We start from the raw sequence: 243,179 nt of genomic DNA, 5'->3' as shown, positions 1-243,179 counted from the left end.
GTTCCAGGAGGCACTCCACAGCTGCATTCCACAGGGCCCTGGGCTGGAACCCGGAGTAGAGGGCGGGCCCGGGTTCCCCCCAAATCCTCCCAACTCCTGGTCAGACACAGGAGTCGTCGACCTGGACTGTGGGTTCAGAAAAACGGCCAAGCTGAGGGCTGCCGTGAAGCTCCAAGGCAAGCAAATCCGCCAATAAGCGCAAGACCCACCAAGGTAGAGCAGGAACTTCGTCACACTGGGTAAAAGGTTACACATCTTGTCTTGAGCAATTTTCCTCCTAACAGAAGATTTATTTTAAAAGTTATCAATTTGAATTTCCATTTGAAATAGAAATAATTACCATCTATACCGGGTCTCTATTCTCATATATGCTATTTCTCTCACATATTCCCACTCTAATTCCTTTGGAGTGAGGTTTTAATTTCCGGATTAGTCACCATTTCCGATATAGTGTGTGTGTGGGGGGGGGGGCAGGGAGAGAACTAGAAGAAAACCTGCATTATATTGTAATACTGAAAGTGATCACATAATCAGCCTCTTACATTACACTAACTTCATGTTTAATTTCATTGTCGCTGGTAACAACTTATTCAAAGATTACAAAATATAAACTTATAGGGCAGTTTTCTCTTATTTCCCATTTCCACCCAGTGAGCTTTGTGTGAAGTCACATTCTACAGTAACCTAGGAACCTTCCATTTCTGTGAGTTCATTTCTCCCTGGGTCTTCTCCCAGAAGTGTGGGTGGAAGGGGTCTCACACAACGTGGGAAGGTTGCCATCATGAGAAAAAGCCACCTGTGCTCTACTTTCACACTTTCTAATCTTCCAGAGTAGCAGGAGGCGGAAAAGTGAGACACATGCATTAGACTCTAGAGCAAAACGAAGAGACCAAACCACAGACTCGGGACTCAGCAGTCATGTATCCTGCTGTCTGAACTTGGAATCTGACACATTCCCTCATTAGCTACCATGATTTCCCCAGCATGGAAGTGCTTCTTGTCCAGTGAGGCAGCCAGATTGGAACCCATAGGCATGGGATGGCTCTGAAGGAATCAGCTGTTTCTCTCTGTGCTTCAGGAAACTTTGGATCCAAAGAATAAAAGACAGTTGTTCCCAATTGCATCCTGGCATCTTTTAGAAGTGCGATCAATGCCACTTCACTAGGGAGCAGCATTCTCAAAACAGTTTCACTGGGCCACAGGTCACCATAGCGTCCATCTCTAGGGTGAAAATCAACCACTAGTATCTGCAATTTCTATCTGAGTTCTTGTCAAATCTTTGACCTTACTTGGAGTAATTTTACACTTCTCTGGCGTAGAATTCTTCACCAACCACACAACATATCAGTAGCAATAGTGAGGTATAACTTCCCCAGGTATGCCCTTTTACTTCCTTAATCTGGTGGCACAGATTTAAAATAGGAACTAAATGCAGGTGCGCCTTAGAATCCCTGTAAGACACCAAATGTCAGGTATCTATTCAAAATACGCATCTTTCTGCAGCTCTATCACATTCAACATGGACTTCATTTCTACACGTTTGCAGCATCTCCCAGGAGTGAGCTGAACAGAAAGGTCACTTCCATCTTTCCCATCTCTACCATGATAGGGATTGCATTTCCCAAATAATAGTGAACATACATCTGATTATGAAGGAGAGATCTTCAGGAGAGACCTCCTGCAGGGCCTGGGCCACAACTGCTTTGGGAGGCAAATGCATGGGTATTTTGCTTAGTTACAAGTCATTTACTAGGGAATCCTCTTCCCAGCCCTTTAGAGAAAATATTGACCTAACCAATTGAACAATAGGGGGGATTGAGATGGTGATGAGGAATAAGGGAATCCCTCTGACTTACCCTATCTTCTTCTGTGGTTACAAAGGGTGAAATGACACTTTTCGCTATCTCTGCAATGTTCCTGCTCTTTGTTACAGTTCAATATATTTTAAGGGAGGAAAATGGTAGTAAAAGTATCTGCTCTCCAGCACAACCTGAAGCAACATCAGAGCAACTGGGAATGAAACCATTTGTTCCCAAAGGGGGAACTTGATGACCAACAATTGATTTGAAATGGGAGAACAGTATAACTGGGATGCTCAGGGTTTGTTTAGACTAGGAAAAGTGATGGAGTTTAGGTTAGGTCACGGGGAAAGCTACTGCCAACCACTGCACCTCAGCTGCATCTGCTCTACAACTATAATTGTCTTTTTACACCAAGATCACTAACGTGAGCAGCCAACGCCATGTACAGTCCTAGTGGATGTACGGCACGGTTAGTTTTTGCCTCAGTGTAGCTTGTTGGGAATCAAACCTCTCTCTCCCACCTAGAGCTGAAGAATGGTCCGTGCTGGAGGGTCCTCTATGATGAGATAACTGGCTCTGTGGACATGGGGAAAGTGGTGGAGATGATATATCTTTACTTTAGCAAAGCTTTTGATACGGTCCCCCACAGTGTTCTTGCCAGCAAGTTAAAAAAGTATGGATTGGATGAATGGACTATAAGGTGGATAGAAAGCTGGCTAGATTGTCGGGCTCAACAGGTAGTGATCAATGGCTCCATGTCTAGTTGGCAGCTGGTATCAGGCAGAGTGCCCCAGGGGTCAGTCCTAGGGCCAGTTTTGTTCAACATCTTTATTAATGATGTGGATGATGGGATTAATTGCACCCTCAGCAAGTTCGCAGATGACAAAATGGGGAGAGAGAGGTAGATATGCTGGAGGGTAGGGATAGGGTTCAGAGTGACCGAGACAAATTAGAGAATTGGGCCAAAAGAAATCTGATGAGGATCCAACAAGGACAAGTGCAGAGTCCTGCCCTTAGGAAGGAAGAATCTTATGCATTGCTACAGGCTGCGGACCGACTGGCTAAGCAGCACTTCTGCAGAAAAGGATCTGGGGATTACAGTGGATGAGAAGCTGGGTATGAGTCAACAGTGTGCCCTCGTTGCCAAGATGGTCAATGGCATATTGGACTGTATTAGTATGAGCATTGCCAGCAGGTCGAGGGAAGTGATTATCCCCCTCCATTCGGCACTGGTGAGGCCACACCTGGAGTATTGCATCGAGTTTTGGTCCCCCCCACTACAGATGGGATGTGGACAAATTAGAGAAAGTCCAGCGGCGGGCAAAGAAAATCATTAGGGGGCTGGGGCACATGACTTACGAGGAGAGGGTGACGGAACTGGGGTTATTTAGTCTGCAGAAGAGAAGAGTGAGGGGGCATTTGATAACAGCCTTCAACTACCTGAAGGGTGGTTCCAAAGAGGATGGAGCTAGGCTGTTCTCAGTGGTGGCAGATGACAGAACAAGGAGCAATGGTCTCAAGTTGCAGTGGAGGAGGTCTAGATTGGATATTAGGAAACACTATTTCACTAGAAGGGTGGTGAAGCACTGGAATGGGTTACCTAGGGAGGTGGTGGAATCTCCATTCTTAGAGGTTTTTAAGGCCCGGCTTGACAAAGCCTTGGCTGGGATGATTTAGTGGGTGTTGCATCTGCTTTGAGCAGGGGATTGGACTAGATGACCTCCTGAGGTCTCTTCCAACCATAATATTGTATGATTCTATGACACACTTTCCTACAACTCAATAGAAAAGATCAGAGGACTGACCCCAAAGAAGGATGAGCTGCAAAAAGCAGAAGCAGGCAACTCATCTGGGGGGAGCTGAGAAACCATGGTGAAGACGGTTGAAAGATCACTATGTGGCAATTAGCAAATGTGATTAAAAAAAAAAATCTTTGGCCAGCCCTAGTCAAGACATTTATTACAGTTCTCTCTCATGTGGATTTTCTGATGTCTAATAAGGTTTGAACTCTGATTGAAGTTTTTCCCACACTCAGAGCATGTGTACGGTGTGTCTCCTGTGTGGATTCTACGATGTGATATAAGATTTGCGCTCTGATTGAAGCTTTTTCCACATTCAGAGCACGTGTAGGGCATCTCCCCTGTGTGGATTCGCTGATGTGTGATAAGCTGTGAGCTCCGATTAAAGCATTTCCCGCACTCAGAGCACGTGTAGGGTTTCTCTCCTGTGTGGATTCTCCAATGTCTGACAAGGTGTGAGTGCTGACTGAAGCTTTTCCCACACTCAGAGCACGTGTAGGGCATCTCCCCTGTGTGGATTCGCTGATGTGAGATGAGGGCTGAACTATCAATGAAGCATTTCCCACACTCAGAGCATCCATAAGGTCTCTCACCTGTGTGGATTCTCCTATGTGTGATAAGGTGTGAGCTCCGATTGAAGCGTTTCCCACACTCAGAGCATCCATAAGGTTTCTCACCTGTGTGGATTCTCCTATGTGTGATAAGGGCAGAGTTCTGATGAAAGCTTTTCCCACACTCGGAGCATGTGTAGGGCATCTCTCCTGTGTGGATTCGCTGATGTGAGATGAGGGCTGAACTATCAATGAAGCGTTTCCCACACTCAGAGCATCCATAAGGTTTCTCACCCGTGTGGACTGTCTGATGTGTGATAAGGTGTGAGCTCCGACTGAAGCTTTTCCCACACTCAGAGCACGTGTAGGGTGTCTCTCCCGTGTGGATTCTACGATGTGTGATAAGGTTTGAGTTCCGATTGAAGTGTTTCCCGCACTCAGCGCACGTGTAGGCTCTCTCTCCTGTGTGGATTCGAAGATGTGTGATAAGGTGTGAGTGCTGATTAAAGCTTTTCCCACACTCAGAGCACGAGAAGGGCGTCTCTCCTGTGTGGATTCTACGATGTGTGATAAGGTGTGAGTGCCGACTAAAGCTTTTCCCACACTCAGAGCATGTGTAGGGCCTCTCTCCTGTGTGGATTCGCTGATGCGAGATGAGGGTTGAACTATCAATGAAGTGTTTCCCACACTCAGAACATCCATAAGGTTTCTCACCCGTGTGGATTCTCCGATGTGTGATAAGGGCAGAGCTTCGATTGAAGCTTTTCCCGCACTCAGAGCAGGTGTAGGGTTTCTCTCCAGTGTGGGTTCTCCAATGTGTGATAAGGGCTGAACTCCGACTGAAGCTTTTCCCGCACTCAGAGCAGGTGTAGGGTTTCTCTCCTCTGTGCATTCTCTGGTGTGTGATAAGGTGTGAACTCCCATTGAAGCTTTTCCCACACTCATGGCATGTGTAACGTGTCTCTTCCAAGTTGATTCTCTTGTGTGTAATAAGGTCTGAGTGGCAAGTGAAGTTTTCCTCTGGCCTCTGCCGAGTCTCACACGCTTTTTCTTTTTCTGGGAGTCCACAACTCCCGGAAACATTCCCTTTGGATCTTCCTGAGAATGTCAAATGTGGTTCTACTTGGTCAGCATCTTCCTGCTGGGGTTTCTCCTCCTCATTCTCACTCACCATCCCATCACCTGATGGGAGACAGAGAGAATACAGACATAGGTCACTCCCTGCACCGAAGAGAAAGAAAATCTCAGAGAAAGGTATGGAAAAAGGGATGAACAAACCAAAATATATGCGGGAGAGATCAAACCTATCTGGAGCTGATTTTTCCCAAACCTTTCCCCAGAGGAGAGAGGAAGGGATTACCTTTGGTCCGCATCTCACCAGAACACTCAGGGGAAAGCTACATTGGGGAGGGACCTGCTGCCAGTTGTCAAAGTATAGGTGGGAAGCCATAAGTGACCTCTGCCTAATGATTCCACATCTGCAGGGAACAATCCTGAACTTGGAGAGCTCACAAGATCTTTGTAGGGCATCCCAAGTATTCACGGACAGTTTTTGGGTTGGTTTAACCAATTCCTCACCTGCGCAGGCAGCTCTCAGGAGCACTTCTTTCTCAGAGCCGTGGAGGTCTGGGACCCATGGCTCTTCCCCTTGTTCCAGCTGTGAGATCACATCAGGTTTGGAAATTGGAAACCCTACTCAAGGCAAAGAAAACAAGGAAGGTCAGTGGAATTTGTCAGATACTTGTCACAAAGAATATTCCTTGGTTTTAAGACCAGCTCATTTTTAAGCAGTAACATCCCAAGGCCAGCTTCCTTGGCTCAAAGTGTCAGGAGAGTTATTATTATTATAAATCATATTCATTATCTTAGTGCCTAAGAACCAACTAAAAGTGGGTCCCCATTCTGCTAGGCACAGTACAAACACAGAATAGTAGACGGCCTATTCCTGGAAGAATTTACAATCTAAATAGACAAGACAGACACAGAATGGGGGAAGGGATAGAACCCACTGTGAGAATATAGATATTCAGGCCTGCCTGTAAAGCCTACACTTTAAGAACTTAGATGTATTTTTATCACTTAGCAAGTTACAGGGGTATAAAAACAAAGAATCAAAATCAGTCTGCTTGTGTATGGGCCTTCTACTAAATACTAAATACTGATACTAAACTGGGAGGAGTGGTAGATACGCTTGAGGGGAGGGATAGGATACAGAAAGACCTAGACAAATTGGAGGATTGGGCCAAAAGAAATCTGATGAGGTTCAATAAGGATAAGTGCAGGGTCCTGCACTTAGGACGGAAGAACCCAATGCACAGCTACAGACTAGGGACCGAATGGCTAGGCAGCAGTTCTGCGGAAAAGGACCTAGGGGTGACAGTGGACAAGAAGCTGGATATGAGTCAGCAGTGTGCCCTTGTTGCCAAGAAGGCCAATGGCATTTTGGGATGTATAAGTAGGGGCATAGCGAGCAGATCGAGGGACGTGATCGTTCCCCTCTATTCGACATTGGTGAGGCCTCATCTGGAGTACTGTGTCCAGTTTTGGGCCCCACACTTCAAGAAGGATATGGATAAATTGGAGAGAGTCCAGCGAAGGGCAACAAAAATGATTAGGGGACTGGAACACATGAGTTATGAGGAGAGGCTGAGGGAGCTGGGATTGTTTAGCCTGCAGAAGAGAAGAATGAGGGGGGATTTGATAGCTGCTTTCAACTACCTGAAAGGGGGTTCCGAAGAGGGTGGATCTAGACTGTTCTCAGTGGTACCAGATGACAGAACGAGGAGTAATGGTCTCAAGTTGCAGTGGGGAAGGTTTAGATTGGATATTAGGAAAAACTTTTTCACTAAGAGGGTGGTGAAACACTGGAATGCGTTACCTAGGGAGGTGGTAGAATCTCCTTCCTTAGAGGTTTTTAGGGTCAGGCTTAACAAAGCCCTGGCTGGGATGATTTAACTGGGAATTGGTCCTGCTTCGAGCAGGGGGTTGGACTAGATGACCTTCTGGGGTCCCTTCCAACCCTGATATTCTATGATTCTATGATTCTCTCACTAGGATAGTCTGAGGCCTTGCTCTTAGGCGAAGGCCTTTGGCTAAGCAGCAGGGGCAGCCATAATCTGAGAAGCACACAGTCACATCATTACATCCCAAACCAGTCACATTGAAATAGGGTGGTATTGGGTTGTTAGACGATCCTGTCCTAATAGTTCCCATCACCACCAGATAAAGAAACGGATCTTAAAATGGTTAAAGAAAACTTCGTTTGATAGCATCCTGTCTGGCAAGAAATCACTTATTAATGGTTCTGGTTGTGAAACCCTCATTTCTGTATTGCTTTATATTTATGTCCCACACTTTTCTATTGTTAACCTGTCTGGTTCTCTAATTGTTTCTGTCTGCTGTATAATTAATTTTGCTAGGTGTAAGTTAATTAGGCTAGTGGGATATAATTGGTTAGAGAATTATATTACAATATGTTAGGATTGGTTAGTTAAATTTCAGTACAATGATTGGTTAAGATATAGATGAGAATATTACTATATGAACTGGAGGGGAAAGGGAAATTGGAATCATGTTTGTTAAGGGAGGGAACAGGGACACAAGCAAAGCTCTGCGGCATCAGAGCTGGGAAGAGGGACACAGGGTAAACGCTCTGCAGTGTCAGAGCTGGGAAGGGATACACGGGGTGAATGCTCTGTGGCATCAGAGCTGGAAAGGGAACAATGGGGAACAGACTCTTTAGGCATATAGACATAAACCCAAGCGGTGTGAAGGGCTTTGGAATATGGAGTATTCCAAATATGGAGTATTGCTTAGAAACTAACCCCAATAAACCTTGCATAATCTGCACTTCGGACTTCTGGTCATTTGCTGATTGCTGTCTGCGTGACAAGAACCAAGAAAGTGGGAGGCTGAAGGGAAAGCCCTCTAACAAAATGATCACGACCTGAAAACCAAGAGGTAAGCCTTTAAGGAAGATTTTAATACACTTTGGAATGGATCAGGGATTCCCACGAGGACTGATGAGTGGGCGATGGTAAATACGCATTCAGATCCCTTTCTTGTTTTATATCTTTTCCCTGTAAGGCACGCTGACATGGATCCTTAGGATCTGTGCAATGCCCTGGCTTTTAAACAGTCCTTGGGAGTTGCCCCTTGAGTGCACTAGACCCCCAAGGGGTCCCACTCTTCCACAAGGATGGGCCGTGGAGCTTCAACACCAGAGACTGAGCCTCTGGCTTCAACGCTTCCCTCCAAGGAGCCTGGAGGGAAGACAGCTTGCGGCTACTGCAGATGGGGAGAGGGGGGACAAGACTCTCTCCAAATTCTCACTCCTGTTGACCCCGACTTGATTTTATGATCTATGACCTAGTCAAGGAGTGGGCAAACTTTTTGGCCCAAGGGCCACATCTGGGTGTGGAAATTGTATGGCAGGCCACGAATGCTCACGAAATTGGGGGTTGGCGTGTGGGAGGGAGTGAGAGCTCTGGCTGGGGGTGTGGCTCAGGGGTAGAGCCAGAAATGAGGAGTTCAGGGTATGGGAGCGGGTTCCGGGCTGGGACAGGGGGTTGGGGTTTGGAGAGGGGTACAGCTCCGGCTGGTGGATGCGGTCCCTGGGGTGGGGCTAAGGATGTGGGGTTAGGGGTGCAAGAGGGTGCTCCGCGCTGGGACAGAGGGGTTAGGCGGGTGGGAGGGGGATCAGGGCTGGGGCAGGGTGTTGCGAAGCAGGAGGGGGTCAGACTCCTGTTGGCGCTTTCCTGAAGCAGCTCCTGGAAGCAGCGGCATCTCCCCCCTCCAGCTCCTACACGGAGGGTCGGCCAGTCAGCTCCCATTGGTCGCAGTTCCCGACCAATGGGAGTTGTGGAGGTGGTGCTTGGGGTGGGCACAGTGTGTGGAGACCCCTGGCTGCCCCTATGTGTAGGCTGGAGCGAGGACATGCTGGTGCTTCCAGGAGCTGTGCGGAGCCAGACCACATGTGGAGCGGGGCAAGCCCCTAACCCTGCTCCCCGGCCGGAGTGCCAGAATGGGGCAAGCCATTGCCCCTGCTCTCCAGGGCAAGACCCTCTTTACCATATTTATCTTAGTCTAATCGTTATGTGTATTGATCCTTGCCTACGATTTCAATTATAACCGTCTGTATTAAATCAAGTTTCTGTCTGTTTCACCAAATTCCATCTTCTTAATTAACTTTGAGTAGCCATGGACAAGGGCAAGTTGTACCCCAATACGTAATCTTATAGGTGTAAAAAAGGTACAGGCTACAGTACCACCCTGTGACATCATCAGCGTGCCCATTTGTGCCTGGGTAGCGGCTCTGCTATGGTAGGGAGGAATGCAGCAAGGACTCAGGATCGGTGGCCGGGGTCGCTGTGCATAGAGATGGGGAGGTTATATGGGGAGGGGGGTAATGAGAGAGGGAGGTCAAGAGTTAAAATAATATTTGGGGCAAAAAATGTATAATGAAGTGAAACTGAACAGAAATAAAACTGGAGTGTAGGCTCTAAACCAACAAGGCTTGGGTAGGGATTTGGGGTCTGGGATCCCCCACAGCTCTATATCCCAAAATCTCCCTCCCACTGACCCAACCAGCCCACTTCCTGGGTGCCCTTCCTCCACACTCCTCTCCCCTTCTTCCCATTACTCTCAGCCATCACCACCTTCCAGCACCTTCGGAGCTTCTTGTGTTCCCTCCTCGTCACTCACTACCTCATCCCTCCCTGATGGTTCTTAGCTCTAATCCTGCACACACCTTCCCCATCTCCTAGCACCCCAGAACTATCTACTCCCCCCCTTCTCCTCCCCTCCCACAGCTCTGTTCTCTCTTCACCCATGGGGTCCTGAATGTCAACATTATACGCTCTCCTATCAAAAGAGGAGCTCATCTGACTGTCACACAAGCCATGCATGAGCCATACACCTATTTACTCAATTTAGAATTCTACAGGTGGCATATTTTCCTCTTAAAATGAGGAAAAGACATGAAAGCTACAGTTATTAATGTCATTATTAATGTGTCCAATAAGGATATATAAAATGCAATTTTTAAATGACTGATGGTACCAAAAGGCACATGTCCAAAAAAGTTTCTAGTGGGTGGGAGATAAGGCAAAAAAGGGGGGCAAGGACACTTGTCAAAACTTGTATGAGGAATAAAGGTATAAAGTTATTACTACTCAGGTTCTTTAGAGACCCCACAGCTTCTAATAGCCCAGGGGACAGGACTCCTTACCCAGCAAGACCACTGTCTCATAGTTCTCCTGCATGATATCTCTGTAGAGGGCTCTCTGAGTGGGGTCCAGCAGAGCCCCCTCTTCCCTGGTGAAATACACAGCCACCTCCTCGAAAGTCACCGGCCCCTGAAAGAGCAAGAGTCCCACATTCAGTACTTGCTTCCCCACTCACAGCCCCACTATTCACGGAACAGCAGCGCCAGGTAAATGGAAGCTCCGGGAGGCACATGTTAACAGAGTCCCACCCCATCTTGCTTAGAGCAGCCAGGATACTTCACAGGGTAGAAAGAGAGAACCTTTGTGTCTCCCAGCTGACAGATGGAGGCAGGGTCTTCACATTTATCACATAGCTACTAGTCAGAGCTTGATAGAGGAGATGGAGCTGTCTCTGGACCGTGCTGGTGGCTCCCTGGGAACTGAGTTTGGAACAAAGGGGTCCTGCCATATGGAACAGGTACATAAGGTGGGGTGTGACATCATCTCTTGGCCTCATTCCCCACACAAGAGAACTCCTGGAAACACCTAAGGAAGAAAGACTGAACTGGGGGAAGTGCTGGTCCCAGGGTAAAGGGATTTCTAGCTTGTGTATGAAAACTTGGTGGACTGCTTGTATCATCAGTCAGGGTGAGAAACTGTGAATTCAGATTCTATCCATCTAGCACGTTAGGCTTAGTTAGTTTGAGTTTTTGGTTATTTGCTAAGTAATCTACTTTGATTTCTTTGCTCTCACTTATAATTGTTGGGGATATGTTAGGGTTAAGTAAAAGACCTGGGAAGCTGCTAATGTGCTGACATGGCATTAGGGGACAAAGACATAAGGAGGCAGTAATTCTTTGCTTAATAAATAAGGTGCCATATTTTTGCTTTCCCTGTTGCTTGTAAGAATTGATAAGGATGCAGCTGCATGAGAAATCTAGTTGTCGGAATGAATGCCCTTCATGTGAAAGAAGGTAAAATAAATGTTATCTCTCCCTCCCTTCCTTTCCCAGCTACATAAACAAGCCCTGGTTTATGGCCCCTTCCTCCCTCCCCTGAGAATTGCTCATTGCCCCTTCCTCCGTCCTCTGAGAACTGCTGATTAAGGAAATTTGTGGCAAGACATTATTGCAAAGAACTGTATTTTCAAGGTAAAAATGCCTGTATGACATGCGTAATGCTGTGAATAATAGATAGGGGTGGGTATACTAATAGTATGGGTGTTTCTATTACTTAATAAGGGTTTTGGGGGTGTTGTAACAGATATAGGCATTTACATACTAATTTAGATAAAAGGAGTGTGACGTAAGTAATCCAGCGCTTACTCGATAATTGGGTCGAGGGGAACAGGTATCGCAATAAAGAAGCCTGTACTCATATCCGCCTCCAGGTCAATCTGCTCCTTTTTTCTTCTAACAATAATCACGTAAAATCTATCTTTCTGTAGTTAATAAAAACTTGTGTTATGCTTTATCTTAACCAGTGTATTTTGAGTGAAGTGTCTGGGGAAAATGTCAGCTTGGTTAGCACAAGCTTGTTGTGCATATCTTTCCCACATCAAGGGGAAGGCAAACTATCTTACTGAGCTTACATTATAGAGATCCCTGTGCACTATAAGATGGTATAATTCTGGATTTATACTACAGCAGGTATGCAAAGTTGGGGAGCTGGGAAATTGGCTGTTGTCTTCTATCTGTCATTGAGTGACTTAGGTAAAGCACTCAGGTAGCTTAGTTAGGTGTATGGTGCCACCTGCTGTCATGTTGGGTGATAACAGGTCCTGGAGAGGCTGGCTGAATCTCCAGCAAAGCAGTGTGAGAAGGGCCAGACCAGCTTGAGGGTTAGAAGGCACAGCAGTTCCCATAAGCACCCCAGACTGCACCCTGGGGGTGACAACCCATCACACCCTACATTACACAAGTCTCAGCAGGTTTGTCACATCCTGTCCCCTCCCTTTCTCCACCCTAGATATTTCCTGCCTCCCACCACCTCTAGCAGCTCCCACCCTCCTATGCCTGTACTGCTCCTCTCCCTCCAAGCAGAACCCACCACCAGCTCCCTGATAATCTCTTACCTGAGCCAGCTCCATTGCAGCCATTTCCTTCCCCCTGGGAGGATGGGATGATCTGGAGCGAAACGTGGACGTTACTCTGTAGCCTGACAGGGTGAGAAGGGCAATGTGAGAGAATTCAGACGGGGCTTTTGTCCATTCCACATGCCGATTCCCCCCAGGATTTTTCCCTGCTAATGGACATTCTAGGTTCTGCCACACTGTGAAGCACAGAGTGACCTTATTCCAGTGCAGGCCTAGCCCCCTCCCACCAGGGTGTAACCCGCTGAGACAGGGCGAAACCCTGCCAGTAACAAAGTCTCTCTGTTACACTTATGCTCAAATAAATTTGTTAGTCTCTAAGGTGCCACAGTACTCCTTTTCTTTTTGCGGATACAGACTAACACAGCTGCTACTCTGAAACTTATTAAGTCTGTGGACAATACCAAGCTGGGAGGGGTTGCAAGTGCTTTGGAGGATAGGATTAAAATTCAAAATTATCTGGACAAACCGGAGAAATGGTATGAAGTAAGTAGGATGAAATTCAATAAAGAGAAATGCAAAGTACTCCACTTAGGAAGGAAAAATCAGTTGCACACATTCAAAATGGGAAATGACTACCCAGGAAGGAGTACTGCGGAAAGGGATCTGGGGTGTCATAGTGGATCATAAGCTAAATATAAGTCACTGTTGCAAAAAAAAAAAAAGGAAACATCAGTCTGGAAAGTATTAGCAGGAGTGTTGTAAGCAAGACACGAGAAGTAATTATTCCACTCTACTCCGTGTTGATTAGGCCTCAACTGGAGTACTGTGTCCAGTTCTGGGTGCCACATTTCAGGAAAGATGTGAACAAATGGGAGAAATTCCAGAGCAAAGCAACAAAAATGATTAAAGGTTTAGAAAACATGACCTTTGAGGGAAGATCGACAAAACTGGGTTTGTTTAGTCTGGAGAAGAGAAGACAGAGGGGACATGATCACAGTTTTCAAGTAAATAAATGGTTATTACAAGGAGGGAGAAAAATTGTTCTTCTTAACCCCTGCGGATAGGACAAGAAGCAATGGGCTTAAATTACAGCAAGGGTGGTTTAGATTGGACATTAGGGAAAACTTCCTAACTGTCAGAGTGGTTAAGCACTGGAATAAATGATCTAGGGATGTTGTGGAATCTCCATCATTGGGGATTTTTAAGAGCAGGCTGGACAAATAACTGTCAGGGATGGTCTAGATTAAATATTTAGTCCAGCCTTGTGTTCAGGGGACTGGGCTAGGTAACCTTTCAAGGTCCCTTACAGTTCTATGAAACAAAGGACAGAGAAGAACAGAATCCAAGGAGTCGCTTTGGGGGATTCTCCCTGTCATTGTCCCCAAGGCAGCTGTCTCAGAGTTATAAAGTTGTTTGATACTCCAGCCTTTATACAGTCTCTCCTAGGAGTGCCACCTTTCATGGGCTGGGCCTAGTTTTAGCTCTTGGAAAGCGTGACCCTGGGAGCTATGAGATTGGGCCTTCTTGCCTAAGCACACCTTGTTTCTTTCTGTGCCTCCCCAGTGAGTTCAAATGAGTAGAGACTCCTGATAGAGATTGTAAATCTAAGAGCAGCCCACTGTGTCAGAACAATCTATCTCAGTGGCCAATGCCACGTGCATCAGAGGGAATGAACAGAACAGGTAATCATCAAGTGATCCATCCCCTGTCACCCATTCCCAGCTTCCGGCAAACAGTGGCGAGAGACACCATTCTTGCCCATCCTGCCTGTGACACTGGCAGATGAGGTGTTCGCTCTTGCAAAAGCCCCCATGTCTTAATTGAACGGGGACAAACGCAGAGCTGGAATCAGTCTGGCTCACCTGTGTTAGTATTGTTAAAACATGTATGAGAATTATAAGAATGTGTTTAGACTTTATTAAGTCTGATTTGTGTCCATTTATTCTTTTACATAGAGACTGTCTGGTTTGGCAAATGTACATGGCTGAGGAGCATTGCTGGCATATATCACATTGGTAGATATGCAGGTGAACGAGCCTCTGATAGTGTGGCTGATGTGATTAGGCCCTATGATGGTGTCCCCTGAATAGATATGTGGACACAGTTGGCAACCGGCTTTGTTGCAAGGATAGGTTCCTGGGTTAGTGGTTCTGTTGTGTGGTTGCTGGTGAGTATTTGCTTCAGGTTGGGGGACTGTGTGTAAGCAAGGACTGGCCTGTCTCCCAAGATCTGTGAGAGTGATGGGTCGTCTTTCAGGATAGGTTGTAGATCCTTGACAATGCGTTGGAGAGGTTTTAGTTGGGGGCTGAAGGTGACGGCTAGTGGCGTTCTGTTATTTTCTTTGTTGGGCCTACCCTGTAGTAGATGACTTCTGGGTACTCTTCTGGCTCTGTCCATCTGTTTCTTCACTTCAGCAGGTGGGTATTGTAGTTGTAAGAATGCTTGATAGAGATCTTGTAGGTGTTTGTCTCTGTCTGAGGAGTTGGAGCAAATGGGGTAGTATCGTGGAGCTTGGCTGTAGACAATGGATCGTGTGGTGTGGTCTGGATGAAAGCTGGAGGCATGTAGGTAGGAATAGCGGTCAATAGGTTTCCGGTATAGGGTGGTGTTTATGTGACCATCGCTTATTAGCACCGTAGTGTCCAGGAAGTGGATCTCTTGTGTGGACTGGACCAGGCTGAGGTTGATGGTGGGATGGAAATTGTTGAAATCATGGTGGAATTCCTCCAGGGCTTCTTTTCCATGGGTCCAGATGATGAAGATGTCATCAATGTAGCGCAACTAGAGTAGGGATGTTAGGGGACGAGAGCTGAGGAAACGTTGTTCTAAGTCACCCATAAAAATGTTGGCATACTGTGGGGCCATGCGGGTACCCATAGCAGTGCCACTGATTTGGAGGTATAACATTGTCCCCAAACGTGAAATAGTTGTGACTGAGGACAAAGTCACAAAGTTCAGCCACCAGGTTTGCCGTGACATTATCGGGGATACTGTTCCTGACGGCTTGTAGTCCATCTTTGTGTGGAATGTCAGCCACATTATCAGAGGCTCGTTCACTTGCACATCTACCAATGTGATGTATGCCATCATGTACCAGCAATGTCCCTCTGCCATGTACATTGGCCAAACTGGACAGTCTCTACGTAAAAGAATAAATGGACACAAATCAGACGTCAAGTATTATAACATTCAAAAACCAGTCAGAGAACACTTCAATCTCCCTGGTCACTAGATTACAGACCTAAAAGTGGCAATTCTTCAACAAAAAAACTTCAAAAACAGACTCCAACGAGAGACTGCTGAATTGGAATTAATTTGCAAACTGGATACAATTAACTTAGGCTTGAATAAAGACTGGGAGTGGATGGGTCATTACACAAAGTAAAACTATTTCCCCATGTTTATTCCCCCCCGCCACTGTTCCTCAGATGTTCTTGTCAACTGCTGGAAATGGCCCACCTTGATTATCACTACAAAAGTCGTCCCCTGCTCCCCCCGCTGGTAATAGCTCACCTTACCTGATCACTCTCGTTATAGTGTGTATGGTAACACCCATTGTTTCATGTTCTCTGTGTATATAAAATCTCCCCACTGTATTTTCCACTGCATGCATCCGATGAAGTGGGCTGTAGCTCACGAAAGCTTGTGCTCAAATAAATTTGTTAGTCTCTAAGGTGCCACAAGTCCTCCTTTTCTTTTTGCGGATACAGACTAACACGACTGCTACTCTGAAACCTGTCTTTAGACTTTATTGAATGCTTGAGAGTCAATATCTGACTAGCTGCATCGGCTATGTAAATCACCAGACAGGAGAGAGACTTTATCTATGTGAAGTGCTGATTGGCAACAGAATGCATGACACCCTGCCTGGCAGGAAAGGTCCATCAACACCAGATAGACTATTATGGGGTGTTAAAGAAGACAAAAGACTGTTGTTGTGCTCTTGACTTCCCATTAGCTGAGTTTGCAGCTCAGAGCACGTGGCAGGAAGGGGACAAAAACCCATACAGAAGGAACTGATGATCTGTATGCTGCTTGGACTGTGGGGGGCAAAGTTTCTAGGGATAAGCAAGAGATCCCCAGCTGCTTAGCCTGGGTTAGTCCTAAAGAATATGGAGAGATTGCTTATTATAGAAGCTTCTATTACCTTTTGAAATTTAAGTCTGTAACTCATCTGAATCAAAATGATGACCTGCTTTAACTTTAAAAACAACTCTCCTTTCCTTTCAAGTAAATCTTAATAAAGGTTATTACAGGACTGGCTACAAGTGATGTCTTTGTTGGGAAATCTAAGGTTCAATTGACCTATGTAAGTGACTGGTCCTTTGGGACTGGCAGTAACCTGAACATTGCTGTGATTCATGGCATAAGGCAGTGGTTCTCAACCAGGGGTCTGGAGCCCTCTGGGGGGCCGCGAGCAGGTTGCAAGGGGGCTGCCAAGCAAGGCCAACATTAGACTCACTGTAGCCCAGGGCAGAAAGCTGAAGTCCCAGTACATGGGGCTGAAGTCTGAGGCCCTGAGCCCCACCACCTGGGGCTGAAGCCAAAGCCTAAGCAATGTTGCTTTGTGGGGGGCCCTGTAGCATGGGGCCCCAGGCAGTTACCCTGCTTGCTACCCCCTAACACCAGCCCTGGCTTTTATATGCAGAAAACCAGTTATTGTGGCCCACTTGGGCCGTGGAGTTTTTATAGCATGTTGGGGGGGCCTCAGAAAGAAAAAGGTCAAGAACCCCTGGTGTAAGGGACCATCTGTCACAAAGGTGAGCTCACCTGCATGGTGAGATCTACGGGATGACCCAAGGGGACTCTCTGTGATTCCACGTTAATACACTTACAGTGCCTGAAGCGTTTACACTGGATTCTTGATTGGTGAAATCTACATACAGACCTCACAACCAATTTGGGGTTTGTGCCCTGCTTCTTACCAGTCTGCCTGAGGCTGGTGCTCGTGCTCTCGAGTTACTGAGGACAGCGTTACAGAGAGATGGGGTGTGACTTCCCCAAGGTCACTAAGCAGTCTCTACGTCAGTGAGAGAGCCAGGAATAGACCCCGGTAACTCCAGAGCCCCATCACCCGCAGCTTGGAAAGGTCCCCAGGCCCCATTGTATTAGGCTGCAGGAAGACGTGGCTTGTCCATGGATGCACAGGCTGTCTTGGCAGGGCAGCTCAGCTGCAGTCCCTGCACACAGCTAGGGGTGTGTGTCATGGGTCAGGAGAAGTCAGTGTCCAGTCCTGTGGAGCTGTGCTCCAGCACTCACAGCTGACCCTCCATTACCAGCTGCACTGTTCAGCCAGCCCCAAGCTTCTGTGAGGCCACTGTCCCCCCAGAAAGCCTTCAGACGGGGACATGGCGCACCAATGCCAATCAGAGTGCACTAGTGTAAATTCTGCCTTTTCTAAGGGTTTGCACCAGTGCCTAAAACACCAGTGTGGCAGAGACCTTCAGTACCCACAACAGCAGTACGGTGGCACTAGAATTGGGATCTATTTCTAGCTCTGTCACGGACTGCCTGGATGACCTTGCACACGTCAAAGTTTCTCCTCCCACCTTTAGTGTCTTTACCTAGCTGCCCACTCACTGGGGGTCTCCTCTCTCTCCAGAAAAAAGAAAAGGAGGACTTGTGGCACCTTAGAGACTAACAAATTTATTTGAGCATAAGCTTTTGTGAGCTACAGCTCACTTCATCGAATGGCTGCTACTCTGAAATCTCTCTCCAGAGCTGCTCACCACTTAAATCTGTGTAGGTGTCCCCAGAGCTAAGGTAGTTCCGCTCTGGAATAGTCTTAAAAGGGTGGCTGCCAAGTCTCTTTCCCTGGAAGTTCTTAAGAACAGGCAGGACAAACCTCTGTCAGAGATAATCTACATATACTTGGTGCTCCCTCAGCCGAGAGAGGTGGACTTGATGACATCTTGAGGTCCTGTCCAGCCCTACATTTATATGATGCTATGCAATATATACGTATAAAACACAACATACAGGGAAAAAAAACCTACACAACATGTCAGGCAATTCAGGGGGGAAAAAAAAACAAAAAAACCCCACTACCCTCGACACCATGAAAAGACAGTACAAAGAGGGGGGGGGGGCAGGGAAGCAAAACAAGGCAAACTAATACACCCTAGGACAAAAGTACACAACGGAAAAGAGCTCAGCTCAAACCAACACAACACGGGCACCAAACAAGCTGAGGCAAAACTATGCAACACAACATGGTGCATCACAGTTCCAAATGGCACCATGTAAAGCAGCTCAGTGTAGAACACGACACAGCACAAAAGGGAATTATTTCAGTGTAGGCCTGGAAGGGACCTTGAGAGGTTGTCTACGCAAGCCTCCTGTGGTGAGGCAGGACCAAGTATCCCTAGACATTCCCAGACAGGTGTACCTCCAATCTGGTCTTAAAAACCTCCAGTGAAGGAAATTCCACAACCTCCCTTGGAAGCCAATGAGATGCAAACACAGACCAAAACAACGCTGTACACACAGAAGCTGGGCTTGCGGTTAAGGGGAGAGGCAAGGATTCAAACAATCTGGGTTCGGTTCCCAGTTTTGCCCCAAATTCTCCATGCGAACTTGAGCAAATTACTTCAGCTCTCTGAGTTTCAGTTTCCCCATCTGTAAAATGGAGATTAGCCTCCCACCATTTGCACGATTTAGCCTTTGAGCTTTTTGGGGCAAGGAACCTCCGTCGCTGTGGGCACGTCTACACTGCAGTTAGACACCGGCGGCCGGCCCGTGCCCGTTGACTTGGGCTCACACAGCTCAGGCTGCGGGGCTGTTGAATGGGGGTGTCGATGGTCCGGCTAGGTCTGGCCCCCTCCCACCTCGCAGGATCCTACAGCCCGGCTCCAGCCTGAGCCCAGACATCTACACTGCCATTAAACAGCCCCTTGGCCTGAGCCCGGTAAGCCTGAGTCAGCTGGCATGGGCCAGCTGTGGGTTTTAAATGACAATGTAGAGATACCCTTGGCATCTCTTCATCCCCCATCACAATGGGGACCCTGATCTTGCTCAGTATCTGTGCAGAGCCCTGCACAACAGGGGGCCTGATCTCATTTGGGGTCTCTGCAACTCCCAGCATTACAGGATCCCGGATTTTGTTTGGGGTCCCTGCAGCATCTGGCAAAATGTGGGTGCAGGATCTGTCAGGTTCTGTGCAGTGTCCAGTAGAGCGGTGGGGCATGATCTTCATCAGGGTCCGTGCAGGGCCAGGCCCAACGGGGACACAGATCTCAGAGGAGGTCTCTGAAGTGCCCAGCACAACGGAGGCCGCAGTCTGGGCCGCAGTCGTGCGCTGCCTGGCACAAGGGGGGCCGTGATCTCGGTCCAGGCCTCAGTTTTCCTGGCACAAAATGGGGGTCTGATCTCACTTGGGTCTCCGCAGCTCCAGGAACAACCAGGTCCCTGATTTTGTTTGCCGTGTCCGCAGCGCCTGGCACAATGGGGGCCTGATTTCACTTCGTGCCGATGCAGGGCCTGGGACAACAGGGGCCCGGAGCTCAGCCAGGGTCCCTGTAGCCCCCGGGCCCGACAAGGTCCCTGCTCTCGGTCGGGGTCCGTGCAGTCCCTGCCCCAGACTCGGTCAAGGTCCGTGCAGCGCCCGGCACGCGGGGGAAAGGGGGGGGGGGGATGGGAGCCCCGGGTGACGTCCCTTTCGCTGGGGAACCCCGTGGGGCGGGGGGCCAGAAGGTCACTGGCTGTGGGGCGGGGCCGGGGTCTGGGACCAGCAGGTGGGGGGGGTGGGCGGGGGGCTGCTGGGTTGGGGGGGGGGAAGTCTCCATGGGGGGGGGGCTTGCTCCTCCCTCCCCTTCCTGGGCCCCCCCCCCAGCCCAGGGGACGTGACGTGGGGGAAGGGGGGGGTCACCCCGGCCCCCCCTCGCTGCTGTGGGGACAGAAAGGGGGCAGGGCGGGAGCGGGGGGGGGATCTCAGCGCCCCCCCTCCCCCCCCGCCGCCTCTCCCCCCTCCCCGGCCACGTCCGGGCTGCGCCATTTTCCCCTCCCCCCTTCCCTCAGGTCTCCCCCCCCCGGGCTCGCTCCGGTACCTGGAGGCTGCAGCGCCGCCGCCGCCCCGCTCTGCGCATGCCCAGCGCCGGCAGCCACACAACCCGCCAACGGCCCCGCACGAGCCCGGCAGAGCCGCCGCGCGCCTTCGCAGCCGGGCTCCCCCTACGTCACTTCCGCTGCCGGGAGAGTCAGGAAGTCCCTCTGCCCCGCGGGGCCGCTCCTGCCCTGTCTGGCCCGTCCGCCGGTCTGCGCATGCCCAGAGCCTGAGGGGACCCCCCCTCTAACGTCACTTCCGTTGCTGCCCCCGCGTGAGCCCGGGCTGAGCAGCCGCGGCTCCCCCCTGGGGTCTGTGCTGGGGGGGGGGCACGTCATTGACCCCCCCGTGCCCGGCCGGGGGGGGCTTTCTCCAGCTGGGACCCGCCCCCCGGGCTCTGCCCGCCCTCGCCCCGGTGAGTGGGAGACCCCGCGGAGGGGGGGGGCAGGAAAGTGACTCTCTGCCCCCGGCACGGCTGGGATTGGGGGGGGGGCAGAGACTGGGGCCCGGCGGGCGGGGTCCCTTGGGGGGTGTTGGGGGGAGAAGCCGGAGTTGCGGGGGTGGGGGTTGAACTGTCTCTGTGCAGCCAGGAAATTCCTGGGGGGGAAGTGGGGGGCGGCGGGGGAGTTAATTGGATCCCCTCCCCCCCCCGGGCACAAATGCCCCCCAGTTTTCCCCTTTTCCCTCTCGGTAGCTCCCACGTGGCTGTAAACTCCCCCCCACCCCCCATTGATCCGCTCTCTGGTCTCCCCTGATCCCCCCCCCCCCGTCTCTCCCTCCTCCTCACATGTCCATTGAAACTCCCCTCCCGTGGGGGGGGCGGGATTTCCCCCTCCCCCCGTTTTATCCGCAGCGATTTGTCCCGGTGTCGGTGGGAAGTTGGAGCCCGGAGCCATCCCCCAACCTGGCTGCCCCGGCGTGGGGGTGGGAGGAGACGCCGGGTCTCTGCCGGGGCGGGGAAGGGAGGGGACGTGTCCCCCATGGGGCTGCCCCCGATCCCGGCTTCCCAGTCCCACTTGATGCCCCCAACTCCCCACCGTTGCCCCCAGCCCCCACCTGCCCCCCACCTGCCCATCCCCCACTGCCGCCCCCTCCCCTCCCCTCCCCTCCCCCAGGGAGCCCTCCAGCTCCCCCCCCCCGCCCCCTCCAGTCAGCCCCTCAGAGGGCTCCCTGCTGCCCAGGTGAACGGGGGCCGGGGGGGGGGGGGACCATCACTTTCTGCTTCTGTATTGGACAGGCTGGATTTTATATCACAAACGGTCCCCCCTTTTCCAGCTAGTTCTTTAATAGCCACATAAAAGCCCCCCCGGTCTTGGCGTTTATCCCATGTTCTCAGTTGCGTAGTTTGTGACACGTTTTCTCTGTACGTCTCAAAGATTCCTCAAAAATACCCTCAACGTTTGCCCCACTTTTACTCTAGTTGTCTACTTCTAATTGAATATGCCCCTGAGAGCTTTCCCTGTCTCTGTAATTATAAATTATGACAAAAATCTCAGATTTACACCTTTTCTCAGATTCCTGAATATGGATCTCAAACGTTTGCCAGTGTTGCCCATTTCCGCTCTATTCATTGACCAAATTGTGGTGGGAAATACACTCAGCTTTCACCTCCTATCAACAACTGATATAAAATTCCTCTGATTTTCCACTTTCCTCTCTATACATATTTAATACACGTCAAAGCCAGAGGCCTCTCCATGTTTGGGGGATCAGTGGTTCCTACCTGGTGACAAGAGAGTTAGCTGGAGAAAAGAAAGGGTTCAGCCGGCACGGGATGAGGAGGTCCCTCTGAGTGCAGCGTGGGTCCAGAAGTATCCCAAACCCCATGACAAAGGGTCTCCGTGAGGGGGGGCTTCCCGCAGTGCAAAGATGTAGCCACCTCTGGTGGATCCACGATGGCTGCTATTGGCTAGTGACAGGGCATGGAAATTTCTTACCTACTTTGCCCCTCCTGCCTTCCCTTCACTTGTTAAAGAAGTGTTCCCCCGGGCTCCCTCTGCCTGTGTGAGTGGCCAGCAGGGGGTGGTGATAACTTTCTACCCGCTTATCAGACACTGTGAGGGAAGATTGTTTGGGGAGATTGAACTAGAGCTGAAGGGGCATTGGGGTAGGGGGAGGCTTCTGGGTGACTGGGCAGGGGGCAGCCTAGTGAGTTTGATGGGTTCTGGGGGGTTTGGGGTTTCGGGGGGTGGTTGTGATGTGCCCAGCCCTAAGGCTATGGGTCCTGGAGGTGGGTATCGCTGGGGGCCTGTTGGCTGCAGACCAGTGGGGGTGGGGGTCTCTTGGGGAGGTGGGGCAGGGGGTTAGACGCTGCCTGGTGCTGTGCCAGGGGCTCTGTCATGCCCAATGCACAGAACTGGGTCGGAGGGGAGTCCCTGGCACTAGGTCAGGGAATGCCAGGCAAGCAGACTGAGGGGTCCCACTGTAAAGCATCAGGGGGTCCCAGGTAAACGGTATGGAAGATCCTGCTCGAGGACAAGTGGGGGTACTAGGCAGGCAGTGGGGGACTGAATTCCCAGTGGGGGTTCCCCTGGGAGGGGTGGTCCCTGGCAGGTAGGGGTTCTCGGTGGGGGGAACCCTTTGGGATTCCCAGCCTGGCAGTGATGGTCTGGTGGGGGTTCCATGGCCGGTGGAGCTCTGAGGGGTATCTGGGGTCCCTGGCTAGGGACTCTGGGGGATAGTCCTGACTTCGGTCTTTCTCCCTGATCAGCTTCTGCCAGAATCCAGGTGGGCAGGGAGAGGGGATGGGAAAAGGAGATAGGAGACAGAGAGACTGAAAGGGGCTGTAGGAGAGAAGAGTTTCGAGAGAGACTTCCAGCTCTCTAATCTGCCCAGACAGCTGCATTACTGCACCGTGGGTAGAATCACTTTCCTGTGGACAAGATCTGGAGTACTGTGTCCAGTTTTGGGCCCCACATTTCAAGAAGGATGTGGATAAATTGGAGAGAGTCCAGCGAAGGGCAACAAAAATGATTAGGGGACTGGAACACATGAGTTATGAGGAGAGGCTGAGGGAGCTGGGATTGTTTAGCCTGCAGAAGAGAAGAATGAGGGGGGATTTGATAGCTGCTTTCAACTACCTGAAAGGGGGTTCCAAAGAGGATGGCTCCAGACTGTTCTCAATGGTAGCAGATGACAGAACGAGGAGTAATGGTCTCAAGTTGCAGTGGGGGAGGTTTAGATTGGATATTAGGAAAAACTTTTTCACTAAGAGGGTGGTGAAACACTGGAATGCGTTACCTAGGGAGGTGGTAGAATCTCCTTCCTTAGAGGTTTTTAAGGTCAGGCTTGACAAAGCCCTGGCTGGGATGATTTAACTGGGAATTGGTCCTGCTTCGAGCAGGGGGTTGGACTAGATGACCTTCTGGGGTCCCTTCCAACCCTGATATTCTATGATTCTAAGATGAGGATCAGTCAGAGGAAAACCCAGTTCCTGACTCCATAGCCCTCCTGCTGGGGTGTGGCTGCCATGGGGTCAGTATCAGAGGGAATCCTTGGAAGTGACTCCTTTGGTTCTGCTTTTTTCTAGCATTGTGTTCAGAGACTTTGTTACGGGATGGGGGGAGAGAGAAGGGAGGTTAAAAATGTGTCTGTGGGCTTAGCCTGGCAGGAGGGGGCATGTCTACACTGTAACAAAGAGAGCAATCATTTTCTCATCATGGCAGAATCTTAGGGTGTCTCTCTGCAGGGAAAGAGCCTGGGGGAATCGTGATGTGGAGGTTTCAGAAGAGCCTTTAGTTAATTTCACAACTGTCCTTCTCACCCGGCCAGGCTGCAGAATGACGTCCATGTTTCGCTCCAGTTCATCCCGTCCTCCCACGGGACAGGGGAGAGAAATGGCTGCAGAGGAGCCAGTTCAGGTAGGGATTATTGGCGGGGTGGCTGGTGGGTCCTGCAGGAGGGAGAGGGACAGCAAATACACCGGAGAGGGGAAGGTTTGCACCGTCTGGTTTGGAGGTTGGAGCGGGGCGGGAAATGCACAGGGTGGAGAAAGGGAGGAGGACAGGGGGTAGCAAACCTGCTGGGGGCTGTTTAATAAGTGGCCTAGATTCTAGGAACAGACCCATGAGGTTCGGAGGTGGAAATGCCCTAATTTGTTGAACAGAAAATAACCCACCTACATGGAGCTGGGAAAACCGACTAGACTCCCAGTGCTGGAGCCTGACCCAACTAACCAGCTGCTGCTGTGAGATATGAAGGGGGCACCCACCAGTCAGGCTAGGGGAGATTCCGCTCCCTTTATATCCAGCTCCTCACAAGGAGGAGGGTGTAGGGAGCTCTTACTGGACCTTGCTAGGGGCTTCATCTCCTATAGTGTGTAGCTAGTAGGTGTGTGATGGATCTCCTGGAGAAGCCAAGGGGCGCTCTCTTCGTCCCTTCAACCTGGATGCTCTGACCAGGGTGGGGGTGGGACTCTGTTGACTGTGATCCACCCAGAGCTCCCATTTGATTGGCTCCTCTCCCCCACGAATAGTGGGGCTGTGAGTGGGGCAGCAGGCACTGAGTGTGGGAATCTTGTTCTTTCAGGGGCCGGTGACCTTCGAGGAGGTAGCTGTGTATTTCACCAGGGAAGAGTGGGCTCTGCTGCACCCCACTCAGAGAGCCCTCTACAGATATGTCATGCAGGAGAACTATGAGAATATGACCTTGCTGGGTAAGGATTCCTGTCCCCACAGTCCTTGGAAGGAGAAATGAAGAGATAAGGTTCACGCCACCCCCACAATGCCACCTCTGCTCTGTCCTGTTTCAGCAGCACCCCAATATGCCAGTGACACACACACGACCAGCGACCCTCCCCTGCTGTAGAACACTTTGGGAACAGAGCACGGGAGCAGAATCGCACAGTGTCTTATATCTCCTGTTTGCACAAGTAAAACGGGGGAGTTAGGTCCAGCATAACGAACAGAAGGTTCCTACTCGTGGCCTTCTCTCAAACCCTGAGCCTACTCTACTCAAACTGAATGTGCTTGGGGTGTAAGAAGCAGGCTGCTGGAGTCAGAGCTGCTGGTCCAGGGTTACTGATCACACAGGCACTCAGGGCGTCCTTGAATGCTGGCTGGGGAATCCAGAGAAGGGAGATCCAGCAGCAGAACATTGAAACTCAGCCAGGATTACAGATGATACAACTCCTCACTGCTCTGGATAGCCCCTCAGCATCTGAAAATGGCCTAGGTTGGTAGTGACATGACTTGAGACCTGGCGAGTCTTCCTCCCCCATCCCCACGTGCAATAGTCACAATCTCTTTTCTCTGCAGACTCCTTGGATTTTTGCGTCCCTCATTCCCAAAGTCACATGACCCCGATTCTTATTTTTCACACGCTGATTTTCCAGGCTAATTAGAGTCTGTTGCTCCTGAATGATAGTTTCTAATTTCCCAGTGTTCTCCACACCCAGGGATTTTCCTACTCCCTCCCATCGCACTGAACTCAGTAGATTCCCTAGCATATAAATCCGGCCAGACTGGGTCAGTCCAAAGGTCCAGCTAGCCCAGTATCCTGTCTTCCGAGAGTGACCAATGCCAGGCGCCCCAGAGGGAATGAACAGAACAAAGAATCATCAAGTGATTCGTCTCCTGTCGCCCATTCCCAGCTTATGGCAAAGAGAGGTTAGGGACGCCATTCCTGGCCAATAGCCATTGGTGGACCTGTCCTCCATGAGTTTATCATGTTCTTTTTTTGAACCCTGTTATGGTCTTGGACATTACAACATCCTCTGGCAAGGAGTTCCACAGGTTGACTGTGTTGTTTGAAGAAATACTTCCTTTTGTTTGTTTTAAATCTGCTGCGTATTAATTTCATTTGGTGATTCCTAGTCCTTGTGTTATGAGGAGTAAACAACACTTCCTTATTTACTTTCTCCACACCAGTCATGATTTTATAGACCTCTCTCATATCCCCCCTTCGTCTCTTTTCCGAGCTGAAAAGTCCCTGTCTTTTTAATCTCTCCTCATACAGAAGCTGTTCCAGACCCTAATCATTTTTTGACCTTTTCTGAACCTCTTCCAATTCCAATGTATCTTTTTTGAAATGGAGCAACCAGATCTGCATGCAATATTCGAGATGTGGGCATACCATGGATTAATATAGAGGCAATATTGTATTTTCTGTCTTATCTATCCCTTTCTGTTTACTTTTTGACTGCCGTGGCACACTGCATGGATATTTTCAGAGAACTATCCACAATAACTCCAAGATCGTCTCTTGAGTGGAAACAACTCATTTAGACCCCTTCATTTTATATGTATAGTTGGGATTATGTTTTCCAATGGGCTGCAGTATGTGCTATCCTGACATCTAGCACTGCTGAGATCCTGCATTCAGTGATATCTCTGCCCTTCCTGTTCCCTTTCTCCACTGAACCCCACAAGCCCATGCTTACTGTTCCCAGCTTCTCATTGTCTCTGGACCTCTCTGTCAGCAAGAAGTATGGAGACTAGCACTTTGTCTGGAGTTTTCGATTTCTGGAACATGGATTTACTTTCTCTGTGTTTTAGGAGACTCTTTGAAATTGAGTGTCTGTGACATTAACCACAGCACAATCCAGACTGTTTAACAGCTGTGTCCCCTCAGTTCCCCAAGCTGGGTTGCCTTTTACTCTGCTTTACTGTGAGAACAGCCACTCCTGGGCAGTTACACATTCTCCAGCATGTAACTCGCTCCCAGCTACACAGTATTGAGCGCTGCTAGTCAGCCACTCACAAATTACAGTGCACCACAGGAGAACCCCAGAAAATTCTCTGGTCCCAGACTTTCCCCCAGAAATGTGCATTTTGCACTGTCCAGCACACTACTGAACAACACAAGCTCATATGAAGTCTGTCATTTCATCAGTGGAAAATGACACGTGCCAGCCTTCTTATCCCAAATGGATTTTCCAACACACTTTAATGCAAACACTCTGGTTTGATAAAACAAAAAACCAAGATTGTTAACTACTGGCAAAAAAACATATTAATTGACTACGTGTAATGAGGTATAAAAGTCAGAATTGTTTACAAAAGAAATGCAAGATAAAACACAAACTAATGTCTAAGTTAACAAGCTAAAATGGATACAAAGCAAATGTTTCTCTTGCCATATGCTGAGACAGGCTGGCTTTCCTTTCAGCCAGGGCTCCCTCTAACCAACCCCTGCTGCCAAGTTCAGTTCTTCGGGAGTTCTCATGGGAAGATAGAGAGTCTCAAGCATTTTCCTCCCCTCTTTTTATAATTCAGTCCTTTGTACTAGAAGCAACTTCAGTTCTCAGCTGAGTCATAATGACAGGCTATCTGTTGTAGATATGAGCTTCAAGTGGTCCCTGTGATGGAATGTAAATGTCTTCTTCACACCTTCCCCCTGCCGAAGAATGGCGATTTGACCAGCTGTTTGCCTTGCTGTCTCTGAGGAACTGGTCTGTGGATGTTCCCCAGAATTGTAACTTTTTCAGTAATATCATGCAGTAAAATCTTAGAACTTTACATACGGTGTTGTTACACATATTTTAACAGGACAATATTCAATAGATTATATGATTTCAAATGATACCTCACAAGCCATACTATGTAAAAAACTGATCATAATTTTGTAGAAGAGTGAACATAGGGGTACAGACTGACGCAGTGTGTGTCTGTGTGTGTTCCCAGCAGATATGTGGGTATTTCAATCCCTCATAAGCAGAGTGTTGGGCATCTTCAGGGACCCAGGGAGCTGGTCCTGGGAATTCACTGGTTTACTAAGTGTGACACTGTATGGAATTGAGAGACACTTTATATTATTATTTTATTATTAATACCAATTTTGATAAAATTGCAATGAATCATGCTAGATATGCCATGTAAGGAACCAGTGAAAATATTATGGTTTTCCAAGTATGATCATTTTGTTTCTGTTTCTATAACCTTTGTATGGTGAGTTACAGATTTGTGGGGAAATCTGTGTTTCCAGACTTGTGCAGTGTTTCTGGGTGACACCCCCCGAACAGACTGGCATCAGCACTGCTGAGCCTCTTCACTGGCCTGTCAAGGGTCATCAGCTGTACAATGAGCCCATGAAAAGAACCAAGGGGATACACCTATTGAGTCAGCAAGACGTGCAGGGGTATGCCTGTGTACTGAGAACTCCAAGGCTTTTCCATGCCATGTGGTGTGAAGCTTGTGTTTGGGACACAGGAAGTACAAGCCACAAGGCAAAGGGAATAGAAAGGGCAGCTGCATCATCTCCATTTTCTCTTCAATCCCTCTTCCTACCTCTGGAGCAACTTCTCTACAAACTGAAGCCTTGAACAAAGGACTGAATGACCCATCCAAGCTGTGGATGTGTTCCAGACGAGAATCGATATACAGGTTCCGAAATCTGTATTTGACTGCATTCCCATTTAACGTCTGTCTGTCTTTGTTAGATGCTAAAGGATAGGTTGGCAGTGTGGTATTTTGTGTAAGATCCAAAGCTATAGTGACCTGGTAAAGTAGCTGACCCTTTCATGTCAGAAGAACATTTTGTTTGTGAGCAGCGTTTTTAAATAACCTCTCACTGTACTGGACCTAGGTGGCAATTGGGAGTCAGAACTGGAATGCAATAAAGGGGGCTGTGTGATTTCTTTTTTCAGCTTCTCGATAACCAGTGTGGGTGATCAGTAGGACAGTTTGTGACTGGTCCGTGATTTTAACTTCAGTGTTAACCACCAGTTTTGGGAGCATCTGCTCTCCCTTTTTCAGCCTGCCCTTACCTTGGCATTTTCAGTGAGGACTGCCCCAGGCACACCAGCTCACACTAAGCACTGAAGTTAAATTAATAGAATGTCTCTGACCAAGTCTTATCAAATCAACTGAACTCCTTTTTTTCTTTCATCTGAGCAGGGTTTCCAGTTCCCCAGCTTGCTGTGGAACAAGGGGAAGAGCCATGGGTCCCAGACCTCAAGCGTTCAGAGGAAAGAGAGAGCCTGAGAGCTCCTTGCACAGGTGAGTAAACATTAAACCAACTCAGAATCTGTAAGTGCCTGAAGGAAACATTTGGGATGCCCTACGAAGCCCTTGGGAGCTCTCTTGGTTCATTATTGTCCCTAGCATACAGCTCATGGCTTCCTATAGATCCTAGCAGACACGAGGCAGTAGCTTCCTCCCTTCCCTCTGAATTTGGATGGGATGTGAAGGTTGAATTGATCCCCCTCCTCTCTCCTATTTGGGGGAAGAGTTTGGGGGAGTTCAGTTCCTGTTTTTATTTGACCTCTCTATTAGACCAAACCAAAACAAGTGGTCATCCCCTTTCCATCTCCGTTTGTGGTTTCTGTCTCTATCACAGCAGGTGATGCAATGGTATGTGAGAAAGAGGAGCAGAATTCTCAGCAGGAAAATGTTGAGCAAGTGGATAAACACAGAGAATTATCACAAAGATGGAAAAGCAATGTGTCCAGGAGTCATGAGCGGGGAAAATCCTGTGAGATTCAGCACAGACCAGAAGCTGAGCAGGGAAACCAGCCAGGGGAGAAAGTGGGTAAATTTATTTCCTGTTGGGGAACTCAGAAGGGCCTGAAGGAAACCACAACACAGCAGGAAACCCTCAGGAGAAAGAGAAGAAATACATGCACTGAGTGTGGAAAAAACTTCACTCACAACTCAGACCTTTCTGTTCATCAGAGAACCCACACAGGAGAGAGGCCCTATGAATGCAGGGAGTGTGGGAAAAGCTTCACGAGCAGCTCAGCCCGTTCTAAACATCGGAGAATCCACACAGGGGAGAGGCCCTACGGATGCCGTGAGTGTGGGAAAAGCTTCAGTCAAAGCTCAGCCCTTTCTGTTCATCAGAGAATCCACACGGGGGAGAGGCCCTACGAATGCCGTGAGTGCGGGAAAACCTTCACGAGCAGCTCAGACCTTTATAGACATCAGAGAATCCACACCGGGGAGAGGCCCTACGGATGCCATGAGTGTGGGGAAAATTTCACTCACAGATCAGCCCTTTCTCAACATCAGAGAATCCACACCGGGGAGAGGCCCTACGGATGCCGTGAGTGTGGGGAAAATTTAAATAGCCTCTCGCACCTTATTAGTCATCGGAGAATCCACAAAGGGGAGAGGCCCTATGAATGCAGCGAGTGCGGGAAAAACTTCATTCACAGATCAGCCCTTTCTGAACATCAGAGAATCCACACCGGGGAGAGGCCCTATGAATGCCCTGAGTGTGGGAAACGCTTCAGTCGCAGCTCACACCTTGTTAGTCATCAGAGAATCCACACGGGCGAGAGGCCCTATGAATGCCGGGAGTGTGGAAAAAATTTCACTCACAGATCAGCCCTTTCTGATCATCAGAGAATCCACACAGGGGAGAGGCCCTACGAATGCACTGAGTGTGGGAAAAGCTTTACTCAAAGATCAGGCCTTTTTCACCATCAGAGAATTCACACAGGAGAGAGGCCTTATGAATGCCGTGAGTGTGGGAAATGCTTCACTCAAAGATCAGGCCTTTCTCAACATCAGAGAATCCACACAGGGGAGAGGCCCTATGAATGCCGTGAGTGTGGGAATACCTTCTCTTGGCACTCAGCCCATGTTAGCCATCAGAGAATCTGCAAGGGAGATCAACACCATAAAAACCTCTAGGGCTTATCAATACGTTTTTTTTCTTTAATACTTTTCCTGATTCCCACATAGTAACTTTTAAAGCTGTGTGAACCGTTTGCAGCAGCGTTATCCCTCAGCTTGTCCAGAGAAGTGGCCCATTTGTAACCCAGGCCCTACAGAAGATCTCTTCTAGCTAAGCCTAGGGTATGGGGAATGCTCCCCTTCATGATGCAGATATTGAGGAAATAGAAGTGGGATTTTTGTTGAATGTATCCTTAGTAGGTGCTAAAACTGTGTATAAAATGAAATCAGTGTTTGGAAATCTAATAGCTGCAGAAAAATCGCTATTTTTGAATAGAAACTACTGCTCTGGTAACTAACGGAGATTCTGATTCAGGCCTGTATCAGTCCCTTGCCTGGAACGGTGCCACCAAATTAAAGAAAAGCTGGGTATGGTTTGAGAAGCCATTCCTCAAGAACACTGATGTTGAATGGTTTTGTAAAGGATTCTACTTCAGAGATGTGCAAATTTTACCCTAACCAAGGCCAAGGATTTGGAAAGAACTGGGGGTGAAAGAGTACCCACTTAATTCTTGGTTTCCACCCCAGTAAAGGAAGCGATGGTGACCAATGACCCAAGGAAAATTGTTTGTGCAACTCCACTTCCTAGTTCAGTGTCACTGATTACAGTTCCAAAGCATGCCAGGGTTAGATTGAGAGCAGTCGTCTTTCACCGTTTGGATCCAAAGAGAGAGTGCTTCATAGGACATTCCTTCCCCTGGGATCCCAAACTGGCTGCGTGATTGGGTAACAGGGACTTTCAGGCTGTAGAAATGATGCTCACCAATGAGGCAACGAATGTGTCAGGCTCCAGTTTCAGACTTCAGGATGCACACGAAGGCTACACAATAAAGCTGATGTTGGCGCAGCCTCACCAATGCAGCTGCACTACGAGTATAGCAGCAAAGAGTCGTGGGGCACATCATAGACTAAGAGGCGTATTGGAGCATATTCTTTAATGGGTTAATACCCACTTCGTCAGATGCACGTAGTCGAAATATCCAGAGGCAGGTATAAATTTGCAAGCAAGAATCAGGCTCGGGAGTCAATCACTGAACTAACCTCGTTATCCCTAGCCTGATTCTTGTTTGCAAATTTATACCTGCCTCTGGAAATTTCCACTACATGCATCTGATGAAGTGGGTATTCACCCACGAAAGCTTATGCTCCAAGACGTCTGTTAGTCTATAAGGTGCCACAGGACTCTTTGTCACGTTTACAGATTCAGACTAACATGGCTACCTCTCCGATATTGACACTGCTATTACAGATGCTCTGAGCCAATGGGAGAGATCTCTCCCGTCAGACTTTATTAGTCCAGCCTCCGCAAGCAGCGGTGGCTATGTTGGAAGGAGAAGCTCTCCCCACTTCCCTAAGTGGGGGTTAGGGTGTGGATTTTTCACACCCCTGAGCAATATAGTTATACGGATAAATGTCTTTAGTGTAGACTATACAGTTTTCTCTTCTGTTTTATGAATTTACATCACTTCTCCTCTACCACCTTCTACTTTGAAAGATTAAAAAGTGTGAAAAGAGGTATTTTTCCTCGTGATGCAAACATTCCCACATAGGAGACCCCTTCCACCAACACACGTGGCAGAAGATCCTGAGATATATGAACTCACGGAAGTGGTTGGGACAAACCAGAACTTGAGCCAAGGTTCAGTTGTTGGCAATGGGGATAAAAGAAAACTAACATATATGACAAGAATTTGTGATCTTTGAATATGTTGTTGTTACCAATGAAAATGAAATGATAGGTGAAGTTATTGGTGAAAGAGTAAGAGACTAATTGTGTGATAATCTGAATTATTTTGGAAAATTGAAAGTTGACTTGTTTTTTGTTTTGTTAGTTTTTACAGGAAATTATGGCAAATCTTGAAAAGTTAATTTGATTTAATTTAGCCACTGTAGCATAAGGAGTTCTGGTAGAAAACCTCACTCCAAAGCTTAGGGTTGGGAGAATATGTGTGAGAAAAAGTGTATGAGAGACTATTGGCCCAATGTAGATTTTAATTTTCTGTATTTCAAATGACACTGATTTTGCTTAATTTCAAAATCAATTTCTATTAAAAGGAAAACTACTCATGGAGACAAGTTGTATAACTTTTTACCCACTTAGACTATAAGGGTCACTGACTTCCCCACTTCTCTGATTTGCAAACAAAAGGCATGACATCTGTCGTAGGATGTGTCCAGCAGGTAGGAAAGCTGCAATTGTCAACCATCACTATAAAGGAAAAGGCTAAAGTCCATAAAGCTTTTCAGCGTAGACCAGCCTTTAGATGGCTATGTTGACATAGTGTAGACAATGTTAGGTTGTCAGAAGACTACTTCCAGTGTTTGAATTGTAGACATAGCCTTAGACAGATTGATCCCCTATGGGAAGCAAGTCATGACATCAATTCCAATTTTGATCCATCTCCATGTATGTGAGAAAAGCTACTCATATGGAGGGGTGAACCAGCTGTCCAGTCGCCTGGTTCCTCAAATGTAGCTATGGCTCTTAGTGCCCATTTGTCCAAAGACTGAGAGAAATGGAGAGTTCCAACCATTGTCATTTTAGTATCTTATTGTTCCTTTCCCTCTTTTTTTGTGCTGGCCTTTCTGTTATATCAGGGTGTGCCTGCATAGTTCAGTGCATGTGTGACAAAAGCTTATTGGTGCCAGTTGGCAAAGGGGTCACCGTTATTCACAAGCAACTCCTGTCTCGGACCTGACAAACTCACCACACCAAATACATTGACTTTATGACTGCAGGAAGCATTGCAGTGAGCTCTCTACTGAAAGCTTGTAAATTATTGTTACCCCTAATCACTGCGAGAGGCGTGTGTGAGTCATACTGAAGGAGCAATAGAAGTACATGGAAAATTATGCCCTTATGGTATTGTCATGAAAGTGAGTCACCCCAGTCATAAGTCTTGGTGGGGACAGCCCATTCAAGTGAGAGGGAATTGTCAGCTGTCACTTGATAACCACTTATGCAATGTATTGCTCCTTTGTCAACCTTTGCACCAACCCCAAAAAACTAAAGGAAAACTATCAAAGACAAACTCTAGACATCAAAACGCTGTGGAAATGAAAAGGACACTATGACTATAAAGAGATCGTCCTTTCTGTGAATAAAGACAAAAGATTGAGTCAGTTTATAACAGGGGGAGAAAAACACTCAGGGTCCATTCACCAAGGAGATCCCTAGCAACCAGTGTTGCATCATCAAAGGCAGGGCCCTGGCTCCTAGGGACTAGCAATCACTGCAATGGACTAAAGTATGAGGTGAGAATCTACTTAGATAGGAAAGGTAACTTAGAAAGTGCAGGTTGCATTTTGTGATTTTGTTGGTAACAGTTGGTTTCCATCACTCACGTTTGTTTCTGTTTAAATCTCCCTCGAATAAATTTCCACGTGTTCGATAACTGAACATGAGTGTGATACAGGAGCAGTGGTCTACAGTAAAACTGGTGACCTGGGATATACCATGGCTTTGAGAACAGAGGATCTGGGATTTCTCTGAGTATCTGGTGATCGGGGCTGGAACCCAGAGAGGGACACAGTTAAGGAACTCAGGGGTTAAGGTGCCTCTAATGTCAACTGACAGGGCTGCTATAGCTCAGACGAGGATCCTTGAGCGGCCAACAGGCTGGGTGAGTTGGGTCACTAACATCTGGCTGCCAAATGCAAAACTCCTTCTTCCTAGTGGCAGGTGCCAACAAGGAGGGTCACAGCCCTCAGCACCCTGAGAAGGGTCACAATGGACATCTATGTTGATCCACACAGGGAAGGCACCCTATAGCATAGTTGTCTGAATCACCATAGCCATAAAACTCTGCCCTGTGAAATCATGGAACATGTGCTCTTCGCTCTGTGAAAGCACAGAAAGAATCCAAGCTCTGAAGGGTAGGGATTGGGTCCAGAGTAACCTAGAGAAATTGGAGGATTGGTCCAAAAGAAATCTTAACAAGGAGAAGTCCAGAGTCCTGCACTTAGGACGGAAAAATCCCATGCACTGCTACACGCTGAGGACCGACGGGCTAAGCGGCACTTCTGCAGAAAAGGACCAGGGGATTACGATGCACGAGAAGCTGGATACAAGTCAACAGTGTGTCCTTGTTGCCAAGAAGGCTAATGGCCTATTGGGCTGCATTAATATGAGTGTTGCCAGCTGCTCGAGGGAGGTGATTATTCCAGGGGTGGCCAACCTGTGGCTCTGGAGACACATGCGGCTCCTTGACTCCGGGGCTGGACCTACGGGCACCAACTTCCCAATGTGCCGGAGGGTGCTCGCTGCTCAGCCCCTCGCTCTGCCACAGAGCCTGCCCCGACTCCGTCCCTTCCCACCCCCTCCCCTGATCGTTCCCCTCTTTGGCACTGGGTGAGGCCATATCTGGAGTCCTACATCCAGTTTTGCCCCCCACCCCCACTACAGAAAGGATGTGGACAAATTGGGGAGAGTGCAGCAGAGGGCAACGGAAATCATGAGGGAGCTGGAACGCATGATTTATGAGGAGAGGCTGAGGGAACTTGTTCAGTCTGCAGAAGAGAAGAGTGAGGGGGGATTTGATAGCTGCTTACAACTACCTGAAGGGGGTTCCAAAGAGGAAGGAGCTCAGCTATTCTCAGTGGTGGCAGATGACAGAACAAGGAGTAAGGGTCTCAAGTTGCAGTGGGGGAGGTCTAGGTTGGATATTAGGAAAAACTATTTCACTAGGAGGGTGGTGAAGCACTGGAATGGGTTCCCTAGAGAGGTGGTGGAATCTCCATCCTTAGAGGTTTTTAAGGCCCGTCTTGACAGAGCTTTGGCTGGGATGATTTAGTGGGTGTTGGTCCTGCTTTGAGCAGGGGGTTGGACTAGATGTCCTCCTGAGGTCTCTTCCAACCCTAATCTTCTATGATTCTACTATTTAGGAAACGTGGGGCTTTTCATTCCGTAGTCTCTGGCACCATCGTGTGCCCATTTCATTTTACTCCTTTCAATTAAAAGCTTTATTTGGCAACAAAATATTCTGTCCCTGGGGAGGACCCAGGAGCGGAGGCTGCTGTGATGGGTTGGATCATAGAAACCCCCTTGGGAACTGCCAACTGATGTGCCAAGATTACTTCTGCCCCTGCTTTTCTGCCCTGGCAGCGTGGGACTTCAGTACCCTGCCCAGTTTGAGCCAGACCCGCTAGCCTGCCGCAAACCCAGACCCAGGTGTGAACCACGTCCCCTAACAGCTGTAGGCTCAATTGAAAACAGGTTAAGAAGTGTTCCTGTCTTTGACACTCACCAGATGCTCAACTCCCAATGGGCTCCAAGCCCTAAATAAATCCGTTTTACCCTGTATAAAGCTTTTACAGGTCAAACTTATAGATTGTTCGCACTCGATAACAGTGATAGAGAGATATGCACAGCTGTTTGCCCCCCTAGGTACTAATACATACTGTGGGTTAATTATTAAGTAAAAAGTGATTTTATTAAATACAGAAAGTAGGATTTAAGTGCTTCCAACAGACAGAACCAAGTGAATTACCAAATAAAATAAAATAAAACACGCAAATCTATCTCTGAGACAGTAATAAAACTAAATACAGGTAAAACCTCACCCTCAGAGATGTTTCAGTCATAGACGCCAATTTTCCCCGGTGCCGGTGGGTGCTCGCGCCCCTCTGGCCCCGCCCCAACTCCGCCCCTTCCCCAAATCCCCGCCACAGCCCCTCCTCCCCCCTCCCTCCCAGCCGCACGAAACAGCTGTTTCACAGCACAAGTGCTGGGACCTAGGGAGAAAAAGCAGGCATGCAGTGCACTCAGGGGAGGAGGAGGTGAGCTGGGCGGGGGTGTGGGGAGCTGCCGGTGGGATTTTTCCCCGTGCCCCGGAGCACCCACGGAGTCGGTGCCTATGGTTTCAATAAGCTTCCTTTTACAGACGAGTCTCCTAGTCTGGGCGGATGGGACCTTTCCCCCAGGGCTCAAAGATTCACCCCTTCTCCTTTATCATTGACGATTATCCGCAGAAGCAGAGGCGTTGGGATTCTCAATTGTACCAAGGTGATTGAGGAGCACTAACCCTACTGGTCTTGATGGAACTGGTGCTTGCCTATGACTGTGAGCAGGATTCAAAGCTGTGCAGGGAAATCTCCATGGGTTTTCAGGCCAACAGTTTAACCACTTGTCCGACAGCAAGAGATAAGCAAAGCCTCGGGGTAAAAGAAACACCCCAGCCCCTGTTCTAAGTGACCACGACAAGACTGGGGGTTGAACCCCTCAGGAATCCTGGGCCCAGCCTTGTCAGGGTTATGAGGACTCTGCCACAAATGAGAGTAGAAAGAGAGTCCTTGAGGTCAGGCAGGCCTCTGGGTAAGGGGGTGGGAATGAGGACTCAGATCCTTTTCCTAGCCAATTCCACTGGGGTAGTGTATAAGCCAGGAAAGTTCATCACAATAGCGGGATCATACCCCCCTTGAGACTTGCATTCTGTACTTATTACTTCACCGCAGCTGCTCCCTCTCACCCGTTGGCTTTCTCAGCACCTGGCCCCACAGCGCTTCCTGCCACTCGGAGACTGCACTGTCTGGGCCTGCTCCTGTGGACGTGAGCCCACCTCCAGATTTCTAAGGACTCAGCAGGAGAAAGGGGCCTTTCCAGGAAACTGCCACTGCTTCTGGGAATCCGTGTGTGGCGCTGGACACCACCAGCAATCATTTGGCTCCTGGCACACAAGGCAACTTAAAAGCTCACTGAATGCATCCGATGAAGTGGGCTGTAGCTCACGAAAGCTCATGCTCAAATAAATTGGTTAGTCTCTAAGGTGCCACAAGTCCTCCTTTTCTTACTGCCCGGACAGGGGCTTGAATTCTTGACCTTCAGAGCTTGATGTTCCTGCCACGACAAGAGCAAGCAGGCAGGCAAAAGAGAGGCAAAAAAAGTCCCAGGAACCCTTCCTCTTTTTCTCCACGGCCTCTGCCTATCAGCAGGATTCCTCCTCCTCCCTCCTGGGCCTCAGGGCAAATAAATCTACTCACCTACACAGCCAGTCCATCCACTGCACCTTAATTTCCCATGTTGATGCCTCCCTGCCAAAGTCCTGCCCCTGGGTCCATAGAATTAAGTCTCAAATCTCACTGGGAACTCTACTTCTTGTGCCTGGAGACTCTCGGCCCCCTCAGTAGATGACCTGAGAAACACAGTGTCCATCTTTTCTAAAGAAGTGCTTGAAAAGGTTTTTCTTCTGTGACCGCATGGCCTAAAGGATAAGGCGTCTGACTTCAGATCGGATGATTGAAAGGTTGAGTCCCTTTGCATCTCTGCTTGTGTAGTTTTCCCTTTTTGCTGGAAGTTCTGCTTTCTTCAGGGCTGGAACCTCTTCTTGGCCAATGCTCTGGCTGCAGCTAGAGCCCTGGGAAGGAGTTGTGCCCTGGAAAGGAGTTGTGGGTAGGGCATCACAAAGGCTAGGGTGTGAGCCCTATGTGCTTCCAGGCTAGCCTTTGCCACTTCTGATTTGCCAAAGAAATTGGGTGGATGCCCGGGTTAGTGTGTGGAGTGTAGTTTCCCTTTTCCAAACGTGCGCCTGTCCCCATGCGTGAGGGAGCTTGCTCAATAGCACCTTTGGAGCCTGTTTCTCCGCATCTCACCAGCTGCAGAAAAGCCTCTTGGGGAAAAAGTCTCCTGCCCCACTGCAAACGTGAGCACCTTGCATGGGAACGGTAAGAGGCCCCACCAGGGGGGCTGGCCCTGCTTTCGTATCGCCTTCTGATTTGGGCCACAGAGCATCAGCAGCTGCCCCACATGATGGTCTGCCGGTGGCCTTCAGCGGTTGTTTGGCAGGGCAGGGAGCAGGCTGGCCGGGAGTCTTTGTGGCCATCAGCTGGCCATGCATAGGCACGGTCCTCCCCACCTCTTGCCCCTCCCTTGATTGCTCTGTGGCTTTTAAGCCTTCTTTTGGAGTGGTCAGCAGCAGCTGCCTCTGCTCTAGGTGCCCAGCGGAGGAAAGGTGTGCTGGGCTCCAGCCTGGGACTCTTCCTCCCACCTGCCTCGCCCTAACTATTAACCCTGGTCCTGGCACACCTTTCTTTAAATGTTCTGCACTTAGGATGGAAGAATCCCATCCACCGCTACAGACTAGGGACCGAATGGCTCGGCAGCAGTTCTGCAGAAAAGGACCTGGGGGTTATAGTGGACGAGAAGCTGGATATGAGTCAACAGTGTGCCCTTGTTGCCAAAAAGGCCAATGGCATTTTGGGATGTATAAGTAGGGGCATTGCCAGCAGATCGAGGGATGTGATCGTTCCCCTCTATTCGACATTGGTGAGGCCTCATCTGGAGTACTGTGTCCAGTTTTGGGCCCCACACGACAAGAAGGATGTGGAAAAATTGGAAAGAGTCCAGCGGAGGGCAACAAAAATGATTAGGGGACTGGAACACATGAGTTATGAGGCGAGGCTGAGGGAACTGGGATTGTTTAGTCTGCGGAAGAGAAGAATGAGGGGGGATTTGATAGCTGCTTTCAACTCCTCAAAGGGGGTTCCAAAGAGGATGGATCTAGACTGTTCTCAGTAGTACCAGATGACAGAATAAGGAGTGATGGTCTCAAGTTGCAGTGGGAGAGATTTAGGTTGGCTATTAGGAAAAACTTTTTCACTAGAAGGGTGGTGAAGCACTGGAATGTGTTACCTAGGGAGGTGGTGGAATCTCCTTCCCTAGAAGTTTTTAAGGTCAGGCTTGACAAAGCCCTGGCTGGGATGATTTAGTCGGGGATCGGTCCTGCTTTGAGCAGGGGGTTGGACTAGATGACCTCCTGAGGTTCCTTCCAACCCTGATCTTCTATGATAAGCCTGGGACTTTTCCACTTGGAAAAAAGTCAGATAAGGGGGGATATGAGAGAGGTCTATAAAATCATGACTGGTGTGGAGAAAGTAAATAAGGAAATGTTATTTATTCTTTCTCATCACACAAGAACTAGGGGTCACCAAATATAATGAATAGGCAGCACATTTAAAACAAACAAAAAGGAAATATTTTTTCACACAATGCACAGTCAATCTATGGAACTCCTTGCTGGAGCATGGTGTGAAGGCCGAGTCTATAACAGGGTTCAAAAAAAGAACTAGAGAAATTCATGGCGGATAGTCCAATCAATGGCTATGAGACAGGATGGGTAGGGATGGTGTCCCTAGCATCTGTTTGCCAGGAGCTGGGAATGGGTGACAGGGGATGGATCACTTGATGATGACCTGTTCTGTTCATTCCCTCTGAAGCACCTGGCTTTGGTCACTATGGGAAGACAGGGTACTGGGCTAGAAGGACTTTTGGTCTGACCCAGTAAGGCAGTTCTTACGTCCTTATGTCCTTATGCTCCTTTCATGTAGATGCCTGGGATTCTGCCTCACAATGTGTCCCTGAGCTCTCAGCCAAATTGCCCCAGATGGGCAAACACGCTGGGCTCCTGAAGCCTCTACCACCCACCTAGTGCCCTATGGCTCATCCCTAACCCTCGATGCTGCTCCTTTCTCGAGAATGTGAAAGGAGCGGAGGCGGTCCAGGAGCCTTCTGGGGACGCAGATCTGAGTCTTTGGGAGGGACAGATGGTCTCAGACGTCAAAGCGCTGTAAACCATGCAGCCACCCCCTAACTCAGGGGCCTGTTCCAGCCCTGAGTCTGGGCTCCTGGGATCCCTCCCACAGAGCAGGGTGCCCACAGATTACAGCCTGAAAATAGACATGTGAAACTAACTCCTGCTCTCCCTGACAGGGGCTTCCCCTAGACCAAATGGCACCCCAGGAAAAATCTTTGGTGCCCCGCTCCCCATATGTTAAATCTTTGAATACCTTATTTTTTATTGCATTTGTAGCTCATTTCATGATTTTGATGCACAATTTGGATGCATGATTTTCTCTGTCATATAAGACGATACATTTGCAGGCTAGGATCCGTAAACCTGGGTTTATTGGTGCCATATATGAGCAAATAAAACAAACTCATTTCCTCTAAGGCCATAGAAACTTTTTAATTTTCACAGTAACTGAAACGTACTAACATCTAGAAATCGAACGGTCATCCACATGGGGTGGACTAATATTAAATAGTGTTAAAGTAAGAGACAGCGTTCGAATGTTAACCCGAGTGCTTTAGTTCAAAGGTCACTTTTCTCGTCTTTGCCCTCGTGAACTGAAATGCAGCATTAGAGAAATCCAAAGACGGGCCAATGGCATTTTCAAGTGCGAAAACAGCAAGCGATGTCGGTCTCTCAGGGGCCACCGGCGATTGAAGATATGGTTCAATGAGCCGGAGCTTCAAGGTGAGGGTTGCTCTGTCCACTGCCTTCCGTTGTGCTGCTGGGCACCAAGTCCCTGGCAGCCAATAGGTGAAGCTGGGAGAAGAGAGCGGGGTGGCAAGTGGAGGCAGGAGTCTTGCCACCAGGGTCTAGCTGCCCAACTTGCTCATCGTACCGCTGGGCCCCAGTCGCCTTCAGGTAACCCAGGAACTCAGGCAGGAAGAGGGCGAGGAAGCAAGTCAAGCTGAGCAAGGTAGGCAAAAGTTCATCTTGCCTTCGTGGGCCCCTCGTAAGGACGTCCTTTTTCTGTGCCAAAGCTGACAAAATCATCCCAGGCCAAAGCAGAAGCCATCGTCCCAGAAAAGCAGCAAGCCAAAAAGAAGCCAAGACACTGCTGAAGTAGCTCAGTTGGGGGAGTGCCAGACTGAAGATCTACAGGTCCCTGGTTCAATCCTGACCTTCAGCATTGTTAGGATATAGATATTCAGGCCTGCCTGTAAAGGCCTGTACTTTAAGAATTTAGGTGTATTCTTATCACTTGGCTAGTTAGAGGTATAAAAGAAAGAATCAAAATCACTGTCTGCCAATGTAAGGTCCTTCTCTTACTGTGACAGTCTGGGGCCCTGTTCTTAGGCTAAGGCCTTTGGCTAAGCAGCAGAGGCAGCCATAAGCTGGGAAGCGAACGGTCACATCCTCACATTCCAACCTAGTCACATTGAAAAAAGGTGCTATTGGGCTGTTAGGCACTATCAGGACAGGATTGTATTCCTATCACCTCCAGAGAAAGGGAAGTGCCTAGAAAATGTAAAAGAAAACTTAGTTTGATAGCATCCTGTCTGGCAAGAACTCACTTATCAATACTGGGATGTGAAATCCTCACTTCTGTATTGTCTTGCCATTATAGTTCCCACTTTGCTATTGTTTGTCTGTATAATCTCTGTCTGGTTCTGTGATTGTTCCTGTCTGCTGTATAATTAATTTTGCTGGGTGTAAACTAATTAAGGTGGTGGGATATAATTGGTTACATAATCATGTTACAATATGTTAGGATTGGTTAGTTAAATTTTAGTAGAATGATTGGTTAAGGTATAGCTAAGAATATTACTATATAAATTAGGGGCAAACAGGAAGTAAGTTGGGATTCAGAAATAAGGAAAAGGAACTTGTATTTAAGCTTGCTGGAAGTTCACCCCAATAAACATCGAATTGTTTGCACCTTCGGACTTCGGGTATTGTTGCTCTCTGTTCATGTGAGAAGGACCAGGGAAGTGGGAGAGTGAAGGAATAAGCTCTCTAACAAGCATGCTCTTCCATCCCTCTTTGTGCAGGGGTGGGCTGTTTTCGGAAAGTGCAACAGGGTCTTTACCTCCCATGAGGCCCTCATTTCGGGCTATGCAGCAGGAAAAGACATCGTGAGCCCCTGCACTGAGTTGCCCCACCAGACCTTCCGTTCTTCTCTTGCTCTTTCTCAGCCAGGGGAAGAAAAAGAAGCTCTCCTTCAAGCTGGAGTCACAAGGGCGACGTAAGGACGACTTCCTGAGCACCGGCTCCAGTCCTTTGCTCTCCCAGCTGACCTATCGAAGGGCTGCCACTGCTTTCTCCAGGTTCGCCCTTCGGGTGTGCCAGGGCGAGAGCCAGCCAAGTGGATGGAATTTGAAGGGAGGGGCAGAGCACTAGGGTGGAGTTTCTGTTGTGTCGTGGTTATCACGTTTGCCTAACACGCAAAAGGCCCCTGGTTCAAAACCTCCTGGCTTCATTCTCCTGGACCCCCTTACTGTCCAGGAAGGCACTTCTCCTTCTGCTATTGGCCTGTCCCTGGGATAACTCCAACCCTTGCACGACAGAGGGTGGTGACATCAGCGGAGAAAGCGCCTTGGTGTCAGTCTGGAGAGCCTAGAAGAATTAGGCACGTCACCTTTCGGAGGTTTGTGGCTTGGCCTCCTCTGCCCTTGGAGATTGGCCTATGGAGTCCGGCTCTTCCTGCTGGCCTCCTTTGTGTGACTTGCCAAAGGAGGAAGTGAGGCAGGAATGGGGCAAAAGAGGAAAGTCACGCTGAGGAAGGCAGGGCAGAAGCTAGGCGGCTAAGTGGGGTTACTAGAGCACCACCGTTCGTTCTGCCAAAGCCTGGGGAGGTGAAGTTGGCTGCTGGGAGGCAGAATCCTGTGCCTGCCGCTTGGCATCCCAGGGATGGCTACTTGCAGCCCAGGAGAAGAAGAGGGGTTCTGTGTGGAAGGAAAACAAGCAAAGCTGAGTCCGAGTGGTCGTGGGCCAGTACTCCTTTCAGGCCAAGCTGGGTGTGTGGTAATCGTCTTGAGAGACTCCCTGCCACCTGTGAGGCAGCAAGAATGGCTGCTCCTTTGTGCTCGACCCAGGGACATGACTGATGGTTTGGGCTGCCTGTGAGCTACTGGGATCCAGGAAGCCCCAGTCTGCCCCTCCGGGGCCTGAGTCGTCTTCTTCTCTCCTGCCTTGGGGAGCTGCAGCTCAAGGATTAAGCCTTCCTGTGTGGCCTGTACTGGAGAGGACCCTGAACCCATGTAGGGCACCTTTGGTGGGAAATCCAGGCCGGAAATAATTCTAGCCACCAAGTCAACCCATTAAGTCGAATGTGGCGAGCTGGACGCCGGGTGACTTACTCCGTGGGGCCAGCAGGTCAAGCCGTTTTCCTGCACGTGCGGAACGTGGCCGCCAAGGTTTGCCTTTCCTGCTCCCTGCGCTCCTGCACCCCAAAATCCCTGTCAGCCAGCAAGATGAGCTGGGAGCCCAGAGAAAGGAGACAAAGGGGTGGCCGGAGCCCCCTCAGGTACTGCCTCCACCCCAGGCAGCCCACGGAGACCCACTGTCCCCCCCAAGCAATGCGAGAGATGCCAGCAGGGCTAAGGCAGCTCCGCGCCCCCTCTGCCCTCCTCCCTCCATGACGCACCACTCCTGGAAGTGGCTGGCATGTCCCTGCAGCCTCTTGGGGGAAGAGTGTCTCTGCACGCTGCCCCCACCCCGGTGCAAACTCCACAGCTGGCCCCCCAAGCCCCTCACCTAGGAGCCTCTGCCGGAGGGGAGTGTGTGCCGGTCACTTTGTGAACCGCACCGCTCAAAGTAAGCATGACCCCCCCTGGCCCCCTCCCATACCCCGGCCCCCCCTGCCCCAGTGCAGAGGCTCGCTGTGTCTTGAACAAGCACTTTCAAGGATTGTCCAAGAACTTCTTTTCTGTTTACGAGAAAGATATACAAAAAAGGGAGCCCAAACGGTCAAGTTTCGATCAGCAAGGAAAAACTACCAGGCGAAGCCAGGATCTCTCAGTTACTAGGAAGGCTCTTCAGCCGGCTCTTCCCAAAGGCCCCGGTCTCATGTCAGGTCCAAGGACACCATGGGAGCTGAGCAACAGGTATTGTGCTCACCCCTGGGTCAGTGCTCCCCCCATAAGGGTGTTTCCTTAGCTGTCTGAATAAGACCTCTGACTGTAGCTCCCCATCCTCTGGTGGCCCATCACTATCCCTCCCCAAAGAGAGCTCAGTGCCCCCAAGGTGGGGTGAGCGGCTCCTGGTGCTCCACTCCCCAGCTCCACCAATTCTGCTCCCTCCTCCCCCCCGGTCTCCAGACAACTCAGGCCTGGACCCAAGTTTCCCAGGCACTGCAGACACGTACTCCCCCTCCAACCCCACGCCTCTTGCAGACCTCTCACGCGCCTCCAGATCCCAGCCAGCAGCCCCAATACCTGCCCTCCTCTCCAACTCACAGACTGTAATAGCGTTGAAGCACCCACCGGGGATAGGTGGCAAGCAAAGTATCCCAAGGTCCCCCCACGAACTGAACTGGAATTGCAAGATTCAAAGCCCTAAACGCTGGCCCTTACACCATGGAACTGGCAGGAAACCCCTCGAGCGCTGCCGACTTCCGACAGGGAGGACATTGTAGGGGTAATTTTCTGCATTCCTCGTTCAAGGCCTCTATTGTCAGCCCTGCTTTGGGCCAAAGAGTCAGCAAGCAGTGCTTTGCTCCAGGCCCAGAGACCTTTCTTCCTCCAGACTTCAAGGCCAGTGGACATGTGAGGAGGATGCCCCTTCAGTCCCAGGCATTAATTAAAGAAGGCGTTCCTTCTTAGGAAAGGCCAAGTCCTGAAAAGAAGGGAGTAACGTGAAGCAGGACATAACCTTCTGAAGACCTTGGAGGATGCCACATGGGGAGAAGTTCTATCTGCTGGACCAAGGACTTGAACCCTGAACTCTCAGATTAAAAGTATGGTGCTCTACCAGCTGAGCTAGCCATGCTCAGATGAGGAAAGGGCAAGTTTGGTGTAGTCAAGAAAAAGTGAGGGGGAAAGACTACAGAAAAACTGTAACTCTCGCTCTCTTAACAGACCGAGCCCCAGCCTGCTCTTCCATTCAGCACCCTGATGCCTTCTTCTTTGGTTAGGAAAGCATCGGCTAGAAAACACCATTATATAAAGCAAAAGAAATCACACCCAGAAATGCCAGTGGAAAGACAAAAAAAAAAGAAAAAAAAGAGGAAAATTCAATCCCTATCAACATATGGTATCCGGGACAATCCTGCATCGAGAGCACACGCTCAGCTCCCTGTGTGCATACCAAAAACCTGCAGGACGCAATATCAAAGCCTGAAAATGAAACTCAACTGCTCCCAGTAGCCACAGGAAAAACCCTTCACTGCCATCAGTCAGATACTAGCAAGATAGAATCAAGGCCAGTCCCGGGCCCAGAGCCTTGCCCAGCCCAGGCCCGCCTCCACTCCGCTGGTGACGCACGGCGTTTTTGCACCACGGCCAGACGGTTAGCGTCCACGGAAACCCGGTGAGCCACTGCGGCGGGGAACTGCCTTCATTGCTGACGTCGCCCCTGACAATGGCGATACGATACCATGGCATCGTTTGGGCACGGTGTGTCCCATGCATCTATGTCCCGTGACACTGAGCGCACCCTTGCTCCAACTTTTGCTGGTGCCCTGCGGCTTGCCCTCCTTCGTCCAGGAACAAGCCTAAGGCTAGCCGTAAATAATCCTGTCCGTCCAACTCTGGCAACTGCCACGGTGGGGCCAGGCGCCCCCACTCCTGCCGAGTAAGAAAACAAGCCACCAGAGGGTGGGCCGTCGTCTCAAGCGGGGCCAGAGCCTGACACAGCGCCCCTGGGCAGCCTTTACTCTGCACATGTCGGCCGCGCACATTTGCGTGGAACGACAAGTTCCCCCACGAACGAGGAGCCATCGCGCATCTCGGTACTTACCGGGCACCCGTGCCATCTGCAAAGCCTTTAAAACGCCTGTCGTTAAGTTCTGGGGACAGTTGGTCACCTTCAGAGGAAGCTCCCTGAAATTGGCCTTGATCACCCGGTGGTATATTGACCTCCGTATAGACCGAGCTGAAGCGGGACGGCCTCGCTGCCGATGCCGAGATTGGCTGCCCCTGCTGTGGGGGCGGCCAAGCTTGTGGCTGAAACCATCCTGCAAGCACCTTCCACCTAGACCCCCACTGAAAAGCCTGTAAGGCGGGAGTGGATGAACACTAGAGAGAGAGAGCGAGGGGCGGCCCCCTCTAATCTCCTCCTCCTTCCGTCACCATCGGACACCCTTCATAATTGGACGGTTTTAGATAAAATAATTATGTCTACAAAAACTCCTGACAAGAAGTTTATTTGAACTTGGAAAAAAATACGGCCAGATCCAAAGACTCGTTTGCATTCTCTGTCGTGGCCCCCGACGTTCCCCTCGGGCCTGACCTGCTCCCCCCGGCTCAGCCACCCGCTGACAATGGAAAACCGAAAAAGGAGAGCCGTAAAAGGCTTCAAAGCCCACCAGGCTCGACCCCCGCTTATAATACGGCAGAAAAGCCGCACTTCTCCTGACTAGGCAGGGGCATCCTCTTGCCCCACAGGAAGTGGAAGGCCACCGTGTTCGGTCTCAGCCGCGCTCACGGAGCAGGGGGAAAACACATGGCTGAAGAAATTCCCCAGGGCCAAAACACAGGTCTTGAGCACGACAACCTTCCAGACTAACGACAAGGTCCGCTTATGCCATCGGCCGAGCCGTTCCTCGCAGGCCAGCGACTGCCTCTCCCAGTTCGCGTTCCCCACCTCATTCTCCACCTCATGCGAGAAGGCCCGGCTCATCAGCCTGCCCACTCTTGCAGCCCTCCTCTTCCGCCCTGACCGACAGGGAGGAGTATTAAGTCTCCCTCCCTTCAGCATTCCTGGGGAACACCAACGCCGCCCAAGTGACTTTGGACCCGTAGGCAGAGGCAGGAAGTTTGTAGAAATTTTGGTGATTCCCAGAATGCTCAGAGCCCACCCCCCCACCCCCAAAACTCTGCCCCCCACCTGCCTAAGGTTATGGGATGGCGTTCGTGTGGGGGGAGGTGGTCTGGGGTACAGGCCCTGGTCGGGGGCAGGGAACTGGGGTGCAGGGTGCAGGCTCTGGGAGGGAGTTTGGGTGCAGAAGGGGTGAGAGTTTGGGCTCTGGGAGGGAGTTTGGGTGGGGGTGGGGGGTCTGGGTTGCAGGCTCTGGGGTGGAGTTTGGGTGCAGGCTCTGGGAGGGAGTTTGGGGGCCGGAGAGGGGGTGTGGGAAGGGGGTGGGGGTGCAGGCTCTGGGAGAGAATTTGGAGGTGGGAGGGGGTGCGGAGAGAGTGGGTGCGGGCTCTGGGAGGGAGATTGGGGGCAGGAAGGGCGGTGCGAGAAAGGGGTGGGAGGAGGTGGGGGGGGGGATGCAGCGCTTACCTGCGGCTCCTAGGCAGGGCGGGCTGGGGGGCCTCCCTGCGCTGCGATCCCCGGGCAGTGCCCCCGCAGCTTCCCATTGGCCACCGGGGCACCATGGCCCTTTAAACCCCCCAGTTCTGGACACAGACCCACCCCACACAGGGGCAGCAGGGCGGGGCCGGCAGCCACGTGGAGTGAGCAGGCAGGAGACCACTCGGCCGGTGGTGACTGCGGGGCCCAGGTCATTTTAAATGGCCTGGAGCCACGCGCGGGGCGGGGACACCCCGGGGCAGAAGGCAGGGCCGAGGGAGAGACCCGACCTCGAACATTGCTGGACCCGGGCCCCGGGCCAGGAAGATTCCTGGTGCCCAGGGAGCATGGGCCCATAGAGCTCGCCACCCATGCCAGTGGGTCAACCAATTGGGCGGCCTCCTGGGCCAGGCTGCAGCCCCGCTTCAGGGCTCAGAGGAAAGGCAGCTCGCATCCTGCAGGCGCGGCCAGCCTTCTGGATCAAACGTCCCCTCTTGCGCTCAAGTCACAAGAGCTAGCGGGCAAAAGACAGGCTCCCACGTCATTTGAGAGAGAGCAAGAAGAAGCCAGTAGGGTTAGGTGGCAAAAGAGCTCTGCCAAGGTCCTAACCGAGGCTTGAACTGGGATTGCAGGATTCAAAGCCTTGGGGGCTGGCCCTGACACCATGGGACCAGACCTTGGCGTGTTCCGACTTCCGGCGTGGAAGAGCCTGGGTGGACAATTTTTTGCCTCCCTTGCTCAAGGCCTCTCCCGCCTCCCTGGCCAGCCCTGCATTTGCTCAACAAGTCGGCACCCAGCGGTTTGCTGTCGGCCCAGAGGCCTTTCTTCCTCCAGGCTGCGAGGCCGGCGGACGTGTGAGGAAGTTGCCCCTTCAGTCCCTGGCAGTAAAGGGCCCTTCCTAGGAAAGCCCAAGTCCTGAAAAGTTAAAAAAAGTAACCTCAAAGAGCTGCTTCTTGATATTCTTGGGGGACACCACAAAGGGAAAATGATCCTCCTGTACACCTGACCAGGGACTTGAACCCTGGACCCTCAGATTAAAAGTCTGATGCTCTACCAACTGAGCTAGCCAGGCTCCCATAAGGAGAGAGCAAGTTTGGTGCAGAAGAGAAACTAGTCAAGAAAAAGAGGGCTGGTAACAATACAGAAAACAGAATTGGAAGGGACCTCAAGAGATCATCTTGTCCAACCCCCTGCCCAAAGCAGGACCAATCCCCAATTTTTGTCCCAGATCCCTAAATGGCCCCCTCAAGGATTAAACTCACAACCCTGGATTAGCAGGCCAACGCTCAAACCACTGAGCTATCCCTCCCCCCACTTGCCACTCTTGCTCTCTTAGCAGCCCTAGCCCCAGCCTGCTCTTCCATCCAGTGCCATGAGCTCTTCTTCTTCTTCTTCTTTCAGTTAAATATTGGCCCCAGAAGAAAACATGGTTCTACAAAGCCAATCGAAATCACAGACAGAAATGCCATGGAAAATGCGGGAAAAAAAAAAAAAGGAAAACGCCATCCCCATCACATTACGCTATCCGGGGCCGGATTAGCTTTTTGTGGTCCCTGCACCAAACATATTTCTGGGCCCCCCTGTGGCATGAAGGGGCCAGGGGAAAGAGCACTGTGGGGCCTGGTGGGGAAGGATTGGTCCCCAGCTGGAGTGAGGCAGGGGCGAGGGGCAAGATGAGCACAGTGGGGTATTTGGGGAGGATTAGTCCCCGCTGACTGGAGCAAGGCAGGGGCCGGGGGCAAAAGCACAGTGGGGTGGGAGCTAGGGTTGGTCCCTGGAGCAAGGGAGGGGCCGGGGGTAAACTGCAAGCACAGCAGGGCTGGGGAGGGGGTAAACAGGATCCCCCCCCCTGCCCACATAGAGCGGGTACCTACCTTCTCCCTGGTTCTAGCCCATTCTCTCCATCTCTCTCTGCACTGGCCTGAGGGTGGGGGTGCGCTGAACACAGGGTGGGGGGTGCAGGGTCTGGGAGGGAGATAGGGTGCAGGAGCAGGCTGGGGGTTGGGGTGCAGGGTCTCTCCAGAAGCTAGGGCGAGGGAGGGGGCTCAGGGTTGGGGCAGGAGGTTGGGGTGTGGAGCGCTTACCTGGGGCAGCTCCCATTTTTTGCGAGGGGTGCAGGTGGGAATGTGGGGGAGGGGTGTGCGGGAGCTCCCGTTGGGTGCTCAGGGTAGGGCTGGGGATGTGGGGGGCTGCAGGAGTCTGGGCCTGGGGCGTGGCGGGGGCTGGGTGTGTGTGTGGGGGGGTGCAGGAGTCAGGGCTGGGGTCGTGGAGGGTGAGGGGGTGCAGGGGTCAGGGCGGAGGGCTGGGGATGTGGGCTGGGGTTGTGGGGGTGCTCCCAGCTCCCTGCCCTGAGCGGCTCTCTAGGGGAAGAGACAAGGGAGGAGCTTGGCTGCCGGCGGAGCCTGCCCGGCTGCAGCAGGAGCCCCAGGAGCTGGGAGCACCAAGCTTCTGCCCCCGCAGGAGAGAGCCGGGGCCGGAGAACAGTGGTGGGGCCAGGCCCCTTTGGAGCATGGGCCCGGCGCCATGGCGCCACTCTCACCATGGTAAATCCGGTACGGATGGCATCTGGGCCAATCCTGCATTGAGAGCACCCGCTAATGTCCCTCTGTGCTTACGAGAAACCTGGAGGAACGGATACCAACTGCTCCCACTTGCTGCAGGAACACCCTTTCCCTGCCCTCAATCAGAGACCAGCTGGACAGAATCAAGGCCCATCCAGGTCCCAGAGCCCAGCCCACGCCCGCCTCCGCTCTGCTGCTGACTCAGGGTGTTTTTCCCACCATGGCCAGCCGTTCAAGGGCCACAGAAACCCGGTTAGCCACTGCTGCGGAGAGCTGCCTTCGTCACTGAAGATGCTCCTCACGGCTGCTGTGCCAAAGGGGGTACAATGCTATGGCATCAATGAGCCGCAGTGGGTCCAGTCCTCCAAAAAAAGAAAAGGAGTACTCGTGGCACCTTAGAGACGAACAAATTTATTTGAGCATAAGCTTTCGTGAGCTACAGCTCACTTCATCGGATGCATGCAGTGGAAAATACACAGTGGGGAGATTTATATACACAGAGAACATGAAACAATGGCTGTTACCATACACACTGTAACCAGAGTGATCAGGTGAGGTGAGCTATTACCAGCAGGAGAGCGGGGGGAAAAAACCTTTTGTAGTGATAATCAAGGTGGGCCATTTCCAGCAGTTGACAAGAACATCTGAGGAACAGCGGGGATGGGAGAGGGGGGAAGGGGTGGAATAAACATGGGGAAATAGTTACTTTGTGTAATGACCCATCCACTTCCAGTCTTTATTCAAGCCTAAGTTAATTGGATCCAGTTTGCAAATTAATTCCAATTCAGCAGTCTCTCGTTGGAGTCTGTTTTTGAAGTTTTTTTGTTGAAGAATTGCCACTTTTAGGTCTGTAATCGAGTGACCAGAGAGATTGAAGTGTTCTCGGACTGGTTTTTGAATGTTATAATTCTTGACGTCTGATTTGCGTCCATTTATTCTTTTACGTAGAGACTGTCTGGTTTGGCCAATGTACATTGCAGAGGGGCATTGCTGGCACATGATGGCATATATCACATCGGTAGATGTGCAGGTGAACGAGCCTCTGATAGTGTGGCTGATGTGATTAGGCCCTATGATGGTGTCCCCTGAATAGATATGTGGACACAGTTGGCAACGGGCTTTGTTGCAAGGATAGGTTCCTGGGTTAGTGGTTCTGTGGTGTGGTGTGTGGTTGCTGGTGAGTATTTGCTTCAGGTTGGGGGGCTGTCCATAGGCAAGGACTGGCCTGTCTCCCGATCTGTGAGAGTGATGGGTCGTCCTTCAGAATAGGTTGTAGATCCTTGATGATGCGTTGGAGAGGTTTTAGTTGGGGGCTGAAGGTGACGGCTAGTGGCGTTCTGTTATTTTCTTTGTTAGGCCTGCCCTGTAGTAGGTGACTTCTGGGAACTCTTCTGGCTCTATCAATCTGTTTCTTCACTTCAGCAGGTGGGTATTGTAGTTGTAAGAACGCTTGATAGAGATCTTGTAGGTGTTTGTCTCTGTCTGAGGGGTTGGAGCAAATGCGGTTGTATCGCAGAGCTTGGCTGTAGACAATGGACCATGTGGTGTGGTCTGGGTGAAAGCTGGCGGCATGTAGGTAGGAATAGCGGTCGGTAGGTTTCCGGTATAGGGTGGTGTTTATGTGACCATCGTTTATTAGCACAGTAGTGTCCAGGAAGTGGATCTCTTGTGTGGACTGGTCCAGGCGGAGGTTGATGGTGGGATGGAAATTGTTGAAATCATGGTGGAATTCCTCCAGGGCTTCTTTTCCATGGGTCCAGATGATGATGATGTCATCAATATAGCGCAAGTAGAGTAGGGGCGTTAGGGGACGAGAGCTGAGGAAGCGTTGTTCTAAGTCAGCCATAAAAATGTTGGCATACTGTGGGGCCATGCGGGTACCCATAGCAGTGCCGCTGATCTGAAGCAGCTATCAAATCCCCCCTCATTCTTCTCTTCCGCAGACTAAACAATCCCAGTTCCCTCAGCCTCTCCTCATAAGTCATGTGTTCCAGACCACTAATCATTTTCGTTGCCCTCTGCTGGACGTTTTCCAATTTTTCCACATCCTTCTTGTCGTGTGGGGCCCAAAACTGGACACAGTACTCCGGATGAGGCCTTACCAATGTCGAATAGAGGGGAACAATCACGTCCCTCGATCTGCTGGCAATGCCCCTACGTATACGTTCCAAAATGCCATTGGCCTTCTTGGCAACAAGGGCACACTGTTGACTCATATCCAGCTTCTCGTCCACTGTAACCCCTAGGTCCTTTTCTGCACAACTGCTGCTGAGCCATTCAGTCCCTAGGTCTGTTCTGCAAAGTTATTTTAGCATTATTATATTGTTCAAGCATGTGAAAAACACACTATGCTCCCTCGGTCGGCAGCTTTTGGCTGGTGTACACACTGCAATGCCACGTCTGGTAACAAAACTGCCCTGTTTCGGTGACAAAATAAAACCACCTCGACGAGGGGCCTAGAGCTTTTTGCAGGAAACTTAAAACGACAACGTGTCCGTGTCAACGCTTCTGGTCATTAGATCACCATAACCAGCCTCTGCCGGTATCCCACAATGCCCGCCGTGAACCCGCCTGCCCTGCATTCCTGCTGCAGAGACATGGGCCCCTCACCTTTCATCGCTCCGGGAAGTTCTGATGTCTGAGCCGGCGGCTCTGCTCCAGCAGCCAGGAGCAAATCGCTGTTGTGGGATGCTGCCCTCTCCCGCACTGCGAACACGGAGCAGGGTGACAGAAGCTTCCTCACAGTAGGGGGGCCACCAGCGTCTGAACTCTGGAACCCCTATGATACCCCTTTCCCCAAGACCCCTCACTCACCCCGCCCCTTCTCCCTGAGGCCAAACCCACAGAACGCCTCTTCCCCCCAAGACTCTGCCTTGTCCCCCACTCCATCATTCATCTATGGCCCTCTACACCCCCCCAGTTCTGGCACCCCGACACACAGCCAGGTTGCCACTTTGCTATTGTTTGTCTGTATAATCTCTGTCTGGTTCTGTGATTGTTTCTGTTGGCTGTGTAATTAATTTTGCTGGGTGTAAACTAATTAAGGTGGTGGGATATAATTGGTTACATAATCATGTTACAATATGTTAGGATTGGTTAGTGAAATTTCAGGAAAATGATTGCTTAAGGCATAGCAAAGCAGAACTCAAGTTTTACTATATCGTCTGCAGTCAATCAGGAAGTGGGTGGGTGGGTGAGTGGGGGAAATGGGAACAGGGAATGGGGGGGGGGGAAATTGGAATCATGTTTTGCTAAGGGGGGAATGGGAACAGGGACACAGGTAAGGCTCTGTGGTGTCAGAGCTGGGAAGGGGGACACTAAGGAAGGAAACTGGAATCATGCTTGCTGGAAGTTCACCCCAAGAAACATCGAATAGTTTGCACCTTTGGACTTCGGGTATTGTTGCTCTCTGTTCATGCGAGAAGGACCAGGGAAGGAAGTGGGTGAAGGAATAAGCCCCCTAACAATACACACTGTCTCTCCTCACACACACACGCTGTCTGCCCCACCTTGCACACTGTAATTGGAAAGCAGCTGGCAATCTAGGAGGATGCCCATAGAACAATGGGATAGAGAAACCTGGATCATTTGATGCTGTACCAACCCATGAGGCATTGCAAACCCTTCCCAAAGCACCCTGAGGCCAGTTGCACAGTGGGATAGCGACCCACAATGCACTGCTCTCTGTGGCGATCCAAGAGCTGCTAATGTGGATGCGCTCTGGTGACAGAAGCAGCCTAGTGTGGACATGCAACAGCAGTTTAATTAAAATGCTTTAACTAAGATGGCATAACTCTAGTGTAGACGTAGCCTGAGAGTGAGACAAGACCTAGCTCTCGGTGGCACCAAGGATGTTCAGGCACTGAAACTAAAGAACCACAAGCTCCTCCATCGTTGGCAGGATTTGAACCTACACAGGGAGACTCCAATGGATTTGTAGTCTATTACCTTAGCCACTTGGCCACCGCTACTTGATTGCCACAGATTTATCACGACACTCTAGTTCTGTTCTCACTGAGTGATCATTTCCAGTTGTTTCTTCAGACCAGCTTCCACAATACACTCGCTGCTGTGTGGTTGTGTAAGTGTGTCCATGGCCGAATAGCAGGAGTTTCTGTTCATTTCCCTTCCGGCTGGAGCATGATGAGAGTGTGTCTGTGGTTAATGACGTTGCTGTAGATTGTTGTCCGTTTCCTGCCTCGATAATTCAGACAGTCCCTTTCCCATCATATTGCCAGCACATCAGTGATTGCAATAACGGGGGCAGGTTTTCTCCGGGGAACTGAGATTTGCCATGAGATTGGTGGCTCCTTTCTTTCCTCACCCTAGAGTGACCTCAGCTTTTTATTCCATCCTTAACCTTTCATGGAATAACAACAGCAGCATGAAGAAAGAGGAGAGTGAGTATCTCACTGTCAGGGCTGAGGGTGGTCACATCCCCTCTGTCTGACCATTCCCATTCCAGGAGAGAAGGTTTAAATGGAATTGAATGCCCTGGCTGAGACAAGAGACACAGAGAAGTTTTGCTGTTCATGGATCTGTGCAAAGGAAAGTATGTCTCTGTGTGAAACTGGGGAGGGAAATGAAACACCCACATGGTGGCACAATATCCTAAGGCAGTGATTTTAAAACTTGTGGGTTGCAATCCAGTACTGCTTTGTAGAACGTAAGGCACTGGTTCATGGCGGCTCTGGTCAGCACCGTTGACCGGGCTGTTAAAACTCCCACCAGTGGTGCTGCCCAGCTAATGCAGGCTAGTCCCTATTTGTTCTGACATTGCTCTGTGCCCCGGAAGTGGCCAGCAGCAGTTCGGCTCCTAGGCAGAGGGGCCACAGGTCTGTGTGCGCTGTCCCCACCACAAGTGCTGGCTCCGCACTGCCATTGGCCAGTTCCCAGTCAATGGGAGCTGGAGTGGGCTTTGTCTGGGGGCGAGAGCTGTGTGGAGCCATTTGCGTGCCTCTGCCTAGGAACCGGACTGCTGCTGGCCACTTCCAGGGTGCAGCATGGACCACAGTTCCAGGGCAAGCAGGAAGCCTGTTCTTGAACCCCCACTTCGTCACTGAGGCAACTCTGTGCCCTAACCCCATGCCCCAATCCCCTGCCCCAGCCCTGAGCCCCCCCAAACCCAGACACCTTCCTGCATTCCAAACTCCTCAACCCTGGCCTGAGCCCTGACCGCTCCTGAATCCTGACCCCCTGCCCAAGCCCAGAGCCCCCTACCACACCACAAACCCCTCATCCCCAGCTTCATTGTGTCATGGGCATCAACAATTTTCTTCAACTGGGTCACCAGAAAAAAAGTTTGAAAACCACTGCCATAGAGGTAGGGTGACCAGATGTCCCGATTTTATAGGGACAGTCCCGATTTTGGGGTCTTTTACTTATATAAGCTCCTATTACCCCCCACCCCCGTCCCGATTTTTCACACTTGCTGTCTGGTCACCCTGCATAGAGGGGGAGGGGAAGGGTCACAATAAAACAGTCAACCTGTGGAACTCAATTGCCAGAGGACGTTGTGACGGCCAAGACTATAACAAGGTTCTAAAAAGAACTAGATAAATTCATGGAGGACAGGTCCATCAATGGCTATTAGCCGGGATGGGCAGGGAGGGTGTCCCTAGCCTCTGTTTGCCAGAAGCTGGAAATGGGTGACGGGGAATGAATCACTTGATGATCACCTGTTCTGTTCATTTCTCTTGGGCACCTGGCCTTGGCCACTGTGGAAGACAGGACACTGGGCGAGATGGCAGTTTGGTCTGACCCATTGTGGCTGTTCTCATATTCTCAAAGCCACACGGAAAGCACGTTCTCATGGCCAGCCCTGAGCAGCCCATCATTCTTTGCTCGGGGGTTTCTGGGTTAGTGGGGGGCGGGCCTGTAGCAGTTGCTTTTGCAGCAGGGCTGGATCCTAGTCAGCAGAGTTTGAGGTGGGGGGCAGTCTGTGCCCTGGATACAGAGATACCTCACCCCCTGCTGAAGGGTATTGGTGGGTGCGGGATGTGAGGGTCTCCATGCCCTTGCTGGGGGCAGTAGTGGTCCGTGGCTTCCATTATCCCAGGATGACCCCCCACCTCCACCATCCTGCTGATGGTAAATGAAACAAAAGAATCTCTTGGAGAGGCCAGCCATTAATCCTGGGCTCTCACCCATACCTTCTGCCCCTCAGGGATATCCCCCCCACAGCCCTAGCTACTGTCCTACACCACAGTGGCCCCTGCCTAATGCGGAAGCACCAACCCGGTTTTCAGGCGACGGAGCTCACTTTGGACTTTCCAGTGCTGCTGACTATTTTCAACACTGATTTACCAAAGAGTCTGTGGCAGGTTTGAATAGGCTAACGATTCGAGATCAGCCTGCGAGGTCAAATGAAGTTATCTGATGAAAGCCTAATGCCGCACTATACAGAAAGAAGGTGTACATCACCGCCCTTTATCAAGGGTGAAGAGAAGTTAGTTGGTCTCTGCGTCTGATATAGTGCTGACGGTGCTCATTCACAAAGCAAACTTTCCAACCCGCTCCTTTTATAGGGCATGAGACAAAGAGACTTCTTTTGACAAGGGAAAATATTGCCGCACAATAGATTTGATTGTGTGTTCTGTTTTTCTAATTACGGATGGAATTTCTTTGATGGCCACCAGTTTACCTACCCACATAAAATGGCGGGGTCTAAATTAGCAGTTACCACTCCAGAAAGAGATCTTGGAGTCCTTGTGGCTAGTTCTTGGAAGACATCCACTCAGTGTGCAGCGGCCGTGAAAAAAGCAAACAGAACGTTGGGAATCCTTAGGAAAGAGACAGACAAGAAGACAGAAAATATCATAGTCCCTCTATATAAATCCATAGTATGCTCACATCTGGAATATTGCATGCACATCTGCTCACCTCATCTCAAAAAAGATCTATTGGAATTGGAAAAGGTTCAGAAAAGGGCAACAAAATGATTCGGGGTATGGAACGGCTTCCATATGAGGAGCGATTAATAAGATTGGGAGTTTTCAGCTTGGAAAAGACGCGACTAAGGGGGGGATATGACTGGTGTGGAGAAAGTAAATAAGGAAATGTTATTTATGCCTCATAACACAAGAACTAGGGGTCACTGAATGAAATTATTTGGCAGCCGGTTTAAAACAAACAAAAGGAAGTATTTCTTCACACAATGCACAGTCAACCTGTGGAACTCCTTGCCAGAGGATGTTGTGAAGGCCAAGACTATAACAGGGTTAAAAAAAAAAGAACTAGATAAGTTCATGGAGGATAGGTCCATCACGGGCTATTAGCCATGATGGGCAGAGATGGTGTCCCTAGCCTCTGTTTGCCAGAAGGTGGGAATGGGTGATATGGCATGGATCACTTGATGATTCCCTGTTCTGTTCATTCCCTCTGAAGCACCTGGCATTGGCCATTGTTGGAAAACAAGATACTGGACTAGATGGACATTTGGTCTGACCCAGTATGGCCGTTCTTATGATTGATGAGTAAAAGGACATTTCTAACCTGGTCATTATTACTAAAAGCTGCGACAATTGACAGTTCTTAATGAGTTAACATCTTCCAAGGTGTCATTTTTTTCACCCCTCACAGAACCCATCTGAAATAACAAGGAACTCTTAGCAATTCCAGAACATAATTGAATCATCAGCACCCCATATCGGTTACCCGGTCTTGTTTATTATAACATACATCTGTAGATACCTTTCATTAGTTTTGAGGGAACCCTTTCCTGGATGTCTTGGCTGTATTAGTAAGGTCATGCTGGTTGGATGTGATGGGGTCCTGTGCATGGCTGGAGGTGATAGAGGGTATGAAGGGAATTTGGGGGAGGGGGTGCTGGGTGTGTGTATATGGTTGGGGTGGATAAGGCTATGTGCAGGGAAAGGCTTGATGGAGGATGTAAGGGGGATTTGGGTTGGTTTGCAGCATGGGGCTGTGTGCAACGTGGGTGACAATGAGTGAGAGAGGGGTATGTGACATTGGAGGGTTCGTGATTTTAGGAGGTTTGGGGACAGCTGGAAGGGAAAATGGGTGCGTCCACGGCTGGGGTTGATGAGGTGAATGACAGCAATTGCGGGAGGGTGGTGTGATGGGGGTCTGTGCAGGTATCAAGGGGATGTGGGATGGTTTAGAGGTGATGGTGTGTGTGCAGAGTTGGGCTGTGGGTTGGTGATGGGAGGTTGGGTGGGGTTGGGGGCATTGATGGGGGCATGAAGGGGATTTGGAGCTGGTGTCAAAGAAGCACTCCCACTGACCCAGCTGTGTACACTGGGGATTTGTTCGGTCTCACCGCATCACTCAGGGGGGTGGATTTTTTACATCCCCGAGTGACATAGGTATACCAACCTAATTTCACGCTATAGACCAAGCCTTAGCGACAGCTCAGGGATGGGGGCGTCACGCTGCCTGGCGTGGCTCACAACCGGGAGTGCCAACCTCACAACGGACTGTCAAAAAACAGGGCAGAGGCCCCAAACTCGGTTTGGGTTCCATGATTAGATTTCAGCAACCCAGTAGCAACCGTGAACGCCCGAAGCGCTATGACAGACTCACAGGGCAGCCCCAGACCCCTTGGGCGCTCCAATCTATCTCACCACACAAGCACGCTTAAGGGTGTGATAAATGTTTTACTCCAAACATCAGAAGATATCCAGTCCCGAGGGACCAATCACGTACTTCAGCTCACTTGCACCTCAGGCCTTGTCTACACTACGTGGCTAAAAGGGCACCACGGTGGTCGACACAGCGGTCTGGTGAAGACATGATGAGTTGACGGGACAGCACTTTCCTGTTATCTTAATTAATCCACCTCAACAAAAACATCTCCCGTCGACTTAGTGCAGTGTGACCACCGCATTAAGTCAATGTAAGGTACCTCAATTTGAGTTACGTAATTTACGTAGCTTAACGAGCATAATTTACGTCAATTTGTAGGGCTAGTGTAGACTAGGCCTCAGATCTCACTCCAAAGCCAGGTTTATAGGAAACTAGCTAAAACGTTATTAACTAAGAAATGAAATGAGAGCTATTCACAGGGTAAAGCTTCGCCAGTGCAGACAGGAGGGACATGATTTTTTTTTAAGATGAGTCATGAACAATGGAGAGTTTCATTGTTTCCTTTCTAAGCATTTAGCTCTGGAGTCAGCCTCATGGCCCCGTTAATACCGAGAGGTAGTTAAAGGGCAAAACACTCCCTTAATGTAGAGTTAAGGTTGGCTGGTGCAATACCAGGCCCTTGCAGAACCTCTACATCTGGAAAACTCAAGCTTCTGAGAAGCAGAAGATGTAGTTACAGTTGCCCGCACCGCCTTCATCCTGTCCTCTTTCAGCAACGTCCCATTAACACACACACATTTACTCTGCCGACATCCTGCTGGCTGAAATCTACAAGCTGTCCACTACCTTTTAAAGCCCTTCCAACTAGACCTCCAACCCCGTCTTGGCCTGACGAGGCCCAACCCCTGGGCAAACCAGACTGGGGTAAGGATTGGGCATGGCCATGGCAGAGACTGCAGAGCAAGACCCCTGAGCCCTACTCAGATCAGCCCCACCTCACTGATCTCTCCTTACTCAGACACACTGCACCCTCTCCCCAAATTCCTGAAAACCTGGGTAGGGAAGCTTACTTTCCTTCATGATGGTCTGAGCTCTACCTCCCCACCCAGCCACAGCTGGAACAAAGATAAATGCCCCCTCCCTTGCTCCCCTTTGGGAAACAAAGTGTTAATTTAGAGGAATCTGATAAGGCTCAGACATGGAGTGGCTGATCTCCGCTTCGAGTCTCCTCAGTGCCAGCCCCCGTTGCTTATTGAAAGAAATGACTCAAGATCCCAGTTACATGCTTTATTAACACGAATGAATAAAGCCAAGAACACACATCAGTAAGGCTAAATGACTATAAATACTACTCAGCGAACTAAGTACAATGATAAAGTTCAAGTGAAATCAGTAAATCAATGAGTTAACCGAATATTGGGTTGGAATCAAGTCATCAATTTAGTCAAGCCATCAGATTAATACAGCAGAAAAATCAACCCTTATAATTCCAAAAACAGCAACCCAAGGAGAGAAGGGCATATTTAGTGATGCCGAAACCCCAACGGGAGATTTTCACCCAGGCAGTGCATTCCAGATTTAGCCAGCTGAATTTTTCAATACTGAAACCAAATTATTGCTTACATTTAGACCACAACCTCAAAGCGAATTACAGTTTTCTCCTCAGTTTTCACTATTGTGTAGTTAATACTTCTCCTCGTCCTCTTGCATCTTCCCTGTGTAGATTTCAGAGGTGTTCACACACTCACATGAACTGAGCCACACTGTTACTCCCTAATCTACTAGAAGGGCTGGGAAGGCTCCATGTTCATAAAAAAAACAGCAATAGACAAAAATTGAAAAAGGAAAATAAATTTCAAAGATTACAAGGGGCTGGATCTCTGTAGCTCTTCATCTTTGGATTCACCTGGAGTAGGAACCGTAGCTGCAGTTTAGGAACCAGGTAATGCAATAGATGGTCCAGCACGTCGGCCTAGCAGGCTTTTCAGGTACAAGGAGACTAGCGAAGGCTGCATAGCCTGTCGATGTTGTGTTTCATTCCCCAGAGGGATCAGTCCTGGGATCCTGGCAGTAAGTCTCTCTTAGATGACTTATATAACATAGAACGCAAGACTGGTTACACTAGGTCAGACCAATGGTCCATCTAGCCTAAGAGTGACCAGTGCCAGATGCTTCAGAGGGAGTGAACACAACATGTTTGCTGATCTGAAAGCTGAAGGACTTCCACCCTTACCTTTATTGTTGTAGATTCCAGCGTACTCTACCTTACCACACCTCCCCCGAGGTCTCTGGGCAAATCAGTTGTGAACGAATCCTTCAATACAGACGTGTCGCACTCCAGTTGAAGTGAGTCAGAGTTTGGGGCCAATGTCAGTTTGAAAAAGCCCCGCTTAACCCAGCAGTTTTCTCAAAGTACCTGCTGTCATAAACCGCATGTTGTGTGGAGGTGCGAACCCCAAAGGTATTAAACATGAAAGAAACATAAGGCCAGTAATGGGGAGGTTTCCATGGCCAGGTCTGAGGGTTAAACAGCTAGGCTCAAACAGCTGGCCTCCTCAAAAGGAAAAGGGCCTCAGCACCCACAAAAATAACTGGTTGCAAAAATAAATCATCATGCATCCATCACCATTTGAAATTCTGACATCTCCTGCCTGATGTGTTTTTGTTTAGCAAACAAGCAAACGGGGGAACTCTCTGGCTGTTCCCCTCTAACTGGGTAAAAGCTTCCACAGCTTCTCTCGAGCAATTTTCCTCTTAACAGAAAATTTATTTTAAAGTTTATCAAAATAAATTCCATTTGAAATAAAAATCATTCCAGTCTATACTGCGTCTCTATTTTCGTACATGCTATTTCTCTCATATGTTCCCCCCACTCTAATTCCTTCGGAGTGAGGTTTCACTTTTCAGGATTAGCCACCATTTCCGATATAGTAGGAGGGAGCAGGGAGAGAACTAGGAGAAAACCTGAATTATATTGTAACACTGACAGTTTTCACAGAATCAGCCTCTTACTTTACTCTAATTAACTTAATATTTAATTACATTGTCGCTGAGAATTTATTCAAAGATTACAAAATATAAACCTTTTGGGCAGTTTTCTCTTAATTCCCATTTCCACCCAATGAGCTTCATGTGAAGTCACATTCTACCATAACCTAGGAGCCTTCCATTTCTGAGGGTTCATTTCTCCCTGGGTCTTCTCCCAGAAGTGTGGGTGGAAGGGGTCTCACACTATGTGGGAAAGCTGCATCATGAGAAAAAACCACCTGTGCTCTACTTTCACACTTTCTAATCTTCCAGAGTAGCAAGAGGTGGAGAAGTGATACAAATGCATTAGACTCAAGAGCAAAACTAACGGACCAAACCACAAACTCGGGACTCAGCACTCATGGATCCTGCAGCCTGAACTTGGAATCTGATACACTCCCTCATTGGCTACCATCATTTAACCAGCATGGAAGTGCTTCTTGTCCAACAAGGCAGCCAGATTGGGACCCATAGGCATGGCATGGCTCTGAAGGAATCCGCTGTTTCTCTCTGTGCTTCATGAAACTTGGGATCCAAATGGTAAAGGACGGTTGTTCCCAATTTCATCATGGCATCCTTTAGGACCGTGATCAATGCCACTTAACTAGGGAGCAGCGTTCTAAAAACAGTTTACCTGGGCCACAGGTCACCATAGCGTCCATCTCTGGGGTGAAAAATCAACCACGAGTACCTGCAATTTCTACCCGGGTTCTTGTCAAATCTTTGACCTTAGTTGTAGCAATTTTACACGGCTCTGGCGTAGAATTCTTCACCAACCACACGACATACCAGTAGCGATACTGAGGTAGAACTCCCCCAAATATGCCCTTTTGTTTCTTTAATCTGGTGCAACAGATTTAAATTAGGGACTAAATTCAGATGCATCTCAGAATCCCTGTAAGACACCAAATGTCAGGTATGTATTCAAAATAGGTGTCTTTCTGCAGCTCTATCACATTCCTCATGGATTTCATTTCCTACACCTTTGCAGCATCTCCCAGGAGTGAGCTGAACACAAATGTCACTTCCATTTTTCCCCATCTCTACCTAGGAAGGGATTGCATTTCCCAAATAATAGGCAATATGCACCTGATGAGGAAGGGGAGATCTTCAGGAGCAACTTCCTGCAGGGCCTGGGCCAAAACTGCTTTGGGAGGCAAATGAATGGGTGTTTTGCTTAGTTCCAAATCATTTACTAGGGAATCCTCTTCCCAGCCCTTTAGGGAAATATTGACCTTACCAATTGAACAACAGGGGGATTGGGATGGCGATGGGGAATCCCTCTGATTTACCCTATGTTCTTCTGTTGTTACAGAGGGGAAATGACATTTTTCCCTAGCCCTTCCCTGTTCCTGCTCTTTGTTATACTTAAAATATATTGAAGTGAGGAAAACGGTAGTAAAAATATCTGCTCTCCAGCAAAACGTGAAGCAACATCAGAGCAATTGGAATTGGGAATGAAACAATTTTTTCCCGAAGGTGGAACTTGATGACTAACAATTGTTTTTAAATGGGGGAACAGTATAACCGTGATGCTCAGGGTTTGTTAAGACTAGGACATGTGATGGCGTTTAGGTCAGGTCAAGGGGAAAGCTAATGCCAACCACTGCACCTCGGCTGCATCTGCACGACAACTGTAATTGTCTTTTAACACCAAGATCACTAACTTGAGCAGCCAACGCCATGTACAGTCCTAGTGGATGTACGGCACGGTTAGTTTTTGCCTCAGTGTAGCTTGTTGGGATCAAATGTCTCTCTCCCCCACCTGGAGCTGATGAACATTCCTGACTGGTGGGACACACGCTCCTTCGACTTAAAAGGAAACGAGTTCATAGAAAAGATCACAGGACTGACCCCAAAGAAGGGTGAGCTGCAAAAAGGCAGAAGCAGGCAACTCATCTGGGGGAGCTGAGCGACCACGGTGAAGATGGTGCACAGATCACTAAGTGGGAATTAGCAAATGTGATGTAAAAAAAAAATAAATCTTTGGCCAGCCCTCGTCAAGGCATTCGTTACAGTTCTCTCTCATGTGCATTTTCTGATGTCTAATAAGGGTTGAGCTACGATTAGGGTGATCAGATGCCCCAATTTTATAGCGACAGTCCCAATTCTTGGGTCTTTTTCTCATATAGGCTCCTATTCACCCCCTACCTCCTGTCCCAATTTTTTACATTGGCTGTCTGGTCACACTAGCTCCGATTGAAGTTTGAGCACGTGGAGGGCGTCTCTCCCGTGTGGATTCTCCGATGTGTGATAAGGTTTGAGCTCCGATTGAAGCGTTTCCCGCACTCAGAGCACGTGTAGGGTTTCTCCCCTGTGTGGATCCTACGATGTGTGATAAGGTGAGAGTGCAGACTAAAGCTTTTCCCACACTCAGAGCACGTGAAGGGCGTCTCCCCTGTGTGGATCCTCTGATGGGTGATCAGGTTTGAGCTCTGATTGAAGCTTTTCCCACACTCCGAGCAGGTGTAGGGCGTCGCCCCTGTGTGGATCCTCTGATGTGTGATCAGGTTTGAGCTCTGATTGAAGCTTTTCCCGCACTCGGAGCACGTGTAAGGCGTGTCTCCTGTGTGGATTGTCTGATGTCTGATAAGGTGTGAGCTCCGACTGAAGCTTTTCCCGCACTCGGAACATGTGTAGGGCGTCTCCCCTGTGTGGATTCTCCAATGTGTGATAAGGCTTGACCTCCGATTGAAGCTTTTCCCGCACTCAGAGCATGTGTAGGGCGTCTCTCCTGTGTGGATTCTCTGATGTATGGTAAGGCCTGAGCTATAACGGAAGCTTTTCCCGCACTCAGAGCACGTGTAGGGCATCTCTCCTGTGTGGATTCGCTGATGTGAGATGAGGGTCGAGCTCTGGTTGAAGCTTTTCCCGCACTCAGAGCACACGTACAGCAAATCTCCTGTGTGGATTCGCTGATGTGAGATAAGGTATGAGCTATAACGGAAGCGTTTCCCGCACTCCGAGCATGCGTAGGGCATCTCCCCTGTGTGGATTCGCTGATGTATGGTAAGGGTTGAGCTCTGGTTGAAGTGTTTCCCACACTCAGAGCAGGTGTAGGGCGTCTCCCCTGTGTGGATTCGCTGATGTATGGTAAGGGTTGAGCTCCGACTGAAGCCTTTCCCACACTCAGAGCAGGTGTAGGGTTTCTCTCCAGTGTGGGTTCTCCAATGTGTGATAAAGTTTGACCTGTGATTGAAGCACTTCCCACACTCATGGCATGTGTAGCGTGTCTCTCCTGTGTGGATTCTACGATGTATGATAAGGTGTGAGCTCTGACTGAAGCGCTTCCCGCACTCAGAGCATGTGTAGGGCCTCTCTCCTGTGTGGATTCGCTGATGTATGGTAAGGCCTGAGCTATAACGGAAGCGTTTCCCGCACTCAGAGCACGTGTAAGGTGTCTCTCCTGAGTGCATCCTGCGATGTGTGATAAGGGCTGAGCTCCGATTGAAGCATTTCCCACAGTCAGAGCACATGTAGGGTTTCTCTTCTCTGTGGATTCTCTGATGTGTGAGAAGGTCAGAGGTCCCATTGAAACTTTTCCCACACTCATGGCATGTGTAGCGTGTCTCTTCCAAGTTGATTCTCTCGCATGTCATAAGGTCTGACTGGCTACTCAAGTTTTCCTCTTGCCTGTGCTGACTCTCACAGGCTTTTGCTTTTTCTGGGAGTCCACAACTCCCGGAAACATTCCCTTTGGAGCCTCCTGAGAACATCTCATGTGGTAATACTTGTTCAGCATCTTCCTGCTGGAGTTTCTCCTTGTTCTCACTCACCATCCCATCACCTGATGGGAGACAGAGAGAATCCAGGCATAGGTGACTCCCTGCACCTGAGAGAAAGGAAATCTCAGAGAGAGGAATGGAAAAAGGGGTGAACAAACCAAAACATGTGCGGGAGAGATCAAATCTATCAGGATCTTATTTTCCCCAAACCCTTCCCCAGAGGAGAGAGAGGAAGGGATCAGTTCTGGGTCTGAATCTCACCAGAACTCTCAGGGGAAAGAGAGATTGGAGAGGAATCTGTTGCCAGTTTTCAGTCAGGATAGGTGGGAAGCCATGAGTGACCTCTGCCTAACGATTCCACATCTGCAGGGAACAATCCTGAACTTGGAGAGCTCACAAGATCTTTGTAGGGCATCCCAAATGTTTCCTGTACTCACCGACAGTTTTGGGGTTGGTTTAATCAATTCCTCACCTGTGCAGGCAGCTCTCAGGAGCACTTCTTTCTCAGAGCCGTGGAGGTCTGGGACCCACGGCTCTTCCCCTCGTTCCAGCTGCGAGATCACATCAGATTTGGAAACTGGAAACCCTGCTCAAGGCAAAGAAAATAAGGGAGGTCAGTGGAATTTGTCAGATACTTGTCACAAAGAATATTCCATGCTTTTAAGCCCAGCTCACTTTTAAGTAGTAACATCCGAAGGCCGGCTTCCTTGGCTCAAAGTGCCAGGAGATGATTATCATAAATCATATTCATTACCTTACTGCCTAAGGGCCAACTAACAGTGGGTCCTCATTTTGCTAGGCACAGTACAAACCGAGAAGCGTTGATGGCCCGTGCCCTGAAGAAGTTACAATCTAAATAGACAAGGCAGACACAGAATGGGGGAAGGGGTAGAACCCACCAGCAGAGTGAACTCCGTGAAGGCAGAGTGACAGATCTGATCAACACAGGCCTAGATCTTGAGACTATCGGATTTAATGTTACAACCAGGGCCAGTGTTTTCCGGAAATTGTCGCTAGGACTGCATTTTTTCCCGAAATTACTCTTTGTTTCTGGAATCACTGTTAATATCCGGAATTGCTGATCAGAGGGTGGGTGGGGCATGCAGGGTCACAATCCCCCAGATTTCTCCCTGGAGACACCCGTCTCCTCCCCAGGGCACAGGCTGGCTGCGGTTGAGACTTGATGCCAATTTCTTCCCTCCTCAGACAAGTCTGGGATCGGCAGTGGGACGCCAGGCTCTCTCATCATGCTGCAGAGAGGACGGCACTCACAGCTGCTCGCGGCCGTATCCACAGCACCTCTCCCCTGCACATAGCTGGTTCATGCCCCGTCTCTCCAGCACACAGCTGGCTCTAGGCTCTCAATGCCCAGTGTTTGGGCCCCACCTCCCCCACACAGCTGGCTCCTGTCCCCTCCCCCCAATGCACTTTCACCCTCTAAAGGATTATATATAGTTCATATTTGTCAATTACTCGGTTTTCATTGCCAGCAAACACTGCCACGAGTTATGACTGTTATCTGTATATTTGAGGCAGCCCTTGCAAGTATGAATACTTCACAGACTAGGATGCTGAGATGGGCCAGATGATACCGGGGAGGGCTGAGGGGTGGGCTTCCTGTGCAATCTGGTGTCACTACGGGGTGATGAACCCCAGATCTCAAGCCTGGGCATGCAGCTCTCCAGCTTTTGAAGCTTTGCCCCATGCAGAAAGGGGTAGTGACTGATTTTACCTCTTTCAGGAGACTGAAGACGACAGACTTTTTGGGGAGAAACAGCTGAGTTTGAGCTGACTGAGGAGGATCTTTTTGGGCTACAAACTGACATGACCTGATAACCAAGATGTAAGCTTTTAAGGAAGGTTTTAATATACTTCGGAAACTATCAGGGATTCCCAAGAGAACTGATGAGGGGACAATGGTAAATACGTATTCAGATGCTTTTCTTGTTTTATATCTTTTCCCCATAAGGCACACTGACACTGTCATGGATCCATAGGATCTGTGCAATGCCCTGGCTTTTAAACACTCCTTGGGAGGTGCCCCTTGAGTGCACTAGACCCCCAAGGGGTCCCACTCTTCCACAAGGATGAGCCATGGAGCTTCAACATCAGAGACTGAGCCTCCGGCTTCAACACTCCTATTTCAACCTGTGAGCTCTGCCCAGCAGGTCCAGCTGAACGACACTCCTCTTCAGAGACTGTTCCTCAGTCAATGCACAGAGCAAGTTTTTGCTGTGACATTGGGCAGACTTTTAAAACATAGCAGGGTTTATTAGTCAACCAAAACACAGCACTGGAAAGTCCTTGGATTAGCACAGAGAAGCGAAGAAGACAATATAGTCCAATGCTCTTGAGCCATGCTGGTGTAGAAAACACTTTGGTTTTCTTTTACTGTGCCTGTCCATTCCCTTCGCTTCTATAGAGCTCCCTGCGTCTGTGAGCCCAATTCTTCTTGCTCCCAAAAATATAACAAGTCCATGTATGCTTCACTCAGCCAAGCTGAGATCCTCCCATGGACAGGGAACTATTATTCCCTTCTCTCTGTCATAGAATCATAGAATATCAGGGTTGGAAGGGACCTCAAGAGGTCATCTAGTCCAACCCCCTGCTCAAAGCAGGACCAATCCCCAACTAAATCATCCCAGCCAGGGCTTTGTCAAGCCAGGCCTTAAAAACCTCTAAGGAAGGAGATTTCACCACCTCCCTAGGTAACCCATTCCAGTGTTTCACCATCCTCCTAGTGAAAAAGTTTTTCCTAATATCCAACCTAAATCTCCCCCACTGGAACTTGAGACCATTACTCCTTGTTCTCTCATCCGCTACCACTGAGAACAGTCTAGATCCATCCTCTCTGAAACCCCCTTTCAGGTAGTTGAAAGCAGCTATCAAATCCCCCCTCACTCTTCTCTTCTGCAGACTAAACAATCCCAGTTCCCTCAGCCTCTCCTCGTAAGTCATGTGTTCCAGTCCCCTAATCATTTTTGTTGCCCTCCGCTGAACTCTTTCCAATTTTCCCACATCCTTCTTGTAGTGTGGGGCCCAAAACTGGACACAATACTCCAGATGAGGCCTCACCAGTGTCGAATAGAGGGGAACAATCACGTCCCTCGATCTGCTGGCAATGCCCCTACTTATACATCCCAAAATGCCATTGGCCTTCTTGGCAACAAGGGCACACTGTTGACTCATCTCCAGCTTCTCGTCCACTGTCACCCCTAGGTCCTTTTCTGCAGAACTGCTGCCGAGCCATTCGGTCCGTAGTAGTGCATGGCATTCTTCCGTCCTAACTGTAGGACTCTGCACTTGTCCTTGTTGAACCTCATCAGATTTCTTTTGGTCCAATCCTCTAATTTGTCTAGGGCCCTCTGTATCCTATCCCTACCCTCCAGCGTATCTACCTCTCCTCCCAGTGTTAGTGTCATCTGCAAACTTGCTGAGGATGCAATCCACACCATCCTCCAGATCATTAATGATCAGTATTCCATTGATGTAAGTTGGTTCCAGCCAGTCCTTAATGACCCATTCATATCACCCCATGACAGTTACGTGACAAAACACCTCCTGTCTCCTGCTCTTTCTAATCATAGCAATACCAATCACAGAGGGAAACTGAGGTACGTATTGCCATGATAGAAGTATCACCAAAATTCCCACCTCTACCAAACACACACAGCTCACTGCCCTTGGAGAGAAAGCAAAGCTCAGGAACTGGAGGTTAGTGCAGTGAACACAGTGGATGATAAGCTGCAATCCTCAAACCCTGGTCAAAAAGGAGAGGCATGTGGGTCCCTACCCACAGAAAGGGGCTGGCTAGAGGCCTGATACCTGAGAGGCCATTCCTTGAACAAGACCATGGAGGCAGGGCAAAGGCTTAGCTACCCCAGAACTGTGACATCGCAAAAGCACATTGTGGGGAATTGTGAAATCTACTGACTCAGGTGTAATGGGAGGGAGAATTAAACTCCCCTAGTGCGTGGAGAAGACTGGGGAATGAAACACTAAAATTCAGGAGAAACAGCCTCTAATTCTTCCGGAAAAGGAGAATGTAAGAAACAAGAACTGGGCCGTGCAACTACAGGAGGGCCAGGCTCAAAGATCCAAGGAGCCTGCAGGGAAGACAGCTTGTGGCTGCTGCAGATGGGGAGAGCAGGGGGATAAGACTCTCTCCAAACTCTCACTCCTGTTGACACCAAACTGATTTTATGATCTATGACCTAGTCTCATGTATTTTTGGCAATTTTATGCTCACTGGAGGTAAAATGTCATTATCAGAGTATTGCTTTTTAGCTTGGAACATGCATGGAGGGGAAAGTAGGTGAACATAAATAAATGGGCTGTTAAGCTTGCTACGGTTAAGGGCCTTATATTAGGTTGAGGCTTTGTGGGAGTAGTTATGCTAAAGTCTGGGATTTACCTGAATGGGCCTAAAGACAGAATCCCAGGTCAGACATTTTGCACCCTCATTTTGAGAGACTACCGAGTAACCACAAACAGGGGCAATATGCCACAGGATTCTGAAAGAAGAAAGTTTGGGGTGGGGGCTTTAGCAATTAAGTTGCTATGCAGTATCTCAGCAGTTGGACCTAATTCATAGATTGGAATTATTAATAAATAAGTGATGTAAATCATGAGTATTAATGCTTGATGCTTAATTATGGACTTCCCAAAGGCCACATATGGGTTGGGGCAGCTATTGACATTATTGTAATCAGAGTAAAGGAGCAGATATGGTATATAGCCATCTATTACCATAAGAAAGCGGATAAAATACCTCTCCGAGTTACCATTTTTTCATTTTGTTGGGTCCCGAGACAGTTTAAACGGAAGGAGGGCCTCCCTTCTGATGGTCTCCCTTGCCCCTCGATCTTTGTTTCCAATGGTGTCTATAACTTGGAAGTATGCACAGTGCAAGAGCCTCTTTACTATACTTACCTTAGTCTAATCGTTATGTGACTTGATCCTTGCCTACGATTTCAGTTATAACTGTCTGTATTAAATCAAGCTTCTGTGTGTTTCACCAGATTTCATCTTCTCAATTAACTCTGAGCAGCCATGTACAAGGGCAAGTTGTACCCCAATACGTAGGTGTAAAAATTGTACAGGCTACACCACCACCCTGTCACATCATCATCAACGTGCCCATTTGTGCCTGGGTAGTGGTCCTGTTATGGGAAGAAGGAATGCAGCAAGGACTCAGGATCGGTGGCCAGGAAAGCTGTGCATAGAGGTGGGGAGGTTATTTGTGGAGGGGGGTAAGGAGTGGGAGAGGGAGGTCAAGAGTTAAAATAAAAATATTTGGGAAAAAAAATGTATAATGAAGTGAAACTGAACAGAAATAAAACTGGAGTGTAGGCTCTAAACCAACAAGGCCTGGGTAGGGATTCGGGGTTAAAGGTCTGGGATCTCCCACAGCTCTAGATCCCCAAACCCCTCCTCCCTCCCACTGACCCACCCAGCCTACTTCCTGGGTGTCCTTCCTCCACACTCCCCCTCCCCTTCGTCCCATTACTCTCAGCGGGCACCACCTCCCGGCACCTTGGGAAGTTCTTGTGTTCCCTCCTCGTCTCGCAGTACCTCATCCCTCCCTGCTACTTCTTAGCTCTAACCCTGGACACACCCTCCCCATTTCCTGGCACCCCAGGATTATCTCCTCCCTCCCCTTCTCCTCCCCTCCCATGGCTCTGTTCTCCCTTCACCCGTGGGGTCCTGAACGGCAACACTATGCCCTCTCCTATCAAAAGAGGAGCTCATCTGACTGTCACACAAGCCATGCATGAGCCATACACCTATTTACTCAATTTAGAATCCTACAGGCAGCGTATTTTCCTCTTAAAATGAGGAAAAGGCAGGAAAGCTACAGTTATTAATGTAGCCAATAAGGATACATTAAATGCATTTTTAAAATGACTGATGGCACCAAAAAGCACATATCCAAAAAATTATACTAGTGGGTGGGAGATGAGGCAAAAAAAAGGGGGGACAAGGAAACATGTCAAAACTTGTATGACAAATAAAGTTATTACTACTCAGGTTCTTCAGAGCTTCTAATAACTGAGGGGACAGGACTCCTTACCCAGCAAGACCACCGTCTCATAGTTCTCCTGCATGACGTCTCTGTAGAGGGCTCTCTGAGTGGGGTCCAACAGAGCCCATTCCCCCTTGGTGAAATACACAGCCACCTCCTTGAAAGTCACCAGCCCCTGAAAGACCAAGAGTCCCACACTCAGGACCAGCTTCCCCAGTCTCAACCCCACTATTCATGGAACAGCAGCACCAGGTAAATGGATGCTCCGGGAGGCACATGTTAACCGAGTCCCACCTCCATCTTGCTTAGAGCAGCCAGGATGCCTCACAGGGTAGAAAGAAAGAATCTTTGTGTCTCCCAGCTGACAGACGGAGGCAGGGTCTTCACATTTATCACATACCTACTACCCAGAGCTTGATATAGGAGATGATGCTGTCTCTGGACCCTGCTGGTGGCTCCCTGGTAGGAATCCCAACACTCTCCAAATAAAATACATGGAAGACAGGGGACGTCAATAGTAAAAACTATAAATTAAAAGGTCAGAATTGTAGAAAATTGGTAAGGGAAGCTATCAGAAATCAATGACGAATCAAGGAAAATAAGAAGGAAGTTATTAAAAGTATATTAAGGACAAAATCAATCCTAACAATGTCAGTGGTCCATTAGCAGATGGAAATGGCAGAATTATCAAAAATCATGCAGAAGAGGTAAAAGTGTTCAATAAATGTTTCTCTCCTGGATTTGGGGAAAAACAGATGCTGTAACTCATATCATAAGATGTTGACGACGACACTTTTTCCATTCCAACAATAACTCACGAGGATGTTAAACAGCAGCTATTAAAGGTAGACATGTTTAAATCAGCAGGTCCAGATAACTTGTTTCCAAGAGTTTTAAAATGACCTGGTGGAGGAGTGTGGTGGACTGTTAATATTGATTTTAATTAGGACTTGGAACACTGGGGAAATTCCAGAAGACTGGAATAAAGCTAATGCTGTGCCAATATTTAAAAAGTGTAAAAGAGATGACCCAGCTAATTACAAGAGTGTTAGTCTGACATCGATACTGGACAAGATAATGGAGCAGCTGATACTTGACTTCATTAATAAAGAAAAAAAGGAGGGTAATATAATTAGTACCCGTTAACAAAGGTTTAGAGAAAATAGATCCTATCAAACTAACTGGGGATATCCTTATTGGATGAGATCAAAAGTTTGGCTGCAGCAAATAGTATTGATGTAATATACCTAGACTTGTAATATATTGATGTAATATACCATATACTATGAGGCATATGACTTGGTTCAGCACAATATTTTGACTAAAAAACTAGAATGATACTAAACAAACATGGCATACATTAAATAGATTAAAAACGGTGATTGTAAATGGGGAACCATGGTGAAGTGGATTTATTTCTAGTGGGTTCCCGCAACGATTGGTTCATGGCCCTGTGCTATTTAACATTCTTATCAATAACCTAGAAGAGAATATAAAAACATCACTGATAAAGTTTGCAGTTGCCACAAAGATTGGGGGTGGTGGTAACGAATCAAGTGTCAGTAGATTCAGGCTCCAACACTGGGAGTCTGGGAAGTTTTCCCACCCCTGGCTGGGGGGTTATTTCCTGTTCCACAAGGAGGGGAAGTTCCATTCCCAGCTCCTGTGCCTGGAAACTAGGCTCAGTCTGACACTACACCCCATATTCAGCATAATGGCATGATAATAATATGATCAGCACATAACTATGATGCATTTTTTACAAGATGAGTCATGTGCGGTGTCATTGGAAAAGTTATGATTTGCTGAATATGATTATCCTATTTGTGTCCATGTATCATGTTTGTATCTGGAGTTACCGATATTGTCTATATATCTGCATTTCAATTGTGCTCCCTCTGGGTAATACCCATAACTAGCCTTTCAGGTACAACAACGAAGAAGCTCGACAAGTGCGGATGGCTCATCAACAAAGATAATGGACCACGGAATAGCTTAGCCTTTCTGTGAATAGCCTTCTGCCAGCCTATGAGTAATGGCTACTATGACTCAGCAGGGCATGCTAGGGCATGTGACCAGACCACATGACACTGAACTCCACTTTGGTACCTGTATTTTTCCACAAAGTGGACTGGTAAGTGACTTTGGAACAAAGGATTCCCACCATATGGAAAAGCTATATGAATGTGGGGTGTGACATCATCTCTTGGCCTCACTCCCCACACAAGAGAACTCCTGGAAACACCTGAGGAACAAAGACTGAGCTGGCAGAAGTGCTGGTCCCAGGCTAAAGGGATTTCTAGCCTGTGTATGGAAACTTGGTGAACTGCTTGTATCAACAGTCAGGGTGACAAATTGCTAATTCATGTCCTATCTATCTAGCATGCTAGGCTTAGTTTGCATTTTTGTTTATTTGCTAGGTATTCTGCTTTGATCTGTTTGCTATCTGTTATAATCACTTAAAATCTATCTTTCTGTAGTTAATAATCTTGTTTTATGCTTTATCTTAGCCAGTGTATTTTGAGAGAAGTGTCTGAGGAGAAAAAAATCTCAGCTTGGCTAACACAAGCTTGTTGTGCAGCTCTTTCCCACATCAAGGGGAAGGAAAACTATATTCATGAATTTATATTGTACAGATCTCTGTCCGGTTGAAGACAGTATAATTCTGGGTTTATACTCCAGCATGGGTGCAAAACTGGGGAGCTGGGAAATTGGCTGTTGTCTTCTATCTGTCCTTGAGTGACTTAGGTAAAGCACTCAGGTAGCTTAGTTGGATATAAAAAGAAAAGGAGGCCTTGTGGCACCTTAGAGACTAACCAATTTATTAGAGCATAAGCTTTCGTGAGCTACAGCTCACTTCCTCAGATGCATATCGTGGAAACTGCAGCAGACTTTATATATACACAGAGAATATGAACCAATACCTCCTCCCACCCCACTGTCCTGCTGGTAATAGCTTATCTAAAGTGATCATCAGGTGGGCCATTTCCAGCACAAATCCAGGTTTTCTCACCCTCCACCCCCCCACACAAATTCACTCTCCTGCTGGTGATAGCCCATCCAAAGTGACAACTCTTTACACAATGTGCATGACAATCAAGTTGGGCTATTTCCTGCACAAATCCAGGTTTTCTCACATCCCCCCCACCCCCATACACACACAAACTCACTCTCCTGCTGGTAATAGCTCATCCAAACTGACCACTCTTCAAGTTTAAATCCAAGTTAAACCAGAACATCTGGGGGGGGGGGGTAGGAAAAAACAAGAGGAAACAGGCTACCTTGCATAATGACTTAGCCACTCCAAGTCTCTATTTAAGCCTAAATTAATAGTATCCGATTTGCAAATGAATTCCAATTCAGCAGTTTCTCGCTGGAGTCTGGATTTGAAGTTTTTTTGTTTTAAGATAGCGACCTTCATGTCTGTGATTGCGTGACCAGAGAGATTGAAGTGTTCTCCGACTGGTTTATGAATGTTATAATTCTTGACATCTGATTTGTGGATATATGATGCCACCTGCTGTCATGTTGGGTGATAAGAGGGCCTGGAGAGGCTGGCTGAAACTCCAGCAAAGCAGTGTGAGAAGGGCCAGCCCACCTTGAGGGTTAGAGGGCACAGTGGTTCCCAGAAGCCCCCAGACTGCACCCCAGGGGTGACAACCCGTCACTCCCAAGATTACAAAAGTCTCAGCAGATTTGTCACATCCTGTCCCCTCCCTTTCTCAACCCTAGATATTTCCTGCCAGAGGAGAAGCTCCCACCCTCCTATGCATTTACTGCTCCTCTCCCTCCAAGCAGAACCCACCACCAGCTCCCTGATAATCCCTTACCTGAGCCCGATCCATTGCAGCCATTTCCTTCCCCCGGGAGGATGGGATGATCTGGAGTGAAACGTGGACGTTATTCTGTAGCCTGCCAGGGCGAGAAGGGAATGTGAGAGAATTCAGACGGGGCTTTTGTCCATTCCACAAGCCAATTCCCCCCAGGATTTTTCCCTGCTAATGGACATTCTAGGTTCTGCCACACTGTGAAGCACAGAGTGACCTTATTCCAGTACAGGTCTAGCCCCCTCCCACCAGGATGTAACGCTGTGAGACATGGTGAAACCCTCCCCGTAACAGAGGCTCTCAATTACACTTATCAAGTTTGCGGATAATATCAAGCTGGGAGGGGTTGCAAGAGCTTTGGAGGAGAGGATTAAAATTCAAAATGATCTGGACAAACTGGAAAAATGGTCTGAAAGTAAAAAGGATGAAATTCAATAAGGACAAATGCAAAGTACTCCACTTAGGAAAGAACAATCAGTTGCACACATACAAAATGGGAAATGCCTAGGAAGGAGCACTGCGGAAAGGGATTTGGGAGTCATAGTGGATCACAAGCTAAATATAAGTCAACAGTGTAACGCTGTGGCAAAAAAATCAAACATCATTCTGGGATGTATTAGCAGGAGTATTGTCAGCAAGACACAAGAACAATGAGGAGTCTTGTGGCACCTTAAAGACTAACACATTTATTAGAGCATAAGCTTTCGTGGGCTATGACCCACTTCTTCAGACCACAAGACTCCTCGTTGTTTGTTCTGAAACAGACTTACACAGCTACCCCTCTGAAACAAGACACAAGAAGTAATTCTTCCACTCTACTCCGCGCTGATTAGGCCTCAACTGGAGTACTGCGTCCAGTTCTGGGTGTCACATTTCAGGAAAGATGTGGACAAATTGGAGAAAGTCCAGAAAAGAGCAACAAAAATGATTAAAGGTCTAGAAAACACGACCTGTGAGGGAAGATTGCAAAAATTGGGTTTGTTCAGTCCGGAGAAGAGAATACAGAATGGACATGATCACAGTTTTCAAGTACATAAAAGGTTGTTACAAGAAGAAGGGAGAAAAATTGTTCTTCTTAACCTCTGCGGATAGGACAAGAAGCAATGGGCTTAAATTGCAGCAAGGGCAGTTTAGGTTGAACATTAGGAAAAACTTCCTAACTGTCAGGGTGGTGAAGCACTGGAATAAATTGCCTAGCGAGGTTGTGGAATCTCCATCATTTGGGATATTTAAGAGCAGGATGGACAAACACCTGTCCGTGACGGTCTAGATCACGGGTGGCAAACCTGAGCCTTTGAAGGAGCCAGATTTTACCAATGTACATTGCCAAAGAGCCTCATTCATATATAACGATTATACACATGTGTGTGTGTGTATATATGCACACACATACATTATCAACTTATATAATGTATAGTAAACAATAATAACTTAATCTTTTACTTAGTGGGACTTCTGCCAATCCTTGCTTTCAACAATTCCCTTGAAGTTTGGTTTGTGTTCAGTTGTGCTCACACGCAGCAGTTCTCTTAAGTGGCTGTCTGTCAAAATGGATCGGTGCTTGGATTTCACATGTTTGAGTGTCGAGAAAAGAGACTTGCAAATATAGGTTGAGGGAAACATCGAAATTAATTACAGGGCTGTACCTCTGGGGTATTTAACCTTTGGTACAGATTTCCAGAAAGTAAGGGTCCCCTCTACCTTCTGAACGGATTTCAATCTTCCAAAAGTTCTATTATTTCCATCTGGGATGTTGCTTCATCAGTGACTAAAGGGGGCTTCAGACAATTGGCTTTCACTGCCCTCGCCTGCAGGCACCGTTCCCCACAGCTCCCTTTGGCCGGGAATGGGGAACCGCGCCAATGACATCTTTGGGGGTGGTACCCACTGGCGAGGGCAGCCCCAACCCACCGCCAGGAGCCACTGCTGGAGATGCTGGCCACTTCCGGGAGTGGTGCAGGGCCAGGGGAGGCAAGAAGCCTGCCTTAGTCCCACTAAACGACGCAGCCACCATGGAGCCGCTCAAGATAAGTGGCACTGGGCCGAACGCCTCCTGCCCTGAGCCCCCCCGTACTCCACACCCCCTCCTGCACCCCAACACCCTGCCTTGAGCACCTGCTCTACCCCTGCTGCACCCCAACCCACTGCCCTGAGCCTCCTCCTGCACCATGCACCCCTCCTGCACCCCAACCCCTTGCCCTGAACCCCTTCCTGCACACTGCACTCCCTCCCACACCCCAACCCCCAGCCCTAGATTCACGGCCCTGCGTACAATTTCCCCACCCAGATGTGGCTGTCGGGCCAAAAAGTTTGCCCCCCTACCCCCCCCCCCCCGGCTTAGAGATTCTCTGCCAGTCAGGAAGTGGTAGCAGCGCGGGAAGACTGGCAGCTGATAGTTGGAGGGGTGAAGAGGTTTGGAGTATGGTGGGGGGCAGAAGCGGCTGGGACTGGGTGACCGGGGGCAGGTCAGTCTCCATGTGGGACACTCGCTCCTCCTGTGCCCCTTCCACACCCTCTTGCGAGTAGAGAACGACCACTCTGTCCCCACCCCCAGAGGCTACCGGTGTCTCAGGACTCTCCCAAGTTGCACCCACTAACTCTCTTCCCATTTGGGGTATAGCTCAGGGCAACAATTTCCCACCAAGAAGAACCCTGCTCTCTGTTCTGGTGCCACGGGGGCCTGTGGTGGGCAAATGGCAGAACTGCAGCACTTCTCGGGGACAATGTATTTTCTTCATCCAAAATAAACAAACAAATAAAATTCTGCACTGGAGGTGAATTCTGTGCGTACGCAGTGGCGCAGAATTCCCACATGAGTTACTCACAACCTGCACAAACATCACCTGCTCACTCCCATCTCTTCGCCCTATGTCTCCGAGTCCCAGAGCTGCCGCTGTCATTAATGCACACAGGCTTTCTCTCCTGATAGTGCTGGCAAGACCCAATCCAGTGACAGGACTGAACTCCCTTATTTTCCCATCACATGGGACAGTCTCAGCTGAGGGGGAGGTGAGAGTGGGAGGGGGTACAAAGTGGGAGGGGGTACCATGCTGGTCACAGGATATCAAAGAGAGGTATTTTAATAGGTTCTTAAACCTAGACCCACCTGGGTCTCTCCAAGAGATCTGAAAGTGGCAGAAGAAGACAAACAGGAAGACAGAGTTCAGGACTTTTAACCAAACATTTTCAAGCCCCTGGAAGAAACTACATATCCCTTCTGCCCCCTGGGTATGCTTGTGTCCTATATGAGGGACCACCTTCATGTGTGGTGGGTGCATGGGTGGGGTCCCCAAACAACTAGACCCATCTGCAGACTGGAAAGCCAGGGCAACTCCAGTACAGCATGAGGAGTGTGGTAGCAGTTCTGGAGCCTCTGCCCCCTCTAGGTCCCATGGTAGATGGCTCTGGCAGCATCAAGTGGGTCCATCACTGCAAGGGAAGGCTGGGGTCGTGTCTGAGATTGGGGTGAAGAGTGTGGGTGAGGGGGGTCCATGCCCAGGAATGGGGGATGGAATTCACCTCCTCACTGCTCTGCAGAGACCAGCAACTAGGGATTTATCCAGTGAAGTGAATTTCACTCTGGGTGACTTTGAGCCAGCCACTGAAAGATCCTTGTGCCTTAGGTTCCACACTGGCCAAAGGAGTTTACCAGTACTTCCGCCCCAGACTGCCGGGGGCAGCCAGGGAAAATTAGTAGGTTATGGGAATTAGAAGGTGAAAATTCATTACGAACTATGATATGTGTGTGTTTATTATTAAATCATCAGACACCCAACAATCCCGGTCCTCCTTCCGATGAGCTATAAATGCCGAAGAGACTCAGCTCCTCATCCTGCAGTGAATTTCTGCCCCTCCTCACTTTCTATAGCAACACTTTCAAGAACAGGCCAGGGAAACATGTAAATACTTTGAACCAAATTCCAGAAACTGCTGAGCATGCACAAGTTAAAATGAAACCAAGGTCCCGTCGCTCTAAGGACCTGGCCCCTAGCGCAAAATAGGAGACACTCGCCAGAAATCTGAAACAGCCACTTCATAACTGATAGAATGGTATTTATTTATTGACTTTTGGGAATTACCAATAAAAGAAACAATGCAGTGAAGTTGATACCCTGAGAGAAAGATCTCATGTGTCTTTACAAATCAGTATAAACTAATCTGGAACTTTATAGAGTAAAATGCCTTATTCTTAGCCCATGGTGATTAACTGGAGTCACTACAGGGCAGAATTAAGGTTGGGTGCCTTAGCTGTGAATTTCCATCCCCTAGCACATTGCGATTGCTGTTAAGTGGGTTTCGCAAAATTCATTTTGCCAATTTTTTTTTTTCAGATTTCAAATGATGATATGAGTATTTATTTTTAAGCCCTTTTTTCAATGTTTACAATTTCAATGTTCAGCGTTGTGGGAAGTTATGAGGGTGGTCAGACAACAATTATTTAATTTCAGTAAATGTTGAGATTCAAAAAGCCAAATCTTTATAATGGTTCAAACACAAATTGTCAACGTCACATGCAAAATATACAGTGTAAATATCCTTCAATCAAACTTGAATATCTCCAGAAGCATTTCTGTATTTTACCTATATAAATATTTTTTTCATCTGTGTGTGTAGAGTGAAATCAACATGGACTGGGAGCTGAGCTGACCAGGAGGCCAGAACTCACGGGGGGTTGGGACAAGAAGTTAACAGGACTGGGTAGAGGCACTTCTGTATATTTTCCCCCGTTTACCGTCCTGCCATGTATTTAGCTTAGAAACTTTTCATTCACATTTAAACACATTGGAGCTAAGCTGTGTTGATGCATTTCCACTTACAGTGGTACAGTTTTAATTAGGTGCTTAATTAGATGTTTATGCAACACAAAGCAGTCAATAACTGGTGTGCTTTAATTAACTTGACTGTGTGTTGTGCATCCGTTTTAAAAAACAAAAAAGATGGTGTGAGCGAGTGTCAAAATTTCAGGCATTAACACGTGGAAATTAGGGCTCAGTTCATTTCTCATGCGTTTATCTCAAAATTTTATTTTCGCTTTTGAATCAGCATTAATACCATGGTGTTCTAATAGCATTGATATCTATTTGCATAATTGTTTCCAAGATTTCATTGGCTATTGTGAACCAGCCATCTTAACCTTTTATTTTGAGATTACTAAATACAATCCAGCGTACGACTCCTGAAAGTCTGCAAGCCCTGGCCGGTGACATGCTCCCTAGAGAGCAAACACCTGATGAGCCCTTTTGCCCCTAAAAAGCACGTTTGGCTCTTTGACATTGCTTTATCCACCCCACCAGAAAATGCTATCGGTAACCAGGTAATTACAGCGTACCTTCACTAGGTATAGTCCTACCAGCTATGTGCCAAAATTCAAATGGTTCTGTTTGGTTTATCTTTCATGCAGCTTTGCAATTACTAGATCCCATTTAAAAACGAACTGAAATAACCAAAGCAAGTTAAGAAGAGAGTGGCTTCGGGCACAGGTGGGGGTAAAACAACAAAGGGAAAGAACTGACTACGCAAAAAGGGAACATCCCAAACTATCAGAGCCCCAGACCCCCGTCCAACTGAATCCACCCAAGGCAGGCATAACAAGCTGGGCCCCTGAAAAATCACCCATCCCATCTGGCAGTGAATGCCGCATGTTCCAGATGGAGCTATGGTGTGCATCTGCTCTGCTGACATGCTGCTTTGGTACGGAAGGCACCACGGCCAAAGGGAGCAGAGACATGGACTCCTACAAAACACAATCCCAGATACACCTCCAACATCACATCCCTTTCCCCCACCTCCACGATGTCTGCCATCCCTTCCCCCACTTCCATGTGACCACTCTCAGCCTATTGCTAACAGTTCCTTCTAGCCTTCAGCACTATAAATAAATAAAACATGGTGTTACAAAAGGTAGATCGTGCCAGGAAAACCTGATCTCCTTCTGTGAGAGGGGAACTAATTTTTTGGACAAAGGAAATGCAGTAGCTCTCATCTATCTGGATATCAGTAAGGCATTTGATACAGTTCCACATGGGAAACTATTCTTTACATTGGAGAAGATGGAGATTAATATGAGAACTGAAAGGTTGATAAGGAATTGGTTACAGGGGAGACTACAAGGAGTCATACTGAACGGTGAGTTGTCAGGCTGGAGGAAGGTTACAAGTGGAGTTCCTCAGAGATCAGTCTTGGGACCAAATCTTATTCAACATTTTTATTCGTGACCTTGGCACAAAAAGTGGGGGTGACACACAAAGCTGGGAGGGATTGCCAACCTGGAGGAGGACGGGAATATCATCCAAGAAGATCTGCATGACCTTGAAAGCTGGAGTAATAGAAAATGGGATGAAAATTAATAGTGCAAAATTATGCACTTAGGGACTAACAAGAAGAATTTTTGCAATAAACTGGGGATTTATCAGTTGGAAGTGACAGAGGAGAAGAAAGACCTAGGTGTATTGGTTGATCACAGGATAATTAGGAGTTGCCAATGTGATGCAGCCGTGAAATAGGTTAATCCAATTCTAGGATGCATCAGGCGAGGTATTTCCAGTAGACACAGGGAAGGATTGGTACTGTTATACAAGTAGTGATGAGACCTCATCTGAAATACTGTGGGCCATTCTGGTCTCCCATGTTTAAGAAGGATGAATTCAAATTGGAATAGGTGCAGAGAAGGGCTACTAGGATGATCCAAGGAATGGAAAACCTGCCCTAGGAGAGGAGACTCAAAGATCTTGGCCCGTTTAGCGTAACCAAAAGAAGGCTGAGGGGAGATATGATTGCTCTCTATCAATAGATCAGAAGAATAAATACCAGGGAGGAGAGGAGTTATTTAGGTTAAGCACCAACGTTGGCCCTAGAACAAATGGATATTGGCCATCAATAAGTTCTGGTTTGAAAACAGGTGAAGGTTTCTAGCCGTCAGAGTGAAGTTTTGGAACAGCCTCCAAAGGAAGCAGTGGGGGCAAAAAAACGAACTGGCTTCAAGACTGAGCTCGATACCTTTCTGGAGGGACTGGTAGGATGGGACTGCCTACAATGGCGTGTAGTCAATCTGCAACTGCTTGCAGCAAATATCTCCAACGGCCGGTGATGGGACACTAGATGGGGAGGGCTCTGAGTTACTACAGAGAATTCTTTCCCAGGTGTCTGGCTGCTGGCTCTTCCCCACATGCTCAGGGTCTAATTGATCGCCATATTTGGGGATGGGAAGGGATTTTACCCAGATTGGCAGAGACCCTGGGGTTTTTTGTTTTTTTATTTTGCCTTCCTCTGCAGCATGGGGCATGACACGTGTCATTTGCATGTTTAAACTCATGTAAATGATGGATTTTTTTGTAATTTGAAGTCTTTAAATAATGATTTGAGGATTTCATTAACTCAGCCCAAGGTTCAGGGTCTATGACAGAAGTGGGTGAGTGAGGTTCTGTGGTCTGCGATGTGCAGGAGGTCAGACTAGATGACCATGATGGTCCCTTCTGGCCTTAAAGCCTGTGAGTCCATAAACTGTGCCTTGCGTTGCCCAGACACTGATGGAGATCAGGGCCCTCTTGTGCTGCGCATGGCAGAGAACCTGATTGAGATCAGCACGCCCATTGTGCTGGGCACTGCACAGACAGAGAGGGACAGTCCTTGCCCCAAAGAGATCACAATCCACATAGACAATGGGTAGAAGGAGAGAGGCTGTGACTTCCAAGGTCAACAAGCAGGTCAGTGACAGAATGAGGAACAGATCCTGCTAACTCCAGAGCCCCGTCACCCGCAGCTTGAAAGGTCCCCAGACCCCACTGTATTAGGCTGCAGAAAGAGGTGGTTTGTCCATTGATGCACAGGCTGTCTTGGCTGGGAAGCTCAGCTGCGGTCCCTGCACACAGCTGGGGGTGGGTGTCCTGGGTCAGGAGAAGTCAGTGTCCAATCCTGTGGGGCTGTGCTCCTGGCTCATACCTCCAGCACTCACTGCTGCCCCTCCGTTACCAGCTGCACCGTTCAGCCAGCCCCAGGCCTCAGTGAGGTCACTGCCCCCGCCCTCCACACAAACCCACACTCCAAACCTTCAAACTGCGACATGGTGCACCAGTGCCAGAGTGCACTAGTGTGAATTGTGTCTGTACTAAGGGTTTGCACCAATGCCTAAAACACCAGCGTGGCAGAGACCTTCAGTACCCACAACAGCAGTACGGGATCTATTTCTAGCTCTGTCACGGACGTCCTGGGTGACCTGGCACACATCAATGTTTCTCCTCCCAACTTTAGTCTGTTTAAGCAGCTGCCCACTCACTGGGGTCTCCTCTCTCTCCAGAGCTGCTCACCACTAAAATCTGTGTGAGCTAAGGTAGGTGAGCTCTGGAATAGTTTTAAAAGGGCGGCTGCTAAGTCTCTTTCCCTGGAAGAACAGGTAGGAGAAACCTCTGTCAGAGAGGATCTACATATACTTGGTCCTGCCTCGGCAGAAAGAGCTGGACTTGATGACATCTTGAGGTCCTCTCCAACCCTACATTTCTATGATGCTATGCAATATATATGTATAAAAACACAACATACAGAATAAAACCCACCACAACATAATGTCAGGCACTTCAGACAAAAAAACTACACTCCACAGCAGGAAATGACAATACAAAGGAAAAGAAAGCAACACAAGGCAAACTAAGACACCCTAGGACAAAAGTACACAATGGAAAAGAGCTCAACTCAAACCAACACAACACCGGCACCACACAAGCTGAGGCAAAACAATGCTCCATAAAACTCTGCAACACAACATGGTGCATCACAGGTCCAAATGGCACCATGCAAAACAGCTCAGGCTAGAACGACACAGCACAGAAGTGAATTCATTCAATGTAGGCCTGGAAGGGAGCTTGAGAGGTTGTCTACGCAAGCCTCCTGTGGTGAGGCAGGACCAAGTATCCCTAGACATTCCCAGACTGGTGTACCTCTAACCTGGTCTTCAACACCTCCCATGAAGGAAATTCGACAACCTCCCTTGGAAGCCAATGAGATGCAAACACAGACCAAAACAAGGCTGTGCGCACACACACGCTGGGCTTGCGGTTAAGGGGAGAGGCAAGGATTCAAACAATCTGGGTTCGGTTCCCAGTTTTGCCCCAAATTCTCCATGCGAACTTGAGCAAACCACTTCAGCTCTCCGAGTTTCAGCTTCCCCATCTGTAAAACGGAGAGCAGCCTCCCACCCTTTGCACGATTTAGCCTTTGAGCTTCTTGGGGCAAGGAATCTCCGTCGCTGTGGGCACGTCTACCCTGCCGTTAGGCACCGGCGGCCGGCCCGTGCCCGTTGACTTGGGCTCACACGGCTCAGGCTGCGGGGCTGCCGAACGGGGGGGGGTGGGGGGTGTCGATGGTCCGGCTTGGGCTGCAGCCCAAGCTCTGGCCCCCTCCCACCTCGCAGGGTCTGGGCTCAGCCTGGAGGACATCTACCCTGCCACGAACCAGCCCCTTCGCCCGAGGCCTGGGCGCCCGAGCCGGCTGGCATGGGGCCAGCTGTGGGTTTTTCACGGCAGCGTAGAGATACCCGTACAGCGGTGGGTTGAGCACAGGGCCAGGCCCAACGGGGACACAGACCTCAGCCAAGGTCTCTAAAGAGCCCAGCGGGGCTCAGACCGCCCCCCCCCCCGCCCCCCCTTGACGTCTCTGCCACTCCAGGAACAACGAGGTCCCCGGTTTTGTCCCCCCGCCTCTGCGGCACCCGGCCCGAGGGGGGCCCGATGTCGCCGCGGGCTGACGCAGGGCCTGGCACGAAGGGGGCCCCAAACTCGGTCAGGGGCTGTGCCCGGCACCCGGGGGGGGGGGGCGGGGGGGACCTCAGTCCGACCCCTGGGGGGGCGGGGGAGGGGGGGGAAGCGGGAAGAGCGCCAAGGATTTGCTGTCGGTATTTCAGAGGGGGGGAGGAGGACACGGGGCACAGGCGAAGGGCACGTCCCTGCAGGGAAAATGGGGGGCAGGGGACCCCCCCCGCCCCAGACCGGAGACCTGAACTGGCCACGGGCGGAGGGGGGAGGGAACGGGGTACGGGGGGGGGGCAGAGCCCGTCTCAGGGAGGTGGGGGGAGGGGGGGTCACCCCGGCTGCCCCTCGCTGCTGTGGGGACGGAAAGGGGGCAGGGCGGGAGCGGGGGGGGGGTCCCAGGGGAGGGGGCAGCGGTAAATCCGGGGGGGGGTCTCAGCCCCCCCCCCCCGGCCACGTCCGGGCTGCGCCGACATTTTCCCTCCCCCCTTCCCTCAGGTCTCCCCCCGCCCCCCTTCTCCTGCCCCCCGCCCCCCCGGACAGGGGGCAGAGTCACCCCCCGGCCCCGCCCCCGCGGCTCGCTCCGGTACCTGGAGGCTGCAGCGCCGCCGGCCCGATCTGCGCATGCCCGGCTCTCCCTCTATCTGCGCATGCCCGGCTCTCCGCCCGCCCACCCCCGATCTGCGCATGCTCAACTCCCACCCCACCCCACCCCCGATCTGCGCATGCCCAGAGCCGGGCGACCTAAAACCCTGCTCCGGCTCCAACGGCCCCGCACGAGCCCGGCAGAGCCGCGGCGCCTTCGCAGCCGGGTTCCCCCGCCCCCGCTCCCCACGTCTCTTCCGTTCCGAGAGAGTCAGGAACTACATCTCCCAGCCTGCCCCGGGGCCGCTTCCGCCCTTTCCGGCCCAGGTAAGGGTGCGGGTTTCCGCGGCTGTTATTACTGCGCATGCTCCGTGCGCGCCCCGCTCGTGCTCCCGCCCCCTCCCCCCGCGCCTAACGTCACTTCCGCCGCGTGTGACGCGGGAGGCCGGCCGAGCCGGTGCGCCTCCGCCCTGGGGTCTGTGTTGGGGGGGGGGCTCCGTCATTAACCCCCCCGTGCCCGGCCGGGGGGGGCTTTCTCCAGCCGGGACCCGCCCCCCGGGCTCTGCCCGCCCCCGCCCCGGTGAGTGGGAGACCCCGCGGGGGGGGGGCAGGAAAGTGACTCTCTGCCCCCGGCACGGCTGGGATTGGGGGGGGGCAGAGACTGGGGCCCGCGGGGGGGGGTCCCTTGGGGGGAGGGGGGTGTCGGGCGGCGGGGGGGGTGGGGGTTGAACTGTCTCTGTGCAGCCAGGAAATTCCCGGGGGGGGGAAGTGGGGGGCGGGGGGGGGGAGTTAATTGGATCCTGTCCCTGTTTGTGCCCCCCCCCCACGGGCACAAATGCCCCCCCGGTTTTCCCCTTTCGCTCTCGGTAGCTCCCACGCGGCTGTAAACTCCCCCCCACCCCCCCATTGATCCGCTCTCTGGTCTCCCCTGATCCCCCCCCCGTCTCTCCCTCCTCCTCACATGTCCATTGAAACTCCCCTCCCGTGGGGGGGGGGCGGGATTTCCTTTCCCCCCCCCCCCCGTTTTATCCGCAGCGATTTGTCCCGGTGTCAGTGGGAAGTTGGAGCCCGGAGCCATCCCCCAACCTGGCTGCCCCGGCGTGGGGGTGGGAGGAGACGCCGGGTCTCTGCCCGGGCGGGGAAGCGACTCCTTTGGTTCCGCTTTTCTCTAGCCTTGCGCTCAGAGACTTTGTTACGGGATGGAGGGAGCGGGAAGGGGAAGGGAGTTTGAAAATCTCTCGGTGGGCTTAGCCTGGCAGGAGGGGCCCGGTCTACACGGTAATACAGAGAACAAGCATTTTCCCAGCACGGCAGAATCTAGGCTGCCTGTCTGCAGGGAAAGGGCCTGGGGGAGTCGTGATGTGAAATGAACTAAAGCCCGTTCCTAAACCTCCACAACGGCCCTTCTCGCCCGGCCAGGCTGCAGAACGACGCCCAAGTTTCCCTCCAGCTGATCCCGTCCTCCCATGGGACAGGGGAGAGAAATGGCTGCAGAGGAGCCAGCTCAGGTAGGGATTATCGGGGAGTTGCTGGTGGGTTCCTGCAGGAGGGAGAGGGACAGCAAATACACCGGAGAGGGGAAGGTTTGCACCATCTGGTTTGGAGGTTGGAGCGGGGACAGGAAATGCACAGGGTGGAGAAAGGGAGGAGGCCAGGGGGTGGCAGACCTGCTGGGAGTTGTTTAATAAGTGGCCTAGATTCTTGGAACAGACCCATGAGGTTCGGAGGTGGAAATGCTCCAATCTGGTGAACAGAAAATAACCCAGCTACATGGGGCTGGGAAAACGGACCAGACTCGTAGTGCTGGAGCCTGATCCAGCTAACCAGCGGCAGCGCTGAGATTTGAAAGGACCACTCACCAGTCAGGCTCAGGGAAGCTGCCCCTCGCTTCATATCCAGCTCCTCACAAGGAGGAGGGTGTTGGGCTTCCAGCCAGGGAGCTCGCCCTGGACCCTGCTAGGGGCTCCATCTCCGGTATCAGTCTGTGGTTGGTCGGAGTGTGATGGATCTGCTGAGAGAGAGGAGGGTCTCTCTCTTCGCCCCCTCACCCTGGCATTTCCTGGATGCTGTGAGTGGGATGGGGGTGCAATCTGTTGACTGTGAGCCTCCCAGAGCTTCCATTTGATTGGCTCCTCTCCCCCACGAATAGTGGGGCTGTGAGTGGGGCAGCAGGCACTGAGTGTGGGACTCTTGCTCTTTCAGGGGCCGGTAACCTTCGAGGAGGTGGCTGTGTAGAAGACTGGGCTCTGGTGGACTCCGCTCAGAGAGCCCTCTACAGAGACGTCATGCAGAAGAACTATGAGAATGTGACCTCCCTGGGTAAGGATTCCTGTGCCCTCGATTCTTGGAAGGGGAAATGAAGAGATAAGGTTCATGCCAGCCCCACAATGCCACCTCTGCTCTGTCCTGTTTCTGCATCACCCCAACATGCCACTGACACATACAATACCACTCTACCCTCTCCTCCTACAGAACACTTCGGGAACAGAGCACAGGAGCAGTATCTCACAGTGTCAAATATCTCCTGTTTGCTGAAATAAAACTGGGGGTTAGGTTCAGCATAACCAACAGAAGGTTCCTACCCCTGACCTTCTCTCAAATCCTGAGCCTTCTCCACCCAGACCAGAATGTGCTTGGTGTATAACAAGCAGGCTGCTGGAGTCAGAGCTTGCTGGTCCAGGGTTACTGATCACACAGACCTTGAATGCTGGCTGGGGGAATCCAAACAAGGGAGCTCCAACAGCAGAACACTGAATCTCACCCAGGATTACAGATGAGGCAACACCTCACAGGTCTGGATAGCCCCTGTGCATGTGAAAATGGCCTAGGTTGCTAGTGAAACTTCTTTAGACCTGGAGAGTCAATGCTCCCCCTTCACCATGTGCGGTAGCCACAATCTCTCTTCTCTGCAGATTCCTTGGATCTTGGAGTGCAGCATTCCTGAAGTCACGTGACCCAATTCTTATTTTTCACATTCTGCTTTTCCAGACTACTTAGTCTGTTGTTCCTGAATTGTAGCTTCTAATTTCCCAGTGTTCTCAACAGCCAGGGACTTTCCCACTCCCTCCCATTGCGCTGGATTCATTAGATTCCCTAGTACATAAATCTGGCCATACTGGGTCAGATCAAAGGTCCAGCTAGCCCAGTATCCTGTCTTCTGAGAGTGGCCAATATCAGGTGTCCCAGAAGGAATGAATAGAACAGGCAGTCATCAAGTGATTCATCTCCTGTTGCCCATCTTATGGCAAAGAGAGGTTAGGGACACCATCCCTGTCCATTGTGGCTAATGGCCATTCATGGACCTATCCTCCATGAATTTATTTTGTTCTTTTTTTGAACTCTGTTATAGTCTTGGCCTTCACAACTTTCTCTGGCAAAGAGTTCAACAGGTTGATTGTCCATTGTGTGAAGAAATACTTCCTTTGGTTTGTTTTAAATTTGCTGCCTAGTACTTTAATTGGGAGACTCTCAGTTCTTGTGTTAGGAGGAGGAGTAAATAACAGTTCATTATCTACTTTCTCCACAGCAGTCTTGACTTTATAGACTTCTATCATATCTCCTCTTCTTTGTCTCTTTTCCAAGCTGAAAAGTTCCAGTCTTTTTAATCTCTCCATATACGGAATCTGTTTCATACCCCTAATAATTTCTGTTCCCCTTTTCTGAACCTTTTCGAATTCCAAAAATATCTTTTTGAGATGGGTGATGACATCTGCTCCCAGTATTCAAGATGTGGGTGTACCATGGATTTATATAGAGGCAATATGATACTTTCTCTGTTATTATCGATCCCTTTCTTAATGATTCCAGCGTTCTGGTTGTTTTTTTGACGGCCGCTGCACATGGAGTGGATGTTTTCAGAGAACTCTCCACAATGACTCCAAGATCTGTCTCTTGAGTGGAAACAACTAATTTAGACCCGATCATTTTATATGTATAGTTGGGATTATGTTTTCCAATGGGCTGCAATATATGTTATCCTGATATGTTGTACTGCTGAGATCCTGCATTCAGTGATATCCCTGCCCTTCCTGTTCCCTTTCTCCACTGAACCCCACCAGCCCATTCTTAGTGTTCCCAGCTTCCCCAGGACTCTCTCATTGTGTCTGGACCTCTGTCAGCAAGAAGCAGTGCCAGGGAGACTTGACCTCTGTCTGCAGTCTTCAATTTCTGGGACATGGATTTATTTTCTCTGTGTTGTAAGAGGCTCTGTTATAATGAGTTTCTGTGACATTACCCAGAGTACAGTCTGGACTGTTGAACAGTTGTATCCACTCAGTTCTCCAACCTGGGGTACCTTTTCCACTGTTTGACTGTGAGAACAGCCTCTCTTGGCCAGTAAACATCCCGTCTCCAGCATGTAACTCTCTCCCAGCTACACAGTACTGAGTGCTACTAGTCAGCCACTCATGAATTACACCTCAGGAGAACACCAGCAAATTGTCAAGTGCCAGACTTTCCCCCAGAAATGTGCATCTTGCACCATCCAGCACATTACTGAACAGCACAAGCTCATATTAAATCTTTAATTTCATCAGTGGAAAATGACATGCACCAGCCTTGTTATCCCAAATGGAATTCCCCAGAGACTTTAATCCAAACACACTGGTGTGACGTTCCCCTCTGGTGTTATCTGCACTGGTGATCTGCTAGGCCTCTCCAATCCTTGACTCTGGGACCCAGCCTTACCCTCCTCTACTGTGAGAAACCCCACTCCTGGGCTGTTCACGCACAGCCTCTGGCATGTAAGCTGCTCCCAGCTACTGGCAAGCGAATGACACTAGCCAATATCTCTGGTCCCAGACACAACTCTAGGAACTGCTATCTTGCAGTGTCCAGTAATGCTTGCTGGATGATGCAAGGTTGTATAAGTTTGTCAATTTAACAAAGAAATTCATCTGTACCAGGCTTGTTACCTAAAGGGGAGCCTTTGACATACTTCAAACCAAACACACTGCTTCAGGTAGAATAAACAAAGAGATTTATTAGCTATAAAGATAGATGTTAAATGATTATAAATTAAAGTATAACCAGTCTGATTTGGTCAAATGAAATAACAGCAAAACACATTCTAAGCTGATCTTAACACTTTCAGTGTCCTTACAAACTTAGATGCTTCTAACCCAGGCTGGCTGGTTACTTTTCAGTCAGGCTCTCCCCTTTGATCAGCACTTTAGTTGCTTGGTGATGTCTGTAGATGTAGGTGGAAGAGAGAGAGCCAGCATGGCAAATGTGTCTCCCTTTTATCATGTCCTTTCTTCCCTCATGGCTTTCCTGCCCCCCCACCCTCAATTCAGAGTCAGGTGAGCATTTATGAGTCTCTCCAAGCAAAGTTGAGCAATTCCTGTGGTGTGGCCTCATGCAGGTCAGTCATTGCAATGGAGCTTCCTTGCTGGACAGTGGCTGTTGATGGGTTGACACCCCACTCAGGCATTGGTTACTTTCCTTGCTGTTGCCTCTGGGGAGCCAATATCTGGCTGATTTCCCCCAACTTACAGCATGTTTTAGTGACAACCATGCTACACAATTCTCATAACATCATATGCATTAATGATATACATGTATGGATAGAGAAATGAGTTTCAGCAAATCATAACCATTCTCCTGATACTTTACAAGGCATGCTTTATACATAAGATCGGGAATATATGGAAATGAGGAAAACGGGGGTTACGGCATGCTTCCCCAAGGTATAGAATGTGTCACCTCTCCCCCCTTAGTTTACTGCAAGAGGATTAGTCCCTGACTAGTTCAAAGGCAGTTTCCCCATTCACACACAGCAAACCAGGTTTTTTTAGGGGTTTTTCTGCTGTGATAACCTGTGAACAGGTTTAAATCTTAATTGAAAAGTAGCATTATCATAAGGTTTATCATCTGTGTCAAAATTCTTATCCCCAAAACTTAACATTAGTACCAAAGTTTTTGGGTGTTTACAAGTATCTTTATGATACCACGCCCTCTGTTCAGATATTCTAGTTTGAGGTTAGTTTATTCATTACCCGTGGTTTCCTTTGAGTCTCTCCCATGTAATCAGTCACTGGCTTTTCCTTCCCTCCAGTGTTCCCTTCTGTGTGAGCTCTTAATTTAATCATATTTCTGGAATTTTGGTGCCTCACGGTCTGATAAGATAGTTGTTCATGGGGATCCTACACATTGTCTGGCCCTTTGGGGAGCAATCTCCCAACCCCAGGACTTTACGTATGCAGAAAATCCAGCTCCCCTTTTGGGGTTACCTTGTGTTTCCCCCTCCTAGCACTGAGTCCTTCCCTGCGCCCTAGAGGGCTGTGATCTGTGCTGTCTCGGCTAGATGTGTTTACCCTTTGATCAGATTCACCCTTTCCCAGCAGCTCTCCCATAACTGCTCCCTGTCTCTCACCAGCCTGGGGGCAAACACCCCCTTCTCTGTCTGTTGGGTCATTTGTATTCTGGCAAACTACCACATGGCAATTTCCTGGTCTCAACTCCTCTGCTGTGACAGGCCATTGGAGCTGCATCTTCATGTAAAACTTTGCTTTCCAAAACCTTATCAGAAATAACATCCTGAAAAACTGGGACCTGGATTGGGGTACCCTCCGCCACCCCTTTCTCTGTCCCCGAGAAGTCAGCTGTGTGACTGCTCCCCTCTGGGAAGTCAGTTACACAGTTCCTTCTCAAAACCTGGGTCACAGGCTGAGTGCCATCCTCCTAGTGTCCTGGGCATCCTGCCTCAAGTGACTAGTGAGAAGATATTCCTGTACTCCCACTATTCCTTCCCCCGTTTCCTCCTCTGGGTCTCCTCATAAAACACATTTCTCTGTGCTCTGTAAGAAGGGATCCGTCTCTTCTTCATCTGCAATACTCTGCCAGCTAACAACTGGGACAGTTTCCTTAATTACAGATGACACCTCTCCTGCCCCTGTCCCTGAGGGCCTGTTGACTTCTGCTGGAAAGGAGCTTGTCTCGGCCTCTCCCATACTTGGAAGCACCCTACTTCCCTGTGTTACAGAGTCACAGGAATCCTCACCACCTGAGTGGTTTCTGAGATCCCCTGCCCCTTCTCTGGGACACATTGCCATATGCTCCCTAGAGTGTGTTTTTCCCTCTGCTTCAGCTGTGACCTTCTGGCAGCTAACAACCTGGACAGATCTTTCTCTGGCAGGCATTACACCCCCATCCCTTCCTGATGTGGTGTTACTTCCAGCTGCAGTGCAGGAGTTGGTCTCAACCACCCTCTCACCTGGAAGCATGTGGCTTCCCCCAGCTGCAGAAGAATCAAGGAGACACTCTCCCATTCTCTCAGCAGTTCCTGAGACCTTACCCTTTCCCTCGGGGGTCCCAGCATAACACTCCCTCCTGCTGCAGGTAAATACTTTAACCTGAGCTACGTGGAAAAAATCATTACCAAGGAGCAGGTAGAATAGAAGGTGTTCCATTACCCCCACAGTCAAAACACTTCCCAAACCACATGGATTTTTAGCTAGTGGTATGAGGAATTTGCTTTCACCCACCCCCACAATCTCTGCCATTTGGCCAGGCAACATACTGGCATTTGGGACCACACTCTCTCTGACCAGAGAGATCTGAGCCCCTGTATCCCTCTGCCCCAAGTATTCTCTGCCATCAATTTGGACAGCCTTAACATGCTCCATATCTGGTTCTGCAGAGGCTAACCTCACAGAGCCAATATGATAGGTTTCAGTTATTTGGGGGTTTCTGTGCTGAGGACAACAGAACTAGCATGAGCTATTGGTTGCCTGCTTCCTCCTAGCACAGGGCATTTATTGACAGAACAAGGAGTAATGGTCTCAAGTTGGAGAGAAGGGTGTTTAGGTTGGATATTAGGCAAAACTTTTTGAAAAGATATTGAACTTTATAAAGCATTAAGGTACCTAAAGGGTTAAACGCTAAATACGAAATCAAACAACACTAGTTACCTGTATCTGGCAAAAAATTTCTCAGTTTTGCAACTTTGAATGAAAGAGTCAAATGGATTTTAGTTGTATTATTTAAAAACAAAACCAATTCATCGTAAACCCACAAAACAAGAGTTTTGCAAACCAGGAGTGTTGCTTTAGGTCTTAAACACTCCACATATTTACACACTCTATTTATACACTCCTTTTTTTTCTGAACATTCTTTGCACTGCTTGAATTTTTACACAGCTGTACATAGATAACATTTGTATACATTTGGGGGCAGTTATGTTCCACTAGGAACCCCTTATGTTCTTTTAGCGAATTTCACTAAATTGCTCATAGGCTAATGATTTAAATGAGATTGTCTCTCTGCCTGTCTTATTTACAGACATTCCTTTGGAATACAGCCCATTTTCCCTTCAGAATGGCTGCAAAGGAAACCAAGTGTTCTCTTTCTATAACTGTCACAGGGTCCACCCTCTTGTCCCTGCGCCCTGTGCTTGGGCTCGTTAAATAAAGAGTCCCAACACCACCTTCAGCTGTTTCACCAGCCTGTCTTTATTTACAGTGCTTTATGCAGCCCCAATTCCCCTAACAGCTATTCCCTCACAGACCCTCCCCAGGGTCTTCTGGCCCTTGAGGCTCCCGTCAGTTGGTAAGGAGACAGAGATGTAGCCCTCCTGTCTCCTCCCAGGCTAGCCTCCTTCCTGAGCTTCTTCCAGCATTTATATAGCCCTCCCAGACCTCAGCCCAGCTCTCTCTACTTGGCTCAGCTTATTACTCTGAGCCAGCCCTTATTAGGGCCTGCAGCTGGGCTCCCTGCTGAGTGCCTGGGCCCTTGCGTCTGGCCTCCCTGCGAGAAAGCGGGGCGCAGCCAGCTTTTTAGCAGGGCATCTAAGGGGTTTACCTCTGCCCTGCTACAATAATCCTTTGCCTTTTTAACATTTTTACAATGTTCAACTGCTTAATTCCCTCCAGCCTCTGCAGAGTTAACTTCAGTCTTTTTTTTAATCGCCTGTTAATCTCCCAAAATGACACCTTCATCAACTCCGATTTCACCATTCATAGAATCATAATAATAGAATATCAGGGTTGGAAGGGCCCTCAGGAGGTCATCTAGTCCAACCCCTTGCTCAAAGCAGGACCGATCCCCAACTAAATCATCCCAGCCAGGGCTTCGTCAAGCCTGACCTTAAAAACCTCTAAGGAAGGAGATTCCACCACCTCCCTAGGTAACGCATTCTAGTGTTTCACCACCCTCCTAGTGAAAAAGTTTTTCCTAATATCCAACCTAAATCTCCCCCACTGCAACTTGAGACCATTACTCCTTGTTCTGTCATCTGCTACCACTGAGAACAGTCTAGATCCATCCTCTTTTTGGAACCCCCTTTCAGGTAGTTGAAAGCAGCTATCAAATCCCCCCTCATTCTTCTCTTCCATAGACTAAACAATCCCAGTTCCCTCAGCCTCTCCTCATAAGTCATGTGTTCCAGCCCCCTAATCGTTTTGTTTTGTTGCCCTCCACTGGATTCTATGCAATTTTTCCACATCCTTCTTGTAGTGTGGGGCCCAAAACTGGACACAGTACTCCAGATGAGGCCTCACCAATGCTGAATAGAGGGGAATGATCACGTCCCTTGATCTGGCAATGCCCCCTACTTATATAACCCAAAATGCCATTAGCCTTCTTGGCAACAAGGGCACACTGTTGACTCATATCCAGCTTCTCGTCCACTGTCACCCCTAGGTCCTTTTCTGCAGAACTGCTGCCTAGCCATTCGATCCCTAGACTGTAGCAGGACATGGGTGTCTTTCGTCCTAAGTGCAGGACTCTGCACTTGTCCTTGTTGAAGCTCATCAGATTTCTTTTGGCCCAATCCTCTCATTGGTCTAGGTCCCTCTGTCCTATCCCTACTCTCCAGCGTATCTACCACTCCTCCCAGTTTAGTGTCATCTGTAAACTTGCTGAGGGTGCAGTCCATGCCATCCTCCAGATCATTAATGAAGATATTAAACAAAATTGGCCCCAGGACCGACCCTTGGGGCACTCCGCTAAATACCGATTGCTAACTAGACATGGAGCCATTGATCGCTTCCCGTTGAGCCTGACGATCTAGCCAGCTTTCTATCCACCTTATAGTCCATTCATCCAGCCCATACTTCATTAACTTGCTGGCAAGAATACGGTGGGGTTCCAGGGATCTGAATTCCATAAGCCTATACTTACTTTTTTGCCACTATGCCCTCAGGGCTTCCAACCTGTTTTCCTTTTTTTTTTTTTTTTTTTTTTTGTTGCCTACTTGCTTGTCTGGGCCTGACCCTACTTTCCTCGCTGAACCCTCCCTTTTCATGGACACAGGCTTTGTTCCACTACCAATTTAGCAAGGAGGCCCGCCTGGTCCCTTTCCTTAACCATTTCTTTTAAAATTGGAAAATCACAATATCATTCACAAAAAAATACTACATTGCCCAAACTCCTATATCCTTCAGAGTTTGGTTTAACAGAGCAAGATCTGTTTAAAAGGGGAGTAATCTCTCAAACAAAGTATCGTCATTGGATTGCTTCCTTTTAAACATTTCTTACGCAGGTGCTGCCATTATTCTCCCACACTCCTTTATTCTTCAGAGTTGGGTCTCGCATAGAAAATACTGCCTAAACATTTTCTTTAATGAATTTGTTTTACCTCTATAACTTTTCCATGCCCATGTTCATGCTGGGACTTACAAAACACATAAGTCTATACCCACTAAAAAGAATTGTGCCTGATAGAGCGGGGGAAACACTATGCTCTCTACGCTTTGGGCTTGGTCCCGCTATGACCGAGCATATATTCACCTATCCAGTTTTCCCCGACAGATGGGTTGGAGCTAGGACTCCTGTTGCGTGTATCTTCTCTGACCGGGGGTGTGTACAATGGAATGATTACTTTGTATGTATGGTATACCTTTTAGCAATATTTAGCAGTATGTTCAACAATCACAGTGCATGTTTTCACCCTTTTGCAATTCTCCACCAAAAATCTTATGCTTATGAGAAGCACACAAGATCTTTTTCAGGGGAGAAGGCAATATGCTGTGTTTATTGAAGATACAGTAATTAGTATATATGCATTCAGTCACACCACACACAAACACACTGTCCCGCCAGTCGATGTTATAGTTACCAGTCTGGAGTCCGGATCGATCTAGCAGCCAGCTAGGCTGATCCCTGGTAGGGAGGAGCCAATTTCCATTTGTTGCTACACAATGTTCCGGGGAAATCTTGGCAGGACAAACCCAAATTTTTATGGCAAGGCACCCTGTTTATATACAGATTTTCCTTCATTGGGACTGTCATAAAGGGAAGGGTAACCGCCTTTCTGTATACAGTGCTATAAAATTCCTCCTGGCCAGAGGCAAAACCCTTTCACCTGTAAAGGGTTAAGAAGCTAAGGTAATCTTGCTGGCACCTGACCCAAAATCCCCAATGAGGGGACAAGATACTTTCAAATCTGGAAGTGGGGGAAACAAAGGGGTCTGTCTGTGTGATGCTTTTGCCGGGAACAGATCAGGAATGCAGACTTCCAACTCCTGTAAAGTTAGTAGGTAATCTAGCTAGAAAATGCGTTAAATTTCCTTTTGTTTAATGGCTGGTAAAATAAGCTGTGCTAGAGGGAATATGTATATTCCTGTTTTTGAGTCTTTTTGTAACTTAAGATTTTGCCTAGAGGGATTCTCTATGTTTTGAATCTGATTAACCTGTAAGGTATTTACCATCCTGATTTTACAGAGGTGATTCTTTTACCTTTTCTTTCATTAAAATTCTTCTTCTAAGAATCTGATTTTTCTTTGTTCTTAAGATCCAAGGGTTTGGGTCTGTGTTCACCTGTACCAGTTGGTGAGGATTATTATCAAGCCTTCCCCAGGAAAGGGGGTATAGGGCTTGGGAGGGGCGGTATTTTGGGGAAAGACATTTCCAAGTGGTCTCTTTCCCTGTTCTTTATTTAAAACGCTTGGCAGTGGCAGCATACTGTTCAAGGACAAGGCAAAGTTTGTACCTTGGGGAAGTTTTTAACCTAAGCTGTAAGAATAAACTTAGGGGGTCTTTCATGCAGGTCCCCACATCTGTACCCTAGAGTTCAGAGTGGGGAAGGAACCTTGACAGGGACCAATGAGTTTTGCACCATTATTCTGTAATCAATTGGTGTTTGAGTGCTTGTTTTCTTAAATTGTGCTTCTCATCCTTTTATCTTTTTCTTCCATCAAGATCCTCAGGGAGTTATCCCAAGCTGGTTTTGATCACAGCTATCTTGTCCCCTGTGATAGGGGCCTGTCTCAGCTTTAGAGTCATCAATCTGCCCTCTTCTCACATTTCACTAGGGGCTTGTTGCAGCCTCCTGGTGCCCTTGCATCTGTCTCCAGTTCCTCCCTCATACATCTGGTTCAGCGATGGCCTTCACACTTATCTCTTAACACACACATTCCTCATTCACACACACAACAGAATTAATTTACATACAACATTTTGAACAAGAACATCAAATTCCAATGCAAAAGAAAACAATCATGGCATTCGTTTACTTATTTTAAAATGCTAAACCTACAACAAATTGGTGACCCTCAAAGGTCTGTTACTGCCTTGAAATCAGTCCAGACACAGATTCTGGCTGATGTATCTCTATCCATTGGCCCATTAGGCCCTTCCTTTCTGTTATTCAAAAAGGGTGGCTGGCAGGATTTGATCAGATCATACACTAAATACATTTAATACATGCTACATTCTTATTCTTTATCCTTCATTCTAAATTCTATAAAATACAAACATAAAATCCTACTACTACATTTGGGGGAAGAGTTTGGGGGAGTTCAGTTCCTGATTTTTACTTGACCTCTCTGCAGAATTTGTTTTGGTTTGGCCTTCCCTCTTCCGTCCCTGTTTTGAGGTTTCTGTCTCTATCACAGCTGGTGATGCAATGGTGTGTGAGAAAGAAGAGCAGAATTCTCAGCAAGAAAATGTTGAGCAAGTGGATAAACACAGAGAATTATCGCAAAGATTGAAAAGAAATGCATCCAGGAGTCACGAGCAGGGAAAATCCTGTGAGACTCATCACAGACCAGAAAGAGAACATGGAAACCAGCCAGGGGAGGAGGAGGGTAAGTTAATTTCAAGTCGGGGAATTCACAAGGACCTCAAGGAAATCACAACACAGCAGGAAATCTTCCAGGGAAAGAGAGAAAAAACATGCACTAAGCGTGGGGAAAATGTATGTGATGACTCAGCCCTTATAAAGCATCAGAGAATCCATGCAGGAGAGAGGCCCTATGAATGCAGTAAGTGTGGGAAAACCTTCAATCACAGTTCAAATCTTTTTAGGCATCAGAGAGTCCACACAGGAGAGAGGCCCTATGAATGCAGTAAGTGTGGGAAAAGCTTCACTCGCTCTTCAGGCCTTTTTCAGCATCAGAGACTCCACTCAGAGGAGAGGCCCTATGAATGCAGTAAGTGTGGGAAAAGCTTCACTCGCTCTTCAGGCCTTTTTCAGCATCAGAGAATCCACTCAGAGGAGAGGCCCTATGAATGCAATGAGTGCGGGGAAAGCTTCACTCTCAGGTCAGCCCTTTCTGAACATCAGACAATCCACACCGGTGTGAGACCCTATGAATGCCGTGAGTGTGGGAAAACCTTCAGTCGCAGCTGGACCCTTATTCGGCATCAGAGAATCCACACAGGGGAGAGGCCCTATGAATGCCGTGAGTGTGGGAAAAACTTCACTCACAGTTCACACCTTATTAGGCATCAGAGAATCCATACAGGGGAGAGGCCGTATGAATGCCGTGAGTGTGGGAAAAGCTTCACTCACACTTCAGGCCTTTTTCAACACCAGAGAATCCACACAGGGGAGAGGCCCTATCAATGCCGTGAGTGTGGGAAAAGCTTCACTAGCAACTCAGCCCTTTCTGAACATCAGAGGATTCACACGGGGGAGAGGCCCTACGAATGCCGTGAGTGCGGGGAAAGCTTCACTACCCGTTCAGCCGTTTCTGAACATCAGAAAATCCACACCAGCGTGAGACCCTATGAATGCCGTGAGTGTGGGAAAACCTTCAGTCGCAGCTCGACCCTTATACGGCATCAGAGAATCCACACAGAGGAGAGGCCCTATGAATGCCGTGAGTGTGGGAAAAACTTCACTCACCGATCAGCCCTTTCTGAACATCAGACAATCCACACCGGTATGAGACCCTATGAATGCCCTGAGTGTGGAAAAACCTTCAGTCGCAGCTGGACCCTTGTTAGGCATCAGAGAATCCACACAGGGGAGAGGCCCTATAAATGCAGTGAGTGTGGGAAAAACTTCACTCACCAATCAGCCCTTTCTGAACATCAGAATATCCACACCGATGTGAGACCTTATGAATGCACTGAATGTCAGAAAACCTTCAATCGCAGGTCGCACCTTATTAGGCATCAGACAATCCACACAGGAGAGAGGCCCTATAAATGCAGTGAGTGTGGGAAAAGCTTCATTAGCAGTTCAGTCCTTTCTGAACATCAGAGAACCCACACAGGGGAGAGGCCCTATGAATGCAGTGAGTGTGGGAATACCTTCTCTTGGCACTCAGCCCATGTTAGACATCAGAGAAACTGCAAGGGACATCAGGACCGTAAAAACCTCTAGGGCTATCTGTACTTTTTTTCTTAGAATATCAGGGTTGGAAGGGACCCCAGGAGGTCATCTAGTCCAATGCCCTGCTCAAAGCAAGACCAATCCCCAATTTTTGCCCCAGATCCCTAAATGACCCCCTCAGGGATTGAACTCACAACCGTGGGTTTAGCAGGCCAATGCTCAAACCACTGAGCTATCCCTTCCCACCACCCCCATGAGTGGCCCATTTTTGCCATTCACCCTGTTTTGAAATTGACCCATATGTCCTTTCTATCAACTCCATTGTCCCATGAGTAATTCGAGTGTGCCCTTCCTACAGGGAACCAGGGAGTATCACATTTATACAATTCCTCCTATTGCAAAGTTATTGTCAGAGTCACCAATGATAGATTGTATCATTGCCAGTTCTCACGTTGCTCTGGGTTGTGCTGAAGAGCAGTTATACTGGGAACTTTTAAAATTTATATTTAAAGGAAGACGGGTAGGGGCGGGGGGGGAAGTGTCATTTCAGCCTTCGTGACACTGGAAGGAGATGGGGAGACTCAGATTCCCTCCTTCCCCATCATTGCAGAACGGTTACCTTTTGTCTGAGCCATGCAGAGTTTATCTTCATCACGTTCTACCCATCCACTTCTCAAAGTGTCATGTGAGGAAGAGTTCTCAGCTGTCTGTGCGTGGAGATGATGCTTTGACTTCTTTAATCCTATATCAGTCTCTATGACTGGAGATGAAAGTGTCAAAGACCTGGAAGGGGAATTCAGATGGATCCCAAACACAGTGTGATTATTTGGAGTTTAAATCCCAGGTTCCATTTATTGTTAAAGCCACTTCTGGCTAAGTGGCTGTCCTGTTCTCTCTCCCACCCCTTCCCCCCCATTATTTGGATGCTATGATACTAAAAATGTTGTAAATAACATAACTGACTCTTGAGACAGTGCTGAGTGAAGTATGTTTGAATGGATCAGAGAAGAATGTGATGGGAGAATCTCTTGTCCCAATTCTGAATAATCAGATGTAACCTGCTCTGAAATTTCACTTGACACTTTCATTGTCATGTATTCTATCTCTCTGTGATGTGGGTTTCTATCTTTCCTGAATACCGTTTGGTCAGCCAAACGGATATTAGTTCAGTTTGATAGGAAGTAGCTCAGATTTACTGGAGAATTTAAGACAAACGACCATTTGCTAAACTGATTTTCTCACTTCAGCGTTGCTTTTTCCCCATCCCTCCATGATGACGTGGAGAAAGTTCAAGTGCAGTTCTGTCAACAGCAGAGAACTCTCTAAATCACTGCTGTTTCTTTGTCCAGTAAGTTGAACAAAGAAACAGCTAACAAAGAAACAGCCGTGATTTAAAATGTTCACTCAGAAATGGTGAACAACGAGCAGAACCCCAACTAATTGGTGGATGTGCATATGATTACAGTGTATTTCAATTGTTTAAGTCAATATTGTCTGTGATAATCAGGGGAGAGAATTCCATGGTAAATGATTTTGAACTAGGCAAAATGCCCATGTATTTGGTTCCCAAAGCATGTGTAATCTAGGCCCTACAGAACAGCGCTCCTAGCTAATCCCATGGTCTAGGAGATGCTGCCCTTCACAACACAGATGTTGAGGAAATAGGATTGAATGAATTTATCCTTTGTGGGTGCTAAAAACGTGTGTGTAAAATGAAATCAGTTTTGGAAAAGTAATAGCTGCAGAAAAATCCCTATTTTTGAATAGAATCTCCAGCTCTGGTAACCAAGAGGTTCTGATCCAGGCCTGTATCCAGTCCCTTGCCTGGAACTGTGCCACCAAATTAAAGAAAAGCTGGGCATGTTTTGGGAAGCTATTCCTCACTAACACTGTTGAGATTTTAGTGGTTTTGTAAAGGAGTCTACTTCAGAGCATTGTAAATGTACCCTACCCAAGGCCATGGACTTTGAAAGAACTGGGGTGGAAAGAGTACACGCTCCGTTCCTGGTTTCCACCCCAGAAAAGGAAGCGATGGTGACCAATGACCCAAGGAAAACTGTTTGCACAACTCCACTTCTTAGTGCAGTGTCACTGATTACAGTTCCAGAGGATACTAGGGCTATACTGAGAACAATCCTCCTTCACCGTTTGGATCCAAAGAAAGAGAGCTTCATAGGACGTTCCTTCCCTGTGGATCCCAGACTGACCGCCTGATTGGGTAACAAGGACTTTCAGGCTGTAGAAATGATGGTAACCTTTGAGGCAACGAATGAGCCAGGCTCCAATTTCGGACTCCTGGATACTCGCATGTTGAGTCCTGATTCCATGGTTTTGCATCTGGCCCTCCGGCTACACAATGAAGGTGATGTTGCCACAGCTGCAGCAATGTCGCCGTGCTGCCGTAGCACCGCTATGAGCCGATGGGAGAGATCTCTCGTGTTGGACGTCATTAGTCCAACCCCCACAAGCAGTGGTAGCTATGTTGGCAGGAGACGCTCTCCTGCTGATGTGGTGCTGCCTACACAGGGAGTTAGGTCTCTGTAACTATGTTGCTCAGCGGTGTGGATTTTTCACACCCCTGAGCTATATACTTTTACCGATAAATGTCTTTAGTGTAGACCAGACAGCTTTATCTTTTGCAGTATGCATTTACATCCCTTCTCCTCTACCTTCTCCTACTTTGAAAGATTAAAAAGAGTGAAAAGAGGTATTTTTCCTCATGATACAAACATTCCCACCTAGGAGACCTTGTCCACCAACACACGTGGAGAAGAACTAGAGATATATGGACTCACAGAAGTGGTTGGGACAAACCACCACTTGAGCCAAGGTATAGCTGTTGGCAGTGGGGATTAAAAGAAAACGAACATGTATGACAAGAATTTGTGATCTTTGAATATGTTGTTGTTACTAATGAGAATGAAATTATAGGTGAAGTGATTGGTTAAAGAGTAAGAGACTAATTGTGTGATCTGAATTATTTTGGAAAACTGAAAGTTGTCTTGTTTTTTGTTTTGTTAGTCATACAGGAAATGATGGCTGATCTTGAAAAGTTAATTTGATTTAATTTACCCCCTGTAGTGTAAGGAGTTCTGACAGAAAACCTCACTCCAAAGGTTGGGGTGGGAGAAAGTGTGAGAGAAATAGTGACAGGTTTAGAGTAGCAGCCGTGTTAGTCTGTATCCGCAAAAAGAACAGGAGGACTGGTGGCACCTTAGAGACTAACCAATTTCTTTGAGCATAAGCTTTCGTGAGCTACAGCCCACTTCATCGGATGCATAGAATGGAACATATAGTAAGAAGGGAGACACACATGCACACACAAGGTGTAAGTAGCCATACAAACTGTGAGAGGCTAATTAATTAAGATGAGCTATTATCAGCAGGAGGAATCTTTCTCTGTTAAGTATCCTCTCACCTTCTTGGCAACTGTTTAAATGGGCGAACTCGATTATCACTACAGAAGTTTTTTTCTCCTGCTGATAATAGCTCATCTTAATTAATTAGCCTCTTACAGTTTGTATGGCAACTTCCACCGTGTGTGTGTAAAATCTCTTCTTCTGATATGTTCCATTCTATACATCCAATGAAGGGGGCTGTAACCCACGAAAGCTTATGCTCTAATAAATTGGTTAGTCTCTAAGGTGCCACAAGTCCTCCAGTTCTTTTTGTGAGAACTAGTGTATAAGAGGAAAAGGAGGACTTGTGGCACCTTAGAGACTAACCAATTTATTTGAGCATAAGCTTTCGTGAGCTACAGCTCACTTCATCGGATGCATTCAGTGGAAAGTTTAGAAGATCTTTTTATATACACACAAAGCATGAAAAAATACCTCCTCCCACCCTACTCTCCTGCTGGTAATAGCTTATCTAAAGTGATCATCAAGTTGGGCCATTTCCAGCACAAATCCAGGTTTTCTCACCCTCCACCCCCCCACACACAAACTCACTCTCCTGCTGGTAATAGCCCATCCAAAGTGACAACTCTATTCACAACGTGCATGATAATCAAGGTGGGCCATTTCCTGCACAAATCCAGGTTCTCTCACCCCCTCACCCTCCTCCAAAAACCACACACACAAACTCACTCTCCTGCTGGTAATAGCTCATCCAAAGTGACCACTCTCCCTACAATGTGCATGGTAATCAATGTGGGCTGTGTCCAGCACAAATCCAGGCTTTCTCACCCCCCCCCCCTGGATTTGTGGATTTGTGCTGGACATGGCCCACCTTGATTACCATGCAGATTGTAGGGAAAGTGGTCACTTTGGATGAGCTATTACCAGCAGGATAGTGAGTTTGTGTGTGTGGTTTTTGGAGGGGGGCGAGGGGGTGAGAGAACCTGGATTTGTGCAGGAAATGGCCCACCTTGATGATCACTTTAGATAAGCTATTACCAGCAGGACATTGGGGTGGGAGGAGGTATTGTTTCATGATTTCTGTGTGTATATAATATCTGCTGCAGTTTCCACGATATGCATCCAGTGAAGTGAGCTGTAGCTCACGAAAGCTCATGCTCAAATAAATTGGTTAGTCTCTAAGGTGCCACAAGTCCTCCTTTTCTTTTTGCGAATACAGACTAACACGGCTGTTACTCTGAAACTAGTGTATAAGAGAATATTGGGCCAGTGTAGATTTTAATTGTTTCTATTTTAAATAGAACATATTTTGCTTAGCTTCAAAGTCAATTTCTATTAAAAGGAAAACTACTGGAGGAGACAAGTTGTATAACCTTTTTCCCCACTTAGACTGTAAGGGTCACTGACTTCCCCACTTCTGTAATTTGCAAAGGAAAAGCATGACATCTGTCACAGGATGTGTCCAGCAGGTAGGAAAGTTGCAATCGTCAACCATCAATATAAAGGAAAAAGCTGAAGTCCGTTGCCTTTCATATGAAAAAAGCCATCTAAAGGCTGGTCTACACTGGGAAGCTATGTGGACATAGCCACATCTCTCAGGGGTGTGAAAAATCCACTCCCCTGAGAGAAGTAGTTAATGTGATCTGAGCCCCAGTGTAGACAGGGTTAGGTTGTCAGAAGAATGCTTCCCGTGTTTGAAGGGTAGATATACGCTGAGAGAGACGGATCTCCTATGACAGAGGTGGGCAAACTGCAGCTTGCGAGGCTGTCCTGCCTGGCCCTTGAGTTCCTGGCTGTGGAGGCTAGACCCCTACCCCTCCCCTGCTGTCCCTCCTCCCTGGCAGCTGCACCAGCAGCATGGCTATGATCTCCTGCTGCTCTGAGCGGCATGGAAAGGGGGCAGTGGGGGATAAGGGGCAGGAGCCTTGGGGGGCCGTCAGGGGACAAGGAGTAGGGGGGTTTGGATAAGGCATGGGAGTCTCAGGGGGTGGGGCTGTGGATAGGCAAGCAGGGGCTTGGAGAGGATGGGATCCTGGGAGGGTAGTTTGGGGTAGGGGGTCCGGGGGTGGGAGGCGGTTAGGGGACAAGGAGCAGGGGGAGTTGGGATGGGTCAGAAGTTCTGAGTGGGGCAGTCAGGGGGCAGGAAGTGGGAGGGGGTGGGGGCACAGCCTTCCGTACAGTTTCACAACCCTGATGTGGCTCTCAATGTGGCTCTCAGGGAATCCAGTCATGACCTCGATTTCAATTTCGACTTTTCTCCCTGTATGTGAGAAATCTCCTAGTATGGAGGGCTGAGCCAGCTATCAGATCACCTGGTTCCTCAACTGTAGCTACAGCTCTTTGTACCCATTAGTCCAAAGACTGAGAGAAGTGGAGAGTTTCAGCCGTTATCATTTTAGTGTCGTCTTCTTCCTTTCTCTATTTTTTGTGCTGGCTGTTCTATTATATCAGAGTGGGACTGTATAGCTCAGTGTATGTGTGACAAAAGCTCATGGTGCCAATTAGCAAAGGGGTCACTGTTATTCACAAGCAACTCCGGTCTCAGACCTGACAAACTTGCCACACCTAATACACTGCTTTTATGATATTTATTCAGGAAGCATAGCAGTAAGACCTCTGCTGAAAGCTTGTAAATTATTGTTACTCCTAGTCACTACGAGAGCTTTGTACGAGTCATACTGAAGGAGTAATAGAAGTACATGGAAAATTATGCCCATATGGTATTGTCATGAAAGGGAGTCACTCCAATAATTTGTCTTGGGGTGGACGGCCCATTCCAGTGGGAGGGAATTGTCACCCCTCCCTTGCTAGCCAATTATACGATATATTACTCAATTGTCAACCTTTGAACAAACCTAGAAAAGCCAATGGAAAACTATCAAAGACAAACTCTAGACATCAAAACTCTGTGGAAGTGAAAAGGACACTATGACAATGAGGAGATGGTCCTTTCTGTGAATAAAGAAAAAAGACGGATTCAGTTTATAACAGGGTGGAGAAAAACACTCTGGTCCATTCACCAAGGTGATCCCTGATGACCAGTGGTGCTTCATCAAAGGCAATCGCTGCAATAGACTGAAGTGTGAGGTGAGAATCTACTTAGATAGGGAAAGGTGACTATTAGAGGCTGTAGGTTGCATTTTGTAATTTTGTTCTGTTGGTAATGCATGGTTTCCATCACACATGTTTGTTTCTGTTTAAATCTCTATCCCTTGTTAAATAAATTTCTGTTTGTTCAATAACTGTACTCAAGTGCTGTGTGTGATGCAGTAGAAGTGGTCTGCAGTAAAACTGGTAACCTGGGATATACCGTTCCTTCAGGAAGCTAGGATCTGGGATTTCTCTGAGTATCTGGTGATCGGGGCTGGACCTCAGAGGAGGACACATGGAAGAAACTCAGGGGTTTGGGTGCCTCTATTGTCAACTGGCAGGGCTGCTGTAGCTCAGAGGAGGGGGCTTGAGTGCCTGACCAGCTGGATGAATTTGGTCGCAAACATCCAGCTGCCAAATGCAAAAGTCCCTCTTCCTAGTTGAAGGTGGCAACAAGGAGACTCACAGCCCTCAGCACCCTGAGAAGGGTCACAGTGTGCATCTATGTTGATCCACCTGTCATGTCCACCCTGGGAAGGCACCCTATAGCATAGTTCCCTGAATCAAAATAGCCCTAAAACTCTGTCCTATGAAATCATGGAACATGTACTCTTCCCTCTGTGAAAACATGTAAAGAATCCAAGCACTGGAGGGGAGGGATTGGGTCCAGAGGGACCTAGACAAATTGGAGGATTGGGCCAAAAGAAATCTGAGGTTCAGCAATGACAAGTTCAGAGTTCTGCACTTAAGATGGAAGAATCCCATGCACTGCTCCAGACTAGGGACCGAATGGCTCGGCAGCAGTTCTGCAGAAAAGGACCTAGGGGTGACAGTGGACGAGAAGTTGGATATGAGTCAACAGTGTGCCCTTGTTGCCAAGAAGGCTAACGGCATTTTGGGCTGTATAAGTAGGGGCATTGCCAGCAGATCGAGGGACGTGATTGTTCCCCTCTATTTGGCACTGGTGAGGCTACACCTGGAGTACTGTGTTTAGTTTTGTCCCCCTCACCCCCGCCCCCTCGCCCAAAGGATGTGGACAAATTGGAGAGAGTCCAGCAGAGGACAATGGAAATGATTAGGGGCCTGGAGCACATGACTTACGAGGAGAGGCTGAGGGAACTGGGGTTATTTAGTCTGCGGAAGAGAAGAGTGAGGGGGGATTTGATAGCAGCCTTCAACTACCTGAAAGGGGGCTCTAAAGAGGATGGAGCTCGGCTGTTCTCAGTGGTGGCAGATGACAGAACAAGGAGCAATGGTTTCAAGTTGAAGTGTGGGAAACACTATTTCGCTTGGCGGGTGGTGAAGCACTGGAATGGGTTCCCTAGGAAGGTGGTGGAATCTCCATTCTTAAAGTGTACTGGTCAAGGCCAGGCTGTTCTTTGGCTTTTAGTGTGTCTTCTGCCTCCCCCTCCTTGCCCCTCCCAACTGGTTGCTTGACCTTGGCTTGAGAGAGGAGCCAGGCAGCCTTCCAGTGTATATTACACTCCCACCATACCTAGTAACACTTTGGGTCTATCCCTTAACTTTTCCATTATACTAACAAACCGATCCGGCTGGGCAGAAGCAACCTACAGTGTCTTTGTTCTTTCTTCACACATATTAGCAAGGATATAAGAGTATCAAAAATCAAACCCAAAATTCTATCTCAGGCTAACAAACAGGCCTATATACTCACAGGGCCTTGGCCAGATTAGCCACATTGCTGCTTTCTGGGACTTTTCGTCTAACTGCTCTGTTTTTCATCAATGAGAATTAAAGGGAAGGTGAAAGAAGAGGAACTCCATTTCCTGCAAGACCTACAGAGATTGCACTAGCAGGGTCTCTGTGCGCAGACACACCCAGCGAATCACAAGCGCGTGTGTTGCAGCAATTGCAGTCCAAGCAACCGCCTTGCCAATGCCCGTCACAGCAGCCCCAGGCTCGTGGTTTGACTTTTTTCCAGTGCTCCTCTGCAAAGGAGCCTTTCCCTTATCAATGTATTAATTAGATTACCGATGGAGGTCTCTTGCATTTTCTAGAAAGACATCGGAAAATGTGACCAGAGGTGGTCACAGAATGATAGAATCTTAGCCTTAGAAGGGACCAGAAAAGTCATCTAGTCTAACCTCCTCTTCTCGGCCTGATGTTGTTTAACATCTTCATTAATTACCTGAATGTAGGAACAGAGCATACTGATCAAACTTGCAGGTGACTTTGCGTACTATTTCTCTGAGTTGGTTGAAATCTGCCTGTCGGAAGTCCAGTGTTCTTGTTTTGATGTTCTCATGTCCTCCTTTCCACAGGATCTTGAATTCTATCAGATCATGATCACTTCCTTCCCAACCACCTTCACATTCCCAACTCATTTACTCCGTTAGTCAAAACCATATCCAAAATGGATAACCCCCTGCTTGTTTCCTCAACTTCGTGAATCAGAAAGTTGTCCTCTAAACATGCTGAGAATTTTCAGGCCATATTACATTTTGTTCTAATAGTCTTCAATAGTCCCAACAGATATGTGTCCCAGTGTATTCCGATATTCTTTTCCCACATTCTCACAAAAACTTTGCAGTCTTTTCACTGTTTGTGTGGCTATATGAAAATATACAAAATGTTAATGAGAATGCTCTCAATGTCTACCAGGATAGTATCCCCCGTAATTCAGTATACTTGTGCACAATGTGTGCAGGGCATCCAAGGCCTATCACTTCCCTTTTTAAGCTCATCTTTACTTTGGTGTGCAAATGTTCTCTTCCGTGACTATATCAACCACTAAAGTTTGTCTTTGTATTATCTGCTTCCATACTTATTCAGAACATTTATTATCTCAGCTGCAATAAGTTCTGATGTTTCTTGTGGAAGTTTGACAAAATCCACAGGTTTAGTTTGAAGACACAAGCTTTGTAAGCCTTCAAATTGCCATCCAAGAGAGGAAGCAATTTCACATGTCTGTGATTCAATGCACTGAGAGTTCCACGTAGTCAACATTTTTCAGGTTGTCAATTAGTTCATCCTTTGCCAATGGAACAGAAACATTTGCAACTTCACACTTGGTCTGTGCACATCAGCATGAGCGCTAAGGGCACTCACTATTCATTTCGGCTTTGGAGTCCCTCTGTCTATAGCTTGGCCACTAATACTACAGCACTAAAAAGAAAGACAGGTAGTTTCCTAATCAGCAGGATTTAAACCCGTGTGGGGACACCCCGATGAATTTCTGACCTATCACATTAAGCACTTGCCCCCAATTACCCAACATCCAGCTTTTTCATGACCCTTCAGTTGAGTTCTCCATGGGAGAGAGCTTCTAGGAATTGGTAGGTTGTGTCTGTTTTCTCCCAGCCTTTGGATCCTTGTGATACATGATCCTGAGGGGAACCATCTCCTGGAGTTTCCCCACATCCCGCGGAAATCATGACAGTGAGAAACATGTAAGTTATCTGTACGGTGAAAATTTCTGTAAAACAAGACAACATTTATCCTTTATTTGTGCTAGAAGGAAGCCTGATAGTTCCTATAAGGCCACATATAGCTATTTCTAAGGATGACTGCTTATACGGGGGAAATTGACAGTTGATATTGATATCAGCAGTTTCTGGGTATCATTTATGTAAAGATGTGCTCTTTAATAGTCTGTCAAATGTATCGTATTTAGTGTCGGAGAAAACCACAGTTCTCACTCTCAGGGAGAGGGTGCACTAGGACACCAGGTTTCCCCCACCTAGGCAGGTCTCTCTCAAGATAACCAATTAGAGCAAGTATTTCTACCTTTATTACAGACAATAAGCAACAGCTGCATATTGTTTATACATATTCCTTCATGATCTCTTATTTTTCTTACCATTTCTCTTATAGTCGGCATTCTATTCTTATCTAATACAAGGTCACAATAGCTTCTTTCACAGTTGTTTTCCACTTGTTTCGCACTATCCCCGCTTCTACAAATCTCGCTTTATTAAAGCTAGAGTTAGCCTGACTCCTGCTCATTTCAGAGGCCTGCATCCAAATTCCCTTTCTCTACTTCCACACTAGCAACATAGTATCTGCACACATTCATAAATGTGTCTGTAGAGTGGATATCAATTACTCTCTGAACTCACAGGGATGGCTTTTATTATATCCTCCTTCTGCCAGATATTCATTTACAATCATAATCAACCTTTATAATCTCTGCATCTCAGTTATTTCTATCAAGGCTGGGTTTTTAAATAGAAAACGAAAGTGGCCATTCGCTCTGGTGTTTTCAGAGAAATTTAACCCTTTTGTCAGTTGGAGTTGGCAGCAACAAGGGCTGGGTTCAATGCTTAGAGCAGGAGAGTAGCAGAGACAGAGGAGGAGAGGGAGTCCAGAGAGGGGAAGTAGATGGATTGAAGCAGTGAGAGCTGGCCGGCATGCAATAAGCAGAGAGTTACAGGTGTCCACAGACAGCAATAGCTACAGGCCCCAGGAAATGGTCAGCACTCAGGGCTTTGAATCCTGCAAGATGAGTTCAAATCTCAGTGGGACCACCTGGTGCTGTGTTGGTTTGCTGTAAAGCCCAGGAGATCAATGTGCTTGACTTCCTTGTCCCTAGGTGTGCCACAATGAGGATTTTTTCCCCCTCCTATTGGGTGACTGATGCCCACTGGAGCTAGGTCTTTGGTCTGGCTGGTTCAATGGGATGGCTGCAATAGGTTCGGACCCTAGAACTTGATACCCTGGCTAGCGATTCCTGAGGGCTGACTTGATGGTTGTGTTTCTCGTTGCTTCACGAGTTTGGTCTTTGTACCTGCACGTGCCAGGCTCTTCCTCTTGTCCACATGGCACTTAAAGGAAGGAGTATCAGGGCCAGGCTTAATAGTCAGCGATAGGGAGGAAGAGTCCTAGGCTGGAGCCCAGTGCACCTCTTCTCCTCTGGGCGCCTAGAGCAGCTGGTGCTGACAACTCCAAGGGAAGGCTTAAAAGTCACAGAGCAACCAAGGGTGGGGCAAGAGGAGGGGAGGACCATGCCTACGCGTGACCTGAGGACCTCCACAAAGATGCCCAGCCAGTCTTCTCCTTGCCACCTGCAAGCCAAACCTCCACTGAAGGCCACCCACAGACCAGCATGTGTTCTGGAGCCAGCATCACAAGGTGGTAGGAAAGCAGAGCCACCCCACCCAGCCCCCGGTGAGGCCTCTTACCATTCCCACTCAAGGGGCTCCTTTTGGTGTTGGGGAAGGAGATTTTCCCCCAAGAAGCTTTTACCCAGCCGCTGAGAAGCCCAGAAGCACCCAGGGACTGCTCTTGTGGTGGACGGAGTAAATGCTTTCAGACAGCTTAGCTAGCTCAGTTGAAACACCTCTGGCTCTGAAAATTGAGGTTTTGATTCCCTCTTGGGGTTCCTCTTTAAGAATACATCACAAAATCTGCTTAAGCCCCCTTCCCCCAGTAATCATAGAATCATAGAATATCAGGGTTGGAAGGGACCTCAGGAGGTCATCTAGTCCAACCCCCTGCTCAAAAGCAGGACCCATACCCAATTAAATCATCCCAGCCAGGGCTTTGTCAAGCCTGACCTTAAAAACTTCTAAGGAAGGAGATTCCACCACCTCCCTAGGCAACGCAATCCAGTGTTTCACCACCCTCCTAGTGAAAAAGTTTTTCCTAATATCCAACCTAAACCTCCCTCACTGCAACTTGAGACCATTACTCCTTGTCCTGTCCTCTTCCACCACTGAGAATAGTCTAGAACCATCCTCTCTGGAACCACCTCTCAGGTAGTTGAAAGCAGCTATCAAATCCCCCCTCATTCTTCTCTTCTGCAGACTAAACAATCCCAGTTCCCTCAGCCTCTCCTCATAACTCATGTGTTCCAGACCCCTAATCATTTTTGTTGCCCTTCGCTGGACTCTCTCCAATTTATCCACATCCTTCTTGTAGTATGGGGCCCAAAACTGGACTCAGTACTCCAGATGAGGCCTCACCAATGTCGAATAGAGGGGGACGATCACATCCCTCGATCTGCTCGCTATGCCCCTACTTATACATCCCAAAATGCCATTGGCCTTCTTGGCAACAAGGGCACACTGCTGGCTCATATCCAGCTTCTTGTCCACTGTCACCCCTAGGTCCTTTTCCGCAGAACTGCTGCCTAGCCATTCGGTCCCTAGTCTGTAGCTGTGCATTGGGTTCTTCCGTCCTAAGTGCAGGACCCTGCACTTATCCTTATTGAACCTCATCAGATTTCTTTTGGCCCAATCCTCCAATTTGTCTAGGTCCCTCTGTATCCTATCTGGGGAAATAACCATGGCTGGGTGCCTCTAAGAAGAAATACTTTCCCAACTCACAGGCACTGAGTCTAGAAAAGAAAGCTTTAATAAAAAGGAGGAAAATAACCTTGTATTAATTTGGGAATACCCCACAATCAGAATTCATAATGTAGCACTATGAACAAAACACCCACCCCACAGTACACTGGGGAACATCCTTTTGCCTTGGGTTCTTATATCCAGAAACCAAAAGCTCTTTGGATGTCCCCTCCCTTCTCTGCACCTCACTCACAATTGTTCTCCTTGGTCAGTGAAAACCCAGAGTAGCATCTGTGGAATTCACCTCTCACCCTCGGGGGAAGGGGGGAGCCCCTTTCTCGCTCCTCTGTCTGGACACATTGCCAGTCACTTGCCATTCCACCCGATCACCACTCTGCTGGCTACCCTCTCTCGTCTAAGATGTCTTGAGGTCCCACCAGGAATGGAGGAAGCTCTCTAGAAGTGGCAGGCCCTGGTGCCCGAACAGTGGCCCCGTCCCACCTCTTGCACTCCTAATTGCCCCTTCTCCCCAAATCCCCACTCCTGCACCGCCTCTTCCCTCCAAAACCCCACCTCCTGCTCGCTGCTCCCTTCCCAGCATCACTCACCCTTACAGTCATTAAAAAGTGGGAAGGCTATGCCCTCCCACTTGTAAAAGTCATGGGGCCTTGTTGTCCTGTCCCCCACCTCCCCGTTCTGGCATGTCTTGGTACCTCCACTTAACACATCTTTCAGTGATTTCAGCTGTCAGTGAGGGAGCCTCACGGCTAGTGCAGACTAGGCAGTTTCTTATATTAGAGACGCTGTCCCAAAGCAGGACTAATGCTTAGACCTGGTTATCAGTGATTTCAGATCTGTTGGTTTGCAGCAAGTCTCGAAATTGAGTCTTAATCAGCTCTGTGGTTACACTGTGAAGAACAAAAGGGTCAAATGGTGCCTGGAACCCTTAAGAAGAACCCACCCTGTCAAGTACCAACACTTGTCACGACCCTCTCTCAACTCTACTTAGAATTTTTTGGAGTCAATCCTTGCCTTTATCAACCTAGGGGCCTGGGAGAAAAGCCCTGACAAAGGGCTCCAGATGACAGTGTTGAAAGGAGACAGGCTGAATTTGTGAGTTCAAGCCTTCCCTGGTTTTCATTAACCAAATGGCTTTAACCCACATATTTGGCCCTATGGAACCTAGAATTCCCACACTGAGGAGGGGAGGAATCAAAAATGCCCCCTTCACTTATTACCTCCTCCACAGGGTGCAGGTCGGAAAGCAGAAATCCACAATCCTTTCTCCCTCACCAGCCTCTGTATCAGGATCTCTCCAGCAGAGCCTAGAGTCCTGCCCATCCTTTGAGCCCCCTTGCAATCTTTGCTCCCCAAACCCTCCTTTCTAAGTGTTCTAAGGAGCAAGGGAGCCATCAGTCTCTGTGACAGAATTATCTACTGCAGTCCTCTGAGTGGTTGGTGAGCTGAGCTACACCCTTTCTGGAGCTCTTCAGGGATGAGATTTTGGTGAATTGTAACAAAAAGAAAATCTCTCCTGTTCGGGCCTGTTTGTCACCTTTTGCCTTTGTACCTCCCTCAGCCTCTCTTCTTCCTCATAGGGGAGATGCAGAGACAAGCCCCAGTCTTTCTGTCATACAGTCTGTAGCCGCCTCTGAAATATTGCCACTGGGGGAGTATGGCTCCCAATTCTTCCCTAGAGGGATTGCAAGAGCAGTTACCCAGTTGGGCCTGGGTGTGTCAGAGGTCCAGGCTGTAGGGTGCAGGTGATCTCAGGCCTATAAGTCCCCTGCCTGAGGGGAGGCCAATGCATGTGGTGGGCCATAAGCACCACAGGGTTTAACCCTGTCCGCTTCCTCCCCCATGTCAATTATTTAGATGATATGGAAGTACACCCACGGCTGGGGATGTGAATTTGTGGGCCTGCAATTCAGCAAGGGGATTTACAGTTGAGCCTTGGCTGGAGGTAATTTTCATTCCACACAGCAGATACATGGGGGATACATGGGGACGAGGTCCTGGTTCCTCTCTTGTGAGCCGGTTCCCCATGAGTACACACTAGACATCACTGCAATATACACAGGGGATAACCACCTGTGAATATTCTCCAGGCCCAAGCCCATTTGTAAAGCTAAACACGATATTGGACAATAAAGAACTGCGGTGTCAGGTCCCTGAGAAAATCAAGGCTAGCAGGGAAAGAGAGAGAGCAGAGAAGAGAAGGAGAGATGGGATAGAAAAAGTCTCTAGAGAGGGAGCACCTGGAGAGAACCAAGGAGAGCAGTGGACAAGTCTTCCATCTGAGTGCTAATGGCCACAGGTGTTCTCCGGAAAAGGCAAGGCCAGATGGTCCTATTGCACTCAGGACTCAGTATCCTGCAATCCCAATTCACATCTTGGTGGGTCCTCCTGACACTGCATTCGTTTGCTGCAAAGCCCTGGAGGCCCTTCCCCACAGCTCCTCAGTAGCAAAAGAATCTATCTTTTCCCTCCTGCTGGGTTACTCATGCCCTCTTGAGGGAGGTCTTTGGTCGGGCTGGCTTGACAGGACAGACCCATGCAATAGCTTGGGGCCCCACAACTTGAGAGTCTGGCTAGAGATGCCTGAAGTTCTATGGGTTGACCTCATGTCCGTGTTTCTCTCTGGGTCACCTGATGCCAACAGGCTTTTGCCTTTGCACTTGTCTCCATGCTTTTCCTCTTGCCCACCTCGTTCTTAAAAGGAGTGCCAGGACCAGGCTTCATAGTCAAGGAACGAGAAGCAGGAGCAAGTGTCCCAGGCTGGAGCCCAGCACACCTTTGGGCACCTTGAACAGGGGTGGCTCTAAGGGAAGCCTTAAAGCCAGAGATCTCCAGAGGGTGGGGAAAGAGTAGCGGGGACCATGCCTGATTGTGATCTGCAGACAGCCACAAAGACACCCGGCCAGTCTGCTCCCTGCCTTCTGGCAAAGCAAACACCCACTGCAGGCCAACTGCAGACCAGCATGTGGGGCAGTTGTTGACATGCAGCGGCCAGCATCAGAATGCTGTAGGAAACCAGGGCCAGGCCCCCAGGTGGGGCCTCTCACGCCGGGTGCTCCTTTTGGCGGTGGGGGAGGAAATTTTTCCCCAAGTAGCTTTTCACCAACTGGCGAGAAGCAGAGAAACACCCAGGCTCCAAAGGTGCTATTTGACCAGACCCATAAAGCATATGCTCATCTCACATGCTCATCTTTGCTCACCCCAGCCCCGCTGGAGCCAGAGCCTTTGCCTCAGCGGCCAAATGGAGGATTTGGCCCTAAAGAAAGCAGGGCTTTCAGCCGAAGTGAAGGCGAAAGAAGCACAACTGTAATGGGACTCGAACCCTCAATGACAAAGACAACTTATTTTTAGGCCACATGGTACTAGACAGCTGGCTTTTGAAGCATGTTATTGGAACCATAAATGGATTCCACTGAGAGGACCCCTAATTTCTCATTGGGATGCATGACCTTGTTCTTTTCTCTCCCTCAGTCCACGTCAGCAGGAGAGCTGGGAGAGAGTTAGAGGCAGCCTTTTAGCAGGGGAACATGGTGCAGGATAGGAACCTCAGGTGTGGGTTTTACACAGGAAAAGGCAGGTAACTGTTGGAGTGCATCTAGGGGGCCTGCTATGAGATGGCTGTCTGTTGCCCTCTTAATTGTGCATCGCCCCTGCCCCTTACCTTCTGCTGTGCTCTCTATGCTGCAAACCAGCAAGGGGAGTTGAATCATTGCCTCTTTTTCATGTACACGGGAGAAACGTTGTTACGTAAGTCTTCCTTGTTTCTAAGCCCCATGTGAATTCATGACATGCCTGGACTCTGTGAATGCAGCATTCATGTGTATGGGACTGCCTCAGGAGATGACCCTTGCTATGTGTGAAAGGAGCTTTTTCTATGCTGCTAGGGAAGGGAATGTGAGAGTCCATGCACAGCCTGGCTTCCTACGAGCTCTGAGGAAGCTACGGGATCTGCAACAGAATTCTCTGCATCCTCAGGTTATCCTGGTCATCCAGGGCGGCAGGATTTGGCCCATGGTCAGTCAAGGTGCGACAGCTGCTGCAGTCTTACATGGTGAGTCCTGCAGCCTCTCTCGAAACTGCTCTGCCATATTCTGCAGGGCAGCCTCACTGGTTGAGAATCTGGCAGAAGAGAGACCCTGGAGTAGAGAAGGAAAATGTCCTCAGCAGTCACAGCTGGCAGGAGCAGGGAAGACTGGGTTTGTTTTTAAACTTCTCTCCCTGCTCAAGCCTTTAATCATTCCTGTGTCTCTTCTCTGAACACTCCGCAATTTATCAGGAAAAACAAGCAGCAAGCAAAGAAACCAAACCAGGCTGTTCTGACTGATGTAACAATCTATTGCCTTCCAAGGTTTTATATAAATCAGATCATTCGAGGGCTTTTGGTTAACTGACCACCTAGTCACTTAATATTCACCAGTTCAAAAAGTTAGCAGGTCAAATTAGTCTTTCCTTCAAAATCAAAATGAAAAAATAAATCAGTGAAAGAAAATAACCTGAAGCACCTTTTCACAGCAGACTGGGGGAATACACAAGGGAAAATGCTTCTCTCTCCTGACCCTGAGTAACATTTCTGTATGTCCTTGAGATCCTGTCACAGGGACAAGGGTTGAGGATGCAAATGACATGTTACGGCTACATTGGTTTGTACATTCCTTTACTCCTTCGTTAGTGGTAAGAGTGCATGAGCTCGAACTAATCTAGCTCTGACTTTCACATCCTAGGGTAGTTCCAGGCTGGTAATTACAAAAAAAAAAAAAAAAAAAAAATTATTTCTAACCTGAGCAAGTTCGATCTGGAGTCATTGAGAGATGATAAGTACAGAGCCCCAGGATCCCTTTCTTTCACCAAATTCTTTTTAGGGTACATCACATTAACTATGTGGGTCTCCTGCTATGAAGAGTCTGTCCAGTGGAAGCTCCCCCTGTATTCTCCCGTTTATGAACTCATCTTCAGTATATAGGCCACTGAACCTAGTGACGGGGGAGGGTCCCAGTACTTTGGCTGCAGCCCGAGCGAGAACTTCTACACCGCAATTAAACAGCCCCCGGAGCCAGAGCCTGGCAAGCACAAGTCAGCTGGCCTGGGCTGTGAGTTTTTAATTGTACTGTAGATATACCCTTGGTGTCAAAATCCCAGCTCTCTCACTAGGGAATCAAGCCCTAGTCCCCCATGTGACAATACTCACCACTATACTCATGAGGCAAGAACTGACAGCTGCCCCTGCACAGGGACATAGGGGAACATCCTGGGCAGCTCCTTGGACAGCTGTGGCTGTCAGGAGACCCAGCTAGGCAGGAGCTGCTCTGGGTTCTGTGCAGGGGGAGATAAACTGGTCTGCTGACTCCATCAATAGACTGCCTGCCCTGTCAATCAGGCTGACCTGGAGCTTTGGCCTCTCCCCATTTACCGTGGGGACTGTCATTCTCAGGGTCCTGATTTCCCATTGACCCTTCCCCTTTCTTTTGGTACTGGGAACTAGCCAACCAAAAAAACCCACTAAGTTTTAGTAAGGGGCCAACCCTCCCCTGACCCAAGCCAGCCCTTTGAGGGTCACAGATGTCCACAGAAGACAGCACAAGCTGGTCCCGTGGTGTAACAGTCAGCACTCCAGACTCTGAATCCTGCAATCTGAGGTCAAATCTCAGTGGGACGCCATGTTGGCTTACAGAAAAGCTCAAAGCGCTCACCTTTCCTGTCTTCAGTTGTACAAGAGCAAATCCTTTCCCTCCTGCTGGGTGACTCATGCCAATGGAGCCAGGTCTTTTGTCTGGATGGCCGCAATGGGTTGGGGCTCTAGAACTTGCCACCCTGGCTACCATCCTGCTTTTTGGGATTATCGCTGGTTCACTTGGTGCCCACAAGTTTGGCCCTTGTGCTTGTTGCCACACTTTTCCTCTTGCCCACATGACACTTAAAGAAAGGATTGCCAGGGCCAGGCTTAATAGACAGAGCTAGGCAGAAGGGAGGAAGAGTCCCAGGCTGGAGCCCAGCACACCTTTCCTCCTCTGGGCACCTAGAGCAGAGGCAGCTGGTGCTGACAGCTCTGAGGGAAGGCTTAAAAGCCATAGATCAAACATAGAATCATAGAATATCAGGGTTGGAAGGGACCTCAGGAGGTCATCTAGTCCAACCCCCTGCTCAAAGCAGGACCAATCCCCAACTAAATCATCCCAGCCAGGGCTTTGTCAAGCCTGACCTTAAAAACATCTAAGGAAGGAGATTCCACCACCTCCCTAGGTAACGCATTCCAGTGTTTCACCTCCCTCTTAGTGAAAAAGTTTTTCCTAATATCCAACCTAAACCTCCCCCACTGCAACTTGAGACCATTACTCCTCATTCTGTCATCTGCTACCACTGAGAACAGTCTAGAGCCATCCTCTTTGGAACCCCCTTTCAGGTAGTTGAAAGCAGCTATCAAATCCCCCCTCATTCTTCTCTTCCGTAGATTGAACATCCCCAGTTCCCTCAGCCCCTCCTCATAAGTCATGTGTTCCAGTCCCCTAATCATTTTTGTTGCCCTCCATTGGACTCTTTCCAATTTTTCCACATCCTTCTTGTAGTGTGGGGCCCAAAACTGGACACAGTACTCCAGATGAGGCCTCACCAGTGTCGAATAGAGGGGAAAGATCACATCCCTCGATCTACTGGCAATGCCCCTACTTATACATCCCAAAATGCCATTGGCCTTCTTGGCAACAAGGGCACACTGTTGACTCATATCCAGCTTCTCGTCCACTGTAACCCCTAGGTCCTTTTCTGCAGAACTGCTGCCGAGCCATTCGGTCCCTAGTCTGTAGCGGTGCCTGGGATTCTTCCGTCCTAAGTGCAGGACTCTGCACTTGTCCTTGTTGAACCTCATCAGATTTCTTTTGGCCCAATCCTCCAATTTGTCTAGGGCCCTCTGTATCCTATCCCTACCTTCCAGCGTATCTACCTCTCCTTCCAGTTTAGTGTCATCTGCATACTTGCTGAGGGTGCTGTCAAGGTTCCTCCCCCACTCTGAACTCTAGGGTACAGATGTGGGGACCTGCATGAAAAACCTCCTAAGCTTATCTTTACCAGCTTAGGTCAAAACTTCCCCAGGGTACAAAATATTCCACCCGTTGTCCTTGGACTGGCCTCTACCACCACCAAACTAATACTGGTTACTGGGGAAGAGCTGTTTGGACGCGTCCTTCCCCCCGAAAATACTTCCCAAAACCTTGCACCCCACTTCCTGGACAAGGTTTGGTAAAAAGCCTCACCAATTTGCCTAGGTGACTACAGACCCAGACCCTTGGATCTTAAGAACAATGAACAATCCTCCCAACACTTGCAACCCCCCTTTCCTGGGAAATGTTGGATAAAAAGCCTCACCAATTTGCATAGGTGACCACAGACCCAAACGCTTGGATCTGAGAACAATGAAAAAGCATTCAGTTTTTTACAAGAAGACTTTTAATAAAAAATAGAAGTAAATAGAAATAAAGAAATCCCCCCTGTAAAATCAGGATGGTAGATATCTTACAGGGTAATTAGATTCAAAAACATAGAGAACCCCTCTAGGCAAAACCTTAAGTTACAAAAAAGATACATAGACAGAAATAGTTATTCTATTCAGCACAATTCTTTTCTCAGCCATTTAAAGAAATCATAATCTAACACATACCTAGCTAGCTTACTTACTAAAAGTTCTAAGACTCCATTCCTGGACTATCCCCGGTAAAGACCAGCATATAGACAGACACAGACCCTTTGTTTCTCTCCCTCCTCCCAGCTTTTGAAAGTATCTTGTCTCCTCATTGGTCATTTTGGTCAGGTGCCAGCGAGGTTACCTTTAGCTTCTTAACCCTTTACAGGTGAGAGGAGCTTTCCCCTGGCCAGGAGGGATTTCAAAGGGGTTTACCCTTCCTTTTATATTTATGACAGGTGCAATCCACACCATCCTCCAGAACATTTATGAAGATATTGAACAAAATTGGCCCCAGGACCGACCCTTGGGGCACTCCACTTCATACCGGCTGCCAACTAGACATGGAGCCATTGATCACTACCCATTGAGTCCGATAATCTAGCCAGCTTTCTATCCACTTTATAGTCCATTCGTCCAGCCCATACTTCTTTAACTTGCTGGCAAGAACCAAGGATGGGGCAAGAGGAGGGGAGGACCATGGCCAGCTAGACCAGTCATCCACTGTTTCTTTGGCAAATCGGAAATGGCAAAGGCTAGCCTGGAAGCGTGTAGGGCTCACACCCTAACCTTTCTGATGCCCAACTCCCAACTCCTTCCAGGGCTCTAGTTGAAGCCAGAGCATTGGCGTGAGCAGCCAAGAAGAGGTTCCAGCCCTGAAGAAAGCAGAACTTCAAAAAAAAAAAAGAAGGGAAAACTACACAAGCACAGCCACAAAGGGACTCAACCTTCAGTCACTGTAATGAGAGTGATCAGATAAGGTGAGCTATTACCAGCAGGAGAGCAGGGGTGGGGAAGGGGAGGGGAAGACTTTTGTAGGGATTGTCAACTGCTGGAAATGACCCACCTTGATTATCACTACAAAAGGCACCCTCCCCCAACCGTTTCATGTTCTCTGTGTATATAAATCTCCCCACTGTATTTTCCACTGAATGCATCCGATGAAGTGAGCTGTAGCTCACGAAAGCTTATGCTCAAATACATTTGTTAGTCTCTGAGGTGCCACAAGTACTCCTTTTCTTTTTGAGGGGCAGAGAGTCTCCAGGCACAAAAAGTAGAGTTCCCAGTGAGATGTGAGAATTCTATGGAGTCAGGTGCAGACTTTGGTGGGGAGGCTTAAGCATGGGGGATTAGGGTGCACCGAATGGACCGGCTGTATAGCTGCGTAGATTTAGTTGCCCTGAGGCCCAGGAGGGAGGAGGAGGAATCCTGCTGATAGGCAGAGGCCGTGGAGAAAAAGAGGAGGGGTTCCTGGGGCTTTTTTTGCCTCTCTTTTCCCTGCCTGCTTGCTCTTGTCGTGGCAGGAACATCAAGCTCTGAAGGTGAAGAATTCAAGCCCCTGTCCGGGCAGTCAGCTTTTAGGTTTCCTTGTGCGTCGGGAGCCAAATGATTGCTGGTGGTGTCCAGCGCCACACACGGATTCCCAGAAGCAGTGGCAGTTTCCTGGAAAGGCCCCTTTCTCCTGCTAAGTCCTTAGAAATCTGGAGGCGGGCTCACATCCACAGGAGCAGGCCCAGACAGTGCAGTCTCCGAGTGGCAGGAAGCGCTGTGGGGCCAGGTGCTGAGAAAGCCATTGTGAGAGAGGGAGCAGCTGCGGTGAAGTAATAAGTACAGAATGCAAGTGTCAAGCGGGGTATGACCCTGCTATTGTGGTGAACTTTCCTGGCTTATACACTACCCCAGTGGAATTGGCTAGGAAAAGGATCTGAGTCCTCATTCCCACCCCCTTACCCAGAGGCCTGCCTGACCTCAAGGACTCTCTTTCTACTCTCATTTGTGGCAGAGTCCTCATAACCCTGACAAGGCTGGGCCCAGGATTCCTGAGGGGTTCAACCCCCAGTCTTGTCGTGGTCACTTAGAACAGGGGCTGGGGTGTTTCTTTTACCCCGAGGCTTTGCTTATCTCTTGCTGTCGGACAAGTGGTTAAACTGTTGGCCTGAAAATCCATGGAGATTTCCCTGCACAGCTTTGAATCCTGCTCACAGTCAGAGGCAAGCACCAGTCCCATCAAGACCAGTAGGGTTAGTGCTCCTCAATCACCTTGGTACAATTGAGAATCCCAACCTCTCTGCTTCTGCGGATAATCATCAATGATAAAGGAGAAGGGGTGAATCTTTGAGCCCTGGGGGAAAGGTCCCATCTGCCCAGACTGGGTGCCAAGGAAATGGAGGGGCAGTCAGTGCTTAGATAGCAGAGATTCAGGCAGTTTACACACTGCTGGGACACTGTCTCTAAACAGAAGGCAAGTGCAATGTGTTTGGGCTGCTGCTGATGGCCAGTAAAAATGCTGGATGCAATGAGAGATGAGAACAAAGGAATGGAGGGTCAGTAGCAGCTCCACAAAGGGCCAAGGTCAGACACCCCAATAGTGGACACCCTGGAGCATCTTAGAGACAAAAGGTAAACAGGGACCAGGGCCCTGAAATGTCCCTCTCCTGGGAGAAGAGCCCCTGGACATATAGGAGCTGGGTTGGTTGTGGGGTGGAAGGTCCAATGGGGAAAAATGGCAGCTGAAGTCCCTCCAAGTTATGGAAACTTGGCAAAGCAGAATGAAAGGGCTTGACACCCTGCACAGCTCAGCCGGGCGGGCATGAGCAGATTTTGGGGCCTGGGACTGATCTGCATGGGCAGCAGCACCACAAAAGGCAGACTGGGATCAATGGGCCTAGGGAATATTTCCATCCTTTTTTTGTAGGTACGATGAACGTAGCCTTGGCTCCTGGGTCTTCCCCATAGACAGAATATTTTGTTGCAAAATAAAGCTTTTAATTGAAAGGAGTAAAATGAAATGGCCACACAATGGTGCCAGAGACTAAGGAATGAAAAGCCCCACGTTTCCTAAATCATAGAAGATCAGGATTGGAAGGGACCTCAGGAGGTCATCTAGTCCAACCCCCTGCTCAAAGCAGGACCAATCCCCAACTAAATCATCCCAGCCAGGGCTTTGTCAAGCCTGACCTTAAAAACATCTAAGGAAGGAGGTTCCACCACCTCCCTAGGTAACGCATTCCAGTGTTTCACCACCCTCCTAGTGAAAAAGGTTTTCTTAATATCCAACCTAAACCTCCCCCACTGCAACTTGAGACCATTACTCCGTGTTCTGTCATCTGCTACCACTGAGAACAGTCTAGATACATCCTCTCTGGAACCCTCCTTTAAGTAGTTGAAAGCAGCTATCAAATCCCCCCTCATTCTTCTCTTCCGCAGACTAAACAATCCCAGTTCCCTCAGCCTCTCCTCATAAGTCATGTGCTTCAGCCCCCTAATCATTTTCTTTGCTCTCTCCAATTTGTCCACATCCTTTCTGTAGTGGGGGGCCCCAAAACTGGATGCAGTACTCCAGAAGTGGCCTCAACAGCGCTGAATAGAGAGGAATAATAAGGGGAGGGGATGGGAAGGGGTGGAGAGGGGGCAGGGCCTGTGGCAGAGCCAGGGCTTGAGCAGTGAGCACCCCCTGGCAGATTGGAAAGTTATTGTCTGTAGCTCCAGCCCCGGAGTCAGTGCCTATACAAGGAGCTGCATATTTACCTCCCTGAGGAGCCACGTGTGGCTCCGGAGCCACAAATTGGCCACTCCTGGAATAATCACTTCCCTCGATCGGCTGGTAACGCTCATATTAATGCAATCCAATATGCCATTAGCCTTCTTGGCAACAAGGACACACTGTTGACTCATATCCAGCTTCTCGTCCACTGTAATCCCCAGGTCCTTTTCTGAAGAACTGCCGCTTAGCCAGTCACTCCCTAGCCTGTATCAGAGCATGGGATTCTTCCATCCTAAAGGCATTACTCTGCACTTCTTGTTAAGCTTCATCAGATTTCTTTTGGACCAATCCTCCAATTTCTCTAGGTCACTCTGGACCCAATCTGTACCCATCAGGGATTGGATTCTTTACATGCTTTCACAGAGCAAAGAGCAGATCTTCCACAATCTCTTACAGCAGATTTTTAGGGGTACTGTGATTCAAGGAACTATGCGATAGGGTGCCTTCCCTGTGTGGATTTGACAGGTGGATCAACATAGCTGCACATTGTGACCCTTCTTAGGGTGCTGAGGGATGTGAGTCTCCTTGTTGCCGCCTGCCACTAAGAAGAGGGAGTTTTGCATTTGGCAGCTGGATGTTCGCGACCAAACTCACCCAGCCTGTTGGCCACTCAAGGACAGTAGAGGCACCCTAACCCCTGAGTTCCTTCAGTGTGCCCCTTTCTGGGGTCCAGCCCCGATCACCAGATACTCAGAGAAATCCCAGATCCTCTCTTTCCAAAGCAATGGTATATCACAGGTTATCAGTTTTACTGTAGACCACTGCTCCTATATCACACACAGCACTTGAGATGAAGTGAGCTGTAGCTCACGAAAGCTTATGCTCAAATAAATTGGTTAGTCTCTAAGGTGCCACAAGTCCTCCTCTTCTTTTTGCGGATACAGACTAACACGGCTGCTACTCTGAAACCTGTCACTTGAGTACAGTTATTAAACAAGCAGAAATTTATTCAACAAGGGATAGAGATTCAAACAGAAACAAATGTGAGTGATGGAAACCAACCGTTACCAACAAAACAAAATCACAAAATGCAACCTACACTTTTTAATAGTTACCTTTCCTAGCTAAGTGGATTTTCACCTCGCTCTTCAGCCTATTGCAGTGATTGCTAGTCCCTAGGAGCCAGGGCCCTGCCTTTGATGATGCAACACTGGTTGCTAGGGATCTCCTTGGTGAATGGACCCTGAGTGTTTTTCTCCCCCCGTTATAAACTGACTCAATCTTTTGTCTTTATTCACAGAAAGGACGATCTCTTTATAGTCATATTGTCCTTTTCATTTCCACAGGGTTTTGATGTCTAGAGTTTGTCTTTGATAGTTTTCCTTTAGTTTTTTGGGGTTGGTGCAAAGGTTGACAAAGGAGCAATACATTGCAAAAGTGGTTATCAAGTGACAGCTGACAATTCCCTCCCACTTGAATGGGCCGTCCCCACCAAGACCTATGACTGGGGTGACTCACTTTCATGACAATACCATAAGGGCATAATTTCCCATGTACTTCTATTGCTCCTTCAGTATGACTCATACACACCTCTTGCAGTGATTAGGGGTAACAATAATTTACAAGCTTTCAGTAGAGAGCTCACTGCAATGCTTACTGGATAAAAATCATAAAATCAATGTATTTGGTGTGGTGAGTTTGAAAGGTCTGAGACAGGAGTTGCTTGTGAATAACAGTGACCTCTTTGCCAATTAGCCCCAATGAGCTTTTGTCACACATGCATTGAGCTATACAGTCACTCCCTGATATAAAAGAAAGGCCAGCACAAAAAAGAGGGAAAGGAACAATAAGATAATAAAATGACAACGGTTGGAACTCTCCATTTCTCTCAGTCTTTTTATCGATGGGTACGAAGAGCTGTAGCTACAGTTGAGGAACAAGGCGATTGGACAGCTAGCTCAGCCCTCCATACGAGTAGCTTTCTCACATACAGGAAGATGGGTCAAAATTGGAATTCATGCTATGACTTGTTTCCCATAGGGGATCAATCTGTCTAAGGCTATGTCTACACTTCAAACACTGGAAGTAGTCTTCTGACAACCTAACACTGTCTACACTGGGGTTCAGGTCACACTAATTCCTTCTCTCACTGGAGTGGATTTTTCACACCCTTGAGCGATGTGGCTATGTCAACGTAGCTTTGCAGCATAGACCAGCCTTTAGATGCCTTTTTCATATGAAAGGCAATGGACTTCAGCCTTTCCCTGATACTGATGGTTGACGATTGCAGCTTTCCCAGCTGCAGGACATATCCTACGACAGACGTCATGCCTTTCCTTTGCAAATTAGAGAAATAGGGAACACAGTGACCCGTACAGTCTAAGTGTGTAAAAAGTTATACAACTTGTCTCCACAAATAGTTTTCCTTTTAATAGAAATTGACTTTGAAGCTAAGCAAAATACGTACTATTTGAAATACAAAATATTAAAATCTACACTGGGCCAATATTCTCTTGTACACTCTTTCTCACACACATTCTCCAACACCAACCTCTGGAGGTTTTCTACCAGAACTCCTTACACTACAGGGGGTAAATTAAATCAAATGAATTTTCAAGGCTAGCCATCATTTCCTGTATGACTAACAAAACAAAAAACAACACAAGTTTCAGTTTTCCAAAATAATTCAGATTATCACACAATTAGTCTCTTGCTCTTTAACCAATAATTTCACCTATAATTTCATTTTCACTGGTAACAACAACATATTCAAAGATCACAAATTCTTTTCACATATGTTAGGCCTGGTCTAGAGTACATGATTATTTCGGAATTAGCCAAGTTACTTCAAAATAAAACTGATTCCGTCCACACCAAAACCAGTTTTTTGATTTAAAGGGCTCTGTACTCCGATTTCTGTACTCCACCTTGGCAAGTGGAGTAGCGTTAAAATAGAGATCGCAGTTCCGGGTTACAGGTACTGTGGACACAATTCGATGTTATTGGCCTCCAGGAGCTATCCCAGAATGCTCCCTTGTGATCGTTCTGCACAACACTCTGAACTCCGATGCACTAGCCAGGTAGGCAGTAAAAGCCCCGGGAACTTTTGAATTTCCTGTTTGGTCACCATCAGCATGGTCCACCATGTCAAGAGACCACACAGTCCCGGATTCACAGATGAGCTCCAGCATGTTCCGAACGGGAGGTACTGGATCTCATTACATGTTGGGGAGATGAATCTGTTATGGCAGAACTATGTTCCAAAAAAAGAAATGCAAATACATACACTAAAGTCTCCAGGGCCATGACGGAAAGAGGCTACTCCAGGGCCACAGAGCAGTGTCGAACAAAAATCAAAGAGTTCAGGCAAGTGTACCAAAAAGCCAGAGATGCGAACGGGCGCTCTGGGTCACAGCCCCACACATGCCATTTCTACCGTGAGCTGCATGCAGTTATGGGGGGTGACGCCACCACTATCTCACCACTGTCCGTGGATGCTTGCAAGGGGGGAGTTGCACGGAGGGAGGATGATGACAGCACAAAGGCAGCAAGTGGGGAATCCATTTTCCCCCCAGCCAGGAACTATTCTTAACACTGGAGCCAATAGCCTCCCCCCACTCCCAAGGCAGGCTCCCGGACCATGACCCTGGAGAAGACACTTCTGGTGAGCGAAAGCTTGATCAGAGCCACGTGGTGGGGGGTGAGGGGGAAACCCAGCGACACTGGGCTGTTTGTGTTTAGTTTAAAGGGCTCATCCCTGCTCAGAGCCTCATCAGAGCCACGCGGTGGGCAGGAGGGTGTTGTGTGAAGCGATCATCCCAGAGAGCCTGCAGGCCCTCCTTTTATATGACAAACCCACCAGGCATTGCTTGCTATGGGAAAGGGGGCCCAGCAGTTTGAAAGCATTGAAAGGAATGCGGAAGAAGCAGAACCCCGCATGCCCCATGGCTGCCTGCAAGCTGAACTCTGTTGCCCGGCCGCGTGTGATGGTTTACTCACACCAAAGTGGCAGGCACTTCAGTATAAGAGGCAAAATGCAACCTTGTACAGAAAGAACATGTGCTGTGTACTATGAATTGCCTGTTTCACTGAGAAAGAGTGTCCCCTTTGTTCTCTAAAATGTATCTTTTAAAATACTGCCCTCTCTTTTTCTCCTCTCACAGGTGCAAATGTTTCAACATGGCCCCATCTACTCCGTCCCAGAGGCTGGTCCAGATTAGAAGGTGGAAAAAACAAATTTGGGATGACATGTTTGCCAAGCTCATGCAGTCCTCTGGCACTGACAGGGCCCAGCTGAATGCGTGGAGGTAAACAATTGCAGAGTCCTGTATATCATTACATGAATATGAAGAGAGGAGGGATGTGCGCGATGAGAGCAGGCAGGATGCTATGGTCAAGTTCATGGGGGAGCAAACTGACATGCTCTGCTGTATGGTGGATGTAATGTGGGGAAGGCAGCAAAACCACACACTGTTGCTGCAGCCCCTGAATAAACACCCTCCCTCCTCACCAAGTTCCATAGCCTCCTCACCCAGACGCCCAAGAACATGTGGGGGGGGGAGGGGAGGGCTACGGGGACCCACACTCAACCCCAGAGGATTGAGCAGAAAGCTGGCATAGCCAAAATTTTGATTTGGTTTCTGGACTTATCCTTCCCTCCTCCTCCACCCCCCTAACCCAATACCCGCCCCAGCCTACCTTCTTATTTCTCTCAGTGTTTTGTGTAACAAATAATAAAGAATGTTTTTTAAACAATTGTGACTTTACTTCCTTTCATATATGGGGGGGGGTAACTTCAAGAGAAACAAACACAACTGTCACACCGTAACCCGGCCAGTCATGAAAGTGTTTTTCTTAGCTTCTCTGATGTGCGGCATGCCCTGCTGCACTCTTCTAAATGCCCTGTTGTCTGGCTGTGCAAAACTGGCCGCCAGGTGAGTTGCCTCAACCTCCCACCCCACCAGAAACGTCTCCCCCTTACTCTCACAGATATTGTGGAGCACACCACAAGCAGCAATTACAATTGGAATATTGGTTATGCTGAGATCTAACCGAGTCAGTAAACTGCACCAGCGCGCTTTCAAACGTCCAAAAGCACACTCTACCACCGTTCTGCACTTGCTCAGCCTATAGCTGAACAGCTTCTTACCACTGTCCAGGGTGCCTATGTATGGCTTCATGAGCCATGGCATTAAGCAGTAGGCTGGGTCCGCGAGGATAACTATAGGCATTTCAACATCCCCAACCGTAATTTTCTGGTCAAAACTGCAGTGGAGACCTGAGCGGGCTCCATGCTTGCCACGCTGTGGCGCCTGCACAGGTAATCCTGGAAAAAGGGCGCGAAACATAGGAGAGCAGAGTAGCAGTGGAAGAGATGCTGTTCAGTTCACGATAGCCAAAAAAAGGCAGGAAATGGTTCTCTTCTGTAGCTTTCATGGAGGCAGGAGCCCAGGACAGACAACATGGAGAAGCTCAGCAGTGCAAGAGCGGGAGAGCTTTCACGTAGGGAGGAGTGACTGATGAGACACACCCAGAAACACCCGAGAGAATGTTTTTGTCCCATCATGCATTGGGAGCTTAATCCGGAATTCCAATGGGCATCGGGGACTGTGGGATAGCTGTGCACAGTGCACCGCTCTGATATTCGATGCTAGCCTCATTACTTTGGATGCACTCTGCCAAATTCACGTGCTTTAGTTAGGACACAGAAGACTGAATGTATAAAATCACTTCCAAAAATTCAAATAGAATAATTTAAAAATAATTTTGTACTGTAGATGTACCCTTAGTTTTCTTTTAATCCCCACTTCCAACAACTGAACCTTGGCTCAAATTGTGGCTTGTCCCAATGTAGGTCCCAACCACTTCTGTGAGTTCATATATCTCAGGATCTTCTGCAATGTATGTTGGTGGAAGGGGTGTCCTATGTAGGAATGTTTGCATCATGAGGAAAAATACCTCTCTTTTCACACTTTTTATTCTTTCAAAGTAGGAGGAGGTGGAGAAATGAGGAGAATGCATAAAACAAGAAAAAATGTCCAGTCTACACTAAAGACATTTACCGGTATAACTATATTGCTCAGGGGTGTGAAAAATCCACCCAGCTAAGCAGTGTAGTTACACAGCCCTAATCCCCTGTGTACATAGCGCTACGTCAGCAGGAGAGTTTCTTGTGCCAACATAGTCACCGCCGCTTGCGGGGGCTGGACTAACGAAGTCTGATGGGAGAGATCTCTCCCATTGGCTTAGAGCATCTCTAATAGCAGTGCTAGACCAGCACAGTTATATGGGTGTATCTGCGCCAACATCAGCTTTATTGTGTAGCCGTAACATCAGACACGAAACCATAGTACCAGGACTCAACATGTGTGGATCCAGAAGTCTGAAATTGGAGCCTGACACATTCATTGCCTCATTGGTTACCATCCTTTCTACAGCCTGAAAGTCCTTGTTAACCAATCAGGCATCCACAGGGAAGGACTGTCCTATGAAGCACTCTCTCTTGGGATCCAAACAGTGAAGGGTGATTGTTCTCAAACTAACAATGGCATCCTTTGAAGCTTGTGGCACCTGAGAGACTAACAAACTTATTAGAGCATAAGCTTTCGTGAGCTACAGCTCACTTCATCGGACGCATACCGATGAATTGAGCTGTAGCTCATGAAAGCTTATGCTCTAATAAATTTGTCAGTCTCTCAGGTGCCACAAATACTCCTTTTATTTTTATGGATGCAAACTAACATGGCTGCTACTCTGAATCCTTTGGAACTGTAATCAGTGATATTGAACTAGGAAGGGAAGTTGTGCAAACAAGTTTCTGGGTCATTGGTCATCATAGCTTCCTTTACTGAGGTGGAAAGCAAGAATTGAGTGTGTACTTTTTCAACCCCAAATCCTTGCCCTTTTTAGGGTAAATTTACACTTCTCTGAAGTAGAATCCTTTATGAAAGTTGGTAGCACAGTTCCAGGAAAGGGACAGGACACAGGGCTAGATCAGAATCTCTGTTAGCTACTAGAGCTAGAGTTTCTATTCAAAAATAGCTATTTTTCTGCAGCTATTAGATTTCCCACACTGATTTCATTTTATACACCTTTTTGGCACCTACAAAGGATAAATTCAACAAAAATCCCACTACTATTTCCTCAACATCTGCATCATGAAGGAGAGCATTCCCCATACCATAGGATTAGCTAGGGGAGATCTTCTGTAGGGCCTGGGTTACAAATGCTTGGGGAACCAAATACAAGGGCATTTTGCCTAGTTCCAAATCACTTACCAGGGAATTCTCTCACCAGATCATCTGAGATAATATTGCCTTAAACAACTGAACTACACTGTGATCATATGCACTTTCTTCTGTTAGTTGGGGTTCTGCTGTTGTTCACCATTTCTGAGTGGAGATTTTAAATCACGGCTGTTTCTTTCTTCGCATGTCCAGTAAAATGGAGAGTTCTCCAATGTTGACAAAACTGCACTTGAACTTTCTCCATGTCATCATGGAGGGACAGGGAAAAAGCAAAGTTGAACTGAGAAATGGCTACTTTAGCCAATGGTCATTTGTCTTAAATTCTCCAATAAATCTGAGCTACAGCCTATCAAACTGAACTAATATCCAATTGGGTGACCAGACAGCCTTCAGGAAAGATAGAAATCCACATCACAGAGAGATAGAATACATGAAAATGAAAGTTTCAAGTGAAATTCCAAAGCAGGTTACCTCTGATTATTCAGAATCAGGACAAGAGATTCTCCCATTACATTCTCCTGATCCATTCAAACCTGCTTCACTCAGCACTGTCTCAAGAGTCAGTTATGCTATTTACAAAATTTTTAGTAACCTAGCATCCCTCATAATGGGGGACAAAACAGCCCCCTTGCCAGAAGTGGCTTTACCAATTGATGGAACCTGGGATTTAAACTCCAAATGATCACACTGTGTTTAGGATCCATTTAAAGTCCCCTTGCAGGTCTTTGACACTTTCATCTCCAGTCACAGAGACTGATATAGGATTAAAGAAGTCAAAGCATCATCTCCAAGCACAGACAGCTGAGAACACTTCATCACATGACACTTACAGAAGCGGATGGATAGAATGTGATGAAAATAAACTCTGCCTGGCTCAGCCAAAAGGTAACAGTTCTGTAGAGATGGGGAAGGAGGGAATCTGAGTCACCCCATATCCTTCCAGTGTCACAGAGGGTGAAATGACACTTCTTTTCCTGCCCCTGTTCCTCTTCATTTGAATAGAATTTAAAAGTTCCCAATATAACTGCTCTTCAGCAGAACCCAGAGCAACGTGAGAACAACTGGCAATGATACAAGTTGCATCACTGGTAACTCTAACAATAACATTGCAATAGGAGGAATGGCATAAACGTGATGCTCCCTGGTAGGAAGGGCACACTCAAATTATTCATGGGAGAATGGAATTGATAGGACAAATGGGTCCACCTCAAAGAGGGTGAACTGCAAAAGGCTAAAATGGGCCACGCATCTGGACAAGCTGAGGGATAACGGTGCTGCAAACAGTTCAAACAGCTTTAAAAAAAGTTACAATGTGGGAATCAGGAAAAGTAAAGTATTGACAGCCCTAGAGGTTTTTATGGTCTTGATCCCCACTGCAGATTCTCTGATGGATAATATGTGCTGAGTAGGAAGAGAAGGTTTTCCCACACTCACAGCACTGATAGGGCCTCTCCCGTGTGTGGATTCTCTGATGGTGAAAAAGGCCTGATCTGTGAGTGAAGCTTTTCCCACACTCACGGCATTCATAGGGCCTGTCCCCTGTGTGGATTCTCTGATGTTCAGAAAGGGCTGAGGTGTTAGTGAAGCTTTTCCCACACTCACTGCATTCAAAGGGCCTCTCTCCGGTGTGGATTCTCTGATGCCTAATAAGGTGTGAGCTGCAATTGAAGGTTTTCCCACACTCACGGCATTGATAGGGCCTCTCCCCCGTGTGGATTCTCTGATGCTCAAAAAGGCCTGATCTGTGAGTGAAGTTTTTCCCACACTCACTGCAGTCATAGGGCCTCTCCCCCGTGTGGATTCTCTGATGTCTAGAAAGGGCTGATCTCTGAGTGAAGTTTTTCCCACACTCGCTGCATTCGTAGGGCCTCTCCCCTGTGTGGATTCTCTGATGTCTAGAAAGGGCTGACCTGTGAGTGAAGTTTTTCCCACACTCGCTGCATCCGTAGGGCCTCTCCCCAGTGTGGATTCTCTGATGTTCAGAAAGGGCTGAGCTGTTAGTGAAGTTTTCCCCACACTCACTGCATCCGTAGGGCCTCTCTCCAGTGTGGATTCTCTGATGCCTAATGAGGTGCGAGCTGCGATTAAAGGTTTTCCTACACTCACGGCATTGATAGGGCCTCTCCTCTGTGTGGATTCTCTGATGGTGAAAAAGGCCTGATCTGTGAGTGAAGTTTTTTCCACACTCACGGCAGTCATAGGGCCTCTCCCCTGTGTGGATTCTCTGATGCCTAACAAGGTGTGAGCTGCAATTGAAGGTTTGCCCACACTCACGGCATTCATAGGGCCTCTCCCCCGTGTGGATTCTCTGATGCTCAAAAAGGCCTGATCTGTGAGTGAAGTTTTTTCCACACTCACGGCAGTCATAGGGCCTCTCCCCTGTGTGGATTCTCTGATGTCCAGAAAGGGCTGAGCTGCTAGTGAAGGTTTTCCCACACTCACGGCATTTATACGGCCTCTCCCCAGTGTGGATTCTCTGATGTCTAGAATGGGCTGATCTGTGAGTGAAGCTTTTCCCACACTCGCTGCACTCATAGGGCCTCTCCCCTGTGTGGATTCTCTGATGTTCAGAAAGGGCTGAGCTGTTAGTGAAGGTTTTCCCGCACTCACTGCACTCATAGGGCCTCTCCCCTGTGTGGATTCTCTCATGACTAATAAGGTGCGAGCTGCGATGGAAGGTTTTCCCGCACTCACTGCATTCATAGGGCCTCTCCCCTGTGTGGATTCTCTCATGCTTTAGAAGGGCTGAGTAGTCACATAAGTTTTTTCCACACTCAGTGCATGTATTTTTTCTCTTTCCCTTGAGGATTTCCTGCTGTGTTGTGGTTTCCTTGAGGTGCTTCTGAGTTCCGTGACAGGAAATACATTCACCCACTTCCTCCCCTGGCTGGTTTCCCTGCTTTCTTTCTGGTCTGTGCTGAATCTCACAGGATTTTTCCTGGTCATGACTCCTGGACACGTTCCTTTCCAATCTTTGTGATAGTGCTCTGTGTTTATCCACTTGCTCAGCATCTTCCTGCTGAGAATTCTGCTCCTCTTTCTCACATGCCATCGCATCACCTCCTGTGATAGAGACAGAAACCTCAAACAGGGATGGAAAGGGGAAGGCCAAACCAAAACAAGTGCTGGAGAGAAGTCAAGTAAAAATCAGGAACTGAACCCCCCCAAACTCTTCTCCCAAATAGGAGAGAGGAGGGGATGAATTGGGCCTTCACATCACATCCAAATTCACAGGGGGAAATAGAGGAAGCTGTGGCCTGGTGTCTGCTAGAATCTACAGGAAGCCATGAGCTATAGTTACCCTGAGGAAATGACCCCTGCTTGCGACAATAATGAACTGAGAGACCTCCCAAGGGCTTTGTAGGGCATCCCAGATGTTTCCTTCAGGCACTTACAGATTCTGATTTGGTTTAAATGTTTCCTCACCTACGCAGGGAGCTCTCAGGATCTGTCTTTCCTGTGAACCCTGGAGCTCTGAGACCCATGACTCTTCCCCTTGTTCCAGCTGGGAGATCATATCAGGTTTGGAAACTGGAAACCCTGCTCAGATGAAAGAAAAGAAAGGAGTTCAGTTGATTTCATAAGACTGTCATAAAAAACATTCTATTAATTTAACTATAGTACTTAGTGTGACCTTGTGTGCCTCTGATAGTCCTCACTGAAAATACTAAAGTCAGGGCAGGCTGAAAAAGGGAGAGCAGATGCTCTGAAAACTGGTGGTTAACAATGAAGTTAAACTCACTGACCAGTCACAAACTGTGCTTGTGATTCCCCCACACTGGTTATTGAGAATCTGAAAAAAGAAATCACACAGCCCCGTTTATTGCATTCCAGTTCTCTGACTCCCAATCAGCACCTAGGTCCAGTACAGTGAGAGGTTATTTAAAACCTCTGTGCACACAGTCAAAATGTTCTTCTGACCCCAAAGGGTCAGCCACATTACCAGGTCAGTATAGATTTGGAACTTACCCAAAATTCCATCCTTCCAGCCAGTGCTTTAGCATTTAAACTAAAGGTTTATTGTAAAAGAAAGACAGAAAGAAAGAAGTTGTTAAATGGGAAAGCAGATACGTTCAGAAATCTCTGTATCTGGTTCTTCACAGTATTGGTGAGTTGCTGGCTTGAAAGTCCATCTGGAACACATCCACATCATTCAGTCTTTTTGTTCAAGGCTTCAGTTTGTAGAGAAGTTGCTCCAGAGGTAAGAAGAGGGATTTTCTCTTCAATCCAGAAAATCCAGATGCAGCTTCCCTTTATAGTCCTTTTGCCATGTGGCTTGTACTTCTTTTGTCCCAATCACAAGCTTCACAGCACATGGCATGGAAAAGCCTTGGAGTTCTCACTACATAGGCATACCCCTGCATGTCTTGCGGACTCAATAGGTGTATCCCCTTGGTCCTTTCCATGTGCTCATAGTACAGCTGATGACCCTGGATGGGCCATCGAACAGGCTAGGCAGTGCTGATGCCAATATGTCTGGATGTGTCATCCGGAAACACTGCACAAGTCTGGAAATACAGATATACCCTACATAGCTATATCTCACAATACAAAGGTGATACGAAGATAGATACAAAATCACCATACTTGGAAAATCATAGCATTTTCACTGACACCTTACATGGCATATCTAGCACGATGTATCGCAATTTTATCATATTGGTATTAATAGTAAAATAATAATAATATAAAGTGTCTCACAATTCCAGTGTCCCAATAAACCAGTGAATTCCCAGGACCAGCTCCCCAGGTCCTTGAAGATGCCGAACACTCTGCTTATGAGGGATTGAAATACCCACATATCTGCTGGGAATAGACAGACACTGTGTCAGTCTGTACCCCTATGTCCACTCTTCTACAAAATTATGACCAATTTTGTACATAGTATTTGTTGGGTATTGGTTTTCATAACCATCTGTCCCCATAATGAGTGGCACTGGTGATGATACTGGGAAATGGGAGTTCTCTAAGGGAATTGATTGTGTGACTTGTGGTTAGCCAGTGGGGTAAAACCAAAGTCTTCTCAGTCTGGCTGGTTTGGTTTGCCTTAGAGGTGGAAAAACCCCAGTCCTGGGCTCTAACTGCCCTGCTTTAAGCAATTTGTCCTGAATTGGCACTTGCAGTTGGATCCCATCACAACCAGCATCGTTACAGTGGCGTAGTCATGCTTGGATCCACAGAACCAGGTCAGTTAAGCTTTGGATCAGAACCCCACGCTATCCAAATTTGAATTTTGGTATTGAGAGGTTGGTTGGTTAAAGACCAGTTGCAATGGGTGAGCAAAGAGCATATGAGGGCCTTGACAAAAAAGCCCTTGAAGATTTGTGTTCAGAAAAGGGGATAAGCTTTACAAAGAAGCTACAAATCAAGAACTGAGATATCTGTTAATGGCCAGTGATCAGGAGGAAGGAGCACAGTCCTTACCTGATGCTAAAGAAGCTGCCCTGAGAGACAGCCTGCAGTTGGAACATGAACAAAAACGGACAGAAATTTGAATGAGAAGCAAGCCTTGGCCCAACTGGAAAAAGAAGCTTCTGAAAGACAGAAGGAAAGGCTGGCTGCTAAGGAGAGGGTCCGCCAGATGCAACAAGAAACTGACAAGACTTCAGCTCCAAGTCAAAAAGCAATGGAAGAACAGCAGAAATTGTATCCTCTTTAAAGTCCAGGATATAACAGTGTTGGTGTGTTGTATAACTCTGAGCAATTGTCTGGGTGTAACCAAACGTACCCCAACTCTGCCACCTTTTACGTAAATGCTGTTACTGTGAGTTCAGTAGAGGGTGGCCCCATAAATTGTGCCAATGCTCTGTATGGGAGTGGTGGTGAAAAATTCAGAGAGAGTGTAGAAGTCAATGGTAAAAGCTATTTAGGGCAAATTATGGCTTTTAACATCACTCTTGTTAAAGCAGATCTAGTCAAAGAGGAAGATTACTTCCAAATCAGAGTGTGAATGTTGTTGTCCTCTGTGAGTTTACTGTAAGTGTGCCTTTAGCCAGAATCCACCTTGAATGGAATGGTACTAAGCATGAAGTTGTAGCTCATGTAAGGAAATTATTGCCTAAGGATCTTTTGATTGGGGAAAATATTAAAGCTTTGTTCAGTCCAAGTAGCCAGTCACAGGAAAGGATTGATTTTAAACCTGTGTCTATTATGGGCAATGATTTGACTGGGCAGGGTTTCTCCAAATGTTTGGCCTGAGGAAAAGAGCTGTTTGTCTGTGAATGAAGTTTCTGAATGTCTGTCGAATGTCTCAGAAGTGAATCTGGAATTAGATCAAGCACCGAAAGAACTCATTGGTCTGGACAATGTTTCTCAGGAACAGATTAAAGTGGATGGTCAGGTTGAAGCCCTAATTGAGGAAGGAAAGGGTAGATTTTTTATGGGCGATGGATTGTTGGCTAGTACAGCTTGTAAAAGTGAACCTGAAAAGGGTAATTGTGATTTGCTGGAAGTAGCTCAGTATAGTGAGAAGAGCAGCAGGTTATCTGTTGGGAGTGGCAATGTGCCTGGTAAGGAAAATTTGGATGAGCCTAGGCAGCCTTATGAGCTGATGGCTTTGTCTAGTCAGCAGTTTGGGAAAGCGAGGAGAATGGAAGATGAGTGTCCCTATACCTTACCTGTTACCTGTGTGGAGAAGTGAGACAGTGAAGGAAATGTGCCTGTGTCTGTCAGGGGTATTGACTTGCCTATGGAGGGAGCTACCCCGGTCTCCAAGCAGTTGTCTGTGACCAGCCTTGTGTGCTGGGACCAGGGGAAAGAGATCCCAAGCTGTGTGTCTGGTAAAGGAGAATGTGTCTCCAGCTCTTCTTTATCTGTGGAGCAGAAAGAAGGTTCCTTTCAGCCTGTGATGGTTGAGAATAGTGCAGTTGTCTCAAAGTTGGTTCTGGATTCAACTAAAGCCCAGGAAGGGAATGGTCCTAAGTTTGGGTCTGCTCGGGAGAATGGCCCTGTAACTGCATCCAGTTAGTGTCCTAGCAAAATCCCAGAGACCAGACAATTCTGGTGCTTGTATTTTGCCTGTTGCTAGTGTGTTGCTGGGAAAGGGTGGAGCAACTCTGTCTGATCAGGGTGAGATCCTAGCCAGGGCACAAGGAGAGCAGAAAGGTGATTTGATTGTGTTACCTACTGATTGTGTGGAAACTTGCAGCAAGAAGGAAAAGATTCCTGAACTTGTGTGTGGCAAAGAGAAGGAGAATACCTCTAACTTTTCATCTCGGAAGTCTATAAGTTTGCCTGAAAGGGGATTGTGTAGGAATCCGCCTGATGGGCCAGAAGTGATTCTGGATGTAAGTGAGACCCAGAAAGAGTCTGTTGTTGCTCAGGAAAGTGTTCCTTTAGAGCAAGCCCTCGGCCAAGAGGGTAAGGGCAGAATTTCTGTGAAGGGTGAATTGTTGCATAGAAAAGCCCCGAGGGAAAGGAATCCTTATGGCAGTCTTTGCAAGCAGTTTACTGCAACTGAAGGGCGTGAAAGTGATCAAGAACGTTTCAGTTCCTAACAGCCAGAAATTTTCTGTTGTGAATGGATACACTGACTTTCCTTTTGAAAGATCCAGTGTGGATAGCTTTGAGAAGGTCTCAGATGGAGTGAAAGCTGTTAAGAAAGTTGAACAGTCCTATAACCAAGTGGCTGTGTTTGGCCAGCTTGTTGAGGAGACACAGTTGTTGAGAGAGGAATGTCTCCAGGTAGATTCTGTAAGTGAACAGTGTGTGTCTCAGGTTCAGAGGGAAGACTGGGTAGCTGAGTCTGCAGAGCAGATCAGCTGTGAAGTTAATCTCTCGAGAATGCAGGGGATGGCAGGTATACTCTCATCTCTAGACACTTTCGATAGGACTTGTATTCTCTCAGTGGAGTTAACTTCTGATTCCATGTGGCAGCGCAGGTTGGTAAGGGAAGGAAAAGAGAACTTTGTGTCTAGCTTGTTAGGGAAAATGGATGGTTTCTCTTTAAGACAGAGTCCAGCCTTAGGATTGGTAGCAGTGAAGGATCTGAAAACTGGTGAACAGGCTCCTGTCTGTCTGAATGCAAATTACCTGACTGACTGGGAGAAGAAAGACTTGCTAATAGATCGAGGGATGTGATCGTTCCCCTCTATTCGACACTGGTGAGGCCTCATCTGGAGTACTGTGTCCAGTTTTGGGCCCCACACTACAAAAAGGATGTGGAAAAATTGGAAAGAGTCCAGCGGAAGGCAACAAAAATGATGAGGGGACTGGAACACATGACTTATGAGGAGAGGCTGAGGGAACTGGGGATGTTTAGTCTACGGAAGAGAAGAATGAGGGGGGATTTGATAGCTGCTTTCAACTACCTGAAAGGGGGTTCCAAAGAGGATGGCTCTAGACTGTCCTCAGTGGTAGCAGATGACAGAACAAGGAGTAATGGTCTCAAGTTGCAGTGGGGGAGATTTAGGTTGGATATTAGGAAAAACTTTTTCACTACGAGGGTGGTGAAACACTGGAATGCGTTACCTAGGGAGGTGGTGGAATCTCCTTCCTTAGAAGTTTTTAAGGTCAGGCTTGACAAAGCCCTGGCTGGGATGATTTAATTGGGGATCAGTCCTGCTTTGAGCAGGGGGTTGGACTAGATGACCTCCTGAGGTCCCTTCCAACCCTGATATTCTATGATTCTGTTAGCAAAGAGAGCCCACCCTAGCAGCCAGTGAATTCTGTTAAGCAAGAGAAATCAGGGTTTGATTCTTCAGGACAAGGAGGAAAGGAGACTTTATTTTGAAAAGGGAAGCCACAGGCTAACCCTAAAAGGCCCAAACCCCAATGGTATTCAGCGAAAGGTGTGGCATGACAAAAATGATTGAAAATGGACACTTGCAATGAATTTGTTGTTACTGCTAATGGTACTTCTTGTAACTGATGTGTTGCTATTACCAAAAGCTCTAAAAATGTACAATGTGCCTAATCTTTTGGAAAATCCCTTGAATATGTTAAAAGTGATGCAGAAGATCACATTTTATGTTAAAAGGCCTGGTTATATGGATGTTTCACAGATAATGCCTGTAAAAAGTCTTGGAACTTTTCAGAGAGGAAAAGACATTCCAAACTTGATGTGCTGTATGAAAGGAGAAACTGAGGCACCTTACCATATTGCTTTCACAGCTAAATGCCAAGATTTCTATAATATGGACAACATTAATATCTACATTGACTTGATCTTAATTGGGTTTCAAACATTTGCCAAAACTTGTATGGTTAAAGTAGGTATGTTCTCATGGCAAGATCACATGAGACATACAGGAACCATGCTGCAAGAGCAGATCCAATCCACTATTGTTCTAACCAAGTTTTACCTTGAGTTTGTAAAGAGATTCAATCATATTATTGAACATGACTTTGATAAACCATTTCTGTTATACACCAATACTTGCTGTAGTAAGACAGAACCAAGGATGGCAAGCTCTTGGGATGCAGTCAGTGCTGTTTGTGTCATCCCTTCCTGCATCAATTTTGTGTTGGGGGTGTCATGTTATTGACTTGAACTGGGAGCATATAGATCATTGTTGCAACCAAGGTCCTGTAGTAGCATCAAATCTTATATAGAGGGGGTCAAATGAGGTGTCTAAGACAAGGTTATGGTTTGCTGATTATGATTATGCGGTCTATGTGTGTGTATCATTTTTGTAGTTGAAGTTATGAATAATGGCTCTATACTGTCTGTAGTTCAAACTCGTGCTGGGCTTCTGGGAAACACTCCAGACAAGTTGGTGTCAGCTCTGCCTAGCCTACTTGATGGCCCATTAAGGGCCATCAGCGATACACCTGACCCATTGAGAGAAGGAAGACACGCCTTGCAACTCAGCAAGGTATGCAGGGACATGCCTATGGACAGAACTCTGAGGGTTTTCCAGGCCATGTGATGGACAGCTTGTCTTTGGGACAAAGAAAGACAGACCACACAGCAAGAGACTATAAAGAGCTGCTGCAGCTCCCCCATCTGGTCTTCAATCCTGCTTCTGACCTGTGGAGGGACTTTGCTACACTGAAGCTTTGAACCAAGGACTGAAAGACCCATCCCAGCTGGGGATGTTCTCCAGAGACTTGATTTGAATCTGCAGTTTATTCTATCACTGCTACAAGCCTGAACCAAGAACTTGGCCATCACTGGATGTCATTGATTCCACATAACCAGTTCTAGCTCTCATCTCTATCTTTTTCCTTTTATGAATAACCCTTTAGATTTTAGATTCTAAAGGATGGGCAACAGTGGGATTTGTGGGTAAGATCTGATTTGTAGATTGTCCTGGGTCTGGGGCTTGGTCCTTTGGGATCGAGGGAACCTTTTTTCTTTTACTGGGGTATTGATTTTCATAACCATTCGTCCCCATAATGAGGGGTACTGGTGGGGATACTGGGAAACTGGAGTGTCTAAGGGAATTGCTTGTGTGACTTGTGGTTAGCCAGTGGGGTAAAACCAAAGTCCTCTCTGTCTGGCTGGTTGGGTTTGCCTTGGTGTGCCCAGAAACCCCAGCCTGGGGCTGTGACTGCCCTGCTTGAAGCAATTTGTCCTGAATTGGCCCCTCTCGGATGGGTCCCGCCCGAACCAGCCTCGTTACAGGGGGGAAAAACGGGAACATTGTTCACTCAGGGGAGGAGGCAGGGCCAGGGATTTGGAGACGGAGTCGGGGCAGGGACTTTGGGGAAGGGGTTGGAATGGGGGCGGGGCAGGGATGGAGTCACGGTGGGGCCGGGGGCAGAGGGGGGTTGAGCACCCACCAGCGCCAGAAGAAGTTGGCGGCTATGCCCAAGCCACCACAGCACACCATCTTGGCCAGAAAGGAGCCCACTCGGAGTCACCATTGCTTATTTCCTTCCACCCAGAACCCCGCTTCTTTTCCTGGGCTGCAAGTAGCCATCTCTGGGCTGCCAAGAGACAGTCACAGGATTCTACCTCGCAGCGGCCAACTCCACCTCCCCCGGCTTTGGCAGAACGAATGGTGGCGCTCGACTAACCCTACTTAGCTGCACAGAGGCACTTAGCTTCTATCCTGCCTTCCTCAGCGTGACTTTCCTCTTTCGCCCCATTCCTGCCTCCCTTCCTCCTTTGGCAACTCACGCCAAGGAGGGCGGCTGGAAGAGCCAGACTTCATAGGCCACACTCCCAGGGCAGAGGAGACCAAGCCACAAGACTCCAAAAGGTGACTGGCCTAGACCCTCAAGCTTTCCCAGACTGATGCCAAGGTGCTTTCTCTGCCGATGTCACCACTCTCTGTCATGCGGGGGTTGGGGTTATGCCAGGAACAGGCCAGTGGCAGAAGGAGGAGAGCCTTACTGGACACCTGGTAGATGCAGATACTTTCCCCTCTTCTTAACCAGCACTAATACCAGGCCAGGCTGTGGCTGGGAAGAGTGTGAGAGAGAGAGCAGCGGGTTTCCCCTACTGTTTCCAGCTCTCTTTTTCTTGACTAGTTTCTCCTCTGCATCAACTTGCTCTCTTTCTTTGTGAGCCTGGCTAGCTCGGTTGGTAGTGCATCAGACTTCAATTTGAGGGTCCAGGGTTCAAGTCCCTGGTCAGGTGATGAATTCTTCACCAAGTTCTTAAGGTCTCTCTCTTAAGTCCTGTTTAACATTACTTTTTCTCTTCAGGATTTTGCCTTTGCTAAGAAGGGCCTTTTGTGTGTGGGATTGAAGAGGCAACTTCCTGACATGCCATCTTTCCTCGCAGGCTGGAGGAATAAAGGCCTCTGGGCATATAGCAGGTTCCTCCCAGATGGCTGCATTCTCACCTGGTGGAGGTGGAAGCTCTGTCTCCTTGCCTCTGTTTCTGCCTTCACCTGAATGTGATGATCCGGCTGCCCGGTCTGAGACAGGATGTGAGGAATGTTTGCAGTGTTAGATGCTCACCCAGCACTTGGCTTTCCTTCGAGGAAGTGGGGAGCAGGGTGGGGCTCAGGCCCCCAGTTGGAGAGAGGTGCAGGTCTTGGGGCTGCTGGCCGGGACCTCGAAGAGTGTGAGATTTCCGTGAGAGGAGTGGAATTGGAGGAGGAGTACGTGTCTGCAGTGCCTTGGAGGAGGTCTGTGCCTCTCCCAGGCAGAAGGTATTTGTGAGTTTCCAGTCCCTGGGAGGCTTGGGTCCAGCCCAGCATTGGGGCCTGAATCGTCATGAGACCAGCGGTGAGGAGAGTGCAGAATTGGTGGAACTAGGGAGTGGGGCTCCAGGAGCCGCTCACCCCACCTTGGGAGCACTTGTGAGGACTGAACGGTCTTTGGGTACGGGTAGTGGTGGGACCCCAGGGGATGGGGAGCAGCATTCTGGGGGCCATAGGCACCGACTAACTGGTGCTCTGGGGCTGGAGCACCCACTGGCAGCTCCTCCTCCCCCCCCGGCCCTGCTGAGCACAGGGCCCCACTAACGCTAAATCCGCCACTGAGCTTCCTTCTCTGGATACCCCCAGCCAGCATGCAAGGACACACTGAGTGTCTGTGTGATAAATAACCCTGGGCCAGCAGCTCTGACTCCAGCAGCCTGCTTCTTACACCCCAAGCACATTCCCGTTTGGTTGGAGTAGACTCAGGGTTTGAGAGAAGGCCACGAGTAGGAAGCTTCTGTTCGTTATGCTGGACCTAACCCTCAGTTTTACTTGGGCAAACAGGAGATATTTGACACTATGCGGTACTGTTTCTGTGCTCTGTTCCCAAAGTGTTCTGCAGCAGGGGAGGGTCTCTGGTCGTGTGTGTGTCACTGGGGTGATGCTGGAACAGGACAGAGTAGAGATGGCATTGTGGGGTTGATGTAAACCTTAACTCTTCTTTTCCCCTTCCAAGAACCGAGGGCACAGGAATCCTTACCCAGCGAGGTCACATTCTCATAGGTCTCCTGCATGACGTCTCTGTAGAGGACTCTCTGAGTGGGGTCCAGCAGGGCCCACTCTTCCCTGGTGAAATACACAACCACCTCCTCGAAGGTCACTGGCCCCTGAAAGAGCAAGAGTCCAACACTCAGTACCTGCTGCCCCACTCACAGGGAGAGGAGACAATCAAATGGAAGCTCTGGGTGGATCGCAGTCAACAGAGTCCCACCCCCACCATGCACAGAGCATCCTGGAAACCCCAGGGTGAGAGAATGAAGACCAGCAGATCCATCTCTCCCAGCAGATCCATCACACACCTACTAGCCACAGACTGATACAGGAGATGGAGCCCCTAGCAGAGTCCAGGGAGAGCTCCCTGGTCAGAAGCCCAACACCCTCCTCCTTGTGAGGAGCTGGATATGCGAGATGGGAATCTCCCCTAAGTCTGACTAGTGGGTGCCCCTTCATATCTCACAGCAGCCGCTGGTTAGTCAGATCAGGCTTCAGCACTAGGAGTCTGGTCAGTTTTCCCAGCCCCATCTAGGTGGGTTATTTTCTGTTCAACAAATTAGGGCATTTCCACCTCTGAACCTCATGGGTCTGTTCCTAGAATCTAGGCCACTTATTAAACAACTCCCAGCAGGTTTGCCACCCCCTGGCCTCCTCCCTTTCTCCACCCTGTGCATTTCCTGCCCCGCTCCAACCTCCAAACCAGATGGTGCAAACCTTTCCCTCTCCGGTGTATTTGCTGTCCCTCTCCTCCTGCAGGAACCCACCAGCAACCCCCCGATAATCCCTACCTGAACTGGCTCCTCGGCCACCATTTCTCTCCCTTGTCCCATGGGAGGACAGGATGAACTGGAGCGAAACATGGACGTCATTCTGCAGCCTGGCAGGGCGAGAAGGGCAGTTGTGGAGGTTTAGGAACGGGCTTTAGTTCATTTCACAGCACGATTCTCCCAGGCTCTTTCCCTGCAGACAGACACCCTTGAGTCTGCCATGCTGAGAAAAAGTTTGTTCTCTTTGTTACAGTGTAGACCTGGCTCCTCCTGCCAGGCTAAGCCCACAGAGACATTTTTAACCTCCCTTCTCCCTCCCCCCACCCCGTAACAAAGTCTCTGAACACAATGCTAGAAAAAAGCAGAACTAAAGGATTCACTGTGGGGGATTCCCTCAGACACTGACCCCAGGGCAGCCACACCCCAGCAGGAGGGATATGGGGTCAGGAACTGGGTTTTCCTCTGTCTGATCCTCATCTTTTCCACAGGGAAGTGATTCTACCCATGGTGAAGTAATACATCTGTCTGGGCAGATTAGAGATCTGGAAAATGCTCTTGAAACTCTTCTCTCCCACGACCCCTTTCAGTCTCTTTCTCCTATCTCCTCTTCCCTGTCCCCATCTCCCTGCCCATTTGGTCGGAAAGTCCCATTCCCGGGTTGTTTGCTCCCCATGGCTGTATTTGCCCCTGCAATTGCTAATGGGATGAGAAATGGGGGAGGGGGGTGGTCTATTTGTGTAGAGTCATTTTAAGGCCAGACCCCAGCATTTTCCCTTCATTTCTTTCAGTTACCTGGAGTCTCTGGCTCAGAATTTAGTATTAACTGGGCTCAGGGCTGCCCTAGGGGGCTAGTACCAGCTGGAGAAAGTCATCACCTGGGCTCGGCAGAGAAGAAGCTTTAATTAAGGTCACTTCCCAGCACAGAACCCCTGGTGGGGGAGCAGCAGCTGCTCAGCCTGGTCTCCCAGATCATAATGGAAGCTGCAGCGTCTGACCCAGGAAGCTGAACCCCAATATCCTGAGCGGAGAGGGACAGAGCCTTTGAGCAGCCTTCCCTCCCTTAGCTCCCTAGGGAGAGCAGCTAATGAGAGCCTCTCCTCACAGGGAGAATTGCTAATCTCATTTGCCCCACTGTTCTTCTGGAGTCCCTCCTTGTTTTTCCATGCAGTGGGACTCTGGAGTAACAACGGTCTCAATGAAACCAGATTTCATAAAGAATGAGTCCAAAATGCTGTGGAAGAGATCATTGTGTGGCAATGCTAACCCTCCTCTCACCTCCCTCCCCCCAAAAAATCTTGTCCTAGGTCGGGGGGAAAGGGGGAGATGAATTTTCCCAACAGAACCAAAAGTTCCTGCAGTTTTCGAAAGAGGAGAAAAGCAAAATCTGTTATTTCACACACACTGTTTGATAAGTGGAAAGAAAGTTATCACGGTGACTGGGCGTGGCTGTGGGATGCCTGGCAGTGCTTGGAGCCAGGATTCTGGCACAAGTTCATCAGAGAGAAGGAGCATGGTTAGTAGCAGTCCCCAGAGCCCACAGCCAGGGGCCCCAGACACCCTCCAGCCAGGGTCCCACCAGATATTCCCTGGGGCGCAGCCCCCAGATACCCCAGCCAGGGACCCCAGATACCCCTCAGAGCCCCACCAGCCAGGGAATCCCCACCAGACCATGACTGCCAGGTTGGGAATCCCAAAGAGTTCCCCCCACCAAGATCCCCCAGCAGCCAGGGAGCCCCCCAAAGGGGACTCCTCACTGGGAACTCAGTCCCTCACTGCCTTCCTGGGATTCTCCCACTACCTGCCTAGGACCGCCACCTGCCCTCCAGTAGGATCTGCCATGCCATTTGCCTGGGGCCCCCTCCTCCCCCCAGTGGGACCCCCTGATGCTTTACAGTGGAACCCCTCACTCTGCTTGCCTGGCATCCCCTGACGTAGTTCCGGGGATCCCCCCCCCCCATGCACTGGGCATGGCAACGATCCCAGGAGCCAGCAGGGGCGGTCCAGACAGCGCCTCTGGCGCAGCACCAGGCACCCTCTAACTCCCTGCCCCGCCTCCCCAAGAGACGCCCACCCCCACTGGTCTGCAGCCACCAGGCCCCCGGCGATACCCACCTCCAGGACCCATAGCCTTAGGGCTGGGCACATCAGAACTACCCCCCGAAACCCCAAATCCTCCAGAACCCACCAACCTGACTAGGGTCCCCCCTGCCCAGCCACCCAGAGGCCTCCCCCTACCACAATGCCCCTTCAGCTCCCGCTGCAATCTCCCCACACAGACACCTGCCCCCCCCAGCAACAGTGTTCCCTCAAAGTGTCTGGTAAGTGGATAGAAAGTTATCACCACCCCCTGCTGGCCAGTCACACAGGCAGAGGGAGCTTGGGGGATGCCCCTTGAACAGGAGAATGGAAGGCCTGGAGGGTCAAAATAGGTAAGAAATTTCACTAGCAAGTAATGGCCACCATAAATCCACCCCAGAGGTGGCTACATCTTTGCACTGCAGGAATCAACCCCTCACGGAGACCCTTTGTCATGGGGTTTGGGATACTTCTGGACCCACGCTGCACTCAGAGGGACCTCCTCATCCCGTGCCAGCTGGAGAAAAGAAAAGGGTCCAGCCAACTCTCCTGTTACCAGGTGGGGGCCACTGATCCCCAGTCAGGGGGAGGCCTCTGGCTTTGATGTGTATTAAGTATGTGGCTGGTCTCTTTCATCGGCAAACATTTTAAGAGAGATAAAGGGGGGGAAGAAATGATTCTCAAAGGAGAGGGGAAAGATGATCACTGGGAAATTTAACCCCCTGCAACCTCCAGGATGGAGAAGGACTCAGGGCAACAGGTTCCCTCCAAGGAAGAAGTTGTTGCTGGGATTTAGAAATATGGGGAACTGCCCCAGAAACAAAAGGATTTTTAATTGACATTTCATAATGATGTAGAAAGAGGGAAATCCTGAGAATTGAGATCAGTGTTCAGAAATGAAAGAGAAAGGGTGGAAATCTGAGGGATTTTGGATCCATTTATGCAAATTATAGAGAGGAAAGTGGAAAATGAGAGGGATTTCATAGCAGTCGTTGACAGCAGGTAAAATCTGAGTGTATTTCACATCACTATTTGATAAATGAATGGAGCGGAAATGGGCAACATTGGCAAACATTTTATATCCATATTCAAGAGTCTGAGAAAAGGTGTAAATCCGATTTTTTTTTTTTTTAGTATCTTATAATTAGAGAGAGAGGGAAAAATCTCAGGGCATATTCACTTAGAAATAGACAAGCAGAGAGAAAGCGAGGCAAATGTTTAGGTTATTTTACATCAATCTTTGAGGGTTGCAGAGAAGGTGTGTCACAAACTTTGCAATGGATAACATGAGAGAAAAACGCCAAGATCGGAGGGGATTTTTATGTATTATAGGAGGAGTGGGAAAGGGGGACTGGTTGGCTGGATTTTTAGTGACTGTCCAATAAATAAAGATAAAGTGATGGTCCCCCCCCCCCCGGCCCCCGTTCACCTGGGCAGCAGGGAGCCCTCTGAGGGGCTGACTGGAGGGGGCGGCGGGGGGGGGAGCTGGAGGGCTCCCTGGGGGAGGGGGCAGTAGTGGGGGATGGGCAGGTGGGGGCAGGTGGGGGCTGGGGGCAACGGTGCGGCAGTTGGGGGCATCAAGTGGGACTGGGAAGCCGGGATCGGGGGCAGCCCCATGGGGGACACGTCCCCTCCCTTCCCCGCCCCGGCAGAGACCCGGCGTCTCCTCCCACCCCCACGCCGGGGCAGCCAGGTTGGGGGATGGCTCCGGGCTCCAACTTCCCACCGACACCGGGACAAATCGCTGCGGATAAAACGGGGGGGGGGGAGGGAAATCCCGCCCCCCCCACGGGAGGGGAGTTTCAATGGACATGTGAGGAGGAGGGAGAGACGGGGGGGGGGATCAGGGGAGACCAGAGAGCGGATCAATGGGGGGTGGGGGGGAGTTTACAACCAGGTGGGAGCTACCGAGAGGGAAAAGGGGAAAACTGGGGGGCATTTGTGCCCGGGGGGGGGGAGGGATCCAATTAACTCCCCCGCCGCCCCCCACTTCCCCCCCGGGAATTTCCTGGCTGCACAGAGACAGTTCAACCCCCACCCCCGCAACTCCGGCTTCTCCCCCCAACACCCCCCAAGGGACCCCGCCCGCCGGGCCCCAGTCTCTGCCCCCCCCAATCCCAGCCGTGCCGGGGGCAGAGAGTCACTTTCCTGCCCCCCCCCCGCCGCGGGGTCTCCCACTCACCGGGGCGGGGGCGGGCAGAGCCCGGGGGGCGGGTCCCGGCTGCAGAAAGCCCCCCCCCCGGCCGGGCACGGGGGGGGTCAATGACGTGCCCCCCCCCCCAGCACAGACCCCAGGGGGGAGCCGCGGCTGCTCAGCCCGGGCTCCCGCCTCACGCGGGGGCAGCAACGGAAGTGACGTTAGAGGGGGGGGTCCCCCTCAGGCTCTGGGCATGCGCAGACCGGCGGACGGGCCAGACAGCGCAGGAGCGGCCCCGCGGGGCAGAGGGACTTCCTGACTCTCCCGGCAGCGGAAGTGACGTAGGGGGAGCCCGGCTGCGAAGGCGCGCGGCGGCTCTGCTGGGCTCGTGCGGGGCCGTTGGCGGGTTGTGTGGCTGCCGGCGCTGGGCATGCGCAGAGCGGGGCGGCGGCGGCGCTGCAGCCTCCAGGTAACGGAGCGAGCCCGGGGGGGGGGACCTGAGGGAAGGGGGGAGGGGAAAATGGCGCAGCCCGGACGTGGCCGGGGAGGGGGGAGAGACGGGGGGGCTGAGATCCCCCCCGGATTTACCGCAGCCCCCTCCCCTGGGACCCTCCCCCCCCCCCGCTCCCGCCCTGCCCCCTTTCCGTCCCCACAGCAGCGAGGGGGGCAGCCGGGGTGACCCCCCCCTCCTCCTCCCCCCCCCCCTCCTCTCCTCGCTGAGCCGGGAACCGAACCCGGGGTCGTGCTGGCTTCGAGCTGAACGAAGCGGGCTGCAGCTCGCTCAAAGCTCGCGCCCGAATACATTGGTTCGCCTCTGAGGTGCCCCAAGTCCCTCCTTCTCTTCCCACGTATATATTGCATCACATCAGAGAAACGTAGGGCTGGAGAGGACCTCAAGACGTCGTCAAGTCCAGCTCTCCCGGCCCAGGCAGGACCCAAGTACACGTCGATGATCTGTAGTAGAGTTTTGTCCTGCCTTGTTATTAAAAACTTCCAGGGAAAGAGACTTGGCAGCCGCCCTCTTGGGGCTATTCCAGAGCTCCCCCCCCTTAGCTCCGGGGGACACCCACACCGACTCTAGGGGTGAGCGGCTCTGTTGAGCAGGAGTCCCCAGTGGCTGGGCAGCTGGGCAAAGAGACTAAAGCTGGGAGGAGAAACTTCGGCGTGCCCAAGGTCACCCAGTCTGTCTGTGACAGAGCTAGAAATGACAGGTTTCAGAGGAGCAGCCGTGTTAGTCTGTGTTCGCAAAAAGGAAAGGAGGCCTTGTGGCACCTTAGAGACGAACCCATTTATCTGAGCATGAGCTTTCGTGAGCTGCGGCTCACTTATCGTAGAATCATAGACGATCAGGGTTGGAAGGGACCCCAGAAGGTCATCTAGTCCAACCCCCTGCTCGAAGCAGGACCAATTCCCAGTTAAATCATCCCAGCCAGGGCTTTGTCAAGCCTGACCTTAAAAACCTCTAAGGAAGGAGATTCTACCACCTCCCTAGGGAACGCATTCCAGTGTTTCACCACCCTCCTAGTGAAAAAGTTTTTCCTAATATCCAATCTGAACCTCCCCCACTGCAACTTCATCGGATGCATGCCGTGGAAACCGCAGCAGACTTTATTTATACACAGAGAATATGAAACAATACCTCCTCCCACCCCACTGTCCAGCTGGTAATAGCTTATCTAAAGTGGTCATCAGGTGGGCCATTTCCAGCACAAATCCAGGTTTTCTCACCCTCCGCCCCCCCCCACAAATTCACTCTCCTGCTGGTGATAGCCCGTCCAAAGTGACAACTCTTTACACAATGTAAAGAGCTAGAAATAGATCCCAGGTCTAGGGCCACTGTACTGCTGTTTTGGGTACCGAAGGTCTCTGTCACACTAGTGTTTTAGAGGGGTAGCCGTGTTAGTCTGTATCAGCAAAAACAATGAGGAGTCCTTGTGGCACCTTAGAGACCAATACATTTATTTGGGCATAAGCTTTCATGGGTTAAAACCCACTTCGTCAGATGCATGGAGTGGAAAATACAGTAGGCCGAATATATATACACAGTACATGAAAACCTGGGAGTTGCCTTACCAAGTGGTGGGTCAGTTCTAACGAGGCCATTCAATTAAAGTGGAAGTGGGTTATCATCAGCAGGAGGAAAAATCACTTTTGTATTGGTAATCAGGGTAGCCAATTTCAAACAGTTGACAAGAAGGTGTGAGTAACAGTAGGGGAAATTAGTTTTTAGTTTTTTGTAGTGACCCATCCACTGCCAGACTTTATTCATGCCTAATTTGATGGTGTCGAGTTTGCAAATTAATTCCAGTTCTGCAGTTTCTCGTTGGAGTCGGTTTTGAAGTTTTTTTTGTTGAAGAATTGCGAGTTTTAAGTCTGTTATTGAGCGTCCAGGGAGTCTGAAGTGTTTGCCGACTGGTTTTTGAATGTTATAATTCTTGACATCTGATTTTCGTCCATTTATTCTTTTGCGTAGAGACTGTCCGGTTTGGCCAATATACATGGCAGAGGGACATTGCTGGCACATGATGGCATATATCACATTTGTTTTAGGCACTGGTGCAAAACCTTAGTATAGACAGAATTTACACTAGTGCTCTCTGATTGGCACTGATGCACCCTGTCCCTGTTCGAAGGCTTCTGGGGACAGTGACCCTCACTGAGACCTGGGGCTGGCTGAACAGTGGAGCTGGTAATGGAGGGGCAGCAGTGAGTGCTGGAGGTACGAGCCAGGAGCACAGCCCCACAGGAGTGCGCACTGACTTCTCCTGACCCAGGACACCCACCCCCAGCTGTGTGCAGGGACTGCAGCTGAGCTTCCCAGCCAAGACAGCCTATGCATCCCTGGACAAACCAACTCTTTCTGCAGCCTAATACAATAGGGTCTGGGGACCTTTCCAAACTGTGGGTGACGGGGCTCTGGAGTTAGCGGGGTCTGTTCCTGGCTCGGTCACTGACCTGCTTGGTGACCTTGGGGAACTCACAACCCCTCTCTCTTTTACTCCTACCCATTGTCTATGTGGATTGTGATTGCTTTGGGGGAAGGACTGTCCCTCTCTGTCTGTGCAGTGCCCAGCACAATGGGGGTGCTGATCTCAATCAGGTTCTCTGCCATGCGCAGCACAAGGGGGCCCTGATCTCCATCAGTGTCTGTGCAACACAAGGCACAGTTTATGGACTCACAGGCTTTAAGGCCAGAAGGGACCATCATGGTCATCTAGTCTGACCTCCTGCACATCGCAGACCACAGAACCTCACTCACCCACTTCTGTCATAGACCCTGAACCTTGGGCTCAGTTAATGAAGTCCTCAAATCATTATTTAAAGACTTCAAGTTACAAAAAAATCCACCATTTACATGAGTTTAAACCTGCAAATGACCCATGCCATACCCCATGCTGCAGAGGAATGCAAAACGAAAAACCCCAGGGTCTCTGCCAATCTGAGTCTGGGCAAAATTCCTTCCCATCCCCAAATATGGCGATCAATTAGACCCTGAGGATGTGGGCAAGACCCAGTGGCCAGACACCTGGGAATGAATTCTCTGTAGTAACTCAGAGCTCTCCCCATCTAGTGTCCCATCACCGGCCGTTGGAGACATTTGCTGCTAGCAGTTGCAGATCAACCACATGCCATTGTAGGCAGTCCCATCCATCCTACCAATCCCTCCAGAAAGGTATCAAACTCAGTCTTGAAGCCAGTTCAGTTTTTTTCCCCCACTGCTTCCCTTGGAGGCTGTTCCAAAACTTCACTCTGATGGTTAGAAACCTTCGCCTAATTTCAAGCCAAAACTTATTGATGGCCAATATCCATTTGTTCTAGGGCCAGCATTGGTGCTAAATAACTCCTCTCCTTCCCTGGTATTTTCCCTTCTGATGTATTTATAGAGAGCAATCCTATCTCCCCTCAGCCTTCTTTTGGTTAGGCTAAACAAGCCAAGCTCTTTGAGTCTCCTCATAAGGCAGATTTTCCATTCCTTGGATCATCCTAGTAGCCCTTCTCTGCACCTGGTCCACTTTGAATTCATCCTTCTTAATCATGGGAGACCAGAATTGCCCACAGTATTTCAGATGAGGTCTCATTGGTACCTTGTATAACAGTACTAACCCTTCCCTGTGTCTACTGGAAATACCTTGCCTGATGCATCCTAGGACTGCATTAACCTATTTCACGGCTGCAGCACTTTGGCAGCTCATAATTATTCTGTGATCAACCAATACACCTAGGTCTTTTTCCTCCTCTGTGACTTCCAACTGATAATTCCCCAGCTTATTGCAAAAATTCTTGTTGTTCATCCCTAAGTGCATAACTTTGCACAATTAATTTTCATCCCATTTCTATTACTCCAGCTTTCAAGGTTATGCAGATCTTCTAGGATGATATTCCTGTCCTCCTCCTTGTTGGCAATCCTTCCCAGCTTTGTGTCACACTCCTACTTTTTGTGCCAGGGTCACGAATAAAAATATTGAATAAGATCGGTCCCAAGACTGATCTCTGGGGAACTCCACTAATAGCCTTCCTCCAGCCTGACAACTCACCGTTCAGTATGACCCCTTGTAGTCTCCCCTGTAACCAATTCCTTATCGACTTTTCAGTTCTCATATTAATCCCCATCTTCTCCAATGTAACAAATAGTTTCCCATGTGGAACTGTTTCAAATGCCTTACTAAAAAGAAAAGGAGTACTAGTGGCACCTTAGAGACTAACCAATTTATTTGATGCATCCGATGAAGTGAGCTGTAGCTCATGAAAGCTTATGTTCAAATAAATTGGTTAGTCTCTAAGGTGCCACAAGTCCTCCTTTTCTTTTTGCGGATACAGACTAACATGGCTGCTACTCTGAAACCTGATTCTAAACTGAAATTAAAATTGGGATAAATGCATTAGCGATGATCTGACACCTAATTTCTATTTCTTAATGACTGAAATTTTGATACTCGCTCACACCATCATTTTTTTATTAAAGCACACAGTCAAGTTAATGAATGAAAGCACACCAATTACTGACTGCTTTGTGTTGTATTAGCATCTGATTAGGAAACCTAGTTAAAACTGTACCACTGTAAGTGGAAATGCATCAGCACAGCTTAGCTCCAATGTGTTTAAATGTGAATGAAAAGTTTCTAAGCTAAATACATGGCAGGATGGTAAATGGGGGAAAATACACAGAAGTGCCTCTACCCAGTCCTGTTGACTTCTTGTCCCAACCCCCCATGAGTTCTGGCCTCTTGGTCAACTCGGCTCCCAGTCCCACATCAGCTGTGCCCTCTCCCAGCCTAAAACCCTTCTACTGCAGTTTTTCATCCCCCACGTCCAGGCAGGGGGTTGGTGCTGCTGCCCCTAAGGCACCTGCATCAGTCACTGTCTCACATACTGGGGCTCTTTAGATTTCAGGGAACAATTTATCAGAGTTACTGACTCTGGGAAGTGGGAGAGAGGAGAGGCTGAGAGGGAGTTTGCTCCCCATGCTCTGTAGGGCCATGTTCAACCCTGGTAGTCTCCATGTTACCTCATCCTCCACCCTCCCCCATGTGTCTATGCTCGTGTGTCAGAGTGTCACCTTGTGGTCATAATGCCACTGGCCTCAGCAGAGCTCCCAGACAGGAGCTGCATCACAATGGGGTTACAGTACTGAGAGTAAAATACTTCACAGGGAGAGTGTAATTATCCTCAAAGCAGGCGTTACAGTCTAGGAAGTGAAAGAATTATAGTGCTTCATTACTTAAAGGTACGTTTGAAAGGATTGGATTTTTATTAATAAATTGCAGTAATGTTGATTTCACTCTACACACACAGATGAAAAAATAATTATATAGGTAAAATACAGAAATGCTTCTGGAGAAAGTCGAGTTTGATTGAAGGATATTTACACTGTGTATTTTGCGTGTGACATTGACAATTTGTGTTTGAACCATGATAAAGATTTGGCTCTTCGAATCTCAGCGTTTACTGAAATTAAATAATTGTCTGACCACCCCCATAACTTCCCACAGCTCTGAACATTGAAATTGTAAACACTGAAAAAAGACTTAAAAATAAATATCGATATCATCAACTGAAATTAAAAAAAAAATCGACAAAATGAATTTTGCCAAACCCACTAAACAGCAATCACATTACGCTGGAGAATGGAAATTCACAGCTCAGGCACCCAACCTTAATTCTGCCGTGTAGTGGCACCAGGCAATCAATATAGGGCTACAAATAAGGCATTTTACTGTATAAAGTTCCAGATTAGATTATACTGTTTGTAAAGACACATGAGATCTTTCTCTCAGGGCATCAACTTCACTGGGTAGTTTCTTTTATTGGTAATTCCCAGAAGTCAATAGATAAATAACATTCTATCAGTTATGAAGTGGCTGTTTCAGATTTCTGGGGAGTGTGTCTTATTTTGCACTAGGGGCCAGGTCCCTGGAGAGGCGGAGCTTTGGTTTCATTTTAACTTGTGCATGCTCAGCATTTTCTGGCATTTGGTTCAAAGTATTTACATGTTTCCCTGGCCTGTTCTTGAAAGTGCTGCTATAGAAAGTGGGGAGGGGCAGAAACTCACTGCAGGATCAGGAGCTGAGTCCCTTAGATATTTATAGCTCATCGGAAGAAGGACAGGGATTGGTGGGTGTCTGGGGATTTAATAATGAACAAACTAATATCATTCTTAGTGAATTTTCATCTTCTAGTTCCCATAACCCACTAATTATCTCTGGCTGCCCCCGACAGTCTGGGGAGGGAGTACTAGAAAACTCCTTTGGCCAGTGTGGAACCTAAGGCACAAGGATCTTTCAGTGGCTGGCTCAATGTCCCCCAGAGTGAAATTCACTTCACTGGATAAATTTATTTGAGCATAAGCTTTCGTGAGCTACAGCTCACTTCCGCGGATGCAGCTCAAATAAATTTGCTAGTCTCTAAGGTGCCACAAGTACTTCTTTACTTTAAGCAAGGGAAAGTATCAGTTTAGAGAGAGTAGAGTCAATTGGGCGGTTTAGGTTTACAAGCGTCAATCTCAATCACAAGGTATCAGTTTAGGGAAGGGAGCATCACTTAAAGTTAATTACAGGTTTCAGAGTAACAGCCGTGTTAGTCTGTATTGGGTGCCACAAGTACTCCTTTTCCTTTTAAAGTTAATTAATGGCTTACAAGGTACTTAGTCAATTGACGGTTTGCAAGCTTTAACACAGACAACACACAAACACAGTCAGCAGCTATGGAGAGCTGCAAATCAATATTACAGAATTATTTCAAATAGGGGAATTACAATTATTACAAGAATTACAAATATTATGACAATTATTCCAAGTAGGGGAAATACAAATATTATAAACAAAATTACAAATATTAAAAATATGCCTACATAAAATATGCCTACACTGAGACACGGCTGCCCCTGGAGGTGGAGACAGGGTGGTTATTCTCTACTCACAAGGGGGTGTGGAAGGGGAACAGGAGGAGTAAGTGTCCCTCGTGAAGACTGCCCACCCCAGCTGCTTCTGCCCCACACCTAACCCCAAACCTCTTCACCTCTCCAACGATCAGCTGCCAGTCTCCCCTCACTGATACCCCTTCCTGATTGGCAGAGAACCTCTAAGCCCTCCCCCCTTCTCTTTAACTCTGAAAGTTGCCTTGCCCAGGACTTCGCTGCCTGTGTGAATGGCAGGTAGGGGTGGGGAGCCATCACCTTCTGGGTATTTACTGGACATTCATCTAGTCACTGCCCCCTTCATTCATGCAGAGGTAAGGTTGCCCAGCCACGTGCTCTGGGCTCCAAACTCAGCCAATAGGAAGTCAAGAGCACAACAGCCATCTTTTGCCACCTTTAACATCCCATACTAGTGTATCTTGTGTTGATGGACCTCTCCTGCCAGGCAGGGTGTAATGCAGTCTGTTGCCAATCAGCACTTCACATAGGTAAAGTCTCTCTCCTGTCCGGTGATTTACAGAGGCTCACAGTGCAGCTAGTCAGATATTAACCCGGGCAGCAACTCACAAGCATTCAATAAAGTCTAAACACTAAACACATTCTTATAATTCTCATACCTGTTCTAATAATACTAACACAGGTGAGCCAGACTGATTCCAGCTCTGCGTTTGTCCATGTTAAATTAAGACATGGGGTTTTTTTGCAAGAGCTAACACCTCATCTGCCAGTGTCACAGGCAGGATGGGCAGGGATGGTGTTTCTAGCCTCTGTTTGCCAGAAGCTGGGAATGGGTGACAGGGGATGGATCACTTGATGATGACCTGTTCTGTTCATTCCATCGGAAGCACCTGGCATTGGTCACTGAGCTAGATGGACCACTGGGCTGACGCAGTGGGCCGTTCTTCTGTTCACAGTCTCTATCAGGTGTATCTACTCATTTGGACTCACTGGGGAGCCACAGAAAGAAACAAGATGTGGTGAGTCAAGAAGGCCCAGTCTGAGAGCCCCCAGAGTCATGCTTTCCAAAAGCTAAAAAGGGGGCACTCCCAGGAGAGACTGTATAAAGGCTGGAGCATCAAACAACTTTATAAACCTGAGACAGCTGCCTTGGGCACAATGACTCCTTTGATTCTGCTCTTCTCTGGCCTTTGGTTCATAGAATAACAGAACTGGAAGGAACCTTGAGAAGTCATCAAGTCCAGTCCCCTGCACTCAAGGAAGGACTAAGTATTATTTAGAACATCCCTGAGAGGTGTTTGTCCAGCCTGCTCTTAAAAATCCCAATGATGGAGATTCTACAACCTCCCTAGGCAATTTATTCCAGTGCTTAACCACTCTGACAGTTAGGAAGTTTTCCCTAATGTCCAACCTAAACTGCCCTTGCTGCAATTTAAGCCCATTGCTTCTTGTCCTGTCCTCAGAGGTTAAGAACAACAAATTTTCTCCCTCCTCCTGTAACAACCTTTTATGTACTTGAAATCTGTGATCACGTACCACCTCAGTCTTCTCTTCGCCAGACTAAACAAACCCAGTTTTTTCAATCTTTCCTCATAGGTCATGTTTTCTAGACCTTTAATCATTTTTGTTGCTCTTTTCTGGACTTCTCCAAGTTGTCCACATCTTTCCTAAAATGTGGCACCCAGAACTGGACACAGTACTCCAGTTGAGGCCTAATCCGCACGGATTAGAACGGAAGAATTACTTCTCATGTCTTGCTTACAGTACTCCTGCTAATACATCCCAGAATGATGTTTGCTTTTTTTTTACAACAGCATTACACTGTTGACTCTTATTTAGCTTGTGATCTACTGTGACCCCCAGATCCCTTTCCATTCTACTCCTTTCTAGGCAGGTATTTCCCATTTTATATGTATGCAGCTGATTGTTCCTTCCTAAAGTGAGTACTTTGCATTTGTCCTTACTGAATTTCATCCTTTTTACTTCAGACCATTTCTCCAGTTTGTCCAGATCATTGTGAAATTTAATCCTGTCCTCCAGAGAGCACTTGCAACCCCTCCCAGCTTGGTATTGTCCGCAAACTTTATAAGTGTAATTGAGAGACTCTGTTACGGGGAGGGTTTCACCATGTTTCACAGCATTACACCCTGGTGGGAGGGGGCTAGACCTGTACTGGAATAAGGTCACTCTGTGCTTCACAGTGTGGCAGAACCTAGAATGTCCATTAGCAGGGAAAAATCCTGGGGGGAATCGGCATGTGGAATGGACAAAAGCCCCGTCTGAATTCTCTCACATTACCCTTCTCACCCTGTCAGGCTACAGAGTAACGTCCACGTTTCGCTCCAGATCATCCCATCCTCCCAGGGGGAAGGAAATGGCTGCAATGGAGCTGGCTCAGGTAAGGGATTATGAGGGAGCTGGTGGTGGGTTCTGCTTGGAGGGAGAGGAGCAGTAAAAGCATAGGAGAGTGGGAGCTGGTAGAGGTGGTGGGAGGCAGGAAATATCTAGGGTGGAGAAAGGGAGGGGATAGGATTTGAGAAACCTGCTGAGACTTGTGTAATGTAGGGTGTGATCGATTGTCATCCGGGGTGCAGTTTGAGGGGCTTTTGGGAACCGCTGTGCTCTCTAACCTTCAACCTGGGCTGGCCCTTCTTACACTGCTTTGCTGAAGATTCAGCCAGCCTCTTGCGGCCCAGTTATCACCCAACACGATAGCAGGTGGTACCATGCATCCAACTAAGCTACCTGAGTGCTTTACCTAAGCCACTCAAGGACAGATAGAAGACAACAGCTGATTTCCCAGCTCCCCAGTTTTGTACCCATGCTGGAGTTTAAACCCAGAATTATACCTTCTTACACCGGACAGGGATCTGTACAATATAAACTCATGAATATAGTTTTCCTCCGCCTTGATGTGGGAAAGAGCTGCACAACAAGCTTGTGTTAACCAAGCTGGGACTTCCCCAGACACTTCACTGAAAATACACTGGTTAAGATAAAACATAAAACAAGTTTAACAACTACAGAAAGATAGATTTTAAGTGATTATATGTGATAGCAAACAGATTAATTTAGATTACTCAGAAAATAACTAAAAACTCAAACTAAGCCTAGCATACTAGATGGATAGAATTTGAATTAGCAATTTCTCACCCTGAGTGATGATACAAGGAGACCACCAAGTTTCCATAAACAAGCTAGAAATCCTTTTACCCTGGGAACAGAACTTCCCCTCAGTTCAGTCTTTGTTCCTGAGGTGTTTCCAGGAATTCTTCTGTGCGGGGAATGAGGCCAAGAGATTGTCACACCCCACCTTTTGTACCTGTTCCATATGGCAGGACTCCTTTGTTCCAAACTCAGTTCCCAGACCAGTTTGTGGAAAAATACAGGTACCAAAATGGAGTTCATTGTCATGTGGTCTGGTCACATGCCCTAGCATGCCCTGCTGAATCATAATATCCATGACTCATAGGCCGGCTGAAACATTCAGAGGAAGGCTAAGCTCTTCCATGGTCCATTGTCTTTGTTAATGAGCCATCAGCACGGTCTGGCTTCTTCATTGTTGTATCTGAAAGGTTAGTTGTGAATGTTACCCAGAGTAAGCACATTTGAAATATAGATATGTACTCAATATCCATAATGTCAGATACAAACATGATCCATGCACACAAATAGGATAATCATATTCAGCAAATCATAACTTTTCCAATGACACCACACATGATGCATCTTGAGCAAAATGCATCATAATTATGTCCTAATCATATTATAATCATATCACGATGCTAAATATGGGGTGTAATGTCCGATAGGGCCTAATTTCAAGGCACAGGAGTTGGGAATGGAACTTCCCCTCTCTGTGGAACAGGAAATAACCCTCCAGCCAGGGCTGGGAAAACTTCCCAGACTCCCTGTGCCAGAGCCTGAATCTACTGACACTTGATTAGTTACCACCACCCCCAATCTTTGTGGCAACTGCAAACTTTATCAGTGATGTTTTTATATTCTTTTCCAGATCATTGATAAGAATGTTAAATACTAGAGGGCCAAGAACCAATCCCTGCAGGAACCCCCTAGAAATAAATCCACTCGATCATGGTTCGCCATTTACAATCACAGTTTTTAATCTATTTAATGTATGCCGTGTGTATTTAGTGTCATTCTAGTTTTTTCGTCAAAATATTGTGCTGAACCAAGTCATATGGCTTACGGAAGTCTAGGTATATTATATCAATACTATTAGCTGCAACCAAACTTTTGATCTCATCTAATAAGGATATCCAGTTCGTATGATAGGATCTATTTTCTCTAAACCTTTGTTCATGGGTACTAATTATATTACCCTCTTTAAAGCTTTATTAATTAACTCCAGTATCAGCTGCTCCATTATGTTGCCGAGTATTGGTGTCAGACTGATACTCTTGTAATTAGCTGAATTATCTCTTTTCTACTTTTTAAATATTGGCACTGCATTGGCTTTATTCCAGCCTGATGCAATTTCCCTGGTGCTCCAAGTCCTAATTAAAATCAACATTAACAGTCTACCACACTCCACCACCAGGTCTTTTAAAACTCTTGGATACAAGTTATCTGGACCCGCTGATTTAAACATGTCTAACTTTAATAGCTGCTGTTTAATGTCCTCGTGAATTCTTGTTGGAATGGAAAGAGTGTCGTCGTCAATATCTTATGGTATGACTACATCATCTGGTTTTCTCCAAATCCAGGAGAGAAATATTTATTGAAGACTTTTACTTCTTCTGCATTATTTTTGATCATTCTGCCATTTCTGTCTAATAATTTACCACTACCATTGTTAGGATTAATTTTTTACTTAATATACTTTTAAACACAAAGGTTCTCTCTACTCTCTGATGCCTCCTGGCTGCTCTAACCAATGTGGGGTGGGACTCTGTTAACATGTGCCTCCCGGAGCTTCCATTTACCTGGTGCTGCTGTTCCCTGAATAGTGGGGCTGTGACTGGGCAGCAGGTACTAAGTGTGGGACTCTTGCTCTTTCAGGGGCCGGTGACTTTCGAGGAGGTGGCTGTGTATTTCACCAGGGAAGAGGGGGCTCTGCTGGACCCCACTCAGAGAGCCATCTATACAGATGTCATGCAGGAGAACTATGAGACAGTGGTCTTGCTGGGTAAGGAGTCCTGTCCCCTCGGTTATTAAAAGCTATGGTGTCTCCAAAGAACCTGAGTCATAATAACTTTTTACCTTCATTCGCCATACAAGTTTTGACAAGTGTCCTTGCCCCCCCTTTTTGCCTTATCTCGCACCCACTAGTATAATTTTTGGACATGTGCCTTTTTGGTGCCATCAGTCATTTTAAAATTTCATTTAATGTATCCTTATTGGCTTTATTAATAACGACATTAATAACTGTAGCTTTCATGCCTTTTCCTCACTTTAAGAGGAAAATATGCCTCCTGTAGAATTCTAAATTGAGTAAATAGGTGTATGGCTCATGCATGGCTTGTGTGACAGTCCGATGAGCTCTTCTTTTGATAGGAGAGCTCATAATTTTGCCATTCAGGACCCCATGGATGAAAGGAGAACAGAGTTGTGGGAGGGGAGGAGAAGTAGGGGAGTAGATAATTCTGGGGTGCCAGGACACGGGGAGGGTGTGTGCAGGATTAGAGATAAGAAGTAGAGGGGAAGGATGAAGTAGTGAGAAACAAGGAGGGAATACAAGAAGCTCCCAAAGTGCCGGGAGGTGATGACGGCTGAGAGTAATGAGAAGAAGGGGAGGGGGAGTGTGGAGGAAGGTCACCCAGAGCTGGGTGGGTCAGTGGGAGGGAGGAGAGGTTTGGGGATCTAGAGCTGTGGGGGATCCCAGACCTTTAACCCCGAATCCTACCCAGGCCTTGTTGCTTTAGAGCCTACACTCCAGTTTTATTTCTGTTCAGTTTCACTTCATTATACATTTTTCCCCAAATGTTGTTATTTTTATGCTTGACCTCCCTCTCCCATTCATTACCCCCTCCCAATCTCTATGCACAGCGACCCTGGCCATGGATCCTGGGTCCTTGCTGCATTCCTCCCTTCCGTAGCAGGGCCACTACCCAGGCACAAATGGGCACGTTGATGATGATGTGACAGGGTGGTGGTGTAGCCTGTACAATTTTTACACCTACATATTGGGGTACAACTTGCCCTTGTCCATGGCTACTCAAAGTTAATTGAGAAGATGGAATTTGGTGAAACATACAGAAGCTTGATTTAATACAGACAGTTATAATTGAAATCATAGGCAAGGATCAAGACACATAACGATTAGACTAAGATAAGTATAGTAAAGAGGGTCTTGCATTGTGCATACTTCCAAGTTATGGACACCATTGGAAACAAAGATCATGGGGCAAGGGAGACCATCAGAAGGGAGGCCCTGCTTCAGTTTACACTGTCTCGGGGACCTGACAAAATGAAAAAATGGTAACTAGAAGAGGTATTTTATCCAGTTCCTTATGGTAATAGGATGGCTATATCCCATATCTGCTCCTTTACTTTTATTACTATAATGTCAATAGCTGCCCCAACCCGTATGTGGCCTTTGGGAAGTCCATAATTAAGCATCAAGCATTAATACTCATGATTTACATCACTTATTTATCAATAATTCCAAGATATGAATGTGTCCAACTGCTGAGATACTGCATAGCAACCTAATTGCTAAAACCCACCCCAAACTTTCTTCTTTCAGAATTCTGTGGCATATTGCACCTGTTTGTGGTTACTCAGTAGTCTCTCAAAATGAGGGTGCAAAATGTCTGACCTGGGATTCTCTCTTTAGGCCTATTCAGGTAAATCCCAGACTTCAGCATAACTACTCCCACAAAGCCTCAACCTAATGTAAGGCCCTTGTTATAAATATAAAGGGAAGGGGTAACCACCTTTCTGTATACAGTGCTATAAAATCCCTCCTGGCCAGAGGCAACATCCTGTTACCTGTAAAGCATTAAGAAGCTCAGCTAACCTGGATGGCACCTGACCCAAAGGACCAATAAGGGGACAAGATACTTTCAAATCTGAAGGGGGGGGGGGGGGAAGGCTTTTGTTTGTGCTCTTTGTTTACATGGTTGTTCTCTCTTGTGACTGAGAGAGTCGAGACAGAAATACATCTTCTCCAACCCACCCTAATCCAAGTCTCCAATATTGCAACCAGTATAGGTAAGCCAGGCAAGGCAGATTTGTTTATCTTTTGTTTTAAGTGAATTTTCCCTGTGTTAAGAGGGAGGTTTATTCCTGTTTTCTATAACTTTAAGGTTTTGCCCAGAGCGGGATCCTCTGTGTTTTGAATCTGAATACCCTGTAAAGTATTTTCCATCCTGATTTTACAGAGGTGATTTTTACCTCTCTTTTTTTTAATAAAATCCCTCTTTTAAGAACCTGACTGATTTTTCCATTGCCCCAAGATCTGGGGGTTTGGGTCTTTGATGATTTTGTAACCAATTGGTTAAGATATTATTCTCAAGGCTCCCCAGGAAAGGGGGTGTGTAGGGCTTGGGGGGATATTTTGGGGGAAGACATCTCGAAGTGGGCTCTTTCCCTGTTCTTTGTTTAAAACGCTTGGTGGTGGCAGCATACTGTTCAAGGACAAGCCTGTTGCTTTCCTGGCTAAGGTATCTTCTACTTAACGCAATAATAAAGAATGTTTTCAAAGCCAAAAAATCCATTTATTGAAAAGAAAATTCAATTATTGAAAAGAAACACAACTACTTGGGAAGCAGAAAGGGAAAGTGGGTGGGCTGGGGAACGGTTCAATCACAGATTTGCGTATGTCCGGTTATCATACTCAGCCTTCCTGTCTGGAGTGCTGTGCAATGAATGGATGGTAAAATGCATGGTGATGGGGGTTGAGCGCAGTGGGTAAAGGTCGTAGTTTGCAGTTTGCAGGGCTGGGTGGTGAAGCTACAGATGTTGGAGGCAGTGGGTAGTGATAAGAACCTGCATGTTGGGGAAAGTGGGTTGGAGGTGACATGGGGGCACAAGGGAAAGCGTTTTGGGAGAAGGGCTGCAAGGGGGGCGGGGGCGGAAGTGCTCTGCCTACATTGGTATGAGCGCCAGTATCGAGTCCACTTAACGCTCCATAATGCTTAGCAGCCGCTCCGTGCTTTGGTGCCGGCGATCCGCATTTTGCTGGCACCCTCCTTTCCCTCTCCCCCGGCTCCTGCACTTTTTGATTTTTATTAAGGGACTGCTGCATTACTTCATGCAGCAAGTCCTCTTTGCTTCTATGTGGCTGCTTCCTAATTCTTTGGAGTCTTTTGGCCGGTGGTAACAAGAACGGCTGAGATCTCAAGGTTGCATCTGTAAAGTAAAAATGCAACACTTAACAGAGGCAGCATTGTTCACACCAGACAGAGCAATGATTCCCCCGTACTTAAAGACAAACACAGTCTACACAATAGCAGAATTTGCCCACCCAAAGCTAGCGCACGTAATCCACAGGAGCCCCAAAATGGTGAGTAAGCACAGAGCAAGGGGGACTGATTGTTTCACAGCCATACTGTCCTTTGGGTTTCTGTGCCTTGGGGAGAGGCAACAGCTGCAGGGAGCCCCTATACTGAACACTGTCCCCACATTTTTCACAGGAGTTTGTCCTGGAAGAAATCTTGTTGCTGAGGGTGACCTGGGAAGCAAGGCAGGGTCTTCTACTCCTATGTGGCTTCCTCCCTGGCCCGTATGCAGTTTGCCTGTGTGCAACAATGGTCCCCCCCCAACCCCCCATGGCATAGTGAACATGTTAGCCTTACTGGGACAGGGAGCACAGTAGCTCTGCCAAGGAACCTGTGCAAGCGGATTGCCCAGCCTCTGCATGAGAGTCTTGTCCCCCCTTCTCCCCATCTGCAGCAGCCACAAGCTGTCTTCCCTCCAGGCTCCTTGGATCTTTGAGCCTGTACCTCCAGAGGTTCCGTGGCCCACTTCTTGTTTCTTACATTCTCCTTTTCTGGAAGAATTAGAGGCTGTTGCTCCTGAATTTTAGTGTTTCATTCCCCAGCCTTCTCCACACACTGGGGGAGTTTAATTCTCCCTCCCATTACACCTGAGTCAGTAGATTTCCTCATTCCCCAAAATGTGCTTTTGCGATGTCACAGTTCCGGGGTAGCTAAGCCTTTGACCTGCCTCCATGGTCTGCTCAAGCAATGCCCTCTCGGGTATCAGGCCTCTACCCTGCCCCTCTCTATGGGTCGGGACCCACATGTGTCTCCGTTTTGACCAGGGTTTGAGGATTGCAGCTCATCATCCACTGTGTTCACTGGACTAGCCTCCTGGTCCTGTGCTTTGCTTTCTCTCCAAGGGTTGCGAGCAGTGTGTGTGAGAGATAGAGGTGGGAATTTTGGTGATACTTCTATGATGGCAATACGTACCTCAGTTTCCCTCTGTGATTGGTATTGCTATGATTAGAAAGAGCAGGAGAGATGAGGTGTTTTGTCATGTAGCTTTCATGGGGTGATATGAATGGGTCATTCAGGACTGGCTTGGGCCAACCTAGATCAGTGGAATACCCGTCAGAGACAAGGGAATAATTGTCACCTGTCCATGGGAGGATCTCAGCTTGGCTGAGTGAAGCATACCTGGACTTGTTATGTTTTTGGGAGTAGGAAGAACTGGGCTTGCTTACGCAGGGAGCTCTACCGGAGCAAAGACCAATGGACAGCACAGTGAAAGGAAAACAAACTGTTTTCTACAGCAGCATGGCTTAAGGGCATTGGCCAGTATGGACTATATCAGGGGTCTCAAACTCAAATGACCACGAGGGCCACATGAGGACTAGTACATTGGCCTAAGGGCTGCACCACTGAACACCCCCGCTGCCCCGGGCCTGCCCCCACTCCACCCCTTCTGTGAGGTCTGGCCCCGCCCCTGCCCTGCCTCTTCCCACCCCTTCCCTGCCCCCATTCCAACCCCTTTCCTGCTGGGAACGGGGAACCACGGCCAATGGGAGCTTCGGGGGAGGTACCTGGAGGGGCAGCCAGGGCAACACACAGACCCCTGTGCCCTCCCTCCCTCACATCCTGGTTGCTTCCTGGAGCAGTGTGGGGACAGGGCAGGGAGGCAGCCTTCCCTGCCCCAGGTGCATACCAGGCCGAAGCCACTCTATGTAAATGCTGGGGGGGGTGGGGGGAGCCACGAGGAGCTGGCAGGCCGCAGAAAATAACCCTGCGGGCCGCATGCAGCCCATGGGCCATGTATTTGAGACCCCTGGACTGTGTTGTCGTCTTTGCTTCTCTGTCCTAATCTAAGGACTTTCCAATGCTGTGTTTAACTTGACTAATAAACCCTGCTGTGTTTTAAAAGTCTTCCCAGTGTCACAGCAAAACCTTGCTCTGTGCATTGACTGAGGAACAGTCTCTGAAGAGGAGTGTCGTTCAGCTGGACCTGCTGGGCAGAGCTCACAGGTTGGAATAGGAGTGTTGAAGCCAGAGGCTCAGTCTCCGGTGTTGAAGCTCCATGGCCCATCCTTGTGGAAGAGTGGGACCCCAAGGGGCACTGCCCAAGGACTGTTTAAAAGCCAGGGCATTGCACAGATCCTATGGATCCATGACAGTGTGCCCGTGTGCCTTATGGGGAAAAGATATAAAACAAGAAAAGGATCTAAATGCCTATTGACAATCACCCCCTCATCAGTCCTCATGGGAATCCCTGATCGGTTCCAAAGTGTATTAAAACCTTCCTTAAAGGCTTTAATTTCCCTGGTTCTTGTCATGCAGACAGCAAGCAGCAAAAGACCAGATGTCCGAAGTGCAGACAATGCGATAGAGTCTGTTCCCCAGTGTTCCCTTCCCAGCTCTGACACCACAGAGCCATTTACCCTGTGTCCCCCTTCCAAACTCTGATGCCGCAGAGCCTTGCCTGTGTCTGTTCCCTGTTCCCTCCCTTACAAACATGATTCCAATTTCCCTTCCCCCTCCTGTTTGACCCCAGTTTATATAGTATTATTCTCAGCTATACTGTAACCAATCATTTTACTGAAATTTAACTAAGCAATCCTAACATACTGTAACATAATTCTCCAACCAATTATATCCCACTACCCTAATTAACTTACACCTAGCAAAATTAATTATACAGCAGAGAGAAACAATTAGAGAACCAGACAGATTAACAACAGAAAAGTGCGGGCCATAAAGAAATGAGGGTTTCACAACCAGAACCATTGATAAGTGATTTCTTGCCAGACAATGCTGTCAGACTAAGTTTTCTTTAACCATCTTCAGATCTGTTTCTTTATCTGGTGGCGATGGGCACTATCTGGACAGGCTCGTCTTCCTAACAGCCCAATACCAACTTATTTCAATGTGACTGGTTTGGGATGTGAGGATGTGACCAGTCGCTTCCCAGCTTATGGCTGCCCCTGCTGCTTAGACAAAAGCCTTAGCCTAAGAACAAGGCCTCGGACTGTCTCAGTGAGAGAAGGCCCATACACAGGCAGACTGTGCCCTGATCTACACTATGAGTTTAGGTTGAATTTAGCAGCGTTAGCTCGATTTAACCCTGCACCCGTCCACATGACAAAGCCATTTTTGTTGACTTAAAGGGCTCTTAAAATCGATTTCTGTAGTCCGCCCTGACAAGGGGGATTAGTGCTGAAATCAACATCGCCGGGTCAAATTTGGGGTAGTGTGGATGCAATTGGACAGTATTGGCCTCCGGGAGCTATACCAGAGTGCTCCATTGTGACCACTCTGGACAGCACTTTCAACTGAGATGCACTAGCCAGGTACAAAGGAAAAGCCCCGGGAACTTTTGAATTTCATTTCCTGTTTGGCTAGCATGGTGAGCTCATCAGCACAGGTGACCATGCAGTCCCAGAATCACAAAAGAGCTCCAGAATGGACCGAACAGGAGACACTGGATCTGATCGCTGTATGGGGAGATGAATCCGTGTTATCAGAACTCCTTTCCAAAAGATGAAATGACAAAATATTTGCAAAAATCTCCAAGGGCATGATGGACAGAGGCTACAACAGGGACCCGCAACAGTGCCATGTGAAAATTAAGGAGCTCAGGCAGGCCTACCAATAAACCAAAGACTCAAATGGCCACTCCTGGTCAGAGCCCTAGACATGCCACTTCTATGACGGGCTGCACGCAATTCTAGGGAGGGCCCCTACCACTACCCCACCCCTGTCCGTGGACACCTGGAAGGGGTGAGTGTCATGCAACAGGGATGAGGATTTTGGGGACAAGGAAGATGAGAAGGAGGAGGATAGCGCACAGCAGGCAAGAGGAGAAACCGTTCTCCCTGACAGCCAGGAACTGTTTATCACCCTGGAGCCAATACCCTCCAAACCCAGCTCCCAGACCAGGAAGCCTGGTGAGTGTACCTTTGTAAATATAATACATTGTTTAAAGGTAAGTGTGTTTAATGATTAATTCACCCTGAAGACTTGGGATGCATTCGCAGCCAGTATAGCTACTGGAAAAGTCTGTTAACATGTCTGGGGATGGAGTGGAAATCCTCCAGGGACATCTCCATGAAGCTGTCCTGGAGGTACTCCCAAAGCCTTTGCAAAAGGTTTCTGGGGAGGGCAGCCTTATTCCGTCCTCCATGGAAGGACACTTTACCATGCCAGGCCAGTAGCACATAGTCTGGAATCATTGCGTAAGAAAGCATGGCAGCATATGGTCCTGGTGTTTGCTGGCTTTCAAGCAACATCCGTTCTTTATCTCTCTATGTTATCCTCAGGAGAGTGATATCATTCATGGTCACCCTGTTGAAATAGGGGAATTTTATTGAGGGGATGTTCAGAGGTGGCTGTTCCTGCTGGGCTGTTTGCCTGTGGCTGAAAAGAAATCATCCCTGCTGTTACCCGCGGGGGGATCGTTCACTGTGAGCTGTTCGTGTTTGGCTGGCAGGGATCTTCCCTGATACTAGTCATGTGGTGGGGGAGGGGTGAATTGATCATCCCAGAGAATTGGGTGGGGTTAGATGGGTTTGTGCTACACCTTAACTCAACAAAAAGCAGCCCTTCCTTTTAACCTGAAAAAAGCAGCCCTTCCTTTTAAATGGCCAACTCAATGGGTGCTTGGAATGGGAAAGGAGGGTGCTGCCGTTTAAAACCATTCCCACATGTTATCAAGGTTGAAGAAACCAAAAGACTGTGGCTTTCCATGGCTGCCTGCAAGCCAAATTCTGTTCCTCAGCCCTGCGTGTGTGATCTCTCACACTAAACCGGAGGCAAAATGCGACTTTGTACCGAAAACACATGTGCTATGTCATATTAACAGCTTGGTTCACTATGAAAGAGTCTACCCATTATTCTCTAAAATGTCTTTTTAAATACTACTCTCCTTTTTTTCCTCGTGCAGTTGCAAATGTTTCAAAGGTCCCCCTGTCATCTCCATCCCAGAGGCTAACGCAGATAAGAAGGCAAAAAAAATGCACTTGCGATGAAATGTTCTCTGAGCTCATGCAGTCCTCCCACACTGAAAGAGCTCAGCAGAATGTATGGAGGCAAACAATATCAGAGTCCAGGAAAGCAGAAAATGAACACGAGGACAGGAGGGACGAGCGAGATGAGAGGGGGCGGGAGCGAGATGAGAGGGGGCGGGATGCAATGCTGAGGCTACTGGGGGATCAAACTGATATGCTCCAGCATCTGGTGGAGTTGCAGGAGGCAGCAGGAGCACAGACCACCCCTGCAGCCCTTGTATAACCACCCACCCTCCTCCCCAAGTTCCATAGCCTCCTCAGCCACATGCCCAAGAACGCGGGGGGTGGGGGGCCTCTGGGCACCCAACCACTCCACCCCAGAGGATTGCCCAAGCAACAGAAGGCTGGCATTCAATAAGTTTTGAAGTGCAGTGTGGCCTTGTCCTTCTCTCCTCCCCTCATCCACCACCTCACCCAGTGCTTCTCTCCTCCCACACCCCTCCGGGGCTACCTTGTTATCCCCCTATTTGTTTGATGAATTAATAAAGAATGCATGATTTTGAAACAACAATGACTTTATTGCCTCTGCAAACGGTGATCAAATGTGGGAGGGTGGTTGGCTTACAGGGAAGTAGAGTGAACCAAGGGGGCGGGTTTTCATCAAGGAGAAAAAAACAGAAGTGTCACACTGTAGCCTGGCCAGTTATGAAACTGGTTTTCAAAGTTTCTCTGATACATAGCGTGCCCTGCTGTCTGTCTGTGCATAATCAGCGACCAAGCGATTTGCCTCAACCTCCCACCCCGCCATAAACGTCTCCCCCTTACTCTCACAGATACTGTGGAGCACACAGCAAGCAGCAATAACAATGGGAATATTGTTTTTGCTGTGGTCTAACCGAGTCCGTAAACTTTGCCAGCACGCTTTTAAACGTCCAAAGGCACATCCTACCACCATTCTGCACTTGCTTAGCCTATAGTTGAACAGCTCCTTGTTACTGTCCAGGGTGCCTGTGTATGGCTTCATGAGCCATGGCATTAAGGGATAGCCTGGGTCCCCAAGGATAACATCCCCAACAGTTATTTTCTGGTCTGGGAAGTAAGTCCCTTCTTGCAGCTGTTCAAGCAGACCAGTGTCCCTGAAGATGCCAGCTTCATGTACCTTTCCCGGCCATCCCATGCTGACATTGGTGAATTGTCCCTTGTGATCCACCAGTGCTTGCAGAACCATTGAAAAGTACCCCATGCAGTTTATGCACTGGCTGCCAAGGTGGTTCGGTCCCAAGATAGAGAGATGCGTTCTGTTTATCGCTCCACCACAGTTAGGGTATCCCATTGCAGCAGAGCCATCCACTATGACCTGCACATTTCCCAGAGTCACTACCCTTGATAGCAGCAGCTTAGTGATTGAGTTGGCTACTTGAATCACAGCAGCCCCCACAGTAAATTTGCCCACTCCAAATTGATTCCCGACTGACTGGTAGCTGTCGGGCGTTGCAAGCTTCCACAGGGCTATTGCCACTCACTTGTGAACTGTGAGGCTGCTCTCATCTTGGTATTCTTGCGCTTCAGGGCAGGGGACAGCAAATCACAAAGTTCCATGAAAGTGCCCTTACGCATGTGAATGTTTCGCAGCCACTGGGAATCATCCCAGACTTGCAACACTATGCGGTCCCAGCAGTCTGTGCTTGTTTCCTGGGCCCAGAATCAGCGCTCAATTCCATGAGCCTGCCCTATTGCCACCAGGATGTCCAAATTGCCGGTGCCCTTGCTTTGAGAGAAGTCTGTGTCCATGTCCTCATCACTCTCGTCACCGCACTGCCGTCTCCTCGCCTGCTTTTGCAGGTTCTAGTTCTGCACCTACTGCAGGATAATGCGTGAGGTGTTTACAATGCTCATAACTGGTGTGGTAATCTCAGCGGGTTCCATGCTTTCCATGGTATGGCGTCTGCAGGAGAGCAGAGTTGCAGCGGAAGCGGTGGCTGACTACGTATGCCACGAGAATAGATATTTATAGATAACGACAAGTGGACCTGCTAGGTGGATTCAGGAGAGCCGAGTTGCAGCAGAAGTGGTGGAGGACGACGGTTAGCAACGTGCACATTTCCCAAGGAAGAACACGCGTACCTAGGATTCCATGACAGACAACATGGAGAAATTCGCTATTGAGACAATAGCAGCAGTGCAGAGTTGCAGCAGAAGCGGTGTATGATGACGGTTAGCCATACTACTGCACCGTCTGCTGCCAGCAGCACCCAGGACACAACAGCAGCAGTGTCGCTGAGCTGAGCGGGCTACATGCTTGCCGTGGTGTGGCATCTGCACGGAAAAAAGGTGTGAAACACTTGTCTGCCATTGCTTTCACAGAGGGAGGGGTGACTGATGACATGTACCCAAAACCACCCGCTACAATGTTTTTGCCCTATCAGGCATTGGGAGCTTAACCCAGAATTCCAATGGGCAGCGGAGACTGCGGGAACTGTGGGATAGCTACCCACAGTGCACCGCTCTGTAAGTTGATGCTAGCCACGGTAGTGAGGGCGCACTTTGCTGACTTAATGCACTTAGTGTGGACGTACGCAATCGACTGTATAAAATAGATTTCTAAAAATCTACTTCTATAATATTGACCTATTTTCATGGTGTAGACATACCCTGTGATTTTCCTTCTTTGTTTTTATACCCCTTTAACTAGCTAAGTGATAAAACTACCCCTAAGTTCTTAAAGTATAGGCTTTACAGGCAGGCCTGAATATCTATGTTCTAACACTGGGTTCTGCCCCTTCGCCCATTCTATGTCTGTTTTGTCCATTTAGATTGTAAATACTTCAGGGCGTGGGCTATCTACTGTTCTGTTTGTAATTTGCCTAGTACAATGGGGATCCACTGTTAGTTGGTCCTTAGGCGCTAAGGTAATGAATATTGTAATAATAACTATCCTGCCACTTTGAGCCAAGGAAGCTGGCCTTGGGATGTTACTGCTTAAAAATGAGCTGGGCTTAAAACCATGGAATATTCCTTGTGACAAGTATCCCACAAATTCCACTGACCTCCCTTGTTTTCTTTTTCTTTAGCAGGGTTTCCAATTTGCAAACCTGATGTGATCTCACAGCTGGAACGAGGGGAAGAGCCGTGGGTCCCAGATCTCCAGGGCTCTGAGAAAAAAGTGCTCCCGAGAACTCCCTGCACAGGTGAGGAATTGGTTAAACCAATGCAAAAATTGTCCATGAATACAGAAAACATTTGGGCTGCCCTACAAAGACCTTATGAGCTCTCCAAGTTCAGCACTGTTCCCTGCAGATGTGGAATCATTATGGCAGATGTCACTCATTTGTTCCCACCTATTCTGACTGAGAACTGGCAGCAGATCCCTCCCCAGTCTCTCTTTCCCCAGAGTGTTCTGGTGAGATGCAGACCAAAAGTGATCCCTTTCTCTCTCCTCTCGGGAAGGGCTTGGGGAAAATCAGCTCATGATAGGGTTGATCTCTCCTGCACATATTTTGGTTTGTTCACCCCTTTTTCCATTCCTCTCTCTATTTCCTTTCTTTCAGGTGCAGGGAGTGACCTATGCATGGATTCTCTCTGTCTCCCATCAGGTGATGGGAAGGTGACCGAGAATGAAGAGGAGAAACACCAACAGGAAGGTGCTGCGGAAGTAGAACCATATGGGACGTTATCAGGAAGCTCCAAAGGGAATGTTTCTGGGAGTTCTGCACTCCCAGAAGAAGCAAAATCGTGTGAGACTCAGCAGAGGCCAGAGGAAAACTTGAGAAGCCACTCAGACCCTATTACATGTGAAACAATCACCTTGGAAGAGACACGCTACACATGCCATGAGTGTGGGGAAAGCTTCAATTGGAGCTCTGCCCTGATCAGACATCAGAGAACCCACACTGGAGAGAGATGCTACACGTGCTCTGAGTGTGGGAAAGGCTTCAGTCGGAGCTCCCACCTTATCATACATCGTAGGATCCACACTGGAGAGACTCCCTACACATGCGCTGAATGTGGGAGAAGCTTCAGTCAGAGCTCAAACCTTACCACACATCAGAGAATCCACACAGGTGAGCGACCTTATGGATGCTCTGAGTGTGGGAAACGGTTCATTGATACTTCAACCCTCATCTCACATCAGCGAATCCACACCGGAGAGACGCCCTACACGTGCTCTGAGTGTGGGAAAAGCTTCGTTCAGAGCTCAAACCTTAGCACACATCAGCGAATCCACACAAGAGAGATGCCCTACACATGTGGTGAGTGTGGCAAAAGCTTCAATCAGCGCTCACACCTTATCGTACATCAGAGAATCCACACAGGTGAGCGCCCTTATGGATGCTCTGAGTGTGGGAAACGGTTCATTGATAGTTCAACCCTCATCTCACATCAGCGAATCCACACCGGAGAGACGCCCTACACGTGCTCTGAGTGTGGGAAAAGCTTCAGTCAGAACTCACACCTTATCACACATCAGAGAATCCACACAGGCGAGACGCCCTACACGTGCTTTGAGTGCGGGAGAAGCTTCAATCAGAGCTCAAACCTTATCACACATCAGAGAATCCACACGGGAGAGACGCCCTACACGTGTTCTGAATGTGGGAGAAGCTTCAATCAGCGCTCACACCTCATCACACATAGGAGAATCCACACAGGTGAGAAACCTTATGGATGCCCTGAGTGTGGGAAACGGTTCACTGATAGTTCAACCCTCATCTCACATCAGCGAATCCACACAGGAGAGATGCCCTACACATGCTCCGAGTGTGGGAAAAGCTTCAATCAGAGCTCAAACCTTATCACACATCAGCGAATCCACACAGGAGAGACGCCCTACACCTGCTCTGAGTGTGGGAAAAGCTTCAATCGGAACTCAAACCTTATCACACATCAGAGAATTCACACGGGAGAGATGCCCTACACGTGTTCTGAATGTGGGAAAAGCTTCAATCAGAGCTCTCACCTTATTACACATCGGAGAATCCACACAGGTGAGAAACCTTATGGATGCTCTGAGTGTGAGAAACGCTTCAGCGATATTTCAGCCCTCCTCTCACATCAGCGAATCCACACAGGAGAGAAGTCCTACACGTGCTCTGAGTGTGGGAAAAGCTTCCGTTGTAGCTCAAACCTTATCGCACATCAGAGAATCCACACAGGTGAGAGACCTTATGGATGCTCTGAGTGTGGGAAACGGTTCATTGATAGTTCAACCCTCATCTCCCATCAGAGAATCCACACAGGAGAGACGCCCTACACGTGCTCTGAATGTGGGAAAAGCTTCAATCGGAACTCAAACCTTATCACACATCAGCGAATCCACACAGGAGACACGCCCTACACATGTTCTGAGTGTGGCAAAAGCTTCAATCAGAGCTCACACCTCATCACACATAGGAGAATCCACACAGGTGAGAAACCTTATGGATGCTCTGAGTGTGGGAAACGGTTCATTGATAGTTCAACCCTCATCTCACATCAGCGAATCCACACAGGACAGAGTCCCTACACATGTTCTGAGTGTGGGAAAAGCTTCAATCATAGCTCAAGCCTTATTAGACATCAGAAAATTCACATGAGAGAGAACTGTAATAAATGCCTTGACTAGGGCTGGCCAAAGGTGTGTTGTTTTTTTTTAAAATCATATTTGCTAGTTCCCACATAGTGATCTTTGCACCATTTTCACCATGCTCTCTCAGCTCCCCTAGATGAGTTGCCTGCTCCTGCCTTTTGCAGCTCATCTTTCTTTGACGTCAGTCCTGTGATCTTTTCTATCTACTCCTTTCCTTTTGAGTTATAGGAGAGTGTGTCCCTCTAGCCAGGAATGTTCATCAGCTCCAGGTGGGAGAGAGAGAGGTTTGATTCCCAACAAGCTACAATGAGGCAAAAACTACCTGTGCCTTACATCCACTAGGTCTGTACATGATGTTGGTTGCTCACATTAGTGATCTTGGTGTAAAAAGACAATTACAGTTGTTGTGCAGATGCAGCCGAGGTGCAGTGGTTGGCATTAGCTTTCCCCGTGACCTGACCTTAACTCCATCACTTTTCCTAGTCTAAACAAACCCTGAGCATCACAGTTATACCGTTCCCCCATTTCAAAGCAATTGTTAGTCATCAAGTTCCCCATTTGGGAACAAATTGTTGCATTCCCAGTTGCTCTGTTGTTGCTGCAGGTTGTGCTGGAGAGCAGATATTTTTACTACCATTTTCCTCACTTTAAATATATTGAACTGTAACAAAAAAAATATCATTTCACCCTTTGTAACAACAGAAGAAGATAGGGTAAATCAGAGGGATTCCCTTATTCCCCATCTCCATCCCAATCCCCCTGTTGTTCATTTGCTTAGGTTAATTTTATTTCTAAAGGGCTGGGAAGAGTATTCCCTAGTAAATGACTTGTAACTAAGCAAAATACCCATGCATTTGCCTCCCAAAGCAGTTGTGGCCCAGGCCCTGCAGCAGATCGCTCTTGAAGGTATCTCCTTCCGAATCATGTGCATGTTGCCTATTATTTGGGAAATGCAATCCCTATCTAGGTAGGGATAGGAAAAATGGAAGTGACCTTTCTGTTCAGCTCACCCCTGGGAGATGCTGCAAATGTGTAGGAAATGAAATCCATGATGAATGTGATATAGCTGCAGAAAGATACCTATTTTTAATAGCTACCTGACATTTGGTGTTTTACAGGGATTCTAAGCTGCACCTGAATTTAGTCGCTAATTTAAATCTGTGCCACCAGATTAAAGAAATAAAAGGGCATATTTGGGGGAGTTTTACTTCAGTATCGCTATTGATATGTTGTGTGGTTGGTGAAGAATTCTACACCAGAGAAGTGTAAAATTACTCCAAGTAAGGTCAAAGATTTGACAAGAACTCAGGCAGAAATTGCAGGTACGAGTGATTGATTTTCACCCCAGAGATGGAAGCTATGGTGACCTGTGGCCCAGGTAAACTATTTTTAGAATGCTGCTCCCTAGTTAAGTGGCATTGATCACACTCCTAAAAGATGCCATGATTACATTGGGAACTGTCTTTTACCATTTGGATCCAAAGTTTCATGAAGCACAGAGAGAAACAGCTGATTCCTTCAGAGCCATCCCATGCCTATGGGTCCCAAACTCGCTGCACTGTTAGACAAGAAGTGCTTCCATGCTGGGGAAATGATGGTAGCTAATGAGAGAATGTATCAGATTTCAAGTTCAGACTGCAGGATACATGAGTGCTGAGTCAAGAGTCTGTGGTTTGGTCTCTTAGTTTTGTTATTAAGTCTTATGCATTTATATTATTTCTCCACGTCGTCCTACTCTGAAAGATTAGAAAGTGTGAAAATGTAGCACAGGTGGTTTTTTCTCATGATGCAGCCTTCCCACGTAGTGTGAGACCCCCTTCCACCCCTACTTCTGGGAGAAGACCCAGGGAGAAATGAACTCACAGAAGTGGAAGGCGTCCTAGGTTATTGTAGAATGTGACTTCACACAAAGCTCACTGGGTGGAAATGGGAATTAAGAGAAAACTGCGCTATAGGTTTATAGTTTGTAATCTTTGAATAAATTGTTACCAGTGACAATGAAATTTAAACATGAAGTTAATTAGTGTAACGTAAGAAGCTGATTATGCGATAACTTTCAGTGTTACAACATAATTCAGGTTTTCTTCTAGTTCTCTCCCTTCCCCCTCCTCCTATATGGAAATAGTGGCTAATCCTGAAATTAAAACCTCACTCCAAAGGAATTAGAGTGGGGGAATATGTGATACAAACAGCATGTATGAGAATAGAGACCCAGTATAGACTGTAATTATTGCTACTTAAAATGGAATTTATTTTGATAAATTTTAAAATAAATCTTCCCATAAGAGGAAAATTACTTGAGAGAAGATGTGTAACCTTTTACCCAGTTAGAGGGTAACAGCCACAGAGTTCCACAGATCTCTTGTTTGCAAAGTAAAGATATCACATTAGGCAGGAGATGTCAAAATCTACAATGGTGATGGATGTGTGATGGGAGCTTTTCTGGGTTGGTTATTTTGTTTGGGTTGGTTTTTCAATTTAATTTTGATTTTGTTTTTGCAACGAGTTATTTTTATAGGTGGTGAGGTTTCTTTTCCTTTTTGAGCACAGCTGTTTAACCCTCAGACCTGGCCCTGGAAACCTCCTCAGAACTGGCCTTGTGTTTCTTTTATGTTTGCTATCTTTGGGGTTTACACATCCACACTACATGCGGTTCACAGCAACAGATACTTTGAGAAACCTTCTGGGTGAAGCAGGCCTTTTCCAAACTGGCATTGGCCCAAAGTCTGCCTCAATTCAGCTGGATTGGGACACGTCTGTATCAAAGGAGTGGTTCACACCTGATTTGCCCAGTAACTTCAGGGGAGGGGTGGTAAGATAGCATCAGTAGGAATTGACCAACAATGAAGTTAAAGATAAGGGTGAAAGACTCTCACTTGCAGATTAACAAGCCTGTTCTGTTTATTCCCTCTGACACATCTGGCACTGGTCACTCTCAGGTAGCACACTGGGCTAGATGGACCATTGGTCTGACCCAGTATGACCAATCTTGCATTCTTATTAAGCCGTCTACAGCCTTGTCTACCCTGGCAAGTTTCTGCATGGTAAAGCAGCTTTCTTCCCATAACTTCAAAGGTGTACACACGGCCAAGCCACTTCATCTGCAGAAACTCTGCAGTTGCAGCTCTGTAAAAAAAAACCCCATCCCAACAAGAGACGTACAGCTTTCTGCACCACAGCTACAGTGCCGTGCTGCCAATGTAGACACCTTGGTCGATTGCAGCGCTGCGATTGGCCTGCGATTGGACGTCCTTCGATACGTCCCACAATCCCTGTTCTCACCTCTCCAGTCATTGGTTTGAACTCTACTGCACTGCCCTCTGGTGATCAACTGTGAACACAACCTCTTAAATTCCTTGGGAATTTTAAAAGTCCCTTCCCTGTTTGCTCGGTGATGCATGTAGTGGTCTCAGTGCATCTTTCCAGGTGACCGTGCCTGCTCCATGCACCAGGCGATCCCCGGCTTGGAGCAATGCCAAGCTGCTGCACTTCATCAGCATTTGGGGAGAAGAGGCTATCCAGTTCCAGCTGTGCTCCAGCCGCAGGACTTACGATACCTATGGACAGATTTCACAATGCATGAGAGAAAGGGGCCATGACTGGCACGCACGGCAGTGCAGGGTCAAAGTGAAGGCACTGCAGAACACCTACCACAAGGTGTGGGAGGCAAACTCCTGCTCCAGTGCTGCACCCATGAGCTCCAGATTCTACAAGAGCTGGATGCGATACTCCGTGGGGCCCCCACCTCCACTGCAAAGGCCACTGTGGATACTTCGGTGGCTCGCATGCCAGTCGAGAGTGGACCTAGCCAGGAGGAAAAAATCTTGGATGAGGATGTGGTGGTGGAGGGGGACCCAGAGGCAGAGGATGACTCGCAGGTCAGATATGTATGCAGCCAGGAGTTCTTCTCTGCCCTGGAGGAGGCTAGCCAGTCTCAGCCATCTAGGGGCTTTGATTTGGGGAATCACTGAAGCGAGTTGTTGGGGGCAGGAGGGTTGCAGAAAGCAGGAGTTACATTTCAGGCAGTACTAGCTCCACAAACTAAGCAGCGCGTTGTGTGCCTGCCCCTGCAGACGCCGTCGCAAACCTCTTTCCCACGCGCCCCCAGACACGGCTAACACAGTCTTATCAACCTCTTGGCTCCAGTCTGTACCCTCTGCGCTCCACTCCTACCCCATCGCAGTCCAACCCTGCGGATGTCCAGTACCTAGTGCACTCAACATCCGTCCCCCTGCAGTTCATTCCTGCTGAAGTACGGTACCCGCTGCACTGTAATCCAGAGGATAACGTTGCATATGATACCTGGACAAGCACAAAATTTTTAACCGTCCCTGGACCTCACCTCCTCATGGGACGCTCCCTTCCCTCATCCCCCACAGTGATGATGTGTGTGTTTGTTTGTTTGTCTCTCTCCTCCAGTGGTTGTTTTTTAATAAAAGAATAGTTTTGTTTTGAAAGCCATCTTTATTCCATTAATTGAAAGCAAACAGAGCCCTGCAAAGCAAGAGGCAATTTTCTTAAACCTTCATAGTGCATCGTCTACACCAATCACGATCACCTCCTAGCATTACAAGCACTGCACTGCCGTTCATGGCAATGAATATTAGTGGCTGTCAGCTTCAAATTGCTGCCTCAAGGCATTCCTGATCCTTATGTCCCCATGCTGCACCCCTCTAATAGTGTTGGTCTCTGGCTGTTCAAATTCAGCTTCCTGGTGCTGAGCTTCAGTGGTCCAGCCCTGAGTGAAGCTTTCACCCTTCCCTTCACAAATATTATGGAGCGTACAACATGCGACTATAAGCATAGGAATATTGTCATTGGTCAGATCCAGCCTGCCATATAGGCAGCGCCAGCGGGCCTTTAAATGGCCAAAAGCACTCAACTGTCATTCTGCACTTGCTCAGCCTGTTGTTGAACCACTCCATGCTGCTGTCAAGGTGCCCCGTATATGGCTTCATAAGCCACAGCATTAAGGGGCAGGCAGATACTGAATGCACCACTCTGAATACCGCTGCAAGTTTCAATATGCGATTGCGCAAGCAGCGTGAACACAGAATAGCGGTTTCCCTTCAGTGCTCTCTGAGCGGCACTGTAACTCTGCCCATGTAGACATAGCCTCAGAGAGGCTGGCTGCCAGGATCCCAGGGCTGATCCCCTCTGGAGAATGAAGCACAATGTTGACAGGCTATGCAGCCTTCGCTAGTCTCCCTGTACCTGAAAAGCTTGCTAGCCTGAAGTGCTGGACTGTCTATGCCATTACCTGGTTCCTAAACCGCAGCTACAGTTCCTACTCCAGGTGACTCCAGAGACAGAGATGGAGAGATCCAACCCTTATAATCTTAGAAATGTTTTGTTCCTTTTTCTATTTTTTGTCTGTTTCTTTTTATGAACTTGGAGACTCCCAGCCCTTCTATTAGATTGGGGTGTAACAGTGTGGCTCAGTGGGTGTGAGTGTGTCAACACCTCTGAAATCTACCACGGGAAGATGCTAAGAATAGTTCCCCAAATCTGAATAACCTTAAAACTCTGCCTATGAAATAGCTGAATGCATGCTCCTCACCCCTCCTGCACCCCCAGCCTCTCTCCCAGCCCGAAGCCTGCACCCAGCATCCAAACTCCCTCCCAGAGCCTGCACCCCCACCCAGTGATGAGCTGCCAGAAGCTGAAGAACCGGTTCCTTCGGTCGCTCCGGGTCTTCTGCGGCACTGAAGGACCCGCCACAGAAGTGCAGCCGAAGGCCTGGAGCAAGTGAAGGACCTGCCGCCAAAGGCTCAGAGCGAGTGAAGGACCTGCTGCCAAAGTGCCGCCAAAGGCTTGGAGTGCTGCCGGGTGAGTAAAAATTCACAGGGGGGCCTCCCCAGCCAAGAGCTCAGGCGGGACAGACAGGGTGGCCCGCGGGCCGGAGCTTGCCCACCCATTTAACAACCGGTTCTAAACCGGCTTCAAAATTTAACAACCGGTTCGCGTGAACTGGTGCGAACAGGCTCCAGCTCACCACTGCCCCCACCCCTTCCCACACACCCAGCACCAAAACTCCCTCCCAGAGCCTCCACCCAAACTCCCTCCCAGAGCCTGTAGTCCTCACTCCCACCCCCTGCTCCGGCCTGGAGTCTGCTCCCAGCACCCAATTTCTGTCCCAGAGACTGGACCCACACCCCCTCCTGTCCAGAAACTCCCTCCCAGAGCCTGCACCTCTCACCCCCTCCTGCACTCCCACCCCCTTCCCCAGGCTCCAGCTCACCACTGCCCCCACCCCTTCACACACCCAGCCCCAAAACTCCTTCCCAGAGCCTACGCCCAAACTCCCTCCTTGAATCTGCACCCCTCATCCCGTCCTGCACCCCCACCCCCTGTCCGAGCCCAGAGCCTGCACTGAGCACCCAAACTCTGTCCCAGGGCCTGCACTCCAGACCCCTTCCCCCACCCAAACTCCCAGAGCCCAGCCTCTCACCCCTTCTGCACCCAAACTCCCTCTCAGTGCCTAAACCCCAATCCCCTGCCCCAGCCTAGGGCCTGCACCCTAGACCTCCTCCCCCCACCCAAAGTTCCTCCCAGAGCCTTAGGCAGGTGGGGGTGGAGTTTTTTAGGGGGGCAGGCTGTGGGCATTCTAGGCACCACCAAAATTTCTACAAACCCGCCGCCCTGTTGTCCACTGCACTCCTTGGTTCCCTCCAGCTGCTCCCTCTCTAGAGACTTTTTTCTACCCCATCTCACCTTCTCTTCTCTCTCTTTCCCTGCTCCCCTTTGTTTTCTATGGGACCTGGCCCCATAGTTCTATGTTGTGCAATATCTTGTTTAACTTTCCAAATCAGCTGGGGCCTGGAGAATATTTCCAGGTGGTTGTCCCCTACTTAGATTGTAGTGATCTCTGGTGTGTCCTCATGGGGAACCAGTTCCCTAAAAGGAACCAGGAGCTGGTCCCAGTGCATCACCCATCTGTTGTGCGGAGAGAAAATTGCCTCCAGGCCAAGGCCCAGCTGCAAACCCCTAGCTGAATTACAGGCTGTCTTGGAAGCCCACTGCACAATGCTGTGCCCACAAATTCATATCGCCAGCCACAGGTGTACTTCCATATCATCTAAGTAAGAGACCTGGGGAAGGAAGCAGACAGGGTTAAATCTTGTGGTGCTTATGGCCCAACACATGCATTGGCCTCCCCTCAGGCAGGGGATTTATCGGCCCTTCTGCCAGTTGGTGTTGGCAGCAACAAGGGCTGGGTTCAATGTCTAGGGGAGGAGAGCAGCAGAGACGGAGGAGGAGAGAGAGTCACAAGAGAGGAAGCAGCTGGACGGAAGCAATGCATGCCGAGTGCAAACCGACCAGCTGAGGGTCACACAGAAGTCCTGAAAAGACCATAGCTGCGGGTCCCATGGTGTAATGGTCAGCCCTCTGGATTCTGAATCCAACCATCTGAGTTCAAATGCCAGTGGGACCTCCTGGTGCTGTGTTGGTTTGCTGCAAAGCCTTGGCGCTCAATGTGTTTGACTTCCTTGCTCTAAAATGAGTTTTTTGTCCTCCCTGCTGGGTCACTGATGCCCACTGGAGCTAGGGCTTTGGTCCGGCTAGTTCAACAGGCTGGCTGCAATAGGTTGGGGCCCTAGAATTTAACAGTCTGGCAAGAGATTCCTGCTGGTTGACCTGATGATTGTGTTTCTTGCTGCTTCACCTGATGCCCACAAGTTTGGTCCTTGTACCTGCAGCTGCCACACGCTTCCTCTTGCCCACATGGCACTTAAGGGAAGCAGTCCCAGGGCCAGGCTTAATAGTCAGGGAAAGGCAGGAGGGAGGCAGTCCCAGGCTGGAGCGTAGCACACCTTTCCTCCTCTGGGCCCTAGAGCAGAGGCAGCTCTTGCTGACAGCTCTAAGGGAACACTTCAATGCCACAGAGCAACCAAGGGCAGGGGAAGGGGAGGGCCATGCCCATGCGTGAATTCAGAGAGTAATTGATATCCACTCTCCATACACATTGATAAAATTTGAGCAGATACTATGTTGCTGAATATGATAAATTTGATAGACTATTAAAGAGCACATCTTTATATAAATGATACCTAGGAATTGCTGATATCAATATCAACTGACAATTTCCCTGTATAAGCAGAAATCCATAGAAATATCAATATTTGGCCTTACAGGAACTATGAGGCTTCCCTCCACCACAGAAAAAGGAGAAATGTTGTCATGTTTTACATAAATTTTCGTCTTATAGATAATTTATATGTTTCTCACTGTTCTGAGTTTCATGGGACATGGGGAAGCTCTAGGAAATGGCTCCCCTTGGGATTATGGATTACATGGATCCAAAGGCTGGGGGAAGCCAGGCCCAACCTGCAGTCCAGAATACCAATTCCAAGAAGCTCCCTCCTATAGAGAACTCAATTGAAGGGTGTCATAAATATAAAGGGAAGGGTAAACCCCTTTAAAATCCCTCCTGGCCAGAAAAAAAAATCCTCTCACCTGTAAAGGGTTAAGAAGCTAAAGGTAACCTCACTGGCACCTGACCAAAATGACCAATGAGGAGACAAGATACTTTCAAAAGCTGGGAGGAGGGAGAGAAACAAGGAGGTCTGTCTATATGCTGGTTTCTTCTGGGGATAGACCAGGAATGGAGTCTTAGAACTTTTAGTAAGTAATCTAGCTAGGTATGTGTTAGATTATGATTTCTTTAAATGACTGAGAAGAGAATTGTGCTGAATAGAATAACTATTCCTGTCTGTGTATCTTTTTTGTAACTTAAGGTTTTGCCTAGAGGGGTTCTCTATGCTTTGAATCTAATTACCCTGTAAGGTATCTACCATCCTGATTTTACAGAGATGATTTTTATTTACTTCTATTTCTATTAAAAGTCTTCTTGTAAGAAAACTGAATGCTTTTTCATTGTTCTCAGATCCAAGGGTTTGGGTCTGTGGTCACCTATGCAAATTGGTGAGGCTTTTTATCCAACATTTCCCAGGAAAGGGGGACTGCAAGTGTTGGTAGGATTGTTCATTGTTCTTAAGATCCAAGGGTCTGGGTCTGTAGTCACCTAGGCAAATTGGTGAGGCTTTTTACCAAACCTTGTCCAGGAAGTGGGGTGCAAGGTTTTGGGAAGTATTTTGGGGGGGAAAGATGTGTCCAAACAGCTCTTCCCCAGTAACCAGTATTTGTTTGCTGGTGGTAGCGGCCAATCCAAGGACGACGGGTGGAATATTTTGTACCTTGGGGAAGTTTTGACCTAAGCTGGTAAAGATAAGCTTAGGAGGTTTTTCATGCAGGTCCCCACATCTGTACCCTAGAGGCTACGAGGTGCAGCTGGACGCCCTGATCGTCGGAGCCCTGGGCGCTTGGGACCCCTGCAACGAGCGTGTGCTGCGGATCTGCGGGATCGGTAGATGCTACGCACGGATCATGCGGCGCCTCATGGTCTCGGACACCATCCGATGGTCCAGGGACATCTATATGGAGCACATCACCGGCCACCGACAGTACCAGGAGGAGTGAGCCGGTACGACATTGTGCACCCACTGTGGGAAAGAGACTGAGAGGCCTTCCCCATCGGACCGTATGAACTGGAACCGCAAACCCACTGAACATTAAACCCCACCAAATGAAGGTAGACCCATCCCCACCCCTGTATTCACTCACTATACCCAGCATACTGAACATAGCCGTTGTGTGGATAACTTACCCCATATCTCGATGTCTGTACTCTGACCGGTTAAACTTTTCCCCCAGTCGGGGAGATTGCAGATTATTATGTGATCCTTGCTCCACCGGCTCCTAAATCGAATTTTGCACCCCTTGATAATCTGTACCTTATCCCCTGACAACCAGAAACTTCTATGCTTGAACTCTGTACCATTCCTTATTTCAACATTATCTTAATAAAATTATTAAATCTGTTCTTATCAGTTTAATATCTGAATATGATAAATTAGATAGACTATTGAAGAGCACATCTTTATATAAATGATACCTAGGAATTGCTGATATCAATATCAACTGACAATTTCCCTGTATAAGCAGAAATCCATAGAAATATCAATATTTGGCCTTACAGGAACTATGAGGCTTCCTTCCACCACAAAAAAGGAGAAATGTTGTCATGTTTTACATAAATTTTCGTCTTATAAATAACTTACATGTTTCTCACTGTTCTGAGTTCCATGGGACATGGGGAAGCTCTAGGAGATGGCTCCCCTTGGGATCATGGATTACATGGATCCAAAGGCTGGGGGAAGCCAGGCCCAACCTGCAGCCCAGAATACCAATTCCTAGAATCTCCCTCCTATAGAAAACTCAATTGAAGGGTCATGAAGAAACTGGATGTTAGGTAATTTTGGCTGAGTGCTTAATGCGATAGATCAGAAATTCATTGGGGTGTCCCCGCACAGGTGGAAATGCTGCTGACTATGAAACTTCCCGTCTCTTGTGTTTTTAATGCTGTAATATTAGTGGCCAAACATACTAGTCACAAACATCCTCTCTCTCTCACACACACACACACTTTTCAAGCAAATCCTTGCAAGAGGTCAAAAGTGCTCTCTGGATCTCACTGCTCTGCTTGAGAGAATCCAAACACAAGCTGAACTTGTCAGGCATAGGTCAGGGCTGGCAGGGAGTCAGGTGTGGGATGGTTTCAATTACACAGACAGGCACTAGTGAGAAAGTTCCAGAATGTGTGGGAGTGTAAAGCTGGTTGGTCAATGTTACACTCCCCTCCCAGCTGACGTTGTCTGTCTACGAGAGCTGCAAAAGTCATCTCTAATATGGCATATTCTGCTGAACGTGAGAGGTATCTTCATTTATGCTCCATGAGGTTTGATCTCTGTTTTGTGCATTGTGCTTGTGAATGAAAATTGTAGACTACCATATGCAAGAAAACATGCATCAGCACATGGGATTGCCCCATCCACCGACAAAGAAATGCCACTGAGTTGAAGGTAATGACATTCCTCTGTACAAGATAGGGACTGGCTACAGAGCTTGCTTACACACACACCAGATGCATTCAGCATTAGATCTTTTAATGCTCTACCAGGAGATCATTTAAATGAGGTATTTTACACTTGTGGCTGATTAATGGGATGCTAAACTCTAGTAGACTAAAGGGGGTACTGCAGGGCCTCTAGGCTATTTGCCTATCATCCTGCTCTGGCTTCTGTCCAAAACCCCAGCAGAGCAGTGAGACACGCATTTGTAGATTCCCACTCACAGCCCAGTCAGATCGTAGGTTCTATAGCCTGGAGAGTTTGTTTTCTTCATTCAGGGGTCTCTCGTCTCCCTGCGTAGCCAGCAGTAATGTCTGATGTTCCTAACACGCACGCCCCCCTCTCTAGTCAGAGGAGACCTCACTAGAAGTGTGGAGAATAGCTGCCCACCTGGAGCAGGGGCAGTTGTTGTGATATGATCTAGCTGAATGATAAAAGGATTAGAAAACACAACTTGTAGGGATAGACTAAAGGAGCTCAATCTATTTAGCTTAAGACAGAGAAGGTTAAGGGGTGACTTGATCCCAATCTATAAATACCTAATTGGGGAACAAATATTTAATACTGGGCTCCTCAATCTAGCAGAGAAAGGTTTAACATGATCCAATGGCTGGAAGTTGAAGCGAGACCAATTCAGACTGGAGATAAGGTGTAAATTTTTTAACCATGAGAGTAACTAGCCATTGGAACAACTTACCAAGGGTCGTGGTGGATTCTCTATCACTGACCATTCTTGAATTGAGATGGCATGTTTTGCTAAAAGATCTGCTCGAAGAGTTATTCTGGGAATGTTCAATGGCCAGTGTTATACAGGAGGTCAGACTACATTATTATAACTGTCTCTTCTGGTCTTGGAACCTAGGATGCTCTGACGGTGCTGCCCATGGGAGCCAGCTGAGGTCACTCAATCAGGGTGAACTGCAAACAAAACGGGGCAGACAAACCCCAAAGGCTGGTGGATATTCCAACACTTAGATTTACCCAGCCAGCCCAAAACAGCTTCTATAGCACCTCCCTGGTTACTCAGAAGTCCAAATAATGCAGGTCCCTTAAAGTACTCATCCTCCGGCCTCCGTCCAAACACACATGTCAAACATAGGATGATAAATTTTGAAAATCTTATTTCATCATATCAAAGAAAAGGTTCTCCTGACCCCAAAGGACCAAGCCCCAGACCCAGGTCAAATAATAACTTAGATCTTACCCCAAATACACCCTTACAGTCAATTCTTATTAACTAAACTAAAATTTATTAAAAAAGAAAAGAGAGAGTGTTGGTTAAAAGATCAATATACAGACAGACTTGAATTCAATTGTTGAGGTTCAGCTACATAGCAGAGATGAGCTTGTAGTTGCCAAAAATCCTTTTAGAAATAGTCCAGAGGTTACAGTCCAATGTCCATATTCAGGGTGACTCCAGTCAGTGACTGGGGATCTCAATCCTTATGGTTTAAGGTTTCCCCTTCTTGAAACCCAAAGCAGATCTGAGATGAAGAAGGACTGTGTCCCAAGATTTTTATACATTTCTTGCAGCCTTTTGGCCTGAGAAAACAATAGGCTTAACTTTCCTTCTTCCAGACATCCTGGCAATTAGCACAGGGTAATTTATCCATTAAACAGTTCAGATACAGATTATCACAACCTTCAAAGAGACATGTTAACAATAATACTATGTCACTCAAGTGTCTTCCTAAATGTTAATATTCCTTTTTTGATCTTTGAATCAAAGCTATGGCAATAGACAAAACTTGTTTGCTTACATCACAGGACCTGAACAAAGATCTACCCTTCTATCTCTAACAATGCCGGCTGTTTTTCAAAGCTCTATTCATTTACATCTCTTCCTAACCAGTCTCTCATATTGCAGCTGAGATAATAAATGTTCTGAATAAGTATGGAAGCAGATAACACAAAGATAAACTTTGGGGGTCGATACAGACATGGAAGAGAACATTTGCACACCAAAGTAAAGATGGGCTTAAAAAGGGAAGTGATAGGCCTTGGATGTCCTGCTCACATTGTGCACAAGTATACTGAATTACAGGGGATACTCTCCTATTTTTGGATATTTTCACTGTTTGTGTGGAAAGATGGGGGAGGGATAGCTCAGTGGTTTGAGCATTGGCCTGCTAAACCCAGGGTTGTGAGTTCAATCCTTGAGGGGGCCATTTAGGGATCTGGGGCAAAAATTGGGGATTGGTCCTGCTTTGAGCAGGGGTTTGGACTAGATGACCTCCTGAGGTCCCTTCCAACCCTGATATTCTATGATAAATACTGCAAAGTTTTTATGAGTATGTGGGACAAGAATATCGGAATATACTGCAATACATATCTGTTGGAAGATTATTACAACAAAAAGTAATATGGCCTGAAAATTCTTAGCATGCATAGAGGACAACTTTCTGAGTCATAAAGTTGAGGAAACAACCAGGGGGTTATCCATTTTAGATCTGTTTTTGACCAACAGGGGTAAATGAGTTGGGAACGTGAAGGTGGTTGGGAACGTGGGAGGGAAGTGATCATGATCTGATAGAATTCAAGATCCTGTGGAAAGGAGGACATGAGAACAGCAAAACAAGAGCACTGGACTTCTGACAGTTGGATTTCAACCAACTCAGAAAACTAGTAGGCAAAGTCATCTGAAAATTTGATCTGTATGCTCTATTCCTACATCGAGGTAATTAATGAAGATGTTAAACAACATCAGGCCAAGAAGAGGAGGTTCGACTAAATGACTTTTGTGGTCTATCACTCTATGACCACCTCCACTCACATTTTCCTATGTCTTTCTAGAAAACACAGGAGACCTCCATCGGTTATCTAATTAATAGATTGTTATGGGAAAGGCTCCTTTGCAGAGGAGCATTGGAAAAAAGTCAAACCACGAGCCTGGGGCTGCTGTGACGGGCATTGGCAAGGCGGTTGCTTGGACTGCAATTGCTGCAACACACGCGCTTGTGATTTGCTGGGTGTGTCTGCGCACAGAGACCCTGCTAGTGCAATCTCTGTAGGTCTTGCAGGAAATGGAGAGTTCCTCTCCTTTCACCTTCCCTTTAATTGTCATAGATGAAAAATGGAGAAGTTAGACCAAAACTCCCAGAGAGCAGCAATGTGGCTAATCTGGCCAAGGCCCTGTGAGTATATAGGCCTGTTTGTTAGCCTGAGATAGAATTTTGTGTTTCATTTTTGATACTCTTATATCCTTGCTAATATGTGTGAAGAAAGAACAAAGACACTGTAGGTTGCTTCTACCCAGCCGGATAGGTTTGTTAGTATAATGGAAAAGTTAAGGGATAGACCCAAAGTGTTACTAGGTATGGTGGGAGTGTAATATACACTGGAAGGCTGCCTGGCTCCTCTCTCAAGCCAAGGTCAAGCAACCAGTTGGGAGGGGCAAAGAGTGGGATGGGGGAGGCAGAAGACACACTAAAAAAGCCAAAGAAAAGCCTGGCGTTGACCAGTACACAACCTCACTTCTTACCCCTCCCATGGGGTACAAAAGAGGTGGTACCGAGCCCCCAGACTCATGACCAGGAGCGTGCACTGCAGGTATATTTGGGCCTGCTAAGAGGAAGTGGGAAAGGGACACATATAAAGGCTCTGCGGTGTCAGAGCTGTGAACAGAACACTGGGAAACAGACTCTGATGGCATGTGGAGCTATGGATAGTCTTGCTTGAAACTAACCCCAATAAACATCACATTGCCGGCACTTTGGATTTCTGGTGCCTTGATTTCTGCCTAAGGGAGAGGAACCAGGGGAGGGAGTGAAGGGAAAGCCCCCTAAGAGACACCTGCTGAGTAAAGAGGATATTCAGGATCCAGCACCCAGTGGCGCCTGGCTGAATGTGTCTCCTCTCGCCACAGCTTGGTTGATCTTTTCAGGAAATGGAGAAGACTGCCTTTGCCTAGCTGTACATTGCTTGCAAAAGAAACAGGTCTTTTTGGTGACAAGTGTTGAAAGGAGGCATCAGACACATGTGGAGACAAGAAAAATGTCCCCATAACTGAATTTGCATCGGTGGATGTTGAAGCCACAACACAGACTGCTAAGCACTATATGACCATGGCTGGTGTCAGAAGAGTCTCTACCAAAAACTTTTCCCACCAGCAGGAGCCTCTCTGTGCACAGAATTACTGGTAGCTTGAGGCCTGCAGGCAGTGGAGAACTCTATTTTGTCTCTTTTGTGGTGAACTCTTTGAGAGTTTGTGGAGAACTCTTTGTCTCTTTTGTGGTGAACATCTACAGTGGCTATTAAAAGGCCTCTAGACAGTGGTCTTTGGGAAGAGCTGGCTGAAGAGCCTTCCTACGAACCAGGAGAGGCTGGCTTGTCCTGCCAGTTCTTCCTTGCTGACCCTACTGTCTCTGTTGGCTCCTTTTTTGTATCTCTTTTCATAAAAAGAAAAGATCTGCCAGCACAATCCTTCTAAGTGCTTGTTCAAGACAGAGAGAGCCTTCCTTGTGGCTAAGTCTTGGTGTAATGGGGCGTGTCTCACCCCTGACGCGCCTCCTCTTGGGCATCCTGGGAATTATATGGGCTGCTCCAGCAAGCCTTCTCCTGATCGGCTCTTCCAATAAGTCCTTTCCTGGTTGCCTGGGTTCTGCTCAGTCTCTCCAAGGCTGCCTTATCCTTGCTCCTTCCTGTGTGGGGCAGCTGCCCCACCACACTTGGAAAGTGGCAAATGATATGTCTGGGGCTGATGGAAAGGTTACCATGACTCAGAGCTGAGCTGAAGTTGCTATGACTGAAACACAGATCACTAACCATTATATGATCACAGGTTTCAGAGTAACAGCCGTGTTAGTCTGTATTCGCAAAAAGAAAAGGAGTACTTGTGGCACCTTAGAGACTAACCAATTTATTTGAGCATAAGCTTTCGTGAGCTACAGCTCACTTCATCGGATGCATACTGTGGAAAATACAGAAGATGTTTTTATACACACAGACCATGAAAAAATGGGTGTTTATCACTACAAAAGGTTTTCTCTCCCCCCATCCCACTTTCCTGCTGGTAATAGCTTATTTAAAGTGATCACTCTCCTTACAATGTGTATGATAATCAAGGTGGGCCATTTCCAGCACAAATCCAGGTTTTCTCCCCCACCCAACCCACTCTCCTGTTGGTAATAGCTTATCTAAAGTGATCTCTGTATTCGCAAAAAGAAAAGGAGGACTTGTGGCACCTTAGAGGCTAACCGATTTATTTGAGCATAAGCTTTCGTGAGCTACAGAATGCATCCGATGAAGTGAGCTGTAGCTCATGAAAGCTTATGCTCAAAGAAATTGGTTAGTCTCTAAGGTGCCAGAAGTCCTCCTGTTCTTTTTATAGACCTTAGTGTAACCTAAATTTTCCCTCTGCTAGCAAGAACGAACTGAATTTTGTAGCTTTCTGGAAAGTGAGATGACAATGCATTTGGGAAATTCAATCACTGTGTATGTGGGTGGATGTTTTGTGCTCACATCTCTGTGCACAAAATCACATACGAAGGCAATGTCCTACACTACAGAATTATGTCAACCTAACCATTATTATATGACGTGTGTGTGTGTGTGCACTTGTGGTTGCTGGAAGATCCAGCTACACGGGGGTTGTTCTGCACTCTGTGGGGTGAGGATTCAGCTGGGAGAAGGGGCAGACTAGGGGAGTTTTTCTTTGATTTACAGGGACTTCGTCAGCAGGAGGCTGTATGTCTCATGCTGTGGATGACAGTGGGCTCTGAGCTGGGGTAGCACCAGCAGGGGGTCAGTGTGGGAGAATGAAATTACAAAACCTTTCCCTGTGCTGGAGGAAAAGCCTCTCATCTATCCCCTAAACTCCCCACCATGAAACTCTCCACCCCTGGCTAAGGCTGCGATTCTGTCACAGAGGCTGGGCAAGTCACAGATTCTGTGACTTTCCTCAACCTCCGTGCATTCTGCAGCTGCACCACCCGGCGCAGCTGACTCCCAGGCTGCCCGATCAGCTAGCCCTGGGGCCAGCAGCTAGAGCACTCTGAAGCTGGAGAGGCTCCAGGGCCAGCCACACCGGCCACTGTTCGGGCAGCCCTGGCAGCTGGACCCTGGGCAGCGCCAGAGCAGCAGCCGATGCAGCTGGCCCTGGGGAGTGCCTGATTAGTCGCCCCTGGGGTGGCCCTGGGAAGCACCTGAGCAGCAGCCAGTGCAGCTGGGTGGTGCAGGGATCTCGGGGGCTGACCCAGGGCCAGCCAGACAGGCCACTGCTCGAGCAGCCTCGGGCACCTGGCCCTGGGGAGAGCTCAAGCAGCAGGAAAACGCTGAGTGTTCAAATTAATGCCAAGCATCCCCATTCAGTGGAACTCCTGAACATACTGGAAATGGATACACATACGTTTCCATTTAAAAAAAGGCTTCTAAAAGGGGTCCTTGGATGTAGACAAAGGACGATTTGAGCTGCAGTCAAACACTCTACCACTGAGCTATACCCCCATGACATTTGCATAAGCAAGTCAGTGATCTTAAGGATTTTGAAGGACAGGCCCTGCTCAGAGAGCTCCTCTTCCACTCCCAGACCACAGTGGTTTAATAATGGGGTTCAATTAAGCTTTATAGATGCATGTAGACACCCCAGTCTGCACCCCCACGGAGACAGCTTCTCCCACTGACATAGCTACCGCCTCTCCGGGGGGTGGATAAACTACACGGAGGGGACAGCTCTCGCCCATCCCCTTAGAGCATCTTCATTAACAAGCCGCAGCAGTGCAGAGGCATTCGTGCGTCTGTGCCACGGCAGCATTTTGAATGTCGACTTGCCTCAGAGGAAGACCAGACTGGCTCCATTTGGCACCTTGGATGGCAAGACACCCACACTGACTGCTGTACGGTTGTGTAAATGTGGCCATGGCTGAACCGCAAGAATTCCTGCCCGTTTCCCTTCTGGCTGGAGCATGATGAGAGTGTAGAATCATAGAAGATCAGGGTTGGAAGGGACCTCAGGAGGCCATCTAGTCCAACCCCCTGCTCAAAGTGTGTTTGTGGTTAATGCCATTGCTGTAGATTGTCCATTCCCTGCCATGAGAATTCAGATGGTCCCTGTCCCCAACATACCCCCAGCACCTCTGTGATTCCAATAGCAGGTTTTCTCTGGGGCACTGAGATTTTTGGGGGAGTTGGTGGCTTCTTTCCTCACCCTGGAGGAAACTCAGCTTTTTATTCCATCCTTGATGATTCATGGAATAACAACAGCAGCATGAACGACTCACTGTCAGGGATGAAGTTGGCCACGTCCCCTCTGGCTGACCATTGCCATTGCAGGAGAGAAGGTTTCAATGGAATTCAATGCCCTGGCACAGACAAGAGAGACAGAAAAATTGTGCTGTTCACAGATCTGTGCAAAGGAAATTGTTCCTCTGTGTGAAAATGAGGAGGGAAAAGAAAAGCCCACACGTTGGCACCTAAGGCATAAGGGAACCCTATAGGATTAGAGTATGATAAGTTCTCAAGCAGCACGTTTCTTACTTTTCCCATCTGCCAATTTTGATGATCATCGATGGAAATATTTTGCCATCGGGTTGTGTGTTTACGGAGAAATTGACATTTGCCAACAAATATGTAATTCTTGGAAGCCAGCAGTTCATGAGTTTAGAAGGACCCATTTGCTCTCACCAGTCCCTGTGCTTGGCCTGTGCTCTCCATGCTGCCCACTTCCCATGTTGCCGGGACCCTTCCCTGATCTCCCCCAAGACCACTTCCCCCTACCCCGAATTCTGGGATGGGGGGAAAAAGCTGAGTTCACTCCAGATTGAGGGGAAAAAAGGACCCTCAGAATCTCAGGGAAAACCCAACCCCTGCTATTGGGATCACAGAGATGCTGGGGATTTGAGTAGGAAAGGGGCTGTCTGAATTGTCAAGGTGGGGAATGAATAACAATCTACAACTAGATCCACCTCATTAACCACCGACACAGGCTAATCATGCTGCAGATAGACAGGAAACGGGGAGGGATCCTTTGCTGTACAGCCATAGAAACAGTGACCCAATTGCACCCGTAGATCCTAGATACACGTGGAGCTTCCCACACCACTTCTGCCACCAGGGTCAGGTGTTGAGCTGCTCAGAGCACCCCCCACCACCATGACCTTCCAGCAGGGGGTGGCAGCACCCCCCCACCCAATGCAGGGGAGAGGAATGAGTGTCTCTCTGCACCCCGAGTTCAGGGCACACACATTGAATCTAGCCCTGCTGCAAAGTGACCCCTATGAACCAGCAACCTCCAGGAGAGCACAATTGGCCTTGAGAGTGGTGAATGGGGATCCCATGAAGCTTATAGGCCACTGGAGGCTCTGGAAACAGAAGGGCTCTGACTGTAACACCTAGCACCCATAGCCTGTCTGGGGTTGTAGCTCCGTGGTAAATCACATGTTTTGCCTGTATAAGGCCTTTGGTTCAGTCTCTGGGTTGTCCATGTTCTCTTTTTGCCCTTTTGCTTTGTTTATGCCCAGCGGGGATGTGGCCCAGGAGTCTCCGTGCACGAGTTTCAATCATGAGCAGTGAGGGACACAAGTGCCAACCACATGGAAGGTCTGGGGATGAGTTTCTGCTCCTAAATCACCTGGGTGCTTTGAAGAGTCCCACCCACTGGGCAGCTTGATGAGGAAGGAGAAGGGAGAATCCTCCAGGACTGAAGGGAAGAGTCCCATCAGCACATACTGAGGGGCAAGGAAATGGAGGGAAAGTCACTGCCGAGGGAGGAGAGAAGTCAGTGATTTACACGAGACAGGGGACACTGTCTCTTTTAGGGGACGGGAGGCGAGGGCAGCTTGTTTGAGATGATGCTGATGATGAATAGAAAAAAATGCTGCGGTCAATGAAAAATGAGAGAGGAGAAGGGCAGCTCCGCAGAGGGCCATGGGAGCGCATACATCCCAGTTCATAAGAATACAACATAAGAACAACCACACTGGGTCAGACCAAAGGTCCACCTAGTCCAGTATCCTGTCTGCCGACAGTGGCCAATGCCAGGTGCCCCAGAGGAATGAACAGAACAGATAATCATCAAGTGATCCATCCCGTCACCCATTTCCAGCTTCTGGCAAACAGAGGCAAGGGACACCATCCCTGCCCATCCTGGCTAATAGCCATTGATGAACCTAACCTCCATGAATGTAGCTAGTTCTTTTAAAAACCTGTTATTTTTCTTGGCCTTCACGACATCCTCTGGCAATGAGTTCCACAGGTTGACTGCGTGTTGTCTGAAGAAATACTTCCTTTGATTTAAGTCTGCTGCCTATTCATTTCATTTGGTGGCCCCTAGTTATTGTGTCATAAGGAGTAAATTACACTTCGTTATCTACTTACTCCACACCAGTCATGATATTATAGACTTCTATCACACCCCCTGTGATAAATAAGTGTGTGTGTGTGTGTGTGGGGGGGGGGGGGGTTATTGCTCCCTTTGATGCACACCCAGCCAACCAGTTTGCTGTAAAATCCCTCCGGTTAGCTGTTCTTTACTCGCTTTACCTGTAAAGGGTTAAGAAGTCCCCCGGTGAAGAAGAAAAAGTGGGCACCTGACCAAAAGAGCCAGTGGGAAGGTAGAACTTTTCAAAATGGGGAAAGAAACCTTCCCTTTGTCTGTTGTTCTCCGGGCTGCAGGGACATGGAGTAGCAATGCTGTAAGCAGGGTTGCTGTGTAAGATTTGAACCAGGTATGACAAATTATTTTCCATACCTAGCAGGACTCATTGGGATAGGGAATGTTTAGGTACACACGATCAGGTTATTTCTTTATTTTGGCTTGTGGATCTCCTCCGTGCAAACCCCAGATGCTTTTGTTTGCTGGTAACCTTTAAGTTGAAACCTCAAGAAGCTATTTTGGATGCTTAATTTTGGACTTAAACCAACCATTTGTCATAACCACAGATGTGTCTGAGCATCATTTTTCACCTTCCTCTGCAGCATGGGGCACTTGCTGGAGGATTCTCTGCTCCTTGAAGTCTTTAAACCACAATTTGAGGACTTCAACAGCTCAGACATAGGTGAGACGTTTATTGCAGGAGTGGGTGGGTGAGATTCTGTGGCCTGCATTGTGCAGGAGGTCAGACGAGATGATCATAATGCTCCCTTCTGACCTTAATATCTATGAGTCTATCTATGAGGAGCAGTTTTAATGCAGGAAGGACCAGATCAACAATTCCATCCTGTCGTGTTCCTCACCAAAAAACTTTCTGAGAAGGAAACCACTGGTCAGTCTCAGAAACAGAATGCTATGCCATTGTGTATGCTCTGGAGAAGCTATGCCCATATGTTTGGGGACGGCGTTTCCACCTGCAGACTGACCATAGAATCATAGAATATCAGGGTTGGAAGGGACCTCAGGAGGTCACCTAGTCCAACTCCCTGCTCAAAGCAGGACCAGTCCCCAATTTTTGCCCCAGATCCCTAAATGGCCCTCTCAAGGATTGAACTCACAACCCTGGGTTTAGCAGGCTAATGCTCAAACCACTGAGCTATCCCGCCCCCTGCCCCCCCAAAAAATTTCGGCCCCCCAAAAGCTTAAATCTAAGAGTCCAATCATGCAGCTACCTATCCGCGTGATGGACATGTCATGTCAGGCGTCTCACTGGGGCCAGTTCTCATTTCACATAAAGCAGGAGTGACTCCACTTAAATCACTGGAGTTGCACTGCCATGAAACTGGTGAGAGGATACCAACAGGACTAACTCATGAGTAAAATTACTTGTGGGTAAGTGGTTGCAAGACTGGGCCCTAATTGGAGAAAGGGGCAGAGGTGGGAGGTTATAGAAACTGTGAACGGCCTCCTCTCCTGTTCTCCTCAGCTATGTTCATGTGGTTTGGTTTTTAGAATCATAGAACCATAGAATCATAGAATATCAGGGTTGGAAGGGACCCCAGAAGGTCATCTAGTCCAACCCCCTGCTCAAAGCAGGACCAATCCCCAACTAAATCATCCCAGCCAGGGCTTTCTCAAGCCTGACCTTAAAAATATCTAAGGAAGGAGATTCCACCACCTCCCTAGGTAACGCATTCCAGTTTTTCACCACCCTCCTAGTGAAAAAGCTTTTCCTAATATCCAAACTAAACCTCCCCAATTGCAACTTGAGACCATTACTCCTTGTTCTGTCATCCACTACCACTGAGAACAGTCTAGATCCATCCTCTCTGGAACCCCCTTTCAGGTAGTTGAAAGCAGCTATCAAATCCCCCCTCATTCTCCTCTTCCGCAGATTAAACAATCCCAGTTCCCTCAGCCTCTCCTCATAACTCATGTGTTCCAGACCCCTAATCATTTTTGTTGCTCTCCGCTGGACTCTTTCCAATTTTTCCACATCCTTCTTGTAGTGTGGGCCCCAAAACTGGACACAGTACTCCAGATGAGGCCTCACCAATGTCAAATAGAGGGGAACAATCACATCCCTCGACCTGCTGACAATGCCCCTACTTATACCTCCCAAAATGCCATTGGCCTTCTTGGCAATAAGGGCACACTGTTGACTCATATCCAGCTTCTCGTCCACTGTCACCCCTAGGTCCTTTTCCGCAGAACTGCTGCCTAGCCATTCGGTCCCTAGTCTGTAGCGGTGCATTGGGTTCTTTCGTCCTAAGTGCAGGACTCTGCACTTGTCCTTGTTGAACCTCATCAGATTTCTTTTGGCCCAATCCTCCAATTTGTCTAGGTCCCTCTGTATCCTATCCCTACCCTCCAGCCTATCTACCTCTCCTCCCAGTTTAGTGTCCACTGCAAATTGCTGAGGGTGCAGTCCACACCATCCTCCAGATCATTTATGAAGATATTGAACAAAACCAGCCCGAGGACTGACCCTTGGGGCACTCCACTTGATACCGCCTGCCAACTAGACATGGAGCCATTGATCACTACCCGTTGAGCCCGACAATCTAGCCAACTTTCTATCCACCATATAGACATCTATTTGCCTTTGTAACCCTTGGCCATTTTTCTGGCCATGCTGTACTGAGGTAGCTTCACACTGTCAAAGAGACTAACTAAAAACTCCTTTGGTGGAGTTTAGCTCTGGAAGACTTTAATTTTGAAATATAACACATTTCAGTCGCAGTGGCATTGCTAGGCGGCGTGAACAGGGGCAGCGGGCAGAGGAAAAGGTGCCCCCCACTTGTACTCACCGGGCGGCAATCAGGGTCCTCGGTGGCACTGAAGGCCCCTGCTGTCGAAATGCCGCCGAGGAGCCGGAGCACGTGAAGCTCCCCGCACTGTCCCCCTGGATACATGCCTGTTCGGGAGCCTCTAACAAAGTAGCTGATGCACTCTCCTGGGAAGATTTCCCGGGATCAGCCAGGTAAAAATGTCCCCGCATTCCAAGTCATTGTAGTCCTTGAAATGTAAAAAGTACTGTTTAGTTCATCATGTAATTATTAGTAAAATTAGAGATGCATGTATCTTATTAACTCTGTTTCGTAAACCTCCAGGAAGAAATCCCAGCTGGTGTGGACCCGACCTGAACCAGGCTGGCCAGCACTGTCTGTGATGGGGCAGAGGGTGTGATAAAAAAAAGGGGGGGAATAGATCCCTTTGATGGACACACAGCCAGCCAATTACCTGAAAAATCCCTCTTGGTAGCTGTTCTCTACTTGCTTGACCTGTAAAGGGTTAAAAAGTCCCACAGGTAAAGGGAAAAAAGGTGGGCACCTGACCTGAAGAGCCAATAGGAAGGCTAGAAGTTTTCAAAATGGGGAAAGAAACTTTCCCTTTGTCTGTTGTTCTCTGGAGAAGGAGACAGAGCAGAAATGCTGTGTAAGGCTTGAACCAGGTATGAAAATTCATCAGATCATACCTAGAATTACTTATTTGGAAACCCCCCCCCCCAAAAAAAATATGTAAGTAAATCAGGGATGCTTAGCTAGACGTGATCAGATTTATTTTCTTTATTTTGGCTTGTGGATCTCCTCTGTGCTAACCCCAGATGCATTTGTTTGCTTGTAACTTTTAAGCTGAACCCCCAAGAAAGCTATTTGGGGTGCTAAATTTTTTGTAATTGTTTCTTTTAAGATCTAGCAAAAAGCTTAAGTTCCAGATTCATAGATACTAAGGTCAGAAGGGACCATTATGATCATCTAGTCTGACCTCCTGCACAATGCAGGCCACAGAATCTCACCCACCCGCTTCTGCGGAAAACCTCTCACCTATGTCTGAGCTATTGAAGTCCTCAAATCATCGTTTAAAGACTTCAAGGAGCAGAGAATCCTCCAGAAAGTGACCCATGCCCCATGCTACAGAGGAAGGCGAAAAACCTCCAGGACCTCTTCCAATCTGCCCTGGAGGAAAATTCCTTCCCGACCCCAAATATGACTATCAGCTAAACCCTGAGCATATGGGCAAGATTCACCAGCCAGATACTACAGAAAATTCTTTCCTGGGTAACTCAGATCCCACCCCATCTAACATCCCATCACAGGCCATTAGGCCTATTTACCATGAATATTTAAAGATCAATTAATTACCAAAATCATGTTATCCCATCATACCATCTCCTCCATAAACTTATCGAGTTTAATCTTAAAGCCAGATAGGTCTTTTGCCCCCACTGTTTCCCTTGGAAGGCTATTCCAAAACTTCACTCCTCTGATGGTTAGAAACCTTCATCTAATTTCAAGACTAAACTTCCCAATGACCAGTTTATATCCATTTGTTCTCGTGTCCACATTGGTACTGAGCTGAAATAATTCCTCTCCCTCTCCGGTATTTATCCCTCTGATATATTTATAGAGAGCAATCATATCGCCCCTCAACCTCATTTTGGTTAGGCTAAACAAGCCAAGCTCCTTGAGTCTCCTTTCATAAGACAAGTTTTCCATTCCTCGGATCATCCTAGTAGCCCTTCTCTGTACTTGTTCCAGTTTGAATTCATCCCTCTTAAACATGGGAGACCAGAACGGCTAAAATTCTTGTTATTAATCCCTGAATGCATGACCTTACACTTCTCACTATTAAATTTCATTCTATTACTATTACTCCAGTTTACAAGGTCATCCAGATCTTCCTGTAGGATATCCTGGTCCTTCTCTAAATTGGCAATACCTCCCAGCTTTGTGTCATCTGCAAACTTTATTAGCACATTCCCGCTTTTTGTGCCGAGGTCAGTAATAAAAAGATTAAATAAGATTGGTCCCAAAACTGATCCTTGAGGAACTCCACTGGTAACCTCCCTCCAGCCTGAGAGTTCACCTTTCAGTATGACCCATTGTAGTCTCCCCTTTAACCAATTCCTTATCCACCTTTCAATTTTCATATTGATCCCCATCTTTTCCAATTTAACTAATAATTCCCCATGTGGCACAGTATCAAACGCCTTCTTGAAATGGAGGTAAATTAGATCCACTGTGTTTCCTTTGTCTAAAAAATCTGTTACTTTCTCAAAGAAGGAGATCAGGTTGGTTTGGCACGATTTACCTTTTGTAAAACCATGTTGTATTTTGTCCCCTTTACCATTGACTTCAATGTCCTTAACTACTTTCTCCTTCAAAATTTTTTCCAAGACCTTGCATACTACAGATGTCAAACTAACAGGCCTGTAGTTACCTGGATCACTTTTTTTCCCTTTCTTAAAAATAGGAACTATGTTAGCAATTCCCCAATCATACAGTACAACTCCTGAGTTTACAGATTCATTAAAAATTCTTGCTAATGGGCTTGCAATTTCATGTGCCAATTCCTTTAATATTCTTGGAGGAAGATTATCTGGGCCCCCCGATTTAGACCCATTAAGCCGTTTGAGTTTCGCTTCTACCTCAGATATGGTAATATCTACCTCCATAGCCTCATTCTCATTTGTTATGCTACCATTATCCCTAAGATCCTCTTTAGCCTCATTAAAGACTGAGGCAAGTATTTGTTGAGATTGGGCCATGCGTAGATTATCCTTGATCTCCACTCCATCCTCAGTGCTTAACGGTCCCACTTCTTCTTTCTTTGTTGTCTTCTTATTTATATGGTTATAGAACCTTTTACTATTGGTTTTAATTCCCTTTGCAAGGTCCAACTCTACTTGACTTTTAGCCTGTCTCACTTTATCCCTACATGTTCTGACGTCAATAATGTAGCTTTCCTTCCTGATCCCTCCCTTCTTTCACTCCCTGTATGCTTTCTGCTTTTTCTTAATCACCTCTCTGAGATGCTAGCTCATCCAGCTTGGTCTACAACTCCTGCCTATGAATTTTTTCCCCTTTCTTGGGATGCTGGCTTCCGATAGCTTCTGCAGCTTTGATTTAAAGTAATCCCAGGCCTCCTCTGCCTTTAGATCCATAAATTCTTCAGTCCAATCCACTTCCCTAACTAATTTCCTTAATTTTTGAAAGTCAGCCCTTTTGAAATTAAAAACCCTAGTTGCAGATTTATTTTTGTTAATCCTTCCGTTCAGTTTGAACTGAATTAGCTCATGATCACTTGAACCAAGATTGTCCCCGACAACCATTTCTTCTATGAGGTCCTCACTACTCACCAAAACCAAATCTAAAATGGCATCCCCTCTAGTTGGTTCAGCAACTACTTGATGAAGGAATCCATCAGCTATCGCATCTAGGAAAATCTGAGCCCGATTATTATTCCTAGCACTCGTCCTCCAGTCTATATCTGGGAAGTTAAAGTCTCCCATGATCATGCAGCTTCCATTAGTATTTACTTTATTAAAAACATTAGAAAGGGCTCTATCCATATCCAGATTAGATCCCGGCGGTCTATAGCCCACCCCAAGCACTATCCCGGGGGGTGGGGTGGGTGGGTCTAGTAGTTTTCTTCCCCAATGTAATTTTTGCCCAGACGGACTCTGTCTTATGCAATTCATCGCTTCTTATTTCTTTACATTCTACCTCATCATTGATAGACAATGCTACTCCACCACCTTTGCCTTTATTCCTAAACAGCACATACCCTTCAATACCCGTAGTCCAGTCATGACGACTATTCCACCCTGTTTCTGTTCGCCCTAGAATATCTGGTTTCACTTCCTGCACCAGTACCTCTAGTTCCTCCATTTTCTTACCTAGGCTCCTCGCATTGGTGTACAAACATCTTCATTTTTGCTGTTTGGCCTCACTCACATTCTGTACCCGATTCGGCACAGTCATTCTACAGCCAGTACGACCTATTAGACTGGTATTCACTCTGCCCTTCCTCTTATGTCCTACCCACGGCTGTATCCTCTCTTACTTCGTTTTCTTCCCTCCCAATGCTAAAATCCGGTGTGGAGATTACCTGGATATCTCCCAACCATCTCCCCCAAATTCCTAGTTTAAAGCTCTCTTAATCAGTTGTGCCAGCCTCTATTGCCTTCCCTACTCAGATGAAGTCCATCCCGAGAGAACTGTCCTCTGTCCATGAAGGCCTCCCAGTGGCCATACATCTCAAAGCCCTCCTTATAGCACCACTGCCTAAGCCATCTGTTGATAGTCATAATCTTGTCACACCTTTGTTGCTCTTCTCAAGGAACAGGCAGAATCCCACTAAAGATTACCTGAGCCTCCATTTCCTTAAGCGTCTTCCCCAGCCTAGCATAGTCTCCCTTAATGCTTTCCAGCGAGAATCTAGCCGTATCATTTGTTCCCACATGAAGGATAATTAGGGGATTCTTTCCTGCTCCTTTTAGGATCCTTTTCAACCTCAAGTCTACATCCCGTATCTTAGCACCTGGAAGACAGCACACCCTTCTATTCTCTGGATCAGCTCTGGTTCCAGGCCTGTCTATTCTTCTCAGTAAAGAGTCCTTTTGGTTTTTAATAAAATTTACCTTTTTTAAGAACAGGATTGCATTTTTGGTGTCATAAGTGGTTTGTGCATGATGTTTGATTAGCTCTTCCCCGGAAGGGGTGATGGTGGTGAAAGGGCTTGAGGGTACCCCACAGGGAGGAATTCCCAAGTGCTCCTTCCTGGGTCCAAGGGTGGTGGTGGTTCGTTTTTGTTTGGTTGGTTTTTTTGTTTTCTGGGCTTTTTTTTTTTTTTTTTTTTGCAGTTGGGTGTTGGTAGCATTTACCAAGCCAAAGTCAGAGAAAAGCTGTAACCTTGGGAGTTTAATACAAGCCTGGAGTGACCCGTATTCATTTTTAGAATCCTCGCGGGCCCCCACTTTCTGCACTCAGAGTGGGGATTCATCCTTGACATGAGCAATGTAGTTACCCAGCCCTAACCCCCTGTGTAGATGCCCTACATCAGCAGGAGAGCTTCTCCTGACAACATAGCCACCGCCGCTTGAGGGGGCTGGACTAATGAAGTCCGACGGGAGAGATCTCTCCCATTGGCTTAGAGCATCTCTAATAGCATGCTACACCAGTGCAGCTACATTGGGGCAGCTGCGCCAACATCAGCTTTATTGTGTAGCCATCGTGTCAGACACAAAACCAGAGAATCAGGACTTAACATGCGTGTATATGGAAGTCTGAAATCCGAGGCTGACGCATTCGTTGCCTCATTGGTTACCATCGTTTCTACAGCCCGAATGTCCTTGTTACCCAATCAGGCACCCAGTTTGGGATCTACAGGGAAGGAATGTCCTATGAAGCACTCTCTCTTTGGATCCAAATGGTGAAGGAGGATTGTTCTCAGTCTAATCTTGGTATCCTCTGGAACTGTAATCAGTGACCCTGAACTAGGAAGTGGAGTTGTACAAACAATTTTCCTTGGATCATTGGTCACCATAGCTTCCTTTACTGGGGTGGAAACAAAGAACTGAGTGTGTACACTTTCAACCCCAGTTCTTTCCAAATCCTTGCCCTTGGGTAGGGTAAATTTACACTTCTCTGAAATAGAATCCTTTACAAAACCACTCAAAATCTCAGTAGTGTTCATGAGGAATGGCTTCCCAAACCATACCCAGCTTTTCTTTAATTTGGTGGCACAGTTCCAGGCAAGGGATTGGATACAGGGCTGGATCAGAATCTCTGTTAGTTACCAGAGCTGGAGTTTCTATTCAAAAATTGCTATTTTTCTAAAGCTATTAGATTTCCCACACTGCTTTCATTTTATAAACATTTTTAGCACCTACAAAGGATAAATTCAACAAAAACCCCACTTCTATTTCCTCAACATCTGTATCATGAAGAGGACCATTCCCTACGCCACAGAATTAACTAGGAGAGATCTTCTGTAGGGCCTGGGTTACACATGCTTTGGGAACCAAATACAAGGGCATTTTGCCTAGTTCAAAATCACTTACCATGGAATTTTTCCCCCAGATCATCTGAGACAATATTGCCTTAAACAATTGAACTACACTGTGATCATATGCACTTCCTTCTGTTAGTTGGGGTTCTGCTGTTGTTCACCATTTCTGAGCGGAGATTTTAAATTACCACTTTTTCTTTGTTAGCATGTCCAGTAAATTGGAGAGTTCTCTCCTGTTGACAGAACTGCACTTGAAGTTTCTCCATGTCATCATGGACGGATGGGGAAAAAGCAAAGCTGAAGTGAGAAATGATGACTTTAGCAAATGGCCATTTGTCTTAAATTCTCCAATAAATCTGAGCTATAGCCTATCAAACTGAACTAATATCCAATTGGGTGACCAAACAGCCTTCAGGAAAGATAGAAACCCACATCACAGAGAGATAGAATACATGACAATGAAAGTGTCAAGTGAAATTCCAGAGCAGGTTACATCTGATTATTTAGAATTAGGACAGGAGGTTCTCCCATCACATTATCCTCTGATCCATTCAAACATACCTCACTCAGTACTGTCTCAATAGTCAGTTATGTTATTTACAAATTTTTTAGTATCCTAGCATCCCCCATAATGGGAGGGGGGAGGAAAACAGCCACCTTGCGAGAAGAAGTTTTACCAATAGATGGAACCTGGGATTTAAACTCCAAATGATCACAGTGTGTTTGGGATCCATCTGAATTCCCCTTCCAGGTCTTTGATACTTTCATCTCCAGTCATAGCGACTCTGATATAGGATTAAAGAAGTCAAAGCATCATCTCCAAGCACAGACAACTGAGAACACTTCATCACATGACACTTTGAGAAGTGGAGGGATAGAATGTGATGAAGACACACTCTGCATGGCTCAGATAAAAGGTAACAGTTCTGCAGTGATGGGGAAGGAGGGAATCTCTGAGTCACTCCATCTCCTTGCAGTGTCACAGAGGCTGAAATGACACTTTTCCCCCCTGCCCCTGCTCCTCTTCATTTAAATATAATCTGAAAAGTTCCCAATATAACTGCTCTTCAGCAGAACCCAGAGCAATGTGAGAACAACTGGCAATGATACAATTTGTATCATTGGTGACTCGAACAATAACTGGAATAGGAGGAATGGTATAAATGTGATGCTTCCTGTTTCCCTGGTAGGAAGGGCCCGCTCGAATTACTCATGGAACAATTGAGTCGATAGAAAGAACCAATGTGTCAACCTCAAAACGGGGCGAACTGCAAAAGGCAAAAATGGACCACTCCTCTGGACAAGCTGAGGGATAACGGTGCTGCAAACAGTTCAAAGAGCTTAAAAGATACTTTTTGGGAATCAGGAAAAATATTAAAGAAAAGGAAGTACGGATAGCCCTAGAGGATTTTACGGTGTTGATCCCCCTTGCAGATTCTCTGATGGCTAACATGGGCTGAGAACCAAGAGAAGGTTTTCCCACACTCACGGCATTCACAGGGCCTCTCCCCAGTGTGGATTCTCTGATGTTCAGAAAGGGCTGAGCTCTTCGTGAAACATTTCCCACACTCACTGCATTTATAGGGCCTCTCCCCTGTGTGGATTCTCTTATGGGTAATAAGGTTTGAGCTGCAATTGAAGATATTCCCACACTCACTGCATTCACAGGGTTTCTCACCTGTGTGGATTCTCTGGTGCTTTATATGGGCTGAATAGTCACATACGTTTTCTCCGCACTCAGTGCATGTATTTTTTCTCTTTCTCCTGAGGATTTCCTGCTGTGTTGTGGTTTCCTCCAGGTCCTTCTGAGTTCCCTGACAGGAAATACATTTATCCACTTTCTCTCCTGGTTGGTTTCCCTGCTCTTTTTCTGGTCTGGGCTGAATCTCACAGGATTTTCCCTGCTCATGACTCCTGGACTCATTCCTTTCCGATCTTTGCGATAATGCTCTGTGTTTATCCACTTGCTCAGCATCTTCCTGCTGAGAATTCTGCTCCTCTTTCTCACATGCCATCGCATCACCTGCTGCGATAGAGACAGAAACCTCAAACAGGGACGGAAAGGGGAAGGCCAAACCAAAACAAGTGCTTGAGAGAGGTCAAATAAAAATCAGAAACTGAACTCCCCCAAACTCTTCCCCCAAATGTAGTAGTAGGATTTTATGTTTGTATTTTATATAATTTAGAATGAAGGATAAAGAATAAGAATGTAGCATGTATTAAATGTATTGGTGTATGATATGATCAAATCCTGCCAGCCACCCTTTTTGAATAACAGAAAGGAACGGCTTAATGGGACAATGGGTACAGATGCATCAGCCAGAATCTGTGTCTGGACCAATTTCAAGGCAGTAACAGACCTTTGCAGGTCACCAATTTATTGTAGGTTTAGCATTTTAAAATAAGTAAACGAATGCCATGATTGTTTTCTTTTGCATTGGAATATGATGTTCCTGTTCAAAATATTGTTTGTAAATTAATTCTGTTTTGTGTGTGAATGAGAAATGTGTGTGTTAAGAGATAAGTGTGAAGGTCATCGCTGAACCAGATGTACGAGGGAGGAATGAGAGACGGATGCAAGGGCTCCGGGAGGCTGCAACACGCCCCTATTGAAATGTCAGAGGAGGGCAGATTGATGACTCAAAAGATGAGACAGGCACCTATCAATGAGGACAAGACAGCTGTGAACAAAACGAGCATGGGATAGCTCCCTGAGGGACTTGATGAAAGAACAAGATAAAGGATGAGAAGGACAATTTAAGAAAATAAGCACTCGTCAAACAATAATTGATTACAGCATGACAGTGCAAAACTCATTGATCCTAATGAAGGAAAATCACTATATAAACAGGGGGCCTTGCCATGAAACTTTGGCTTCACCCTGCCAAGACTTCCCCAGAGAACCATGTGACTACCGACGTAACCCAGCTTCTCCTACCCATGATCAACCTAGCTGGCCAGTAGGTTGATCTGGACTCTGGACTGGTAACTATAACATCGACTGGCGGGACAATGTGTGCGTGTGTGGTGTGTGATTGAATGCGTATGCGAAATGTTGTATCTTCAATAAACGCGGCATATTGCCTTTTACCCTGAAGAGGATCCTGTGTGCTTCTTATAAGCATAACAGGGTAACGCCTACAAGGTAGCTAGCTAGCACGTCTTGGAGGGACTGTTCAAATTAAGTGGTTCATCAAGAAACACTGGGTTGACAATGGACCATGGGAGAAGCTCACCTACGCTAAGTGGACTGTCATGTAAATGTGATGTCTGAAATCTAGGTAATGGCTTCCTGCAATGACTGGGGGAAATTGGGCATGAACATGTGACTTGCCCATGTGACACCAAACTCCATCTTGTTTTTCTAATTTTCCACAGTAAGAACAATGGGATGCCCTCCACATGGCAAAAGCTATAAAAGGCCCTGGAAACACTTCCATTTTGTCTTCAATCCTGCTTCTTACCTCTGGAGGAACTTTGCTACAGACTGAAGCTCTGAACAAAGGACTGAATGACCCATCCAAGCTGTGGATGTGTTCCAGAGACTTGACTTAAGCCAGCAGTTTATTCCATCACTGCTATAAGCCTGAACCAAGAACTTTGCCATTACAGTATGTAATTGATTCCCTTAGCCAATTTTAACTCTCACCTTTCTTTCTTTTTATGAATAAACCTTTAGATTTTAGATACTAAAGGATTGGCACCAGCGTGAGTTTTGGGTAAGATCTAAGTTGTATATTGACCTGGGAGTGGCTAGTCCTTTGGGATCAGAAGAACCTATTATTTAATGACACTGGTTGTATTAAATACTCATATGTGAATCCAGTGTTTTTGGTGGTGTTATAAGAACTGGAATGCCTGCGAAAACTGCCTTTATGTTTTCTTGTTAGCCAGTGTGGTGAAACAGGAGTTTACTTTTGTGGCTGGTTTGGTCTATTTTATAAAAGAATAACCACCAGTTTTGTTTTGTGTTTGCCCTATTTCTCAGCAGTTTGTCCTGAATTTGGCATCCTCAGTTCTGACCCACTAAGGCACGGTGACAGGGTGCCAAGGGAGGGCGCTGCGTCATGGATTTACAGGAAGTTAGATGACCCAACCTTCATACAGTCTCCCTTGGGACCGCCCTCTTTAGGATATGTCTACAGTGCATCAGGAAGTCAGCTGCCTTCCAGGCTGGGTCTCACACTAGTGCATTCAAAAATGGGTGTGGAGACATTGCTTTGATGTTAGGGCCTCCACCCTTATTTGTAGGGAGTCAGCATGGACTCTGGCTGGGAGGCAGCTTCCACATGCAGTGCAGACGTACCCTTAATGGGCGACATGCTAGCTTTAGCTTTTTCAAAGGGCTAACCCCTGTTTCCCTTAGAACCACAGAGTTAAAAGGAACCACAAAGTTAGTCATCTAGTCTAACCCCCTGCCAAGGTGCAGGATTTGCTGAGTCTAAACCACCAGATGGCTCCAGCCTCCTTTTGGAAACGTCCAGTGAATAACCTTCTACCACCTCCCTAGGCGTCTGTTCCTACTGTTCTTCCAGTTAGGAAGTTTTTCCTGAGAGCTAATCTAAATCTGCTGTCCTGTGGTTTGAACCCACTGCCTCTTGTCCTGCCCTCCGTGGCAAGAGAGATGAACTGTTCTCCATTCTTTGTACGGCAGCCCGTAGCGAGGAAGACCAGCAGGGACCACAACCTGCCCCTTGGGCTACAGAGCCAGGAAAGCCACGTCCACCCCTCCGGAAGCTGAGGGGTGGGACAGGAAGCAGAACTACAAAAGGGGGGACTTGTAGCTCAGTTGGGCTGGAGCTGCTGTGGAAGACAGACGCTTATCACCCACTGCCAGAGTGGGACACCGAGGAGCTGCTTGGACTGCTGCCAGTGGAATGGCCAGACCAACCAGGGTCACCGGCCACTTGAGGTGCTGACAAGCTGATGGGGTTGCCAAAGACCACTGATCCCAGGGAAATGCAGGCCAGAGGTACCAAAACCCTGGGGACTGTAGGAAGTAGCCCAGGGAAACTAGACCATCGTCTGATTGAGTGTTGGCCTCACACTAAGTCAATGTGTTGCGGGTGGATCCCCGCTGATCCAGTGGCAGACTACACTGCCACTGTTAGGTCCCTGGGCTAGGACCCAGTGGAGTCAGATGGGCCAGGGTCTCCCTACCTCCTGCCACCCAGACAGTTGGGTGGTAGCCTCCCCATCTTCAGCCAGGAGGCCTGTGTTGGTCTACCATCCACCAAGCTAGGATGCCAGGCTGTTTGGTGCTTGCCCTTACCTGAGCCCTAGCCTGTTTGCTGCTCGCCTTGGGCAAAGCCCCTAATTGTTTGCTGTCCCACCCTGACTGAGGGCCTGGGCTTGGAGACTTTGCAGCTCTGCCCTGATTGCAGGCCAGAGCATGGACTGTTGGTGCCCAGTCCTGCCTGAGGGCCGGGCACCACAGACTCACTATTGCTCAGCCTGGATCAAGTGGCCTGAGCTTTGAAGACTGATAATCCCCCTTAATTGATTGCAGTGCTAAGAGCATGACCGTGAGGTGGCATGGCCTCCCTCAGGGATAGACCAGGAGGGATGGCCACGCACATTTACACAGCCTTTTGAGTATTTGAAAACGACTATCACTCCCCCAACCCCTTCAACTCTTTTTTTCCAAACTAAACACACCCAGTTACATCAGCCTTTGCTCACTGGCTTGTGTTCCATCCCTTTGATCATCTTTGTCACTTGCCTCTGGAGTCTTTCCAGTTTCTCTACATCCTATCTAGTCACTCGTGACCAAAACTGGACACAGGAGTCCCCCTGAGGCCAAATCAGTGCTGAGTAGAGCATTACCATCACCATTTGTGATTTCAATGCTATGCTTCTGTTAATGCATTTGCTTTTTTTGTTGTTTTTTTTTTGCATTATCATCACACTGTTGACTTTGTGTTGAGGTTGTGATCCACCACAACTCTCAGATCCTTCTCAGCAGTGCTGCTGTCATGCCAGTTAACCCCCAACCTGTATTTGTGCATTGGGTTTTACTTCCCTAAGAGTAGCACCTTACCCTTGTCTTTGTTGAATTTCATTTTGTGGTCTATAGCCCAGTTTGCAAATTTATCAAGATGCTCTATCCTCCAAAGTGTTGATAACCCCCCCTAGCTTTGTGTCATCTGCAAATTTGATCAGTATGCTCTCTACTCCTACATCCAGGTCATTAATGAAGATGTTAAATAACAGTGGACCCAAAACAGATCCCTCTGACACCCCACTTGAGAAATCCCTCCAATCTGACATCATTCCATTCATAGTTACTCTTTGTTTGTGGTTGTGTAACCAATTATATAGTCACTTAATGGTAGTTCCGTTAAACCCGCATTTCTCCAGCTTACTCATGGGATTGTGTCAAAAGCCTTTTTGAAGTCCAGGTCTATTTTAGCCACCAAACCAGTTACCCTATCAAAGAAGATGATCAAGCTGGTTTGTCACACTATGTTCTTAGTAAATCCATGCTGGCTGCTCTCGATTGCCCTTCATCCTCCAGGTATTCACAAACTGAATATTTTATTCATTGCTCTAGAAGCTTCCCTGGTATTGAGGTCAGGCTGAGTAGTCTATAGTTCCCCAGCTTCGCCTTTTCCCCCTTTGTAAAGATGGGCACTAGGTTAACCCTTCTCCAATCTTCTGGAACCTATCTTGTCATCTGAGTTTGCAAATTTTGCCAGACGCTCTGAGATTTCATCAGCTAATTCTGGGGTGAACAGCAAGAAAGGAGATGGCGGGAGGGCTAGCTTGGGGGATTAAGAGCTCTGTTCTAGGCATTTGAGATGTTGAGCTTGAGTTGATGGCTAGCTATCCACAAGGAGTCACCAGAGGGAGGCTGAGATTTCTGTTTGGACAGAAGGAGACAGGGCTGGAGTAGAGCGGTAGATCTGTGATTGATCAGCATAGGGACAGAAGCTGAATTTGTGTTTATGGGTGAGATTTCCCAGAGATAAAGTGCAGAGGAAGAGGAAGTGACCAAGGACTGAGCCCTGTAGAACCCCCACAGAAAACCAGAGTGTGTGTGGGGGGTGAGGAGGATCTTCTTAAATACACGCTGAAGAGTGGTTACAGAGGTAGGAGAAGAGCCAGGAAAAAGACAAGATGTCAAGAAGACGACCATGGTCAGTGGAATTAAAGGCGGCTGACGGGTCAAGAAGAATAAGGATGGAGTGCTGATTCTGAGCTTTGCTTAGGGAGAGGGCATTAGAGACTTTGGCAAAAGCATTCTCAGCGGAGGGCCCCAAATATCTGCCTCCCTGAAACCTTCCCTTCCCACTGCCACCAGATCCTTCCTGCTCCTTGGAGCAACCACTCCCCATACCCTTCCCACTATCCTCACTCTTCTCCACTTCCACGTATCCCAGATCTCCTACCCAATCCTCCCCCTCCAACAACACCACTGCTGGGACCTCCACCCCCTTTTCTCCATTCCCAGTCTCCCACTCCCCTGACCCACCACACTACCTGTTCCCAGGAGATTCTGCCTCTGATTCCTCACCTCCTCTTCATCCCTCCCTGATTCCCTCTAGTGTAATCTTCCACATACCTATCCCCTTCCTCCCACTACACTCAGCCTTCCCTAGCTTCTGGCACCAAACAAGCACTAGTTCCCCCATCATCTTTTCCCTTCCCACTGCTCCCTGCTCTCCTCTCCCCTCCTCCACAAGAACTCCTGAATAGTAACCTCACACTGCTCTCAGTCATTGGTTGGTGGGGTGAAGAGGACATGCTGTGGCCACTGCCTCTGAGCTACACCAATTCATCTGAGTCAGAGCCATACCACTGTTAATTCTCAGACTATGTGTATTGTGCATTATGCTTGAATTCTGCAGGAGTTCCTCTTCAACGTTTCCCCCTGGATTCCAAAATTTCAGGGCTGAGAGCAATATTTTAAAGTGTTTTAAAATCCAATTGAGACTCTGGCCTCTTCTGAGCTGCAAAGTTTTGTCAGCATAGCTCTGTTTGTTAGGATGCAAAAAAACCACATCCTTAATTGATAGAATTATGCCGGCAAAATCTCTCATGCAGAAACAGAGTGCCGAAAAAGTCTATTAAAAAAAATGAGGACATCAAAAGCTCCCAAACTATATAAATATGGAGCACAGGTTGCCCAGTTCTGCTGCATGCCTTTCCACTAGGTGTGTGGTGGCTAAACTTAAACCTCTGAAAACCAGAAAAGGAAGAGTTAATATACACACCAACCCTAAAATGTAACCTTAACTCTGCCCCTAGCCCTGCAGCTGGCGCTAGCCACTGGGAGTGGCTCAGTATGGCTGGTGCAAAGGTTAACAAACTAACAAAGGAAGTGGAGGTTTCTCCATTTCTTGAAGTCTCCAAGTCAGAGTGGATGCCTTTCTGGAGGAGGATTTAGTCCAACACAGCATATTCAGTTCAGTACAGCAGTAACTTGAGGAAATTTTATGACCTGTGTTATATAGGTGGTCAGACTAGATGTCCTAATAGCCTTTTCTGACCATAAAATCTATGATTCTACAATAGATATGAAGGACTAAGAACATCCTCTTGTTTGTGTTGTGTTCACAGGAGGGAATCCCAGCATTTATCCGCATGCCCCCCAGCTGTGTGCACTGGGTCAGCTGTAGGCGTAACTGGATGGTGGAGGGAGTAGTTTGAGTAGCTTGGCAGAGCTGTGACCATGATATGAAGGGAGGCCCATGTGAACCCTGAGGGACCTAGTCTGCCCATTTCAATGCACTTAATGGGCTGTTGCTGAGATAGGGCAGAGTAGAGGTGGCGTTGTGGGGGTGGTGTGAACCTTAACTCGGCATTTCCCCTTCTTAACCAAGGGCACAGGAATCCTTACCCAGCGAGGTCACATTCTCGTAGTTCTCCTGCATGACGTCTCTGCAGAGGGCTCTTTGACGGGGGTCCAGCAGAGCCCACTCTTCCCTGGTGAAATACACAGCCACCTCCTCGAAGGTCACCGGCCCCTGAAAGAGGAAGAGTCCAACCCTCAGTGCTTGCTGCCCCAGACACAGCCCCACTATTCATGGAGGAAGAGGAGCCAATCAAATGGAAGCTCTGGGAGGCTGACAGTCAACAGAGTCCCACCCCCACCCTGCTCAGAGCAGCCAGGAGGCAAAACAGGAGGGGAGATAGAGATGCCCTAGTCCATTGCAGCAGACAGAGGGGGAAGTGGTTTGAGCATTGGCCTGCTAAACCCAGGATTGTGAGTTCAATCCTTAAGGGGGCCATTTAGGGATCTGGGGCAAAAATTGGGGATTGGTCCTGATTGGAGCAGGGGGTTGGACTAGATGATCTCCTGAGGTCCCTTCCAACCCTGATATTCTATGATTCTATGATTCTAAGGTCATCTTCTCATTCATCACACACCTACAAGCCAGAGGCTGATACAGGGGATGGGGCCCCCAGTAGGCTCCAGGGTTGGCTCCGCAATAGGAATCCCAACATGCTTCCCATTGCCAGCAGCTGAAAGGAAGGGGAGGGGTTATCTACTCTACGCCCCACTGGTGAGTAACCCTTCCCCCCCCGCCCCCCCGCTTCATATCTCATAGCAGCCTCTGGCGGGTAGGTTTATGTTCTTCCACTGGGAATCTGATCCATTTTCCCAGCACTGTCCAGTGTTCCCCCCACCAACCCCATTCTACAAATAGGGTAATTTCCTCCCCCAAACCCCTACGTCTGTTCCCGGAATCCAGGACGTGGGGTCAACAATTCCCAGCAAGTTTGTCACATGCCTTGTCCCCCTCTCTTTCTCCACCCTGGGTATTTCCTGCCCCCATCCCACCTCCAGACTAAACTCCTCCAAAGATCCCAGGCCCTCGGTATTTCCTGCCCCTCTCCCTCCAGCAGGAACCCACTAGCAACCCTGCAATAATCCCTACCTGGACTGGCTGCATGACAGCCAGTTCCCTTCCCCGTCCTGTGAGAGGCTGGGACAATCTGGAGCCAAAGGTGCGTATTACTCTGCCACCTGTCAGGGTGAGAAGGGGGACAGGGAAGATTTCAGAAGGGCCTCTAGTTCCTGTCACATCGTGATTTGCCCCGGCCCTTTCCCTGCACAAGATGTTTCTGACTCGCATGCTGGGAAAACATTCCATCACTTTATCACAGCCCAGACCCAACCCCTCCCACCAGCACTTTCCACTGCCCTAGTTTTAAAACCCTGAGAGCAACTCCCCCAATGGTGGGGACCAGGCAGGGACAGGACAAAGTCTGCCCAGTGCTGGTGCAGGAAATGAAAGGAATTTTGCTGGTGATATTCAGCTGGAAGGCATTGTCAATAGACACAAAGAGTGGACCATTAAGTGGGGCTCACTTCTATTTTATGCATGACATTCCTCACGCTCACGCTTCAGGGTTTCAGCCACCACTGCCAGATTGGTCCTGCTTTGAGCAGGGGGTTGGACTAGATGACGCCCAGAGGTCCCTTCCCACCCTGATATTCTATGAACAATTTTTTTCTGACCCCTGAACATTTACTGAAAAAGTAAGAATAAAACATGCATCCATGCCGAGTCTCTGTATAACCTGTATATTTCAAGAGGCTGACAGAGAATACTTGATCATAATGAACAAGGGAGTGCAGGAGTGGGGGAGTGAGATTTTCTTTGCTTTGGATCATAATGAAACGCTCAACATCTCACAGCCTCCTGCCTGCCTTTCCTGAGCCCCCGGGGGTCACAAACCACCAGCCGAGAAACACAAGCCTAGATCTTTATTTTGTATCGTCATTGACTACGACTGGAGAGAGAGGGCTACATTGTACCCAGACAAAGCATGAATGAGCCAAGTGCTATGGCATATATGGACCGACCCTGGGAACTGTTAATTCCAATAACATCCACATTTTGAACTCTCTTCCTTACTTCACTGTGAAAAGAATATGAAAGTTCAGAAGATCTTACAATACCCTATAGCAACAAGTTGATGAAAATTACGTTAAATTATTTTCAGCCATGAATGTGATGCACAGGTGCAAGAAGACCAAATGCAGAAAATTAAATGAGTCCAAACAAAAGGGAGCTAATGATATTGTTCCGGGACAGTACTAAGAACATGCTTGGAGAACAAGAAAACGTAGGAACAAAGTTACCTTTGCCAAATTTGGCCTTAGGGACATGGATTTAAAAATGGGGGAGAGGGAAGAAAGAAAATCATCTATCAACTTGGCAAGTTTGTCTCTCATCACAACTCCTCCAAGGTTCCTCAACCCAAGTCAGAAGAAGCAAACTGATGATCCACGATTCTTAATTTTCATTTTTTAAATTCTGTTATATCCTGTTCCTTTCTCACAAAGGCTGTAAGGGCTTGTCAGTTAAAATATATTCCAAAGAGACCCATTGCTCCAGTGAGTAGTGACTTTCTTAAAGTCTTTAAATGCTTGTAAGTTAAATTATTTTCTAAAAGGATCCCTCAAAAGAGCAGGATTAGTAATGAAACTTACTCTGTTCCCCGCAGGCCACTACCTCTGTGCCTTTACTCTCTGGTGCAACGCCTTTCAATAATTCTAGCTCTGCTGAAGATGTTCCCCAGAAAGTAATTATCCCAGGGGTGAACAGGAATGTATTGGGGGGAAAATTAAGAGTCTATCTTAAATGTATAAAATCATTCCAGGAAACTTTCAAATACATGTTTAAAAAGAGCTCAGCCTTTGTATTTTGTAAAAAAACATCTCAAGCAGACGTTCAAAACCAGGAAAAGTTGTCAAAATCTTAGCGGTCTTAAAAACAAAAAAAAGCTTTAAAATCAGACTATGTAAACTTAATGACTAAACACTTAATATGACCGCAATTAAAAATGCCAAAATGAAATGACTAAAATTAATTTAATCAGTAAACAATGCAATACTTAAAAAAAGTAAAACCAACAAAAAATTAGAGGACAAAAAAAACTTGCAAAAACTTTAAATGCTTAAGTGACATTGATGAGCTAAAATATTTAAGAGACAAGTCCGCTGAAAATACAGTGGTGCAAGAACAAAGTAACATCGCTTCACATTGTTCCACAGCTTCCAAGGGCTGGAGGCTGCTATCCCCCGTCACTAAAAGCACTGAAGCACTTAGAGGAGAGGAAAGTGATCAGGAACAGTCAGCATGGATTCACCAAGGGCAAGTCATGCCTGACTAATCTAATTGCCTTCTATGACGAGATAACTGGCTCTGTGGATGAGGGGAAAGCAGTGGACGTGTTGTTCCTTGTCTCTAGCAAAGCTTTTGACACGGTCTCCCACACTATTCTTGCCAGCAAGTTAAAGTATGGGCTGGACGAATGGACTATAAGGTGGGTAGAAAGTTGGCTAGATTGTCGGGCTCAACGGGTAGTGATCAATGGCTCAATGTCTAGTTGGCAGCCGGTATCAAGTGGAGTGCCCCAAGGGTCGGTCCTGGGGCCGGTTTTGTTCAATATCTTCATTAATGATCTGGAGGATGGTGTGGATTGCACCCTCAGCAAGTTTGCGAATGACACTAAACTGGGAGGAGAGGTAGATACACTGGAAGGCAGGGACAGGATACAGAGGGCCCTAGACAAATGAGAGGATTGGGCCAAAAGAAATCTGAGGAGGTTCAACAAGGACAAGTGCAGAGTCCTGCACTTAGGACGGAAGAATCCCATGCACCGCTACAGACTAGGGACCGAATGGCTCAGCAGCAGTTCTGCAGAAAAGGACCTAGGGGTTACAGTGGAGGAGAAGCTGGATATGAGTCAACAGTGTGCCTTGTTGCCAAGAAGGCCAATGGCATTTTGGGCTGTATAAGTAGGGGCATTGCCAGCAGATTGAGGGACGTGATCGTTCCCCTCTATTCGACATTGGTGAGGCCTCATCTGGAGTACTGTGTCCAGTTTTGGGGCCCACACTACAAGAAGGATGTGGAAAAATTGGAAAACATCCAGCGGAGGGCAACAAAAATGATTAGGGGACTGGAACATATGACTTATGAGGAGAAGCTGAGGGAACTGGGATTGTTCAGTCTGCGGAAGAGAAGAATGAGGGGGGATTTGATAGCTGCTTTCAACTCCCTGAAAGGGGGTTGCAAAGAGGATGGCTCTAGCCTGTTCTCAGTGGTGGCAGATGACAGAACAAGGAGTAATGGTCTCAAGTTGCAGTGGGGGAGATTTAGGTTGGATATTAGAAAACACTATTTCCCTAGGAGGGTGGTGAAACACTGGAATGGGTTCCCTAGGGTGGTGGTGGAATCTCCTTCCTTAGATATTTTTAAGGTCAGGCTTGACAAAGCCCTGGCTGGGATGATTTAGTTGGGGATTGGTCCTGCTTCGAGCAGGCGGTTGGACTAGATACCTCCTTGGGTCCCTTCCAACCCTGATATTCTATGATTCTATGATTTTATAAAAGGGTTATTGGTCTGAAATCTGCCCGTGACCTGTCAGAGACAGGCACGTACCTCTGTTGCTCCCCAGCTCCAGTCGCAGCATCTCTAGGGGAAGGAGAGGAAGAGAGAGGAGAGAATTCAGGCCCTCGCTTTCCTGGGGAGGTTCCCATTAGTTATTAATGTAACTGCTGTTAATTATGAGATGGTGACAGAGATCTGAGGCTGATAATGCAGCCACTGGGGAGAGAGCCTGCCCCACAGGGCGACTCCCATGGGGAAGGGCGACTCGTGGGGCTGGGGCTGCGAGATGGAGCCTGGGGTCAGTGACATCCCGAGAGTCCCTGACTCCTCCCCAGGGCCAGGGTCGCCCTAACCAGAGGAGACGCCACCCCCAGACTCCCACTCACCTTTGAATCCCCGCAGGACCTGCTGCAGGACGGCACTTGTCAGAGAGAAATCGCTGAGTCTCCTCTCCAGCTCCGCAAACCCCGGCTCCGGCTTCCGAAACGCCCCGTCCTCCCTGCTGGGGAAAGGAGGAGGGGTGAGAAATAGGCCTGATCCCCAGACCCTGAGCCCAGCAACCCCCAAACTCCAGGAAACCTGGATCTGAGCTTTGTAGCCCGAGATGGTCATTGTCACGGTGAGTCACCCGCCCTCAACCCTGGGCTCTCCAGAGAGATGGGAAGTGGGGAGACACCAGAGCAAGGAACGGAGACATTCTTCAGGAGCTTTCTCCGGGACGCTCTGGTTCTGTGGGGTGCTGAGCCACCTCCCACGCTGGTTTACTGCAGTAACAAAGGGGCACCAGCACTGGGATTATGTGGAAGGGGAGGAGAAACAGACCGAAGCCTGGGCAGGTCCTACATGCTGACAGTGGCCACAGACAGAGCTCAGGTCTCCACCAGGGAGTGAACCTGGGCCCTTTAATGCCAACCCCCCCAAGCCCTTCAGTTGAAGCAGTAACCCTGGGGCATCCAGCTCATTTGGCAGAGAGGGTCATATTGCCCTGTCCGTTATGGTCAGTGGGCCAGGGCGTCAGTTTAGGACTCTGTGCCCTGCTCCATTCACAGCAGGACACCTACTGCTCTCCATGGGACACCCCCGTGCAAAGGACAAGGTGAGAATCTGCCCTTCGTATAGGAAATACAATTTTAATTCTTAGTATTTTGCTAAGTCTTTGTCTGTCACACTCAGTGTCACTCAGGAGGAAAACAGACCCCCTCCTGGACTCCCCTGTAGGGCCCCCGATAGTTCTTCCCCTCCTTTCTCCATTTCTCTCTTGCTTCCTTGTCCTTGTGTCTCTCCTCTGTTCTTCCCTCCCTACAGCAACCACCAATTTCCACCCCACGAAGGCTTCACTCCCTCCCCTTCCCCTTTCCACCTGCTCAGGTGATCAGCCAGGGAACGCTGAATGATGACATCAAAGTGTCCTCCCTTCAGTTGACACCCCGATGACATTAACAGGGGACAGGAGAGTTCACGCTCTCTGAGCTACGGCTTCGGGCAGCCCCAGCAAGGCAACACTGTCTCCCTTTATGCTGCGGAGATGCGGGGGGCCAGCAATTCACTTTAAAAAATTCAAAAGCTGAGTTTCTGCGCCCTCAGAACACGGGATGGGGCCGGGAGACAGGCCAGGTCGGGCCCATCGGCCCTGTGTCTAGCAGCCCTGCTGTGACCTCCTGAGCGATCAGACCGTGAACGGCTCTTCTCCTCCCTGAGTCAGCCACTGGGGGAGGCAGAATCACGTGCTCCAAGGGCAGGGGGCAGCTTCCTATTCAGTGCAGTTATCAACCCTAACGGCCCATGACGGGGAGCAAAGTGGAGCCCAGGACTTACCTGCCCCCAGTGCTCCCAGCACCCTAAAGAGGGAGAGAAAGAGGAGGCAGTCAGGGGGCATGTCCCTGGGTGGGGAGGCCTCCTGCTCTGCAGGGGAGTCACCACTGAAGCCTCGGGTACGAGGGGAATTTCAGGTTTACATTCCCAGAGCAGCTGCCACCCCCTACCAGGGACTTTCCCCTATTGCCCGCAGGTCGCCAGTGAGGAAACCTTCTCCCCAGGCACTTTACAGGCAGAAGATATTTCTCTGCATTGAGAACCCAATTCCTCCAGTGCTGAGAGACCCAGAAGGCCCCTGGCCCCACTGAACCCATTAACCTGGTGTGAGTGGGGCCTTAGGCCTGGGGCTCAGCATGGTGGGGGAGGGGATTTCATCCTCCAAGTGAAAATGCAGACAGACATTTCCAGGAGAGAAGGCCTTGGGGCTGCAGCATCCAGGACTCCCAGGACCTATCCCTGGCGCCTCTGCCAGACTCACTTTGTGACCTTGTCCAGGGCTCTGCCCCTCCCTGTGCCTCAGTTTCCCCCTTTGTCCCATAGGGATAATGCCCCCGACCCCCCTTTGTAAAGTGCTTTGGGGTCTGGGGCGGAGACACTCCTATAGGAACGCTGCGTGTGATCATTGCAACGACAGCCTGACCTGCAGCAGTGGGCTCAACGGCAGCTGCCCCTTCTCTCCTCCCTGCTCCCCGAGCAGGGAAATCTCCCGGGACAGTCGGCAGACGCCTGCATCCCTTCTCTGGACAATGGCTCTCTCGAGCTCTTCCAGCCGGGACAGCAGCCGCTGCTCCTGCTCCGCCAGAAACCCTCGCAGCTCCTGCCACTCCCAGACCATCTTCTGCCTCTCAGCTGCCATCTGGCTCTGCAACAGGGAGAGGGCGGCTCAGTAACAGGAGAACACAGAACATAAGACCGGACATACTAGGTCAGACCAAAGGACCATCTAGCCCAGTGTCCTGTCTTCCACAGTGGCCAAGGCCAGGTGCCCAAGAAAAATGAACAGAACAGGTCAAAATCACGTGATCCATCCCCTGTCACCCATTTCCAGCTTCTGGCAAACAGAAGCTAGGGGCACCATCCCTGCCCATCCTGGCTAATAGCCACTGATGGACCTATCCTCTGTGAACTTATTTAGCTCTTTTTTGAACCCTGTTATTGTCCTGGCCTTCAACATCCTCTGGCAAGGAGTTCCCCAGGTTGACTGTGCAGTGTGTGAAAAAATACTTCCTCTTGTTTGTTTTAAACCTGCTGCCTATTCATTTCACGGGGTGACCCCTAGTGCGTATGTTATAGGAAGGAGTAAATAACACGTCCTTCTTTACTTTTGCCACACCAGTCATGATTTTATAGACCTCTATCCTATCCCCCCCACTTAGTTGTCTCTTTTCCAAGCTGAACAGCCTCAGGCTTTGTCTCCCCGGCACTTCGTCAGCAAAACTTGTCATTCAGGGGTGTTAAAAAACACACACCCCAGTGACAAATTTTGACCCACGAAAAGTGCTGGGGTGAACAGCACGTTGTCGGCAGGAGCGCTCTCCCACCGACAGCTGCTGCTCATGTGGGGTGGAAGATTTTTCTCGGCAGGAGATCATGGATTTATAGAGAGGCAATCGAATGTTTTCTGTCTTATTATCTCTCCCTTTCTTCACGATTCCCAATGGTCTGTTCGCCTTTTTGACCGACGCTGCACCTTGAATGGATGTTTCCAGAGAACTGTCCACCATGATGCCAACATCTCTTTCTTGAGTGGCAACAGCTAATTTAGACCCCATCATTTTCTGTGCATAATTGATATGACTTTTTCCAATGAGCGTTACTTTGCATTTATCCGCATAGACATTCATCTGCTCGGTAACTGGGGAGAATCATAAATGCACCTCGGGGCGGGTGACAGAGTTATTTACCAGAACACAAGATGTCTTGCGGTGGGGGGTGGGAAGTTCATTTATCCCAGGAAGAGAGGAGGGATAAGGGCCGGGGTGAGCTGTACATCACCAACAGGAGGGACACTTCCCCCCAGAACCTCATCAACCTGCACGGAGCCAAACCCTCCATCTCTGCAGCCCGCATTTCCTCCCCATTCCCCCTAGGCGCGGGAAAGGCTCCCCGGTCACTGTGACATGCAGACAGCCCGTGGGCAGGGGCTCTGGGCTCACACAGACTGACCCGCTCCTGCCCAGCAGCCTCCCGCACCCTACGGGCACCATGCCACCCCCGTGTCGGACCCTGGGCTCCGTTGGGGACGGGTCCCTGGATGAGGCTGGCAGGCTGGGCCCTGCATTCACCATCACTTGGGGCATCGGGATCCCTGGCGAACCTGGGCCCTGGGCACCTACCAGCAGCTCCTGGCTTTGCCGCTGCTCCTCGGCTTCGGCGGTTTCTCTCTCTTTGCCCGGAGGGGCCCGACGCTCTCGGGGGGGCTCCTGGAAGATGGGGGGAGAGGAGAGGAAACTGCTACAAACGGCTGTCAGATTTCAGGGCCCCCTCCTGCCCTGCAGACTCCTGTACAGAGTCGGGGGGGGGGGGCTCAGACTGAGAGGAGACGGTGAAACGCAGGGCCCCTGGCTGGGTGCAGCCCGACCCCCAGCGCCCCACGTCCCCCTGGGGGGGGGACCTCGCTCACATCCCAAGCAGCCAACTTCAGACAGTCCCAGCTCCAACCCCCAATGCTCCCGCAGGGCCAGATCTGAGCATGGAGCCCCCCCGAAAACATCCCCCCAATCGCCAGCTCTGAGCCCCCCCCCACCCCGTAAATCGACTCGCCCCAAACTCCCAGCTCCAAGAATCCCCAGCACCAGCCGCTCCCCCCCCCCAGCTCCGGTTCTGAACCCCCCAGCTCCCCCATCCCCGGCTCCGGCTCTGACCCCCCCAGCTCCGGTTCTGACCCCCCCCCCGGCTCCCCCATCCCCGGCTCCGGCTCTGACCCCCCCAGCTCCGGTTCTGAACCCCCCCCCCCAGCTCCCCCATCCCCGGCTCCCGGCCGAGCCTGGGCTCCGGGCCCCTCCCGGGCTCCGTGGCTCCGGCCCGGGACACTCGCCCCCCGCGGCAGGAGCGCGTCCGCCCCACGCGTGTCCCCGGCCCCCGCCGCCCACCCGGGCTCTGCCCCGCGGGCCGCCGGCCTGGAGCAGCCTCCGCGCTGCGCTCCCGGCCCCGGCCATGGCCCCGCTGCAAACACACAAAGGCTCCCCGGGCTGGGGGGGGCAGGAAGGGGCGGCTCCCCCCCCCCCCGGGCCTGGCCCTGCCCCAGCGGGCCCCTCGCAGGGCGTTTGGGACACTCGGGGATCGGGGAACCCCCCCCCCCCAACACACACACAGCCTGGGGGGGCAGGAGACCGGCTGGATCCTCTCAGGAGAAAAGCAAGGGGAAGGGGGCTGGTTTTCCCAGCTGGGGATATGCAGAGATCTCCTCTGATTTCGGCTTTGGAGACTGGGCACCGTGTACAAGCCCCTTCCTGGAAAGCGCCTAAATCCCCTGGCCACAGCTCTCCCCTGCCCCGCTGTGGGGAGCTCCCCGGGCAGCAGAGTGGCGCAGCGGAAGCGTGCTGGGCCCATAACCCAGAGGTCGATGGATCGAAACCATCCTCTGCTAGCCTGGCTTTTATTGCCGACTGCCCTGGACAGCGTTCAGCCTCCCTTTATTCCTCCTCTCCCTGCGTGACCCTTCCCCGGCCCTGAACGGCAGGAATAAAACCCCCGCAGCCACCCTCTCCCCCCGAGTCCCCTCCTGTCAGGAGAGAGCTCTGCACGGTCTGGCTCTGGCTCAGGGGGGCCAGGTTTATATAAGTTTTGGTGCTGCCCAGAATGGGTCCAAGTCCTGCCCCGTTCCTCCCCTCTCCCTCCCGCACCCCCACAGCTCCGCCTAAGGCTCTGGGAGGGAGTTTGGGTGCGGGGGGGTGGGCTCTGGGCTGGGGCAGGGGGTTGGGGGGCAGGGGGGGACACTGGCAGGCTCTGGGAGGGAGTTTGGGTGCAGGGGGGGTGGGCTCTGGGAGGGAGTTGTGGGCTCTGGGCTGGGGCAGGGGGTTGGGGGCAGGGGGGGACACTGGCAGGCTCTGGGAGGGAGTTTGGATCCAGGAGGTGTGGGGTCTGGGCTGGGGCAGGCCGTTGCGGGTGGGGGGGGGGGACACTGGCAGGCTCTGGGAGGGAGTTTGGGTGCAGGGGGGGGTGGGATCTGGGAGGGAGTTGTGGGCTCTGGGCTGGGGCAGGGCATTGGGGGGCAGGGGGGGACACTGGCAGGCTCTGGGAGGGAGTTTGGGTGCAGGGGGGGTGGGCTCTGGGAGGGAGTTGTGGGCTCTGGGCTGGGGCAGGGCATTGGGGGGCAGGGGGGGACACTGGCAGGCTCTGGGAGGGAGTTTGGGTGCAGGAGTGGGGGTGGGCTCTGGGAGGGAGTTGTGGGCTCTGGGCTGGGGCAGGGGGTTGGGGTGCAGGGGGGGACACTGGCAGGCTCTGGGAGGGAGTTTGGGTGCAGGAGGGGGGGTGGGCTCTGGGAGGGAGTTGTGGGCTCTGGGCTGGGGCAGGGGGTTGGGGGGCAGGGGGGGGACACTGGCAGGCTCTGGGAGGGAGTTTGGGTGCAGGAGGGGGGGTGGGCTCTGGGAGGGAGTTGTGGGCTCTGGGCTGGGGCAGGGGGTTGGGGGGCAGGGGGGGGACACTGGCAGGCTCTGGGAGGGAGTTTGGGTGCAGGAGGGGGGCTGGGCTCTGGGAGGGAGTTGTGGGCTCTGGGCTGGGGCAGGGGGTTGGGGGGCAGGGGGGGACACTGGCAGGCTCTGGAAGGGAGTTTGGGTGTGGGTGGGGTGAGGGATCTGGGCTGGGGCAGAGGGTTGGGGTGTGGCACTTATCTTGGGTGGCTCCTGAAAGTGACCCGCACCCCCATCTGGCAGCAGCTCCAAAGTGGCCGGGGGGGGGGGGGGGGGGCGGAGGGTCTCCGGGCGCCCACAGGCCCCACCCCTGCAGCTCCCGTTGGCCGCAGCTTTACAGTGGCAGAATTGGTGCTCGGCGCAGGGGCAGTGTGCCAGAGACACCCCCCACACAGGGGCTGCAGGGATGTGCCAGACGCTTCTGGGAGGGGCGCTCCGCCTGGAGCAAGGGTGGGCAGGAAGCCACGTTAGCCCCGGGAGTGGCGGCAGGGGCCCCTGGGCCCTTTTAAATCGCCCGGAGCCAGCTGCTCAGGCGGCCCTGGGGGGCAGCCACACCGGCCGCTGCTGGGACGGCCCCGGGCGGCTGGCTCTGGGGACGGCCTGAGCAGTGGCCAATGCGGCTCTCCCCAGCCAGAGCCCCGTGGCTCCCGGCAGCTGTCCCAGGGCAGCCAGAGTGGCAGAGGGCCCCCCCAGCAGTGGCCAGAGTGACAGACTTTCCCTCTTATCCTTCCTGGGAATCAAGTTCAAGTTTCTACAAAGAGCTAAAGAAACCTCAGTCCCGCATCTGAATTAATGTCACATTTCTCGCCATTTGTGGGAAAGAAACAAATGTCATTTCAATCCCAGGTGAGTCCATTTCAATCATTGCTCAGCCTGATTCCTTCACGCCCATCCTTTAGGGCATTGTGCCCCCGTGTAGGCGTTTCATGTCCCTCCTCAGTTTCACACAGCGACACAATTCCCTTTGCACAGATGCATGAACAGGAAAACCTCCCTGTGTCTCTTGTCTGAGCCAGGGCATTCAGTTCCATTGAAACCTTTTCTCCTGCAATGGCAATGGTGAGACAGAGAGGACGTGGCCACCTTCAGCCCTGGCAGTGAGATATTCCCTCTCCTCTTTCTTCCTGCTGTTGCTGCTGTTCCTTGAAAGGTCAAGGATGGAATAAGAAGCAGAGTTTACTCCCTGGGGAGGAAAGAAAGGTGCCACCAACCTCCTGGAAAGTCTTAGCATCCCAGCAAAACCCTGCCCCCTGCTATTGTCGTCGCTGAGGTGTTGGTGATACGACGGGAAAAGGGACTGTCCGAATTGTTGAGGTGGGGAATGGAAATAGTCGACAGCAACGTCATTAACCACAAACACACTCTCCTCATGCTCCAGCCAGAAGGGAAATGGGCAGGAAATGGCCCCTCCCCAGCGGCACAGTGGACCCCCTGGAGCTTCCCCTCCCCACAGCTGGTGCTGTGGGCCCCCCACATTCCCCCCCCCAAGATTCAATCAGGGGTATTTATGGTATAGGTCAGGGGCCATGACCTGTCCACGACTTTTACTAACAATACCCAGGAGCCTTAGCTATGACTCCAGTCATGTGACTTCTTTTGCAGGAGGGACTTTTTTCCTGGAAGAGCAGAGTGGTATTTCTGGGGCACAGGCAGTCTGATTCATACTCTGCAAAGCCACCTGCAAGATTCAAACTTTACTCCGGGGGTAATTCTGCACCACTGCGCACGTGCAGAATGCATGTCCCCCCGTAGATTTCTTTGCTTCCCTGCAGGAAAAATGGCTTTCTGATGGGCGGGAGCAAAGGGGAGCCACAAGAGTGGTCACGCACCCCTCCTGAGCAGTTCTGGGGAGTCGGTTTGGGCTCCTGGTGTAGGCAGCAGAGGGGTGCAGCCTCGCCACGAAGTCTGTTTCCCAGGAGGGGAGAGGGGACTGCAGGGTGATCTCCCACCTCCTTTCATCCAGCAGCCTGTGCTCCTCACTGCTGAGCTGGAGCCTCCACATGTATTTACTGACAAATAAAACGTGCAGAATTTTAAAATATCGTGTACAGAATCTCCTCAGGAGTGCAGCCTACTCAGGGAACCTCCTTGGATGGTCACTGCTTAGTCAACCCCTCAGCCATCACACCGATGCACAGAGAGAGTACCAAGCCCTCCTGCTAGGCGGGGAGGGAGTGGGGGATGGGGTCGGGTCATACACATTCAGACTGTACGCCTCCCCCAGTTACAAACCGCTGCTGAGTTCCCATTCAGGACATTAGCCTTTACCGACAATTTTTGTCTGTGTTCCTTTTTTCAGCATCGCTTTTTTCTTTCAAAAATACGCAACCCCCTGAACCTGCTTTCAGCAATCAGAATCATAGAATCATAGAAGATCAGGGTGGGAAGGGCCCTCAGGAGGTATCTAGTCCGACCCCCTGCTCAAAACAGGGCCAACCCCCAACTAAATCATCCCAGCCAGGGCTTTGTCAAGCCTGACCTTAAAAATATCTAAGGAAGGAGATTCCACCACCTCTCTAGGGAACTCATTCCAGTGTTTCACCACCCTCCTAGGGAAAAAGTGTTTCCTAATATCCAGCCTAAACCTAGGATAATTTAGTGTCACCTTATTTTTGCCTGGCCCCCTACAAAAGAAGAGGCTTTTGTGGTTTTCCTGAGCCCGAGGATGAAAACGAATGGGTGTCAGCCTGCACGGCTGTGGATCGTTACCGAGCGAAACCCGTCGTTGGCATTGGGAGTGTAGACACAGCCTCAGACTCGGTGCTTGTAAGGGGGGAAGCATTCCCTCAAGAGGCACCCAGGGGGTGGTGTGGAATTGTCCCGGGCAGGGCCACCCAGATGGGGGGTGGGGGCAAGTGGGGCAATTTGCCCCAGGCCCCCACGGGAGTTTTCAGGGGCCCCCATGAGAGTTTTTGGCGGCACTGCAGCTGCGGGTCCCTCAGTGCCGCCGAACACACCCAGAGTGAAGGACCCACTGCAGAAGACCTGCCTCTGCTCCAGCTCTTCGGCAGCAAGGGGTTCTTCCGCTCCGTGACTTCAGCGAAGTGCCCCGAAGACCCAGAGCGGAAGGACCCCCGCCGCCGAAGATCCCAGGTCCCCTGAATCCTCTGGGTGGCCCTGGTCCCAGGTTACTGGGTCAGGGCTCGAGCGGGTTCTTTGTTGTGTTGTTGAAAAGGAGCCCCTAGATATTGAACCTGGGCCGTGTTGCTGCCGACTGCAACTGGCAGAAGGGTTACAGAAAGAAGCAGGGGAGAGGAGCACCAATGAATGTGTGCAATTATTCAGTGAGGAAGGGGCCTGGCCTGAAGGAATCGTCTCTGCCCTTGGCAGAGAGGGGGATTTGTGATGTCCTGGGCTTTGGAGATCCAGGCCCACAGCACTGGGATGATCAGCCCAAGGATGGGGCAGTACATGGAGCGGGGCAGATTTGGGAGCTGGCAACCTCTCTCCCCAGGTATTTCCCCTGCAGGCCCTTTTCAGTGTCTCTCTCTCCCCTTTCCCTGTGTAACCCAGTGGTTCTCAAACTTTTTAAATTGGTGACCCCGTTCACAAAGCAAGCCTCCGAGTGCGCCCCCCCCTTATAAAGTCAAAACACATTTGTTATATTTAACATTATTTGAAATGCTTAATTTATTCTTTAATCTACTCTTTACAATGGATTGACCTTTTCTCCCCACTTTTATATTAAGCCTAAAACGCACTTTGATTGAATTATTGGGATAAGCAGAAAAGGGGTTTTAAAATAGTTACTGTTTAATACTGACAGGTTTCAGAGTCGCAGCCGTGTTAGTCTGTATTCGCAAAACGAACAGGAGGACTTCTGGCACCTTATAGACAAACCAATTTATTTGAGCATAAGCTTTCGTGAGCTACAGCCCACTTCATCGGATGCATGCAGTGTAAAATACAGTGGGGAGATTTATATACACAGAGAACATGAAAAAATGGGGGTTACCATACACACTGTAATGAGAGTGATCAGGTTAGGTGAGCGATTACCAGCAGGAGAGCAGAGGGAGGCGGGGAGGGAAACCTTTTGTAATGATAATCAAGGTGGGCCATTTCCAGCAGTTGACAAGAACATCTGAGGAACAGTGGGTGGTGGTGGGGGGATAAACATGGGGAAATAGTTTTACTTTGTGTAATGACCCATCCACTCCCAGTCTCTATTCAAGCCTAAGTTAATTGGATCCAGTTTGCAAATTAATTCCAATTCAGCTGTCTCTCGTTGGAGCCTGTTATAACATTCAAAAACCAGTCGGAGAACACTTCAGTCTCTCTGGTCACTCGATTACAGACCTAAAAGCGGCAATTCTTTAACAAAAAAACTCCGAAACCAGACTCCAACGAGACAGCGATTGCTAGTAATGCACACTTTCTGGGCCAATTCTCAGTACTGAGTCCTCGTTAAGGGCCCTGTGTGCTTACAAGAAACCTGGAGGACATGATACAGTGCCAGAACACAAAACTGACCTGCTCCCAGTTGCTCGTGGAAAACCCCTTCTTACCTAGAAACAAAGACCAGCAGGAGGGAATCAAGGCCCATCCTGATCCCAGAGCCCAGTCCATACTCACCTCCACTCTGCTACAGACTCACTTTTTTTCCACCACGGGCAGCCATTCAACAGCCACATAAAGCCTGTTAACCACTGCTTCAGGGAACTGCCTTCGTCACTCAATATGCTCCTGACAGCGGCTCTGCCAAAGATGATCCAATGCTAAGGCATTGATTAGGTGCCGTGTGCCCTCTGACATCCGCCCACTATATGGCAGCCCCTGCTGAGGGCACCCTTCTTCAACTGCAGCTGGTTCTTCTGGCACCCTGTGGCTTGCCCTCATTTGTCCAGGAACAAACCTAAGGCTAGCTGTAAATAATCCGGTCCAACCAAGTCTGGGAAAAGCCATCATGTAGCCAGAAGTTCCCACACCTGCTGGGTAAAAAAACAAGCCACCAGAAAATGGTACATAGTCTCAAGTCCTCAGGAAGTTTTTGGAGAGTGTTGGGGACAACTTCCTGGTGGAACCACTGGAGGAACCAACCAGGGGATGTTCTCCTCTTGACCTGCTGCTTACAAACAGGGAAGAATTAGGAGGGAAAGAAGAAGTGGAGGACAACCTGGGCAGCAGTGACCGATGGTTGAGTTCAGGATCCTCAAAAAAAGAATAAAGGAGAATAGCAAAATACGGACCCTGGACTTCAGAAAATCAGACTTTGATTCACTTAGGGAACTGATGGGCAGGATCCCCTGGGAGGCTAATATGAGGGGGAAAGGAGTCCATGAAAGCCGGCTATATTTTAAAGAATCCTTATTGAGGGCACAGGAACAAACCATCCCGATGTGCAGAAAGAATAGCAAATATGGCAGGCGACCAGCTTGGCTTAACAGTGAAATCTTCGGTGAACTTAAACACAAAAAGGAAACTTACAAGAAGTGAAAACTTGGACAGATGACTAGGGAGGAGTACAAAAATATTGCTTGAGCATGCAGAGGTGTAATCAGGAAGGCCAAAACACAATTGGAGTTGCAGCTAGCAAGGGATGTGAAGGGTAACAAGAAGGGTTTCTACAGGTATGTTAGCAACAAGAAAAAGGTCAGGGAAAGCGTGGGCCCCTTACTGAATGGTGGAGGAAACCTAGTGAGAGTTGATGTGGAAAAAGCTGAAGGACTCAATGCTTCATTTGCCTTGGTCTTCACAGACAAGGTCAGCTCCCAGACTGCTGCACTGGGCAACATGGTATGGGGAGGAGGTGAGCAGCTCTCAGTGGTGAAAGAACAGATTAAGGACTATTTAGAAAAGCTGGACGTGCACAAGTGCACGGGCCCAGGTCTAAGGCATCCGAGGGTGCCGAGGGAATGGGCGGATGTAATTGCAGAGCCAATGGCCATTATCTTTTAAAACTTCTGCTGATTGGAGGAGGTCCCGGATGATTGGGAAAAGGCAAATACAGTGCCTATCTTTAAAAAAGGGAAGAAGAAGACCCCAGGGAACTACAGACCGGTCAGCCTCACCTCAGTCCCCGGAAAAATCATGGAGCAGGTCCTCAAGGAAACTGTTTTGAAGCACTTGGAGGAGAGGAAGGTGATCAAGAACAGTCAACATGGATTCACCAAGGGAAAGTCATTCCTGACCAACCTGATTCCCTTCTACAATGAGATAACTGGCTCTGTGGATATGGGGAAAGTGGTGGATGTGATAAATATTGAGTTTAGCAAACCTTTTGATACGGTCTCCCACATGATTCTTGCCAGCAAGTTACAAAAATATGGATTGTATGAATGGACTATAAGGTGGTTAGAAAGGTGGCTAGATTGTCAGGCTCAACGGGCACTGATCAATGGCTCGATTTCTAGCTGGCAGCCAGTATCAAGCGGAGTGCTCCAGGGGTCAGTCCTGGGACTGGTTTTGTTCAACATCTTTATTAAAGATCTGGATGCTCTGCAAGCTCGCAGATGACACTAAGCTGTGGGGAGAGGTTGATATGCTGGAGGGTAGGGATAGGGGGGCCCAGAGTGACCTCGACAAATTGGACGATTGGGCCAAAATAAATCTAATGAGGTTCAACAAGGACAAGTGCAGAGTCGTGCACTTAGGAAGGAAGAATCCCATGCACATCTCCAGGCTGGGGACTGACAGGTTAAGGAGCAGTTCTGCAGAAAAGGACCTGGGGATTACACTGGATGAGAAGCTGGACTGGAGTTAGCGGTGTGCCATTTTTGCCAGGAAGGCTAACAGCATATTGGGCTGCATTAGTAGGAGAATTGCCAGCAGATTGAGGGAAGTGATTATTCCCCTCTATTGGGCACTGATGAGGCCACATCTGGGGTATTGCATCCAGTTTTCGCCCCACCCTCCCACTACAGAAAGGATGTGGACAAATTGGAGAGAGTCCAGCGGAGGGCAACAAAAGTGATCAGGGGGCTGGGGCACATGACTTATGAGGAGAGGCTGAGGGAACGGGGTTCATTTAGTCTACGGAAGAGAAGAATGAGGGGGGATTTGATAGCTGCTTTCAACTACCTGAAGGGGGATTTCAAAGAGGATGGAGCTTGGCTGTTCTCAGTGGTGGCAGATGACAGAACAAGGAGTGATGATCTCCAGTTGCAGTGGTGGGAGGTTTAGGTTGGATATTAGGAAACACTATTTCACTAGGAGGGTGGTGAGGCACTGGAATGGGTTCCCTAGGGAGGTGGTGGAATCTCCATCCTCAGAGGTTTATAAGTCCCAGCTTGACAAAGCCCTGGCTGGGATGATTTAGTTGGGGTTGGTCCTGCTTTGAGCAGGGGGTTGGGCTAGATACCTCCTGAGGTCTCGTCCAACCCTGATCGAGGCTTAGAATAACATTTCCCAACAAAAGGTTGGTTGAGCTAAATGCAAACCCCTGTTATAATCCCCCCCATCCAGCAGCCCCAGGGCACGTTCCAAGTATTGGATTCGAGCTGCTGAGTCAGCTTCCTGCAGTGAGTTTCAGCCTTCCCAGAGGTAATTTGTGAGGGCTCGCCGTTTTCGGATGTGCTTGTTTAATTCCCCTCCATCCAATTCAAATGAGTTTGAAATTCCTCATAGCAACATTCTTTCACCTACTTTGGTAAACTGAGAACAGTTAGGAAATCTTGTACTGAGAGACCAGTCAGTGGGGAACAGAGTGATAGTCATTTGTAAACCAGTTGCATTAAGAACCACAGGTCTCTGGATGGGGGTAGACCACCGTGGGGATGGGGGTGTCAGAGGTAATTTGGAGGGAGGTGGCGGAGTAGAGGGTGGAAGAGGTTGAATTAGGGTACATTTTCCCTTGGCCCCGAAAGGGGCAGCACGACATGCCCAATTAAAAGGGGGTGTCACGCCTGAAGAATTTACAGTATCCACCAAAATAACAGGAACAACAAGACAAACACAGAACACAATGTTTTGTTGCGACAGGGGACCCACGGCGTTCTGGGTTTTCTTCCACTGGTGCCAGCTTGCCCATAAAATGTCTGAAAAACAAAATAAACATTCCCCAGCCCCTGGGTGGTGACAGATGATTGCTTAAAAATGACCCTTTCTTTTTACATTTTTTTGCCTGACTGCAGGAAAACCGAAGAATTACCTTTATATTTTGTTTTTTTTATTCAAAGGATACTTGTTGCATACCTAGGCAGAGGAGGCCTGTCTATGTAAACACGGTCTGTTCCTGAAGTCTTTCCCCCAGCTCATCACTAGATGTGAAGGGGGAGGTTATTCAGACCCTCCTTAAACTTGGTATTTAAAAACTCCTTATTGTCCCTACCTCTGCTGGCCTTAGACATCTCCTCCCATCTCTTCTTTGGCAGCTCAGATGAGGTGGCCGAGTGGTTAAGGTGATGGTCTGCTAATCCATTGTGCTCTGCACGCATGGGTTCAAATCCCATCTTTGTTGTGTGCATTTAGTCTTCTCCCCTTCTTCACAAACCGCCATCTCCCCTTTGGTACAATGATAGACCAAGCCACATTGCTTCCTGTAAACAAAAACCTTCTCAGAAACTCAGACCTCCCTTGCTTTCAATAAAATATTTCTAAATCCGAGATTTCTCAAATAATTCTCTTTGTTCCGTATTTCTTAGTTTTTATCTCAAAAGGTAACATCCTCATAATCTCCCCCAAACACCCTGAGACCTGCACAAATAATTAAAATGCCCCCACCTCAGCAAGGCCACGACAGTGGCCCACAGCTAGAGTGTCTAGGCCAAGCTGTTCTGAAGGAGGCAACTCAAAGATTTTCTCTCTGCTTCCCTTGGCAAGGTCTGAGTGGGAAAATAAAATCCCCCACATGGAAAGTTTTCTGCTGAGAAACCAATACTAGTCTGTTTGGGGACTTTGATTTGAATGGATTATTATTCTTCTCTTCTGATCTCTGAATTATTTCAGTTCAGTCTTTGTCCTCCAGATGTGTTTCCAGGTGTTGAATTGCGGGGGAGAGAGGCCAAGTCATGACGTCTCTTCCCCTCTTTCATAGTTTCTTCCAACTTGCTAGGAAGTTCCTCTGCCTTGATGTGAGTCAAGCAGTGTCCATTGTCTCCGGGCTGTCTCGGAGGAGTCCGCATTGTACACAGTTCCTGGGAGAGTCCTTGGGAGCATGGATATCTTCACTGAGCCAGCAGCGAGTCTGGCTCCTCCAGCGTCACACCGGAAAGGCTGGCGGTGGCCATTTCCCAGCCTCATCACATATTTCAGTGACGCACCCAGAGCAAAACTCCACCACTTCCCAGACAAGCCTAGCACACACCATCCACCCAGGTATTAGCCTTCAACAGATCACGACTTTTACAATGATAGCTCACCAGGCCGACTTTGTACAAACCATCCCTTAATTGTATGAGAGTGGTGACTATGGGGCTTCCAGGGTGCTGCTTTGAGCACAGCCTGCCACCCCTGGGCTGACACTGCAATGGAGACGTCCCCGTAGAGTCCCTCTCTCCCGGGATAAAGATGGCAGCAGGGCTGGCCTGGGCCACCTGACGTGGGCTCCTGGAGCTCAAGCTGTGGGGCTCAAAACTGGGGTGCAGATACTGGTGTTCCTGCTGAAGCCTGGGTTTGGAAACCCTCACCCCTCATGGGACCTCAGAGATTGAGCTCAAGCCCATCTGTCTCCACTGTCATTTTATAGCCCTGCAGCTGCAGCCCCAGAAGCCTGAGTCAGGTGCCCTGGGTGTTTTAATCGCTGTGGAGACATAACGTTGGGATATGTCTACAGTGCAATGAATCACCCACGGCTGGCCCGTGTCACATTAATCCAGGACAGCGGCTTGGGCTGTAAAGTTGCAGTGTACATGTCTCGGCTCAGGCTCAGGAACCTGTTCTAGGAGCCCAGAAGGTTGGGAGGGAGTTTAGCAAGTGGAAATGGTAAAACCGCAGTGAAGTATTCCCCTGGACCCAATGACATTTCTCCATTTTTCTGTCTGCTTTGGGGCAGGGACAAAAAACACGTCCTGCTGCATTCGTTATTTGAAAGGGAGGTTTAGGATTTTCATTCTCAGACACGCTCAAAGCAGGACTCAACCCTCGGCGTAAACTGAATGAGCCGCCCACAGATTCTGGCAGCCCCAATGAGCCACTTGGTGTGAGAGCTCGGACCTGCCCCTGTCCCAGAGGGAGGGGGTCATCTGCGAGGGGACTGCACCACTGACCTATCAGCTCTTAACACCCAAACTTTCAGTCACTCTATCATCAGTGCCTGTGCGTGTAATTTAAACAGCAAAACCAGCATCACTAGGCTAGACCAAAGGTCCACCTATCTCTGTATCTTGTCTTCTGAAAGCAGCCAGTACCAGGTGCCCCAAAAGCCACTCAACAAGGCACCACTGGGAGTTGAACCCAGGATCTCCTGTTTACAAGACAGGTGCTTTAGCCCGCTAAGCCATGGTGCCCGTCTCTGGCTAACGTATGGTGTCTGCCCACACCTGACTCCCTGCCAACGCCCCCCACGGCCGGACAAGCGTTGCTTGTGTTGGATTCTGTAAAGCAGAGAAGCAGGTGAAGTTTTGCTCCCAAGGTGTGTGTGTGATTCTTTGGACAAGTCTGCGCTACAAAATTAAGTCAGTGTAACGACATTACTTTGCGGGGTAAAAAATTTAACCCCCCTGAGCAATGCCATTATGCCAACCTAATCCCAGTGTAGATAGCACTGGATTAACAGGGGGACTTCTTCCCACCCACTCTGCCTCCTTGGCTGAGGCCTGCTGGTCCACCTTTCGCTCGCTCCTCTCCTCCCCCAAGGCCTCATTGCCGGCGGCTCGTGCCTCTCCGCCCTCTACCCCACGGTCTGCCTGCCACCCACACTTCTCTGCCCCCTCTCCTGAGACAGACTCTGCCCGCCACCCACACTTCTCTGAGCCCTCCCATGAGACCTGCCCAGCCTGCCACACACTCCTCTCTGTCCCCTCCCCTCACCTGCCCTGAGAACCGCTCACACCTCTCTGCCCCTCCCATGAGGCACCTGCCCGGAGGAAGTTGTGGCTCTTCAGTTTCAGGGCCTGAGCATCCTTGGCCCCAGTGGGAGCCAGGCTACGTCTCTATACGACAGAGTTATTCTGCTTTAGTTAAAGCGTTTTAATTAAGCCGCTGTTGCATGTCCACACTAGGCTGCTTGTGTCACCGGAGCGCATCCAGGCTAGCAGCTCTTGGATCGCCACAGAGAGCAGTGCATTGTGGGACGCTATCCCACTGTGCAACTGGCCGCAGGGTGCTTTGGGAAGGGTTTGCAATGCCTCGTGGGCAGCCACACGAGGCAGGTTTCTCTATCCCATTGTTCCATGGGCATCCGACTCGATTGCCAGCTGCTTTTCAGCTGCCGTGGGCGTGGTGGGCAGAGAGTGTGTGTGTGTTGGGGACAGACAGTGTGTGTGCTCGGGGAGCGTGTGTGTTGTGGAAGAGTGAGTGTGTTGGCACGCTGTCCCTAAGTTCAGACAGCTGCTGGAAGCAACCAGTCCTGAGTCAGGGGGAGCGGGACACCCCAGTCCTGAGTCAGGGGGAGAGGGGACACCCCAGTCCTGAGTCAGGGGGAGGGGGGACACCCCAGTCCTGAGTCAGGGGGAGCGCGACAGCCCCGACATCAGCCCCCACTTCCCGCACTGGCTCAGCACAGCCCAGCAGTCTCTGTCACATACACACACTCACACACACTGCTGCCTGCCTGGCTGTGTGTCAGGGTGCAGGACGAGGGGCGTTCAGAGGGCCATGGGCCCAGCACTTTTTAGCAGCCCTAAGAACGGACGACGGACGGGGGAACAAGGTGGAGCCTTGGGGGAAGAGGCGTTCTGTGGGTGTGGCCTCGGAGGGAGGGGTGGCATCAGGGAGAAGGGGCCGTGTGAGATTGGGGCCTCAGGGAGAAGGGGCGGAGTGAGTGAGGGCTGGGGGGAAAGGGGTGTCATGGGGACGTCACAGTTCGGACGCCGGTGGCCCCCCCACTGTAAGGAAGATTCCACCACCCCTGCTCTGGGTCCTAGGTGTGGTGAATTTGTCAGGTCTGAGACAGGAGTTGCTTGTGAATGACAGTGACCCCTTTGCCAATTGGCACCAATAAGCTTTTGTCACACATTGCGACGGGGCAAGGCAAGACGGCTATAGTAAAGTAGTGAGGAACAGGTATTTTAGCCCCAGGCTAAACAAATCCTTGGTACCATAGTAACCAAATGGCAGTTGTTTCAGGTTAATCAAGACACCTGGGGCCAATTAAGATCCTTTTAGAAAGCAGTGGAGATAGCTAGGTTGATTGGAATACCTGAAGCCCATCAAGGCCTGGCTGGAACTAGTGAAAAGCCTCCCAGTTCGTCAGTGAGGCGCATGTGTCAGGATCTGTAGGAGGAAGCCGTGCTGTTGGAGGAACCAAGCAGTGCAAATCCACATCAGGTGCAAGGAAGGAGGCCCTGAGGTAACAGCGAAGGAGATACTGAGTGGGGGCTGCTGTGGGGAAGCGGCCCAGGGAATTGTACACGTCCTATTTCCCAAAAGTCAGCTACCATAGCTGCTACTTTTAGGGTCCCTGGGCTGGAGCCCAGAGTAGAGGGCGGGCCCGGGCTCCCCCCTCCCCTCCCTGATTAATCATGGATACTGGGAAACAGAGATTGTGCGAGGGAGGGTTGCTTCTCCTCACCTCCCTTGCTGGCTTATGATGGCTCAGTAAGCTGTGGCCCTTGCCTCTAGAGAGAGAGAAGGGCTGTGTGGAGGGTCACAGTGAGCCTCTGAGGCTAGCAAAATCCACCAGGAAACGTGGGACCCATAGAGACAAGGACAGAGCTTTGTCACAACAAGCACTGAGCTATACCCTCACCCCCTGGTATAATAGAAAGGCCAGCACAAAAAACAGAGAAAGGAACAATAAGATACTAAAATAACAACAGTTGGAACTCTCCATTTCTCTCAGTCTTTGGGTGGATGGGTACTAAGAGCTGTAGCTACAGTTGAGGAACCAGGCGATCGGACAGCTGGCCCAGCCCTCCATACTAGTACCTCTCTCACATATAGGGAAATGGGTCAAAATTGGAATTCATGTCATGACTCACTTCCCATAGGGGATCGGTCTGTCTCAGGCTCTGTCTATACTTCAAACACTGGAAGTATTCTTCTGACAACCTAACACTGTCTACGCTGGGGCTGAGGTCACATTAACTACTTCTCTCAGTGGAGTGGACTTTTCACACCCCTGAGAGAGGTGGCTACGTCAACATCGCTTTTCAGCATAGACCAGACTTTAGATGGCTTCTTGACCTAAAAGGTAATGGACTTCAGCCTTTTCCTTGGTGGTTGAGGACTGCAACTTTCCTACCTGCTGAACACATCCTATGACAGATGACTTTCCTTTGCAAATTAGAGAAGTGGGGAAGTCAGTGACCCTTACAGTCTAAGTGTAAGAACTTGTAAAAACTTCTACAAATTGTCTCTTCGAATAATTTTGCTTTCACTAGAAATAGACTTTGAAACTAAGCAAAATAAGTTCTATTTGAAACACAAAAATTTAAAATCTATTGGAGTGAGGTTTTCTACCAGAAAAACCTCACATCTATTGGAGTGAGGTTTTCTACCAGAACTCCTTACACTACAGGGGGTAAATTAAAGCAAATTAACTTTTCAAGATCAGCTGTCACTTCCTGTATGACTAACAAAACAAAAAAATGAGACACTTTGTTTTACAAAGTGATTCAGATTATCACACAATTAGTCTCCTACTCTTTAACCAATAAATTCATTTTCATTGGAAACAATAACATATTCAAAGAGCTCAAATTCTTATCATATGAGTTCATTTTCTTTTAATCCCCATTGCCAACAACTGAACCTTGGCTCTAGTTCTGGTTTGTCCCAACGTAGGTCCCAACCAATTCTCTGAGTTCATATATCGCTGGTTCTTCTGCCATGTGTGTTGGTGGAAGGGGTCTCCTATGTGGGAATGTTTGCATCACGAGGAAAAAAAAAATCTCTCTTTTCACACTTTTTAATCTTTCAAAGTAGGAGGAGGTAGAGGAGAAGGGATGTAAATGCATAAAACACAAGAGAAAACTGTCCTACACTAAAGGCATTTATCGGTATAACTATATTGCTCAGGGGTGTGAAAAATCCAGAGTTGAGCAATGTAGTTACACAGCCCTAACGCCCTGTGTAGATAGCGCTATGTCAGCAGGACATATAGCTTGAGGGGGCTGGACTAATGAAGTCCGACGGCAGAGATCTCTCCCATTGGCTGAGAGCATCTGTAATAGCATGCTACACCAGTGCAGCTACATTGGGGCAGCTGTGCCAACTTCAGCTTTATTGTGAAGCCGGAGCATCAGACACAAAACCAGAGAATCAGGACTCAACATGCGAGTATCTGGAAGTCTGAAACTGGAACCGGACACGTTCGTTGCCTCATTGGTTACCATCATTTCCACAGCCTGAAAGTCCTTGTTTCTGTGAAAATAGAATGAATTATATTGAAATTATAATTCATTAAAGAAATGCTACTTGAAGGGTACTTGAAGCCATCTGGCCTGACCCTGTCACAACCCCTATGTTCACTCTTCTAGAAAACTATGATCAATTATTTACATAGTATGGCTTGTTTGAGGTATCATTTGAAAATGCATAATCTACAGAATATTATCCTCCTGTTAAAATGTGTAGCAACACTATGTAAAATTATGAGATTTTACTGTCTCATATTAGTGAAAAAGTTACAATTCTGTGGAACACCCTCAGACCAGTTCCTCAGAGACAGCAAGGCAAGCAGCTGGTCAAATTGCCATTCTCCAGGAGGGGGAAGGTGTGAAGAAGACATTTACATTCCTTCACAGGGACCACTTGAAGCTCATAGCTACAACAGGCAGCCGGTCACCATGACTCAGCTGAGAACTGAAGTTGTTTGTCCTACAAAGGACTGAATTATAAAAAGAGGGGAGGAAAATGCTTGAGACTCTCTCTCTCCCCCTTTTCCTCTGCTCATGACAGCTCCTGAAGAAACTGAACTTGGCAGCAGGGGCGAATTAGGGGGACTTCTGGCTGAAAGGACAGCCAGCCTGCCTCAGGATATAGTGAGAGAAACATTTGCTTTGTATCCGTTTTAGCTTGTTAACTTAGATGTTAGTTTGGGTTTTATCTTGCATTTCTTTTGTAAACAATTCTGGCTTTTATACCTCATTACCTGTAGTCAATTAATATGGTTTTTTTGCCGGTAGTTAGCCATCTCATTTTATTGTTTCATCTAACCAGTGTGTTGGGATTAAAGTGTGTTGGAAAATCCATTTGGGATCACAAGGCCGGCACGTGTCATTTTCCACTGATGAAATGACAGACTTCATATGACCTTGCGTCGTTCAGTAGTGTGCTAGACAGTGAAAGATGCACAAAAGTCCGGGACCAGAGACTTTTCTGGGATTCTCCTGTGGTGCACTGTAATTCGTGAGTCGCTAACTAACAGCGCTCAATACTGTGTAGCTGGCAGCGAGTTACATGCTGGAGACTGGGTGTTAACTGCCCAGGAGTGGCTGTTCTCACAGTAAAGCAGTGTAAAAGCCACCCCAGCTTGGGCAACTGAGGGGAAACAGCTGTTCAACCAGTCAAGATTGCACTGTGGTTAATGTCACAGACACTCAATTTCAAAGCATCTCCTAAAACACAGAGAAAGTAAATCCATGTCCCAGAAGTTGAAGACTCCAGACAGAGGACAAGTCTCCCTGGAACTGCTTCTTGCAGAGAGAGAGAGGTCCAGACACAACGAGAGAGTCCTGGGGAAGCTGGGAACACTAAGAATGGGCTGGTGGGGTTCAGTGGAGAAAGGGAACAGGAAGGGCAGGGATATCACTGAATGCAGGATCTCAGCAGTCCTAGATGTCAGGATAGCACCTAGTGCAGCCCATTGGAAAACATAATCCCAACTATACATATAAAATGATGGGGTCTACATTAGCTGTTTCCACTCAAGAGAGGGATCTTGGAGTCATTGTCGATAGTTCTCTGAAAACATCCACTCAGGGTGCAGAGGCAGTCAAAAAGCGAACAGGGTGTTGGGAATCATTAAGAAAGGGACAGATAATAAGACAGTACATAACTTGCCTCTATATAAATCCATGGTACGCCCACATCTTGAATATTGTGTGCAGATGTGGTCGGCCCATCTCAAGAAAGATACATTGCAATTGGAAAAGGTTCAGAAAAGGGCAAAAAAACCCGGACTAGGAGTATGAAACAGCTTCTGTATGAGGAGAGATATGTAAGACTGGGACTTTTCAGCTTGGAAAAGAGACAAGAGGGCATATGAGAGAGGTCTATAAAAGCATGTCTGCTGTGGAGAAAGTAAAGAAGGAAGTGTCATTTACTCCTTCTCAGAACACAAGGACTAGGAATCACCCAATCAAATTAATAGGCAGCAGGTTTATAAGAAACAAAAGGAAGTATTTCTTCACACAACGCACAGTCAACCTGGGGAACTCCTTGCCAGAGGACGTTGTGAAGGCCAAGATTATAATAGGGTTACAAAAAACAAAAAACATCACGAGAAATCTATCGAGGACAGGTCCGTGAATGGTTATTAGCCAGGATGGGCAGGGATGGTGTCCCTAACTTCTGTTTGTCATAAGCTGTGAATGGGTGACAGGAGATGAATCACTTCATGATTCCCTGTTCTGTTCATTCCCTCTGGGACACCCAGCGCTGGTCACTGTCGGAAGACAGGACACTGGGCTAGATGGACCTTTGGTCTGTCCCAGTGTGGCCGTTCTTAAATACCAGGGAACCTAGTGAGTCCAGTGCAATGGGAGGGAGTAGGAAAATCCCTGGCTGTGGAGAACACTGGGAAATTAGAAACTATCATTCAGAAGCAACAGACTCTAAATAGTCTAGAAAAGCAGAATGTGAAAAATAAGAATCGGGGTCATGTGACTTCAGGAATGAGGGACTCAAAAAACCAAGTCTGCAGAGAAGGTAGATTGTGGTTAGTGCACATGGGGATGCGGGGAGCAACTCTCCAGGTCTCAAGGATTTTCACCAGCAACCGAGGCCATTGTCCCATGCACGGGGCAATCCGGAGCAGTGAGGAGTTGTGTCATCTGTAATCCTGGCTGAGTTTCAATGTTCTGCTGCTGGAGCTCCCTTGTCTGGATTCCCCCAGCCAGCATTCAAGGTCTGTGTGATCAGTAACCCTGGACCAGCCGCTCTGACCCCAGCAGCCTGCTTCTTACACCCCAAGCACATTCTGGTCTGGGTGGAGAAGGCTCAGGGTTTGAGAGAAGGCCAGGGGTAGGAAGCTTCTGCTCGTTATGCTGGACCTAACCCCCCGTTTTACTTGTGCAAACAGGAGATATTTGACACTGTGCGATTCTGCTCCTGTGCTCTCTTCCCACAGCATTCAGCAGCAGGGGAGGGTCTCTGGTCGTGTGTGTGTCACTGGCATGCTGGGGTGATGCTGGAACAGGACAGAGCAGAGGTGGCATTGTGGGGGTGGCGTGAACCTCATCTCTTCAGTTCCCCTTCCAAGAACCAAGGGGACAGGAACCCTTACCCAGCGAGGTCACAGTCTCATAGGTCTCCTGCATGACGTCTCTGTAGAGGGCTCTCTGAGCGGGGTCCAGCAGAGCCCCCTCTTCCCTGGTGAAATACACAGCCACCTCCTCGAAGGTCACCAGCCCCTGAAAGAGCCAGAGCCCCACACTCAGGACCTGCTGCCCCACTCACAGCCCCACTATTCACCGGGGAGAGGAGCCAATCAAACGGAAACTCTGGGTGGACCGCAGCCAACAGAGTCCCACCCCAACCCCACTCAGACCACCCAGGAAACACCAGGGTGAGGGGGCGAAGAGACACCCCTCCTCTCTCCCAGCAGATCCATCACACACCTACTAGCCACAGACTGATACCGGAGATGCTGCCCCGAGCAGAGTCTAGGGAGAGATCTCTTGTAGGAAGCCCAACACCTTCCTCCTTGTGAGGAGCTGGATATGAGGCAGGAGAATCTCCCCTAAGCCTGACTGGTGGCTTCCCCCTTCATATTTAAAGGCACCCACTGGTTAGTTGGGTCAGGCTCCAGCACTAGGAGTCTGGTCCTTTTTCCCAGCCCCATCTACGTGCGTTATTTTCTGTTCACCAAATTGGAGCACTTCCACCTCCGAACCTCATGGGTCTGTTCCAAGAATCTAGGCCACTTATTAAACAACTCCCAGCAGGTCTGCCACCCCCTGGTCTCCTCCCTTTCTCCACCCTGTGCATTTCCTGTCCCCGCTCCAACCTCCAAACCAGACGGTGCAAACCTTCCCCTCTCCCGTGTATTTCCTGTCCCTCTCCCTCCTGCAGGAACAGATCAGAACCCCCCCAATAATCCCGACCTGAGCTGGCTCCCCTGCAGCTATGTCGCTCCCGTGTCCCATGGGAGGACGGGATGAACCGGAACGAAACGTGAGCGTCGTTCTGCAGCCTGATCGGGCGAGAAGGGCCGTTGTGGAGGTTTGGGAACGGGCATTAGTTCATTTCACATCACGCTTCCCCACGCTCTTTCCTTGCAGAGCGAGATCCGAGATTCTGCCGTGCTGAGAAAATGCTAAAAGAAAAGGAGT

At 48.6% G+C, this 243,179-nt stretch overlaps 6 protein-coding genes and 4 non-coding genes across 34 annotated transcripts; 5 read left to right on the top strand and 5 right to left on the bottom strand.

The window, feature by feature from the left end:
- Positions 1-538: 538 nt before the first annotated feature.
- On the bottom strand, positions 539-86,130 carry LOC140904217 (uncharacterized). 10 transcript variants are annotated; one of them, XM_073326621.2, is made up of 6 exons: positions 86,045-86,084; positions 76,488-76,667; positions 75,721-75,802; positions 71,939-72,065; positions 66,338-66,451; positions 57,382-65,972 (listed from the first exon to the last, which is right to left on the bottom strand). In XM_073326621.2, the coding sequence occupies exons 3-6, from the start codon at positions 75,742-75,744 to the stop codon at positions 64,330-64,332; spliced, it is 1,908 nt and encodes a 635-aa protein (XP_073182722.1). In that variant the 5' UTR covers positions 75,745-75,802; positions 76,488-76,667; positions 86,045-86,084; the 3' UTR covers positions 57,382-64,329. The 10 variants fall into 10 exon arrangements, with proteins under 10 accessions (XP_073182727.1, XP_073182724.1, XP_073182726.1 ...); XM_073326626.2 differs by lacking the exons at positions 57,382-65,972; positions 76,488-76,667 and adding an exon at positions 539-5,334 and having other exon boundaries at positions 86,045-86,130; XM_073326623.2 differs by lacking the exons at positions 57,382-65,972; positions 66,338-66,451; positions 71,939-72,065; ... (1 more) ...; positions 76,488-76,667; positions 86,045-86,084 and adding exons at positions 539-5,373; positions 5,731-5,844; positions 10,382-10,508; positions 12,433-12,515; positions 20,439-20,643.
- LOC140904233 (uncharacterized) lies at positions 20,767-31,450 on the top strand. Of its 4 annotated transcripts, XM_073326676.2 has the most exons (5): positions 20,767-20,849; positions 24,206-24,294; positions 24,962-25,088; positions 29,269-29,370; positions 29,711-31,450. In XM_073326676.2, exons 2-5 carry the CDS (start codon positions 24,214-24,216, stop codon positions 31,006-31,008), a joined length of 1,608 nt encoding a protein of 535 aa, XP_073182777.1. In that variant the 5' UTR covers positions 20,767-20,849; positions 24,206-24,213; the 3' UTR covers positions 31,009-31,450. The 4 variants fall into 4 exon arrangements, with proteins under 4 accessions (XP_073182777.1, XP_073182780.1, XP_073182778.1 ...); XM_073326679.2 differs by lacking the exons at positions 20,767-20,849; positions 24,206-24,294 and adding an exon at positions 28,332-28,755 and having other exon boundaries at positions 25,006-25,088; XM_073326677.1 differs by lacking the exons at positions 20,767-20,849; positions 24,206-24,294; positions 24,962-25,088 and adding an exon at positions 25,095-25,606 and having other exon boundaries at positions 29,714-31,450.
- On the bottom strand, positions 49,005-49,077 carry TRNAK-UUU (transfer RNA lysine (anticodon UUU)). The gene has a single exon. It is a non-coding gene; the product is annotated as a tRNA-Lys (tRNA).
- A 52-nt stretch (positions 86,131-86,182) lies between the features above and the next one.
- Positions 86,183-129,163, top strand: LOC140904593 (uncharacterized). Of its 6 annotated transcripts, XR_013635103.1 has the most exons (5): positions 86,462-86,619; positions 87,459-87,547; positions 88,242-88,358; positions 121,527-121,685; positions 128,572-129,163. XR_013635103.1 is itself a non-coding variant. In XM_078850925.1 (4 exons), the coding sequence occupies exons 3-4, from the start codon at positions 88,325-88,327 to the stop codon at positions 100,589-100,591; spliced, it is 1,752 nt and encodes a 583-aa protein (XP_078707051.1). In that variant the 5' UTR covers positions 86,183-86,366; positions 87,459-87,547; positions 88,242-88,324; the 3' UTR covers positions 100,592-103,831. The 6 variants fall into 6 exon arrangements, 3 of the variants coding, with proteins under 3 accessions (XP_078707051.1, XP_078707050.1, XP_078707052.1); XM_078850925.1 differs by lacking the exons at positions 86,462-86,619; positions 121,527-121,685; positions 128,572-129,163 and adding exons at positions 86,183-86,366; positions 98,874-103,831; XR_013635102.1 differs by lacking the exon at positions 121,527-121,685.
- Positions 129,164-131,085: 1,922 nt separating this feature from the next.
- LOC140904213 (uncharacterized) lies at positions 131,086-214,831 on the bottom strand. Of its 5 annotated transcripts, XM_073326613.2 has the most exons (5): positions 149,493-149,653; positions 145,256-145,344; positions 144,454-144,580; positions 135,082-135,195; positions 131,086-134,718 (listed from the first exon to the last, which is right to left on the bottom strand). In XM_073326613.2, exons 2-5 carry the CDS (start codon positions 145,334-145,336, stop codon positions 133,001-133,003), a joined length of 2,040 nt encoding a protein of 679 aa, XP_073182714.1. In that variant the 5' UTR covers positions 145,337-145,344; positions 149,493-149,653; the 3' UTR covers positions 131,086-133,000. The 5 variants fall into 5 exon arrangements, with proteins under 5 accessions (XP_073182714.1, XP_078707045.1, XP_078707046.1 ...); XM_078850919.1 differs by lacking the exons at positions 144,454-144,580; positions 145,256-145,344; positions 149,493-149,653 and adding exons at positions 213,688-213,814; positions 214,730-214,831; XM_078850920.1 differs by lacking the exons at positions 144,454-144,580; positions 145,256-145,344; positions 149,493-149,653 and adding an exon at positions 143,391-143,490.
- On the top strand, positions 149,698-185,692 carry LOC140904200 (uncharacterized). 4 transcript variants are annotated; one of them, XM_073326573.2, is made up of 5 exons: positions 149,698-149,916; positions 159,135-159,217; positions 161,842-161,968; positions 173,281-173,394; positions 173,755-180,229. In XM_073326573.2, the coding sequence occupies exons 2-5, from the start codon at positions 159,194-159,196 to the stop codon at positions 175,806-175,808; spliced, it is 2,319 nt and encodes a 772-aa protein (XP_073182674.2). In that variant the 5' UTR covers positions 149,698-149,916; positions 159,135-159,193; the 3' UTR covers positions 175,809-180,229. The 4 variants fall into 4 exon arrangements, 2 of the variants coding, with proteins under 2 accessions (XP_073182674.2, XP_073182673.2); XM_073326572.2 differs by having other exon boundaries at positions 173,278-173,394; XR_012156454.2 differs by lacking the exons at positions 149,698-149,916; positions 159,135-159,217; positions 161,842-161,968; positions 173,281-173,394 and adding exons at positions 181,350-181,601; positions 185,048-185,692 and having other exon boundaries at positions 173,409-175,611.
- Positions 206,076-206,860, bottom strand: LOC140904151 (uncharacterized). Its single transcript, XM_073326462.2, has one exon. The coding sequence runs from the start codon at positions 206,858-206,860 to the stop codon at positions 206,246-206,248; it is 615 nt and encodes a 204-aa protein (XP_073182563.2). The 3' UTR covers positions 206,076-206,245.
- An 8,698-nt stretch (positions 214,832-223,529) lies between the features above and the next one.
- On the top strand, positions 223,530-223,601 carry TRNAM-CAU (transfer RNA methionine (anticodon CAU)). Its single transcript has one exon. It is a non-coding gene; the product is annotated as a tRNA-Met (tRNA).
- Positions 223,602-232,959: 9,358 nt separating this feature from the next.
- TRNAS-GCU (transfer RNA serine (anticodon GCU)) lies at positions 232,960-233,041 on the top strand. The gene has a single exon. It is a non-coding gene; the product is annotated as a tRNA-Ser (tRNA).
- Positions 233,042-234,954: 1,913 nt separating this feature from the next.
- On the bottom strand, positions 234,955-235,028 carry TRNAT-UGU (transfer RNA threonine (anticodon UGU)). Its single transcript has one exon. It is a non-coding gene; the product is annotated as a tRNA-Thr (tRNA).
- Between the last annotated feature and the right edge of the window lie 8,151 nt (positions 235,029-243,179).

The sequence above is a fragment of the Lepidochelys kempii genome, chromosome 28, assembly GCF_965140285.1.
Source record: "Lepidochelys kempii isolate rLepKem1 chromosome 28, rLepKem1.hap1, whole genome shotgun sequence".
Taxonomy (NCBI): Eukaryota; Metazoa; Chordata; order Testudines; family Cheloniidae; genus Lepidochelys; species Lepidochelys kempii.
The sequence above is the reverse complement of the archived record's forward strand: the minus strand, read 5'-3'. Positions and strand labels throughout refer to the sequence as shown.

Bases quoted from the DNA above. Each gene is read 5' to 3' on its own strand.
- LOC140904233 (XM_073326675.1), top strand. From the start codon at position 25,396: ATGTGCTTGGGGTGTAAGAAGCAGGCTGCTGGAGTCAGAGCTGCTGGT. The intron at 25,607-29,268 runs GTTGGTAGTGAC...TCATCTGAGCAG, and splicing joins AGCATCTGAAAATGGCCTAG to GGTTTCCAGTTCCCCAGCTT. The intron at 29,371-29,710 runs GTGAGTAAACAT...TCTCTATCACAG, and splicing joins CCTGAGAGCTCCTTGCACAG to CAGGTGATGCAATGGTATGT.
- LOC140904217 (XM_073326620.2), bottom strand. From the start codon at position 75,744: ATGGCTGCAATGGATCGGGCTCAG. The intron at 72,066-75,720 runs GTAAGGGATTAT...TTGGTCTTTCAG, and splicing joins CTGCAATGGATCGGGCTCAG to GGGCTGGTGACTTTCAAGGA. The intron at 65,973-66,337 runs GTGAGGAATTGA...CCTTTCTCTCAG, and splicing joins CCTGAGAGCTGCCTGCACAG to GTGCAGGGAGTCACCTATGC.
- LOC140904593 (XM_078850925.1), top strand. From the start codon at position 88,325: ATGCAGAAGAACTATGAGAATGTGACCTCCCTGG. The intron at 88,359-98,873 runs GTAAGGATTCCT...TCTCTATCACAG, and splicing joins TGAGAATGTGACCTCCCTGG to CTGGTGATGCAATGGTGTGT.
- LOC140904213 (XM_073326613.2), bottom strand. From the start codon at position 145,336: ATGACGTCCATGTTTCGCTCCAGTTCATCCTGTCCTCCCATGGGACAA. The intron at 144,581-145,255 runs GTAGGGATTATC...TTGCTCTTTCAG, and splicing joins TGGCCGAGGAGCCAGTTCAG to GGGCCAGTGACCTTCGAGGA. The intron at 135,196-144,453 runs GTAAGGATTCCT...TCATCTGAGCAG, and splicing joins TGAGAATGTGACCTCGCTGG to GGTTTCCAGTTTCCAAACCT.
- LOC140904200 (XM_073326572.2), top strand. From the start codon at position 159,194: ATGGCTGCAATGGAGCTGGCTCAG. The intron at 159,218-161,841 runs GTAAGGGATTAT...TTGCTCTTTCAG, and splicing joins CTGCAATGGAGCTGGCTCAG to GGGCCGGTGACTTTCGAGGA. The intron at 173,395-173,754 runs GTGAGGAATTGG...CCTTTCTTTCAG, and splicing joins CCCGAGAACTCCCTGCACAG to GTGCAGGGAGTGACCTATGC.
- LOC140904151 (XM_073326462.2), bottom strand. From the start codon at position 206,860: ATGGCATGTGAGAAAGAGGAGCAGAATTCTCAGCAGGAAGATGCTGAG.